This window comes from Xenopus laevis, chromosome 1L (genome assembly GCF_017654675.1).
Source record: "Xenopus laevis strain J_2021 chromosome 1L, Xenopus_laevis_v10.1, whole genome shotgun sequence".
In the NCBI taxonomy this organism is placed as follows: Eukaryota; Metazoa; Chordata; class Amphibia; order Anura; family Pipidae; genus Xenopus; species Xenopus laevis.
Window position 1 is genome coordinate 186,396,014 of NC_054371.1, and position 274,923 is coordinate 186,670,936.

At 37.9% G+C, this 274,923-nt stretch overlaps 3 protein-coding genes across 4 annotated transcripts; all 3 read right to left on the reverse strand.

Annotated features, from left to right (window-relative positions):
• Window positions 1-22,615: 22,615 nt before the first annotated feature.
• commd10.L (COMM domain containing 10 L homeolog) lies at window positions 22,616-192,866 on the reverse strand. Of its 2 annotated transcripts, XM_018251028.2 has the most exons (8): window positions 192,714-192,861; window positions 191,935-192,048; window positions 190,749-190,839; window positions 184,035-184,145; window positions 181,798-181,953; window positions 165,939-166,049; window positions 27,056-27,115; window positions 22,616-24,939 (listed from the first exon to the last, which is right to left on the reverse strand). In XM_018251028.2, exons 2-8 carry the CDS (start codon window positions 191,964-191,966, stop codon window positions 24,901-24,903), a joined length of 600 nt encoding a protein of 199 aa, XP_018106517.1. In that variant the 5' UTR covers window positions 191,967-192,048; window positions 192,714-192,861; the 3' UTR covers window positions 22,616-24,900. The 2 variants fall into 2 exon arrangements, with proteins under 2 accessions (XP_018106517.1, XP_018106522.1); XM_018251033.2 differs by lacking the exon at window positions 165,939-166,049 and having other exon boundaries at window positions 24,332-24,939; window positions 192,714-192,866.
• Window positions 192,867-198,233: 5,367 nt separating this feature from the next.
• On the reverse strand, window positions 198,234-205,214 carry arl14epl.L (ADP ribosylation factor like GTPase 14 effector protein like L homeolog). The gene is made up of 3 exons (XM_018226798.2): window positions 205,095-205,214; window positions 204,280-204,413; window positions 198,234-199,388 (listed from the first exon to the last, which is right to left on the reverse strand). Exons 1-3 carry the CDS (start codon window positions 205,197-205,199, stop codon window positions 199,163-199,165), a joined length of 465 nt encoding a protein of 154 aa, XP_018082287.1. The 5' UTR covers window positions 205,200-205,214; the 3' UTR covers window positions 198,234-199,162.
• A 10,050-nt stretch (window positions 205,215-215,264) lies between these two features.
• Window positions 215,265-255,586, reverse strand: lvrn.L (laeverin L homeolog). Its single transcript, XM_018264282.2, has 20 exons — window positions 254,226-255,586; window positions 247,477-247,619; window positions 246,046-246,185; window positions 244,465-244,591; window positions 242,769-242,923; window positions 240,619-240,732; window positions 239,432-239,572; window positions 238,039-238,104; window positions 237,816-237,881; window positions 236,228-236,397; window positions 235,624-235,700; window positions 234,974-235,107; window positions 233,595-233,650; window positions 230,661-230,808; window positions 228,008-228,102; window positions 226,758-226,868; window positions 222,973-223,137; window positions 221,154-221,285; window positions 220,831-220,918; window positions 215,265-215,580 (listed from the first exon to the last, which is right to left on the reverse strand). The coding sequence occupies exons 1-20, from the start codon at window positions 254,927-254,929 to the stop codon at window positions 215,422-215,424; spliced, it is 2,991 nt and encodes a 996-aa protein (XP_018119771.1). The 5' UTR covers window positions 254,930-255,586; the 3' UTR covers window positions 215,265-215,421.
• Between the last annotated feature and the right edge of the window lie 19,337 nt (window positions 255,587-274,923).

Below are 274,923 nucleotides of genomic sequence, written 5' to 3' on the forward strand. Positions count from 1 at the left end.
TAATACAATTTCACAATCATGACGTGTTTTCTGCAACAAAATATTTAACAATAATCCAGAGCACTAACCTTTGCTTAGAGATAAAGAGCGATGTAATATTCACCAGGAATGATTTTACATTGTGAGCAACACTAAACATTCTCAAAAACGCCATTTTAAACACCGCTTGTGATTTTAATTGCCTTCTTCCTCTAAAGTCTTAAAATAAAACAGGATGAAGATGGCAACAGCAAAAAAATAAAATAGAATATGGGCCACATTATCCTGCACATGTATGAGAGCTGCACAGGATTTTTATACTATACTGTATAGAAGACAGTGTATATGACACTGCATCCAATCAGCGATCAGTCTCTTGCATGTAAACCTTGATTGGTTCAGGAGCGGCACATAAGCAAAGAATTGATGGAATATGTTGTTGACCTGTTTATGGAAATGGAGAAAATAAAAAAACCTCTAGAATCATATCAGCTAGGATCGAGGTGCTATTAACACTATAAACCAGAGCTAAGATGGGACAGGCTGGAAACAAGCACAATCATGAAATAAACCACAGGTTCAGACTTGCAGTAATAATAATGCCAAAGGGGAATATCGAGATCAGGTTATTAAGCAGCATGAAGGCTGAAGCTGAGCCCATGCACCAGTTACTGTAAATAAGTCCAAGGGAAATCAAAATCACTAATACTTTATATCTATAACATTTTCCACTTCCCATCAAGGATAGAAAACAAGGGAGAGATGCAGCTTATATGTCATTTCAAATACCTGATTTAAAAACAAAAGGAACAGACTGGATATTGATGTAACATGGGGCAATTGTAGGTGGATAAATGATGGAAACAATGCGTTTTCTATAGGCATCTGACTTGTTTCATGTTCTAACTATAAGCCCAGTTTAAACTTCTGCAATTTCCCCCCCCACACACACACACAATTTAGTATTTTTCCCTGAATTCCATCTGCAAATTTGGTTACAAAACATGCAATAATAGCTATAATGACCTCTGTGTTCAGTCTTTGTTCTTGACCTATAGATTGCATGTACGGTACACGGCAAGAAACAGTGATCTCGAATTATATAAAGGGGTTGTTCACCTTTGAGCTAACTTTTAATAATGATTCTAATTGTTTTTTATTTTTTAGTATTTGTAGTTTTTGAGTTATTTATTTAGTTTTTAATTCAGCAGCTTTCCGGTTTGCAATGTCAGCAATCTGGTTGTTAAGGTCCAAATTACCCTAGCAACCATGCATTAATTTGAATAAGAAAAAGAAATATGAATAGGAAGCGGCCTGAATAGAAACAAAAAAGTAAAAAGCAACAACAATAAATTTGTAGCCATACAGAGCATTTGTTTTTTTGCTTGGGGTCAGTGACCCTTATCTGAAAGCTGGGATGAGTCAGAAGAAGGCAAATAATTAAAAAATTATAAAAAATAATGAAGACCAATTCAAAAGTTGCTAAAATTAGCCATTCTATAACATACTAAAAGTTAACCTAAAGGTTAAAAACCCCTTTAAGAGGAGAGACTGCTTTAAAAATATTGTTCTAATTTGAACATATTTGGTCTTTCCCAAAAGTTTGGTGCTCCAAAACACTGAGTTGGACAAGTCTGATTTTATATATATATATTTATATACACAGAGGAGGGAATTAATGGGAACAATGCTCTTTACTGTAATTTACCAGGAGATGATTCCCACACTGAACAAATAAGCATTAGAGCAGCATTACAATGTGCAATAGCCATTATGTGTTTTTACTATGAATAATCATGAGTGTTGTGTAGGTGATTGTGTGAACTCCCATGGAAAAAACTAATTTCCTGTTATGAAACAGAAATACCATTGACCTTCTTAGAACACTTTACTGAAAATAACAAGAGCCAGGGAACAGGGGGTCAGTAAAACCAGTGTTTCCTATGGGCATCCTTCCTTTTACTCTACTACTTCACAAGCGTTACCTGTCACATTTTTAAAAAACGTAGCTGTTGCCGAGGCACGAAACTTAAACATAAAGTCGAATAATCACAACAAGGAACAACTGTTGCACAACTAAAGCCTTTCTTTTCTTGAACGTAATTGCCAAGTAACCTAAAATAAACTTCAGCAAAGACAGAGGATATTTGTTTACTTACATTGGGTTTCTGTAAAATACTACTCTATGTCATAGATCATGCTGGTTAATCTGTTGGAGCACAGATATATACCCATGACAACTGTATTGTGATAACTAAAACCCCAAGGGGCAAATTCACTAAATTCGCCAGCGTTGGGCATTTTCGTTAATTCGCCGATTCACTAACGGACGCTGGTGTAAATATGCTAGTGTTACTTCGCACCCTTACGCCTGGCGAATCTGCGCAACGGACGTAACTACGCAAATTCACTAACGTGCGCATTGTTCTGAATGCTACCTTTTACGCCACCTCAGACCAGGCGAAGTGCAATAGAGTAGATAGGGATTACTTCAAAAAAAGTTAAAAAAATTTCTAAGTCCCAAAAAATGCTGGCGTTTTTTCATTTTTTATGGGTGATAGGCTGAAAAAGATCAACTTTTTTTGGGGCTCCCCTCCTTCCCCCTTACATTTCCTAACTCATGGCAACTTAACTATACAGTGGGCACATGTGTAGGGAAAAATAAAGATTTTATTTGCTGTTTTGAAGGTTTCCCAGGCTTGTGTAGTGCTGCTACATATACCTCCATTGTAACTTGAATTTGGCGCCGTATGCAAATTAACCATCGCTAGCGTAACTTTGCTTTGCTTGGCGAATTAATGCTAGCGCAACTTCGCAACCTTACGCTACCCCTGAGCGCAACTTCAGATTTTAGTGAATTTGCGCAGCGCTGGCGAAAATATGCCTGGCGAAGCGGACGCTGGCGCAATAACGAATCTTAGTGAATGTCCCACCAAGTTTCTGTGCTATGCATATACTCTACCTACCATAATAAGATAAGCATTACATTGTATGCTTATTATAATTATCATATATTTAGAAAGTGCCAAGATATTCCCCAGCACTGTACAATAAATACTATATACTGTACATTGAACATGCAGATTACATGCAAAAAATAACAAACAATACAAGAGGTAAGGACCCTTCTTTATGTAAGAGTCTTGACTAGAAAAACAGATGTAACCTGCAGTAGGAATGGCAGTGCTTAAAGGGGTTGTTCACCGGCCTATTTATCAAGCCTCAAACCTTTCTGGCGAGTTTTTAAGGGGAACAATCCAAATTAAAAATCTAAAAACAAATGCTCTGTAAGGCTACAAATTTTTATTGTTATTGCTACTTTTTATTACTCTGCTTTCTATTCAGGCCTCTCCTATTCATATTTCTGTCTCTTATTTAAAGCAATGCATGGTTGCTATGGTAATTAGGACCCTAGCAACTAGAGTGTCAAAATTGCAAACTGGAGAGCTGCTGAATAAAATGCTAAATAGCTCAAAAAAACACAAATACTAAAAAATTAAAACCAACTGCAAATTGTCTCAGAATATCACTTTATACATCATGCTTAGGGGGTTATTTACTAAACTCCGAATGCAAAAATCATGAAAAATTCATGATTTTTTTTTATAAAATCAGACGTTTAAAAAAATCCAAAATTTTTTGGAATTTATTAAACCCAGAGGATGGAAAAGTCTGAATCAGAAAATCCGGCATCTCAGACCTGTCGAGGTTGCATATAAGTCAATGGGAGAAGTCCCAATGATTTTTTGATGTGCGCTGGGTTTCATGCAATACCCCAAAGTTTTCGAGCAGAAATCAGAGTTTTCGATCGCGAAAATCAGAATTTTTTTTCCTGCAAAGCAAATTTTTGGGAAAATTTAAAAAATAAGCGTAAAAAAAATATTGAGATAAATTTGGACTTTGATAAATAACCCCCTAAAAGTTAACTCAAAGGTGAACAATCCCTTTAAACCTTGGCCAAAGAGGCATTACAGAGTAATTTTAATATTTCTGTCTATAGCTGTGGGTGAAAGCCTCTCATTTTTGGTTTTAAAGGAGAAGGAAAGGCTTTGTACACTTGGGGTCCCAAATGTTAGGCACCCCATGTGATTGTATTTACTTACCTGAAACCCTGGGCCAGTGCTCCTATCAGCAGAAAACTGCACCGGGGTTATACCAGCAAACACCAAGGATCTTTCCTTCGTGAGGCCGTGCATGCGCAGTAGAAAAAAAAGCTTACAGCGTAAGTAAACTGGAAGCTTTCTCACCAAAAATCAGGTACAAGTAAAACTGGCTAATCTAGACTTCTAGTTAGAAAAGAATGGCAGGTATTTTGTAATAACAGCAAAAAAACATATTTACTGACTTCACTGTATTCAATACTTTATTAAGGAAAAAACACAAATGAAAAAATTCAGCAGCTGGGAGTTACTAGATTTAAACACTTCATGGCCCAGGAATTCCATGGGATGTGGGGACTGTTGTGCTATGAGTATTCTGCCATACATTCTAATATATAGGGGAACAACCCTATTGTAATATTATATACTGGATATTTTAAAAGGGGCCTGTCTACACCATTTTAAGATTGGTGCTTTGCCTTAATAAAGTTTGAAAACAGTAAAATCAGTGCCACAAATCCATTCTTTAATTTATTGTATCTTGTCCTGACAGTCTGTCCCTGGAAAATCCATGGCAACAAATCTCGGACTACACCAAGCTAGAGCTGTCAATCAGCCATATCATTTAAGTTGGTAAGAAAATTGTACTTATAACATTAAATTACCATTTCATTTAATTCAGCTTATAAGGTCAAAGAAATCAAAAGTTCCAATGTTAGATCATTTTACAGGTTTGAGCTGATAAATCATATCAAATTTTCTACTGGCAAAAAGCTCATTCAATAAGTCCTAATTTATAGTTTCACTCCTCTTTCCACTTAATTCATTATTTGTGTTGGAATACCCTATTGCTGCTACTAGAAAATCAGACAAATCCTACTTTACAGCCAGGGCCTAAATGACTGTCTTTTGGTGAGAATATCCAAGGTGGCCTGGCTAGAAGCATAGGTAAGAATGCTTGTGAAGATTCTCATTCATTCAGGTCATGGTATATCTGTAGAAATAAGTCAAATCAACTGGACTTGCTGTGTTTTTTTTCCTTGAAGACGTTTCGCCAGTCGTCCAACTGGCTTTATGAATTGAGATGTTTCATCCTGCTAGGAACCAATGACTGCCAAGTTTCTATGTGGAACTAACATTATTTTTCTTATCTGTTATTTCAGTGATCTCAATTACAGGATTTCAGGGCCGTCCTTGAAACCCACCCACATACACAAATGCACCGTTGTGCCAGGACACCTCCACATTTCTTAATTTCCTGCTACTGAAACATTCACAATCCTCCAAGGTATTTTGAATTTTTTTTTGTTCCAACAGAAATGCAAGAAAGACATTAGATTTGTGATGCTGATGTTTTGATTACTGCCTCGAGAACAAAGACCGAGTTTATGATTACCGCTTATTTTGTACGTTTGTCATTGCTGGGAAATACATTTAGTCAGATGAGTGTTTAGGACTAGCATAATTTCCTATAATAACCTAGTAACAGTCATTTTCCAGGAACATTGCTAAATGCATCCTTTTATATACAGCGATGTTCAGAAGCTGTAGATTATTCATTATACAAAAAAAAAAGCCAGGAGTTGTATTAGATGGGCATGAAAAAAGGAATAGTACAACACACTACATGCATATCTGCTTCTCTTGCTTCCTTATATGTTATTGTAGTGTGCAATTGATCCCCTGGATTTGTTTTGCTTTTACACAAAAAGAAGCAATTATAATAGCATGACAATTTTAGACACGTGTATGTGACGCGGTTATAAATGATGAAAACAGAAAAAAGTACAAGTAAAAGCTGGAAGCTAAAGCAAAGTCAGTAATGTATACTTTACACAACAATATGCTCATAAGTACAGTATGTAACTAAATTGTAACCTGTATATAATGGCGTTACCTATAGAGGAAACACACAGTCACCTATAGGTTGCCTACCTTTCCTTGGGCAGGTGGAGAGTAAATCTTGGTGAAGTTGGCTGCATTTCTATTTTCAAGTCGGTAACTCAGGAGTATACTTCCTACAAATGAATTCTGGTTGCACACCTATCTAGTTTGATATTTGTACTGATACACCTAGCAAGAAGCAAGTTTTACTATCAACTTTACCTTGTAGAAATACCTTTGCCTCTTCTCAAGTTTCCTTCTATATGAGTAAGATTACTGTGCCTAGAACCAGAGAACTTTCACCTACTCCAGGAATGCAACCGATATGCATTAATATACCTAAAATACTATATATGGAATTCAAAAAATTGGGATGCTCAGGGCATATTTAAATTACAGGTCTTGAGGGGTCCAGAGCTTAAAGTGGACCTGTCACCCAGACACACTAATCTGTATAATAAAAGTCCTTTTCAAATTAAACATGAAATCCAATTTCTATTCATAGCTGTTGTAAGCTCATTTTAAAATCTCAGCTGTCAATCAAATATTGTCTGCCCCTCCTCTATGCCCTGGTTATAGAGGCGGGGCAGACAATTACTTTCACTTTCCATTCAGCACTTCCTAGATGTCACTGCTCTCCCCACATTCCCCCAGTTCTCTTTACCATTTAATTGTGTAACCAGGGCATGGGGATGGACATTAGGTCCCCCATTCTGGTGCACAAACAAGATTCTGAGATGATACAAGGCTTGTCTTAATAACAGTGTCCACAAAATGGCTGCTGCCTGCTTGCTATAATTTTGAAATCCCAGACTGAAGGAAGCAACATTCAAATATTTTATATTGTATAATTAAAGTTCATTTTGCTTGACTAATGTGATTTTGAATAATTTTTTTGGGTGATGGGTCCCCTTTAAGCAAAGAATGGATTATTAGAGCAGGTAGGTCTAGGCATGAACCAAGAACATGACTTCTTTACACACAACCTCTAGATTGAAGAATGAACTATAGTGCTAACCAGCTGCTAGAAACACCCAGGTGCCAACGCTCAGTATTACCTACACAATGAACAGTATTGGACTGGCCCACTGGGATACCCAGGTGTCAGTGGCCCTCAAAACATTTGGCATATTTCATGGCCATTACCTATTTCTATGAGAACAAAGAAACTAAATAGATTGAATAATAGTTTATAGTATGTAAAGAAAAGAGACTAGGAGAATAGAGGTTGTGTGAGGAGAAGAATTATAATAATACTGAGAGTGGCCCCTGGTCTAATGTTTTTGGGTGGGCCCCTGGTGTCCCAGTCCAACACTGACTCTGAAGTTGACTAGCTTATAGAAATGATAAAAAGCCATTATTCTACACAAAAAGAGGAGAATAAATGCCAGAGCATTGTTTGTGCCTGTAAAAATAATTGTTACATAAAATCAGGTGTACATAAAAACATGTATGCTCAAGTGCCACATCAAGGCCCCTCATTGTATAGGTTTTTTTGGGGGGGAATGTAATAAAAGTAGGAAAGAGCAAAACAATTTGCACAAATAAGAATAAAAATGTGCATTTTGCAATGTAATACTCTTCCTTAAACTGTTATTGCATTGCGAATTTTAATTGCGCATTGCCCACTTGAAGTGCTTGAAGGTGTCGTAAGCTTTTGGTGCAGACGTAACAACTTTTTTTTAGTAAGAAGTTTTATTACTTTCACTGCGCACTGTTGCAAACGATAAAATTAGCAAACCTTCTTCCACTGTTGGAAGTGGTCGCTAAACACTTTCCGGGTTCGCAGAAGTTATATTAAATTCGCACAAACAAAAAATTGTTCGCACAGAGGCATAACTTTTTGCATTGCGAATATTTTTTCCGTTTCTGACTTTTATTACATTCCCCCATTACACTATAAGCATTTTCCTATGTTATAGCCAGATATTCGTTCTAGCTGCTATTCAGCCTTTACAAGAAGGAACTACTTACACGGCTGGAGGACATGATGTTATATACTACATACTCAGAATACTAATAGGCTTTGTAGGACTTGCAGTGGCACATGAGCATACATATTTTGTTCAAAGTGTGGTACTAACAGTCCAATTTTGAAACAGTTCTTTTTAAAGGCAGAAACAGTGTACTGGCAATTATTCTCCTGCTTTTCTTTCCATATGATGTCCTTTATAGAACAATAATGGCTGGACCCAGTTATATGAATAATAGTTATCATATGCAAGATGATTTACGAAATAGTTTCAGTACAATTAGTGACAACTAAAACTTGCTTATATCGCAAATAATGGTTATTCGTCTATCTATGTCCATCTAGTGATTGTTATTCAGTAATAATCAGCGTAACAGTTTACATTTATAATTGTATAGAGTAACAACTATACACTAGACTGACTTTTGCCTCCTCAGGACATGCATGTGTAAGTATTTATATGACACTACTACAGGTGCAAAGATATTTACAGATCCCCAGTAGGAAATAGTCTACATATATACTGTACATTTATTTATAGAAAACATATTTCTCCATATCTCTATTACTGCATTAACCAACCCTACTTTATTTCTGAGCTGTTAAAGCTGGCTCCACTAAGCATATTGCTATCCTATAAGGTTTAGGGGCATAGAACTCACATGCCATACAAATGATAATTATCACCCAGTCTGCTTGAAGCAGTTCAGTCAGAGCCGTGTGAGCACATCTTCCAGGCTAGGAATTTGAAGGCTGCTGTGTTCATCTCATTTGGGAAGCTTCTTGGTATTTGATGTTCTAGTGAAAGAATCTGACATACACTTTACAAGCACAACCTGTTCATTCGGTACCTTATGTGTACGCACCATCAAGCACACTATGCTCTAATGGTACAACATTACAAACGTACACAAAAAACACACGTCGATATTATTCTATTAAATAAGTGGATGTAAACTTAGGGGGTTATATATCAAGGTCCGAATTTATCTCAATATTGGCTGCTACAAACTATAACCCACTCGGGTTTTTAACGCTTATTTACTATTACATTTTCCCGAAAATTTGCTTTGCAGGAAAAGCTCAGATTTTCACGATTTTATAGTGAATTTTCCTTGAAATCTCCAAATTTTTCGTAGTTTTCACCTGAAAGCTCCGAAAAAATCGTGAAATTGCCCGAAACCTCCGACACAACCAAAAATCAATGGGACTGTTCCCATTGACTTTTATGCAACCTCGACAGGTTTGAGAATTCGTGATTTTTTTAAAAATCCGATTTTATAAAAAAAATCACGGATTTTTCGGATTTCAGGGAATTTCGGGTATTCTGAGCTTCGTAAATTAACCTCCTATATGTATGCAGCTCATCACACACATTTCTTTTATTAAAGGGGGATATGTGATGGAATCAGAAGAATCTTTTTAATTTCCCACATTTTATCTAATATGACAAAAATCCAATGGCTGTGTTAAGTCCAAGTCTATTTACATTGTCAAAGCAATTTCAGCAAACATCTGTTTCCCTGTGAAATAAAACTAACCTGTCCCTCTCAAAATTACATAACCCCCATAGTAATGTATGACATTACTAGGGATAATGCAACAGGTGTGTGACCTTTCCTAACCATGATCTTATAGAAATGGTAGATTGAATCAGTTGGAAGAGCTCTACAATATACAGAACACTTTTGAATATACAATATATGTATTGGATTTGTTGGCTCGGAAACCCATTATCCAGAAAGCTCCAAATTATGGGAAAGCCATCTCCCATAGACTCCATTTTAATCATCTTATTAATGTACTTTTTCTCTGTAATAATAAAATAGTAGCTTGAATTTGATCCCAACTAAGATATTAATCCTTATTGGAGGCAAAATGATTTCTTAGAAGAATATGGGGATCCCTTATTCAGCAAGGACAGATTTAAAAACGGTGTAACCCTAGGACGCCGTCCTGCTTTCAAACCCTGACCCACTCGTACCCCCTCCCCATACATACAAATTCAGCAACTCCCAAGTTTGGAATTTTGCCAGTTATCTGGTTGCTAGGGTGTCATTTACCTAAGCAACCAGGCAGTGGTTTAAATGAGAGATTGGAATATAAATGGAAGAGGGACTGAAAAGAAAAATAAATAACAAAAACAATAATTATAAAAAGTATCAATAACAAAATTGTAAGCTCACAGAGCAATAGAGTTTGGCTGTCAGGGTCTGTGACCCCCATTTATAAGCCTGAAAGATGTAGAAGTGAAAGGCAAATAATTCATGAAAACCAAATGCAAAGTTGCTTGGAATAGGGCGTTCTATAATATACTAAAAGTTAAAGTAAAGGTGAACTACAATATTCTAGGAGGCCAGACTGACCAAATGAACTGTGATAGAGTCACCACTTCCATTGTATCAAGGCTTTTGCGTTGTGTGTAAATGTTCCATAAACCCCATTTCCTGCCCCGATTTTGCATTACACAAAATGCATCCGTACATTATTTAACAACATCCACAGAAACATAAAACATTTCTTACAGAGCAATACAGCGATGTTTTATGAGAGTAACGCTTTGCATAAAACTTCTCACTGACATCTCTAATTTGTTGAGCATACGTTTCATTAGTGGTGACATCCACATTTCAATATGGTTTATGTTTAGAAAGTTTCATGCTTCACATGATATTCATTAATATGCTAATATACTAACAGAGCCAAGGCTACACCTTTAAAGAGTCATTGACACCTTTGATCCCAACGGAATGTGTAATTCTGCGCGTCTGAAAACTTGGGCAGTTATTTTTATATATATTTTAAAGTGCACCTGCCCCCGCAGAGCCTAGCAAGGAAAGAGGCATGGGTGTGCGGGAGGGACATGGGAATGCACTTACAAGCTCTTCATTTGTGTGTAATTCAGTTGGCATATTGACCAACAACTATAGGTGTAATACACAATGGCAACCCTGTAGTAGTGTATTGAATGAACAAACTTTCTTGGAAAGATCTTTTCCAAGAAAGATCGTAATTGTTACGTGTATGGCCACATTTAGGTGTAGGGTTTTCCTGCACCAGATCAAACTGCATCTTACTTATAATGCACCACCATAGGAACAAGCAGCAAATTGGCACACAAAACTACCCAATGTAAGCACACACCCTTTGCACCTATGTCTAGCTCTGGGCCTAATCTATCTGATTCCTAATTCCAGGATTTCTAAATGCTTGGCCACACCCCTTAGGTCAGGGATCCCCAACCTTTGGAACCAGTGAGCAACATTCAGAAGTAAAAAGAGTTGGGGAGCAACACTAGCATGAAAAATGTTCTTGAGGTGCCAAATAAGTGTTGTGATTGGCCATTTAGTAGCCTCTATAAGGATTGTCAACCTACATTGAGACTCTGTTTGGTAGTGCACCTTGTTTTTATACAACTAAAACTTGTCTCCAAGCCTGGAATTCAAAAATAAGCACCTGCTTTGAGGCCACTGGGAGCAACATCCAAGGGGTTGGAGAGCAACATGTTGCTCACGAGCTACTGGTTGGGGATCACTGCCTTAGGTGATTCCACAACAGTTGGTGAGTTGTAAGCGGGTCAGGTGAAATCTGGGATGAATGCTCCTAGATACCCCTGGATGTTCCATGTAATAAGAGTAGTGGATGCTCAGATGAAACATTGCAGCACAAAGGGAGCTTGAACTCAAAAAGTCTGAAATTCTAACTGAATTCAAAGGGTTCAAACTAATAAATACTACCTGAGTTATGGAGATCATGGCAGTGTTACAGAAAGGCAAACAGTACGGTGTGTTGGCTAATGGATACCCATGACTACAGATCAATAGTATATTGATATAGAACTGTGTAAACTATTCTCATCAGTTTTGTCTTTGCTCTGATCAAAATGAAAAACATTGGGGATAGAAGTAGAAACTATTACTTGAACCAAGTTACAGCAATGTCTGCAAACTAATATTATTTACTATGTGTAAATATAATTTGTACTTGGCTTGTGTTTGTGTAGCTGTCTCATTTCATAGTTTCAATGTGGAAATTTTCTGCATGCAATGTTTTTGAGTCGTTACTCTGAATGTAATGTATTTACTGCTAAAGGGTTTCTGTCCTTGTATAATGACCCCCTTTGAAAGGCATCTCATGTGGTCTAGCTCTGGGCCTGATTTATATGAATCCTAATAGCAGGATTTCTGTCCAACAGAATAGCTTTGGTAAAACCAGAGCAGCTAGAGATTAATTCAATTTATAAACCCCACTTTCATATACAGAAGAGGAACCTATAATAATCAGGACAGAATATGGTCTCAAACTACAAGTACCTATATTTAAGAGGTATGAAACTCCAGTTTTACAGAATATTAAAACTACATAAGTGGCCTAAGCTAAAATGTAAGAAAGAGCATGAAACCAGAGACATTGATGGGAGACATACTTTTTGTCGACATACCTGCATATCCACTTATGCATTCTGAGTCACAATAAGTCAGGCTAAGAACTGAGAAAGAAAGGGGGATCATGGAGCACATTCGCTGCTTCATTTTCCATTTATTCACATACACAAATTTAAAATAGGCTACAGGGGACCTAAGGAACCAACTCTATGCACAATATTTTAAATGAAAATCATCATAAATAAGGGAACTAAACAGTTATTATACGAAGACTTTTGACACATATATACACATCCCATTAACAGGGTGAATTGTGGCACAAAAACCCTAAATTAATCATTTTCCTGTTGAAATCTGCCCCATGCTCCAGTGGAGAAAACAATGCGTGTGTGCCACTGGACTAAAGAAGGCACTTGTGAACATCTCTTAAGGAGAACTAAACCCTAAAAGTGAATATGGCTATAAATTCCACGTTTTACATTCTGATTTAAAAATACTTATTAAAGGGGACCTGTCACCCTAAGAAATAATTTCAAATTATTTTCTATCATGTTAGTTGAGCAAAATAAACTTTACTTACACTGTATTTATTATTTAAATTTTGTTTCCTTCTGTTTTGGAATTATACAATCCCAGTAAGCAGACAGCTGCCATTTTGTGGACACGGTTATTAAGGGAAATTGTGTATCACCCCAAAATCTTGTGTATGCACCAGAATGAGGGACCTAATGTCCATGTGCAGTGCCCTACACAATTATAGAGCCTGAGGAGGGAAGGGGAAATGTGAGGAGAGCTGTGACATCTTGGAAGTGCTGAATGGAAAGTGAAAGTAATTGACTGCCCCTCCTCTATGCCACGAGCATAAAGGTGGGGCAGGTAATATTTGATTGACTCACAAATCATCAAGCAGGAAATTAAGTTGGTCTGTAATATAAGCTGATGCTACAGGGCTGATTAATAAATTCTGATGCTAATTACACTGGTTTCTGTGCTGCCATGTAGTAATTATCTGTATTAATTACTAATCAGCCTTATATTGTGACATTTCTATTCTATGTGTACTGTATATTGTGAGTATAAGCTCAGTAAGTGACAGCAGCACAGAGCATGTGCAGTGAATCAGAAGAAAAGAAGATGGAGAGCTACTGGGGCATCTTTAGAGGTACAGATCTTCCCTATTAAACGGCTGTGGTTGCCTCAGGCTGGTACAGAAACCCAAAACATAATGTACAACATTTCTAGTTACTTCTTCAGTTAAGCTTTAGTTCTCCTTTAAAGGCCAGAGATAGAGGGTTACATGTGACAGAGGATGGGCAAAACAGGGGCAGTTGCAAAGGTATGTATTAGGGGATCCTGCAATATGAGAGTGATCCTTAAAAACTAGGGATGCACTGAATCCACTTTTTTGGATTCAGCCGAACCCCCGAACCCTTTATGAAAGATTCGGGCAAATACCGAACCGAATCCGAACCCTAATTTACATATGCAAATTAGGGGTGAGAAGGGGAAAAAATGTTACTTCCTTGTTTTGTGATAAAAAGTCACGTGATTTCCCTCCCCGTCCCTAATTTACATATGCAAATTAGGATTCGGAAGAAGGATTCGGCAGAATCTCAAACCAAATCCTGGACTCGGTGCATCCCTATTAAAAACTCAAAGTCCCATTTGAAAAAGTATAAAGTGCATGGGCTGTGAAGGCCCATTTATAAATGTGGGCTCACACTGCTCAGTTCATTTTTCTGGCATGACAAAAGTAAAGAAGCTGAGCTGTGTTTTATGTTCTAGAACAATATATCTTATCTACAAAGGTTTAAAAGGCATTGCCTAAGGGACAGTGATCAATTAGTCTTAATTAAAAGGGAACTTCCACTAAGTGCAGGATATGGACACAGTAATTTAAACTTGGATGAAAGCCAATCAAGGTAGTACAAAAAGAACATTACTTGTTGGAAATGCTTAGAACTACTGCTTGCATGAATTTTACCAAAGTAATTTAATCATTATAAAAATCATCTTGATTAAGCAAAAAAGTGTCCAGTGTATTTCAGTGCTACTAAAATGACAAGGAAATATGATTAGATGTGTGTGTATAGGTTTAGGTTTAGCAGGTAAATGTTCCAGGTGTTTATGGCAATTGTGAATAACAACAATTTATGGCAGGCAATTGTGAATAACAACAAAGTAGCACATTTGCTTATCTATTTGAGTTCAAGACGCCCTCTCTTATGGTCATTGGATGAATGAATTCATTGCTTTACAGCATTTTATTTATTCATGTTTAGTTCCTGCATATAACAAGATTTTACAATAAGCAGGAAGGAACTCCAGGGGAAATGTTGGTTGAATGTTCCTAGATACCCCTAGATGGTACATGTAACCTTGTAATAATGGTAGTGGGCACTGGGATGAAACAGTGGAACACAAATGGAACTTGAACTCATAGGGGTCTATTTGCTCATTTTTGAGGTCCAATAAAAAATAAGGAGAACTTTTTTTCTCAAACACTCGCTTACTTAAGAAAAGAAAACAGAATACAGAAAAACAGAATATTCCTGTGCAGGACTAAAAAGCCTCAGGCCAGCAAAAATCACATTTGAATGAGGCAAAAAAAAAAAACTCAAATGATTTAATGAACTGGGAAAATAAATAAATAAAGTTGTTAGAGACAATTAGTGGCAAATGCATCAAGGGTTGAATATTGAGGGTTAATTAACCCTCGATATTCGACTGGGAATTAAAATCCTTCGACTTCGAATATCGAAGTCGAAGGATTTTGTGCAAATAGTTCGATCGATCAATCGAAGGAATAATCGTTCGATCGAACGATTAAATCCTTCGAATCGAACGATTAAATCCTTCGAATCGATTCAAAGGATTTTAATCCAACGATCGAAGGATTATCCTTCGACCAAAAAAAGTTAGGACCTTCCCCATAGGCTAACATTGACTTCGGTAGCTTTTAGGTGGAAAACTAGGGGGTCGAAGTTTTTCTTAAAGAGACAGTACTTCGACTATCGAATGGTCGAATAGTCGAACGATTTTTAGTTCGAATCATTCGTTTCGAAGTCGTAGTTGAAGGTCGAAGTAGCCCATTCGATGGTCGAAGTAGCCAAAAAAACACTTTGAAATTCAAAGTTTTCGAAGTTTTTTTTCTTCTCTTTCTTCACTCGAATTTAATGAATGGGCCCCTTACTATTGACTTCTGTTGAACCTCGCCATCTTTTACTTGCTAAGTTTTTTTTCCTGGAGATTTTTGGTGGTTTTATTCTTAAATAAATCCCGACTACTCAAGGTTGCAAAGAATATTTTTGAACATATTCACGTTTTTCAACTTTTGATATATCTGTGTCAAGGCCAAATTTAAACACAAATACTACCTGACTTAAAGGGGAAGGAAACCTAGTCGGCGCAAACCCCCCACCCCCCTCCCGTTTGTTGCCCACTTTCCCTCCTCCCCCCTGGCCTACCCGTCCCGCTGGGCAAATGCCCCTAACTTGTTACTTACCCTTCTGTGCAGGTCCAGTCCAGGGAGTTCACAGACGACATCTTCTTACACGCGATCTTCTTCCTGCTTTGAACGGCGCATGCGCAGTAGGATCATTTCGCCGGTACGATCTACTGCGCATGCGAGTGACTTTTGGCGCATGCGCAGTAGATCCGTACTGGCGAAATGATCCTACTGCGCATGCGCCAAAACGCCGTTCACAGCAGGAAGAAGATCGAGTGGAAGAAGATGTCGTCGGTGAACTCCGTAGACTGGACCTGCGCAGAAGGGTAAGTAACAAGTTAGGGGCATTTGCCCAGCGGGACGGGTAGTCCAGGGGGGAGGAGGGGCAACACAGGGGAGGGGGGTGGGTGGTTTGCGCCGACTAGGTTTCCTTCCCATATAAGGCCCCCATACACGGGCCGATAAAAGCTGCTGACAGACCGAGTTGGCAGCTTATTGGCCTGTGTGTGGGGCCTTCCGATGGGTTTCCTTGATCGATATCTGGCCGATAGTCATCCAGATGTCGATCGGGCAGGGTAAAAAATCCCATTGAATTGTAGCTTCATCTGTTCGTTGATGCGGTCACGAGATCCGACCGCCCATATTACCTCCATTCTGATCTGATCATTGGGCCCCAGCTCGAGCGGATCTCCCTGTGTGTGGCCAGCTTTATGGAGTTCAAGGCAGTGATATGGACAGGCAAATAAGAGACATAGAAAACTCATGAATACAAATCAATAGTATATCAGAATAGAACTGTGTGAACTATTCGAATCAGTTTTATTATTGTTCTGATCACTATAACACACACTGGGGATAGATGGGAATGGGAAGTGGAGATTATTACTTGCACAACGTTACTCCAGTGTCTGCATATAAATACTGTTTACTATGTGTAAATATAATTTGTACTCGGCTTGTGCTTGTGTAGTGGTCTTGTCTCATTTCAGAGTTTCCATGTGGACATGTTCTGAGTGCAATGTGTTTGAGTCGTAACTCTTAAATGTAATGTTGAAGGGATACGGCCCTTGTATAATTATCCCCTTTGAAAGGCATTTCATTTGTTTACTGTTTTGATGGTGGCGTTTTCCTGTTATTTTTTTTTTTTACTATATTTATACATGTAATGGTTTTGTTTGTGAATAAATTCTTACCGACCCTTGAAATGAAAATGATCAAAGGCTTCTCTGGTCAGAAGTGCAGTTAATGAGCCTGTGCATTAAAAGATAATTGATCTTCCAATGAGCACTCCATTATGTAAATTATGAGCCTATACCTGGAATCCCCACTATAAAGCATCAGAATGATGCTTCATGTTTCCAAAAAGCATTGGCTAATCTGGGGAGATTATCCAAAATCCACCTAGAACTAACCACAGTTGCCTCTAAGATTCTTTTATGCCAAAAGTGTAGATCCTATGACTGGCAGCAGTAAAAGGGTTAAAATCACATTGTTTTCACGCACAAATGGATCCTTTTAAAAAAAAAAAATCATCCTTTCCAAGCCATTAACCCCAGGCCTAAGCGTATATATGCTTTTTTTTGCAATGGCTCAATCCCAGTTAGAGGAGATAATTTTTTAATGCTATTTTAATCCAAACATGCTAGAATTATATTTATGGGTTTAAGTCTATCTCTTTAGGCTAATACTTTGCGATGACAATTTTTGTAATAGCTGAAGCTGATATTTTCCATGCGCAGTTTAACAGTCTAAATATCCCTTTGTTTCTGGACATATAATTTAACTCACATTTACGGCACAATCTGTTAGGGAATAAAAAGCATGAGGTCGCAAAGTACACTAACTGCTAAAATGTAAATGTACATCAAATTATAGGTTTATATTAGACATATTTTCATACCATTCACAATGCCTCAATTAGATATTATATTTACCCACACTTTTTATGCTTGTATATATGATTATACATAATTATTATGTCAAAATACATCTCATTTCATCTCCTTCTGCTCCGCTGTGCACCTTGTCATCAATAGCCTGCATGCCATCTGTCACTACAAACCGCCTTTTTCCTTCATTAAAAAAAATGGGTCAGTTTTGCAAATACAGGTATGGGATCTGTTAAATAAAATCTTCCCAGCCTGGGGCTTCTGGATAAGGGGTTTCTCTGTGATTTGATGAACCATGTCTAAAATCAATATGGTCATTGAGAACCAGTAAAGCATGGAAGATTGAGCAATTATTTGTTGGGGTTGCTGAGAATTCTAGATAACGGGTTTCACGATATTACTAAAAAAACTGATGAGAAGGAATTAAGGAAAATCAATTTTAATACCAATGAATGGCTGCTCTTTATTTAGTCGAAACAGATGGACTATATAGTGCTGCATAAACATACTGCTGTTATATAAAAAAAGGATAATAGGAAAATACCAAACACTGACTAATGAGAAGGCGTTTAAGTGGAAATATAGTAGAGGATCACTTTGTTGGTTAGCACTGAGCTCCAGATATACTTGGCTGCCTGGTGGAACAGTTTTTTCTCTGAATCTCAGACAGGTTGATCGTTCGATGCCCTTGTGCTTCAATACTAACCGAAAGACTGAAGACCAGATTTGCTAGCATGAAACCATCAGTCACATACGTGATGTGGGAGAAAAAAAAAGAGGCTGAAAATAGACGGAAAAGGAAGAGTAAAAAAAAAAATTAAGAGAGTTTTATTGGCAGATAAAGGAAATGTTGATGAAAGCAGACACTGGTGTTATTTCATGCAAGTAGGAAATTCTAGCAGTTATAGAAAACTCATTAACAGTCAAAGTGAGCTCAACCCCTGGAGCTTGGGAACATAGTCGCTAATGATTAGGCCCTGCCACTCAATGCACAGTCAGGGTCATCCAGGGATATATAGGTTTCCTGTGAATATCAGCCAAAAATGTGAAGTGTCTCCTTTCGCCGACAATAAGGTAAATCCCCACCTTAAGATAGTTCTATAAATGTTTTAGCTACAGGCTGTATGTGCCCTGGAGTGATGGCATCGTTTCTGGCTGCATGATGAGAGTAGCATGTAACAGCTTCAAACACTGACAGTCTGTGACTAAGTCTCCTGCTGAAACAAGTCTGTAGCATTTGTTTTGGCCCAAAAGTATTGGCGGTGATTAGCGGTGATCTCTGGGTCTGAGGAAATATTATGTTCTTATCTAGTAATCATGACCTGCTGCATGAAATAATGTAAAAAGAAACATCTGTGTCCTCTTGATGAAGCCACACAATTTTCTATGATGAAAAGTCTTGTATTTAATAATGCTAACCTTCTAAAATGGATTGGGAAAGGAAAGTATTGAGAACAAATGACTATTCTCCTGACCAACATATACTTGAGTCGTCACAATAAAAACAAAGCAAGCCAATGGTTTCATTTCCCATTCTACTAGAGAATATCTGCTTATGTTTAAGCAGTGACAATAGTTATCTTAATAATTTTCATAAGGAAATATACAAAGGTAAACATTTAATTAAAGCTATTGCATCCATATATAGGGCAAGATGAGAAAGTAGTTCAAGATAAAGCAGGGCTGGACAACTTTAGGCTATGAAAATGTTGTTAACCTACTATGCCCACAGTGGGGGGAATTGGAAGTTGATGCTCCCCAAAATCTGTAAGGCATGCATTGCCAATAAGCGTTTTAAAGCTGATGAAATCTAAAGCAAATTAAAAATTCATCTGAATTGCAGAAGAGCAGAGACCAAATGTTGCATTAGTTGTTTGGGACTGTTTTGAGAGCACTCATTGTTTTTGATCAAGTACTAGGGGGCAGATTCACGAACGGACGAATTTTCGCCAGTGTCAGCTTCGCACCCCTCAGCACTTCATCAGGCGCTAATGCACTAGGAATACGCTAATTCACTAAAAGGCAATGTTTCGTCCCTGGCGTTGAACGCTGGCTACTTTTCACTAGCGTTACTTCGGCTGTGCGAGCATTTCATAGCGAAAATGTGCTAGTGTTCATTTGTGCCTAGTGAGAATTCGCTAGTAATCTTGCGATTTGGTCAATTTGCATACAGCGGGTAATTTAAAGTTGTATGGACGTCTTTATTATAAATGTTGGTGCAAATGTTTGAAGTTACCACTTTTTGAGAGTTAATATAATGCTCCATTCTATTTGTATACTTCTGCATTCAATATTTTGGAATTTTGTATATGTGCTGCTCCATTATTGACTTGTTTATGAAAAATAATAAACACATTGTTAGAATGAAAATGAAATTGATTCCCCTTTACTGCTATACTGTCTCTACAATCTCTACTGTCCTAGGAAGGCTTTTCAGTACATTTTGGAACATTGTTGGTGGAAACTTTTCTTTCAGCTGAGAGAGAATTAGCAATGTTGACACTGACATTAGGAAAGCAGGTTATTGCAACTGGGTTCTGATTTATACAATTCAGACCTTCTCCAAACTGTAGAAATCAGAGAATTGTCAAGAATGTCATTGAACACTGTTGCCTTAAGGTATACTGGCACTGGAACCAGAGGCCCTCGCTTACATAGTGCAGCTCCAGACCATTATTAGTCCTACTCCAAATAGTTGCCATTAAACATTAAGGAAGGTAGCATTTTCCTGAGATCTTCCAAACCCATACTGAAGATGACAAAGCATGTCTATTGGCAGCCACTCCAGCTGATATGTGCCGCTGCACATTGTGATGTTAGGCTTTCTGTGGCTACTATGCTTCTGGGGAATAGTAGTCCTGCCAAGGCCAATGGTACCATTTGCACTGTATTTTGGGGCTGTTTTTGGTAAAGTCAGCTGTCCAGTAATGTTAAAGGGTTTTGTGTAATATGGATAAAAGAAAATTAAGTGTTTAGAAAAATTTAAACCTGCAACACTTACATAAAGAATCTTTTTTATTTGTTCATGGTGTCACTTCACTGGACCCCGGCTATGTTAAACCTAGTCCCTGCTTTCTACCTTGAGGGGAAACTTACAAAAAAGATATCGCACTTATTCTTGAACTATGGAAATGCAGTCTTATCGTGTAGGACATACAGACCTAATAAAACCAGTGTCGGACTGGGACACCAGGGGCCCACCCAAAAACCTTTGACCAGGGGCCCACCAAGTAACCTTAGACCAGGGGCCACTCTCAAGACTATTATTCTTCCTCTCCTCACTCAGTCTCTATTCTCCTAGTCTCTTTTCTTTACATACTAAAATCTATTATTCCATCTATTAAGCCACTTATTTCTCATTGAAATAGGAAATGGCAATGAAATAGGACAAATGTCCAACAGCATGAGGGGCCACTGACACCTGGGCCCATCGAGACTTTTCCTGGTATCCCGGTGGGCCAGTCCGACGCTGAATAAAACTATACATCCAAAAACACACAGCAAAGTTACATGAAATGGTGTTTCCTTGTTAACTCAACTTGCATTGTGTGTAGTGAATGACAGGGGCAATTTAGTACCACTTGCACATAGGAATATGGCCTTTGGAACATAACATTTTTGATTGAAAGAAGTTGTAGCTTTCAATGTTTTGTACAATTTTTACGTTTTGTGCAATTAAGTTTGGTTTAGATAAAGGCAAATAACTTGTATGTGAATGTTTGTGGTTCTGGGTGGTTCTTGCTACATAAGCCAAAAATCATTGATATGATTTTTTTGATTTACATTGAGCAGCATGGTAACGAGCGCTCCTGATAAAGGTAGTGTCTAAATTGAGCAGTTTAGAAGGAAGGTCAATTCTCCTTTCACCATATTACAGAGATAGTACACGGCTCAACAGAATTCCTTTTATTATGCAAATTGCACAAGATACTTGTAGCTACTAAAATGAAGCTTATCACTACAATAGTTTTTCTTTGGGTGCTGGGTGGCAAAGTTAGAACTGCACCCACTATAACATGAATTTACACAAGTATAAGCAGGATTTCTTTTAAAGTGTCACTTACACATAAAATACTGTATAACAAAAGGCAATTGCAAATTAAACATGGAACCCATATTGTTTTTTTTCATTAAAGCATCCATATCTATTATAAAGGCATTTAAATATCAGAGCTGTCAATCAACTATTATTAGCCTGGCCTGTATGCCTGAGGCATAGAGGTGGGGAAGTCAATTACCTTCACTTTCCATTCAGCAATTGCTACATGTTTCTGCTCTCCCCGCATTCCCCCTCCCTCCTCACACTCTATAGTTGTATAAAGCAATGTGTATGGGCATTAGGTCCCCCAATCGGGTGCATACATAAGATTTTGGGGTGATTCACAACTTAATAACAGTGTCCACAAAATGGTTCCTGCCTGCGTGCTGGGATTGTGTAATTCCAAGACTAGAGATTGGATAAATTACTTTGATGAAGCCTGCTTTATTTACCCCCCTTTATATAATTTGAGGTACGTGAATATTTTTTTTTCACTCTTATTGGATAAGTTTGTAGAGAACGTAATTTTTGACAGTGCTCATGAAGCGACAGAGAAGGTCAGAGCTGAAGAAGTTGCCTGCACTGCATGGAGCACAACTACTGGACCTTTTTCCGAGTGCAGAGGCACTACCTACCTCATACCCAACCAGGTCCACCGTGGCTCAAATCTGCCCTTGGGAAACAAACAACAGTGAAGAACATCATCCTTGTTGGTCTATGAAAGCCACACAAACACTAACAAAGAAACAAAGTTTATATACACTGGAACGGTTTTTAAGAAGCCAACTACAAGTCTAAATCAAAGGAAAGGAGATTATACAAATAGAGACAGTTCTCCTTTACACTGCTAGGCTGATGTTTAGTCTCAGGCTGTTACTGACAGAAAGAAATACAACACAACAAACTACTCACAAGAAACTACTTTAAAAATGTCCTTTTATTTCACAACACTAGCCTTGAGGGAAGAGCATTGAAGATCTGAAGACAAGTGAGAGTAAACAACCCAGCCATATATCTGCACAACAGCAATTCAGTTCTGTGATAATAAAGATTCATTGGTATTTATAAATTATTGCAAAGGAAACACAGATATTAAAATGATTTTCCCAGCAACAGGCAATGCATTTAGAACAGTGGTAGCTTTTATTCTATGTAGGGTTTGGTTTGCTCCACAGCATTGAATACAGTTTTTAAACTACCCTATTTATAAAAAGAAATTATCTTCTACCTAGGGTATAGCTTATTGTCCGCACACTCATTTTCTGCATTAGATGTACATTAACCATAGAACAACATAAAATTGCACTGCATTATCTATTGGTATGGAGAATCAATTATATATAGATACAAAGCAGCGGAGAAAGAATCAATGGGAAAAATATCCAGCTGATCTCTGCCTCTGAAGATGTCTCTTTTCTACGGACTCACAGATGTCTTGGCCACGGTCACTTACATGAGCTTAGGGGCAAAGTATAGACAATATTAATAATAAACTGCAGTTTAGGGTCTGCAAGTAGAAATTGATAACTCACCATACAAAGGAAGAGGCCCAGGTGCACCACCCTGAGCCCTCCGCACAGGGAGCGGACAAACCAAAAAAACTTTTGGAGCAGGTACTCAATGAAGGCAATCTTCTACCAGGCAGATAAATTCAAAGTGAAGAGTTTATTGCGTCTACAGCCTTACGCGTTTCGTGATAAACAACCATAGGCTCGATTATGATTGTTTATCATGAAATGCATAAGGCTGTGGACACAATAAACTCTCCACTTTGAATTTATCTGCCTGCTGGAAGATTGCCTTCATTGAGTACCTGCTCCAAAAGTTTTTTTCAGAGTATAGACAATATTAAATTCAACAATGCAAGTCATTCATGCAGATTACTTTTCCTGGCAGCACAGAAACCAGTAGAGGTATGTGATCTGTTATCCAGAAAGCTCCAAATTACAGAAAGGCCATCTCACACAGACTCAATTTTAAGGAAATAATTAAAACATTTTAAAATTGTTTCCTTTTTCTTTGTAATAATAAAACAATACGGTGTACTTGATCTCAACTAAGATACATTTCATTCTTATTGGAGCCAAAACAATCCTGTTGGGTTTATTTAATGCTTATATTATTTTTTAGTAGACAATGCATCGAGATTCAAATTATGGAAATATCCAGAAAACCCCAGGTCCTGAGCATTCTGGATAACAGGTCCCATACCTGTACATTATATATCACAAATGTTTAATAATCAGCCTGTGATGTCAGCTTCTTGGGTAAATGGGACCATTCTTCTGCTAAGACATTGACATTGAAAAATATTTTCACTTTACTTGTCCCATCTGAAAAAAATGTGATCAAATCCATATTTTTTTTTATATACGTTCACTGCTGCCCTTTAAAGATGACTTCCTTTAGATGGTTCAATCATTTCCAGAGATGCAGGTGACAGAATATTATCTGTAAGGCATTCCTTGTATGTTTCCCTATCAGTTGCTCACAGCATAGAATGCTGGCCAGCTTGTTATTAAACTAAACATCGACAGTAACTATTTCTTCACAGCAGGGATCTTGAAAATGTGGTTCCAGCTGTTAATGAAGAACTCCCAGCATCCTGCAGCAGCTGCTGCTCCCCACCCCAAACAAACATACTGCAGATATCCATGCAAATACAAACCCTGACACTCCCAGCAATTACCAATAAACCAAAGCTTAATAAGTAGCTAGAATATAGGTCTTGGATATTCATAGGGGTAATGAAGATTCTGATGAAGATCGCATGCATGTTTGGACAAATATTGACTGTTCCTTTAATCTTTTTTTGAAAGGCCTGAGAGCACATCTGAATTTATAATTCGTATCTCATATGATCCCCCTGCTGGATGTTGTAATTGTGCAGATTGTGTGTGTGTGTATCTGTTCATTTTTACAGAACATCAGAAACCCTAATTACAGAATTGATAGATTAGGTCTTATTTTTTTGTTTATACAAGCACCTTGCATTGACAGAATTCAGCTGGAAACACAATTATACCCTTGGCATTCTTCAACTGATCTTCCCTGCCTAATGTTGCTAGTCTAAGAGGAGATAAGCCATATAATTTTAGAGGAAGCAGCCCATTGATTCCTTCAGCAAACAGAGCTTTGCAATCTATCTTCAATGCAAAATAATGAGGTGGCAGGAGTGCAGTGGAGGAACCCATCTTTAAGGCATCACGTAAGGGAATCCAGCTGTGCCTGGATAGTCTCAAGCTATTAAAAACAGAAGAAAAGATCTCATTTATAAAGATTATTTACACACACACACAAACAGAACAGTATTTGAAGCTTTGCATATTACATTTATTTGCATAGTGTTAGCGAAGAGTCTCAGAACATCTATTTCAGAGGCAGACATTTACATCTGAAGCTTAAATGAATATTCACAATATCAGAAAATTGAACACCTGTTTTCTTTTTTTTTTATGTTGCAAATTACAATTTCTCATTTGGCACTATAGAAAAAAAATCAGTCACGATGCAGAAAAAGATTTCCTAATTTCAGCTTTATCTGCTACATACAGCAAGGTAAATTGAATCTACTTTAAAAGAAGAAATAGACAGCACAAGCCCTAACTAGAAACACAGACACATCTACAGTATAACCATGTGTTGTTCTCTATAACACATCTACATAGTGTTATATAGTGTCATAGTTCCTTGTTTCCTCATTAAGGTTACAGAATTTAACACATCATTCCAGTTGTGACAAAAATAAAATGACAGTATTCAGTAGCAAAACTGAAAAAGCGTAGATGTGTCAATATTTGTGGCCACAACTATACATATTTATCCACCTTCATTTATAATGGCAAGATGTCGTCTATAATGTCTAAAACAATCTATAAATAGAATTACCATTTGCGGATAAGAGCCCTTTAGGTTTATTTTAGCTTGAAAAAAAATCTTTTAAAAAATATACAGTACAGAGAGGATTTCTGTAGTTCCATCATCTTGATCCTAGGGATGATTTTTTTTTTTTTTTTTAAAGATACAGCAGTCTGAAAATACAAACCCAACTGCCTATGGATGTATGGATTATTTCTAACAAGGCCAACAACAATACTTTCTTGCTGCACACCACTTACTTATTCATGCAGCGTGCATTCAATCCTAGACTGCTTCCAAGTCAAACATATCATCCAGGCTACGTATAGGGATGAAGCACACCAACTTTGTTCCGGCAATTCGCCTTAATCGCATTGTTATTTTTTAAATTTAAAGCACAAGCTTTCGGGGACCAACCTCTTCCTCAGGTGAAATTCTAATTTCTAACAAGGCCATATACTGGATCATTTGACTGATTCTCTGCGATTATTTAATTAGAACTTGCAGATTCAGTACAGGTATGGGACCTATTATCCAGAATGCTCAGGAGCTGGGGTTTTCCAGATAACAGATCTTTCCATAATTTGGATCTTCATTAAAGTCTACTAGAAAATCATGTAAACAATAAATAATCCCAAACACAAAACCCCCAGGTGCAAATTCTATGCAAATTTCCGCGTTTCACCACCGGCGAATAAATTCATGAATTTGCTGTTAAAATTAATGGACGCCCATTGACTTTAATGGCCGTCGGCATCAACTTAGATACTTGCACCCATTTTGACGCCGGCGAATTGTCGCTGGCGTCAAAATCCACCTTTCGCAAATTTTTCACCTGCAAATTGAAATTCATGGCAAAATTTGCCCATCACCTAAAACCTGTCTACTGACCATCTTAGCCTATTATTTAATATTGAAATAATTTCCTAGTAGAGTTAAGTTATGAAGATCTAAATTACAGAAATATTCGTTATCTGGAAAACCCAGATAACAGGTCCCATACCTATACTATGGAATCAATGCATTAACTCTGTGATTTAATTCGGCAAAGGTTGGCTGCGGTTTAGTAGCTAAATTAAATATAATACTGTAGAATAAGAGGTGGTACAAGGACAGACACAAGCATCCATTTGTGGCCTCACCTGTTCTCCTCTAGTAGCCAAATATTTTTAAAATTTTACTTAGGTTTTTAAGTGTTAATTTGTCATAGATGCATAACATGGTGGCTTTTCATTAAGGTCATGTAAAAATCCCATATCAAGAAGTGAGCAGACAAAAAAAAAAACCACTATTGTATATTCAGCATTAGTGGCGAGGACTGAAATGCCAAGGAATTTTCATTGCACCACAACACATGTTAATACTCGCCCTAAGAGTCCAGCTGATCAGAGGAACAGATGTGCTTTATACTTTACACTGCACAGCGGTGTAAGTGCACAGGGCGAGAGTTCACAAGGAACCGGCCTGAAAAAACAAAGGCACTTTTGTGAACAATACTCACCTTGTTATAGAACTCCAACAGCTCCTTGTGGTTAAACTCCACAAACACTTTCTCCAGATTCTAAAAGAATGAAAAGAAAAGAGGTTTAGCACAAACCCTATATGAGTGATGGGCATGCAGAGGCAGGAGTGTGATAAATTCTGTACACATATTAGCTTTAGGGTCAGTGCATAGCAGACAGGCGGGTATAGTGTTAATGTGCCGTATGTGGGCTGTAAAATCTCTTAAAAGAATGTCCAAAACCAGTAAATTCAATTTATCTTCATCCAAAGGAAAAAAGGAGGGGGTGGAGAACACCTGGGTCATGTTCGCCTTTACACTATAATACTCTGTATGTAGTGTAAAGCCCTCTGTTAGACACACCTGCCACTCAATGCACAATATGTGGGGGCCTAAGAGAGATATTCACTGAGACGTACAATGAAAGGGCAATATCTCCATCATGCAATGGAAAATCAAAGGGCCAATAGATATACAGCTATGGCATCTACAATGCTTGGGATTTTTGGAATGGGGTTTTTCTGCAATTTTGATCTCCTTATATTAAATCTACAAAAAAAAAACATTTCAACAGATTTTCATTTTAGTTCAACAGTGTCAGAATCTGTAAGGACTTGCTTAAAGCAACACTGCATTTTATACTCTATCTATTGCATTTATTTATAAGGAAGCAAACGTGTACACAGTGCTTTACAAGGCATAACACAACCCAAGTGGCACAGTTTATACAGATTAAACTATTTGAATAATTAAATATGCAAGTCCTAGGAACTGTGGTGGCATTTAAGTCTCTGCCCTTAAGAGCTGACACTCTTCACAGATAACACAGACTCCTAAGGGGTTGCTTGGAATGTCTAATTGTTTTGTGCGTCAGTAAATATCACATCATTAACACAATATTTCCAACAGAGACAGAACTTGGGATGCTTTAATATCAATCACAATTAATACAGGATGATAGATTTCAGGAAGCATCAGCATTATACGAAACTCTTTTGACTCTTCATCCCACATTCCATAACTATTTATGACATGAAACCTAATAAATGTATAATGTTCCACTGATTGGAAAATTAGATACAGGGGCAAATCTTTACGGTATCAAGCAGCCCCAGCATTACTGCACAACGCACTCAGGTATAAAAGAGGATTTATATCAAACTATTAATGCATTGCTTTAAACCACATGTGCGACCACTGCTGGCTTCTCCGGAATAATGTTTTTTTGTTTGTTTTATAATCCTATTTACTCCTTTAAAATAAAACATTTAGTAAGTGTAGTGGTATGCAGGTTTTATTTTCAATAATTGTATAATGAAAAATTGGTCATTTTACAAACCAGCCATAATGGAAAAAAAGCAAGCGCAGCAAAAGCGACTCAGGATATAATTACAGCCATTTGGTAACGTTTTCCCTTGCTTGCGTTTCATTTGCTTTACCCAATGTGTGATAAGTGGAAAGCGGGATACACACTACACAGTAGCTTTTCTGATGGGTTTCACTCAGATTTTGTCTTTGAGTGTCTGTATGTAACTATAGAAAACTAACCAGACAGGTTTTCAGACGATTGAGACCCTTTTTTAGTCACCCTACTATAGGTCCAACAGCAAATAAGTGTCCACCCCACTGTAATTGGCATTTAAGCTAGCTGCCAGGAATATCTAGGCATCAAACAAGCATTCATCATAAATGCCATCCCAGTTACCCTTCATGTGGAATCCCATCTCCATCAGTTTCTGCTTTGCAAGCCAATGATGCTATACTTAGTATGCCCTAAATTGGCTTGATTGGTCCAGTGGTTCACATTCGGTTCAGACAGGCACTCTGGATGTGGCTGAATCTGAATTCTATAAAAAGACTTAGGGGCAAATTTACTAAAGGGCAAAGTGACTAACTCTGGCGAAATTTCGGGACTTCGCTGATTTACTAACGGGTGCTGGCATAAATTCGCTACTTTGCACTCTAACGCATGGCGAATTTGCGCTCTGGCGAATGGACGTAACTACGCAAATTCACTAAGATGCGGATTTTACTGAAGGTTACCTTGCGCCAGACTTGCCTTCGCCACCTCAGACCAGGCAAAGTGCAATAGAGTAGAAAGGAGTTCCTAAAAAAATAGTTGAAAAAGTTATCACTAGCGCAATTCCACAAGCGTTTGCAACCCTGGAACTTCGGATTTCGTGAATTAGCGTTGTCCTGGACAATCTACGCCTGGCAAAGTGTTGCGATGTCAGCAAAGCCATCGCTGGCGCAATTTCAGAGGTGAGTAAATTTGCCCCTTAGGATTCAGCCAAATCCTGGAGTCAGTGCATCCCTACTGGAGGCGCCTTGCAATCTCTTTAAGAGCTTGTTTTATTTGCATCAGCACGCTCATACAGGTATGGGACCTATTATCCGGAAAACCCCAGGTCCCGAGCATTCTGGATAACTGATATCTCTGTAATTTGAATCTTCATACATTAAGTCTACTATAAAATCATGTAAACAATAAATAAACCCAACAGGCTGGTTTTGCTTCCAATAAGGATGAATTATATCTTAGTTTGGATCAAGTACAAGTACAACTGTTTTATTATTTTTATCATTTTTAAAGATTTGGACTATTTCGGTATAATGGAGTCTATGGGGATGGCCTTTCCATAATTCAGAGCTTTCTGGATAATGGGTTTCTGGATAACCAATCCCATACCTGTAATGTTCTTTTTTCCAGGCTATGAAAATAGAATGTTAGCATATAAGGAATGTTAAAACACAGGATATAATACAAATATAGACACATATAACATTTTTAATAGACCAAACTACTAGGAAGATTATAATTATCGCATCTACAACAAGTATGAATGTTTTCAGGATATTACATCGCAAGAGTCAGAAGTCGTTGGCTTTATCTAGTAATTGTTTTCAGTTAAGGCAGGCAGGTAGTGTTTGCATCAGTAGTTTTCAACTCCATTCTATAAATACAATTTGTAGAACAGGGTTTAAATAATCAGCCTGCGCTCTGTTGTAATTATACTCTGATTAGTGCTGCTAGCATATATCTGATTTGTGAAACACTCAAATAGCTTATAAATGAAAACTAGGATACATTTGAGGAGGATGTACGTATGCATATGGTTATTATATACAGTAGATGAAAAGTCCAAATATGTTTTAGAGAACAGGAAGAAGTTTACTGACATTACAGTCAAGCCTGACTCCCCTATGGCTCATAATAAGGTTATGAAAATGTCAAAAATTCTATTTAAGCGGTCTATCTACTACTGCTGTAAGGAGAACATTCACCATTCCTGGCCCCATATCCCACCAAATGTTTTTAGTTCTCCTAGAGGGGCAGCCCCACAGTTTGGATTCAATATGGATGACCAAATTGCTTTGTAATTTCTAGTGGGTTTCCCATGCTGTTAGGCAGCTTGAAGGGAAATGGGTATACAGTAGTTGTTCCCCATGGACCATTCATTCTGCATGGCGCAAGTCCCTTTAAATATTAGTTATTAGTTTAGTATTAGAATAAAAAAGGAGATGCTGAATAAACACATTTTTCACAAAACAGATATCCAGAATGCTTGGGACCTGGGGTTTTCCGGATAATGGATCTTTCTGTAATTTGGATCTTCATACCTTTAGTCTACTAGAAAATCAAGTAAACATTAAATAAACCCAATAGGCTGGTTTTGCTCCCAATAAGGATTAATTATATCTTAGTTTGGATCAAGTACAAGCTACTGTTTTATTATTACAGAGAAAAAGGAAATCATTTTTAAAGATTTGGATTATTTGATTATAATAGAGTCTATGGGAGACAGGCTTTCAGGTCCGGATTGAGAATTAAAATAGGCCCTGGCATTTCAGGCACACAGAGGCCCAAACAGCCCCCACCAGCCCACTAAACACTGACTTTCTATGGCACCTTATTGCAGCCCCTGTGACATTTTCCAGAACCCACAGATTGCCAGTCCTTTCCATTATTTGGAACATTCTGGATAACGGGTTTCCCGATAACGGATCCCATACCTGTACACTGAACGCTCTTTTATCTAATAAGAGCAATTAAAACACCCCCCCTTTAGGGAATGCTTTATTCAAAAGTTATTAAAAAATCAAGGTGATGAGTGACTTGCACGTTTCACATCTGCTGTTAGGGGCAGATTTCTTCCATTGGCTGCAATTGAATCTCTCTGTGCATTGTGATTGACATTTCAGACAAAACAATGGATGTTGGAACTGAAATCACTTTTATAAGAGCATCCCATAGGAATAGCAGAGGAACTTTACAGCATGCCTCACCCCTTACAGAACATACAACTACTCATTGAACACATCGATGAAAAACAAACAACAAAGTGTATTTCAGTCAGGGGATTTTCACCTTTGAGTTAACTTTTAGTATGATGTAGAGAGTGATATCCTGAGGCAATTTGCTATTGGTTTTTATTATTTATAATTTGTGGTCTTTGAGTTATGTTTATTCAGAAGCTCTAGAGTTTGCAATTTCAGCAATCTGGTTGCTATGGTCCAAATTAACCTAGCAACCATGCATTGATTTGAATAAGAGACTGGAATATGAATAGGAGAGGGCCTGACTAGAAAGATGGGTAATACAAAGTACCAAAAACAATACATTTGTAGCCTTACAGAGCATTTGTTTTAAATGGGGTCAGTGAAGCTGGAAAGAGTCCGAAGAAATAAATAATAATGAAAAAAAATGAAGGCCAATTGAAACGTTGCTTAGAATTAGTCATTTTATAACATATTAAGGGCAGAAACACGCGCTGCTATTTAGACAAAGCGACAATCGATTCTTCTTCGGTCGACTAATCTCCCTGAACTGGCAGGATGGCACTTGGCTCGCTTCGGCATTTCGAGGTAGCCCGAAGTTTCCTCGTGAGACAACTTCAGGCGACTTCGGAAAACAAAGTGTTCCGAGTGCCATCCCGCTGGCGATTTCTATTCTAGCCTGGTGGAAAGCCAGTTCAGGGAGATTATTTGCCCAAAGAAGTCGCTGGGTGACTAATCTCCAGAAATAGCAGCGTGTGTCTCTGCCCTAAGGCTACCAGAAAAGTGAACATTTTCAAAATGTCAAACAAGCCACTCTCCTTTTGCCATTTCAGCCCAGACAGACCAACAAACCCAGCACATAGTTCTTAAGAATCCGTAATTATTGACATAGTCAGCAGTAGGAAATATCTGCACATACTGCAGAGCTGTCAACTCCCCTGATTTTATCGGGAGTTACTCGATTTTCTGCTCAACAAGGGGAAATTGAACCAAAAAACTGTAGCGGAAACTTTTTCCCTAAAGAGAAAAGGGTCATCTACCCTCTGCATCATCTTGCATTTTATATGTACATTTTATGTGTTTGCTGCACCAATATCTGAATGACAAAAAACAGTAACTGGGAGTTTCCATAATGTATATCTAATTCTTAAAAAGATCATTATTGCCATTTGTATAATATGCACCAGTATCTGGATCCTTACAGACACAGTTGTGGGGGTTGTATATGTTGCATCAGTATCTTAATCCTGCAAAGGTAACGTACGGTTCGAGGATTTGTACAAGATAACAGAGTTGTATAAGTTACACCCAGAGAGCAATGGGGGATGCACGATGATCAGACAAGGAAACTTACTTTCTCTCTCTTACGTCATGCATTTTTAATTTCTTTTTTTTTTTTTTAAATTTATGTACTGTATTTATATATATATATATTTCATGATAAATGCGCTTTCATCACTGGATTGCTAGAAATCTCCAGACAGGTAGCTTCAGAATAAATTTGAACTATAGTTTAATGTAAAGATGCAGATTTAACATGTGCCCTGAATTAATAATTTAATCAACCTTCTACACTACTTGGGATTCCTCCAGAGCACCATAAAGCATTTATAAATATGTTAAATGCATCAAAATGAGGCACATTATACCTGTAATTTCCCCTATGCGGTGCTTAAAACGGTCCCTAGTATTGAATGTGAATTACATGCACGGTAGCATTTCTGCCATTACTGGAGCCCTTGTTAAGTAATTAGCAGATGGAAAACATAAAAACTCGAGCAATACACACACACACCATACCGGTGAATTCTGTATTCCACTTGCCCGTTGAGATAACCACCTAATCGTTTCATTTTTATCCCCCCCAGATATCTCCTCGCAGCTAACTACAGTATCTGAAATATGACTTCTTTTTTACTTGTAATTTTCATCACAACGTTGTTCTTATGGGGCAGACAAGTAGTAATTTAGGGACAATTTAAACTCTCTGCAGCTGTGAAAACATTCGGCTTGAAACCTTAAGTGCATGGATATTTGGTTTACAAATCTGCTACTTCAAAGTTTCCAGGATACAAAGCACAGCAACTTTGTATTTTCATTCCATTGGCAATGAAACCCCCCAATCTGAATAGCTCATTTTGGAGAGTTGTCTTTAAATTCAGTAAAACTGCTGCCCAATCTGGATTTAAATCAGTGTTATACATAACGTAATCATGTGCCTTTAAAGGCATTTGTCTAATAACAGAAAAGATCATTCTGAGCAAGTTTACACAAATTTTAATACGAATTTTCAGTGTTTTTTAATTTACTTGTATATGTATTACTATTGAAAGCAGTGTTTGTGCCTTTCTATTCTCTGCCCTGGTTGCTCAGACTATTGATCCAATGTAAGACAAGGCAGCTGATTGACATTGTTTAAAAAGTAACAATAGCAATTGTTTTTACAAATAACTTTAAATGCACCGGCATTTTTTAATAAATGTATATTGGAAATTTGCTTAGAATTTCTTTTATTAGGCAAATTTTTATTTTGGGGTTAATTTGCCCTTTAAGTAGTTCTAGCAATGAACTAGGGGCTCATTACCAGTAAACGGCGAAAACTTGCAAAACGCATGGAAGTCAATGGGCGTCAAAATTGTCAAACGCGACAATTTTTTACGCACGACTATTTTGTCCAAATGCATTAAAGTCAATGGGCATCAGAATAATTTGGACATGCAAAATTTTTACGGTTTTTATGGTAACAGGAAGCCAAGCAATTCTTTTCATCTTGCTTGGTTTAGGGTTTTTTCCTCTGAAGGTGTAACTGACAAAATGTTTAATGTTAGCTGTGGCGAAACAACTGTGAAGCAGGGGATACAACTGAACCTGGAGCCACCCCCATACAGGACTTGCTGGGGACACCATGGCACAAGAAAGGGACGTACTATTGGGTGCACATCCTATACTGTATATTGGGAGGCACACATCGTAGGTGGGGTGGGCAGCCTGTGAATTTACACTGCTAGAGTTATTATATTGGTTTTAGCCTTGTACAGTTGCAGCAGGAGCAAAAAGTTTGTAGGTTTATTCAGTGTCTGTGCAGATTGCTAATGGAAACTCCAAGCATATAATGGCCATTTGAATACACCATAAAAAAATAAAGATCATAACAAGCAGGGCCAGATTGGCTTGTCAGAGTATCAAAGGATCTCTCAGTGGGCCCCAGACCTTGTTTACCCCAGCCAAAGGCAACTTCAATCAACCTTTACTTATTTCCACCATAGGCCTATATGACATATATCACATTTAGCATTGTCAAAATGTAATTATTGTGAGATTGGGCCATATTTCATGTTCTCTGGAGTCTCAATTCAAAATTGATTGCAGTTAGAGGCACTAAATATGAACATTCTGTGGCCTAGCAATAGGAGGACACAAGAAATCAATGGAGAATGGGGACAAAATAGAGGAAAGGCAGGCCCACCTACAGTACACCCCTGGAGGGACTTCTCATTAATGCCCTTCTCATCTGCTAACCTAGTTTTAACAAGCAAACTGCTTTCTGTAGCTCAGAACAGTAACTTTCATCTAACTGGAGGCCTACTGAGTCAGTCTCACTGAGCTGGGGCTGAGCATTCAGCAGCAGGAGAACAAAACAAGAGTGAATCTCAGCACACAGCTCCAATTAACCATCTGCATTTTGATAAAATATGATGCGAGAAGATCAAACATTCTCAATATTGTGAAGATGCATCAAGCATCATATTTTTGATTACCTCCAGGTCTAATGCCTGTGAGGTAAGCAGATATGACAACAGGAAAATAAAATCCAGTTTTGTAAGTGTGCATATTTAATCTACAACATTTCTAAAAAAATGTATCAGTGCAATCCCCATGTATTTCTCTAAAAAGCATTAGCAAAACACCAGTAATAATACAAGTTTTTCCATCACAGATAACAGGAACTGTGGAGCTTATTAACAAAAAATGGAGAGAGTCAAGGATCCTTTAAAAACACAACTGCATTGCTCTAAAATGGATGCAAATTTGTGCTTACATTAATGTAGTGCATAAACGCATAACATACTTGCACCCATGCATGTTCTTTGCACTTACACATACTTGCGGGGAACAATACTGGGGAACCCAGGAATTACCCCAATCCTGGATGTGGTGATAGTTCCAGAGTTCGGCTAATGAGTTTGCAGAAATGCAAATCGTGTGCCTGAAGTGACACCATCTTCACTTTGCAAATGCTAGCTGCAACCTGCACCTAATTCACAAAAGCACAAAAGGGAATTATTGTTTGTTAACCATACTTGCGCAATTGCACCGGATGCAAATCATTGTGCAGCCGCAGTGGTGCTTGAATTCTGGATGCAAGAAATGCTGCAATGCAGAAAAACACATGGTGATTTGGATTCAAAAAGTACAATAAGCACCATGTACTGTGTTTGGAAATAAGCCTTCTAATACCTTGCCTCCAGTCACTGCTTGGTTTAGTATTCTGGTGTATTATACCCCTACTGGCCACAGTAGGCCTTGCAGCATTTTGAGGGCATTTCATCCTTTCCACTATCTGTTTCTGGAGGCTTTACACCCTTATTTGCACTTGTGGGCATTTGTACCTGGCGATAATGAACGTTGGCCTCAGAAATATATCTTGGGCCCTCCCTCTTGGATGAGGCCGGATGTATGCTTTGCCCAACAATCTGGGTGGAGTGCAAGCTGAAAGAGGGGCTCTGTAAGTGAGGTTAGACAAACTAGAATTGGATTAACAACTACAGAAAAATGGCCTTATCCAAGGAATGGCCTTATCCAAGGAATAGCAACTTCAACATGTGACCCACACAGATAAACAGTATTTGCCCTACTTGAGCTCTGACAATACACACAGCCAAAAAGCCTCCACTAAACTTAGGCTTCTCCAGCAAAATTTAAAGGAGTCATAACCAATAATAGTTATTCACCCCATAAAGGGTGGATTAAAGGGATTCTGTCATGATTTTTATGATGTAGTTTTTATTTCTAAATTACACTGTTTACACTGCAAATAATTCACTCTACAATATAAAATTTTATTCCTGATCCAGCAAGTGTTTTTTTTTGGTTGTAATATTGGTGTGTAGGCAGCCACCTCAGGTCATTTTGCCTGGTCATGTGCTTTCTGAAAGAGCCAGCACTTTAGGATGGAACTGCTTTCTGGCAGGCTGTGGTTTCTCCTACTCAATCTGTCAATGAGTCTACTGAATGTGTTGCAGTGGGACCTGATTTTATTATTGAGTGCTGTTCTTAGATCTACCAGGCAGCTGTTATCTGGTGTCAGGGAGCTGCTATCTGGTTACCTTCCCATTGTTCTGCTGATGGGCTGCTGAGGAGGGAAAGGGAGGGGGTGCAGCAGTAAAGAGTGACTGAAGTTTATCAGAGCACAAGTCGCATGACTGGGGGCAGCTGGAAAACTGACAATATGTCTAGTCCCATGTCAGATTTCAAAATTAAATATAAAAAAAAATCTGTTTGCTCTTTTGAGAAACAGATTTCAGTGCAGATTCTGCTGGAACAGCACTATTAAATGATGCATTTTGGAAAAAAAATTTTCCAATGACAGTATCCCTTTAAGGTAGTCATACACAGGTTGATAAAAGCAGCTGAAAGACCAAGCCGACGGCTTATTGGCATGTGTTTGGGACCCTCTGTTGTGCCTACCCTTATATATAGTCTCTATCATTCTCTTGGATTTGAATTCTGGACAAAGGAACATTAACTTATGACACTTCCTCATCAAGTGGAAGGGCTTTGGCCCTGAAGAATGCTCCTGGGAAGGACACTGATGTTCATGCTCCTCGTCTTGTGAGGGGATTTCCACTCCAAATTTCCCCAGAAGCCAAGTCCTGGTGGTCCAGAGGCCCCCCGTGAGGGGGTGGGGTTCTGTCACGATCGCCGCCCGGAGCAGTTCCGGCGATTTTTTTATATTTAATTTTAAAATTTGACATGAGGTTAGGCATATTGTCAGTTTCCCAGGTGCCACCAGTCTTTTGACTTGATATGACATGTGCTCAGCTTCAGTCACTGTTTGCTGCTGCAATGCAAGTTGGAGGGATATCACCCACCTCCCTTCCCTCCATCCCCCCCCCCCGCAGCCCATCAGCAGAACAATGGGAAGGTAACCAGGTAACTAGTATAAGTAATTCTAAAACAACTGGACTTGCTGAGTAATCATTGAAGACGTTTCACTACTCATCCGAGCAGCTTCTTCAGTTCAACTGGGAGCTGCAGTCGCCCCATCCTTTGCTAATATTTTTGTACATACCCTTGAAAAGAAATACTTCCTTAAACATCCCTACAGTGAACATATTAGGATGTATATTCGTTATGTGGATGACATCCTAGTCATCTGGGATGAGGGAGTTGAAAAATTGGTAATGGAGGCGAATCAACAGCACCAGACTATAAAATTCACATATGAAATCGGCCATAAGGAGATTAACATTTTGGATGTTGAATTTAAATATATGTTATGGGGCATTCATATTGCCAAGATTCAGTCTAGTTTCTTTAATGTAGTTTCGGTCGCAGACTATCCCAACAGCATACAGGTAATTAACCACAGAAATTAGTTGGATGAGGCTTGATCTTCTATTTCTGGGTGGATCAAAGGCAGCAAGATAAGCTGTACACAAGCCAATGGTAAGTAATGCTAATTTCTAGACTAATTACACCATACACTTTTCTGGTACAATGCTACTGTTCAACAGAAAAAAACTGCAGTTATTAAATGAGTTATTAAATTAATTCTAAACATGAATATATATGTGTTTCCTTTTCACAATTGCAGAGTATTGTAGATAGATTTTTATAAGCAACATTTCAATTCCTTGTAAGATTCTGAAACATGAACTTTTCTTGGCTGCAGAAGTGAACAAACATTTGAATTGACCTGAGTTGCATAAGCAATTTAGTTGAAAAATGCAGTAAAGGTATATGTTTATACAGCATAAAAACATATAAAATTCATACGCATAGTTTTTTAAAGGCACAGTTCAGTGTAACAATAAAAACTGGGTAAATAGATAGGCTGTGCAAGTATAAAAAATGTTTCTAATATAGTTAGTTAGCCAAAAATGTAATGTATAAAGACTGAATGTCTAGCCAAAACCCAACTTCCTGCTTTTCAGCTCTCTAACACAGAGTTAGTCAGCGACTTCAAGGGGGGCCACATGGGACATAACTGTCCAGAGAGTTTGCAATTGCTTCTTAGTATGCAGGTCAGATTCAAAAGAAAACTAGTTATGACCCATGTGCTCCACCCCCTCAAGTCACTGATTGGTTACTGCCTGGTAACCAATCAGTGGAAAGCAAGAGAGCTGAAAAGCAGGAAGTAGTGTTCTGGCTATTATGTTAGACATCCAGTCACTCGAGCCTTTATACATTACATTTTTGTAACTGTATTAGAAACATTTTTTATTTTGCACAGCCTCTCTATTTACCCAGTTTTTTATATATATAAATATAAATGGAGCATGCAGTCACAGTCTGGGGAGATGGAGGCCTACCAAAAACCCAAGTCCTTTTCATCATCGTCATCATCATGGATTGATAATTTATTTATATAGTGCCAGCAAGTTAGGCAGGACATTACAATAATTTTTATGTATTTATGCAAAATGAAACCTACTAGCCAAGTTAAAGTGGACATTACAGAGAGACTTTGTTGATGGCTTGGTAACGCAACTAGTAAGGGTAGTTTATAGTTAAAAAGAATCAGGACAGATCGCATGGATAGGCAAAAATGTCTTTACTTTTCAGATCAGTTATACTGGTTGAAATGTAAATGCTATTTGCAAAATGTATTGATGCATAATAAGGTTCTGTACAATATGAAAAATGCTGGCAGCTGTCAGGGACGATTTAAGGAAGAAAACGTAGAAAAAGTTTTAAGGAAATTGTATTTAATTCTTTTGATGTATATACACACATTTTAGTCAAGCCTCTTCAACTGAAATGGTTTGACACAAAATCTTGTTCAATACTGTTCTCCAACTCTCAGCGTTGCTCATAAATCTCTTATCTGGTATCTCACAGATTCCCACAAACCGTTGCATGCCATGTTCCTGTTGTGCTGTGATAACATTATTTATACAAATCCTTTTTTTTAAAATTTAGTTTCATTTCTAATATAAGAAAAGCTCTAGCATTAATTTCCTAAAAAGCTTCTCTACACTTATAGTAAATAGTATTACCTGTATTGTACCTGGCTATACTGCTCCATGAATGGAACATACTTTTCTACCTTGTTCTACAGTGTAGTCATAAGATATTGGCCTGTCAGGTGTCCCTGTAGGAGGTAGGGTTGCCTGCCAGAAAAGTACTAAGATTCATACAAATGCTTTCATTTTCAAATATATCCTTTATAATAGACAAGAGCCATGGATATCCTGAAAATTATATCCTTATAAAGTATATACTCGAGTATAAGCCGAGTTTTTCAGCCCCCAAAATATGCTGAAAAACTCAACCTCGGCTTATACTCGGGTCAAGCGCATCCAAGAATAGTCTCCGGCATCCAAGAATAGTCTCCAAGAATATTCGCCGGCATCCAAGAATGGTCGCCGGCATCCAAAAACGAGATGCCGGCAACTCCAATGGGAGCAGAAACCCTCAATTTTTTGATTGAAACTCACCAGAAGCTGCTGCATTTCTCACCCTAGGCTTATACTCGAGACAATAAGCTTTCCCAGTTTTTGGAGGTAAAATTAGGTACCTCGGTTATACTGTACTCTGGACGGCTTATACTCAAGTATATACGGTACACAATGCTTAGTGATGTCATTGGTTATAATCGCATGACTCACTGAAACTTGTATATAATAATAAAACAAGTGTTGTATAATATTAGGATCATGTTTTTAAGGATGCACCGAATCCAGGATTCGGTTCGGGATTCGGCCGAATCCTTCTGCCTGGCTGAACCAAATTCGAATTTGCATATGCAAATTAGGGTTGGGGAGGGTAATCATGTGACTTTTTGTCACAAAACAAAGAAGTAAAAAAAGTCCGGCATCCCACCCCTAATTTGCATATGCAAATTAGGATTTGGATTCGGTTCGGTATTCAGCCGAATCTTTTGCAAAGGATTCGCTGGTTCGGCCGAATCCAAAATAGTGGATTAGGTGCATCCCTACAAGTTTTATATGGTCATGGAACTCCTTGGTAACTTATAACAGCCTTATATTTTACGAGAGGGGGTACATTATTCACTATATATGATTTGGTGAAGGTTCAGCATATTGCAGAGTACCTAAGGTTGCTAATCCTACCCTATTCTATTCTACGCTATCAGTTCTATACATCTGAGGTATACAGGTATGGGACCTTTGATCCAGAATTCTTGGGACCTGGGGTTTTTCAGATAATAGATCGTTCTGTAATTTGGATCTTCATACCTTAAAACTACTAGAAAATCATACAAACATTAAATAACCCCAATTGGCTGGTTTTGCTTCCAATAAGGATTAGTTATATCTCAGTTTGGATCAAGTACAAGGTACGGTTTTATTACTACAGAGAAAAATGAAATCATTTTTTAAAATTTGGATGATTTGAATAAAATGGAGTCTATGGGAGACGGCGTTCCCGTAATTCAGAGCTTTCTGTATAACAGGCTTCCGAATAACAGATCCCATACCTGTATGGGATTGAGGGGATGCCCCCTGGAGTGTTGAGGGTCAATTTGTGAAATGATCATCTTCCTGATATTTTAAGAGGTCCTAAAACAATTTGTTAAGGGTCTAGACTCCTAACATTATCTAGTTATACCACTGTCAAAAACAATTTTCACCCTACAGCATTTCCCCATAGAGTATTATCCTTACTGTTCTATATTACCCCATAAGATGATTAATATTAACACATTTATAAAGCACCAACAGACTATGCTGTACAATAAATGGTTGCATATAATGAACATAAAAGATGACACACAACAACCAATATCAGATACGAGGTAAGAGGGCCCTGACTAAAAGAGCTTGCAATCATTTCGCATCTTTAAAAAGTTTCCCGACGATAAGATTCACAGAAGTAGTAAATAAACACGATTAACAGAAAGGGCAAAGATTTGTTTATTTTTATAGAATAATCTGCAACAAATATCCAAAGTTTTGTCTCTGCAATCATTCCAGAGAAAAGAGGCCAATCAATATGCGTCTTTTGAACAAAGTTGTAGTCTTGACCAGTTAGCATTTTAGAGCTATAGTATGCACCTTAATAATGTTCCTCTTTAGGATTGTTAAGTCTGTGAGCCATTGTTAGAATTTCTCCCATATGAATGCTTTGTGAAAATGGTGTAAGATTCAGAAAATGTGGAGAATACTTCTGCAAGTACGGAGCTATGCAAACTTCAAAGGAGAATGTGAATTTGCAGTTTAATCAGTACTAAAACACTCTAGGGGGGTTTTGCAGCAGAAGTGCTTACACAGTCAATACATAAATCTAGAACTACCTGAAAGGACATTTAGTCACTAATGCATTTACATGAAAACACAGACCCTGGAAACAGTGCAAGATATGCATCACATGAGACTATTAATTTTGTATTTACAACTTATGTAAACTTCTCAAAACTGCTGCTTATGTTATAAGCACAGACAGGAACTACTTTATGGTATGAAGAAAGTGCTTCTTTTCAGCCAGCCTGTTACAAACAAAGGAACAAAAAACAGATGGATCAAGGAATAATAGTTCCTTTGGGTGCATATGTAAAAATGGCGCTGCGTGTTGGAATTAGTGAGCAACTACAGTACAGTGCTTTCTCCAATGGCTTTATATTGTTTTAGAAATAATCTAACCTTATTAAAGGTTGGATTTAAGTGGTTTCAGAGGTTATTGAAACCACGACTAGATTCGAAAACTCCTCGAGTGAAGGATTAGAATGAAAAATACTTTGAATTTCGAAGTATTTTTTTGGCTACTTTGACCATCGACTACGACTTTGAATCAAACGATTCAAATTAAAAATCATTCGACTATTCGACCATTCGATAGTCGAAGTACTGTCTCTTCGACCACCTACTTCGCCACCTAAAACCTACCGAGCACCAATGTTAGCCTATGGGGAATGTCCCTATAGGCTTTCCTAGCAATTTCTGATCGAAGGAAAATCGTTCGATCGCTGGATTAAAATTTAATCGTTCGATTAATGGATTAAAATTTAATCATTCGATCGATGGATTAAAATTTAATCGTTCGATCGAGTGATTTTCACTTTGATCGTTCGATCGAACGAATTGCGTTAAATCCTTCGACTTCGATATTCGAAGTCGAAGGATTTAACTTCGATGGTCGAATATCGAGGGTTAATTAACCCTCGATATTCGACCCATACAAAATGTGCCCCCAAAACTACGAATGTCATGACATTTATTAAAAGATTCGGATAAAAAAAGTACAAACAGAAAATTATGCTGAATGAAGCGCTAAAAAATGCAAATACTTTAAAAACCTCTCAAAATTCCTAGAAAAAAATTACAGAAAGTGCTAAAAGTCCGAATTGATTTAAAACGGTCCAATAGGATAATTGCAACTCCCAGTGACTTCTAAAGGAACTCGACAACCTTTAACTAGCAATGTTTTGTATTAGCCATTTCCGTGGTTTCTACACTTGTAAGGGGGTTATTTATCAAAGGTTGAATTTCAATTTTATCCAAAAATGTTTTACTCTAATTCAAATGTACTCACAACTCGAACGGAAGGTTATTTATGAAAAAGCTCGAACATTTAATATTTGATCAAATAGTTCTGACCTAAAGATTTGAATCTAAAAAAAACTTGAATGCAAGGAAGGCTATTACCATTTTCCAATGAGTCAACGGACCTCTGCCATTGACTTGTGAATGAATTCGGCAGGGTGGCGAATATTGAAGTTAGAAACGTTTCAATGGTCGAGTGGTGATAAATCTTACAATCAAATTTACTTTCTAGTTGGTGCTTTTAAATTCAAATTTTTGAATTTTGACATTAAAATTTTTTTGAATTTACCATTAGAACCTTAATAAATCTGGCCCTAAATAAATCTAGAATTTCTAGAGCATTTTAAAAAAAAAATAGAAAAAGCAAGACTATGAGCCCATTAGCATTACTGCCCCTTGAAACTGGAGGTATCCGAGTAAAAGCCATAATAGTGGTACTGTAGTAGTAGTAGTAGTACAACCCTAACATTAACTTCCTTTAGAGTATAATAAAATGTGGTAATGTCAGCACGTAGACCCATAATCAGCCGATGAGTAAGTGCCCATAAGACACAAAACGCATTAGATTACACATGTAATAATTAATACTTTTAAAATTTTACTAAACTTTGCTACTGCATCTATCAATTGTGGATATTTTTCACTCACAAGCGTTTTTCCAATTTTTGGTTACCCTTGGACTGGGGGTTTTTGTGAGTAAGACCACTTGGAGACTTATCCTTGACAAACTATTTACATTTCTACTTTATCGAAGCTGAAGTGCATGCCATTTTTTTTGTTTTATTTAGCCTCATAATCATCTTCAAATATCTTCTATTACTATGGAGAAAACTTTATTGCAACAATTCTAAATCTGAACAGGTAAATTATTATTGCTGATCACAAATACCCTTTTTGTTATGCTCACTTGAAGACTTCTTAGCACAATGTACCTTGAAAAGCCATGTAAAAGCACATCTTGGACCTTTTGACACAACCACGCTTAGCGCCTAGGCTGAGAGGTGATAATTAAGTGGGCAGGAAGACATAACTACTTTCAAACTTCAAAGTGGGACTGAGTATTTATTGCAGAACTGTTTTGCCTCACTGATTCTACAAGATGTTTTCATGTAATGGAACCAAAGAAGACATTATATGTAGCATTGTTAGTTTGCTTGTTGCCATGAAATGTTTCTGGCTTCCTTCTTTTTTCATTTTTATAGTAATGCCTAGGAAATGATCACAGCAAGAGCGACAGAAACATAAAGGCATATCCAAGTCATTATAAAAATGCAGAAGGGATGAGCACAGTATCCGTAATTCTATCATTTAAATCTGTAGCAGAAGAGAGAAATCTTTTATTAAACCAACAGTGCATTTATTTGCCAGGCTCCCAAACACGCCAAGCTTTTCTTTAAACCTACTACAAAGGGCCGAATTGATTTCTTTAGGCCCGAAAGGTTAAATGCAACACCAGACCCTGCTGGGCCAATAACCTTAAATTTCATTCTTCACAGTAGAGAATTGCTGTAGTTTACAAACACATATCTGAAAGTGATTTCTGCACTTCATGTCGAGCTAAGGCCGCATCCTGGTAATCGGACTACGAGATCATTTCTGCAGTTCTTTAGCTCTAGGAATCGATTTTTATAGTTGTGTTAATGAATTGTAACGCTAAAAATATGTATTTAAAAAAAATGACAAATAAAAGCTGAAGTTGAGCACTGAGAGCTTAAACAAATGTTTCAAAAATGAATTAAAGAATCAAAATGTATCCAAATTCTGGTGCATTTCTCACGATACCGGAGACCTATCTAGGTGCTATCATCCAATTGCCTTCACTATCAAACAGGGCAACATGGGACATATTGGCATCCTTTGCTTACAAGGGCTTTCAGTCCTGCTTAGCAGAGATTGCAAAGTTTGGAGGACTGTCGGAGAGATAAGATTTCTGCCATTATAGGCTAAGAATTACAGGCTAATTTCAGCGAATATTGATATTTACCTCTTTGCATATTCCAGATCTCCGGATAGCCTAGTCTGAAGATCAATCAAAGACATTCTTCGGACATTAGAAAGATAACTGGTCAAATGCACTGCCACTTGCCTTCTTATTTCTATGTTTGTCCCTGTTTTGTTTTTGATTAAAGGAGACATAGGATAAATACAAAAACCCTCATTTTGTGGGCAATAATGTATACTATATGATGCTGGTTTTACCTTTGGCTGTAAATTAATATTGTCATTAAAATTAGCCACTTTATTTGAGGTCCCCATAGATGTTCTCATGTGCCTGATCTGGTTTCAAATGAAGGGTGGGTGTGTCCTAACGGTCCCGGCAAGAAGCTTAGTAGGAGGGGGATAGCCAATCACAGCCCTGCAGTCACAGGTGTCAGTCCCCTATCAGGTCAGCCTTGCTGCTGATTGGTTCCTATCCTACAGAGCAGTGTGCTGAGTGCCACTTGCTACCGTGTACAGCCTGGGAAAGGAGACAGCGGGAAGTGGAACAGATGAGTGAGACAAGAAGGGTTTTTTCAGAAATTTGCAGAAACATAACTTTTTAAAATACATTCCTTCTATATCTAAAAGAGTTTAATGCACTGGCACATTCTTGTATTTACATAATATGTAATATGTATGCCCAGCCCAATCTAATTTTCAACGCTACTCTGTTCTTCACAAAATATTAATAACAGATTTGAAAACTGTTAATATCTTCACCTATGCTAAAAAGTATTTTGATTTAAGGCTAAACTACAAGACCACCTTAATAAAACTGCTACTAGATGATGCACAAAATAAACTCTCCCATACAGATGGTGCAAAGTACACATAGGGATCGTGATACCAAAACATTTCATACATTTTAATGGAAAAGGTCCCCAACAAATTCTGTCTCAATTCCTACAAATGCAGTTAATTTAAGAAATGTACATTCACAAGCATGAACAATTTTCCACAAGAAAATGTTATTACTTTATGTTGTAAGAAATTTTATGTTTTTAGCTTCTTTTGTAGTTCAAGGCAATCACGGCACATACCCTGGACTACTGTCAGTTAATTAAGCTTAAGGTCCAACAACAAATATTTTTATTTACATTATATATCAGCTCATAAACCAGTGTATTCTTTAAGAGAATCTAATAATCAGCCCTACAGAATCAGCTAATATGACAAACCTTATTTTCTGCTTGGTATTTTCAGAGGACCCCTATGCTAAGCTTCTCCACTGCTTCGCATACTGAGCATGTGCGAGCATGTGTGACTGAGTCAAGGACACTCAAAAGATGGCCATCTAAGTTCCAAGATGGCGAGCTCCTGCGGAATAATTTGAAGGCAGGCCTGTATCATTACTGGTATTGAGCTGCTGAAATGCTCTGTTGGTAAAGCAAATCTAATATATAAAAGTTCTAGCCATATTTGTTTTTAGGCTTTAGTTACTCTTTAAATGCCAGTTTGGTTTTCAGTGGAATACTCACACATTCTGCTTATACAGTAGCTAAACTGGTAGGTGAGATAGGAAGGGGTTATCTGTAAGACACACAAACTGCATGCAAACTGATATATTATTTGCCTTATTTTTAATAACCCTAAGTGTAATTTATTTCTATGTGTACTTTATTTCTATGAGCAGCTTTTGAAAACTAATTATATATAAACTTCATAGCGATCTTGTAGCAGAAAATTAAATCTTTGCCACATCCTTACACATCAACATTCCACACCACTATGGTCTGGCAACAAGTCAGGATTTCTTGGAAAACAAGAAGATCCCAGAAAGAGCAATTATACAGCTTATGAAATTCATTATTACACACCATTACCTTACAATTTGGTGGATTTTTTGATACCACAATAGATTACTGTATATAGGTAAACAAAATTATCAGTCTCATTCTGGGACAACTCAAGAACATTAAAAAACAAAAATTACATTAATCATCAAATAAATCACAGGCTTAGCACTTTTATAGTGTTCACAATACTGAAAGGTGACTTCTAACCTCACACTGTTGTGAATATCATACCTTAAAATACAGTAGTGCAGCTGCCAGAGAAACAAAGAGGCATAATACCGAAAAGACCACCTAAGAAAATAAAGTATAGAAAACAGACACTGGAGGAGGTATATTATGTTAATACTGCTCAGGGACTGTAAGATAGCACAAAACATAACTCATACACAAAGGCAAGAATTAATCTCTATTAATTTAACTCATCATAATTTTTTAGTTGTGTTCTATAAAAAGATGATGATATCAGAAGTAACTTTCAGTTTGTGTGATGTATACTGTAAAAGCACTGCAGCTATGTTAAATACAGTATGGTGACAGAATTCCTTAGAAAAATAGAGTGTACTGTATGGCAAATATTTGTTACTCTTTGACACAAAAAGATCCATTTAAAAGGATTCGTTCATTCATTTTTTCAACCATTTGAAATGTTGTTCTTGAAATAATTTTTTTTTAAGCTGTAATATTGGTAATATATAGCGGGACTTGGATTTTTACTATTGAATGATGTTCTCATATCTGCCACTAGGTGGGAATTTTTTTTTTTTTTATCAATGTAGGTGTCAGGGAGCTGTTATCTTCACATTGTAATATCACTCCAACTTGAAGTGCAGCGGTAAAGAGTGACTGAAGTTTATCAGAGAGCAAGTCACATGACTGGGGGCGCCTGAGAAAAGAAATTTAAATATAAAAAAAATCTGTTTACTCAATGCATTTTGTAAAAAAAACAAGTTCTCCTGAAACAGAATCTCTTTAAATTGCTGCTGCCAGGGCCAGATTTGTGGAAAGGAAACTAAGGCCCAGGCCTGAGGCTGCACATTTATAGAGGTGGCATGCCACCCAGCCACATCTATAGTTCATAGCCAGACAGGGGAGCAGAGGAGCCAACCGGAGATGGTGTGTACGTGCATGTGTCTGGGGAAGGGGGGCGCAGGAGGCAGCCAGCCTAGGGGCGCATCAGTTGGAAATCTGAAACTGGCTACTGTGCTGATATTTGGAGCATTTGTGCAAATACAGTATAAGGGCCATTTACAAACCTTGGGGGCAGGATGAAAAAATAGGAGCAAAACGCTTTGTTATTTGTACTTTCCCAGTCTAAGTATATGGCTCTGCCTGTAGTTAGCAATGTTGTATTTATAGGGGTGGGTAGTGGATGGTAAATGAGTGTGTGAATAACCCGTAGAATAGACCCAAGACTGTGCCTCATTTAGACAAGAAGGTTAGGGAACTCCAGAGGCCACAAACAGCTGGAGAGCCCTATATTTGCCACACATCTAGGTGTTGAATACAGGGTACATTGTGGCAGGCAGCACTGCTCTGTACTATTTTATTTTTTTACTGTGCTCTGCACTATTTTTAAGGGGGAAAGACAACCGCACATGCAGTGCATTAAGACATTTTTGAATTCCATGTTTGTGCGACAAAAAGTCATGTGATTTTTTGGATTTGGAATCGGTTTGGCCAGGCGAGTTTCGCCCAAATCCGAATCCTGCTGACAAAAGGTAGAATCTTTGCCAAATCCTAAACCAAATCCTGTATTTGGTGCATCCCTTGTAAACGACCCCCCAGAGTGCTGCATTGCATTATGAATGAGCTGTTAAGAAGAACAATGGGTTAAAAATACCAGAAGGAAAAAAACTGATACTTTCAAAACACATTTGCTTTCATGGCAAATTATGTGTTTCTGAGCTCCACAGTCAAATTAACACAAACCAATTAGTTCTTGGGGCTAGATCCCTCAGGATGTCCTTTCCAACAGAGATAATATGCTCCTACCTTAAACCTAACAACAAGTCTGTAATATATGAAGCTGAACTAATTCCAATTCTTTCTGGGAGTTGGAGGTGGTTCCTCGTCTTTCAGAGACTTGCTCTCAAAGGATTTGTTTGCTTTCTCTCTAAACAGCACTGATGTGTCTAACAAAAATATAGAGGTTCTTGAGCAAAAAAAAAAAAATACTGACACCAGTCCTATATTTATTAGCCGGCACTTGTCAGAGACTGAAACAGATACTTTACTTAATCAATCTGTTTGCTCCTAAATCTGCCCTGAACTGTTATTTTCAGATAAAATTCTTCAACGACAGGAAACTATGAAGCAGCTTTCACTACATTTTCTTGTATCTTCTTACACATCTCTAGAGGCAGGAAAATGCTCATGACTAAGAGTGTTTCAGTGTATACAAGCATCCGCAACAACGAATATTAAAATGTGTTTTATAAACATTCCAAGATATAAGTGTATGGTTGAATCACAGATACGACAGTTGGTTAAATAAATGTTCCAGTATTTGTAACAAGCACATATCTGAGATGTAATTATGTATTATGTGTTCATAAAGCCTTTTCAATAGATATTTGTCAGCCAAAGAGAAACAGTGAAAGAGAAAAGGAAATCAATAAAGTATCTAATTGAGTGCAGAATGCATGAATATCTTATTGACAGTATCATGCTGTGTAACCTAAAACAAAGGTTAAAGCACAACTGTCTAACTAAAGTCCAACGGAATTAAAAGCCATGCTGTTTTTAGGGGGAAGCAAAGTAATTATTGAAGTACAGGACTTCATATGGAAAAGTAACCAACACTGGATGGGTTGGATGGATCATAAACAAGTCAATGTGACTTTAAGCCATCATATTTTGTTTTTATATTGATGATATAAAAATTAATTTATACATAGTTTGCAGCACTTTCAAGATTATACATGCTTCACATCCCTAAAGAGAGATTGTGCACTTCCCATATACAGGTATGGGGTCTGTTATCTGGAAACATGCTATCCAGAAATCTCTGAATTACAGAAAGGCCATCTCCCATATAATCTATTATAATTAAATAATTCACATTTTAAAAATGATTTCCTGTTTCTCTATAATAATAATAATAAAACAGTACTTTGTACTAGATTTTAACCAAAATAGAATTAATCCGTATTGGCGGCAGAACAATGCCATTGGGTTTATTTAGGGGGTTATTTATCAAAGGTTGAGTATGTTGCAGGTAGTTTCAGTGAAAACACTGGAAAAATTAAACATTTTCGAGATTTATTATGCCCCGAAGATGCAAATAGCTGTCGAGGTCATGTAGAAGTCAATGGCAGAGGTTCCTTGAACCATTTGAAGATGTTTTCAGCCTTCGTGATTTTTGGGTTTTTTTCGGTGGTAAAACACGATAAATTGGAGCTATTCAAAAAAAAATTAAAAAAAATTCACAGATAACTGGATAATTCAAGTTCCACACTTAATTGGCTTTTTTTACATTCAAGATTATTAATAAATAAGCAAACATTCAAGTTTATTTGAGGTAGAAATAACCTCACAAACTCAACCTCTGATAAATAACCCTCTTAACGTTTTTAGTAGACTAAGGGGCAGATTTATCAAGGTCGAATTTCGACCATCAAATAAAAATACTTCGACTTCGAAGTCAAAGGATTTTTCACCGAATTTGGCCATCGAACGATCGAAGTAAAATCGTTCGATCGAACGATTAAATCCTTCGAATCGACCGATTCGAACGATTTTACTGATGTGTTGAGACTTAGAAAAATGCATTAGAAGGTCCCCATAGGCTAACATAGCACTTCAGCAGGTTTAATTTGGCAAAGTTTTTTTAAAGGGACATTACTTCGATTATCGAATATTCAAACTATTTTACTTTGAATCGAATTTGAAGTAAATTTGAAGTCGTAGTATCCTATTCGATGGTCGAAGTATCCAAAAAATTACTTTGAATTTCAAATTTTTTACTTAGAAAATTCCCTCGAATTCACTTCGACCCTTGATAAATCTGCCCCTTAATGTATGGAGATCCAAATTACGGAAAGACCCCCTTATCCGGAAAACCCCAGGTCCTGAGCAACCTGGATAACAAGTCCCATACCTGCATTATCTTCAATTCCAAGAGCAACATTTTTTTATCTCTCTCATCAAAAATGATTATAACATAATCTAAAACATAAACAGATGCACAGTAAATTGTGCCTTTTCATAATCTTGCAATCCTTAGGGTCTTTAGTAGCTGAATGCATTTTTGCCAGTTAGATATTTCCAAAAATATCAGTGTAGCTGGACATAATTGCCTCTCATTTATGCTACCTCGTAAGACTGTCAGGTTGCCCTGCATTGTTTAGGCACATCCGACAAAGAATGCAAGGCTAAAATAAAATTAATGTAAGCTCTAAAGTGAACTTTATATAAAAGCAATGTGAATGTGGAAAAAGAATAAAAATAAATGAAATACAAAAAAATGCTGCCTATTTTTTATACTTTATCTTCATCTGACAGCTCTCCTGGGTAGGGCCAATTTATTTACTAGAGTCTCTAAAAGTTACATTATAGAAAATAACGTTGGATATGTGGAATAAAAATGATTCAGGGATAATGCTTTCAAATGCAAACTGATGGATCTCTGCTTCTGTTAATACAGAGAAGTTGTTTTGTCATATAAGGAGTGCTAATAAGGTGTCCCAAAAATACCTAGCAGTATGAGGTCAGAGCCTAGTAATTAAACTGTCACTTCTAGAGACATTGCACAGCTATCATTCAACAAGTATTTAAGTTAGTAGTATAGACAGTCCTTGCATATGCTATTCTGTGTTTAAAGGGACAGTATGCTCCTCCCATGCGGTGTTGGAGGAATTTCCTGCTCAGGACTGGCCTGCACCATGGAGAGCAGCCCCTTTTTGTTGCCAATCACAGCAAGGTGCTTTCCCCCAGGTCTGGACTGGGAGTCAAAATAGGCCCTGGCATTACAAGTACAGAGAGGCCCAATGAGCTCCCCACCAGCCCACTAAATAGTGACTTTCTATGGCATCTTATGGCAGCCCCTCTGGCATTTGCCAGAACCCACAAGATTGCCAGTCCAGGCCTGCTTTCCCCCAAATGTAATAAAAGGCTATACATTTGACAATGAGCAGTAACCCATAGCAACCAATAACATGTTTGCTTTTAAACAGGTGACCAGTAAATGATTGGCTGCTATGGTTTATTTCTCCTGGGCAAACATTGTGCCTTTGTGCCCTTTGGTGGTCAAAAATCTCCCATAATCCCTCTCTCTGCAACAGGAATTTGCACAGGATTACTGTAAGTGTACCCAAATTATGGCACTAGCAATATTTCGGTTATACTAAAGCACTGGCTGCTCAGCATGCATCATTCACTTGGGGAAAATATGACATTAAAATCAATAAGAGACTGTGGCAGTCAACTACAACTAAATTTTTTGTTGAGAGTCAATGGGCCATGTTAAAATGAAAGGACTTAACTGGGTATTTAGCAATTAGCAGCTAAATGATACAATATAATGGAAAATACAGTTGTGCTCATAACACCATAGTTAATTAATTACCCTGCAATTTTAAAGGATCCATCTGTCCCTAGGACTAGACGATTATTTTGTTACTTGGTCTTTCCCAAAAGTTATGGTCATTTCTGCTGCAGGAAATGTATATATAAACAACACAAATTAAAATCTGGCACAAGGTGCAGAGCACATCGGCAGTGGGGGCAAGGCAGTTGTATTTACAGGGTCGTTTTTGCCATGGGGGGCATTTACAGCAGTGCCACAGCACAGATATACCTTATTTTGTAACCAACCTAGAAATCTAAAAATATAACAATTTTTTTCACTTCAGTTTTATGTTGCAAGAGCCAATTCTATATAACTATGACACAAACGTCACGTTGTTTCAGCTGCATAAACATCAGACTGAATGATGATGTGATGATTCTGTATTTGGCAATATATATACAATTGTGGTACCTTTCTTGACATGTGTTGCCACCTTAATAAATGAATCATTTGGATTATGAGACACGGGATAGAGTCCTACAGTGGGTCGGGTACCTGCGGGTTACCCGCAAAAACCTGCGGGTTTGCTGGTAGAAGTTCCAGCTGGGGGTATTGACGCGGGTCGGCGGTTCTGTGGGTTTGCGGGTCGGGCCGCGGGTCTTCTCAATTGCGATTTTTACTCTTTTTTTTGATCACCGATGATGTCACTTCCGGTTTACGACAGCACTTCCTGTTTTACACCTTTTTTTCTGACCATGCCTACTTCCGATGATGTCACTTCTTGGATTTTCGTGGATAACAAGATAGCACAAGCTGCAGCCCTATGCAGTGCCATCAGTATATAGTCTAAGGTCATATGCCTCTATATGTAAACAGTTATGTTTCTTGAGTCACAATGAACAAAATGAATTCACTATGTACATATGAGATATTATTGCTTCTGACCAACCAATCAGGAAAGATTGCTGTATATAACTTGGGTATACGTGTACCCTGATCTGATTGGAAAAAAGTGTTTGGTAAGGCTGGATGCTCTAATCCGAGCACTTTATAAACACTGCAGTCACAGGCTTTATAAAAATGAGTCTAGTGTTTACTTGTGCAGCATTACTTGGCGACATTAGTAAAATACAAAAAGAAAAGCGTTAGAAGAGAATTTGCAGTATTTTCCATGCATATGTATAAAAGCAAGTGTAGGAAAGTAATTTCCAAAAATCTCCATCAGTTTTTAACCCCATTTCTAAATTGCCACTCAAGAGTTTTTCAGCAAAACAACTGTGCCATATGGAAATCAATTTATCTAGAAGCCATCTTTCATACAATTCTAAACTAAACATGTCCTATTTAGTAATTAGAGGACAAGCTTTCTTTAACAGGGAAGAATAACACCATGGGAAAGTTATTACAGCACTTTGCTCACCTATTATGTGTATTCTAACATGACCTAGAAAACTAGAACTTACTGTGACATGTCCTAAAAAGACACACAATATACACAATGTACAAGCAATGCACATCAGGGAGACTGCTGTATAAATGTAATAGTTACAGCCCCAACACAGTACATTGCCTTCCTGCACAATGACACTGATAGGGGCATTGCCAATTTTGTTGCGGACACTTCAGGGATGATGTATTTTAGCTGTCGAAACAACATCCCTTCCTTACACAGCTTATTTTACAGTATCTTCAGTAGACTGTATACACAATTGTTTCTCTTTTATAAACCAAAAGTGAGCTTACTGTACTAAAGCTTTTGCTTGTACGGAGTGATTTTAATTGCTATGCCATGAATAAAGAGAAATAAATAAAATGAATGAGACTGGGGATTTAATGTTGACAATTTTGACCAACACTTATTTGAGAAGATTAGACTGCAGGACAAATCCACAGCAGTAGTCTGAGACTGCAAATTCTTTTATTCGGGAAAGAATATCCAAAATCACACTACTTGTTTCAGGCAAGGCCCTTTATCAAGTGTTGATCACACTTGATAAAGGGCCTTGCCCGTAACATGTAGTGTGATTTTGGATATTCACTCCCTAATAAAAGAATTTGCAGTCTCAGACTACTGCTGTGGATTTGTCCTTCTAACATTCTATGAGCATTTCGATTAGGGTATCAACACAGAATACCTGGCAGGACTACCATTAAGCAATTTTGTTGGTGAGCTACAGTTCAACTTATATTTTTGGAACTAATTTGAGAAGAGCTCTGTCTAAAGGAGCTGTTATAATGCAGCATGGACACAGCAATTCGCTGCTCAAAATAAAAGGAAGGTGTATAAAATTGTATATTTAGGTCTTAGCCAAGGGAATTTCTAAAGCTAGTTAACTTTCCTTTAAGGAATAATGCCATGAATAATGCTGCTTATGGCATTGTGAAACTCCATATTAATATTTACATCAAAGCATTATTATAAATGCGTGCCAATGTATAAAATGTCCTTGATTTCCCAGCCTTTGCGGCCGCCATCTTTCCTTGCCCATTTTCATTCTTTTCTGTCTATGTAGCGTTGTCTCAAGACGTGGGAACAAGCCTTTGGATAGTGAAAATCTGCATACCCTTGGCCAGAACAGGCGGTGGAAATTAAAGTAGGCTGATGTCACCCAGCCCTCAAAGGGACAAGGAGCAAAGTAATAAATAACAAGAAAGACAGAATTAAGTGGAACAGTGATTGTTTCCTTTAAAAGCCTGTATGATGTTGTTCCTTAAAAAGTGCCTTTTCTATGATCATTTATTCTTATAGTGATGACATATCTTGCAGCCCTTTACAGTGACAATACACCTTTCACATCAGTCTTTGACACACACACACACACACACACTCTTAATTGGCAGCAAATTAACCATGCTGTATGTTTTTGGAGTGTCTGAAAATAGGAGTACCCAGAGGAAATACACACAGAGAACATACAAACCCTAGATAGGTCCCTGACTCCAATACAACTTGAGTTTCCTAGCAAGAAAAGTCAGCAACGCTAACTACTATATTATTCCAACGTGCTGCTATTAAATGTAACTATTTTCCATAGCAGGGCCTGATTTTAGAAACATGTATGGGAAGAACTGGCAGGTGAGTCATTGATATGCAGCAGATTACTGGGGAAAACCACTGGCACTTTAAGCAGTTAGTCATCACACTTGTAAGGATAATAAGGAGCCAGGAGATCATTACATCAAAGTAAGTGCAAGAATTCTGGGAGAGCTACTGGAGTGTTTAGAAGCCAGCAATAGAAAACGACAGGTAGTAGACCTCAATGTGAGGTGTTTATGATAGAAGAGTATATATTGCACATTTGTGGGTGATACTAGTGGTCAGGTGTACCAGAAGTTGTTTGGGACAACTACTGTTTTGTCCATATCTTCACTACAACTCCATACTGTATATGTCATTAAAAAGAAGTCATTAGTTATGATGGAAAGACTGGTTGGGCCACTACAGATAAAGTAAGAAAATGCTCGTTGTCACATGACAACTTTTTGGGGTAGTTAGCAATTAACTATTGATTTGTGTTAGTGGTGGCAGCTGTTTAAAGTGGGATGCCTTTGAGATACGAATGTACTGTAAGGGGGTTATTTATCAAAGGTCGAGTTGATTTTCAACAGAAAATTTTGAGTATTTGAGGGTATTTTTCAGTCAATACTTTTCGGGTAAAAAAAAAAAAACCTCACATTTTTTGCAATTTATTGTACCCCGAAACTTGAAATAGCTCAAATCTGAAAATACTCCAGCTAAATCCTGTCGAGGTCATGTAGAAGTCAATGGCAGAGGTCCCTTCAACCATTTGAAGATGTTTGTAGCCTTCATGATGTTAAGAGTTTCCTTTGGTGGGTTTCACTCGAAAACTTGATCAGTTCGAGCGATTCAATTTTCTTTCTGATGAAACCTTGATTTTCTTCGAGTATTCTAGTTTTTCACCCCTACTACGATGATTTGAGTTTTTTCATAAATTCCTCATTCGAGGAATAAAAAACCTCACCAACCTCTAAAACTTGACCTCTGATAAATAACCCCTAAGTATTGTGTTCTTGAGCCACTGATTCTGTAGAAGCACCACCATATGACAACCATAACATATATTTTGCCCTTCCACACTACTGAACACAAAGAGGCACATTTATCAAAGGTCGAATTTCGAATACATGTGAGTTTTTAAAAACGCCTCTAAACTCCCATAGATTCGAAATTCGACCACTGAAAATTTAATAGTAAAACCTAATTTTTTTAATTAAATGAATCGATTTGAGTTTTTCCTCTGAAAAAAACTCGAATGTCAGGAGGGCTGCAGACAACTCCAAATTGATCCCTGGACCTCTCCCATTGACTTAAAGGAGAAGGAAAGCTACGGAGGCATTTTATTGCGAATAGATTAGCTGCAATAGTGCAAGCTAGAATGCTATATTTATTCTGTAGAATGTTTTACCATACCTGAGTAAAAAGCTCTAGAAAGTCTCTGTTTGTTTAGGATAGGAGCTGCAGTATTAACATGGTGTGACATCACTTCCTGCCTGAGTCTCTCCCTGCTCTGGGCTCAGATTACAGCAGAGAAGGAAGGGGGAGGGGAAGAGGAGCAAACTGAGCATGCTCTTGCCCAGGGCAATGAGGTTTAAGCTGAAGGCAGGAAGTCTGATACAGAAGCCCATGAGTACACAATAGAAGGAAAGAAATGCAGTGTTTCTTTTGACAGGGGGCTCAGAGCAGCACTACTTTGGGGGTTTACTGGTATGTTTAGATGGACTTTTCTGATAAGGCTTACTTAGTTTTAACCTTTCCTTCTCCTTTAAACAGCAATTTGGCAGGTTTTAGGCGGCTAATAGTGAATTCGAGTTCATAAAGGGATAGAGTTTGATAAATCTCAAAAATCAAATTCGATCTTTTTTTTTTAAACTTGAATCCAATTGAAAATAACTCCCTAGTGAAATTGACAGTTTTGACCATAAAAAGATTAGAAAATTTGAATTTCAAACTTTCAATTTGACCCTTGATAAATCTGCCCCATAAAGTGAAATATCACAAAGTAAATAACAAAACCCAAACACCTATAGCAAAACATCATGACGCCCATAGACTTGTATGGTGTCGTGCGTCAAAAAAAAAAAAAGACGCGCGGCAAAAAATTTCACCGTACAACAACATTTTTTTGACGTCCATAGACTTTAATGGGCGTCTTCGACAATTTTTGGCGAAACTAAACGGGTCAAATTCGCCAATCCCTAATCGCAACCCAGAGATGTTTGCTATCATTGCCGGTCTTGTAATAGACCCACGCAAATTTCTGATGGGTCGGTAGCACCAACTAGTGCAATATTGGGGGCCTATAATTAAGTTATAGGTAAGCCTGAAACAAGTTAGGCTGATTTTAGGGGTCAGTCTAGCATGTCCATTATTATGCAATAAAGCAAGTATGCAAGGATAATATCGGGTATTTATCTACCCAATTTTTGACACTCTGAGATTTCTCTACACAAATATATACAGTATATGCAATTTTTACTTTCTCTGGTTGGCCTTTAAATGGAACAGAAGGATAAGGATAAACTGGAAGGATAAACTGCCCATAACATTCCTAGACATGTAGGTAGACACATAAGGACTGCAATGTTCTTCATGTTGCCTTATGATGATAATAAATAATAAAAGGGAGACAAAAAAAATGAAAAATGTGCAAAAACATTGTTGAACTGCGTTAAATGTAATAGGCCAATAAATACTGGAAAAAAATAAAATGTTTAACAAAGTAATAGAATACAAAAGGGAAAACAAGCAGCTACGTTTATGGACTATATTGTAGCTATGTTTTTGCATTCATGATTTTACTAACATATAATACGTTTAGATGTTTGAATGAATTGCTTTGTGCACTACTGAATTCAAACACATTTTCCTTAAGGGGCTACATCAAGACGAATACTTAATTAAATATTCCTGAACAGCCCATGCAAGACAATCCAAAGCACGCAATAACAATGACAATCATTTGCTTGGCTTTATGGATAGCAATGGTAAACTGGATTACAGTGAAATCTGATTTGGCCGCGAGCAAAAGGCGGGTGGCATGCTCCACTGTATAACATTCACACGGGGAGACGTTAAAAGCCAGAGTAAAGGAAGAAGCAAAAACCAACAGAACATTTCACTGAAAGTGGTAAATACGCAGCCCTATAATGTATAGGCCTGGCTGGAGTTAAGGTGGCAATAGATGCAAAGATCCACTCATTTGGCAACATCGCCATACGAGCAGATCTTTCCCTGATTTGCCATTAACGAGCATGGCTATATCGGGAGTAATCTGATTGTTCAGCCGTATGGCCGAACGATCCGATTACGACGCGCAATGGGCTCCAGCGGGATCGGTCGGGTCAAAATCAACCCTGACCGATCAACCAAACGACCGATCTCCGCCGGACGAAAGGTGTCGGCACACGCCACACACGATCCGAAAATCGTACGAATCCTCGATTCGTATGATAGGATCTGTGTGCCTATGGCCACCTTTACTGTAGCCATACTAATTGGGAACAATGCAGTCAAGCACCATGAAATATCATTTCAGAGGGGCCGCGGGTTAGAATTTGCCTTTGCGTCAAACTTTTCTTGCTTCCCCAGCTTCTACCCGCCTGCCCCCTTAACTTCCAGAACTGTAGTGGTTGCTGGAAGGGTTAAATGTTATATTAATTAAGACCGAATACCCATCTTATTAAATGTGATTTATATTTTAATGTCCCTACTTATTTTATATAAAATATGTAAGTGTTTTGTGCCATATGCCTTAATTGTGCAATATAACTATTTGTTTAACATGAGTTCAATGGAAAGAATTGTGCTGAAGAAACTTTTTGCCAGATTACTTGTTATTTTAGGGCAAAGCAAAAGCAAACAAGGACACCTTGGGGCAGATTCACTAAGCTCGAGTGAAGGATTCGAATGAAAAATACTTCGAATTTCGAAGTATTTTTTGGGTACTTCGACCATCGAATTGGTTAAATTCGTTCGAATTCGATCGAAATCGAACTAAATCGAACGATTCGAAGTAAAAATCGTTCGACTATTCGACCATTCGATAGTCGAAGTACTTGCCCTTTAAAAAAAACTTCGACCCCCTACTTCGGCAGCTAAAAGCTACCGAAGTCAATGGTAGCCTATGGGGAAGGTCCCCATAGGCTTGCTAACCTTTTTTTGATCGAAGGATTTTCGTTCGATCGTTGGATTAAAATCCTTCGAATCGTTCGATTCGAAGGATTTAATCGTTCGATCGCAGGATTAGCGCTAAATCCTTCGACTTCGATATTCGAAGTCGAAGGATTTCAATTCGAGGGTCGAATTTCGAAGTATTTTTTACTTCGAAATTCGACCCTTAGTGAATCTGCCCCTAGAGTACAGTGGTTTAAGTTTACAGCTTTTTGGTTCTTGAGAGCAATTTTTGGAGGAGGAATACCAACACACAAAAATACTGAACATAAATGAGCATAATAAACTCCTGCTTATTTGTAAACCAGAGAGACTCAACAAAGATGAGAGACACAGTCACAACAAAGATGAGAAGGAAGGGGAGTGTTTATAAAGACTTCATAACTCTAATTAAACAAATTCAGCATATTAGTGGGAGTGTAAGGGGAGTGAACATATCTCATTTGATCTTCACATATATTGTCCTCAAACCCACCATTTACCATTTTGGAGGTTCCCTATTTTGGGACTATTCTATATGGGGATGCAGTAAAGTAAACACAAAAGGCAGAGTACACTTTCAGCATAAGCTCTAATGATGTTGCTTATGTTACTCAAAGGATATTCTGTCTCTTTAAGGTAAACTTTGATTAATAAGAGGCTTCATCACACACATCAGGTAACATCCTGTATTAAAAAACAAAGAAAACATGAAGCTAGAATAGGAAAATATGAGGTAGGGACAGAGCAATGCCCAAGCCATTTTAGGATTAATAGGTGGTGTTAAGGGAAAACAAAACAGACTGATATACACAATTTGAAACAAGACCCGGGTTTTGATTATCTCTCCCTAGAAATGTGTGTTCATGGAAATGGCCTTGGTGTTGAATGCTTGGCACTGTAAATCTGTTTTAAACTGATCAGCTGCACTAAATCATTTCAATTACTTTATGAACAGAAATTAGTTTACACTGGAACATTTAAAATGCATTTGCATGCCCATTATATATGAGCTGAATAGTGGCATTATTTGCCCTTTGCTCATTTCTAGCATGGTGTAAAGGCACATACAAATATAGAAAAGAGATGATATGCTCAGTGTTATACAAGGCTACGGTTTAAAACAGTGATCCACAACCTGTGGCTCACAAGCAACATGTTGCTCCCCAAAGTGGCCTCAAAGCAAATGCTTAGTTTTGTATTCCAGGGTTGAAAGCAAGTTTTAATTGCATAAAAAACAGGTGTCCTGCCAAATAGAGTCCACATAGGGGCTACCAAATAGCCAACACAACCCTTATTTTGCACGTCGCAGGCACTTTTTTCATGTTTGTGTTACTCCCCAACCCTTTTTACAATGGAATGTGGCTCATGGTTAAAAAAGGTTGGGGACCCCTGGTTTCAAATATAATGTATGATTCACCAACCACAGGGTCTGGAACATGTACAGCCGCACAAAGGTTATAGAATTCTCTACTCTGTTCTACATATCTGTTGGCCATGATCAAGATCTTTTAAATATGGTTGTTAAACTTATTAGGGCTAATTTACAAGCCTTAGGGGCTCAAGAGCACACCCCTTAACGCTCATTTAACAGAACTTGCGTCTCTCAGGGTTGTCGATATCTCTGTGGAACCCCTGATTGAAAGTACAGGGACCAAATGTGGACTGCGCTTCCTTCTGCTCCCTAACTTGCGCGTGCAACATTTTGCATTGAAATGACCCCAATTGTCCTCTAGAAATAATCATATTGTCATCCTCAGTCAGCAAATAGATGGCTAAAGATGATAAGATTTATAGTTCAAGACAGCCTTAGGTTCATAAGTCTGGCATACCTGCTTTACTAGAAACCAGAAATTCATTTTCACAGAAACTAGAGTTTTCTGACCTTTTGTACTACTTTGCTTTGCATTTGTTTATTTATCCAAGGAGAAGACGATAGTACCTGTGCAGCATTATCAAATATACTGAAAACAGCAGCCATTAATAGAAGCCATAATGGTGGGGGTGAAATAAATGTCTGCCACTCTATATTTTGCTAACTGCACCAATGATCCCATTCATGGTATGTCCTAAACAAGCTGCATTGCTTAAGAGAGACAAGGCTGGCTAAATGAAGGCAGCATCTGTAAGCAATGATAATAAAGTGCTTACTATTTAAAGGCCTTGGAGTACAAAAACAGGTAAAACGAAGGCAGCTGTCAGATAATGCTAAAGCTACATGCCACTGACTGTATTATTAGCACGGAAATGACCAGTTGTGCGTCATTTACATAAGCGCCTTGGCTGGAATTGGCACTCTTCAGTAAATAATTCAGTAGTTTCACTGAAGCTGCAGCTGAGCTGTACGCCTGCTGAACACTAAGTTGGACATTTTTAAGCAGCAGCCTTATTTCAAGTGCGGTGTGGAACAGAATTTTCCCATTTAATTCAACTATGGTTATGATGATGTGTTTTCCCTTAATATGTCAAATCTATTTATTGAGCATACTAAAGCACAGCGAGCTGTAGCACAGCAATGCATTTTATTGGTTAAAAGACATACAAAGCTCCCGTGCCTTCATCTAGCCAAGAGCAAATCCTTTTTAGCTCTGAGGGCATAATCATTAATGAATAGGAAGAAGCCGATTGATTCTCCAAAGTTCAAATTCTGCACTGGTTTTCTAACTGAGAAAGTTGAAACGTGACTGTTTCAGAGTAAAAAGATATTGATTTGAGTTTGTTTGTTTTTAATATACTTCTTAAATTTCAACATACTGTTCATTATAGAAATGTTGTTATTTCATTTAATAAAGCTATACAATGGGGCAGAGACTGATATAAATTATGTTTAATTTCTGTAAAATGCTGTGGAATATGCTGGTGCCAAATAAATTAAGGATATTTATACTATAGGGCAGGTTTATCAACATTCAAATTTGAGATTTTACAGTCATTCAAGTTGTACTCACAATTTCAAATGAGAGTTTCTGAAACTTGAATGTTCAAGTGCAAAAAAAATTCAAATGTAAATATTCGGCATATAAAGGCTGGCAAGCTCACGTAGAAGAAAATGGGAGCAAAATTCAAGCCATTTTTTTGAAATACAGTTTTTTAAAAGTTGCTAGATTCATTGAAATAATAAGTATGATGCGACTGTGGTGCCTTCAAGTTTTTTTTTCATGTTTGTAAGGGTTTTTTTTAATAAATAGGCACATGTTCAAGTTTGGCAAGTTTTTGATTTTTGCAAAACAGTTCAGTAGTCTAACAAAGAGCCAAAAGCATCAACAAAAATCACTTTTTTACACCCATATACCTTAGAGACGGAAACCTCTGTGCATAGCTACATATACTGTACATAATTCATACCTGTTAAATTAAGCTTTGGCAAGTGAGATGGCCACAGCATAGAATCTGCAAGTTTCTAAACTCTTAACGTGTGCCCTAACGATAACCTCTGTATAGCACTGGTAGATAAAACATTGGAGTACTAGGCCATTGCACCACTATTATGATAGCATGAAATCTATTAATTGCTTAACTATTGTCATAGGTATATGTATCTCCTGATAATGGATCTACTACATTCAAAATCAAGACACAAGAGGACCATGAACTTCACCACTACCCTATATGACAGGGCAGCAAACTACTGCAGCCACATAAATGTGGCTCCCACTTTTGGAGGATCTGCATTTGTGTCAGTTCCGGTTGTGTCCAGTAGCAGTAGGGGCATAACTATAGAGGAAGCAGACCCAGCCGTCACAGGGGGGCCCAGGGGTCTGCTGCACACAAATCACTTTCAATATCAAAAGGTGTGTGTGTGCCACATCAGGCAGGTATGCATACAAATTGAGCAAGCAGATAGGGAGGGAGGATGGGGCCGAGTTGTTGTGTGTGCCAGGCCACTCAGAAGATGTTTTTGCAGGGGGGCTCAGTGACCACTAATTACGCCACTGAGCACCAGCTTCATCACTAAACACCAACAGCCTCGCACCTCTATCCTGGCGTTTAGTCAGATTCAGAAACAAGAGACTGCAGCTCAAAAACTTACATTAAAGGAGACATACTGAGGGTTATTTATTAAAGCTCGAGTTGTGTCTTCTAAAAAAAAAAAAAAAAAAAAAGGGTAGTTTCACAAAAAACAAATTTTTTTTCCAACCCTTTCAAGATTTATTGTACCCCCAAAATACTCTGAAAATACTCTAGCTAAAGGTCATGTAGAAGTCAATGGCAGAGGTCCCTTTAACAATCTGAAGATGTTTTTTTCCTTCATGATTTTTGGGTGTTTTACGCTGGTTTGCACTTGAAACTCAATAAATATGAGGTAGTCAAGCTTTTTTCCCTAATTGCATTCAATCAAGTTTTTTACATTCAGATTTTTTCATAAATAAGCAAACATTTGAGTTGTGAGTTTATTTGAGGCAGAAAAAAACCTCTCAAACTCGGCCTTTACTGAATAAACCCCATTATGTAAAAAAACAAGAATGCCAGTGCATTAAACTCTTCCCACCCTTCATTTAAAACAAAAACAGGAACCAGAGAACATCTATGGGGAGCTCCAATAAAGGGGCTAATTTTAACAATATTAATTTACAGCAAAAAAGAAAACCAGCACCATATAGTACATTATTGCCCACACTAATAGGGGGGTTTCATTTATCCTATATGTCTCCTCCATCTTGTTAATAAGTATCAAGGGTACAGCATTATTCAACACAATGTTCACAGCACCATATAGTATACATTATTGTATACAAAATTTGTTTTTTTTTTATTTATCCTATATGTCTCCTTAAAACAATACGTTTTTTAAAGGAGAAGGAATGTTAAAATAGCAGGGTATCAGGTAATAGCTTAGCAGCAAATGGCACCAGCCCAGGTAGAGTGGAAAAGGCCAGCTTTGCTTACAGTTTCAAGAAGAAGCAGAAGATCACACTCACACAGATGTACCCTGGGCTGGTACAGTTTTCTGTTAACAGGAGCACCAGCCCAGTATATCAGGTAAATGATTTAGAATCACTGATGGTGTGCCTAACATTTGGCACTCCCCAGTGATTATTACTTTCCTTCTCCTTTAAACTAAATTGTCAAGTAGTTTTTCTGGGCAAGTGATTTTCTTTTGTGTTCAACTCTACAAACCAGTTCATAGGAGTATGAGACTAAAACCACAAATATGTAGGTACAGCATAGAGAACCCTTGTGTGCCAGAAAGCTACTACATACATTCAAAAACACTGTGCAAAATAAAAGGAAAGTATGCATATTAGAGACTGTACTTTAAGCTACCATAGTAATTTCTAAAGTTAAAAAGGCCAATTTCAGATCTTGAATTTTTATCAGTACTTTCCTGTGTTCTTTCTGCAGAACACACTACTGCTGATCCTAACTGCTGTGCTTTTATTAAAGGAAGAACTTAATAGTCACAAAGATATAAAACAACTGAACTAATACTTATTTTCAAGCATGGGATAATGCTATTTAATCTTTCAGTTCTACAACCGCAGACTAAAACAGCTTTTATGTTCTGGGCTGGGTTCACTTTCTGATTATACATTTTCATCTTATAAAAGCTATTAACAGTGGTTTTCTACTGTGCCAGTATGAACCGTGTGAATATAAAAACTGTTGGGTATATACTGATCAAAAGGTTCCTTCACTATTTGTACTAGGAGCCATGCTCAGACTCAAGTCAGGATTTCTTTCTGAGTATTACACCTTTTAAAAGGAAATAAGGAGAGGAAGGAAAGAGGTTTTTATGGTTAGACTAAGCAAAAATCTGGGTTACGAAAACAGCAAAGTAAGTTAAGGCAAAGGCTGGTCAAAGAAAGACATATGTATGTCCGGTATCTCAGACCTATCGAGGTCTTAATATTTTTCTTGATGTGCGCTGGGTTTAATGCAATACCCTGAAGTTTTCAGTGTTTTCGGGCAAAAAGCATAAGGAATCTGAGTTTTCAGGTGAAAAATCTGAAAAAAATTCTGAAAATCGGGTGAAAATACCTGTGCGGAGGTGGTCTGTGTTTTTTTCCGAAAAAATTTCGATAAATTCAGATAAATAACCCCCTAGGAGCAAATCCAGGTAAAGAGCACCACAGCATCACTAGAGAATTTTTAGTACAGGTATGGGATCCGAGACACGATCGCCCAGGGGCCCCAAATGCAGTTTGCACGTGCCTGCTGCTGCTTTCACTTCCTGATCCAAAGCTCCGCCCCCTCACAAGGGATCTTCATGGGAGATGCAGCATTTTCTTCCTCCAGCCCTGCAGAATGATCTGGACCTGCTTCCCCCAGGTTAGTGCCCATCCACACACACACAAACACACACTTATTTTCCCATTAAACACTTACATTCACACTTACACACAATCGCATACATTTTTGGGGGATCAGGGGGGGTCACACACATTCACAGCACCCCCACACGCTTGCACACACACAACATGCAATTGGTCAGTTGTACACACACATACACACTTACACTATGTTGTGTCTTTTTTTTTTTTTCTTATCGCATCGTCTGTTTTTTTTGCCTGAAAAAATGGTTTTATTGCCATTGCGGATAGCGTATTCGCTAATTGTGCTGCGCAATACCTTTTGTATGTTATTTTGTTGATTATACTGCAATTTCGGTGATTTTGGTGTATTTTTAGTCATTTTATTGCATGTTTTACCATTTTATTACATTTTCAGCTTTGCAAAGGTGTTGTTCCCCTTTTTCTGTCTGTAAAACCTATTTGGCCATGCTAAAATGATCAAACATTGATTCTGACTGCTGATTACAGTAGGCAGAAAAAAAAAAGCATTGATTTTTGCGGTTTTGTTGGATTTTAGTGATTTTTGTTACTTCATTTTGACCTTGGAAATTTTGTCTGCTATATAACCATTTGGAGGTCTCTGTGTACAAAATAGTTTGGTAAATCTTTTCATATCAGGCATCAAACTGTTCAGTACACCCCTGGCGTTCATATTTAGGATGACTTTTGCTGGTACGTTTTGCTGGTACGATTTCCTAGGGTCTCCATACTGTTAGGGGGTCTTATGGTGCATAATGCACATACTAGGTGCTTGCATTTTAGCAGTCAGAGTGTCATATGTGAAAATTAATTTGTACTATTTTCATTTGGGTGTCTCTGTATGCCACCTAGTTTGGTAAATCTTTTCATATCAGGCATCAAACTGTTCAGTACACTCCTGTCTTTCATATTTAGGATTACTTTTGCTGGTACATTACAAAATGTGGGGTATATAATGGGGTAAAATGCAAGCTTTGTGACTATTTTCAGAAATTCCATTAAAAACGTTATGTTTAGCATAGCTTTGCGGTTTGGTAGTTTGCAGTATCTAATTATTGGGCTGGACGGGGGCAGTTTGGGCCTCTGTGTACTGTAAATGCCTTTAAATGTACTATTTTGAATCCCAGTTCGGACCTGTTAACACCTCTCTAGTACTATACACATTGTGAATACAACCCCATTTGTTTTTCTGAATTAATCATTTTTTTAGACGTATCTTCTGAGCAGCGAGACAGCCTTGTTGTTTGTATTCATTCTACACAATGTATTTTGCACCAGCTGAGATATACAAGCAAATATATACTTAATAAGTGGAGAAAGAAAATCCATTTTAACATTGCTTGATCTCCCCAAACACTCCGACTCCTTCCACTTTACTGCTTTCTTGCATCACTCTTATTGTGCACTTCTTCTCCTTTTATGATCATGATCTACACCAAGAGAACAAGCCAAAGCTGATTTTTATCCCACATCTTTCTCTCTCTCGTCCCCAATGTTTTCTTCCAGAAATGGAAAGTTAGCGATAATGAAGACAGAGGTTCAGAGGACTGCTGCTACCTCCAGCTTGGCAAATCCCTGCAGCCTAGTCTTCTCAGCATTTTACTTTCTGCCTGACATTTTGACAATAGCGCATAAGTGATTTGATAAAATTCAGGAATGCACTGCAGCGTAACAAACTGACAGAAATGGCTATAATGATATTAATAACATGCCCTGTGCATAATTTCTTTATGTGCTGAGTACACATTTATTTCCCAGAACTGGATCACATTAACTGTCAAGCTCAAGAAACACCAGGACAGCTTATACATAATTTAGGATTTCCAAATAAATCCTCTTCAAAAATAAATAGAAGTATAATATGTGTGCACTACATGTTACCATCCACTTGGCTTCCAATTAACAGAGCCGGACATACTGCTGTATGGCAATATGGGGAGGCCCATTTACTAAATGTTAAATGTTTGTGTTATTAGAGCTTTTTTTGAAAACACCATTAAACTCTACTTCTCTAAAATCAAGAATGCCATGAAAGTTATTAATAGATCCGAATAAAAAAAGAACAAACAGAAAAAGTATGAATATCTCAAATACTTCTAAATATTTGAGTTTTTCAGACAATTACTAGCAAAAAAAAACTCTAAGGGCAGAGACACACACTCAGATTCAGGGAGATCTCATCTTCTTCAGGGGCGACTAATCTCCCGAACTGCCTTCCCACTGGCTAGAACAGGGATCCCCAACCTTTTGAACCCGTGAGCAACATTCAAAATATAAAAGGAGTTGGGTAGCAACACAAGCATGAAAAATTTTCTTGGGGTGCCAAAAAAGTGCTGTGATTGGCCATTTGGTAGCCCCTTTGTGAACCGTCAACCTACATTGAGGCTCTGTTTGGCAGTACATCTGGTTTTTATACAACCAAAACTTGCCTCCAAGCCTGGAATTCAAAAATTATCACCTGCTTTGAGGCCACTGGGAGCAACATCCAAGGGGTTGGAGAGCAACATGTTGCTCACGAGCTACTGGTTGGGGATCACAGGGCTAGAATGTAAATAGCCGTCAGGATGGCACTCGGAGGGCTTCATTTTCTGAAGTTTCCTCGTGAGCCCTAAAAGTCTGAATGGTTAAAAAAAAAAAAAAAAAAAAAAAAGCGCAGCTATGGGAACTAGACTAATTTTTCTTGATGCAGTTTTGTATTAGTGTTTTTTGTTGTTTTATGTAAATAAATCAATTAGATAATCCATTAGTGCAAGGCCCTCCTTCTATTCTCTGGCTCTTGCGAACCACAGCTTTCGCCTCGGTCAACATTTTCTATACAGATCAAACCATAGAGGAACGGAGTATAAAAATGATTTTGGATGATATACATTTATCTTGTACAGTAGCTGATTAGTATGCATATGGGGCAGGTTTTTGGGACACCGAACTGCGTAAAATGAAGCAAATAATTTGACTGCTTCGTGGTTCTTCATTCTGTACATACAGGACCTTCCATTTCTCAGTGCCTTGCTACTATCATACTAAAGAGGTTATTTATCAAAGGTCGAATGCTATTTAGAGTTTTTATACCTTGAATGAACTTAAATGTACTCACAACTCGAATGGTATCTTATGTATGAAAAAACTTGAATGAAAAAAACTATCGAACCCCGAAAACTCAAGTTAATGAAGTTTTCCATGGGAAAAAAACTAGAATTGCTCGAATTATTAGAGTTTTCAGGCAAAATCCTCCGAAAAATACTTGAACATCATGAAGGCTATTAACATCTTCAAAGATTCAAGGGACCCGTGCCATTGACTCCTACATGACCTCGACAGGTTTTAGATGTATTTTCTGGTTCAAGCTATTTCCTGGTTGGGGTATAATAAAATATATAGTATAATATTTTTGGATATATTAGCCTAAATATATATTTTCTGTGTTTAATGCTTTATGTAGACATAGGTATGGGACCTCCTCATCAAAAAGAATACAAAAATAACAGCAAAAAATATCCACAAGCAATATAGGGTACAGCACCCTTGGGTAACGCGAGACTGCAATGCACCAATACGCAAATTAAAACACTGCATTTTATAGTACATCCAAAACCAGTCTGGTCAAATCTAGTTACATATGAAAAAAATGGAGTTCAAATTTACCACCCATCTTTATCTAACCATTTATCAAGCTTTGTACAGATTTTCAGCAACAGCATACCTCCACATACAAATCCGGCGTAACAGTAAGCAGCTGCTCCATGTGCTTTCGAACTGCGTGGTTGGGCCGCGGTCAGGCACTAGGACCACGTGGCCTAGGGGCACCAGCGCTCCAAATCTGGCCCTGATTTTACATAGCATAATAAATAGGCCCCTTAATATTGTGTGCAAGCAAACATCTATGCCACCAGATTCATTGTATTGTGATAATGTAGAAAAGTCATGAAACACATATGTGGAAAGTAAATGGTCTGCAATTCATAATGCACATGTTGAGCCTGTTTTACTAAGATAAAGCCTTTAAGCTTCAGCCCTTGGAGACGCTACACAAAGTTTAAGTAGGTCTGAACACAAAAGCTGAAATTACCATGAAAAAATATAATTAAAAGAAAACAACTGCAATAACAACAGCTGCAGCTTAATATTGCAATGGTGTTGTACAGATAAATTGCTGCCACTGATTTACGTTTATAAGAAATAGTCGCATATTCTCTGAAAACTATCCCAAAAAAAAAGGACTTTAATTTCCTTACACTGTTTGATCACTGGCTTAGGCAAGATGTGTGCTAAAAAGTGATAAGTGTCTACCTACATTAAAGAAAGCAACAAGGCTGTTAATCAATAGTCACTTTGCTCCTTTAGATCTTATCAGTAATGTGATTTTTATTAGAAGTGCGCCAGTTCCCTGTACCAGTTGTTCCCCAGGAATGTTTCTATAAAACCCATTGTATTGCTCTTAAATAGTGAAGGTGAGAAGACCAATAAATATTGTCTGTTTATTGTTGTAAGGGACACAATTCTCAACAAATAAAGTTTGTATTTGTGACTACAAAGTACAATATCTGATAAATAACAGTAGTTTGGCAAGAAATTATTTTCTTTGTTTGAAAAGTTATCGTCACATTTGTTTTTGCATAGTAAAGTGTATAATTTATAAAGTGTGCATTTATTAAAGGTGCTCCATAATCCAAGTATAACCAAAGGTCTTTGCATGACTCCCAACTGTCCCAAGCTTCCCTTTGATCTCATGCATTGACGCCAGAAAAAAATACAAAGTTTCTAAAACTTAATTAAATAAGATGCTTTTTGGCAGGGAGGCCAGAATACTCAGCGCTTGCACTTAAAATACATTTGTAACTATTTAAGATAAGCAGTGATATAATTAAAATTATTTAAGATGAGCAGGTCTTTTGGGAGAATTGAGACTTGCAGCTTAAATGGCAAACTTTTCATAACCTGCTAAATTTTGTAAAATGGACATGGTATTTAGGGGATGTGGCCAAAAAAATTAAAAAAAAAATAACTTTTTGCCCCTCTTTCTAATTTTCAAATGTTGGGAGGTATGGTCTTAGGACCTATTCAACCATTTTGCGGTGATGAAGAATTTGTAATTTTACGAAACCTTCATAATTAAAACTCTTTTAGTTAAGGTGGACCTATGAAGACAAATATTGACTTGTCAAGTGTATTGATTGGTCTGCTTGGGCTCCCCTTGGGGTGAGCAGTCAAAGCACCCCACAAAGAAAAATTTGAGATACAAGGGGATATTTGCCCAGGCTGGCCTACAGTCCCCCCACTCAGCTATGGTGCATACTGTACATGAAATTTTTGGGCAAAGCAAAGTTTGATAACAGTTTCCACAAAATGGTGCTGCTCATATGCTTTAATTATACATTCCAAAAAAGCATAGGAAACCTGACTTAAACAATAGTGTAAGTACAATTTATTTTGCTTAACTAACGTAATTGAATAGAATTTTAAATTATTTCTTAGGGTGACAGGTCCCCTTTAAGTCAGAACACATAAGCAGTTGCAGTAGTCACTGCACTTATATGCACTTATATACTTTAATGCATAGAAGCAGCTACAAGGAGGATAACTAGGTATTATAAACATCCTGATAAAATTCCCCATGCCAGTAGAGAGAACAGCTTATGACATTTTCATTTAAAAAGGCTGTTTTGTTTCCAAAAAAATAGCTGGCTTATGAGAAATTATATCAGAAAATAACCAGCCAGATGATGCAGAGAACATTTCTAAATAAATGGTCCAAAACTAAATGTTTTTGTTGTTCCATACCAGCTCAAGAAGCAGATGTGCCAGTATTTAGATAAGAATACCTTTGTAGTGCATGATTCACCTTGCTACATTTCTACTCCAATAATTTCCTTCCGTAATTTCCTTTGCTTTTTTTCTGTCATATTCCATTTTACAAATACCCTGTTATAGTTCTTTTAATTTCCCTGGTAAATGTGGCAATCAGTATGTTCCCAGATTGTTTACCGAGGAGGCAAAGCAATCTCTGATAATATTCTGATGCACGGTTTTCTGAAATGAAATGTTTCAAGTGAAAGTGGTGGGGGGAAAAAAAAAGCCTGTGAAAAAGTAACATGTTTTTTATATTTCAGATATCTCCAGCTCCTGTTTCGGAGGATGTTTACTTTATGAGTTTCTGGACCATCCTTGATAAAAATGAGAGTTAAATTTGATATCTCCTCGGAGAGAATGCTGCAGTCTTAAGTTATCTAAAACACTTAATGTGACAAAAGCAAAGCCTTTACAATATGTACATGCCAGAAAATGTGTTTTCCTTAAGCATTATACCAGATAAATTTTATCAATGGCTTCCCAGCTTAGCTTTATATCAGGAGCAAGTTTATGAATTTCTCCAGGGTACGTGCAGTAGTAACTGCATAAATATTCATAATGGTAAGAAGTATAATGAACTGCAAGGCACACCTTTATAACAAACAAACAAGAAGTGTAAACAGATTCAGTATGCAAACTAAGCAATTTGTAGGTAAAGCATTACTATCATGCCCCGAGGAACCAGGTAATTGCAAATGGATTTAGTTTTCATCTTGTACTAAGTAAATATCATTTTTTAGGAACAAAGCATATATATACTGTGTATATATATATATATATATATATATATACATACACAGACTGTTGGGTAAACTAACCCATGACTTAGGCGGTTATTTATCAAAAGTCAAATGTTAAGAGTTTTTTAAATCTCGAATGAAGTCGAATGAACTCATGAACAAGAAAAAACTTTAATGGAAAAAAACTTGATTCTGTGAGTTCGAGTTGCGAAAAACAAACTCTAATTGCTCGAATTATTCCAGTTATCGGTCAAAACCCTTTTGAAAAAAACTCTAAAATCATGCAGGCTATTAACATCTTCAAATGGTTCAAGGAACCTCTGCCATTGACTCCTACATGACCTCGACAGGTTGGAGATGGTGTCTTTTCAAATTCGAGCTATTTTCAGTGAATTTTCGTGGAAAACATAACGCGAACCTTAAAAAATAATCACCTTAATGTTAAGGTCTTGCTGTATAAATAATCCTAACAAATATAACTTAAGAGTCATGTTTTGTTTGACTCATATTTGGGTTATCTGGAAGGTACATTCTTTATGTTCTATAAATTTATACATGCAATGGCATAATTATTGTGAGCCAGGCCCCTCTGCCAAAAAAAAAAACACTTTGGGGGGGCTTGTCAGGGACTCCTACCCATTCCTAAACCTTGGTCGTTTAGCTCTTCAGTCTGGATTCCCAGCTACAATGGGACCAGCCCCACAGTTTGGGAACTGCTTCTCTATTTGTATTACAACCCAACAACCTTCAATACTTGCTAATTAAGGGCAAGATTGAGATTGTAGGGCTCCTTTACAATGTTTTTTCACTTTGCATGTTATCCTGAGGGTTCTGAGCTGTACTTTATTAAGAGAGGATTGGTGATCCACTGGAATGCTCCTCTCTTGCATGCCATTCAGATGCATAGGCTAGGGAGCACCAGGAGCCGCAAGTGCTGGAGAGTCTTGTACCTACATCATGCCTATGGCTGGTATCCGGTACAGGGCTTCCATGTGCATTTCTACTCTTGAACTTTTTCTCAGGCAAATATAAATGAGTTCTTATAACTAAGAATGAAAAAGGCCTGTGTGTGCAGACTAAAATAAAATTAAAACTAAATAAATCTGCAATTTAGGAAGGAAAACATACAATCCTTAGAAGAAATGTGGAGCCGTCTATTAAACTGTGTGTCCAAGAGCAACCAATAAGTCACTGTAATAAATTACCTGTATTGGCATTTTATTCTCCTTCAATAAGACTATAAAACAGATGCTAAATAAGCTCCAATAAGAAGGTAGGCGTTTAATTAAATACACCCTAATTGCCTCATACTTTGTGGAAATTGTAAACAAAAAACTGGACAAACCACTGCATACACTTATTTCTGAAAAACAATAATATATACAGTATTGAACTCTGCACATGCTACATATTTTAGCATATTTCTTGGTTTCAGATCACCTTCACAGTGCAATATATTATTTTTCAGTGTGGGATCACTTTCCATGTACTGCTAACTAAATGCAAGACAATAAAAATCAATAGCCATAGCAAGGATTTGTCCTCCTAATTTGATAGGAAAGTAAAATATTGAAGATGAGGTAATGCATTTTCAAGACCCTACTTTGTTAAAGATTTTTCCATCTCCAATGTGAATTGAGAATATTACCCAAACGAATTGAACTCCAGATTCCAATTACTTTATATTTTCCAGGTGTCGGAAAAAGAAAAAATAAAGCACATTTTATTCATAATACCTCAGCAAGATAACTTCCAGCTAACAGATGCAACATCATGTCCCTTTTCTGAAACAAACATTCACATTATACAAAGAGGGGCTGTCAATGTGCTTTATGCGTGCAATAAATACACAATGTCAAGGGTCATACTATTAAGAAACAGCAATGCCATTTCCACTGGTGATACAAAGACAGGTCTTTAAGTCCCCCCCGCATCCATAATGTAAAATATATACATAATTAAACAACTATAACTTCATTCATAGAACATTTTAGTTTCTATGCCTTGCAAAATAATCGCACATTCCAGACTTTCTAAACCAATTATCTTGAGTGAATAGAAAACATCACGTGACAATTTTTGACAAAGGTGATTTCTATAACAAAAGGCACTGGAATTTAGATTCTCGATATAAAAACCAAGAAACAGTGGTTCATGCAATATTTAGTTAAATCCCTTCCTTCTTGTCACCCACAAAAACCTAGTGATAACTAGTGATCAAGGCAAATTTTTCTTGTTCCAAATGCATTAAAGTCTTTGTGGCAACTTTTTTTCCCAAATACATTAAAGGAGAACTAAACCCTTTTTATTAAAACCCTCTACCCTACATAGACACCCTCCCTGCTTCCCCCAGCCTAGGTGTTACCCTGGGTAAATGCCCCTAACTCTTTACTTACCCCTTGTTGCAAATTCAAGGCATCGGAGTTCACGGGTGCCATTTTCTGGCAATTCGGTAATCTTCGGGAAGAGAGCGGCGTGTCAGTGCATGCATAGTTGGCTCAATCTGCCAGTCCTGAACAACTGTGAATGCGCAGAAAGCCATGGAAATTGCCGAAGCCCCGGAAAAAGACCCGAAGATTACCGAAGAGAAGAAGATGGCGCCCGTAAACTCCAATGCCCTGAATCTGCAACAAGGGCTAAGTAAAGAGTTAGGGGGCATTTACCCAAGGGAGGGGGGTCTACGTAGGGGATTTTAATAAAAAGTGTTTGGTTCTCTTTTAAAGTCAATGGGCTTTTTTTTTTCTTATGGTGATTTTTTTGTCCAAATGCATTAAAGTCAATGGGTGTTTTTTTTTATGGGGAGTTATTTGTCTCAGCAACTTTTTTGTTGTGGCAAATGATTCCGCTGCAAATTTTTGCCACATGGCTGCCAAAAAACAAAACAAAATTTGCTCATCACTAGTGATAAGCAAATTTTTTCACCAGGCATGGATTCGCCCATTGACTTTAAAGGACCAGTAACAAAAAAAATGTAAAAAAAAAATTTGTTTCTTTTTAACGAAAATAAAATGCCTAGACAGTTTTAACTTTTAAATCGCAAAGCTTTTATTAAGAAATTACTTACCGATTCTCTGCATGTGCTCCTCTTCAGAAACGGCGACAGGGCGACGATCCATTGTGCATCTCTCGATTTCTCCTACCTGCCTTCTATAGGAGATAGCCAGGGAGGAGAAATCGAGCGCTGCATGATGGATCGTCACCCTACGCTGTTTCTGAAGAGGAGCACATGCAGAGAATCGGTAAGTAATTTCTTAATAAAAGCCTTGCGATTTAAAAGTTAAAACTGTCTTTTCGTTAAAAATAAATATTTTTTTTAAAAAAATGTTTATGTTACTGGTCCTTTAATTCATTTGTAATGAGAAAATGCACATGCAAAAGATTGTCACATTTGTCAGCTGTTGACTTCAATTCGTTTCATGAATTTTTCACAGTTTCTCTTAATATTTCAGCAATTTCATGATTTTTTTTCTTGGGAAGCAAAACAAGACAAATTCCCTCATCAATAGTCACCAGTCAATGATCTCGCCCAACCAGTGAGGGATGTCATTGGTCACCTAAAAAACCAAATAGGATTTCATTCTTTGAATGGATTAATCAAGGCATTCCTGTAGTATACCAGTGAATGTTTCAGACAATTATCATACCCTACTGAGAAATACAAACGATCTAAGGCCTGTTTATCATACTGTAAAACATTATTATGCCTGAAAAACAGTGTAAAATAAATGGAGAATTTGCAGTTGTGTTATTGTCTTTTACCACACCCAATCTCCATATTAATGCCTTTATTTTTATGGTGTAGCCCATTCAAGGGAAAATTCAGGTGGTTAGTAAATTCCATATGATCTAAAACAGTGGGAATGGGGTATCATCCTTTTTATGCATTTTCAATCTGCTTTGGTTTTTTTATCAGGGAATTTTACAATAATACTGAAAATGAATGCACAGCTTGATAAATACATTGTTGTTTAAATAGTGTTATCTGTCAATCAGACAATAATATATGGTCTATTGATCCCTTTTTCCCCCTGTACACATGTGCAAAGAATGCAATAGAGCAAATCATAATTTGCTTATCTGTATTGCCAGTTACTCTGCTTATACTTAGGCTATTGTTTTCCAGTTCTTTTGAATTTTGGCATCTTAAGCAAGTTACAGAAAATTTATGAGTTCCAAAAGGACCTCACTAAAGTCATGGTGCAATTTTCCTACTCTCCTTTGGATCTCAGTAACCACCTCCCTCAAAAGGAATCAATTAACTGCTGCAGGACCACATTTCACTAAGGGAGGTGTACAGTCCTGGAGAAATGAATCACAATAAGACATACCTGGATGTGAATTCAGATTTAAATATATCAGCCATCAAACCATTCAACAATCGAAATATAAACCATTCCAACAAAGCTCTTGTTTAATTATTTTGTATTTTTCAGGAGATATCTGTTCTTTTAGAAACCAATGAGTTTGAAAGTTAAATCTTTCCCTAAACAATTCCTGGGCCAATAGAGGTGCTACAGTTGTTATTACTGAACGCACCATTCTTCCTCATCTACCTGTTTGATGAGGAAGAGCAATGTAAGGAGGTGGCCCATACACTATAAATAATCACAATTTGAGCAGCATTTCTACTTCCTTACTTTACTTTGTGCTTTAGAAACCAGTGTCACATGACAGTTTGAGTTCATCCTATGCAAAATACAAACTCCCAGGACATATTTCTCAAAAAACAGTTGCCTAAGGGTCTCCTCAACTGTCTTAAATATATGCTCTGGGTTTCATTTATTAATGCAGCTGCTATGTGAAAATAAGTGTGCAGATCTGCAGACATCAACATTGCATATACATATGGCTGTGCCCAACTTGCTTTTGCCAGTTCCACCTATTAATGGGAAGGCAAGTCACATTATGCAGAGACCCAAGAGTCTTGGATTATGCCACTGAACTTGGGTAGAGGTAAAGTACATGGGTCCAACTGTACCCACAAAATTGTGTGCAATTAAGGTGCATGAAAATATACACTCAAATTCTGCCAACAGCACACCTACCTATTTAGTAGTGGGTGTAATTGTAAACCATTTACTAACTTCATCTAAATTGTCTGGTGCAGTGTCACATTGTTCCACCAGGATACCAGGAAAACTCCAAATGGGAATAAAGCACACCAATTTTGTCCCGGCACTTTGCCTTATTCACATTTTATTGTAGAAATTCAAAGCACTAGCTTTCAGGGACTAACTGCTTCCTCAAAAGTTAGTGCTTTGAATTTCTGAAATAAAATGTGAATAAGGGAAATTGTTCACAAAGTTGGTGTGCCTCATCCCTATACACAGTCTGGATGATATGTTTGACTTGGAAGCTGTCTGAGATTTAAATGCACCCTACATGAATAAGAAAGTGGTACGCGGCAAGAAAATATTGTTGTTAAACTCCATATTTCTGCATGGGAACAATGAGATGGTAGGATAGATTATAGTATGTAAAGAATAAAGAAAGGATAACAAGGTTTAGTGAGGAAAGCAGTCAAAATAGTTTGGAGACTGGGTCTATGATCTAAGGTTATCTGGTGGACCCCTGGCAGCCCAGTCCAACACTGGTCTGTTGCAAAATTTTGCACAATGTTTTAGTTTCACTATAGGCCCAATAGAACAAAGAAACAGAATCTATACCTTGTGGCACTCAATGCAGCAAGTACGTTGTCAAAGAACTAGTTAAGTATAGATTTGTCCTCTCTCCCCCAAGCAAAACGACGTAATGTAGCCAAGCAGTGAGGTAATGCCTATAATAATATTTCAGTTTTCCTGTTTTGAAACGGATTACATTAATTTGGCAATAAAGAAGGCAAGGGTGCCACAAAATATGTACTTAAATCAGCAGAACACAGATGATCAGCAGGATGCAGATTCCTTCAGTTCTCCTTAGAAAATTAGAATGAGTATCCGTGGGATATCCGCAAGCAATAAATCTTTCCTGCTCCATGTGTTTTTTGGTGTGGCCCTCAGCTACATTTTTAAGTAAACAGAAAGTTGGCAGCTGTATCATATGTACTCAACTTTGTTCACCTTCAAGATCTTACATGAGTGCAGATTTGCAAAAGGTAAATTAAGGTTAAGGTAAATCTCAAAGAAAGCAATATATCTGTTTATTTCTTAAAACAGACAACATGGCACCTGGCACAAATAATTTACCATTTTAATAAATGTACCCTCTGTTTTTGGTCTCCATGACAAGTGCAGAGTGCATGTAGGTGTGAAATGCCAGAAATACTTGGGGCCATTTGGTGTCCCTATTTCCTTGCTGTTTTCGTCATTTCTTTAACCTTGACCACCCCTGCCCTCTATGGCTCTGTGGTTTGGTGGCATTAAGAATTTAGGGTACAAGGGTAATCATGATCCCTCTACAGTGGAGTAGGGATGATCAAACAAATCACAGGCCCTCCACAGCTAATCAACACAGCCGTCCATGCTCATATTTTGTTCATTGGCACAAGTTTTCAAGAGTTTCTTCCCTCAAACCCTTAGGAATTATTGCCTCTTCCATCTTGCTACCAACAATTCACCTAGCCCCATAAATTAGAGAATTAGCATAGCAAGTTTCCCCATCAGAAAAGGAGATATGGCTCCTCACACAGAAAACCATACAAAAGCAGTTGCTGAGGCATTAGGAATAACAACATAAAAATCTTTGTTTGTAGAAGTGCAGTTCTGTCTAAATAGCAGTTAAGGAGTAAATTAACACATTTTTAGACTTTTTCTTTGATTTAGTAATATACAAGTTTAGTTTAATGGATTAAGTCTTGTTGAAACATCAGTCTCTTGGATATGATTTCAATTGCCATGTCCTGTTTTGTTCTATGCCATTTAATCCCCACAAACTGCATTTCATGACTCTGTCCAAGAACAGAGACTCCTAGACTCCCATTGGGCTCCCAGCTCTAGTTATCTGATCTATCACCCAAGAGGTGAGGTGTGGGTTCAATTGTATTAACATTATCCATCATAACTATAGCACCTACATATTTCACAGGGCTTTATTTAATATTCACATCAGTTTGTGGCCCAGTGGAGCTCCTGAACTAAAGCCCCTAACAACACACTCACACTACGATCAATTCTATTAGGAATGTTGGAAGAAACTGGAGTACCCTGGGAAAATATACACACATTTTGTAGGTTAAGATAGTCTTAAATGTTAAACTCTTGGGAAGGGCACTAACTGGTCTGAAACATTAATTTATTTTAAACATATGGAGTGTTCATCTTTTTGTTTCAAACACACACACACATTTAAAGGTTTTCCAAGAAAATACACTCAAATATGTGTACAAACAAACACTAAACACATGAATACATATTTTTTTTTTATCACCGTGTATTCTGTCAAATCAATCCCCTGGAACCTGGCCCCCCATAGATACTCCAAATGAAGTATGAAGACTCTAGGCAACATCTCTTCAAGCATAACAGATTCGTCCAATTAATACAATGTTGTATAACCACCAGACAATGCAAAACAGGCTTCTCACCTAATCATAACATACTAAGTTTATTAACAGGAACAAGTCACAGTCCCACTTTTTTTATACCATTTCTCTAAAAATAAAATTCTATAAACAGGTGTGAGATATATTGGAACCTGATGTTTCTCAGATAAGAGATTTTTTTAAAACATACGGCACTATGGCTTAAAGTAGAACTAAACCCCCCCCCTAAAGAGCATCCTCATATACTAGTCCCCCTCGACCGCTTTCTGCCTGCATAGCCCACTACTTAAAAAAGTATTGCAGAAAGTCGCACAGACCTCTCCATGCAGAGTAGTGCAGCAGAACTCAAAGGCAACATCTTCGCTATCTTCAGATACGTTCACTAAAGGACCGCTGGCACTAAGCTTTTCTGCATGTGCAGCTGGAGTCAGTTTGGTGTTCACGTCTACTATGCATGTGCCAGAAAGCTCTGTAGATAGCTGAAGGGAAGAAGAAGATCCGTGCCCGTGAGGTCCGCTGTGCTACTCTGCATGAAGCTGTCTGTGTAACTTTCAAACAAGTTTTCAAATAGTGGGCTATGTGGGGAGGAAGCAGGGAGGGGGGCTCTCTCTTAGGGGGGTTAGTTCTCCTTTAAGACTATATAAATAAAATGCATCAATAAAACAAATAGAACTGTAGGATTGATTGATTTATGGTAGATTAGTTAACAGTACAAAATCAAGAGAAGAACATCAGTCAAAAATGAAGAATTATTTGTTTAAAAACAGCCCTGTCAGGAATTGCATTGCCATATTTCTGAGCTCCCTGTAAAATGAGTTTCTGGATAAAAGATCTCATACCTGGAATATTTTGTCAGGGATAAAAACAATCTAGTTGCACTGTGTTATTTCCATTTTCTTCTTCTAGCCTTGCTGAATAAAGAGAGACCTGCATAAATTAACAATGTAATACTAAAATTAGAGACCATAGTGTTTGCAGCCTTGTGAAGGAATGTGCTTATTAAATGCAAGCAAAGGTGTGAACTGCTAATGTAAGAGGCACAGAGAAATAGGCAAGCTTTTCTCTAACCGTACATAGAAAACTAAGAATTGGAGAACTAGGTGCATTATTTACTTCTGTGCGTTTCAATGAGTATTGTGTCATAGATTAAGCATGGCAATGTACAGTATGATTGCTCAACCATAAAGCATATATGGTCTATGTCACGGTGTACAGTTGTGACATACTGCCTGGGCTTAAACCAGTGACCTGATGTTCTTATGCTGTCTGCATTACATCTACTCTATATGAGCAGACAGCTAAGGGTCTGGTTCACTGCTAATGGTATCCCTGTTTTTGCAAGTAGGCATGGCTGAGCTGGACTCAGGTGATCAGTGTAAGCCATTAGTCTGGCTATATAACCCTCTGCTCTGCACTGACTATCCATTATAGGTCAAACGTGCTTGGTCCTTTGTTTCCTGTGATTGTTGTTTCTTTGGCTCCTGCTCCTGTCCTGTGCTTGACTACCTGGTCCTGACCCCGCTTGTTCCTGGTTTTGACCCAGACTACATCCAGCTTTTTCCTTATTGGATCCTTCCCAGAGTATATGTTAGGCACCCTTGCCTGCCCCTGTGTAAGTACAGGATTCTTGTGCGGCAAGTCCTGGCAGCACCGAAGTAGCTGAGGGCCAGGCCCAAATCCAATGGTGGCTGTTTTAGGCAGAAGAACATGCCTGGACAGGAATCCAGTCACTTCCCTGGGTTTTGGGTTTGCCATACATGACAACAGTAAAATAAATAATCTTTTTTGCTTCTTAAGCAAAAGTAATTAGTTATGATGCCTTGCATACGACTAAACAAATGTGCCAACATTTATTTTCCTGTTGTTATTGAGCACTGACCGATTACAATTGTAACTGCCCTTGTGAGGACAGAAGTAAGCTGTAATATCTAGGATATGCTATCAATTTGCCAGAGCAGCCACAGGGGGTGCACCAAAACCTGTAAACTGGATGAATAATAAATTGGTAAACTTTGTAGCACTATATGTGTTCATCTTATAGTTAAGCAATGGTTTTTGCATAGACAGGCATAAGATGAGCATAATGAATTATTTAGTAAAAAAAACTTTTACTAATTGTTAAGTTCTTCAGATGATATGCTGCTTCACATCAGTGGCTTTTGATAATATATTTAATAACGGTAGCTGAATTCATATGCATCAGCCAGGGGAATATTAATATACAGTGAAAGCTGGGCTATAATTTCACTAAAATCAATGTAAAGGTTAAAGTATGTGTGGTTTCTTAGCACATAATCACTATGTTAAGGATTTTTTTACACACACTAATGGAGCACTTTGTAAAGACTCTGCCTCGTTCAAAGATATACGATATTGATATAATGCATTATTTCTGTAAAATGAAATGGAAGAGCTTATCAATATTTACACCTGATAAGGTCCACAGAATAGAAGATATTGATGTTTTTTTCCTGCTGATATTTTCTTTTGCCAGAGACAGTGTGAACTTCTGTTTTGAGGCAAAAGGTTAGGATGTCTCAGGAAAAATACAGTATAAAGCAAAAATCTGAACCAAGTTTTTAGCCAAAATGATATCCAGCATGTAGTCACATGGATCTATAGTAGCTTGTGAAACGGGATGTCCTTTTCATTAATACTGTTGCCCTCTATTAGGAATTAGAAAAAGTGGCTCTTGTGCTGGTTCACTGTTCAACTCTTTTCAAGAGCCAGCCATCTGACCTTGCTTTCAAAGGCACAGCCTCTTCTTCCAAGAACCGGTCACCAGATAGTATAATTGGTTGTTAAAATGATCATAAAACAACCAATTATAACTGGATTACCAGCACAGCAAAATCACTGCTGAACAGTTGAATTGACCTATTTATAATAAGTGGTTTAGAGTTAAGCTTCTAGGAGCCAATACCTACTTTCGCACAATGACCATTGCCGTAGACAAAACTGCCAAGCTTTACCTAAAAAGTATTAAAGATGTCCTCCACCCAAAAGCTTTTCATATACAGTAATTTTAATTTTTTTTTTTAAATAGCTTTCTAATTTGTAAGGTAAGGTAGTTGCTGGTGAAAGTAGTGTTATTTATTCCTTTCTTTTCTCTGGGTCTGACTCTTGAAATAAGGTAAAAGGAGTCCGTTTTCCTCCAGGCCTGTTAATCAGCTGGCTTGCAACATAATTTTAGGAGTCAAAGCAAGGAGTGCAAAAAATGCAAACAAATCAGACAGATACTGAATTTAATAGCAATTATATTAACATTATTGACATATTTTACTGAAGTATATTGGAAAGTTGCGTAGAATTACAGTTTCCTTCACTGTGCAAAAACAAATGGGTGGAGGACCCATTTAATGAAAATTAAAATTTCAAGGCAAGCTTAATTCTGAGTGACTAATATTAACTACATCCTGTTAATAGTCTAGGGTCACATTCTAGTGACACGCTCTAAATCGAGAAGCAAAAATCAGAATAGATGTGACAATTAAAACTGCAGTTTCCTAAACAGCATATTGTATAAATTTAGATTTTCTTCCAGACAAAAAGATATAAAGTCTTGCTATGCATTTTGCTTTAAAAATGGACCTTAATCGGAGTTCGGAAGACCTATGCACCGAGACTTTTGAATATTACTAAATGCCAGATTATTATTAGTATTTTTTGGTTCTTCCGATACTACATTAAAATGTAATTCTAAATGGCACATTAGGAGTTAGGTTTGGTGAGCTATTTTCTATCTAAACTACAATCATACTCTTGTCTGTGCCTGCAATGTGTTTTTGGTTGTGTTGACACTCCATAAACTTTTACTATACATGTAATATAGGCAGTTCAGGTATCCTTATCCAAATAAACCAATCAAGTTAGTCACTTTAACATTAATGTGTCTATGGAGACTGCATCCCTGTGGTTTTATATTTATTCAATCGGGTCACTTTCTTTCCAAACAAACAGCTTCTGATTCTTCAGTAAATATCCCAAACTGAAAGCTGTATAGCAGTCTGCTCATTTTACACTTAGACCTTGGTGCATATTTGCATTTTATGTTGTATAGAGAGGTCTGTTAGATAAATAACTGTTGTTCATTTGATTAATTTTTTAATTGTAACATATCTCATCTTCTTTATGAGAATATTGACAAAATTTCCATATTTCTCCTACTAGGCTGTAGGCTACATGATCTGAGGAGTATTTATGTAATCTTTCCACCATCACACTGCTTTTCATTAATATGAAATCCCCATGCAATTGCTTTATAGCTGCCCATAAACTAGTTGTCACCTAGGATCAAGTTTCCGTGGCTTTTACACAGCTTAATGAGGATAGGGTAATAACGCAATGACAAAAAGAGACTCATAAATGTGAAAACCAACATAAGAAAAAAGCAATTCATGAAACCTAATATCCAGGTTTGCGCATAATATGCAACAAGCATAATCTGCCAATGCCGCCATAACAACTAATATATAACTACATGGCATATATGACATTTATGACCTTAATAAAGCCCCCATAGTAAAACAGTTTGGAATATATAAAAGACATATTCAAAAGACATTTTTCTAAAATAGTAGCACATGCCAACAAAGGCTGAAAGGCAGATTATGTGCGCATGGCGTAACAGTGCTAAGTAAATGTGCCCTTTAGCTATATACAGCAAGCCCCAAGAGAAGTAAATATAATCTGACAGCCATACACAAACATTACAGACCATTAATTAAGACTGCCCCATAATAGCTTTATTTTTTTTACTCCTCTGGGTTAGATGCATTTAAGCCAATGTCAGAATTTTTCAGTCATGGCTATAGTACTCCTGAAGGGGCCGGCTGTAAGGGCAACATCACATATAACTGAACTAAGAAATACAGCGTATTAGTCCACATGGGCATGATGGAGAAAAACAACAAGAAGGATAAAGGCTGGACATCAATAGTCCATACAAAACAATGACTATACAACATAAATACTTATGAACAAGAAAATGTTGTACATACTGTGGCACTGTGTCTGGGAAAACACTAGAGAGAAGGTACATATCTCCCAGAAGATATGAGACCCAAAATATGAGCACAAAGATACTGTGAACACTGGTGCTGTGATTAATGAGGGAAGGCTTACTGGTAAACTGCTGTATTATTCAATCATCAAATAATCGTTGCACATTGGGATTTGTTACAAAAAGTCCATCATTTTATTTATCACATTAAAAACAGGCCAAAGCTTTGTTCTCCTTCTAAGACCTTTATCAAGTGTTAGTTAGTCCTTTAGTCACAGCGTGCACCGATTATTTGATGATAGATAGATAGATAGATATCTATCTATCTATCTATCTATATCTATATATCTCTATCTCCATATATACACCTACATACACACACAGGAATCCGTTTTCCAGAGGCGCATTATTCCGAAAAGCTACAAATTACGTAAAGGCGTAACGTAAAGTCACCCACAGACTCCATTTAAAGGGGAACTCTGACTTCCAAACCAAAATTTGATAAAGAGGTCCACATAACACAGAAACCCCTAATATACCCATCGCAGTTACCAGTTTCTTCAAAAAGTATGAATAAATGCCATTGTCTCTGCCGAAATCCAGCTGTTAAAGAGTTCATTGTGCATTATTGAAATCCTGGCAGGGACTAAAAACTGATGTTACAAATTGTAACAACTTGTCCACAGATTACAGACAGCATGCACGAACTACATTACCCACAATGCACGGTGATGTTCTATTACTTATTGAAATCACGTGTACAGGGAATAGTGGGGTTTGGAGGATGCAGGCTAAGGACAGATGGTTGCTGATACAAATTAACAGTAGTAAGCCAGCTCAGCAAAGTAGTCCGACAGATCAGCAGGCGCTAGGTATATATATATATATATATATATATATATTCTCAAGGATATATATATATATTACAGTCCACGAAAGCACTCACAGCAGACGCCATCCAGCAAGTATCAAAAGGTTATTTATTGGTGCATGGTGTATCGACGCCATTGAGCATAGGACTGGCCAGATATGGGATGACTTTGATGTAGTTGGCCAGCTTAAATATATTGCAATATATGGACAAACAATCCCTGTTTTGTTTAAAGGGTAAGGCATTTTTCAGTAGCAGTATGCACAAAATGTCTCTGTCTTAAATATATTGATAATGGGTTAAGTACAGAGGACTCTTGTATTTTACTATAAGTATTTTGTGGTCACAGCCTCATTGCACCCTAATGTTTTTAAGAATTAGTGGTGAGCACAACTTTCCCTTGTTTTATATATATATATATATATATATATATATATATATATATATATATATATATATATATATATATATATATATATATATATATATATATATATATATATATATACACACACATATATATATACACACATATATATATATACACACATATATATATATACACACATATATATATACACACACATACACCAACCCATATCCCATTAGGGCAGTAGATAAACCTGTAATCACAGCAAACTTCAATAATAACAGCAACAGCATGTTCAATGTTCACACATCCAACCTTACCAAAGAAAAGAAAGTTCTGATATTGAAAAGAAATCATAGAAACCAGTTGGTTACATTTTTTTTTACATATGAAAGTTACAGTGTATTTATAAACAGCTTCTCAGCAGTAGAAGCACAGCCCACATGCAAGGGGGAAACACAATCAGCCATGTTTTTACTAAAGGGGATCCTTTCTGATGCACAATGCTCATAAAAACAACCAGAAATTTTCAGAACTGTGCTATTCAATCCTGATTTCCCTTCCAGATGAACGCCTGACTAATTGGACCCAATCATTTGCTAATGTGCAGTATTGACATTATGTGGCCATAACAGTAAAGTGCTAAAGAAAATGTTTTGAAAGGTTAATGCAGAAAAATTCTTCCACTGATTGAATGAAAATAAAATCACATCCATGTATTAATGAAATGTGACAAATCTAGTAATTAATTGTCCAGCAGAAACAAAAAAATTAGAAATTGCATTGCTATTTGCGAGAGTGTCAAGGTGACAGACAATCCTAAACTTCATTCTGCATTGTTTTGCGAGTTCACTTAACTAGATTAATTTGAATAATTTATTAGTGTACTTGGAAGCATGTCAGTTTGCCCTACATTAATGGCTGCTCTTGCTTGTGAAGAAAAAGCAACTTACTATGAACAAAATCACTTAAAATCCCCTAGTTATAATATTATCTGCTGCATTAGTAGCTTCATATAAATATATTGGATGCTTATGGCAGAAATTGCTCATTATAAAGATAATAATCTGACCGTGTAACAGTTAATTAGAAATTAGTCTTTTTTTTTTTTAAATCCATTTCCAGATAAGCTTTCCATAATTTGGATCTTCATACCATAAAAAAAATGAAATAAACTCAATAGGCTGGTTTTGTGTCCAATAATGATTGATTCATTATATCTTAGTTGGGATCAAGTACAAGGTACTGTTTTATTATTACAGAGAAAAAGGAAATCATTTAAAAAACTTATTTTATTTGAATGAAAAGGAGTCTATGGGAGATGGCCTTTCTGTAATTTTGGAACTTTATGGATAACAGGTTTTGGTATAACGGATCTTATACCTGTACCTATGGAACGAATAGTGGCATGGTATTCCAAAAAGTTTGAATGCTGCCAGGCTGCCTGCAGCAGGTCGGGTACCTGCGGGTTACCCGCAAAAACCTGCGGTACCATGCGGGTTGCAGGTAGAAGTTTCGGGAGTGGGTATAGACGCGGGACGGCGGTTCTCCGGGTTTGTGGGTCACGGGTCTTCTCAATAGCGAGTTTTACTCCTTTTTTTCTGATCACGCCTACTTCTAATGATGTCACTTCCAGGTTTACAATTGCAGCACTTCCTGTTTATTGATGGTCAGCGGATCGAGTTGCCAATAAGGTACTTGCGGGTTGGGTAGCGGATCCAATCGGGTAAGTATGCGGGTTGTGGGTTCAGGTTTAACAAATTTGTTCCGGACATGGAAGGAAACGCCAAGTGTAAAGGTTTGGCTGTGTATGGGCAAATAATTGTCTATAAATTCAGTTTCAGTTGGTTAATGAGACATGAGAATATGTGTATAAGATACAAGGTAAGTGCCCTGGGTTTCAAGCTAGGCAATATCCCTGTGACAGTACAGGCATGGGACCGATTATCCAGAATGCTTGGGCACCGGGGTTTTTGTGCATAAGGGATCTTTCTGTATAAGTCTACTAAAATAAAATTTAAACATGAATTAAACCTAGTAAGATTGTGTTTCCTCCAATAAGGAATAATTTGTTTGGATCAAGTACAAGATACTGTTTTATTATTACAGAGAAAAGGGAAACAATTTTTAAAAATATGGTTTGGTTAAAATGGAGTCTATTGGAGACGGCCTTTTGAAATTTGGTGCTTTCTGGATAACAGGTTTCCAGTAAAACAAATACCTGTACTGTTAATAGCCCATATAATCATGCAAGCAGCTAAACAATTGCTAAGCACAGAGAGGTAGTGACTATATTAATATTATGATTATAATGTATTATTATTACTACTCTTAATAAAAATTTATTAATCCGTCAGCTGAGCACAAATGATTAACCCAAATCTTAAAAACTAAAGTCCCGGGTCGAACATACATAAAATATTAAAACTATATTCTTACACTTAGGCTTTACTATAACTGTCTGATTTACAACAAAACACATCCTTTTGTGCTATGTTGTCAGTTTGTCAATCCTCTTTCATTTAGTTTGCATTGTTGAACACAGAGAAGGATATCCATGTGATGATAGTTATGACCCTCTCCATCCAAAAGTGAAAAAATCACTGCTTCGGAGAATTTTGGAAATGAGCATGGCATCTGCTTTTTTCTTTGTTCATTTTCTGACTTACATGAAATCACCAGTTCTACAAGACACAGTTAAGGCAACATCCTTTCCACTCCCTCCTAACAATCAGCACAGTTATCATGCATAATTCTGTGGTTGGCATGGGAACTGGGATTCCAGCTCTATTCAGTACCTTCTCTGTGCACCACCTCAACATTGAACCCAATTATGGGGCAGCATAATAAATTGAGCATGCATCTTCCTTCTTCATAGCCCTATTAGAGACAGGCCCCATAAACATTTATCACAATAAATCTACCTAATGCCGGTCGTATTAGAATTCTGCATGTTTCTTGTAGAATGAAATTTCAGCTTGAGTACATTTTGAAATTAACCTATTAAAATTCAATTCAGCTGCCTATTTTCTAACTTGTTAAAGATCTGCTCTGTTTGCCTCCAGGTCTATGCTTTCCAATGCATTCTCACAATGAGAGATAACACTGGATGTTTTACATGGCCAGCACAGTGATCCCGAGCAAAAACGATCCAAAACTGAAGTGCAGATCAGTTTCCTAGAAGTGTGGCAAAAAGCATCATTTATCTCTAGTCGTTACCACTTTACTCTGCCTCGCATTACTTGTTATTCTAGTTAATTTGCGCTGGTGTTATTTAAATTAACCCCTTTACTGATGCATTAAAGAAGTAAATTACAAAAAGATTTGTGTTATGATGAGGCCATAATGCACATTTATCTAGTCATTTACTTGTACCAAAGGCAATTAAGGAAACCGGCTGAAAACAATCTTGGGAGCCCATTTTAAGGTGCAAACCCATGGGTTATTGATCTCTGTTCCAGGGCAAAGCTACTGATAATGGATTTTGAGCCTGGTCTGAATTCCAGTGCCAACTCCTTCTGATCGCGTGCAATTCACATATCTGCCAGTGTTTCTCCAAATTACTGACATATGTATACAAAGCCGAGACCAGTGCAGCCAACAGTGTTTATTTCTGCTGGTTTAGGGTAAGCTAATTATACTAAAATGAAATGTCATGCAGACTAAATATTTTAATTGTCCTTTGAAATATATTGGAATGGGTTTTAAACAATATAAAGCAAAATGATTTAGCCCCCTGGATGGCAAGCAACATGCAGATTTTCAAAGTTCACTGCGTGGCTCTTTTAATCCAAACAAAGTAACAACAGCATAGAATAGAACAGAAAGGTTAAGCTCACTGCAGCTGAATGTGGTTCTCTGAACATTTTGAAAGAACTAAAGTGGTTTGCTGTACACTGTGGTTACACTAGGTGGGCGACTGTAGTACTAAAGGCAATGATTAGAAACCAAAATTTGAATTCTGCAGTAAAGCGGCAAATCACAATGCCTGAAACCCCCCAAATTAATAAAAAACAAACATGGTTACCATACGACCATATGACGTTTCAAACGGTGAATGTGAAATGTGTTAGTTTGTCAGAGATGTTTGCCAGGTGAAAAAACCTAGGATAGATCGAGAACAATCTGGGAGAAGTGAGCCCATGTACTGACTACTCTTCAATGACACTACTGTGTTTAATTTGCATTATTCAGTATATTTTTTACTTGTAGAATGCCAAGCCAACCCCATTTCAGGGCATCATAGACATCTTATCCCCCCACCCCATCCCATTTCAGAGCATTGTTTTGATAACTCTCCGTGTTGTCCTACAAGCTTGGTAATCTGAAGCTTTTCTTTTTCATGCTGAAGGTGGCTTCATCATAGCATTTACAGATTTTAGGACTTTGTTTGGTACCAGGACACATAGAGCTGTAGAGCAAGAGATCACATACGTGAAGGCAAATTCTCCTAAAGCAAATAATATGAAACGCTGGTGCTTGTGCTGTTACCTGGAATTCTCTCAATAGAAACATTTATTCAGAATATAGGGAAAAGTAAAAAATAGAATTAGAGTGAATTTGAATAAGGATGTGCTTCCTTGTTTGTAGCTATCGCTGCTTAATTGCTTAATTGACCTGTTTTGTGTATTTGACATGAAGTAATATCGCATAATTATTATAAAATAGAGAAATATTGGAAACAGAAAAACAAGGGCTCATTATGAAGATTAGGGCCAGTGGTGCAAAAAGACCCTAACATTTCCTTGTTCCTTGCATAATAATGCCTTTACAGCATTTTCTGTAAGGGGGGGTATTTACTAAAATTCAAATGTATCTCATTTTTTTTTTTATTAAAACAAAGTTGACCTAACTCCCATCCATGAATTTAACTCATTTATCTAGAAATTAGCTCAAAAATGTTGGTGTGGGAAAAGTCTTGACAAAATCATGCGACATGTACAAATTTTTAACGGTATTAAAAAAACTGATTGATTTTTAGCAGCTTTGGGGTATAATAAATCTCGGAAGAAAAAAAACTTCCCCTCTAAAAATTTGGGTCTGTCCCTTTAAAAACTCGTCCAAAAACAAATCAAGTTTCAATAAATAGGTCCCTAAATGTTAATATTCAAGTTTTGTGTGTCTTGTTTTAATACTTTATTTTTATTTTCAAGTTTGTCCTAGGGAAAACACCTCTACAAATATAGACGCAGAGATTTACTTTTAAATTAAATTAGCCGTGCTATAATACTGCATATTTGCCAAAACAGTTCACTTTTTATTCAACTTTATAATACATTTGGGTTCACTGGAATTCAAGCAAAAACATTCCCCATTCACCTCAGCAAGTTCAGATAACGTTTTCTTTGTTGGAATATACCTGCCTTATTTTTTATTTTGCGGTTTTGTGTGTCGGTATCATTAAAATAACGACAGAGGATTGTCTGCAACCTGCTGCTACACTACATTATTATTCCTTTGTTGTGTCAGATGGATCTGAAATGTCTTTTTTGTGTAGATAAAGAGATATATAGACACTTTTTCTCTAGCAGTTTAAAGCTAGAAAGTATTGATGAAGTGCAAATTTTTCATCCTCGCCAATTCTAATGTGTTGTACCCAAAACACTCTCTTCAGTGTGAGCCGACAGGTTGATCCCAGGTAGCAGAAGGCAGTGGATTGGCTTTCCTCTACTTCTGCATAAACGTCAGAGAAAGAACTAACCCGTTTGCCTTCTTATTTTCAATTAGTGAAAATATGGATTAGCATTTCTATAACATACTAAAAGTTACCCTAAAGGTGCCTTTAAGTTTGCTACGTATCTAGTAGACATCAAATTAATTTCAATGGGATACTAGATGGGTGCATTTATGACTTTTTTTTTTATATTAACCCATATCCACACCTCAATGATGTCTTTCACAGTTTTCAAGCTTCACATAACCAGGCCATATTAAGAAGGGGAAAAAACTGTGTAATATCATACCGCCCAACATTTTGGAAATAGAAAGAGGGACAAAAAGATTTGGCACGCGGAGCGATGGGACATTTTTTTGACCACGCCCATTTTGGTGGCCACTAATTACCATGTCCGTTTTACAAAATTTGGCAGTTTATGAAACTTTGAACACAATTCTGTGTTTTTATCGTTTTTATAATAAAGGTGAATTGCCCTTTAAGCTGCAAGTCACAGTTTCCCCAAGAGAGCTGCTTATCTTAAATTGTTTCTTTCCTTATCCTAAATACAAAAGTATTTAAGTGCACCTGCCATGTATTCTGGGCTCACTGCCAAAAGCCAATTAAGTTAGAAACTTTGATCTCCTGCACTGAACAGCAAGAAAAAGATACAAAGAGAAGGTCGGAGAATTTCAGTAACAGACACAAGACTGTCAAAATCAGGACTGTCCCAAAAAAAACAGGACAGTTGGGAGGTCTGTAATATGACATTTGTATTACTGAAAGCTTTTAATCGATTTTATAAATGCCTTTAGGGCCATGCTGTCACATGTATAGGCAGAAAAGCAACCCTTCGAGAAAAAAAATGCCATAATATAGTTTGAACAAAAAATGGCCTGATGGGGAACAGGATTAATTTCATTTTATGTAAGAAGTGGCTGGCAGCTCAAGAGGGCTGCTGACAAGCATGCCAGCTCTGTGGAGAGAAAAGACAGAGGAGCGGGACAAATAAACTTAGCATTTTTCCTTGAAAATGAATTGTTTACAGTAAATCACATCATAGGTTTGAAGTGTGCCGAGCATATATTCTCAAAGGAATCTGTGATTATTTCCCTTCAGTGAAAACAGTAACCACTTAATTATGCAGTCATTTTTCTCAGTCAGGCATGTTAAAATGTTTGCAAGCACAGCTTGGTCTAAAAGGGACCGGTATTACACAGTAATGGATAGGAAACAGAACCATAATATTGATTTAATCATCTCATGTATGTATCTGCTCATGGACCCTCCATGCTCTCAGGAGGGGCATCAATCAGCATATGACGTTTTCAGTTTGGACAGACAAACTACAATCAGATAGGAATGAATTATAGTCTTTGCTATTCAGGTTCACACTGTCAGACTAACAAACCTGACTAAATGTTGACATTTCTGCCCATGCCGTAGATGGAGAAGATTGTTTAAAGACAAAAAACAATATTAGCTATAACTATACTAATTAAAACAATTATAAACAAGTCAATATACTATGCTATACTGCACGGATATCTCAGCTACATCCATTTAAACGTATTTTTGCTAAGTTAGCAAGCAGTTTCTTCCTTGGGCATGCAGTACAGAATGTTGAACAAATCTTACATTTTGTTTACTGTGATTTCTATTAAATGGCACTGAAACGCAAAGGTGCATGTATTTTAAATGTAAAGCTGTATTATGTAAAATTAAAATCTTAAGGCAAAATCTTAATATCTGCATAAATAAATACATTATGGGGCAAATTTATTAATAGTGGAATTGAAAATTTATTTGAATTTTCGATTTTTTTTTACGGTCAAAACTTTCAAATTCAAATTGTGAATTATTCAAACTCAATACGAGTTTTAACTCAAATTTGAATTTTGAGATTTATCATACTCTGGCCCTTTAAGAACTCAAATTCAACTATTTGCCATGTAAATGCTGCCAATTTCATGTATAAGTCAATAGGAGAGGTCCAGGGACCAATATGGACGTTAGCAGCCTTCCTGTCATTTGATTTTTTTTTTACGAGAAAAAACTCGAATCGAGTTTAGTCGAATATGATTCGAGTTTTTGAGTCAGTAAAATTCACCCAAGATTTCTTTTTTTTTTATATATATAAATAACTTCCCCGGTTGAATTTCAAGAAAATTCGAATTTAATAGAGTTTAAAAAAAAGTCACATAAACTCAAAATTCGACCTTTAATAAATGTTCCTCCCAATATATATATAAGTGATTTTGGTGTATGTAATTCCAGCATTGTATACTGTTCAGGAGTGATTTCACCCATACTTCAGGGCACATTTGCTCCAGGTTATTCTGATTACGGCAATTTTCAAATGTCAGATTCATACAGATAAGTTTTTTGTCTGGCAAGTTATGAAAGTATATACATATTTCTTTGTTTTTTTTTCAGTTATTACTGAAATTAATTTTGCTAACAAAGGTGAATTGCCCTTTAAGCTGTAACTTTTCCCAAGGGACCTGTTATCTTATATTGTTACAATTACTTATTTGCGTATCTAGAAATTGTTACAAACGTATCTTATCTTCTGCTGTGGATGTTCTGCGCTCTCTGCCAAAAGCCAGTGCAGAGAAAATGGGACTTTCCAGTACAAATGAGGGACTGTGGTTGAGCTGTCAAAAGAGGGACTGTCCCTCTAAAAACAGGAAAGTTGGGAGGTATGCTTGATTCAAACAAAGATATTATGAATTCTTACTGGAAGCAAAACAAGCCTTTTGGGTTTATTCAATGTTTACATGATTTTCTAGTACACATAGGGGCAAATTCACTAAGCGTTGAAAATGCAATAGCGTCGCCTTCGCCACGCTTTGCCAGGGCACCACTAATTCACATAAATCCAAAGTTGCACTCAGGGAGGTGAAAGGTAGCGAAGTTGCGCTAGTGTTAATTCGTCAAGCAAAGCGAAGTTATGCTAGCGAGGCCTAATTTCTATACAGCGCCAAGTTAAAGTACAATACAAATATATTACACTACACAAGCCTGCGAATTAGCGTAGTTATGTCCCTTCGCCATAGTGCAACTTCGTCTGGTTTACGGGTGTGACGTAGCGCTAGAGTACATCCACTTCGCTAACGAATTTATGCTAGCGGCCCATAGTAAATCGGCGAAGTAACAAAATGACGTCATGCTGGCGAATTTTCGCTAGCGTTACCCACATTGCCCTTTAGTAAATTTGCCCCCTATGGTATGAAGATCCAAATTGCAGAAAGATCCATTTTCAGGAAAACCACAGGTCCCAAGCATTCTGGCTAACAGGTCCCATGTCTGTACTATAAGAGAATGGCGTAACTAGATATTACTGGGCCCCACATCAAATTATTTTTCAGATCCCCAAAATGTTTAGCGGATGACTTGTTTTACCAATATTTATTGAAACTGTGCATGAATTAGGGCCTTATGGGGCCCCTATACCTCCTGGGCCCCCCTGCAGCCACAGGGTCTGCTTCCTCTATAGTTACACTCCTGCTAAAAGATCTATGTTCAATATCACATCCGATTCAAATAAACTCTCTATTTGCTTAGCCATTGTCATGCTGGTTTAAAGGAAAAGAAAAGGCTTCAATTAAGTAAGCTTTATCAGAAAGGTCTATATAAATACACCAGTAAACCCTCAGAGTAATGTTGCTCCGAGTCCTCTGTCAAAAGAAACACCACATTTCTTTCCTCTATTGTGTACACATGGGCTTCTGTATCAGACGTCCTGTTTTCAGCTGAAACCTCCAGGGCAGGGCTTGAGCATGCTCAGTTTGCTCCTCTACCCCTCCCTCCTCCCATCCCTGATGTAATCTGAGCTCAGAGCTGTAAGTGAGCAGGGAGAGACTCAGGCAGGAAGTGATGTCACACCAAGATTATATGGCAGCTTCTATCCTAAACAAACAGAGAAAGTGTCTAGAGCTGTTTACTCAGGTATGGAAAAGCATTCTGCAGAATAAATATAGCATTCTAGCTTGCACTATTGTGGCTAATATGTTGGCAATAAACTGTGTTGGAGCTTTCCTTCTCCTTTAACTATGTCCACCGCTAATTAACTGCTGTATGCTCATCAGTGCAAAATACCTCTACTACCACTTTCTTTTAACATTTCAATCTTGCATAGAAATTTGATTTGTAATCTGAAATTGATGTTTTATAACAAATTAAATGCCTCTTCTTTAAAATATATTAGTTTTAGATACCACCTATCCATGATGTGTATGACACTCAGCTTGTGTGCCTTTATATGACTACATGCCTCATCTTAAATGGGTACTCCCCACAAACATAACTTAAGCTTTTTGAAAAGTAAACATAATTTCAAGCAACTTTGCAATATACATCATTTAAAAAATATGCAAGACTTTTCATGATTTTTAATGGTTCCGTAAGCCTAACCCCTGCTCTCCAGCTGATCTGTCTGACTACTTTACTGAGCTGGCTGACTACTGCTACTTTGTATCAACAGCCATCTGTCCTCAGCCTGCATCCTCCAAACCCCATAATTCCCTGCACACGTGATTTCAATAAGGTAAGGAACATCACAGTGCAATGCATTGTGGGTTATGTAGTTCCTGCATGCTGTCTGTAAGCTGTGGAGAAGTTGTTACAATTTGTAACATCAGTGTTTAGTCCCTCCTTCCCTGCCAGGATTTCAAATGATGCAGAAAGAGAAGAACTGTTAAACAGCTGGATTTCAGCATAGAAAATGGCATGTATTCCTATTTTTTGAAGAAACCGGTAACTGTGATGGGTATATTTAGGGTTTCTGTGTTACGTGGACCTCTTTAATTTATCAACTTTTGCTTTGGAAGGCGGAGTTCCCCTTCTTTATAATTTACAGCTTACATTATTATACATATATCTCTGAATAAGAGTTTCCATTTCAGAACTAACAAACTGAGCCTTTATCAGAACAGTAGCAATAAAAGGTATAAATGGAGTGTCCTATCTCATTATCAGCTGTCTAGCTTTAAGCATTAAAAGTCCATCAGGACTTTGCAAACTTGACATAAAGCAGGTGCTTGCAGTAATTTGGCACTCTTCAAACCATTGCCAATGAACAGTAAAGCCAGGAGTCACAATGTCAGTCGATGGCAGGGCTAAATTCTGTCACCGAGCACCATCTGGATAAACAACGCCACGTCCATAGGGTCTGGAGCTGTAAACGCTGAAGGAATATATATTTTCTTAAGTTTGTATTTAGTGTTGAATGAACTAATTAGTCTGTGGCTGCAAAAGGAAAATTCAAATTATAAATTACCAATATAAACAAAGCAATTAGCAGTGTAAAAATATAAAAATAATAACATTGCTGTCGCAGATTTGAAAGGTCCATGTGGAACACTAAAAATGCATTTCCCCACTGACATTAATTAGCAGCTAATGCTCTGTTCTTCTGTTATAATTAAATAAATATAATTAGAAAATGACCTAGATCACAAAGGTAACATTAAACTACTCTAGGAACTTCAAACTATGAGTTTATGATGTTAATGCATTTTTGAAAAACAAAATGTTTCCAAGTAATACAGACACAAAGTTTACGACAATAGAAAAAGAGTCCAGAGAGTGATCAAAATGTAAAAATGGCATCTGCATATGTGTTCAGTGCATATATTTGAAGTTGTACGCTCTTTTTACAGTATCTTTTAGTTTTAATTCTGAGCGAACCAATATTATAACAAAGCTATGCTGTAAGTAACAGCTCACTGAGCACTTTTTACACAGGTACAACCTCCAAACTATAAGTTTACATACTATTAGTTTGCTAAGATTAAATATATATAGATTAATGTATATTTTTTATAGTAAAAAAAAGCTAATAACCGGCCATGTGTGCTTCGTCTGTGAGTATAGAAGGAGACAGGACTGGGTTGCACCCCCTGATGCTGTTCTCTGCACTGTGCATTGGAGTTTTGATCCGGGTGTCAGTGCTCTGTTAGTAAACACTAAGGGGAAGATTTATCAAGGGTCAAATTGAAAATTCAAATTCAAAATGGTCAAAACGGTCATATTCGACTAGGGAGTTATTCAAATTCGATTCAAGTTTTTTACAAAATGATCATACTCTGGCCTTTAAGAACTCGAATTTGACTATTCGCCACCTAAAACCTGCCGAATTGCTGTTTAAGGGAGAGTTCCCGGGAATAAATCTTGAGTTGTTTGCAGCCTTCCTGACATTCAAGTTTTTTTTCAGAGAAAAAAACCTCAAAATAAATATTTTTCAATTCAAATCACATTCAATTAGAGTTTTCAGGTCGTTTCTATTCATCCGAGTTTTAAAAAAATTAGATTTTATTAAACCCATTGGTCGAATTTCAAATTCACATGAATTCGAAATTCAACCCTTGATAAATGTGCCTCTAATAGTTATATTCTTACGCCCCTGGGGTTCCCCTAGGAAAAAGATGTGACAAAATGAACGCAACTTTTTCCACAAAGGAAAAGGAGACAGAATATTTCCAATTTCCCAGAAGAAGAGTTTCATTGAATTTGTATAAGGCTGAAAATCACAGATATTTTAATAAACTGAGAAATAAATAAATAAACTTGAGACAATTCCGACTGACTTCTGTAGAAACTCTGCGGGTTTTTCTTGGCAAGCTTTTTCTTGGGACTTTTTGCTTTTTATTTTTCTGTTATAGTCTTTCTTACAACTAGTCAAACAAATGCATTTTTTCGTGTTTTAATGAAGAAACTAAAATTTTGACAAATCAGGCTATGGACACATGTGCGGATGTTCACTGTGGTTCGCCGCACAGTTTTTAAAAAGCCGACGGCTGCGTAAATACGCTAGCATAATGTGCCATTGCCTAAACTTGAAACCGCTAGCATATTTACACAGCGGCTTTTTTAAAAAAACTACGCTGAAACTCCGCACTTGTGTCCATAGGACAATGTCAGTTCAAAGACCAAAAATGTGGTGCTCAAATGGCTCAGTACAACTCCCTATAGACTAAAACCTTGCTGTCTAACCCAGATCTCGTCAGTTTTTGATAAAGTTCATTGAAAAGAGCTCTGTACAAATCACTGCCAATCACTTTAAGCCCCCAAACAGTCCCCTGAGATATATATTGCTGCACAGGATCAGGAGCCTTCCTTAACTGCATATTTGTATTCAGGGGAATGGAAACTGCAATATTTTATATTTGCTATTCAGCAGAGTATGTGACAACCCTTTTAAACAATAATCCCTAACCCTCCAGAAGGCCAATGTCACAAAAAAGGAAGACTGTTGACTTGGCTGCGCCTAAAACATAATTTAGAATAAAGTACAGTATTTCTGTTATCCTTTGCAAACAAATAAAAGTTATGGTTTTTTTTTGGATGCACCAAATCTATAAAATATATTTGGCAAATACCTAATCCTCACAGTAAAATATTTCAATTGGAGAAAAGTCTAAGAAAAAATAAAGTAAAAACAAATTGCCATTTTCAGCTGTTCAGAGCTTGAAAGACACATGGCTTTAATGGTTAGCAATTGGTTTGATGGTTTAACTAGGATGAGTCCCAATATAACAAAGTGCTAGGGTAAGTGCAAATCACAAACCATGTCCTGAATTACATGTATCCTTAGTAGTTTTCCATCACAAGCTCCAAGAACCACCAAACCAATAATACTTTCCTCACCCCACCACTTCCCATTGCTTATTTCATCTATGTTGTCAGAAAGAGAAGTCAACTGCCTGATCTCAATACTCCTATCCCTAAATGTCATGACCATGAATAATAAATCTCCCTCTAAGTGGCAGAGAGTTGCTGAATGCGATTTATTCTGCTGCTAAATGACATACAGAGCAGCATGCATTCTTCAATGGTCAGTGAATTAAGTATTTTTTTAATGGATAATTGAATCACAATGGCAAGAAAGTACTTGGTGCTATACCACAATAAACAGTAGAAAAAATGTATATAAATTGGCAACATAAAGTAGTAGGGCTCATTTATCAACACTGGCCAAGTTTGCCTCTGGGCAGTAACGCATAGCAACTAGTCAGTGAGTGGCTTTTTTCAGCCAGCTGCAGGTAAACCCACGAATGCGACAACTTGATTGGATGCCATGGTTTACTGCACATGGGCAAATTGATAAATGACCCCCAGTGTGTTCAAACACCTTGACAAGCAGTCTGAGTGTGGGATCATTTAAGATTTACAGATGAAGCCAGCACACCAAGACTCTTACTAGATACTAGTTACTAGATACTATATAAACTTTAAAGGCCATCTTATAATTTTAGACGCGAGGCCCGTTATCTAATATGGTGACAAACTGACAAGTGCAATAGCCAGTAGCAGCCAATCAGGTCTTTGCTTTTATTGCAGTAGACGTAGAGTGTTCTAAGCCAACTGGTGCAATTTAGCACCTAATTTAGTAAATCAAAACATTTTTTAGGTCACTTAAACCAAGTCGCACTATTTGGATCCCAGGATTAGGAAGAAGACTTAAGAAATAAATATTTTAACAGACATTGGTACTGAATGAGTTATAGCTGGACGCAACGGAGATGTAATACATAACCATCAAAAAAAAAGTTGCATCCATGTCATCAGCACTGTGCTAAAAGCATCCTACTGCTTAAAATGCATCAGCCTTTCAAGCTTTCTGTGACTTGTGCAACCTTCACTTTGTGTAATTTGTGCAGGCGCAACATGCAGGTCATCAGAAAACACTCAATCACTATCTCATTCCTCCACGCTCTTGTGGCAGCCTATATTCTTGTGATAGCTGAGACAAATAAACAGACTCCACTTTGCTCTGCCTGACTGAGCTACACAGACCTGTCCTTTAAACTGATGCGCCCATAATTTACATCAGTTTTACTTCGTCACGGACGGCAAGACCGATCTCTATAGTGTGAAGTCAGAATTACTCTCAGTCTATCAAAGCTGAAAACCATCTCGGGCTCCGAGTAACCACAGCTATGAAATCTGCAGCCGCAGTGCCAGAAAGCGTGTCATTTTTATTTTGCAGAGGCGCCTAGCAATATGATAAAAGACAACAGCCTGCTAAAGGCCTCAAAAGGTTATTCATTACTATTGCAATAACTTTCAGCATTTCATGTGAAAGTAATTTTATGTTTGTATAATATATGGCATGAAACTGCAGCACTAACCACTGCTCTAACAAATTGCTAAGAAATCATACTACTGCAGAACTCGGGTTTAAAAATACTTTTTTCTTTACTCAAGTGCCTAAAGACACCTACCGTATATATACTCGAGTATAAGCCGAGTTTTTCAGCCCCCAAAATATGCTGAAAAACTCTACCTCGGCTTATACTCGGTCCAAGAATAGTCTCCAAGAATATTCGCCGGCGTCCAAGAATGGTTGCCGGCATCCAAAAACGAGACGCCGGCACCTCTAATGGGAGCAGAAACCCTCAATTTTTTGATTGAAACTTACCAGAAGCTGCTGCATTTCTCACCCTCGGCTTATACTCAAGTCAATAAGCTTTCCCAGTTTTTGGAGGTAAAATTAGGTACCTCGGCTTATATTCGGGACGGCTTATACTCGAGTATATACGGTATATAAAATTTAACCTCAGCTGAATACATGGTGATTCTTTGTTATCCTGTTACATGGTCTCATGCACATACCCAACAAGGAAAGTAACTGCAGCAGTCAAAAAAAGTTGCGAAAAAATCAGTTATGGCACCTTTCCTTGCCTTAAAGGGATTCTGCCATGATTTTTACAGTGTAGTTTTTATTTCTGAATTACATTGCAAATATTTCACTCTACCACAAAATATTTTATTCCTGTATTTCTCCTTTAATTGTAATATTGGCCATCTCCTGTAGTTTTGCCTGGGCATGTGCTTTCAGAAAGAGTCAGCACTTCATGATGGAACTGCTTTCAGACAAGATATTGTTTCTTCTATTCAATGTAACTGAAGGCGTCACAGTGGGACTTGGATTTTTACTATTGAGTGCTATTCTTAGATCTACCAGGGAGCTGTTATCTGGTTACCTTCCCATTGTTCTGCTGATGGGCTGCTTGAGGAGAAAGGAAGGGGGAATGATATATCCAACTTGCAGTGCAGCAGTAAAGAGTGACTGACGTTTATCAGAGCACAAGTCACATGACTGGGGGCACCTGGACAACTGTCATGTCTAGCCCCATGTCAGATTTCAAAATTAAATATAAAAAATATCTGCATGCTCTTTTGAAAAATGTATTTTAGTGCAGAAGTCTGCTGGAGCATCACTATTAACGGATGTGTTTTTGAAAAACTGTTTTACCAAGACAGAATTGCTTTAAATGCAGTCAGTGCAGCAGTCATTAAAATGAAAGGCGAGCTATCACCTTATAACAGGAGCCCAAGGAAGGTCTTCTGTGCTACTTCATCAGTGGGCGCTTTATAAGAAGTATGCTTTATGTAACATGAGTATTTACAGCTCTCTCAGGTAATTAAGTTTCAACAATATTTTGTATATACCTGTGAGCTTATGTTATAGCAAGCACGTATAACATTTGTATGCATTGCTTTTATGGTGCTCACAAAGGCTTAACCAAATCTGTTGTAACTATTAAGCCTGTAACTGAATAACAGTTAAGCTAGTTATTAATTAGCTTTTGCCTCTGAGTGTACATTATTCTGTCAAAGGCACTATATGGGGCATATTTAGTGGAATAATAAATCAGACTTCGCCGTATAAAAAACAACTTTTTTTTTTTTTTTTACATGTTTTTTCTTAGAATGACTTCAGCCAGAAGCAATGTAAAATAAAGGCGGCAAATCTGTCGTTCGCAAACCATAAAATTACACACACCTTGATAAATTCGCCATTTATTTTACACAGCTTTTTACACATTTTTTTCTGGTAATTTCCTTTTACACCACATAATAAATAAGCCCCTATGTGTTTCCGAAAAATACTGCAGCATCCCACCCCGAGAACAGGAATAAGGATATAAACAACCCATGCTCCCCAAAGAAAAAAATCTGGCCACAATGGTGGATCAAGGAATCTAAAATAGGTTTTATTAATAGAGAGAAAGGCAGAATGTAAGGCTAAATTAGTACAATCCCTCAGCTAATATTACAGGCAGCCATGCCTGAAGTCAGCTGTGTTACAAAACTCATTTGCAATTTCCATCTGTAAAATCTGAAAACACATGCTAGCAACAAGCAAAAGGTTTCATCTGCGGGCTGAAGACGGGTAGATGGTTATTTGTAGCGCAACAATAAAAGGCTACATTTCTAGACAGAAGTTTTTTTAGCAACCTGTCTTAAAGGACCAAAAAAATAGAAAAACAAAAAATTCATAACTTCAGACTGACATACCACTTATGTTACGTATAGCCAATGTGAAATTCAGAAAAACATGAAAAGCATTGAGAAGATCCGATAAAATGTCAGCAGACACAGGGAGAACATGTGTCCTGTACGAGCCTTTGGCATCCAATAATGATTTAAAGAAGTAAACACAAAATTAATATGGCTAAAAAGGCCCCATTTTACATACTGAATTTATTGCACCAGCTTTCAGCTTGTCAATAGCAGCAATGATCCAGGACTTCAAACTTGTCACAGGGGGTCACCAACTTGGAAAGTGTCTGTGACACTCACATGCTCAGTGGGCTCTGAGCAGCTGTTGAGAAGCTAAGCTTAGGGGTCGTCACAAATTATCAAGCAGAAAAGTTTGGTCTGTAATATAAGATGATGCTACAAGGCTGATTATTAAATTCTGATGCTAATTGCACTGGTTTCTGCCATGTAGTAATTGTCTGTATTAATTATTAATCAGCTTTCTATTGTGACATTTATATTCTATGTGTACTGTATATTTTGAGTTGGTCCCTAAACTCTGTAAGTGACAGCACCACAGAGCATGTGCAGTGAATCAGCATAAACGAAGATGGGGAGCTACTGGGGCATCTTTGGAGACACAGATCTTTACTGCTTAAGGGCTGTGGTTGCCTTGGGCTGGTGCAGAAGGCCAGAACATAATGTACAACATTTCTAGCCCACTTCTTTAGTTAAGCTTTACTTCTTTTTTTAATGAACAACCTTATCCTCATTCAGCAAAGAATTCTAGCCATTACAGAAAGTTTGGTGGAAAGAAGAAACTATGCGTATAATAAAGGCAGCCTTTCTACTATGGATATTGCACACAAATAAGAATTAGATGAAGCCATAGCTGTCTGGGAGGGCCGCAGGCACTATTAGTTATTGTGTTACAGCAGGGAGCTCTGAGCAGTGCGCAAGACGAGCATAACAATGATAAGTAATTATCGAACTACATGGGAGTAAGAAAGGGGAAAAACATAAAAGATTGCTCATGTTTTACATAAATAATGGACCAGAGCTTTCCCCAGTGCTATTTGTAAATGAAACTGTACAGAACTGGCTACCTGATTAGGAATACTAATAATAAAGCTCTCCAGAAATAACTCGGTTATAATTTAGAGCTGAACTGCACATCAGGGTACTACTATTTGTACCAAACGTTGTATTTTCAGCCACTTCAAAAACCAGATCAATCATGGTCTGTCAGTAGTATAATAAGAAAGCCGATAACCAGGGCAGAGGCAACCACATGGCATGATTTAAAACTATGTTTTCTTTTTTTTATTGTGGAATCAATTAGCGGTTAGACAGGTTCTACTGAGGCAGGGATCCCCAACCTTTTTTAACCGTGAGCCAGATTCAAATGTAAAAAGAGTTGGGGAGCAACACAAGCCTGAAAAAGTCCCTTGGGTGCCAAATAAGGCATGTGATTGGCTATTTTGGTAGCCCATATGTGGACTGGCAGCCTACAGGAGGCTCTACTTGGCACTATACTTAGTTTTTATGCAATTAAAACTTTCTTCCAAGCCTGGAATTCAAAAATAAGCACCTGCTTTGAGGACACTGAGAGCAACATCCAAGGGGATGGAGAGCAACATGTTGCTCACGAGCTACTGGTTGGGGATCACTGTACTAAGGCATATATGTATTTTTCCCGCCGCATTAACTACTTTTGCTTACTTTTACTTACTTTTAAAGTGACACTCAGCTTTATTGCAACATATATCAGTTTTTCCAAATCACTGTCGGACCCTGGTTCTGTAAATCCATTGGTGATTAATGCTTTAGCAACCCTGCTTTATCTGTTCATGCCGACACAATACACTTGATCGCCTAGCGATTTTTACATGAAAAAAAATTACAAGGTAAATTGTATTTTTTATATGCACATGCCATTTCATGTCGGAGGCCTGCTTCTCGCTTTAAAGGAGAAGCAAACCTTAAAGTTAAAAAACCCTACCCTACATAGGGCATGGGCACCATCTTCTTCTCTTTGGTAGTCTTTGGGAAGTAAGTGCCGTATCGGTGCATTAGCATGCCGTGAACTCCGCTGGACAGAATCTGCATGGAGGTAAAGAGTTAGGGGCATTTGCCTTGGGTAGCAGCTAGGCTGGGGGGAGGAGGGGTCTAATGTAGGGTAGGGGGGTAGGGTTTTTTACACTTCAGGGTTTGCTTCTCCATTAAAGGGAACTTGTCACCCAGACATAAATAGATGTATAATAAAATTCGTTTTTAAATTAAATATGAAACTCTAAATATTTTCTTAATAAAAAACCCATACCTACTATAAAGCTGTCAATAATATATTACCGATTTCAGCAGGATTCGGATTTGGCCGAATCCTTAAAATCACATGCCTTCTCTTCACAAAACAAGGAAGTAAGAAAATTCTCTTTTTCCCTTACCGTCCCTGATTTGCATATGCAAAACATGGGTAGGATTGGGTTCGGTCTGTCAGATTTTTCAGTAAGGATTCAATGGTTCAGCCGAATCCAAAATAGTGGATTTGACGCATCCCTAATTTTCATTAGCCCCTTTAGGAACAATGGGTAAGGGAATTCAAACTGTTATGTAGTACATCATATTAATGAGCTGTGGTTTCCCATGATTGGGCAGCAAAGCAGAACGTGGATATAACTGCTGATGAGGAAAATCAGTTGGATGAAGATAAAGCCTCCAGAGATGAAAGTAGAGTGAAAAACTCCAACCCAGTTTCTCACTGGAATCAAAGTCTCACATCTGAAAATCTAACAGAAAAGAGCCCAGGCTCAGGCTGTGCAGAGAATCAAAGTTCTGCATCTAGGAAAGCATGGGGGGAAATCTATTCACTTAAATCTTAATGGGCCTAGTGCAAATTATCCCATGCTTTATCCCAAGTGCACTTGTTTATTAGTACAATGCAACATGGTTAAAATACTTACATTACTGTTGAGAATAGCAATAACATCATATTTGTAATTTACAACCGAGTTTTTCTGCCAAAGGTGCAAACATATAATTGTCAAATAATACAGTGGTGCTTTAATTGAATGTTAACAATTGCAGTTCATACCCTAAAGTCATCGCTTGCCAGGCTTTGTAAATAATGAATTTGCAGTCAGTATGTGCTGAATGCATAAGTTACAGCGCACACATGACAACTTCTTAAGTATCAGGCCAATTGTTAAATTACAACAGCAATGTCTGTCATCTGGGCTTATCCCACTTCCCCGGGGACGTGCATACGCTCACTTCAAACATATTAGGCGTATAGTTTGTTAATCAGCTGTGCTTCAGCATGTGCATAATAATTCCAGTGCATCCTTTTTAAGATGCTCAGAACTTCATTAACCCCACGGTTTCCCTCTGATCTCAATTTCAGTTCTTGTGTCTTTGCCTCATTCCATATGTTATCAGAGGCACAACAAACCAAATTGAGGTCTTCTAAGAAACTGGAAGTAGAAAGTACAAGTTCAACCCTAAAGGCTATGGAATTTGGGATGTTTGGTTTGCCAAATCACCATACAGCACAGGAGTAAAAACAGTATAGAGAGGTCTAGGTGTTCAAGCCCCAGACCTTCAGCAAGGGGAGATTCAAATATGAAACGCAGGAGTAAGCATTCAGATCTATAAAAATTTAAAATATTTATTCAACAAAAGTCTAAACTAAGATGCAAAGCGTCAGTGTATTCCATGGGTTCCTACCCCTGACTGTTGCCTGCTGACACCATCTAGCAGAAATCAGTAGCAGTCAAAACACGCCAGTCGCTGCTTCTAATATTTGTGAATGAAAATCACCCTATTGGAGCACACGGCAGGAACAGGTGGACCTTGGTGCCAATACATTCAAGCGAGCATTTTGCCACCAAGTTCTGTCTTTTGTTGTTGTTCCAAGTGTACAAAATATTGCACTTAAAAATCACTAGTACTAGCAGCGATGCCAGACAGAGAGGCATGATTTGTGTGCCTCAGTTTCAGCTCCAAAATGACCCAAGTCATTTTATCATGCAAAACGTCAGAGCAGGATTTCTCAATCTTTTTCATAAAGGCCTTGTATACTTATCAATTTCAGCACCCATGACTTACCCATGTTTGCAAAGACTACTGTTATACAGAAAATTGAAAACATGTCTTCAAAGGGGGAACAAAGAAATATTAAAGCAAAGGATAGAATGAGAAAAATGCCGAATTTATCAATATACAGAGCTTTGTGCAACTTGAAAATTTAATTATTCCGGTAACAAACTGAAGTAAAAACGTGTAAAACTGCAAATGACAAGAAATAAAAAGCAAAACAGGCAACATAGAGAAGTGATTAACAAACGGAGACACTGGTGCCCCTCCCCGGCGGAACTTAAAATAGAGGCAGGGCATTTGGTAATAATGCTGTGTAATCAGCAACTGTGAGATGAGGGGTGAAAACTAGCGATGAGCAAATCTGTCCCATTTCGCCGAAAATTTCCGAAACTCCAAAAAAATTTACGAACACTGAAAATTTTGCAAAACGCGTTGAAGTCAATGGGTGTTTTTACACACACCATTTTTTCTCACTCCAAATGCATTAAATTTTCTTATGGCAGACTTTTGTCATAATGAATTAAAGTCTTTCAGCATTTTTTCTTATGGTGATTTTTTTTGTCCAAATGCATTAAAATAAATGGGCGTTTTTTCCGCTGCAAATTTTCACGAAAAATTTTCACATGGGGAAATTCGCAATTTCGCAATAAATCCATGGCTGGCAATAAATTCACTCATCACTAGTGAAAACTTATTTGCTATCTTGGTTACTGTGGTGTTCATACAAATGGCCTGTAGATGTCACTGTGCCCAGACTTATACTGTGCATGCTTCCTGACAGCTTAAAAGTGAAAGTTACTGTTGTGTAATGGCTGCATGAGCCTGCTAATAAAGCACTGTTATACTCTCCTCATCCTCGGCTACCCAAAACATAACAATTGGCGACAGGATGTCTCCTCTACCTCTGTAGCAGCCTGAGCTTTTCTTCCAAACCCTGGTGAGCCTACTATACCTTTTACTGCTTGGATCCGTATGTTTGAAAATTACATTATTGCTGCTGACCAAGGGGAGATTTCTGCTGCTAGAAGGCGTGTTTTACTTATTCACTGCCTGGGAGCAGAGGGACAGCGTATATTCTATACATTACCATTACCTGATGAGACTTATGAAACTGCACTTACTGCAATAAAGAACTTTTTCATGCCAAGAGTAAATGTGGTTGTTCAAAGATATAAATTCCACCAACGTGGACAGCGTAATGGTGAATCCACAGAACAATTTGTAGCAGCTGTGAGAGAGCTGGTTGTTACCTGTGACTTTGGGAATCTAACAGATGAAATGCAAAGAGACCAAATAGTGGAAAAAACAAACTCACCTCGCATTAGAGAGAGATTGCTCTTAGAACAGAATTTAACCCTTACAAAGGCTATTACAGTTGCTAGCCAAATTGAAACAGCAGTGGCAGAGGCTTAAACTCTCAGTCAGGGAACTGCTGGGAATGTACAGATTGTGAATTCAACACTGTGGCCTAATAATGCACAGTCACAGGCAAAATACAGTACTAAGGAAAGGGATTCACTGCAAAACCGCGCAGCAAATACAAATAAAAAATACTGCTTTCACTGTGGTTCAACACAACACACTGCAAATCATGTTACATGTCCTGCAAAAGCTAAATGGTGCAGCAAATGCACAAAAGTAGGACATTTTGCTAAGATCTGCCGTAGTTCTGCTAAAGATGTTCATGAAGTTCCTACTACAAATATTACAGTATTAAGTGTGGATAAAGCTGGTACATTTATTCCAGACAAGTTTATATGCACTGTCAGTGTCAATACTGCGTCTTCTGACAAGAGACACCCCATTAACCTGATGCTTGATACAGGTTCAGCTGTTTCTATACTACCAAAGGATATTTTCTTGAATTACTTTGCAAAAGATCCGCTTGTTGCACCTGCTCTGAAACTGGTCAGTTACTGAAAGGATCCAATCCCTGTGCTTGGTTGCTTGCCAGTGACTGTACAATTCAGGGTCGGACTGGCCCACTGGGACACCGGGAAAAATCCTGGTGGGCCCCTGCAGCCACTAGACCGTTCATTAACTTACATCTTGTTGCACTTGTAACCCGCAGCTTTGTGCAGACTTGTTGTGCGCCTGTTTTCCACTGTGCGCCCTAATGATGTCACTCACTTGCGCTCAGGGAGGGAGTACTGCTGGGGTGGTTCCTGTTTGCTGATCGATCCGCAGCCTGCGCTCTGCTGGCACCGATCCCTCTTAGCTGCAGGCCGGCAGCCTATTGCTACCTTCTTCGCTTCTCCTCTAGCCAGAGTGGATACAATACTTTGCTGGTGAGCAAACGATATTGGGGGGTGTGAATGTCGGGCTTAATTACCCCTATGATCCACACAGAATGTATGACCCTGTGTGGCCACCACCAACTTCTTTAATTTAATTCTACATTTAACCATTTGTTTGCCCCTTTAACTTTCCTGGCCCACTTTTTTATGTTATTATCCATTTCCATGCTCCTTTCCAGTTTCTATATCTCTCCATCTCTCTACCCCTGGTTCAGCTATAAATTCTTTTACTGGGACTGGGGTGGGACTCAAGTGCTTACAATTAAATAAAAATTGATTTTAAAAATGAAATGCACAGTGAATTTTTAATTTTTTTGATTGATTAATTAAGTGTATCATGAATTTTTAGTTTCATGAATTAAAAGTTTATTAAATGAAATGCAATTCATAAAGCTGATGGAGTACTGATGTGAATAAACTGTGTGATCTCTATAATATTCACTTCAATTCCTGCCTCAGTGATATTACAATGTTAGGTCCCCATCCGTCTTTGCCCAGTGAGCTTACAATCTAAGCTCCCCATCACATTCCCATCAGTTCCTGCCCTAGTGATCTTACAATCTAAGGTCACAATCACATTTTTAGCAGTCCTTGCCCAGTGAGCTTACAATCTAAGTCCTGTAAAAAAGTGTTCTCTAAGATGAAAATACTTAATTACACTTTGGTATGCATTTCCTTTATTTTCCCTTGTCGGCTTTCGTGAGTAAATTGGGGGGCCCTTCAGATCATGTTCTCTGGTGGGCCCCGGGTGCCCCAGTCCGACACTGGTACAATTTGAATCAAATACTGCAAAATGTGACTTTTACATTGTGAATAAGGGTACTGCTATACTTGGAAGGGATCTCTTTGCTGCATTAAATTTACAATTAGTTGATGGTCTCATTACTACAGCACCAGTGCCTGCCACAAAGCCAGTGGATGGTGGAGCAGCAGACCTGCAACTGATCTGTTGATTTTTTTGCTGGTTTGAGTCTAAAATTTCACCACAAAGCAACACTTCACTGGGTTGTGAAAAGAACTTTGTACACAAAGTTAAGGTGAGACCAGATGTAAAACCAGTACCATTTCCTGATTCAGCATGGGAAAAACTTGCTATTGATATTGTCAGTCCTTTTACAGATGCTCCTATAGACTGCAGATTTGCTATAACCTTGATGGACTATTACAGTAAATGGACAGAAATTGCATTTGTTTCTCATATAATATCAGCTACAGTGACAACATTTCTGTCTATAGTCTTCAGCAGAGAAGGTAATCCAAAGGAGTTAATATCAGACAACAGACCACAGTTTGTCTCATCTGAGTTTGAATCTTTTCTGAGAGAGAGGAATATTGTGCATAGGAAATCTTCAGTGTATTACCCACAAGCAAATGGAGAAATTGAGCGTTTCAACAGAAGTCTGAAAGAAGCACTACAGACCGCAAATCTTACTGGGAAATCTTGGAAAGTATTTACAACAGAGTTCCTACATAACTACAGAGCAACGTGCCATGCAACAACCAAATCAACTCCAGCTGAATTATTACATGGCAGACAAAGGCGCACTAAGTTACATTTTGCACACATCAAACTTTCACAAAATACTGTGCCTCATCTAATGCTGACATTGTGAAACGTCAACAAGCCAAATGCAATGCTTATACTGACAGAAGTACACTTTCAGCCTGGATCTTTAGTCAGATTTAAGAAACCAGGAATACTGAAACAAGGAGAACCTAAATGTACTACACCACTTGAAGTGAGACGCCAGCGAGGACCATACACATATGAACTGTCTGATGGACACATATGGAATGCACGTTGTCTTGCTCCTGTTAAATATGACTTTGGAGAAGCTTCATTTGATGAAGGACATTTTCCTACACCTGATGTCAACTGCAATAGTACTGAAGAAAGTGAACCTATAAGGCATACTGAGAGATTCAGAAAACTACCTGCATGAACCCAGGACTATGTGATGTGAATTTGATCTATGCTTGTTTTTACGATACACTAATGCTTTCCAATATCTGTAAAATGGTTATAAGCGATGGGTCCCTGACCAAAGGCTGTGTCTGGCCACACAAGCAGATTCAGGGAGATTAGTCGCCCCAGTGACAAATCTCCTCTTCTTCGGGGCAACAATCAATTTTCCGAAGTCGCCCGAAGTTTCCTCGTTGGGCAACTTCAGTAAACGAAGCGCCGCGTGTGCCTTCCCCCAGGCAATTTTAATTTTAGCCGGCAGAGGGAAGGGGGAAGGCAGTTCGGGGAGATTGTTGCCCCGAAGAAGAGGAGATTTATCGCTGGGGTGACTAATCTCTTCGAATCTGCTCATGTGGCCTGACCCTTAAAGTGAAAAAGTATTTTATTTACCGACAGACAGTGAAGAAAGGACTAAGGAAAAATGCACTTAAAGGAGTTGTTCACCTTTTTTGTTAACTTAAGTTAGTATGAAATAGAGTTATATTCTGAAACAATATGCAATTTGGATTCAAGTTTTATTATTTGTGGTTTTTCAGTAATTAAGATTTTTTTAGTCAGTAGTTCTCCAATTTAAGCAATTTCAGCAATCTGGTTGCTAGGATCTAAATTACACTAACAACCGTGCATTCATTTCAGTAAGAGACTGGGCTTGAATAGAAAGATAAGCAATAAAAAGTAGGGATAACAATACATAGTAGCATGTACAGAGCATGTATTTTTTTATGGGCTCAGAGACCCTTTGAAAGCTGGAAGGAGTCTGAAGAAGAAGACAAATGATTCAAAAACTATAAAGAAGAAAAAAATGAAGGTTGATTAAAAAGTTGGTTAGAATTAATGATTAACTCGTAAACATTGAATAAACCCAATAGGTTGGTTTTGCTTCCAATAAGGACTAATTATATCTTAGTTTGGATCAAGTACTGCTTCATTTTTATTATTGAATAAAATGGAGTCTATGGGAGACCGCCTTTCCATAATTCTGAGCTTTCTGGATAACAGGTTTTCGGATAATGGATCCTATACTTGTCTTCCACAGATACTGCTTAGAAATGCACAAACTAATGTAGCAAACAATAAAAGTTCAGAATCTGCACCTGGATTACGGATTACTGAAGCACCAAAGACAGGAACATTCAAGTTTTAAATTTCAATTTTGGAAAAACGGTCAAAAATAAAAACCATGGCTACCAATTGAAAAAAGCCTTTACTTGTACTGAACAATGTCAAAACAACTGGAGTGAAAAAAGTGTTTGGAAGGTGAACAACCCCTCTGGGACCCCTTTTCCAGACTTCTCTTCTCTGATGCCTATCTAAACCAGATTATAAACCGCTCCCCTGTCAGTGGAAGTTTCAAGGTTCCTTCCATTCAAGTCTTGTATATCACTACGGATAAACAATTAGAGACATGATTAGTTAGGCTACCTTAAGATCACCCATTAGCCCTGCCTTCTCCTGGAAATATGACCCACATCCCTACATTAATTAACATTATATAATTCTGTTTAGGACAGCAATTGACATTTTTCGGTTTTGTCCCTCATTACCAGGAAGCCATCCTATTTGTGCTAAGATTATAATTTTTTCAAAAGGTGATATTTATTTTCCGGTTTTGAGTCACACAAAAAGCTCTTCTAATTCTTTTTCAATTAACTGGTTATACAAGATTGTGAACACCAAACTGCAGTGACCTTCCACAATCTCTTCTCCGAGGAGAAAACAAAGCTATCTGCACCATTCTTGTTTTCACAGTGAGTAATCTGCATAGAAGAGATGAAAGGCCGCTTGGCGCCTGGGCTCGGATACTACACTGACCTTCTTTCTGATAGATTATGCTAAGCATGGGCGCTGCCCCAGTTTGGCAGGATGCTGCATGACACAAGTTGCTTATACAAAGCAATCACCTAGAACTGGAATAAGACTTCTGAACATGAGCTGAATGCATTAGGGAAGACTTTGATTTTTTCTGTATTTAAACAGCTACTTCTTAGACATAACGCGGTTCGCATTTTAAAAATACCAATTTCACCGCCTCAAATCAGCCTTTCAAAAGCCAGCGTGCTTGATTTGTTTCTTCTTGATTTTTAATCGTTTTTCGCAATGGCACCTCTGCGGTTGCTTCGCTTGTGATCATCCAGAATAATCAGAGTTTGGCACCAAGCCCCACAAAGCCAATAAAACATGAACAGTGCTCTAACAAAGCTTCATATTACCTGGATTATTGAGGAGCAGAGGTTATTAATGCTACACTCACTAGATATCACTCAGATGAGAATAAATTTACAGCGTGAAAGGGGAAACAATGTCAGGGCCAGTACTACATAAACGCATTAAACTTACATTTAATAAAAGCACAGACTTTACTGTAACACAACTTGGTTATTCTAAATTGTTTGTACACCCATGCCTGTACAGTCCTCTGTATGCAATCCAGGGCAAGACAAAAAGCACTGTCAAGTAAAAGACAATGCAGAATTCTTAGGCTACATGTAAAGGAAAAAACAAAACAGTCAAAATGCATTTTTGTACAAAAACTATTACCTGTAAAGCTTACATAGTGTTGAACTCAGGAGTGCGGGGCCCACCAGGGCTGCCATTTCAAGTGCCCATTCCCCTTGTTAGCTCCCTCTCACTGCACCACCTCTTGAACTACCTTGTATCTCAGGGTCCCAAAGGTCTCGGGCAGGCAGCATTTCTGGATCACTTGGTTTTCTCCTGGTGTCTGCTGGCCCAGTTCAACCCTGAACTTTGCCCTGTCCAAGTCATATCACAGTTGCTGCAGCAATGGGAAAGGGAACATCAGAGTCTGACGCAAGGAAGGTTACAGTGGCTAAAGGGGGTTTAAAGGTTTTTCCCTATTAATAACATTGGGATCAACCATCATTTTTACCGGCCAGGTGGCAACTAAGGTTGCCACCTTTTCTGGAAAAAAAGAACAAGAGAAACACCACACTTTTTCTCATTTCCCATGAGAAAGGGCAGAGTGACTGAAAATGTGGGCTCTAAACAAAAGTTTTTCCCTTTTGAAGAGCTGTTAAGTGCTACACACTGACAATCTTAGTGCTGTAACTTGAGTGAGTGCAAGATATATTTTAGAAAGCACATGTCTAATTATGAAAGCATTATTGCTAGGGAACTGAAGTGGATAATCAAAAGCTATGTAGAAATTTGCAGACCACTTTGCCCTTGTGAGAATGGTGCCTGGGATTTTAACATTCCTCTAATTTTCTATTACCAAATTATTTCCTTAATGACTTCCAAATACAATGATCATTATTTAAAAATGATTTTGCACCTATAAGGTTTCTCATTGAAGCCTTGTTTAGGATCCCCAAGATAACCCAAATGTTCTAATAAGCCTACAATTGCTAAATACTCACAGCAATGGACATTCCCCACTGACACACAAAGGACCCAGAATGTAAATCACCACCAGGATGGCTCTCGGATCGCTTTGTTTTCGAAGTCGCCCGGATTTTCCTCTGCAACTTTGGGCTACTTCAGAAAATGAAGCGCTCCGAGTGCCATCCCGTCGGCGATTTACATTCTAGCTGGAGGGAAGGCAGGGGGGCGTTCGGAGAGATTAGTCGCCGGGCAACTAATCTCCCCGAATATGAGCGTGTGTCTCTGCCCTTAAATCTTAGATCTCGGTTTCAATATTGTGCCGCTTGTCTATAGTCAGGGTCAATTCCACAAGAATCCATGTGTTTGCACTTGCACTGTAATTAACCAATGCAGGTTAACTTCAACTTTAAGAAAGAGCATTTTGGGTTATTTAACAATCATTAGCTTCTCCTTTGAACCCGTAATGATTAAATAACTAAATTGCTGTTTATAACTTGTTGAGATAAGGAATTGAAAAGTTTTTGTCTCAGATCATCACAATGGTTCATGCAGGGGACACGGATACAGAATTATACAAACTTGATATGTGGTACATTATAGAAAAAAACTAAAAATAATTTTATTTGGAAATCCTCTAAATCCAGAGTTTGTGAAGTATTAATTATAATTACACCTTAAACTAATTACACCTTAAACTGATTAGCACAGTGTTTTTTAACCATTTCCGTGCTTTATCTGATATTATATGAGCTGCTGGTATTCTTATTGTGATTAAATGACAAGTGCTTTTTCCTTATAATAAATACAGCTGTACATACACTGTGATATGGATAAGCAGTTAAGCATGAGTCAGTATTGTCCATCTTAAAATGATCCCTGTGTTAAAGGGGTGTTTCACCTTTAAGTTAACTTTTAGCATGTTATAGCCAATTCTAAGAAACTTTTCAATTGGGCATAATTTTTATATAGTTTTTTTTTTTAAATTATTTGCCTTCATCTTCTGACTCTTTCCAGCTATCAACTGGGGTCACTGACCCCATCTAAAAAACAAATGCTCTGTAAAGCTACAAATGTAATCTTATTGCTATTTTTTATTACTCATCTTTCTATTCATTTCCTCTCCATTTCATATTCCAGTCCCTTATGCAAATCAATGCATGGTTGTTAGAGTAATTTAGACCCTAGCAATCAGATTGCAGAACTGCTGAATAAAAAGCTAAATAACTCAAAAACTGCAAATAATAAAAAATGAAAACAAGCAATGGGCGAATCTGTGCCGTTTTGCTTCAACGAAAAATTTGCGAAACACAATGAATTTAATGGGCGTCAAAATTATTTTGACACGGGACAATTTTGACGCGTGCGACTTCTGACACGTAACAATTATTTTTTTCTAATTTTTTTTTGCGGCGGATTTTGCCTGTAATATAAAATGATACTTCAGGGCAGATTATTAAATTCTGATGCTAATTGCACTGGTTTCTGTGCTGCCATGTAGTAATTAGCTGTATTAATTATTAATCAGCCTTTTATTGTGACATTATGTGTACTGTACACTATTGTGAGTGGGTCCCTAAGCTCAGTAAGTGACAGCAGCACAGAGCACGTGCAGTGAATCAGCAGAAAAGAAGATGGGGAGCTACTGGGGCATCTTTGGAGACACTGATTTTTACTGCTAGAGGGCTGTGGTTTGCCATGGGCTGGTACAGAAGCACAAAACATAATGTACAACATTGTTAGCTACTTCTTTAGTTAAGCTTTAGTTCTCCTTTAAATGTATGGCTGCTTTCTAATTATTATAGGCTATTCGCCCACAATAACAAGTAAATAGATATACCCATAAATATAGTGAGGACAAGTCTATGACCATACCCACTGTGACACATTCGTTGTTCTGCTTATCACATTCCTAGTGAATACTGATGTGCCAAAAAAGATATAACCAGCGGCAGTGATTATACAGGACACCTGCAGCTCTGAATAATTAAAAGGGGAAAAATAGCTAAACTAGCATATACTGATAGTGAACTCCAATAAGCTATAGAAGGTTAGGAGACCTCACAAATGAATATGTCTACGAAGATTTTCATGTATCCAGGTCATGATATATTAAGTCAAAGGCAACTGGACATTTAGAGGTTTTTTCCCCTCCCGCTGTATGTAGAGAATGTTATTAAAAAATGGCAAAACCTAGCATTTTAACACATAAGCCATAGGATGTTGTGTATCGGGCAGAGTGACAAAGAACAAAGCACCCACAGATTTAAGCAGAATAGAGGCACCATAACAATTTAATTTGGTTTCTGATACAGAAGAAATTCAGTAAGGGCGCCTGACTGTATGGAACATTGCACACAGCAATTATAGTCTCCTGCTAAAGAAAGCTCTTACTTAGCCGTGATTATGACTTCCCTTTTATCCAGCTTTAAAACAAATGGCTTTTTTGGTAACTGTTTTTCCAACATGAAACCACCTGTCATTTTTATTTTAATGTAAATGAGTAAATTTGGACAGGTTCTTCTATCCACAGCTATACCAAAGCCAGTGTACCTTAAAGGAGAACTAAACTATAAAAATGAATATGGCTAAAAATGCCATATTTTATATACAGAACGTGTTGCACCAGTCTAATTTTTCCGTTTCTCAATAGCAGAAATGATCCAGGACTTCAAACTTGTCACAGGGGGTCACCATCTTGGAAAGTGTCTGTTGAGAAGCTAAGCTTAGGGAACGTCTTAAATTATCAAGCAGAAAATGAGGTTTGCTTGAAATATAAACTGATAATACAGGGCAGATTATTACATTCTGATGCTAGTTGCACTGGTTTCTGTACTGCCATGTAGTAATTATCTGTATTAAGTAATAATAAGCCTTATATTGTGACATTTCTATTCTATGTATACTGTATATTGTGAGTGGGTCTCTAAGCTCAGTAAGTGACAGTAGCACAGAGCATGTTCAGTGAATCAGCAGAAGATAATACAGGGAGCTACTGGGGCATCTTTGGCGGCACAGATCTTTACTGCTAATGGGCTATGGCTGCCTTGGACTGGTACAGAAGGCCAAAACATAATGCACAACATTACTAGCTACTTCTTTAGTTAGGCTTTAGTTCTCCTTTAATGAGTTATAGTGCTGTAGCGCCAGGATGGCAATTACTACAAAACAAACCCTTTGAGTTATGTTACATACTTTTAGCAATGAAAACCCTGTAAGCTATGGGACCAGTTATCCAGAATGATCGGGACCTTGGGTTTTCTGGATTAGGGGTATTTCTGTAATTTGGATCTTCATACCTTATGTCTACTAGAAAATCATTTAAACATTAAATAAATCCAACAGACTGGTTTTGCTTCCAATAATGATTCATTATATCTTTGGATCAAGTACAAGGTACTGTTTTATTATTACAGAGAAAAAAGGAAGCTTTCTGGATAATGAGTTTCCAGATAATGGATCCCATACCTGTATAAATACAAATCTGTTATAATGAACAATATAGAATAAGCTTTGCTGGCTAATGGCGAGACTATTTTAAGAGACGGCAGATGAATAAAATATATCATTTTTTTTTCTTATAAAAGCTTACCTCGGTGAAGATGTGGAATGGATATTTTCAAGGCCTATGACATGTGGGGTGTTTTGACACATGTTTGGTCAGAAAGCCCCACTCTGCCAGCAGTTTCCTTGAAACACTTTGGCTATGGCAGCAGACCTGGTATTGACAGGTGGACCACCACTCAAAAATCATTTACATATATATATATATAAATAATAGAAAATGCAGCACTCCTTCTCTTTTTGTCGGTGCAAGTGTCAAATACAGCCACTCCTGCTAGTGGTATAATAAATAGAATCATATGCAATATCACAGTATTATCTTAAGTCCATGAACAGTTACATTACCCCATCTGCAACGTTTCTGTATTTTTGTCTGTGTATATATGTATATGTGTATATATATATATATCTCCAGAGAAAGATCCACACTCACAGGACTTAAAAAAACTTGACTTTATTGTAGAGCAAAAGGACTTAAGTTTCGACCCTCACTGGGCCTTTCTGAAAGAGAAAAGGGCCAGTGAGGGTCCAAACGTCAGTCCTTTTGCTCTACAATAAAGAGAAGTTTTTTCTGTGGAAGTCCTGTGAGTGCAGCTCTTTCACTGGAGGTATGGATAAGTCTTGAACATTTTGCACCTAGGCATACTAATGGACTTTATCGAGAGTGACAGTAATATATGTGTGTGTGTGTGTATATATATATATATATATATATATATATATATATAAATGTTCAAAGTACCTGCACTCGGTCCCTTGTGATACGTGGTGGGTGCTCGGTCAAATTATAAGATACAATCTTCAGAATGGACCCGCACTCCAAGTAGTACAATCAAAGTGAATTTCACATTGGGGCCTTTATCAAGGATAATATATATAATATATTTAAGCTGGCCAACTACGTCAAAGTCATCTCTGGTATGTCAAGTCCTACCCTTAACTTGCATCTGATTCATTACGAATTCTTTTGCTTCATTATACATTTTACACAGGGACTTAAGTTTTACCTGCAACTTACTTACTGCTTTCAAGGTTAAAACTCCCAAACATGGTTGGCCACCACTGGGATCACCTAGCTATAGCTGGGAAGGATGGGAGCTACAACATGGAGCTGCTCATGTATAAACTATAACAAACAAGGGAAAGTTGTGCTCACCACTAACTTTTAAAACAATTAGGCATTAGCGGTGAGCACAATTTTCCATTGTTTGTTACAGTTTATACAGAAGCAGTGGCCAGTTGAGTGTTGCAATGTTTGTAGTAGAAATATCTTGCACACTCACTAACTACAGTACTACATGTGGTGGATACTATTTAGAAAGTACATTTTTGCAGTTCTATGATTATTAAAATAGATTTTTTCTAGAAAATATGCTGTTTTTTTTTAGCTCAGCAGATGTCCGTGTCAGAAAGTGAGCTATTGCCTATTTTTTTTTATCTGATCGTGGAGAAAAATATCCCATAGAAGGAAAAAAGAGAAGCAACAAACACCAAAAAATTCGGGTGAGCTAAAGAACTCATGTTTTCTGATATTTTATTTCCCGGACCCAACCCTCAATTAACACCCACTGGTCACCATTACAGAATATAAAATTAAATTATCAGATAATTCCCAAATGCAAATATAAAAATGATTAAATTAATAGCTACTTTGATAGGTACTTTAATCCTTTGCATAGATCAATGATAAACCTTCAACTGTACAGTCTACAGCACTGGCACATTGATATTTTTGTGTCAGCTTCATAGCTTCTAAATTCAAGATTTTAAAAGGCTTAAAACCTTTGGGAAAAGCCACATAACTTAAATGTTGATATTTTCTCTATAAAAATGGGTTTAAAAGCGTGCTGGAAAAGATAATGTCATGGGTAGGGAATGTGTTACCAATCCAAAACACCCTCTAAATTAAATAAGGCAGTATATGTGCAAGGAGGAATCTGCAACAAAGGCTACAATTAGGTTATGTCCATCAAAGGTAGCGTTTAATAAATCAAATTACCATCAGGATATATGAAGAAGTTTAAACTGTGAAGGCATAGCAAAATGCCCTTAGCTATGGCAAGAAACAAATGATTGGATGACTAGGTAACATCAATCTACTTCTGAAAGAATGAATTATGCTATTTATCAACTGCAGGATCAAAACTGGAGGCAAAAAAAAAGCTTTTCATGAGAAGCTTCAAGAAGCAGCACACTGCAGAATTCTTCATACAGATAGGAGGGACGGCACATCCGCTAAGAGTAAACTTTCAAACAGTTGATAAATTAAGGGGTTAGTGTAGGAACTGAGGCTGATGATGTTCCTACACTAACCCCTTAATTTATCAACTGTTTGAAAGTTTACTCTTAGCGGATGTGCCGTCCCTCCTATCTGTATGAAGAATTCTGCAGTGTGCTGCTTCTTGAAGCTTCTCATGAAAAGCTTTTTTTTTGCCTCCAGTTTTGATCCTGCAGTTGATAAATAGCATAATTCATTCTACACTAACCCTAACTCAAAAAAACTAATTTAGGGAATTAGAATCAATGTAAAATTTTCTATTTGTAAGCATTTTGGTAGATATGTTGTTTTCAGTAAATTACCAGTTCCTTTTCTAATGAATTGTTCTTATAAGACATGTCTGTGCTTCTAAGGCCCAGCTTTGTTAGAATGTTATTACTTTAATATAGGTTTGGCATCAGTTATCTGGAAACCCATTATCCAGAAAGCTCTGAAATACAGGAAGGCTATCTTCCACAGACTCCATTTTAATCCAAAACTTAAAATTTTTAAAAATTATTTCCTTTTTTTCTCTGTATCAAGTACAAGCTACTGTTTTATTATTACAAACTAAAACATAAGTGATCTTTATAGGAGGCAAAACAAATCTATTGGGTTTATTTAGGGCAAGAGTGCCCATACTTTACTAATGCGGGGTCTACTTTTAGTGATGTTGTCCCATTATCATCAACAGCCATAAAAGCATTGTTAGAATTCTGCTCCGTGGAAAATATAACGAATATTGATTTATGAAAAAATGTACATTGTTATATTTAATAAACAAATCTATTTCTTATGTAATAAATATCTGAATGAAAAGCCTGAAACAGGAGGCTGATGATGAAAAGCTGTCTGTTAACAGTGCCTTGAGATCTACTGCCTACCAGCTAAAGGTCTAATGGTAGCTCCCGATCTACCTTTTGTAGACCCCTGATTTATTTATTAAGGTTTTCCACGAAATTTTAAGTTTTCGAGTTGATTTTTTGGTCAAAACTCACATTTTCAAGTTAAAAATAACTAAAGTTTTTCGAGTTATTTAAAGGTCATGTTGTAGTCATTGGCAGAGGTCCCTTGAACCATTTGAAGATATTAATAGCCTGCATGATGTTTGAGATTTTTTTTGGAGGGCTTTGTCCAAAAACTCGAATAATTCTAGCAAGTATTAATCTGAGTTTTAAGGTTTCGCAACTCAGACTCGCAAAATCAAGTTTTTTCTTAAATATGATACCATTTGGGTTGTGAGTTCATTCAAATTCATTTGAGGTATAAAAATTTCTTACATTTGACCTTTGATAAATAACTGCCTTAATGTTTAAAATATTTTTCAGAAAGATCCTTTAACGGAAAACACCGGGTCCTGTGGTTTTCTGGATAACGGATCTTTCCATAATTTGGATCTTCATACCTTAAGTCTGCTAAAATATAATTTAAAAATTGAATAGACCCAATAGGCTGGTTTTGCTTCCAATAAGGATACATGATATCATATATCTCAGTAAGGATTCATTATATCTCAGTTTGGATCAAGTACAATGTACTGTTTTATTATTACAGTGAAAGAGGAAATCATTTTTTTAAATTTTGATTTGGCTAAAATGTAGTTTATGGGAGATGGCTTTCCTGATATTCAGAGCTTTCTTTAAAATGGATCCCATACCTGTATTTATCCTACTGTGCTCATCTATATACATACTTATCTATCATACTTGTGGTTATTCAATGGCAAAAAAATAATTTATATGTATTTATCTAGCCATAGTTTCTCACTCTTCTATGTCTCTCATATAAATGAAAAGAGATTATTGTCCAATAAATCCTTCTGACTTTGATCAAATGAATTCTGTCTGGATTCTCCACACTTGTCCTCTTTTCCTGTACATATTATGTTCCTGTTTATCCATGTTGTTTCTTTATCGTGCTAGCAGGCTGGCTTCCAATCAATCTAATATGCTAACAGTTTCTTATACTTATATAGGTATGGGATCCGATATGTGAAAACCCATTATCCAGAAAGCTCTGAATCCATAGAATCCATTTTACCCAAATAATCAATTTTTTCTCTGTAATAATAAAACAGCTTATACATGATCCAAACTAAGATATAATTAATCCTTATTGGAAGCACAACCATCCTAGTGAGTTTATTTAATGTTTGGATGATTTTCTAGTAGACAAACTATTAAGGTCCAAATTAAGGAAAGATCTATTATCTGGAAGACCCTAGGTCCCGAGCATTCTGGATACTAGGTCCCATACTTGTATAACAGAACTGTAACCTGAAACCTTCCTGTTACTGTTTGAGTGTCTGCCCATGAGGACAGCTATTGTTTATCCTGAACAGATAAGAGTGCTTCAAACCGCATCCCCTTGATCTAGAACCTGAATCTTCACGCAGAATAATCTGAGCTGGCATGTGTAAAAGCTGACCTACTTCTGAAGCCGCTTGAGAACTGCAGTTGCATCGGATATGCTGTTTAACCACTCCAAAGGCTGCATGTAAAATGTACAGCGCAATGCAGCTCAACTAAACTGATTAAAACCAAATACTGTTTTTAATTAAAAGGAAAGTATCTGGTTCATTTTATAATTATGGGAACATGTGAAGGTTGGAGAGTTGTGGTTGAAAATGAAGGGCCTTAGGGACTGGCAAACCTAATTAAACATGGTAAAGGTAGAAGGCAGATTGAAGCCTCATTAATAACTTATGAAGTTATCTGATAAGAACATGCCTTTGGGAGACCTAGATGCAGACTTGTGCTAATTTATAGGCTTCTTATGATTACCATGATGCAAGCCTCAGACAGGAAAGACTTGACTAATTTTCCATACCACAAGTAAATAGAAAACAAACATTGATTTATTAAAATATACAGTATACTGTATTGCATATTAAAATCTCCTTTTGTAAACAAACATAATAGGCATGTGAGGCTACGTGTTTCTAGCTCTTATTTCTTCTGGGCTACAGACATCAAATACATTGCTCCATTGATCTTAGAGGTTTTTAGAGTGAGTGGTGCACAGTGTTAGCCACTGATCAAAACAGGGAAATGTAGCATAAATTGCCTTTTATTGGCTGACTTAGAAGATTACAAAGCACAACCTTTTGGGAGCGATTAGTTCTCTTCTTCGGTCATGGTATATTTTCACGTGAATCTTGGGCTGCATCTAATTTTTGCCTCTGGTCAGGCAATGTGTCTTTGACAGCACTTTTCAAAAAATGTACTTGTGCTCTACTTTTTCTGGTAAAAAAAAAAAAATGAAACAAACTAAGATGCTTAGAGCTGATAATAAATGCAAAGTCTATCCAATTCCCCAGAGCGGCCTTCTATTTTCAAATCCTCTTTTTGAGTACAAACTTTTCATAACCCCTTGGTTTTTTACAGATTTGTTTTTCTCTTTCTCTCTTTAATACAATGGTTATGCACGTCCATAGTTCACTGCAAAGAGAAGGCATGCCAGTGACCCATGTTGTTGAACTGTTCCATGTGTTGACTTTCCATTTTCATGTTTGCCAGTGACCCATGTTGCTGAACTGTTCCATGTGTTGACTTTCCATTTTCATGTTTTTGTAGCTGTACATTGTGTGTAGAAGTCCTTGAAGGGACAATCTCTCTGGAGACTAAATTGTAGTACCAGCAGGGGCATGTTTAATTAATTACACCAAAACGTATCTGTCATAAATGCGTAAAATGATTTTACTTTTCAAATTACTTTGCAACTAGTGGAAGACTCTTGGGATTCAGGTTGTTCTTGCGTATTGAGAAATCTCACATATTTAGGTCAAAAGCTCACTCTGACAGAAATGTTGTTGATGTATAACACAAGTTTAGATCTAAATGAAGAATCTATATTCTTCAACGTGTGTCTGGAAAAGGTTGTTGTTTAAAATTCTGGCATGCAACCTACCAATGTCCCTGTTATGGCTTCTGGTAGGCTGAAGTCATGACTAAAGGCACAGAAGATCTTGGCTTGTGACTCAAAGAAATATGGTTGATGGTTGGTAACAAAAGGGTTCCTGTCAATTGGATGGGCCAAGACAGACCAAGATCCAGAGGACTACTCTGTATATTACAACAGTTAATGAGGCTAGTTTACAGACTTCCAATTTAGCTTTGAAATGATATTGAGGAAGGCAAGTAAACCTGTTTGCAAGTAATCTACTAGGAATGAAGTACCTGCATGAAGTAAACAGCCCAATGAAACTAAATTCTGTCAAGACCTTTAATTGTCCTTTAACTATGTATCTACAAAATGAGAAAGCAAGTAGAATGGAGCTCTAACAGAATAAGAAAAACAAAGACATTGTTGAAAGGGGTACCAGAGACAGACAAATGTGTCTTGACACAAGTATCCATTTAACAAAAATAAGACAGAGCAGATAATAATCTCATGGGCAAATCAAGGAACAAAAATGTTTAACAAGACATCACATAACAGAGATGTTGCTCAGAATAAATCATTTTATATTTGTTTTAATGATAAATGAATAAGAAGCAGTTTATACTGTCTACAAGGCACAGGCCATCACTTAACAAAGTCAGACTGTGCAAACAGCTATAGAAAATGGATGCATCGGCCTCCTGCTCCACAGGTACAACAGGCTAAAAAGACAAAGCAATTGCTTGATTGCACTTCTAGTCTTAGAAATGAAAGCTGCTTCCTTGGAAAATGTTTTATGACACTGTTTTTGACTTTGATAAGAGAGACATGCCCTTTGGAAACAAAATCGAATTACTTTAATGCGTGTTGCTGATTATTTATTACTTAATTGTGTATGCTGTTAAAAAGAGTCAGTAGCAAAATAATATATTTCAAAAGGAGTTTTGTATACATTTCCGATATTTGAATTAATATTCAAATACTCTAAAGTTGTCCAAGACAAGCCAGGAAAAATTGTACGACAAAGGGGCAGATTTACTAAAGGGCGAAGTGAATAACGCTGGCAACGATTCGCCAACATTACCGCTTTCGGGCACTTCGACGATTTACTAATGTGCACAGGCGTAACTTCACTAACATTCGCACTCTATCGCCAGGCGAATTTTTGCTCTAGCAATGGATGTTACTCCTCAAATTCACTAAGATGCGGATTTTACTGAATGTTACCTCTCGCCAGACTTGCCTTCGACAGCTCAGACCAGGCAAAGTGCATTGGAGTACATAGATCTTCCTCAATCACATCATATTTTTAGCCTACAAAAGTCCTTAGAAAATATATGGGCGAACCCGGTAACCCAAAAAGATTTTAACATATGGCACGTGTGTAGGGCATTATAACAACTCGATTTTCTTTTTAAGGTCCCCTGAACTTGTGTAGTGTAATGTATTTGCTGCAACATATACGCCCCTTCAACTTTATAATTTCCCGCTGTATGCAAATTAGCCTGAGTGAAGACCTCTAACGAAGTTGCGCTAGGCATAATTGAATGCTAGCACATCTTCGCTTTGATTGCCGAAGTAACGCTAGCAAAAATTTGCCACCCTGGATGCAACTTGGCCTTTTAGTAAGTTAACGTTGTCTGAGTGAATTTTTGCCTGGTGAAGTGTTGCGATGGCGGCGAAGCCATCGATGGCTAATTTTTCACCGCTTAGTAAATTTACCACTAAGACTTGGATAGGAGTGGTTACTAAGATTTAGAATGCAATAGCATGGTAGTTAACAGGAGCTCTTTTTAACTAATACAAAATCAATTTATTGGCAAAAGCATAAAGCAGACAATCATAGAAAGATTAGTGCAAAAATGTTAGCATTTTATACTGTCGAGATTGGTTAATCCAGCGGATCATTTTCTGGAAGCATACCTTTTCTTTTCATTAGCATTTGTGAAGCTCAACCTGAATCTCTGTTTGTGCACCTGGTGCAGTGCCTGCTCCCCCTTTAAATTAATATACTGTAGAGGTCAAAAGCTCGGGAAAATTAGAAATGTAGCAGAGGAAAAACTTAAAGTGTAGTCAATTTTTTGAGAGAGTTGTAGATCAACACCTTCACCCACTTGTACAATGCACAGAGCCGTGTTTCTAAATTATAATCATACACCTCGTGCTGATAATAGGTGGGTACTCACAAACGTTTCATATGGTAATCAGCATGTAAAAATAACATAAAGATCCAAACTAACTTCCCAACAGGGATCCTTCCTTCCAGAACTGGGGGTTCTTAGAAGTGGTGATGCAAGGATTTTCTAGGAAAGCCCTACCAGCTATCGAACAGGGATTTGGATTGTGAACTAAAATTTCAGCAAGGATCCCGTTTGGGAAAAAATTTACTACACTATAAGTTTTTCCTCTGCTACATTTCTAATTTTCCCTAGCTTTTAGCGCTGACATCTACAGTATATTGACTTTTGGTGGACTTTACACTAGAAGAGAACGAGTATTCGGGTCGGATTAAAGGGAAAACTCCAGAGACTTTTTGGACATTGCTGCTATTTAGCATTTTTTGGCCCCCTTTAAATAAGCATCACTCAAGAAAGGGCTGTAAAGTTACTCTGGATTCACACCTATTCCAAAGATCCTCTAGATCTAAGCAGTGTACATAATTTAAAGGGATACTGGCATGGGGAATTTTTTTTTTTTTTTTTAAACACATCAGTTAAAGGAAAACTATACCCCCCAAACAATGTAGGTCTCTATTAAAAGATACTGAGTAAAACAGCTCATGTGTAAAACCCTGCTTCATGTAAATGAACCATTATCATAATAATATACTTTTTTAGTAGTATGTGCCATTGGGTAATCATAAATAGAAAATTGCCATTTTAAAAAATAAGGGCCGCCCCCTGGGATCGTACGATTCCCTGTGCACACATATAAACCACATGTTAGGTCACATGAGCCAATTAACAGACAGAGTTCTGCCTTTTGCTTCCTCACTTCTTCCTGTTACAGTTACAGTTGTAGTATTTCTGGTCAGGTGATCTCTGAGGCAGCACAGATAGAGTCACGAAATGGAGGTTCAAGGCAAGAGATGTAAAAGGGCAATATTTATGTAAATATATATTCCAGTTTGGTAAGATTCTTTAATATGTCATTCAATTTGATATAAACTATCTGTTGCTTAAGTATTCATTTTGAGGGTATAGTTTTCCTTTAATAGCGCTGCTCCATCCGTTTCTCAAAAGAGCAAACAGATTTTTTTTTTCAATTTTGAAATCTGACATGGGGTTAGAAAAGTTGCTTTTTTAGACAATACTCATTTAATTACACTTAGTGGCAGAGATTTGCAACACTACAAAATTGGAAAGTGTGGCATGAGACCATAGCTTAGGTCACACAATAAGGACTATATTGGAGCAAATACAACTAGTGGTCTTATCAGGATATACCCAGCAATATCAGAGTGGAAGGTAAATTTTACATAAAAAGTATTCAGCTTGGAAAGGATGTAGAAGGTCAACATAGAGGAGAAATGTCACATTGTTGTACTTCTAGTGAAAACAGTTTCTATAAACAGGGCTGCCATACCTGAATGCTCTTTGCATTGCACCTCACCTGGTGCTAGAATATATAGGAGTCAACGCTGTGTGTGCCTCTGACCCCAACAAATTAACTTCTGCTCCTATTTTGGCACCTAACAATATATAACTGTGCTCTAGTTTCTTGCAATATCAAAATTGCAGTAAGAGTGTAAGGGAGTGAAGGGACTTCCAAAAAGAGAAGACTCCTTATGAGTTCATTTTGATCGACATGAAGAGAGGCCCTCAAACATTTAGGAAGAATGGGCAGAAATATTTTATAGATACCAGCAGGCATATTACATTTTTATAAGCTTCTGAAAGTCTTGCTTCAAATTGACTAAGAAAGTAAGGAGTTGCAAGCAAATGTGCCTTTTACTTTATAAATGTAATTATAAGACATACTGTACATGCACTTCTCTCTTAAAACCACTAATATATGCATACTTTATAATATATTCTCTAATTGTATATGGTAAACATAAGGGCAATTTGTCTCTTTACTTACATATCCTTGCTCTCAACCCCATCTGTACCTTAAAGTTTAAACTTACAGGTGGAAACTATGCACATTTAAAAAGAGGTTCAGGTTAACTTTTAGTTATGGTTAACTTTTAGGATGTTATAGAATGTCCCATTCTTAGCAAATTTGCCATTGGTCTTCTACAATTTCATTATTATTCCCATTTTTTATACTTATCTTTATATTCAGGTCCCCTCTTTTTGAATCAATCCAGAGCCTGGTTGCCAGGTTAAATTGATCCCTAACAACGAGAAAGTTGCTGAAATTCCAGACTAGAAAGCAGCTGAATAATTTAAAAAAAAAAATGGAGCCCAACATTTGCATTATGCCAATAGTTCTATAATTACTATAGATCACGGGTTGGTTGCTCTAGGTAACAACAACGGGGCAGATTTGAACTATAATACTACATAAAGTTAAGGAAAAAATGCCTTTGTCATGGGATATTAGTAGTTCAACAAGACTGGAAGTGTAACCGGTTGGATAGAAGGTAAAAAACACACACACCAGATCATATTGGGGTAATAGTTTTAAAGAAGAACCAACCCCTTTATACTAAAATCCTCTACCCTACATAGACACCCTCCCTGCTCCCCCCCAGCATAGATGGTACCCTCAGTAAATACTCCTAACTCTTTACTTACCCCTTGTTGCAGAATCAGAGTTTATGGGCGTCATCTTCTTCTATTCGGTAATCTTCGTGAAGTTAGCACTGTATCAGCGCATGTGCAGTTGGAGCAGTCTGACGGGTTATTTTTTTTTTTTTTTTTTAACAACTACGCATGCACCAAAAGTCACGAAAATTTCTGAAGTGCCGGAAGAAGACCCAAAGATTACAGAAGAAAAGAAGATGGCGCCCGTGAACTCTGATGCACTGAATCGGCAACAAGGGGTAAATAAAGAGTTAGGGGCATTTACAGAGGGTAACACCTAGGCTGGGGAAGGAGCAGGAAGCTGGTCTATGTAGGGTAGGGGATTTTAATATAAAGGGTTTGGTTCTCCTTTAAAGGAGAAGGAAAGCTACGGAGGCATTTTATTGCCAATAGATTAGCTGCAATAGTGCAAGCTAGAATGCTATATTTATTCTGTAGAATGTTTTACCATACCTGAGTAAAAAGCTCTAGAATCTCTCTGTTTGTTTAGGATAGCAGCTGCAGTATTAGCTTGGTGTGACATCCCTTCCTGCCCTAGTCTCTCCCTGCTCACTTATAGCTCTGGGCTCAGATTACAGCAGAGAAGGGAGGGGGAGGGAAAGAGGAGCAAACTGAGCATGCTCACGCCTGGGGCAAGGAGGTTTAAGCTGAAGGCAGGAAGTCTGATACAGAAGCCCATTTGTACACGATAGAAGGAAAGAAATGCAGTGTTTCTTTTGAAAGAGGACTCAGAGCAGCATTACTTTGAGGGTTTACTGGTATATTTCGGTGGACCTTTCTGATAAGGCTACTTAGTTTTAACCTTTCCTTCTCCTTTAAGAGATGCACTACTACAAAGTAAAACAATGCATGAAGACTGGGGGTAGAAATGCAGGTGTACCTTTTTCTCAAAATATACACTGAACCCCATTATACCAAACAGATGTATTAAAATGAAAAAAAAAAAAAACCATAACAACATAAAGTATTTATTTTCTAAGCAATGTAAGAATATGAGCAGCCAAAGCCAAAAAACATAAAAATGTGCAGCTAATGTTCTTGCAGTAAAAGCTATGAGTTTATCATTTCACAGATAATAAAATTTTGAGCAATCAAATAAAAGATTGCATTAAAAATATACCCTGTTTTTCTGGCAGAAAAATAAGAAATGAAATTGCCTGTAATGCACATAATTTATTAAAATGGGGCTCCTAATTAGGCCTGGTTGAATTGCAGAATCCCAAAGGTCCTAGTTATGATCTGTGTGCTTAAGTTTTGTAGCTTCATGGTGCCATATTTATGCTCTTGTATTTTTCCTTCAAGATGGCTTGCAGGCTATCAATCTGTCTGGCAGCACAGCAAAGTCTAGATTGAAGCCTCCAGGTGCAGCAGTTCTCCGACCTGGAACCTCTATATTACACTCAACCAACATTACCCCTAAATTTAGTTCTGCACAATATTAGAAAAGCTTCCATGTGTCAGTGATCATCTGGGGATATGCCTTGTGCATTTTATGAAATCACACTGGTCCAGCCACAATGAACATGAACATTAAAGTCTGTTAACTGAATCCATAGGTATGGGGAAAAAAACAGTCTCAGAAATAATATAACTTAAAGCAAATATATTTAATATAGCATGCTCCAATCTCAAGACTTAAGGGCCCCATTGTAATATAAAAGAAAGCTGCTGGAAACTATAAAAAACTAGTATTTATCGGAAGACTACATTCCATGTTTACAGTGCTAATAGAATAGGGTTAAACCACGTTGGAGCAATATAGGAAAATTAATTTACAGCATTCAAGAGGTATCTTGATATGCCTCATGGAGGGATGCTAAAATAATAACCTTGAAAGCTTGCATTTATCTCTATAAGTCAGTCAGATAATATACAGTATCCTTTAATAACAGGAAAATTGCTTTCCTAGAGTGGAAAAATAAACGAATTTGAAAAAGTAACTAAGCTACTTAGGAGCTTAAGATATTTGAATTATAACCTTATTTTTTACAGTAGAAAAAAAACGGAAGGTAATTCAGAATGCACATGTAGATACAACAGCACAAAGCAGTGCAATATTGCTCCATATTAATGCGGTTTTGAAATAAAAGGTGCAAAAAGTCTCCTATAGCAACAAATCAGCAGTTTAGCAAGCATGTTATTAGTTGCTATGGGTTACTGTAACTGGGCAAACTTTGTGCTGCTTATTACACACAAGAGTAAGGTTTTTACGTTCAACTACTATGTAATTCTACTGGCTATGGTCATTCAGAATATAATAATACCACTGTATCATTTATGAATTGCTGTAAAGGACTTGATATAAGGTAACCATAAAAAGGAGTGCTTATGATTTGTTCAGCAATTGGTGGTTTGGAGATGGAGTACCTTACAATACAATTGAAACCGTGTGTAAGTAGCAAGAGACTTTTCTAAAATATTTACTCATTATAAATTAAGCATAGGCCTTAACAGCCAGCGTTAAAAATAAATATACCAGCGAAACTTACAATTTGAAGATTTGATAGCTTTTAAGGGTCAGTATACACTTGTGTTCAAGACGCTTTCAATAAGTGAACGTGTATTGGATGTACCTTATGCCTATTGCATAACAGTGAAACTGAAAGTATTTTCATTCTACACTTAGGGGCAGATTTATCAAAGGTCAAGGTGAATTTTCAAATGAAAAAAAATTTGAATTTCAAGCTATTTTTTGTGTACTTCGACTAGGGAATAGTCCAAATTCGATTCAAATTTTAAAAAAAATAGAATATCGAAATTTATCATGTACCGTCTTTAAAAATTCGACTTCGATCAATCAACTTACAAAACCTGCCGAATTGCCGTTTTAACCTATGGGGGAACTACTATGACATATTTGGAGTCAATTGGTGGACTCTAAATAATCAAAGTTTTTTTGTTGGGAAAAACTTTGAATCGAATTTGATCGAATGAACTAATCCTTCGATTCGTACAATTCGAGCGAATACGGACCTACTCGATCAAAAAGGGACCTATTTGACCAAAAAAAAAACAACTTAATTTCGGTTGGTCTTTTTTAATTAAATTTTTGAGGTTCTTTCAATTTTAAATTCAGCCCTTGATAAATATGACCCTTGATCTCACTTCTTTGGTTCATTAGACCAATGACAGGAGGAATTTAAGCTGGTTTATCAAGCTGTCAAAATATCATGGGTACCTACCTACCCAGTTGATGGGTCAGATGGTGCCTTCCTGACACATTTTCATCTGTGGGATTCACTGCACAGATGCATTATGCTGTAGTGCAATCCATATAGGGCCAACTGCTAAGGTAACGCAGTGAAATTTCAAATGAAACTTGTTCACTGTTGAGATCCATTCTAATCACTCAAATTGTTGAAAGTATTTGCAACATAATGAATGGAGGCTATTTAAGTGGACTTGTATCCGGAAGAGGGGTATTGTAGTGATCGATTGCCACTTACGGTATTGAATTGCCTAGGTCTGCTGTTGGCGAAATATGGGTAAGCAGCCCTATACACCAATAATGAATGTTGCTGTGGGCTTTTGCTATGCAAATATTCCAGACCATGTAAAAGTATACAATACCGTTAAATGGATACCTAGCATTTGCTGCGGTTACTGTTGTAATGTGCTATGAATGTTAATATGCATTATACACTTTTTGGTGTGTGGATAGACACTTCAAAGAACATTGCTCACTTATTCAGAGGGATTTGTACATTGAAGCCTTTAGCACACACAATCGTAGCAGAGATAAACCTGTATAAACATACCATAGAGGGCATGGGATAGAGATAATTGTCTCAATTAAGTGTTGGAATTAAGACATAAACAAAGATAAAACCAATAATCCCCTCACCTCTGTGGTATATTGAGTGTTAATGGCTGTGCATTCCTTATACTTCTTTTTTTAGTATGTAACTGTACAGGGAACAGACCAAGAAGGTTTATTATAATACAGGCTATTTGGCAATGTCAGAAGGAAAATCAATCTGATAAAATTATTTTGCTGGAGGTTTTAGGACTTCAGTTTATGCCCCTCTCTTTGTTTCAGATATTAGAACACTTTTACAAATATTCTGTACTGATAATTCTACATCCCTTACAAAATATTTCCATACAAATTTCTAAAATGACATGTTTATGGCTGATGCAATGACTATATACCTACAGTAAGTACTCCCAATGCACAGCTTGTGGACAGAAGTGAGATTAAAGGGGAACTCCGGCTTCCAAACCAAAATTTGATAAAGTGGCCCACATAACAAAGAAACCCCTAATATATCCAACACAGTTACTCATTTCTTCAAAAAGTATGAATAAATGCCATTTTCTATGCTGAGATCCAGCTGTTTAACAGTTCTTCCCTTTCTGCATCATTTGAATTTCTGACAGGGAAGCAGGGACTAAACACGTATGTTACAAATTGTAACAACTTCTCCACAGCTTACAGACAGCATGCAGGAACTACATAACCCACAATGCATTGCACTAGGATGGTCCATTTCTTATCAAAATCACGTGTGCAGGGAATTGTGGGGTTTGGAGGATGCAGTTTAAGGACAGCTGGCTGTTGATACAAAGTAACAGTAGTCAGCCAGCTCAGCAAAGTAGTCAGACAGATCAGCAGGAGATCAGGGGGCTAGGCTTAGGGAACTGTTCCAAACCATTAAAAATCATAAATATTTTTTAATTGATGTATATTGCAAAGTTGCTTGAAATTATGTTTACTTTTCAAAAAGTTATGTTTGACCTATATACACATAATAACACTCTATAACACTATAATATAAGTGCATATCCTTTAAATACTTTAAAATACAATTGCTGAATTAAATGGCTGCAAAGATCCACAAAAATTGCATTTGCATTTTTACAACATGATTAGAATATATTTAGCTTTCTATGCAATCAAGGTAAATTTATCTTTTTATTCCAAACCACTTGGTACAGGTCTTGAGGAGTAATGCATCCCCTGCTTATGTCTGTAAGCTGAAATGAGACTTACTGTGTAAATTAGTGGCAGCTCAAATATCCAAAATGTAATAACCAAACATGACTGGAGAGCTAAAACCACAGAAATGATTAGTTGGCTTTCCAAACACACATTCCAATAAGTAACCAACACACCCAAGTAAACTGGCATTCACATTTAATTATTTATTTGAAATGCTGCCAATTTTGACCTAACTTATACAAACTATAATTCAGTATGCAGACAGAAGCAGGGAGTTGCATAATTGCATGCAATATATAGCAAGTGGTTACAGATTACCATATGGTTTACTTTTAAGTATAGAATAAAGATCTCACATTTATAAATTTATTGCAGCCATTTTTTTCAGCAAAAGCAATGTATGCAACTTCTGTAGGCACCCTCTCCAAACGCTTAGGGGCAGATTTATCAAGGGTCGAATTTCGAAGTCAAAAATACTTCGAAATTCAACCATCAAACTCAAATACTTCGACTTTGAATATCGAAGTCAAAGTCTTTTTCAGCGAATTTGGGTATCCTGCGGTCGAATTAAAATCGTTCGATTCGAAGGATTTCAGCGATCGATCGAACGATTTTACTTCGACTTCCAAAAACGTAGCAAAATGCTCTAGAAGGTCCCCATAGGCTAACATAGCACTTTGGCAGGTTTAATTTGGCGAAGTATTGAAGTCAAATTTTTTTTAAAGAGACAGTACTTCGATTATCGAATGGTCGAATATTCAAAGCATTTTACTTTGAATCGAATTCGAAGTCGAATGCGTAGTAACCTATTCAAATGTCGAAATATCCAAAAAATTACTTCGAATTTTTTTACTTCGAAAATTCCCTCTAATTCACTTTGAACTTGATAAATCTGCCCCTTAGTGTCGGTACCTGGTTGCCTGCACATCCACACACAGCACAATGCTGGGGCATGTCTGAGTCCGAGTAATGTCTCAGTACCCAGTGCTCCTTGGTGCTCTTTTCTCTTTAAAGAGGAACTATTGCGAAAATGAACATTGAATATAAGGTCATCAAGTTTATCTTCAATATTCCTCTCTCAGCATCTGTTTCTCTTCATTCTGTCTTCATGCAGGAGTTGGGTGCCAGATATTCATTGGCAGTTAGATCCACTATATCTTATAGGGGGCTCCTTTTGCCTAGAAGATGTATTAGAGCTCACTCTATTAAAATCCCCAGACATCATGTCTCTCTACATGCAGAATTTGTGCAAAAGGCAGTTATTTTGTTAGACTTTGTTTGTACTGGAATCAAGTTATTTGAGTGAGCCCTAATACATTGGATAGGGAAGGAAACTGCTGCAAGAAGACAGAATGAAGAGAAATAGACGAGAGAGAGGGATAGTGAAGATAAACTTGATAATTTCAGAAACAATGCCGAATATTTAATTGATTGTATTTAGAAAGTTTCTTATTTCAGTATGATGAAGCTTATATTAAATTGTATATTGAATTTTCATTTTTCCGATAGTTCCCCTTTAAAAGCTTATTCTTTGCAGGGTTTACTTGCCCAGGATGGCTCTGATTACCTTGGTTCTGGCTTAGTTTGTTAATCAGATGAGTTTGACCTTGGCCTATATTCTGACTCTGATTTTTTGCTTTCTGGCCTGACCGTTGCCAGTTCTTCACTTTGTGTTTGTCTCTCCCTAATCTGTACCACACAATTACTGGTTCTACAGCAGAAAAAAGAGTGATACAACTCCAGCTGTCACCCAGGGTTTCCAGCCATTACATATGCTTTGTATTTGCTCACATTTTTGCAATAATGCTTTAAAACTATTTAAAGGACTTTAAGAGGATCTTAAGCCAAAATGAATAATTGCTACATGCATTCCTTATGCCATGTGGAACAATTTTGGAATTAATAGAAATTGATAATGCTCTACGGTTTGCCAGACTAATGTGCTTGAATTTTCATTTTTGGGAATATCCTTCAGCTTGCCACTTGCCACTAAACATAAACAGCTGCCGGCTGTTACCAGCCACCAATAAGAATAGTGCAGGCGTATCTCATTAGCATGTCAATCTGTATAGAGAGCTTGTCTAAAATGCATGTAAGACCCGTGCCTGCACTTTTCTTATTGGTTTAAGAAAAGAACATGGTGGACTGCTTGCTGATTAAGATTAGCGAAAGTCAAAATGGGTCATAGGCAACAGCCACCTCGGAGAAGGAAAACAAGGAGGATGCACGCACAAAAAAAAAACAAACAAACAATGGTGCCCACCGAACAAACGCAGACCCAAACGGTGGTAAATATTTTATTAGTGACTTTTACTCCACCACAATTACAAGTTGTACAGAAGGGACTTTCGACTAACTGCATGCCCTGATTTTTTTTTAACTTGACCTTGATCTATACAGGTTTTTCAGGACAACAGGAAGTCTGAACACTTTTATGGGGAGTACATTAAATCTTAAGAAACCTAGTCAGTATTCTCCCAAGGTTTACAATATGTTTATTGAAACATTTATCACTAATGTCACAAGAGCATTGTCTGAATTGGAGACTAAGGTCAGAAAGGGGTATCGTCATTTTATGCCCTATAACCTAACTAGAGACCAAAATACTGTTCTGAAAGAGTTAATGTCCAATGAATTGTTGGTTATAAAATATGCAGACAAGACGCGTCACTTTTTAAATATAAGTCACCTCATCCATTAGTATTAGTACCCCATGGACGAGGTCTTAAATAAAAAAAGTGATGCATCAGTCGTCTGATGACGAGACATATAAATATGTTGCGACTAGTCCTCTCCCCTAACTACCCAACCAGGTGAAGGATAGAATACGGGAGCATAAGTCGGCTATAAAAACAAAAAACATAGAGCAGGCAGTAGCAGGGCATTCTGTGAAGTTGGGTCATGGTGTACAACAATTGAGATTCCAGGTAGTGTATACTGTTCCCCACTCCTGAGTTTTATTCGTTTTATTATTTATTCTTTTACAGATATGAATTTGACATTGTGAATAATATGGATGATGGACAGAGAAGTCAGAGAGTCTAAGCCATGAAATAATAAAGGCTTTTTAACCTATGATAATGTGCTGTTCCTTGCTGAATTGAATAAGTTTATTGAGGCTGCACACAGACTTCCTGAAAAACTAAATTTGAGTATATATATATATCTATATATATATATATATATATATATATATATATATATATATATATATACATATATATATACATATATATATATATTTTGCAGAAATGTTCCACATGACAGAGAATGCATTCAGCAATTATTAGATTCCTTTTAAGATGTAAAAGCAAACTGAGCTATTTACTTGAAATCAAGTATCATATGCATAGCAATGCACCATGCTGGAATTTGCAGGCACACGTTTACTTGCAATTCCCTATTAAAATGTGCATACTTTAATTAAACTCCTTAGGTGGCTTAGCTTGGGGAAATGACAGTGTTTACACTGCAGCAGTGATAAACGAGTGCTGTAAAATCTTGCAGTCGTTGTGGCACTGTAGCAGTAGGCGATGATCCTGGTAGCACAGTGCACATTTTCCAAAAGCATAAAGATATAGGAAAGGATAACATCTGAGGGGGTTGTTAAATTATTATGTTACTGTTGTTTCTAATTAAAACCTAATAATAATAATAAATAAATAATATTTTATGCAAATGGAGAACTTTTCCATATTAAAAATTCAGACACTCCAGGGCATTCAAGACTTTAAAACTAAATTCACCAGCAACTTTTCAAAACAAGCTCCCTTCTTCCAATCATACTTGGATGGTGACATTCTCTAGTTAGTTTAATAAATCATCTGAGAGTTTATTAAATAGTCCCCTTGTATATTTATACAAAGTCATTATACCCCACCAACCACCTCTGCTGCAGAATAAACAACCCCAATGTATCATACCTTTACTCCATTCCCTTTATCAACTTCGTAGCCCTTCTTTGGACTTATCTTTTCTTATTATTTTATCATTTTCATTAATATTCTTTTAAAGGATTGCAGACCAAAACTGCACAGCATATTATAGATTGGGCCTTACTAGATGTACAGAGGGATTCTCTTATGAATCTGTGACCCTTCAAATAGAAGACATTGACCTCGATGGCCCTTCCTGTTGCTAACTGGCATTGCTTGCTACAGCTATGGGTATTATCCATATATAAAGTATATATATTATATATATATATATATATATTATGTGTATATATATATATGTGTATATATATATATATGTGTGTATATATATATGTGTATATATGTGTATATATGTGTATATATATATATATATATATATATATATATATATATATATATATATACACACACACACACACACACACACACACACACACACACACACACACACACACACACACACACACACACACTTACATGTTTTAAATTCTGTGCACCAGGGCAATATGATGGAGATTGGGTGCTGTCTACAAATATAAATATATACACATACGTCCTTTCAAACACTCACCCTGGGATCCAAGACTCTTAAGCAAAAAACCTAGTTATTTAGAGTGTAACATTGATACCCTTGCCATCTGTGTCCAATTTCAAGTTTCATCAGTAAGAATGTGAGGCAGAAAATGGTCTATTTGTTTCTCTATGTTAGTGCAGTTTTTATCATTGTTAATGTCTTCCCTGATGTGCAGCAATCTAACATTCTAAGCAGTGTCAAGCTGATGACTAACCCTATGTAGCTCATTGCGGTAATTATCTATTATTATTGCCTTGGTTAGTCATACTTTCTAATTCTGCATTGAAACCGTTTCAGTGCAAAGCACTACATTTAGAACGTTCATTGCACTTCACATTAGTAAGAAGGTTGTTTAGATATCCAAGTGTAAATACTTGATTAAATGGGTGACTGTGCAGCAGAGACATAACCTCTACTATAAATATTCTGCAAATGAGATCTTGCTTTCAAATTTACAAACTTCACTCAACTATTGTACCGTATATACTCGAGTATAAGCCGTCCCGAGTATAAGCCGAGGTACCTAATTTTACCTCCAAAAACTGGGAAAGCTTATTGACTCGAGTATAAGCCGAGGGTGAGAAATGCAGCAGCTTCTGGTAAGTTTCAATCAAAAAAATGAGGGTTTGTGCTCCCATTGGAGGTGCCGGCGTCTCGTTTTTGGACACCAGTGAATATTCTTGGAGACTATTCTTGGACGCTGGCGACTATTCCTGGACGCCAGCGACTATTCTTAGGCACCGGCGACTTTTCTTAGGCGCCGGCGACTATTCTTAGGCGCGGTGACTATTCTTAGACGCCGGCGACTATTCTTAGACGCCGGCAACCGTTTTTGCGCTTGACCCGAGTATAAGCCGAGGTAGAGTTTATCAGCATATTTTGGGGGCTGAAAAACTCGGCTTATACTCGAGTATATACGGTACCTTAAGAATGAAGATATATATTAGATCTACTTATTCCAATGAGCATCACAAAATAATAATAACTATGTTTTTTTTCTCCAAAAGAACCTATTAACTCATTGGTTGTTTTCAAATTAAGATGCTATCATTCAGACGTATCTGTTTAACTTGCATTTAAAGACATGTAAAACATAATTAATAGGGACCATATTTGTATTTCTTTTCCCTTGAGCCTTTCAGAAATAAGTAATTCAATATCACTCAGCTATGACGAGTAACTGTTCCAATGCAACTGGCTGGCTGTGGTTAGATTTGGGTATATAGAGTAGATCAACAATATATCTCGTTGGCTGTCATTATCTAACAGCACTGGACTCCACTCACAACATTATCATTTTATGTAAATATGTGCAAATTAGCACAATAAACTCCATGCAATAAGAAACATAAGCTGAACAAAGCCTTGGCCTGGAGTCAGTCTAGGCTGCTAGCTAGAACTCTATCACAGATTGCATTTATCACTCATTAGCAATAGTATCACTCTGGAGAACCATATTCATTATCCAGTAATCTTTTTATTAGAAAATGCACAAATGCATTTATCACTCCCCTGTTCTATACAGCAGCAGGCAAATGTTAAACTTCCATTCAGTAAATGCATACAGGTAACCAATCCAATAGTTACTACTAATGTTTGCTCAAACATTTAACAAGAACATTTCACTGAACTACTGGTACTTCTTAAATGTGGCTTCATTTTACCTACTACCAAGAAAAGGCCTTGCAGAAACTGATCACAAATGTACTGAAAGAAGAAAAAAAGCCATTCAGCTGTCTGACAGTTTCCCAAAGGCACATTAAACAATAGTGTATATCAGTGCATCTGTTTGGATGAATATCTTAATTAGAACACAAGGCAATTCTTCTACATCATTTGCAAGAACACAGTATATTTTTGTTAGAGGCTGCAGAATATCCATTAACCATTTTTAGTATGCTAGGCATATAAATAAATGTGATACTTGCCAGTTTGCTTTTACTAATTAATTGCTGTGCATTTTGCTAGAAACAGGTCTTACTGCGGCACAACAAAAAGACCTGCTGTCTGGTTACTAATTTGCCTAACCAAAAGCTGGTCAAGCAACTATAAAATAGTTGCCCAGATAAGACATTAGACCCAAATTTAAGGAGTAGGAACCAGGAAGAACATGATGGAAACAACGCTCCTACAGAAGTACCCCCAGCAAGAGCAGTCTTTAACTAACAGTTTCACTGACCCAGGGTTTCAAGCAAGTGATTAAAGGAGAAGGAAAGCTACGGAGGCATTTTATTGCCAATAGATTAGCTGCAATAGTGCAAGCTAGAATTCTATATTTATTCTGTAGAATGTTTTACCATATCTGAGTAAAAAGCTCTAGAAACTTACTGTTTGTTTAGGATAGGAGCTGCAGTATTAACATGGTCTGACATCACTTCCTGCCTGAGTCTCTCCCTGCTCTGGGCTCAGATTACAGTGGAGAAGGGAGGGGGGAGGAAGAGGATCAAACTGAGCATGCTCTTGCCCAGGGCAATGAGGTTTAAGCTGAAGGCAGGAAGTCTGATACAGAAGTCCATGTGTACACAATAGAAGGAAAGAAATGCAGTGTTTCTTTTGACAGGGGACTCAGAGCAGCACTACTTTGGGGGTTTACTGGTATATTTAGATGGACCTTTCTGATAAGGCTTACTTAGTTTTAACCTTTCCTTCTCCTTTAAAATCACTGTGGGGGGACCAAACATTTCACACCCACCTTTGATTTTGCCATTCCTACTTATTTACAGTTCCAAATTTCTGCTAAACTAAGAGCAAAAAAGCTGAGCGACTTTATTAGAGAACTGTGCTTTCTAAACAAAAACTAAAAGGGACACAAGCATATTTCTCTAAAAGTCCAGAGGAAGGCATCCTTATTATTAAAGAGTATTATTATTAGTTGTAACACTACACATGAAGGTTTTTTTTCTAGTGAAAGGTCGAGTTTTAGAGGTCTGTGAGGTTTTTTTTGTACCTCGAATGATCTCACAATGTTTTTGGATTTAAGAAAAAACTTGAATGGAAAATACTTAAATCAGTGAATTTGGGGTGAACAACCACAAAACTTGAATTAATAGAGTTTTTGCTGAAAAAAAAAAGAATTTGACTCGCTTGAATTAAGTTCTTGAGCGAAACCCACCAAAAAACCCAAACATCTTCAAATGGTTGAAAGGACCTCTACCATTGGCTTCTACATGACCTCAACATGTTTTAGCTGGAGTATCTTCGTACTCACGTTATTTCCAGCTTCGGGGTATAATAAATCCTTAAAATTTGAGTTTTTATTTTTTTTTTAAATCCAAAAATTCGTTTTTATTGAGTTTATTTGGGTTAATTAGAACTCGACCTTTAATAAATGTGATATATTTTTAGAGAGACCCGTCATGTTCACATATGTACACATTTACCTACAAACTGGGAAAGCCTTGACACACATGGCTGACTTTTAACGCTAATCCATTCATCAGACAATATAACCTGACAAAGATACTTATACTTCTGTACCCAACAGAAGTTTAAATGTAGTATTTGTAACAATTTTTGTACATAACGCAAAATGTTATAGTTATCAAATGAAGAATATGCTGTTTGCAGAGGGATTATATCTGAATTACTTTGATATATCACCAAATATATGTAATTTCAAAGCAGGAAAATAATAAAGAATGCATCAAACAAAATAGCAGTTTCGGTTGGCTCCTCATTGTTCTTAAAATAGACAAGTAAAAATAATTAATCATTGGGAGTGGGGTTATTAGGCCAAAATAGATTATAATCTATAACTTCTTTACACTGTAAAAACTGATTGTACAATTTCTGTTTCTACTCTGTTTGGGGCATCTGCAAGGGTGAAACAGTATCACAAGTTTTACTGTCAGCACCCTCACCTCCGAATTGCTTTAATCCGATGCACGTCCAACGGTTTCCACCTTCAATCCGTTCAATCAGACCACATATAGTAATTGACGGCACCAGTCAGCGATTTATTATCTTAAAATGCCTTTATTGGGACATAGGCTCTGACCCCAAACACCCAGCAACGTTTCAGACCACTCTCTGTCTTTTCTCAAGCCACTCGGTCTTTTATCAAGTGGCTTGAGAAAAGACAGAGAGTGGTCTGAAACGTTGCCAGGTGTTTGGGGTCAGAGCCTATGTCCCAATAAAGGCATTTTAAGATAATAAATCGCTGACTGGTGCCGTCAATTACTATATGAGGGTGAAACAGTAACCAAGGCAGGTCATTTCTCTAGTTAACAGAAGCGTTGGCCTGGGGTCTAATTAGAGGTGTGGGATCTTTTATATGGAAACCCGTTATCCAGAAAAGCTCCTTATTATGGAACGGTTGTCTCCCGTCGACTCCAAATTTTTAAAAATGATTTCATTTTCTCTAAAACAGTACCTCATACTTGATCCTAACTAAGATATAATGAATCTTATTTGAAGCAAAACCAGCCTATTGTTTAATAGGTTTATTTAATGTTTTAAAGGAGAAGGAAAGGTTAAAACTAAGTAAGCCTTTTCAGAAAGGTCCATCTAAATATACCAGTAAACCCCAAAAGTAGTGCTGCTCTGAGTCCCCTGTCAAAAGAAACACTGCATTTCTTTCCTTCTATTGTGTACTCATGGGCTTCTGTATCATACTTCCTGCCTTGAGCTTAAACCTCATTGCCCTGGGCAAGAGCATGCTCAGTTTGCTCCTTTTCCCCGCCCCCCCCCCTTCTCTACTGTAATCAGCCCAGAGCAGGGAGAGACTCAGGCAGGAAGTGATGTCACACCACGTTAATACTGCAGCTCCCATCCTAAACAAACAGAGAGTTTCTAGAGCTATTTACTCAGGTATGGTAAAACATTCTACAGAATAAATATAGCATTCTAGCTTGCACTATTGCAGCTAATCTATTGGCAATAAAATGCCTCTGTAGCTTTCCTTCTCCTTTAATGATTTTCTAGTACTACTTATGGAAAGATCCATTATCCGGAAAACCCCAGGTCCTGAGCATTATGGATAACAGGTCCCATACCTGTTTTAAGATGTGCCTAACAAATTCATTCATCTGTGGCATGGCTGAATCCTTTCTTATTTAAAGGGATCCTGTCATCGGAAAACATGTTTTTTTCAAAACGCATCAGTTAATAGTGCTACTCCAGCGGAATTCTGCACTGAAACACATTTCTCAAAAGAGCAAACAGATTTTTTTATATTCAATTTTAAAATCTGACATGGGGCTAGACATTTTGTCAATTTCCCAGTTGCCCCTGGTCATGTGACTTGTGCCTGCACTTTAGGAGAGAGATGCTTTCTGGCAGGCTGCTGTTTTTCCTTCTCAATGTAACTGAATGTGTCTCAGTGGGACATGGGATTTTACTATTGAGTGTTCTTCTTAGATCTACCAGGCAGCTGTTATCTTGTGTTAGGGAGCTGTTATCTGGTTACCTTCCCATTGTTCTTTTGTTTGGCTGCTGGGGGGGGGGAAGGGAGGGGGGTGATATCACTCCAACTTGCAGTACAGCAGTAAAGAGTGATTGAAGTTTATCAGAGCACAAGTCACATGACTTGGGGCTGCTGGGAAATTGACAATATGTCTAGCCCCATGTCAGATTTCAAAACTGAATATAAAAAAATCGGTTTGCTCTTTTGAGAAATGGATTTCAGTGCAGAAATCTGCTGGAGCAGCACTATTAACTGATTCATTTTGAAAAAAAAAAATTTTTCCCATGACAGTATCCCTACACTGCAATTTATAACACTTGTGCAAATGCCAGTCTATTTTTGCAATTTAATCTAGCGTTACCTGAACCTTTGGTCTCGCATGCTGACCATAAATAGTGAAAATTAATTTCATGAATGCATTTCCATCCATAGTTAACACTGCCATATGGTAGATTTCCCGCAGGCTTCCTTGAGATAAATAAGCATGCTGCATTGCCTTCATCCTCAAATTTGCAATTATTGTCCTCTAGCTATGGCAGCCATAAAACGGCACAGTTATGTGCAGATACCATTTTTATTCAAAACGCTAAAGGAGTTATATATAATGATGAAAGGCACTAAGTTTGCCCAGGAGCAGTAACCCATAGCAACCAGTCAGCAGGCAGAATTTATGGGTCACCCGTTTAAAAGCAAACATCTTATTGGTTGCTACTGGGCAAAATCAGTGCTTTTTATTGCATATGGGGGTAAGTCGCATAGTGTGTTTTTTTCTGCTACTATAGAACTACACCTATAGCATGTAAATTGGGACCTTTTGGAAATTATAAAAAAAAAAAACAACCCAGAACTGTACTCTTTACATCCCTCACAATATGCCAGGGTGCTCTCTCTGTCACTATACACACAAAAGCTCATACAACATTCCTTTAGCTACTAGTTCTATAACCATTATGTCTTCTTTGCTCTTAAAATATATAGATCCATTTCGTCATTAAGCTTCAATGGAGTGAATATTTTTTCTCTAGGAAATATTTACAGTGGTCATCACAAGGTCAGCATGGTTTTATTAATCCTTCAGCTGCTCAAATGAGTTTCTTATGAGTTCCCTAAAGAGTAATTGGGCTGCATAAAAAAAGATTTGTTGGAAATTCTGTCCATTGTGGCATTTACTTGCCTCAATACATTGTTACTATGTAAATACGATTTTACCTTCCCTGCAAGCAAAATGTCATGTTTTATGCCTAAAAAATATTTCTATAAATCAGACGACATCTTATGAAAGTATTATAAACACACATTTATACAGATATGTATCTTTAAAACATGGAGAAAAAAACAATAGGAAGGTTTTAACATAAATGTCTATTTAAGCCATCAGCTACACTGTGGAAGGCACTTATAATTTCAGAGGAAAAAAAGAGTCAAAAATGAATGATGTGTTTAAACAGGACACTATGGGAAATAGCAATGACTTCTTGGAGCTTCTGGATAATGTGCTTCTAGATAACAGATCCCATAGCTATAAATATATTTATACAGTTCACAGACTTGAAAGAGAAAGGGAAATGTATTCATTTTTAGGGTGGGGCAGCGCACTTTAACTGCTGATAATAATAATAAAAAATAACAAACTGGGATGAAACCATTCTCCCTCACGAGCAAAGAGGAATAAATCTCAGGAATATTAGTGTTATAACTCAGCAATCCTGCATTCACATATGTCAAGAAAATCAATTTATAACTTGTCTTGAGGTAATACACTCCTGTTAAGGTAATATTTCAAGTCTTGTTTTATTATATTTCAAAGCAAAGTACTTTCATTTTACAATAGAGGGAAAAAAACTTTCTGCTTTAGGTTCCCCTTCTTCTGTGGGTTATATTCTTTAATCGCCTGTCTTGCTTGTCACACGCTCTCATGGAGTTACATAGCGGAGACATACAGTACACTTTTATGGTCCTTGAGAGAAGCTAATTGAATTTCCCTGAACCGCTCATACAGGTACTGACTGGCTATCTTTCTCAATCCACATGGGAGGCTTTTTTGGGCGCCAGACATAGAGATTGTCTGCAGGTCCTCCAATATTAATAAAGGAAGGTTGTCAGGTGGTTACAAAAGTGAAATTCCTTCACTGGTGAAATTCTTCAGAGATTAAAACATTTTCCAGGTAATTCCAGGCAAGTTCCAGCTGAATAACAGTGGTAGAGATGCAGCATTGGCTTCCCTGCCCTGTCCTCGGATATGCTGTATTTGTCAAATGTTTGTCACTATATATATATATATATATATATATATATATATATATATATATATATATATATATATATATATATATAGTATCAGAGGTGCACGACCAAGTTTGTAGTAATATTGAAAGGAGAGTCAGCACACTCTGTATAATTTAGGTGAAAACAAGTGTTGGTTTATTCACACATCTCATCCGATGTTCCGGTCCCACATGGGGACCTTTCTCAAGGATACAGTGCAGTAACAAAGATCACAATTAAATACCCACCCCCATCAGTGTATTTTGGGCGCCAAAAATGATGTCACCAGTCCATATAAGGAATGCAAGTCCATCCTTGTATCACTTTGCCTTTTTTCAAATAGCAAGTGCAATATTTCTTTTCACCACCGGGTGTCAGCTTCTTGGATGTCCAAATCTATAAGTGTAATGGGGCTCTACAGACACGCATTTACCCTAAAGATACTGACAGGAATACGCTATTGCATTACACTAGTCACCACCCCAGGCACCTCCTTGACTCACTCCCCAAGTCTCAGATGATGAGAGTGGCCCGCATAGACAGTGATCCTGAACAGATCCTATTTACTCCAGTTGGATATATGCAAAGATTGCCCATTCCCAGCACAATATAGGTAATAACTGGGTGTAGCAAGAAAAAATGTCTACATTATTTAAAAAAAGAAAGGAAACTAAATATCAGCTATATATGAAAAGAACTGCACAAAGGATAGTATTATTGCGATTAACCAACTAATTCCGCCTCAGAGAATAAGTCATTACTGATGAAAAACTTTTAAAAAGTGTTTTAAGATGTGGTATGGCAGTACTATGGCAACTGGCATCTTTGCTCTCATTAAAAACTGTCACCCATGTGTTGTGCTTTTATGAGGATGCCTTCTCTACTAATTGCTAGTTACAGCCATATCTAGTGTGCCTAAATCCCATGAATAATGATAAGTACCCAGACATATATCTTGTGCATTCAGTTACTAAAAATGCCCTCCCCTTTAAAGAAAACAAGGGGGCTTATTTATAAACCCTGGGCAAATTTGCACATGGCCAGGATCCCATAGCAACCAATCAGTGATTAGCTTTTCTCAGCCACCAGCAGGGTGAACAATTAAAGCACACCTCTGATTGGTTGCTATGAGTTACTGCCAAGGTGCAAATTTGCCCAGGGTTTATAAATGAGCCCCAAGGATTTTTGTCCATATATTGCAATATATTCAAGCTGGCCAACTACATCAAATACAAGTCATCCCTGGTCTGGCCAATCCTACACTCACTTTCATCTGAGTGTATATTGCTTTATTATACATTTTACTCAGGGACTAAATGTTACCTGCAACTTACTTGCTTTCAATGTTAAAACACCCAATTACTTGCTTTCAATGTTAAAACACCCAATTATTGGCCATCACTGGGATCACCTGATTATAGCTGGAAAGGGTGGGAGCTACAACATGGAGCTGGCAACTGTTCCTGTATAAACTATAGCAAAAAGGTAAAGTTGGGCTTAGCACTAAATATTAAACTATTAGGCAAGGATACAACAAGGCTGTCATCTCAGGTATGCAATTTTTATAGCAAGAGCTACTAGTTGATTCCAAACATAAAAACAGAGTATATGTCTGTGTATTAAAAAAAAACTCTGTTGAAACATTCCAGTTGCTAACAAATATAATTATCAAAGCAATATAATTGAAATAATCTTGATTTCTGCTTTCTAATTTTAAATATAGCTTCAAGCTATTTCAAAGTAAATAAAGCTTATTTATAAAGGCGCAGGGAAACACTAAACATTTGCTATATTTCATTTTTAAAAAGTAAATTAAAAAAGTGAAGAGAGATAAATGGTTATGGCTCAAGTTTAGAAGCAATCAGAATGATATTTAAGACAATGTATATTTGCGTATATACTCGAGTATAAGCCGACCCGAGTATAAGCCGAGGTACCTAATTTGACCTACGAAAACTGGGAAAACTTATTGACTCTAGTATAAGCCTAGACACAACTACAGCCCTGTCTCCCAGCAGCGCACATTCTGCCAAAGCGACCCCCCCAGTGATCAACCGGACTTCTTTGCAAAGTTGATGGTGACAGAGAATTGCCAAACGGATTACTGTCCCACTACCATGTGCAGAGGGTACTGTGTGATATTGCCATCACTGTTAATCCTTCATATAACCAACAGAGGGCGCTGTGTGATATTGCAGTCACTGTTATTCTTTCATATAACCAACAGATGGCGCTGTGTGATATTGCAGTCACTGTTATTCTTTCATATAACCAACAGAGGGCGCACTGTTATTCTTTCATATAACCAACAGAGGGTGCTGTGTGATATTGCAGTCACTGTTATTCTTTAATATAACCAACAGAGGACGCTGTGTGATATTGCAGTCTGTTATTCTTTCATATAACCAACAGAGGGCGCACTGTTATTCTTTCATATAACCAACAGATGGCACTGTGTGATTTTGCAGTCACTGTTATTCTTTCATATAACCAACAGAGGGTGCTGTGTGATAATGCAGTCACTGTTATTCTTTCATATAACCAACAGATGGAGCTGTGTGATATTGCAGTCACTGTTATTCTTTCATATAACCAACAGAGGGCATTGTGGGATATTGCAGTCTCTCCCAAAGTGAACTGTTGGTATAGGAATGATTAAAAGTGACTGCAATCTCAGCTCCTGCCCGCTGACCCGAGTATAAGCCGAGGTAGACTTTTTCAGCACATTTTGGATGCTAAAAAACTCGGCTTATACTCGAGTATACAGTGTGTGTGTGTGTGTGTGTGTGTGTGTGTGTGTGTGTGTGTGTGTGTGTGTGTGTGTGTGTGTGTGTGTGTGTGTGTGTGTGTGTGTGTGTGTGTGTGTGTGTGTGTGTGTGTGTGTGTGTGTGTGTGTGTGTGTGTGTGTGTGTGTGTGTGTGTGTGTGTGTGTATAAAATACACAAAAGCCATGAATATCCTGTAAATTATATCCTTATAAACGGTGAGTTCTGATGTCATCAGTTATAAACGGTGAGTTCTGATGTCATTTCTGTCACATGACTCACTGAAACTTGTGTATTATAATAAATAAAGTACCCCCAGTTGTAAAATATGAGGATATTATAAGTTACCTCGGAGTTTCCTGACCTGTATAAAAACACTCGGCCTTTGGCCTCGTGTTTTTATATGGTCATGAAACTCCTCGGTAACTTATAATATCCTTATATTTTACAAAAGGGGGTACTTTATTCACTATATATATATATATATATATATTTTTTTTTTTTTTTTTTTTTTGGGTACTTCGACCATCAAATGTGTCAAATTCGATCGAATCGAATGATTAGAAGTAAAAATCGTTCGACTATTCGATAGTCAAAGTACTGTCTCTTTAAAAAATACTTTGACTTCATACTTCGCCACTTCAAACCTACCGAGCTGCAATGTTAGCCTATGGGAACCTTCCCCATCACTTTTCTAAGTTTTTTTTTTGACCCGAATAAAAATCGGTCGATCAATCAATTAAAATCGTTATATTCAAACGATTTCTTCATTCGATCGAACGATTTTTATTCGATCGTTCGATCGACGCTTTTGCGCAAAATCCTTCGAAATCGATTTCGAAGGATTTTTACTTTGGTGGGTCGAATTCGAGGGTTTATTAACCCTCGAAATTCGACCCTTGGCAAATCTGCCCCTAAATATTGAATATACCAAACAGTAACAGAAATGCAATCCAGATGAAAGCACAGTGGATGAAAAGATGGTGAAGGATAATTAGTGATTTCCAGCAGTTGTACACAGTAACATCGTGCTTCAAAGTCCACAAAAGCACTCCTGTACCTTGCTTTTTTAACAAAGCCTGGCATACCAGCAGACTAGGCTGTATTTGCATCTGTTACCATACATTTTAAATCTGTACCCCAAGTACATTCTAAGGCAGTGATCCCCAACCAGTGGCTTGTGAGCAACATGTTGCTCTCCAACCTCTTGGATGTTGCTCCCAGTAGCCTCAAAGCAGGAGCTTATTTTTGAATTCCAGGCTTGGAGGCAAGTTTTAGTGGCACAAAACCCAAATATACTGCGAAACAGAGCCTCATGTAGGCTGCAAGTCCACATATGGGCTACCAAATGCCAATAATATTTCATATTTTGCACCTGTAGGAACATCTTGCATGATTATGTTGCTCTCCAACTTATTTTACATTTAAAAGTGGCTCACGGGTAGAAAAGGTTGGGGACCCCTGTTCTAAGGATTCCTTTTTTTAACACAGGCGAAAACAAAAACAACTGACTAGATAAAAAAAAAAGTGCTGGACCTCATTGAAAGAAACTTCAAATGGTTGGTGATAAATCACTAGACAAATCACTACTTAAATCCTTTCTATTGGGGTCAATGGCAAAAGACAGATGTAAAGCTGATTTTAAAAAGATAAGGCTTACATTGCCCCGGAGAATGACATTTTTAAAGGGATCTCAAAGTAACACGGCTACATTACTTGTAACCTTATAGGAATTGTGTCAGTATGCATTAATACAGAGCACAGTGATGCTATTTTATTTTATTTTTCAACTGCAGATGTCAGGTTTTGACACTCTTTTGATTCTCTTGGCTGAGCTACGCATTCTTCTTTCAGCTTTGATCAGCTTTCATGAAGAAGAATGTAGTTAACTACATCAGGATAAGACTTCTATTTTTCTGAAGTTTTGGAAACTGTGCCACATTCATTAACATGTTACTTCACAAAATACTGCATTGAGATTTGGGAGAAATAGTCATTACTTGGGAGGTGATGAAAGCGATTATTAAGCGATTATTAAGTGAATATATTCTAAGGCTTATTTTGAAATTTTTACTTTAAGGGCTGAACTTCACAGAATGATTTGGTACAAAAGCACCGTGCAGTGTCAAAAAGCAGGCGACCAGTTGAAGGCGCCGAATATAATGTGATAGAAACATCGCAGGTACAAACTACACACAACATGACTGTTTGATGAAGACGCAGCATGCGGCATTCACATCTGACAGTTGTGTTGTATACATGTAGTTTGTACCTGAGATGTTTCTATCACATTATATTCAGAGCCTCCGACTGGTCACCTGCGATGCATCGTACCAAATTGTTCAGTGGAGTTCAGCCCTAAGAGTCTGGCAAAAAATAGCCCTATAATGATGTTTTTAATTGTATGGGGGGCAAACACGAAAAAATCAAGAGAAAATTCGAATTGTATGGGTTTTTTTGGACATTAACCCAATCACTCGATTTTTTCTGGATTTTTCCCAAAAAGCCCCAAATAGTCAGATTTTCTGGCTAATTCCAGCATAGGGACCTCGCCCATTGATTTATATGCAACCTTGGCAGGCTTTTCAGATTGTGATTTTTTGCAGCCTCTGGGTTTAATAAATCCCAAAAAATTACAAATATATTTTTTTTCTACTAAAAATTCATATTTTATCGTTAAAAAATCTCAAAATGATTATGGCATTTGGACTTTAATAAATAACCCCCCTAAATGTCACAAGGGGTTCTCATTTTGCCTTTAAGCAGGATGGCCGTGCAGCCCAAATATTACACATCTGAATGCTGCCATGATCGATAATAATAAAATGAAAGTTTAATAAACATTCATTACTATTATTATAACGCTAATAAGAAAAGAGATGCCTTTGCATAGTCTTTTACAAAGGGACTAGTTGGTGATGCCAGAAGGTGGAGCTGTAGCAATGGAAGCGGACCCAGTGACATTAGGGGCAGGCTATGACATTACAAATCGCACAACCAGCTATAATTTGCAATATAATATAATATAATTTTTTAAAAATTTTACAGGACAACCCCCTAAAAAAAACAGCCTGTCCAGTTCAAACCAGACAGATGGCAACTGTATTTGCAAAATAATTTAAAAAGGATTTAATCATCATTAAACTGAAGTGGATGCTTAACCATTCTTTCTCAAAATAGTTTATGAGATATAAATGGTTTTAGTACTGTGCTTTTTCAAAATAACATTTTTACTGGAAAAAACTCAATAATGCTGTTTGTCAGCGGTGCATTGGGAACTGCTGAATCAAGGTGGAATCAGCCAGTTACAGCATAAGAAATCTGACATTGACTCAGTATGAGTATGATGGTTGTAACTGCAAAAAAAAAACAGATTGAGAAACTCCCAAATAAATCAGTAAATATATACCGGTAAACTGTAAGACAAAAAAATAATAAACACACTTTATTCGAGATTTAGAATACTGACAGCTCCCATTTCATGTCACCTACGGTCATAAATGTTTTACCCTTTTGAACACCTGATCTCATTTGAATTCAGTTTCAGCTTAAACAAATCGTACAGATTATAACAGCACTGTTATTTCAATCTGGATATTATGTGCATGACAAAATATCACATTGCAGGAAGTCTAGGCAGGGGAGAGATTGTTTCTGAAAATATTCATGAATGTCACTAAATCTGTGCTTATTGTAATGTTATCCTGTGGTTCTCCAGCAAATTCCTGTAGACTTATAGTCAATATGTAACAAAATACATTGTTTAAACACAAAATGCTTTGTCGTCAAGAATATTTGAAAACCAGGTTTTTAAAAGAGATATCAATATAGGAATGTGTGAAAAGTTTTGAGCTTCACTAAATTAGAATTAAAGTACAAAAAACAAAGAGGCTGCCCTACACCCACTTTAACCACAAAGTTATCTTCCCAGAAAGGTCTATAGGTCCCATAGAAGCTAGGTATGGTGGCATCTTCATCTGCATCTGCATCATATCTGCTTTCTAGCTCCTGGATGGCGATGGCGTTATTAGTCAGGAACATGTGCAGTGGAAGCATATCTGGTCCTTGTTTCCACTGTGCAAGCTTTGGGTTGACAATCTCAGTTCAGTATCTAGAAATCGAACCCAACTATGTCACAGATCCCCGCAATTGCCAACCCCACACTGCAACTCTACAGATTCAGTGATGTACATGTAGCCAATGGACCTTTTAAGGAAATCAACTACGGGGTTTGGGTAATCAATTTAAAGGGGTTGTTCACCTTTGAGTTATGCGGCCTGCGACCCCCCCCCCTTGTGTGCCCCCCCCCCAACAAAAGTCAGCCTGCTGTGTCTGCTTACCATGTGTAAGATTTAAAAAGTATCACTACAGAGATTTACTGGCTCCTGCATTGTGGCATGTCACACACAGGGAGCATAGGGCAGGCAGAGTATGGCACACAGGGAGCATAGGGCAGGCAGAGTATGGCACACATCGGGAGCAAAGGATAGGCAGAATATGGCACGCATAGGGCAGGCAGAATATGGCACACACAGGAAAGGCAGAGTATGGCACACACAGGGAGCATAGGGCAGGCAGAGTATGGCGCACACACAAGGAGCATAGGGCAGGCAGAGTATGGCACACAGGGAGCATAGGACAGGCAGAGTATGGCACACACAAGGAGCATAGGGCAGGCAGAGTATAGTACACACAGGGAGCATAGGGTAGGGAGAGTATGACACACACAGGGAGTATAGGGCAGGCAGAGTATGGAACACAGGGAGCATGTGGAAGGCAAAATACAGCAGGATACATGGAAACACAAAGTATAGTGAGTGGAAAGGGCAACAACTGCTCCATATTATAATTTTATTTTTGAGTAGAGGTATGGTGCCTATTATCCAGAATGCTCAGAAAATGTAGTTCTCCAGATAACGGATCTTTCCGTAATTTGGATTTCCATACCTCAAGTCTACAAAAAAAAAACCCATATAAACCCAGTAGAATTGATTTGCCTCCAATAATGTTAATTATTTCTTACTTGGAATAACATACATAAAGGTACTGTTTGATTATTAGAGAGAAAAACCAAATCATTTTTAAAAATTTTAATTATTTGGATAGAATGAAGTCTATGGGAGTCGGCTTTTGCTTAATTCTGAGCTTTCTGAATAATGGGTTTTCTGGATAATGGATCCTATACCAGTACCTATCACATACATTTTTAATGAATGGTTAGTGACTGTAGGGTTTTATATACAATCTTATATAAACAATCTATTCGGCACACCACCAAATCAATATGACCCAGGTGCTATCCGCTACTGCTTTAAACAAAGTTCCAAAAATGCAGATGCACACTTGGAACGTTTAAAAATAAGTTAAAATTTCATAACTTTTATTGTTTTACATATTAAAACATAGGTCGACATTTCGGTCTGTTCCTAAGACCTTTCTCAGAGAATGTGTATATATATATATATATATATATATATATATATATATATATATATATATATATATATATTTTATATATATTTATACAATCGAGTATTAAAGAGAAAGTAATGCAGCAATGGTTGGAATCACAAGCACATGCATTCAGGTATTTAAGTCTTTTAGTGAGAAAAAAGGATCTAAATATTTTCTTAAAAATGTGCTTTTCTGAGCATTTTTAAGATCTAAAGGGGATGTTCAGAAAGGTGTGATAAGTGTGCTTCATCCTGAACACAGCAATTTTCTGAATAGATTTGCATTTCAATATATTCAGAAAGCTCTTCTAGCATAACAAAATGGACACTTTAGATTTTGTTCCAGCAGTTTCCTTGTAAGTGTCTTGCCCTTTTGAAATGCAATATTTCTAAAAATCTAAAGATGCTCACTATTTTCTTTAAAAAACAGATATGCTTATGGAGTCTTTGAAGCACTATTGTCTATTTTTTGTATGACGTGGCCCTTGTAAGGAAACTATTTATACAAATAAAATATGATAATGAAATCTCTGCCAAATAGGGTAACTTAAGTTTCTTGCAAAAAAAGTTATTTTCAAGTGGGATCCGAAGGTATCTGTTAAATGCTGTGGGGGCACAGGTTGGAATGTATTGGCGAACGGTCGTTTAGTCGATCAGACAGGTTAGAAGATTTCTGTCGGCTAATGATATCTCTGCATGTATTGCCTATCTGATAATATCAATGGGTGACTGTCACTACTATTTGTCAGACATAACTTTTGTATGATTGCTGTCTTTGAATTAAGGTCCAGAACATTTTCTGATTTGTTCTTTGTATTTTATTTAATATGAATGGTTAGTGGTAGGTCAGGAGATATGTACGTCTATGGCCAGCTTTAGGTCCAACCTTTACATGGAGGAAGGAGGGAAAAAAAGCCTTGGATACATTCATGGGAATGGCCCCAATTGTTTCAGCTATGTAGTCGATACCCCGATCAAAGTCAAAATGAGATTTTAAATAGCACTTGAACTTAGGTGTTATCTATCCCTCTCCAAGATTCAGAGCCATATTTCAAGTTTTGCAGCCACGGTATCTCATCCTGGATTCATAAAATCTAAATCTGGCACTACTCTGAATTTTGCTACTACAGCTGACAGTATAATTTAGGCCCCTAGTTGCATCAACACCACTATCGAATCTTATAACTTCTTCAAAAAACTTGTTGCTCTGCAGTTATAAAGGGCAACATCCTACACAAGGCATTTCAGTAAAATAAAAACTCTGTGCTACCTGTGACACCAATACTGTGATACACCTTAAGCAATGAAGTAGAAAGGAGCACTCCAAACGCAGGCTCTGCTGCAACAAACTTTTATTCTCACGACACGTTTTGGATCACATGGATCCTTTTTCATTTGAAAAATGCGCTTTAAAAATACATGTTAATAATAATATTGGTAAGAATATTGGACATTTTTTCCTTTTTCCTTCCTGCATTCCAGATTGTTTTTTTTTTTAATCCTTGGTTGGCCTCTAGGTGGCAGAACGTTATGTTCAAAAAATGTTTTGCATGTGTCATTGATATTTGTAATGAACTTTTAAAAATGGCATTAGCATGGGCTTACCTAAACCATTTAGACATATGCATGAACTCACTGACATCATGTACAAAATTACTCAACACGTGCCTTTCATGGTGATTGATCATATACCTTTATATGTCTCTGCTAAACCAGGGGTCCCCAACCGCCAGGCCGCGGACACTCCCGCACTGGGCCGCGGACACTCCCGCACTGAAAACGAGATGCACCGAATTGGATGCCGGTGCGTCCAAATTTGCTGCCGACCCCGCTGACCCTCACTCCGCCCCAAACCCTCCCCCGACCCCAACCACGGCCCCGCCGACCCCATTAACGACCACATTCCCGACCCCACCCCCGGTCCAAAAAAGGTTGGGGACACCTGTGCTAAACTGTACAGCCATTCTAGGGGCAGATTTGAGTAGATTTAGTTGCCTGTCTCTTCTGCGGGGCGACAATCTCCTCGAACTGCCTTCCCCCTGCAATAATGAGAAAACGTCAGCGCCAATGCACTTGCATCGCTTCGATTTCCAAAGTCACCCAAAGTTTCCTTGCTGGCATTTTCTTATTATAGCAGGCAGAAAGCAGTTCGGCGAGATTGTCGCCCCGCAGAAGAGGCGGGTGACTAAACCTCCCAGAATGTGCCCCTGCCCTAAGGGAGTACTGGCTCCTATACCATTTAAATCTTTTATCATGCTATGGGAGTCTCTGAAGAATTTGACTCACTGGGACTGTACATAAGTAAATCCAAAGGAGAAATCATTTACAGTACCCAAGATGATTATCTTGCAACAAGTCATTTATTACTCTAAAGTGATATTGCAAAGCACCTACACAGAGGAAACATAACACCTACCTATTCTTTTAAAACCTTTTGTAACTTATCAAAATTGGTTCTAGTGTCAATAGTTTTTTTTTTCAGTTGCAAAAGGAAGAGAGAAACAAAACTGCTATCATGCAGATGAAAATGCCATCTACAATATCTAGCCTAATGCACAGACCACCGTGTTTCAAATGCAATTACTTTAATACTTCCTTATTACTGTGCCCCATGTGTAATAGAAAAACTGTAAACTCTGCTTAAACTAAAACTGGTGTGCGCAATTATGGTTAACTCTGTGTGCAATTATTGTCCATGGAGCAAAGAGCCATCGTTTTCCCTTTGCAATATAGATTTTATGCTTCAGAATTCCTTAAACTCACTTATTTCTACAAATGGGGATTTTAATAATAAGTAACCACAGCTAATCTGCAGCAGCAGTTCTATTATACACGCTTCTTATAGAGAGAGTATTCACTAGAGAGCAAATCATAAAAATATGCTAACTAACTTGGTATTGGATTTCGGTGCACAGGAAGAATTGGTGTATTTAAGTAACTGTATAGGGAGAATTTCAGACTTACACAGAGCTGCATTGTTGGGAAAATCCAGTCTAGATATATGCCCTCCACAATGACAATGTTGTATTAGAATTATAAATGTTATTCTGATTGCTAAGAGATAGAATAAAATAATGAACTGAAAACACTCATTGTACCCCCTTTTGATCTGGGGAGTGTATCAGGCCTGTCTAGCGCCAAAGCAGTGTTAAAGGAGAAGGAAAGGTTAAAACTAAGTAAGCCTTATCAGAAAGGTCCATCTAAATATACCAGTAAACCCCCAAAGTAATGCTGCTCTGAGTCCCCTGTCAAAAGAAACACTGCATTTCTTTCCTTCTATTGTGTACTCATGGGCTTCTGTATCAGACTTCCTGTTTTCATCTTAAACCTCCTTGCCCTGGGCATGAGCATGCTCAGTTTGCTCCTCTTCCCCACCCCCCTCCCTTCTCTACTGTAATCTGAGCCCAGAGCAGGGAGAGACTCAGGCAGGAAGTGATGTCACAACATGTTAATACTGTAGCTCCTATTCTAAACAAACAGAGAGTTTCTAGAGCTTTTTACTCAGGTATGGTAAAACATTCTACAGAATAAATATAGCATTCTAGCTTGCGCTATTGCAGCTAATCTATTGGCAATAAAATGCATCTGTAGCTTTCCTTCTCCTTTAAAACATGTATGAAAGCAATATGCCCAGCAAAACTGGAATTAAATTCTCTAGATATACAAACAGAGCCGCATCAACATTCCATAAATAAAACATTGAAAATTGTCTGAAAACTAAAAACATAAATATTGCAAAAATTACAGAGGGCGGAAAAGATTTCTTTCACAGACAGATGGCAAGAAATTTGGCAACAGGTTTCGCCTTAAAAATGCTCCTTGCCTCTGCGATTAGAGCGATGCTTCTTTCCAAATGTCATTTATAGCTCCGGGCCTCGCCAGCATCTAATTGGTTAATCAGTGTCCCCTGGAATGGGCATCTCTGATTTAACTTAGTGGACACAAATTGCTTTCCATAAAACCAAATACCATCTGTAATGTGAGCCAGGCCAAATTCGTAGAACATAAATGAGAGATTTATTTCTGTTGCCAAGGTGATTTTATCTCACGGAATGGGAACAGCTCAGAATCCGGGAGCAGGCAATTGGAAAGAAGCAACCATATACATCCGACACTGCTGCCCATCAGGAAAGTAGAGAGTGGAACTCATGCAAGATCAGCAACGGGGGTTTGTCCAGGCTTTCCCGGAGTACACAGGAAAAACCACGTCAATCCTGCACCTGCTCCCTGCTTCCTTCAGCCCAGCCAAGAGCAACATTTACTACTTCATGTCTTTATCCGCCCCTGTTTATACAGATGGTATGCATGACAGAATTGCTTCTTAAGTACAATTTGGATTCTCCTGTGGCATACAGTCCATTTAAAGCACGGTTTAGTACAAAATATAACCATCATTGGTCTGTAAATCGGAACTAGAGCCTGCTATGAGAGATGTGCTTTGTATTAGATACAGTGATACAATGCAAAAACCAAGGGCCTTTATAACTATCATAGTTTTTTCATATAGCTAGAGGATTGCATGAGCTGCCTGGAACGTAACAACACAACCCAAGTTCGTACAGCTGCAGGGATCACTTTCAGACTCCACATTAGCATTTGATTTTGAACCACTGAACCTAAGGGGCTGCTGCCACTGGCCAATCAAAATTTGATATTCTGAATTATTAATATGGCTGCCCTTTGGGCTACTATTACATTTTTTCTCTGTGCTATTGCTCAAACCTATATTTTCACTATATTTGCATTAAGATGGTTGTTTACTAAAACTCCGTTTTTTCTGGTTGGGCTTTTTGGGGCAAAAACTAATTAATAAATAACACACATTTTTAAAGATTTATTATACCCAGATGCTGCAAAAGGCTAGAATCTGAAAATCCGCCATCTCATGCCTGCTCTCATGCCCAATTCGAAGCTATACGGGGGAATGTAATAAAAGTCGGTAACGGGAAAACTATTCGCAATGCGAAAAGTTATGCTTTTGCACAAACAAATTATGCTTTGCGCGAATTTGATATATTGTATATACTCGAGTATAAGCCGAGTTTTTCAGCCCCCAAAATATGCTGAAAAACTCTACCTCGGCTTATACTTGGGTCAAGCGCTAAAACGTTCGCCGGCGTCTAAGAATAGTCGCGTGCACCTAAGAATAGTTGCCGGCATCCAAGAATAGTCTCCAAGAATATTCGCCAGCGTCCAAGAATGGTCGCCGGCATCCAAAAACGAGTTGTTTTGCACTTTGCGACTATTATTACATTCCCTCGATAGTGGTTTGCGCTGGGTTTAGCCTGGTAATCAGAAAATTTTGGGGTTTTCGGGCAAAAAACAAGTAGTAATTATTTGTATTAATTATTATTATTATTAGCCTTATATTGTGACATTTCTATTCTATGTGTAAGGTATATTGTGAGTGGGTCCCTAAGCTCAGTAAGGGACAGCAGCACAGAGCATGTGCAGTGAATCAACAGAAAAGAAGATGGGGCATCTTTGAAAACACAGATCTTTACTTCTAAAGGGATGTGGCTGCCTTGGGCTGGTACAGAAGCCCAAAACATAGTGTACCCTATTTCATTAGTTAAGCTTAAAGGAGTTGTCCACCTTCCAAACACTTTTTTTCAGTTCAGTTGTTTTAAATTTTTTGTTCCCCAGAAATATAGATTTTTTTTCAATTAATTTCCATTTTTTTATTTTTTTTTACCATTTTTCCAAAATCTAAGATTAAAGTTTAATGTTCCTGTATCTGGTGTTCAAATCTGGCAGCTCAGTAATTCAGGTGCATGATCTAGACTGTTACAAATTTGCAACATTTAGTTGATACATTTTTCAGCAGTATCTCTAGAGTATTAACAATGATATTAATTATAACAGCTGCCTTTAATGAAATCTGGAATTCTGCCCCCCCCCCCCGAGAACTGCTTTAGAAGGTGAAAAATGACACTTTACACTTCAATATTAGAAAAACTGTCACACATAGAAAATAATTGGAAAAAGTCTTTATTTCTGGTGAACTATCTGAAACCAAACTGGATTGAAAAAAAAGTGTTGGAAGGTGAACAACCTCTTTAAGGCTCCTTCAAAAGAAAATACAGAGAAGTGTTACTGCAGCATAATTCCATTACTCTGCTTGCAGAGCCACTGCTTCATGGATATAGATTATGACACAGCAGGTGGGTTATGGGAATGATAAGGAATGTGTGGAATGAAAATAGCAAACAATGGAGACGTACACAAGACTGAAACAGTAAACTTGTCCAACAAACCCACAGAAGCTAATGAAAACAGAACAAAGGGGAGAATAATGATATTTATACAGGGAATAATGTACACCCTATTGTAAGATAAGGATATTTGAAGTCAACAAGAAGTCCCATGACCATATTAAGGCACAAAAAGCCAGGAGTTTTTATACATGTCATGTAACTCAGGGGGTAGATTATTGTAATACGCAAGTGTAAATGAGTCATGAGAAATGACAGCACTAGGCACCGATTCTATCCAATGACATCACTAAGCACGGATTATAAGGCTACAATTTACAGAATATTCATGGTTTGTGCATTATAGTTTAAAACATGATGAATAGTGAATTGAAAGTGCAGCAGTCCCTTTAAAGCTTTACTAGTGGTTTCATTTGTACTTTGAAACCTAAGCTGTGCTTGACAGACAATATTGTTTTAGAGCTATGTCAATAAACAGAGGATTTGGAAAAGAAAATGTAAACTGCTCTGCTAAAAGAAACTGTTTTCTCTTTAGTGAGATGTATGCAGAAGTGTTTATCCAAGACTGGTAATCTGCCAGAACAGCATACATGTGAATCATCTGATAAACGGCACTTTAGCTATGCCACTCTTTGTCTGAGGGTGCAGTACCCTAGCTCTATGTTTAAGAGGTTTAAGATAAGGGATGCCATACTAAGGACAGACACACACTGCAATTCAGGGAGATTAGTCCCCTGGTGACAAGTATCTTCTTCTTTGGGGAGACTAATCTCCCCGAACTGCCTCCTTGCCGGCGGTATGGCACTCGGAGTGCTTCATTTTCCGAAGTTGCCTCACATTCTAGCTGGCGGGATGGCAGTTCGGGGAGATCAGTCACCCTAAAGAAGAGGAGATTTGTCACCAGGCGACTAATCTCCCCAAATTGCAGTGTGTCTCTGCCCTAAAGGTACCTGTGGTCTAGAGGGGCAGTGGGGATGCCCACAATGACTTCCCTAGGATTTGGCAAGCGTCCATATGGGTACGTCATCTTGTTTGCCGCCTGCTTCTGGCAGCATTGTGCTTGGTGCAAAATTCAAAGATTAAAAGACGCCTTGTTCATTTGTTCACTACCCAATATAGTACTATTGTAGATAGGTACTGGGTGCGTTTGTTGTCTGTGTTCTGTCTCTTGACCATCTCTGTATCGCTGCCTGAACCAACCTTTGGTTGTTACGGATTATTCTTCCAGATCCCGACACTGCACTGCTCTGACTGATTGGATTTGACCCTGGCCTATTTCCTTGACTACACTTAGCTCTAACCCCGTTACTCCAGTCACACGTTCTGGTTCCCTTGCCTGCCCAGAACCCTCGCCTTGGTTCTCCCACTTTAAGACCTGGCAGAGTGAAGAGCTCCTCCCGACGTGAAAGGCGGCTGTTATAGGCAGAAGTGAGAGCCATGACTGGAACCATGGCGTCTGTTTGGCTGGGTTTTTGGGATACTGAATGCGACACATACCTCCTGCTATTGTTAAAAAGGTACAACTTCCAGTATCCCCTAACACATAATATCTACAGAGGAGTTGAACAGCAGTTTGTAGGCCATTCAAGTTACAGACCACAAAATACATAAAAAACCCAATAGAGAAGCACACAGTGACGAAGATCTGGTGCTGTAGTGCTGCACCAGTCAAACTGCTTCACTTGCTGCTGTGCTCTGCCATCGTTTGATGAATAGCAATTCATTTGCTAGAAGTGCAACAGAAGACCATTGTTAGGTACAGATTAGAAATGTAAACACTCTGCATTTCCCACAGCTACCAGCTTCACAATTGATTCTGAATGCTTCTTTCAAGACAATGTATTTTGGGTGCCGGTACAACAGCATTGCAGCAAAGAGCACTACTGCCCTCTAGTGCACAATCAAATAACAACTGCTAACAACTGAAAACATATACAGTTTAATGCACATAATATGTAACAGGGTTTTGGAACCTTGTGAAATATTAAGGTGATTTTTAAAAATAGAATCACTATCACATTTCCCTTGTCAATCTAAATAACATGCGCAGTAGGAGCATTTCGCCGGTACGATTGACTGCGCATGACTTTTGGCGCATGCGCAGTAGATCCGTACCAGCGAAATGATCCTGCTGCGCATGAGCCAAAACGCCGTTCACAGCAGGAAGAAGATCGGGTGGAAGAAGATGTCGTCTGTGAACTCCCTGGACTGGACCTGTGCAGAAGGGTAAGTAACAAGTTAGGGGCATTTGCCCAGCGGGACAGGTAGGCCAGGGGGGAGGAGGGCGGGTGGGCAACAAATGGGTGGGGGGGTGGGGGGTTTGTGCCGACTAGGTTTCCTTCCCCTTTAAAGGCTAACTACAGACCGGGTATGTAGAGCAATGCCCTGTACCTACTGTAGGTTATAAAAGTGGTGCTCTCTGACTAACCTCAGCACCCCATTTGTAGCACCACCACCATTAAGGGAGTTATGTTGCTGTAACAGGCACCCTGAGCACCTAGACTGGCCTGTTCCTCTGCCCCGTTTTATTAGCTGCCAGAACCCTGTGGGGATAAAGTCAACAAATTGTTTTATGATTCTGTAAGCTGCAGAGAACAGGCGTACGATTACAGGCTAACACCATATGACTGCACGAGGTTCATTCAAATGCATTATCTCTTACAGGTGGCAGGAAATTCTGGTTTAGAGCAGAAACGGGGAAAAAAAAATGAGGCCCCGGTAACAAAACGGAGAAACAGCATTTAATCACAATGTTTGATATGGCCTCACTTGGGGAACTGATAATGATTTTACCATAAGATTCATAGCTCTGATTTCTGTGTCACCTTGCAGGGCTTGCAGAGGTGAGAAAAGTAATTTAAAAACAGACTCCTATTATGCAGTATCTTGTAATAAACATTTCATTGCTACATGGGCTTGTATCAGGATTTAAATATCTATGTGAAGTTCTATGCCCACACGAACCTTATTCATGAAATAATGTGCGAAGTGTTTGCAACAGCTGAACCTGCATTAAATAACCTTTAATAACAAAACAAAGGTAACACAAGGGGTGATAAAAAGGTTGGCTCTCTGCACAATTAATTATCAGGTTGTGCAATAGCTTGAATATTCTCCAAAATGTTAAACACTCCCTGTTACGTAATGACAGATTTAAAGATAAACTGCCCTCCATAAAACACATCTGTTTTTGTATATATAAACCCAAAGTGCCTTAAAGGAACAGTTCAGTTTAAAAATAAAAACAGGGTAATAGGCTGTGCAAAATAAAAAATGTTTCTAATATAGTTAGTTAGACTAAAATGCAATCTATAAAGGTTGGAGTGAGCAGATGCCTAATTTAATAGCCAGCACCATACTTCCTGTTTTTCATCTCTCTAACTCTCAGTTAGTCAGCGACTTTAAGGGGGTCCCACATGGGACATAACTGTTCAATGAGTTTGCAATTGATCTGTAGCATGCAGGTCAGATTCAAAAGCAACAGTTATAACACATGTGGCCCCCCCTCAAGTCACTGATTGGTTACTGGCAGGTAGAAGGGAGGGGTAATGTGAAGAGGGCGGTGACATATAGGAAGTGCTAAATGGAAAGTAAAAGGAATTGACTGCCCCACCTCTATGCCTCAGGCATAGAGTCAGGGCAGGTTATATTTGATTGACACCTTAGATATTGAAACACCTTTATAGCAGGCAAAGATAAAAAAAAACTGACCCATACGTTTGCACCATCCCATCAATACGTGTCCAAAAGCTCATGTATATATACACAATTAAAACATAACTTTTAATAACCAAAATATATTTAAATAGTCCAGTGTATCATAATTAAAACCGAGTTAGGACCAAGGAGACGGATTGACAAGAGGCAGTGGGCTGGTGGTACATATACTGTGATTAGCAATATATTGTCTGGGAAATTAACACATAAACCTGATGTGTCGTATTTTGACGACAGGTGTGGTTAAGAAGCAGGAGCGATCAATTCACCCACTAGACCTACTAAATTAGCCACCCCATTCACCAGTATAGAATCAAGATTATAAGTACACGCCACTAGACTGGCATCAAAAATATACATCAGGGATTCCCAACCTTTTGAACCCGTGAGCAACATTCAGAAGTAAAAAGGAGTTGGGGAGCAAATCAAGCATGAAAAATGTTCCTGGGGTGCCAAATATGGGCTGTGATTGGCCATTTAGTAGCTCCTATTTGGATTGTCAACATACATTGAGGCTCTGTTTGGCAGTACATCTGGTTGTTATACAACCAAAACTTGCTTCCAAGCCTGGAACTCAAAAATAAGCCCCTGCTTTGAGGCCACTGAGAGCAACATGTTGCTCATGAGCTACTGGTTGGGGATCACTATGCATATGCGTATTATGACGAGAGTACTGCAAATCTGTCGAGGAGCAGTTGGATAGCTCTGCCCAAAGGCAACATTGAACAATTCTCACTTGACCAATTCCAAGTAGATGCCAGCAGGGCAATCTAGCAATGTATTTGTTTTGGCCACACAACAAGCATGGCAAAAAGAGATTAAAATCAATTAAAGTATTAGTTTGGTACTCAAATAGCAGCCAAAATGATGCAGGGCTAGTTTGGGAAACAAAAGTACACTTGAGTGAGTAACCAGTAGACACACCTGTTTTCCTTTGGAGATGCCTCCAAAGCGTCATGAGATAAGGGCAGGCACATGCACAGAACAAGTAAGTAGGGTCAATTCCAATTCATGGTGATATGCCCTTCTAGTCAGTTCCTGTCAGGCCTGCAAGCTCAAGGGGCATCATGATACGTTTCCCATAAATATTTCTATATACCTAGTTGATTATATGCATAGCTGTATGTTATACTATTATTATATGTATACTATTAAGCAGAAAGCATGTCAGTGATATCACTCTATTAATATGATCCTTTTTTAAATAAATCTCGCATGAATAAAAGCAGTAGGCCCACCTACTTAACAACAATATTTTAGAAAAACAAGTGAAAAAGCTTTCCATTATATTTCAAATTCTCTTACACCATAGGCTGGGTCTCCTGCAATTTGTTGCAAGAATCAAATGATTCTTGCACTGCACTACTCTTCAGTGTTTGAGGAGTTAAACACAGCAAATAAAATCCTGAATACAAGGTCCAATCTCATTGCTTACTCGCGGCTTGCTCTATGGAGAGAGACGACAGGGCTCAGCAACAGATGTGGCTTCCTACCTTTGTGTCTTCACTGCTAACTCCAAGTTCTATCACAGCCTGGGGAGATTTCATTTTTGCTTGGGTGGATTGAGCCATCTGGAGGTTGAGCTGCCAGGCAGTTGTCTCCAGCTAAAGAACAAAACAGAAGAAAAACAACAATATTTCCTTTAACAATGTTATGTGCTTCTGAGCTTAGATAGACAAAAATTTTGGCAAAGCGAGTGCATAATTATAATGCATTTCCTTCTTTGCTGTCGATATTCGTGCCATCTGTGTCAGATTTCTTGGCATGGAATTCTGTCGTTTGACCGAAAAAATTCATTAGATGGGAATAGTTATAAGGGCATTAAGAATGGAAAAGGAAAAAAAAAATCTTCCAATGTAACATGACTTTGGATAAGTGACACACAGTTTATATTTTTAAGTGCAAGGTGTTATTTCCAGCTGGTAAATATAGAATACCACTTGTGTTATCTCAGATTGAATTTTTTCCAGGGTGCAGATTTCAGAAAAGAATTAACCTTCTATGGCATCTAAAATGCATTTGAGACCTGGGGGCAATAGATAAGCAGCTATACCATCAACCTTTATAATGGATTATCCATTGGACACAGGTGCTATCTTTTACTTTCAAGATATGTGTCATTTTTTTTTAATCTTATCCACAAATTGTTCAATGAACTGAAAGCAAACAGACAACACCAGTGTTTCTCACTGCAGATGGCTGTACCTAATGGGCTCACATGTTAAACTAGTAAACAAATGATAGAACATTTCCCTGCGGTTTAAATAGCACATTTCATTAAGTGCCTGCATAGTTTAGAAAACTAAATAAAGGTCCACACAGTTAGAGATATATATTTTGGTTACAAACATTTATTTGAAAGTTTTATTTCCCCCAAGACTTGATTCTTATCATTTGTTTTCAACACAGTGTAAGGCAGGAGAAACATATATTGGAATGAAAAACAAACAAGTTGGGAAAACCGAAGAGTTAAAGGAGACCTAAGGGCTAGTCCATAAGAGGAGATTCGGGGAGATTTTGTGGCCTGGCGACAAAATCTCCCCTAATCTCCTCGTGTGGCCTTACCCTAAAGGTTTAAAGAGAAACTAAATGTACCCATACATAGTCCAGATTTGGCCACCAACATGTTGAACTAAAAAGGGCTTATCCATTCCAAGCATCGGATCATCCACTGGAGCCTACACAGATGGAGATTGCATTAACAAGTCAATGTGCTTCTCAACCAACAGGATTTTTCAGCACCACCCAATAGATATTTGACATTTTTTTAGTAAACCAAACATCCTTTAAACACTGAAGTCTCTAGTCAATTGCTACAGAGGCAGGAAAAGTATGTTGCTATTTGTAGTCCTTGTCTTTTGCTGCCAAAGGAAACACTTAAACCTTAGAAAGTCATCTGTTTTCTTTCCATTTGCTGCACCAATAACTAGCCCATATTTTCTAACAATCCTTGCTTAAGATATATATCCCCTGCCACTGTGTTTGTTCAGTATATTATTACAGGTTTTATTTATAGGTGTGTGAAAACACCAGTGCCCTGACAAGACACATAAATATCTTTAAAGTGAAGTGATAACGGGTTTCTATACTCAACAATTCATAACATTTGTGGAAAACTAAGAACTTCCTCTGGAAAAGCATATTATTTCATTATATTTCAAAAGTAAGGTTTTTTTAATATCTGAATGTGACAGAGGCTAAATAGCAAATAAATACAGAGCCAAGCAAGTCTGCTGCTTTTGCCCAATATTGAAAAGCCTACCCATAATGATCCCTAATGAATCATCACTTCAGTCCCCAGAATCATCCCTATTCCGTCTCATAGCAACAAATTCCAGTACACTGGCATGCAATCTGCCCATTATATATGGATTCCACTGTTAAAGGGGTGATTGGTGGTCCAAGTTACCCTAGCAACTAGGTAGTGGTATGAATTAAAGAAGTATGAATAGTAGAGCATCTGAATAAGCAGGTACATAGTGAAGTAGTAGCCTCACAGGGCAATGCATTTTTTAGCTGCTGGTGACAGCGCCCCCATTTGCAAGCTGAAAAGAGCCTGCAGAAGATGGCAAATAATTTTAAAATGATAAAAATAAATAACGAAGATCTATTTAAAGGCTCTACCCCATTATTATATAGAAGAGTTTGCCACATCTAGATTTAGTACTGTATTCTTACTTTGCCAGAGTCTGTATTACCACAGCACTCCAAAAATGGATCTTGTCTGTAATACTTTCAATTTATTTTAAGCACCATTTTGTGAAGCAGCCTGCATGTATTCCCAGTGTGATACATGAAGAAAGAAACACATGATATGCAGGGTTGCATCAGGGGGTACAGGGAGTAATTCAGTCAGGGGCCCCACAACAGAGAGGGGAGTCGAAAAGCCCAAATTTGTAGGTTTTGTAAAGGGCAGGGCTTGCCCAGGAGAGGAAATGCATTGCTGGATCATGGGCTGAGTTTTGGCATATTTTGGGAGTGGCCAGTGTAGACCAGGGGTGTGGTTGTGCAGGGTGCTGTTAACTTAAAAGTGTGAGACCCCCATGATAACTGACAAAAGACTCTGTGTGTGCCCTGTATGTAAGAACACATTTTATGCCAGAAACCCAAGGTGTAAAGCTTTATATTTGTTGGGCTGATTTATAGTATTTAATTACAGCAATTGAGTTAAGCCGATATAGACAAGATATAGCCTGGTTGTCTGACCGAATAAATTAAGATTTCCCCTTTTTGCAATAGAGGTGCAGCAGCAGTATTTTTCTTGTATGTCTATGTAACCCCTGTCAAGGGTTCCTGAACGGCTTTGCACCCAACTCACAATGTTACACAGGTGGTTGAAGCACACACAATTTTGACTAAGCGGATATAGACAGACTGCTGTTTCGCTGAGCTCGCTTATACGCTAAAGAGTTGAGGAAAAGGTGCCTTATGATCCTCAGTGCTGCCCCATAGTTTTCCTTTTGTTTTTTACTTCCTATTTTAACAAACTTCTGTTAAGCCAAGAAAAACTGTTTATTTTGCTTTCTGTGTGTATAATATATTTTTGTATAGCAAACATGTTCCTACCCGCGCTATAAACTATAACCGCCCCCATAACAACACTGGGGATTGGTAAGTATCCAAGTGGGATGTCACAGTGCAACATTAAGCCCCAACATACTAACTTTGTCATTATGGAATAAAAATCCATTTTGCTGAACTGAAGAAAACAAAAATGATAATTTAGCTGCATTTAAATACAATTTTAACATATAAATAAGTTAACCTCTTCCCCCTTGGAGAATGTAAAAATGTAACTCTAATTCGGATCTTCATACCTTAGGTTTGCTTAAAATCTTGAATTATTAAATAAACATAGGATTATTTTGGCTCCAATAACGATTAATTAATTATATTGTAGCTGGAATTAAGTACAAGGTACTGTTTATTATTATTACAGATAAAAAGGAAATCACTTTTTAAAATGAGAATTATTTGCTTATAATGGACTGTATGAGAGATCATACACCTGTACATACTTTAAAAAAATTTTGCTCTTAGCCAAATGGGTATTTTTTGCTCAAGGCATTTTGTTTGCACATTTATTATGAGACTGACCTGCAGGTTACAGCTAAAGCCAGAAAGTTTAGATGACATATCATTGTCTCTTGGGGCAAATGCATTATTATGCTGATAGATGGAAAAGCCTTCTAAATAAGAATGAAATTTAATGTCAACATTTGACCTCTTTCATGGCCAAGCAGCCAATGCTTTTTATTTTTTACTGTGGGTAACATAGTTTACAATGATTTTCTAATCACTAAATCATAACCAATATCAACATGAGGTTCTGTTAACAATCTATTCTGACATAATGAGAGAATAAAAAACATTCTATGCATGTGAAGAAAAATATTTTGCTAGGCCTAAAGCATCTGGTAAGCATTAAAGAGGGTCAGATTTAGCTTCTGAATTATTGTCAGCCTGAAACCTCTGCACAGTTTCCATTAAAAAACTAGCAGCATCTTTGAAAGATTTGCCAAGTTTCAAAACTGTAATTGAAACAATCACAAAAATGGTTACACAAGACTTCTTGGCTGCAGTCGGAAAACTAATGGTAATGATAACCTCTTCCTCTGTCTTCATCACCAAGCCAATTTTTCACTCTTCCTCCTAGTGCAGAAGCAACAATTAAGTTCTTTGATCTATACAATGCTGGCTAAATCCACTGAACTGGTTAATATTCCTTCCATTTCCACGGGAGACAGGTAATAAGTAGATATCCCTTACAGGTATACGACACCACTTTAACTAATAGTTGCAAAAGCTCATTGACTCTCTCTTCAGTTCCTTTGATATATAACTATTCCACTAATTGCTGAGGAGTTTTTAATTGGAGATCTTGTGCATGCAATGACAAACAGCTTGGAGTAATGGCATGAGTTCAATAACTGATTGCCAATGGTCTGGAAGTCATCTTTGTTGTACATCAGGCTTCTTTAATTACATCTTCAACATAGAACAATTTAATCATTCCTATGTAATGGAACAGGGTTTTTCAATGGCATCCTCTCAACAATAAATCTATTGTTAAACGGTTCATTATGAGAAATATGGATCATGCTTTCAACAGGTTTAGCTCCATTAATCAGAATCTTTCGAGGATATTAAAAAAAAAAAAAAACTGTGGTTGCCTTTAAATATATTTATATATATTTATTTATATATATATAATGCAAAATGCAATTTGTTTTGGTTGTGTGTGATAAACAAATAAAAGGTATATTTTCGTTTGCCACCCTGCATATCATTGGGGGTTGGTGTCTTTGCAAGAGTCTAGCTATGCTATTGTTCCATTGGTTTGTGTAAAGAGCACAAACAATTGATACAACAGGAAATAACGAGTAGTAGTTGTAATACTAGTTCCTCTTCAATTCATGGATTGATGGACCACCATACACGTAAAAAATAATCAAACAAAAAAAAAAAGTTTATTTTATATTCTTGGCACGTATATGGCCAGCAATCAAAAATAGGTGGTACCTAACCTTCACTTGTATATGGTTTTAAAGAGAAAAGTTTAAAAGTGTAAGATTTACAAACCATTTAAATGGGATACTATTAAAAACAATAGTTAGATGTGCTATTAGCCTTTTAAAACCAGACTTAGAAAATCCATCTACTAAATGGTTAATTAATAATTAGCAATTAACTACTGATGACTGCTGAGTACTCATTAGTAAACCCCTTTGGTCTTATCCATGGCAGCTTGGAACCCAATGCAGTTCGCAACACACGTACAGTATACACTAATTAACAATTGGTTATGAAGCCTATGGAATCTACGGTAATCTAAGATTATGAAGCTAAAAATGTAAGTAAAAATGTATATAAGAGTGTCCAAGACATAATTTGCACTGCATATTACATTCCATGTACTTAGCAAACAACAAGACATCTGCACATGAATACATAAAAGTAGGTTTGCAAGCATTTAACAAGATACCATTCTTCCCATGACTCAATTTAAATGTGCAGGTCATTTAGATAAATGAAATACAAGGTTGTATGCAGCATGCATTTAATAAACTACTGATCAAACATGCACTATGAGGATTTCATCTGTGACAAAATTAATCACATGGATGTTGTTTTCTAATGGTTCACACAGCTCTGCATTATGGGGCAGCCAAGTGGAAATGATCCTTGGGGTTTGTCAGTGACATTTCCCTTTAGAAAAATAGTACAGCGCTAAAAAAAACTAAAAACAAACTAAATTTGAAATATCTTTGTTTTCATTTTACCTCCTCATTGTTAAAGGTCAACTCAACGACTTAAAGGGGATGTAAAGGCAAAAAAATAAAAATCCCATTTTTACTTTCGTTAAGGAAAAAGAAACCGATCTCCAATATCATTTAATTAAAAAACGTGTACCGTTTTTATAAGAAACCTGACTGTATGCAGTGAAACTCCCCCTTCGTTTTACTTGCTCTGACAGCTGCAGCTAGGAAACTTCAGACAGTCCCTAACTGCTGTGCAGGGAAACGTTCATACTCTTAAACGACAGGGGGAGCCCCCCCACCTTACGCCCCCCCACCTTACGCCCCCCCCACCTTACTTCCCAGAATTAGAGCAGCTTTGTTTACCGGTAACAACGGTGTAGATTTGTATCCACAGACCCAGTGCAGCCTCTATATTCTGATTATTAATCAGTCTTCCTGTTTTCGGCATCTGGCAGATATTATTTGACTTGTGCTGTTTTGATCATTTATGACAACCCCTAAGCGTAACCTCCAAACTGAAGCCTAGACCACACTGAGTATGTGCCTAATATTGGTATTGCAAAGATGATTAACAAAGTTACAATATGACAGTTTATATAATAATATGTTTAATTCGGCTTCTGGTGCACTAAGTTCATGTTTATATTTAGTACACAAAATACAGCATTTCTAACATTATTCTTTTTTAGACTTTAGTTGCCCTTTAACTATCGTGCCTCAACAGTGGCCAAGGCCCAAGGCCTATTTCTTTTTTGCAGGAAGCCTCAATCCTAAGCATTTCTAGCCTTCAGACTCAGGGACCCATATATTAAACCTCAATTTTTTCTGAACAAGGTTTTTAGGGAGAAAATTAGAATTTTTAGAGATATATCATACCCAAAAGCTGCTAAAAATCTGAATCCGAAAATACACCACCTCAAACCTGTCAAGGTCATGTAGAAGTAAATGGCAGATGTCCCTGAAGTTGTTTCTTGACATTGTGATCTGCGCTGGATTATCCGATAAAGTCGGCGTTTTGGGTGCAACTTGGAAACATTGTTTAATTTGGGCAACAATTCGTACGAATGGACGCTTGATTTTTTAGTTCAAATCATGGAAGGGAATTTGGTCGGATTTGTTTTCATAAAAAAACTAGATTTATTCGAGTTTTAGTAAATGTGCCCCATAATGTATCTTTAGCTTAAACACATTTCATATTTATACTTTTTGGACCAACGGTAGATCACTGCTTCAGCTTTCCACTTGGACTGACCAAAGTAGACCTAAAGAGAATAGTGTACAGGTATGGGATACTGTAGGTTATCCAGAATAAGACCTGAGGTTTTCCTTACAAGGGATCTTTCCCAAATTTTGAGCACCATACCGGTCTGCTACTAATCCTTTAAACATTAAATTAACCCAAAGGTATTACTTTTCCACCAATATGGATTCATGAAGTGTAGTTACCATCAAGTACAAGATACTGTTTTATTATTACAGAGGAAAAGGGAAATCCATTTTTATCAATTAGAATTATTTTCTTAAAATCAACTCTATGGGAAATGGCCTTCCTATAATTTAGAGCTTTCTGGATCACAAAGTTAAGGATAAGGGATCCCATACCCCATAACTGCATAAGCAGTTTATATTAACAAAAACTACCACAAAGCACAATAAGGGGGTCTAATCATCAATTTGATAACAAATGAAAATTGAAATGCCAAAAAAATTTAATTTAAGTGGCCCCTTTATTTTTTTCCTGTAGTTAGTTACACTATGCCTGATACTATTTTATCCAGTACACAGGCACATAGTCGAATATAAGTAATAGAGTTTGTAAAGATATTTTTAGAGTCTAATAAGCGGTAAAAGCATTTGACGTAAGCAGTAAATGCATTTTCTGCATAAGCAAGTCTTCCTATCTCTCTTTCCAAGATATAATCTCTGGTATCTTTTCAGGGATTATGTTAAATATGATAAAAGGAGATTGTTCTGGGCATTACAGTTAAAATAAATAGTAAAAACAAATCAAATCATGTTTGCACTAGATTTACCACCACCAAATGTGACTTAAAATAACATTTTAAAAATAATCTGTTTTTTTTTGTTTAAACTGTAGTACATGTTAAATATGTAAAATCTATATGCTGTAGAATTTTTTTTAATGAAAATATACTAGTAAAATATATAATGACTATTTACTAAAGACAGAACTGAGAAAAACCAGGATTGCCCTGCACATCAATCTCTTAGGGTTTGTCAATTCTTTTATGATCAAGAAATTTACATGTTATCAAAGATGGTTTGTGTGTCAATTTTACAGAATGTGTTCCACTGTTTTAAGCAGTAAAATGCCATTCTGCCACTACGAAGTGGTAGTGTTCAGTGCTACTGAGTTGCATGCAGTGCTTCTGAGTTGCACTGTCACTTGGCATCTTAATGTGAACTGCATGTGTAAAAGTTTGGACTATTCTATTCTCTGCACTAGAAGGAATCGATCCGACATGAACAAGAAACTGCTATATCATAACTGCCCAATATATATTTTTATAATTAGTAATGCTCTGTGAAATGCATCAGGCACCGATAAACCAGCCACAATGGTAAACCCATTATTGTGGATGATTTTATACTTATACAAGAACTGGGTTTTATGTTATATAGACCAGTAGTACTCAAGGGCAAAAAAAGTACTTTGAAAGTTTTATAACAGGATTTAGTTTGTATTTGGCTGAAACCACACCCTGGTATCCGAGTCTGTTCATGTAAATCATCAGTAGACAATTCATTAAAAATAGGTGTTCTACAAAAGTCATGGAGACAATGTTTTCCAGATGCAATTTTCTAAACATGCAAATTATGGTTTGTATTTGGCCACATTTTTTTGGAAGATGTGCAAGCTTCAAACAGGCTGCATTTGTAAGGCTGCACCACGATTGCCAAAGCCTAGTTACATTTTGTTTGTCATCTCACTATGCGGACACCAGCTATAAATTTAAAATAAAAAGCTGCTCTAGACTCTGGTTGAATGCCCTACAAAAGCATTGTAGGTCTTCCTAAGTATGCGATTTTGCTTCATAATTACAGATTATCTGGATTCCTACCGGCCTGTTTTTTTTTTTTTTTTTTTTGCCTGTTCCCCAAAAACGTCTTCTTCTACTCTGTACTAAGTGCCCTACGGAGCTGGCAGTTGCATCTAGAGTTACTACTAATGGGGCACTTGATATAGTTCCCCCCACTACCAGCATATACTTTCACATACTCCCATGATTTCTCGAATAATGTGTCTGCTATTTAAACTGCACACTCTGGAAAGCACGTAAAGCACATTGATTTTTGATGAGACTAAAATTTACATTTCTGTGAGACTAAAAAAAAAATGTTATACATATTATTACAAAACATCAAGTTTTAGATTTTTTTTTTTACTGTTCCACATTGTGACAATTTCGAACATCATTTTGTCATGTTATTTTTCTTTTTTTGTGCAAGTGTTAGAAATGCCTTTGTTGCTGTGGTGAGTCCTACAAAAGCTAATTAGCACTTTAATAAATGTTCACAAGCCTTTGTTTTAACAATCTTGTATTGCATGCATGCCAGTTTGGATGTCATACGCTCATTCCAACTTCCCCCCACCCCACCAATTCTACTTTTGTAAACAAATTGTTTGGGGTGTAATGTTTCTCATTATCGCCGATCTTGCATTTTGCTACTAATTTGTAAGCATTCTCACCAGTCTCGCCAGACTGAAGTCTCTTCAGATTGTTTGGTGAATATTAAATGCAACAAATAAAACTAGCTCTTAAACTTTGTGCTTTTTCTCAATTTACAAATGACTTTACCAAAATATTGATTCCAACATAGACCCATAACCCAATTCTATGGTATATTATTCATAACGATATTTCAATCCGAGTATTAACAACATTTGAAACCCTCTGTGAAAAACCGATAAGCCCATTTCTTCAGCACTGTATTAAATATGTAATTCCTTCATTCAATTACATATATAAACACTATGACCAAGAGTTATCCATTTCTATAAAAAAAAAAAAATCATTTCAAAAGGGAAAATCTAACTTGACATAAATTTAAGCATCAAAATGTGTATCTACACTGTACACCTACCAGTTCATTTCATAATATAAAAAAACAAAGCCTACATCGTTTAATAGATCTGCTGCTAACAAAAGCATGCCGATTACTACTTAGAATATTATTTTTCAAAATGCAATCTTTAATGTGATTTTTGTATTCTGTATATTCTGTTGCTTTAGTATTAATTTTGGGGGTATAGGTTTCCTTTAAAGCAGAGGGAAAGATTTAATCATGGGGGGAAGTGCCAAAGTCATAGGCATCTGCCCAGCGATTAAACACGTAACTTGAGCCTGACACGGTGCTCCTGTTTACTAAAAACTACACTGGCCCAGGGTACTTCACTAGAAAAAGATTGTGAGGAGGTGCATTTACAGAAGAAATATAAATTTAATAAAAATCTCTCAATGCTTTTGGCCATGTCCACATTTGGAACTAACCACAATGTTTTTATGCCTTTTGTACTACTACAGCCTAGGTGCAGTGTAGCTCTTTTCAGTGAATACATTTGGTTAGTTTTAAATCTATTTAAGCCCTTATGAAAATAATATGGGATATTTTTGCATAATGAAAGAAAATTTGTTTCCAAGTCTGTTAGATGAGTTGTGCTACAGGGATTGGTAGTGTGGAGAATAAAAACATATGCAATTACATTAACAAGTATCTTTGCAACCTGTGCAATATTGTTTAAATTAATTCATGCAGGAAAGTTGCGAAGAATTACATATTCTTTCAATATTTAATCGACCCATATTTTAAATCACAGTGGTATCATTGTTGGAAATGTTACATGAGAAGACACATTGGAGTAAGAAGCTAGGTTACAAAGGATTAAAATAAAATGCAACTACAAATAATGTGTGCTATGCTATTGTGAGCTTTTTGGGGAAATTCAAAGCTGCATAATGAAAATCTTTACCAAGCTGGTAAGCATGGCATAACTGCAAGGCATCGTCTTTTATAATCATGAATGCATTCAAAGATGATGGATGTGAAAGTATTCAGAACATACACACAAGTTGCAACATAAATACTTGTACATTTGTGCTTCGTTTAAAGCAATGCATTTCCCACAGGCTACAGATATTTAATAGAGACAGGTAGTTTATGATCGGCGTTTCCTTGTTTTTACTACAGAGTACACAAAGTAATTTCTCGAGATGTCAAAACTCAAATGAAACCGTTGGTTTCCCAGATACGCTTCATGACAGTTAATGATTTTGATACAGGAGGTTTATAGCTAAACAAAAGTGCCCTTATACACAATTGCTGATGCAAATGGATATTGGCTTTGCCCGTTTTATGTGGCAATTACAATGACACTTTCAATCCACTGCTAATTTTAAAAAATGAGTCAGAGGGATAATAGGAGCTCAATCCTTGTCAGTTCAGATAATGGAGATTACATTTTTAAATGTTAGGGAGGAAGCAGTCTTTATTAGAGGATTTCTGGAAATGAATGTACACAAATAGTCATGGTCAGTAAATCTGTTGCCTTCAGACAAAAATAATAAATAACCCTTCCTGTTTTCTTAGATAAAACATTAAACAGTTTATTAAGTGCCTTGGAATAAAAACATCAACATTATCAGGGCTAGTTATTTTACATAAAATTATAACAAATTGTACTTGTTGGTAAAATATTTTATTTAATTATAGTATGAGATTTGTTAAGACAATAGTAAGAAGTAGGTCAGCTACTACAAATACATTTCAGTATGTTTGGGCAGATATAAAAAATGAAGGAATTAGACAACTGGGCAAGTCCAACATTTGGACAAACTACAGAACAGATATCATCACATACTGTATTGGTAGAATATATGATTTAAGCCAAAATGAAAGTTAAATGGGGTGATTCTAGTAAACTGGACCCTATCCTGAATAGAAAGACGAGTGTGGAGTCATTGACCCCCAACTGACAGCTAGAAAAAGGTAGAAGACGACCAATATCTGAAAAACTATGAATAAATAAAGACCAATTGAATAGTTGCTAAAAATTTTTTATAAACTAGCTATTTATTTATGTCCTGTACAAGTTGTTTTTTTTTGCAGAAAAAGTATGCCATTGTCCTTAAATATTTATCTAACCCAGTCTATTATGATCAGTGGAACCTTAGATAATACATATTCCTAAATTGCCATAAAGCTATACTGTTCTTAAAGTGGACCTGTCACCCAGACACAAAAAGCTGTATAATAAAAGTCCTTTTCAAATTAAACATGCAATCCAGTTTTTATTGTTTATTTAAACATTCATAGCTGTTGTAAACTCATTTAAAAATCTCAGCTGTCAATCGAGTATTGTCTTTATCTCTAGCAATCTCAATACATCTGTATAATGTGATTCAGGCTCTGTTCTAGCTCTGGTAAAGTTCCTCTGTTTTCAATATCATTAACATGGTGCTGAATATCTTCTAGTATTGCTTTTATCATTGTATTTTAATGTGCAGAATCTGTTTCTTGTTAATCAGCTTATTTTTATAATTTTTAGGCATTAGTGTTCTGTTTGCCAATGTCTTTTTTTATGCCTTGCAGCTTGTATAACCTTTGCATTAGCGGTCAGGTTTGTTGCTATAAAACAAAAAGTGATTTTACTGTATGTCAATATGCTCAAATGGCGTTCTCTATTCTGGGTAAGGAAACTTTCAGCTCCAATTTTTGTGTACATTACCCAGGTTTTTGGTAGTTGGCTCAAGAAAACATTTGATCAAGCAGCGATCACCCACAGACACCTCCCAGAGGGCTTCCATGTAATTTTACCCACTGTTTCAAGAGTAATGCCATTTCCATGACTGATACAGACTAATAGCAGACACATTTGTGTGCTCCAAGCTCACGTTTTCATTGTGCCTAACTATTTTGAGCATATTATCCACTTTAACCAAGATTTGCTATCATTATCAAGGTTAGTTGAGTAGTTTTAAAACTATTAATAAATGCTAGTAGAAAATAAATATGTCTGTTTGTTTATTTATATAGCACGGCCTATTCTACAATTACAATTTATACTTAGTTTAAAAAAGGTTTAGAAACAGAAACTTTTCAGCCATGACAAATAGCAAATAATAGAACAGCAGAAAACGTGGTTGATATCAGGCTGTGGTCCACATTCTGCCCCAGTATCCTTTTATATTTTGTTTATGTTGAAAAATTCAAGGTTTCATTTAAACTATTATTTTATGCCAGCTCCGAGCAGAGGCACCTCAAGAAGTCAATTGAACAAATTCAGAAATAAAAAATTCTGGTGTGAAAAGTTGTGTGAAAGTATTGACATGGCATCATTGTTATTTTTATTTTTAAAGCGACACCTCTTTAACCCTAAAAAGGACTATTCTGTACTTTAACACTCCAATCACTCTTTGGATTAGTTTTAAGCAAATACAAGATACTATGTTTAATAAGAGGCACAAAGTTTGCCACGGTGCAGTAATCCATAGCAACCAATTAGATGTTACTGCCTAGAGATAGGCAGAAGAGACATGTCTAGGGTGCAATGACGGGGGCGGGGTTCAAGGCACATACCTCTTCTGCTTGCCCTTCCCTATTTTCAGCCCATCTGGTGTTGGCCTGCAACTGGTTACTAGTTCGGGGTTCACGCTGAATTCCACATGATGCCCTCTGGTGGGTTCTATTTTTATGCCCTAAACCTTTAATGTAACTACATTTTTGCATGCTGGTGAGTTTATACTTTCCCTTCTGTATGCAGAACCATAGCTATAAATACAGATGCACTCGGATTTGTTTTTGGAGCTCCCTTAATTTATATCTCATCAGACCCTGCTTACTGTCCTATGATAGTATGAACAGCAAATCAGCATAGTATTAAAGGACTGAAAAGTAAAATGAAACGGACCATTAATCTCAATGACAGTCTGCCCTTGCATTTATAATTCTGAAATTCAAACCCACAGCGGCTGTACTTTTCCTAGGATCTAAAGGTGAACTGCCACAATCTGAGTCAAACTCAGTTCATATTTACTGTAGATACTTATGGTTTAATGTTGATTACTAAATTACACTGTGTACACTGTACATAATTCATTCTACCATTTAAAATTTTATTTTGTAACCAATAAATGTTTTTTTATTTGTAATAGTGTGTAAGCAGCCATCTCAGGTCATTTTGCCTAATCCTGTGCTTTCAGAAAGAGTCAGCACTTCCCAATGGAATTAGTTTCAGACAAGCTATTGATTCTACTGCTCATGTAACCAAAAGAGTTGTGACTTGGGTTAGGTGGACATGTAATTTTACTATTGAGTGCCACTCTCATATCTACCACTATGTGGGGCATGGAAGTATTTTTAACAACGCAGGTATGAGGGAGTTGTTATCTGGTTACCTTCCCATTGTTCTGCTGATGGGCTGCAGTAAAGAGTGACTGAAGTTTATCAGTCACATCACTGAGGGCACCTGGGAAACTGACATGTCTATCCCCATGTTGCATTCTGCTGGAGCAGCACTATTAACTGATGCTTTTTGTACAAAAAACATGTTTTCCCATAAAATAATCCCTTTGAAGACTCATTTACATAACAAACTGCAGTGTGCAAAGCACAATATTGCTCACTATTTACAGAATTTTTAACCCAAAATGCAGCGCTTTCTCTTATAAATTTCAGTGTCACTGAATCCATCAGGGGAAGTTGTGCTTGGGGCAACTGTGTTCCATGTGTTAAAATAAGATTCATTGCACTTGTGTTTTGACATGAATTGGACACAGCTGCAAAAAAAAAAAAATGGTGTCATTTCCAGCATCTGCATCATTTCTAGCACTGGCATAAAAATATATCTGTGCCAGAGTCTTTAGGCGCATTTTTATTGCATGTTTTAAAACAGCACAGTGGGAACCCTAATGCCACCTCTATGTCTTTTTAGTGGGGAAGTTTAATTAGCAGCAACACTGGGAAAATTAGGGCAAAGAGAACAGAAGATAATTAAAATCCACTCATGCATTCCTCAAGCCAGTAGATGAATACTTACCAGCCACTGCTACAAAAGGCAACAGGTATTACTTTTATACTCCATACAAGGAACTAATAAAAGTTCCTGTCGGCTTCCAAAGCCTGTTGTTACTAGATTACCCATTACATAAATGGTGTACATAATTACACTTATGTTTTGATAAAGAATTTGTCAGAAGGAATTTCTTACTTTCATGAACTCCACTGGTGCAGTGTGAAGTTTAGGACATTAAATTTTAAAGTGTGCTTACTATATAGGAACTTATTGTTGCCCTAAACAAAAGCGAATAATTGTATTTATCAACAGCACTAGATCTAGCTGCCAATATTGGCGATTTCTCTGGAATATCACCATCCAGCATGGAAACAATGTGTTCAAATGCTGAATAGTGTGAGACTGCTTGCCTGCAAGTATGCACACTTGAAAAAGGGCCCTTGCTGCCCGAAACATGTCGTGTGTAATGCACAATAAAGACTGAATAGCAGGTCTCTGCTCCTTGCGGTTTCTTGATTTACCAATTTAATGCATTGAAGTTAATCCTGTGGTTGCCGGTGATGGAGCACCAGTGTGAATCAAGAATATCCAAACTAATGCTGGGTGAATGTGTGTTATCTCTAAAGGCGGTACCTGCAAGTATATATATGATTTGCACTTCTAAGACAGAAAAAGATTATAGTGACATGTGCAGGAGCACCGTTATTTGTAACTGAGCACTACAGAAGAGGTGCATGCTGTGCCAGAATAGTCTTGTATACATTATGATTACACATTTAGGTTTCTGTAATACAACTAAGAGTTTTGACAAGGTGGAATCTTTTACCAAGATGTCAGTACATGTTTGAGCGTTGTGTTGACCTCATTTGTACCTGCTTGGAAACATCTATACAGATGACAAACAAAAACAGTGCTTGATGTCTAAAAGACAGAAAAAAGCAGAGATCCTGCAGAAAAATAGAGAGCAATAGAGAGTAGTATAGAGGATTAGGAAATGTATTCCCCTATAATTTTAGCATAAATAATTAGAGTTCTGAATATGCCATGTGTGTTTACCTTTTTGGGAGCCAAGATTCTTTGTCTGAACTTTTCTACAGTGTCCTGGCCTGAAACCTCCCAGGCATTAACAAAAGCTTCAACTTTACTCTGCTCAAGATGGATGTTCTCCAACTGCTGGCGTAACACTGTTGTTTTCATATTATGATATACAGCCTAAAACAAAAAGACCACAAAACAAGTTCATGCTTTATTCTGATCATCTCTGAAATGTGTCTTCTTCTGTACTTGTGTAATCTCCTAAATTTTTTTTTTTACAGGGGTTATCTACCCAAATAGTTTTTGCATAGTGAAAGAAAACTTTCCAACATACATGAATTAAACATTTGCAATGGTTTTAAAGTTATTTGTAAATGGAACTGCAATTTAATTTAACAGAAGCTATTCTGTTTTCTGCATTCATTGCTGGTTCTGATTCTAGAAACAATGTAGCAGAAGTCAGTTCTCTTTCATGTATTTTAATCAGTTGGCTCCTTATTTCAAGAACCAGCACTGCAGACAAAAGAAACAGACTACTTTCAAAAGCGATTTTTTTTATAAATAGGTTTAAAACTTATTAAGTGGCATTCCAGAGTTATTCATTAATGACTTAGGGGAGGGTATTATAAGTAATGTATCAGTGTTTGTAGATGACACAAAACTATCCAGCCCAATTAATTCCATCCAGTATGTGGCATCCTTGCAACAGGATCTTGACAAACGATCAATCTGGGCAGCTAAGTGGCAAATGAGATTCAATATTGATAAATGTAAAGTCCTGCACCTGGGATCTAAAACGATCCAAGCCACTTATACCCTTAATGAGACTGCACTAGGCAAATCCATTATGGAAAAGGACCTTGGAGTCCTTGTAGATGATAAACTTGGCTGTAGCAAGCAATGCCAGTCAGCAGCTTCAAGGGCAAATAAGGTCTTGAGCTGTATTAAAAGGGGCATAGAGTCACGGGAGGAGGGGGTCATTCTTCCACTGTATAGAGCACTTGTAAGGCCCCATCTAGAATATGCCGTACAGTTTTGGTCTCCATCACTCAAACAGGACATTATTGTATTAGAGAGGGTACAGAGAAGGGCAACTAAGCTGGTAAAAGGAATGGAAAATCTTAGCTATGAGGAAAGACTGGCCAAATTGGGGATGTTCACGCTGGAGAAGAGGCGCTTAAGGGGTGATATGATAACGATGTATAAATATAGAAGAGCATCATATAACAATCTCTCTAATGCTTTATTTACCAGTAGGTCTTTCCAGCTGACACAAGGTCAGCCATTCCCATTAGAAAAGAGGTTCCGCCTAAATATTCAGAAGGGGGTTTTTTACAGTGAGGGCTGTGAAGATGTGGAATTCTCTCCCTGAATCAGTTGTACTGGCTGATACATTAGATAGCTTTCAGAAGAGGTTGGATGGCTTTTTAGCAAGTGAGGGAGTACAGGGTTATGGAAGATAGCTCATAGTACAAGTTGATCCAGGGACTAGTCCGATTGCCATTTTGGAGTCAGGAAGGAATTTTTTACCCCTCTGAAGCAAATTGGAGAGGCTTCCGGTGGGTTTTTTTGCCTTCCTCTGGATCAACTGGCAGTTAGGCACATTAAAAAAAAAACTAAAAAGGTTGAACTTAATGGACGTGTGTCTTTTTTCAACCTTACTTAATATGTTACTATGTATCTCTGCACCCACCACCCATCTACTGTAAAAACAGCTCTGACATATTTCGTCAATACTGCATTCCGAAAAGGAGCGCAACTTTTTGTGATTCATTTTAAGAGAAATGTGCCTATTATTTCCTAATTTCCTGTTGCATAATAAATGGGCCCTAAAGACTCTAAATTGAGGGGAAAAAAGAAATAAAATACTTTCTATGTGAATATACTGTATTATTCAAGCCATCTCTTCTAACATTTCCTACCATTCTAGGCCATCAGAAAAGTTCTGAAACTCAAAAAAGGTTGTCAGAAAAATGAAGTGGGCATAAGCACCCAACAAAACATGCAAAATAACAGAGAAAATATGTTTTGTGATACAGATAATGCAATCAGGAACAGCAGACAATCATTTATTAATAAGCATAAATAATGCATGAAGCAGTTTTTAGATTACAGCTAGCAATTAATATTTGATGGCATTTGAAATATTTACAAAACAGAAAGTAACTGCCAGGTTGAAATCTCTGGGAAGCGCATTTTAAACATAATTTTTTTTTTTAAACATACGTATTCCACTTCCCCCCAGGAGCTTTAAATACCTGTTCCAAAATAAAGGCGATAGTCTCTAAGACTAAGTTGAGATCCTGTTTATCCAATGCAAATGCTGCCTGAAGCTTTTCTTCTTCCTCGTCACTAAAACTGCGTTCAGCCTGTAAACAAATAAAAGTAGGTACCAGTGATTATTAGCTACCACTTCTATTTATATGCACACTATTGAAAAACAATATATATTAAAGGACAATTATAGGCCAAAAAGAATTAGGCTAGAAAATAATGCAACTTGTGCAAAGAGATTTATTGTACTGCAGCCTTTGTTGTCCCCGTGATCTCAATATCTAAAACTGGTTGCCCTACTTCCTGGCATTGGCTGCAGTGAATGTATTAAAAGTTTTCTGGGTAATAATTAAAACAGACACGCTGGAGTCTTTTAAAGGACAATTTGTCCATACTTAGTGAAGTCTCCAGCACGGAAGAGGATGGAGGCCTGAGTTGGTACAGAAGTCGCCTGCCTAGGGTATAGCATATATAGTCTCATTTTTGGGGGGTTATAGTTCTGATAGGTGTAAAAAAAAAAAAACCTCATCATGACAGAAACACTCAGCAACATACTACAATATGAAAAGATTCCCTTCTATCAAGATTATTCATCTTGGCAATTGGGACACCTGACACCTATCTGTAAGGGGAGACAAAGTTTAGGTAAAGTAATGATAATGGGGGATTTTAATTACTGTATATACTCGAGTATAAGCCGATCTGAGTATAAGCTGAGGTACCTAATTTTACCTATGAAAACTGGGAAAACTTATTGACTCTAGTATAAGCCTAGACACAACTACAACCCTGTCTCCCAGCAGCGCACATTACGCCAAAGAGACGGACTTCTTTGCAAAGCTGATGGTGACAGAGAATTGCCAAACGGATTACTGTGTGCATTGTCCCTCTACCATGTGCAGAGGGTGCTGTGTGATATTGCCATCACTGTTAATCTTTCGTATAACCAACAGAGGGTGCTGTGTGATATTGCAGTCACTGTTATTCTTTCATATAACCAACAGATGGCGCACTGTTATTCTTTCATATAACCAACAGATGGCGCTGTGTGATATTGCAGTCACTGTTATTCTTTCATATAACCAACAGATGGCGGACTGTTATTCTTTCATATAACCAACAGATGGCGCTGTGTGATATTTCAGTTACTGTTATTCTTTCATATAACCAACAGAGGGCACACTGTTATTCTTTGCTTTAACCAACAGAGGGCGCTGTGTGATATTGCAGTCACTGTTATTCTTTCATATAACCAACAGAGGGCGCACTGTTATTCTGTCATATAACCAACAGAGGGCGCTGTGTGACATTGCAGTCTCTCCCCAAGTGAACTGTTGGTATAGGAATGATTAAAAGTGACTGCAATCTCAGCTACTGCTCGCTGACCCAAGTATAAGCCAAGGTAGACTTTTTCAGGACATTTTAGATGCTGAAAAACTCGACTTATACTCGAGTATATACGGTACCCAGATATTGACTGGAGCAACGGTACTGCTAGATCAGTTAATGGGAACACGTTTCAAACTTATTGCACGACAATGTTAGCACAGGTTGTTGAGGAGCCTATCAGAAAAAATGCTATTCTTGATTTAGTGATCTCAAATGACCCAGAACTTATAGCAAATGTGCAAGTCATTGAACCCCTGGGTAATAGTGACCATAATGTTATATTATTTAATGTCTGGTGCAAAAAACAAATATACACTGGGGCAACAAAAAACATAAATTTTCACATTCAAAATTTTGTCCTAATGAATGGCATTATGAGCAACAATCAGCATGGCTTTATGAAGGATAGGTCATGTCAGACGAATTTGATTGCATTTTATGATGTGGTAAGTAAGATTCTGGACAGTGGGGGGGCAGTAGATGTGATCTATTTGGATTTTGCCAAAGCGTTTGATACTGTGCCCCACAAACGACTGCTTTCTAAACTAAGGTCTGTTGGGCTTAATGAAGTCGTTTGCACATGGATAGGAAACTGGCTACAGGATCAGGTACAGAGGGTGGTTGTTAATGGGACATTCTCTACTTGGAGTAAGGTTCTTAGTGGGGTCCCCCAGGGCTCAGTATTGGGTCCACTTTTATTTAACTTGTTCATTAATGACTCAGGGGATGGTGTTGTAAGTAATGTATCAGTGTTTGCAGATGACACAAAATTATCCAGCCCAATTAATTCCATCCAGGATGTGGCATCCTTGTAACATGATCTTGACAAACTGACAATCTGGGCAGCTAAGTGGCAAATGAGATTCAATGTTGATAAATGTAAAGTCATGCACCTGGGATGTAAAAATATACAAGCCACTTATACCCTTAATGGGACTGCACTAGGCAAATCCATTATGGAAAAGGACCTTGGAGTCCTTGTAGATGATAAACTTGGCTGTAGCAAGCAATGCCAGTCAGGGGCATCAAGGGCAAATAAGGTCTTGAGCTGTATTAAAAGGGGCATAGAGTCACGGGAGGAGGGGGTCATTCTTCCACTGTATAGAGCACTTGTAAGGCCCCATCTAGAATATGCTGTACAGTTTTGGTCTCCATCACTCAAACAGGACATTATTGTATTAGAGAGGGTACAGAGAAGGGCAACTAAGATGGTAAAAGGTATTGAAAATCTTAGCTATAAAGGAAAGACTGGCCAAATTGGGGATGTTCACGCTGGAGAAGAGGCGCTTAAGGGGTGATATGATGACTATGTATAAATATATAAGGGGATCATATAGTAATCTCTCTAATGCTTTATTTACCAGTAGGTCTTTCCAGCTGACACAAGGTCACCCATTCCGATTAGAAGAAAAGAGGTTCCGCCTAAATATTCAGAAGGGTTTTTTTTACAGTGAGGGCTGTGGAGATGTGGAATTCTCTCCCTGAATCAGTTGTACAGGCTGATACATTAGATAGTTTTAAGAAGGGGTTGGATAGCTTTTTAGCAAGTGAGGGAATACAGGGTTATGAGAAATAGCTCATAGTCCAAGTTTATCCATGGACTAGTCCGATTGCCATTTTGGAGACAGGAAGTAATTTTTCCCCCTCTAAGGCAAATTGGAGAGGCTTCAGATGGGTTATTTGCCTTCCTCTGGATCAACTGGCAGATAGGTAGTTAATAAAATAAATTAAAAAAGGTTGAACTCGATGGACATGTGTCTTTTTTCAACCTTACTTACTATGTTACTATGATGTTTAGTTTTGAATGACAGAGGGCAGTCACCTATAGTTGGGCAGCTTTGCTGTATGTGAAACCGCCTTTGTAAAACACAAGGATAACAGATGTCATAAGAAATTCCATGATCACATAAAGGCTACAGATTACAGTAAATTCTAATATTTGCACACTATGTTTTATTATATAGAAGTGTTAATGCCTCATGAAATAGAAGTGATAAGATATAAGAGACACTAAGCACCATTTATACAATATATAGTTCACAGAATATTCATATTCTGTGTATTATACATGTTTGCACTCAACCCATCTCTGTCCAATGAACACCCCTTGCAGTGGACTGGGTCTATGTGGATCCAGTGAAGTCATAAGAGTGAAATCCAAGTCTCTACATATTATACGATTGAGAGAGACTACCCTGTGTTGAGTGATATTTAATGGTATTAGTAAGAAAAAGGTTCAATGCAAACAAAGGTCGATTAAACTCCCAAATCTAAATGAGAAGACAGACTGGATATTTGTTAATGAAAAACTGACCAATATCACATTCGATGAACATCCCCAATTAAAACCATGGGTAAATTACAGGCTGGGCGGCCATCAGGGGGGCCCGTGCCTGAAGGGGGGGGCCTAGCTGTGCTGCACTTTTCGAAATAGCCAGGCCCCCTTGACAGCGCTGAAGCCGTGCCGTCCCACAGCGCCTCGCCTCTCCTGAAGTCCCGAACAGCCGAAGTCCCGAAGTGGTGAAAAGACCCAAAATCACGAAAACAACCGAAATTTAAGTCCTGAAGCGGCGGAAAGACCCGAAGTCACGAAAACAACCGAAATTAAAGTCCTGGAGTGGCGGAAAGACCCGAAGTCACGAAAACAACCAAAATTAAAGTCCTGAAGTGGCGGAAAGACCCGAAGTCACGAAAACAACTGAAATTAAAGTCCTGAAGTGGCGGAAAGACCCGAAATTGCGAAAACAACCAAAATTAAAGTCCTGAAGCGGCGGAAAGACCCGAAATTGCGAAAACAACTAAAATTAAAGTCCTGAAGCTGTGAAAAGACCCGAAGTCACGAAACACCAGTGTGTGGTTTTTTTTTGTATCCTCTGGCCACAATGTTTTTTTAAATATATATTCTCTGGGCCGAAATTTTTTTTTTAACTTGTAAGGGGGGCTTCTGGCACCAAAGTTTTTTAGAAAATTTTTTATGGGGGGCCCTGGCGCCACAGTTTTTTCTAAACTTATAGTGGGCCCTGACCATCAACAGCTTTTTATAACTTGTGTGTTTGAAGGGGGTTTACTTTTTTAGAGCGGATGTCTGTGTGGTCTTTTAACTGTGGTGTGGAGTTGGCGGGATCTGGGATGGGCTCCCTAAAATTTTGTTGTACAGGGCCCTGTGATTTCTAATGGCGGCCCTGATTACAGGTGTAAAGGTATGCCTCCATAAATTATAGCTATAGTCTATAAGCAGAGAAACACCACCTTTTTATTACCTATTATTGCATTTTTCTTCTTTACCTTGTTTTTTACTTCTAACTGCTAACCTTGATCTTGTATTCTAAAAATTCACATACTTTAGTATTATGTAGTGTGATGCAATAAAGGAACTTCAAGTGTATCCGTAGCATGGGAATTGAGGAAACAAATGAAACTCCTGTATGGAAATTTACAATACAATCAGAATGTAGCTGTCATTAGTCACTGGTGCTTGCTGTGGTTGACTGACCAGAGGTAACTGCTGATCAACTGCTATAGGTTACAGCACTTTGGGCCATATTTATCATGCTGTGTAAAAAGTGGAGTGAAGCATTACTGAACATGTTGCCCAGAGCAACCAATCAGCCATAAGAGCATGGACACACATGTGGATTTTCAAAGCGGTCCGTGCTGCAGCTTTTAAAAAAGCGGACCATCAAGTAAATACGCTAACATCATGTGCCATTGGCTAAGCTTGAAAGCGCTAAGCGTATTTCCACGGCGGTCGGCTAAATTAAAAATCGTGGTGTGGAGCGCGCCGGAATCGTGCAAAAAATCCGCATGTGTGTCCATGACCTTAGATTTCAGCAGTTGTTAAACAAAAGCAAAGATCTGATTGGTTGCTATGAGCAACATCACCAGTAAAGTTTTACTCCACTTTTTACACAGCATGATAAACAAACCCAATAGTCTTAAGAACCAACATTGAGGGACAGTATGCAGCAGTCAACATCTGCATCAGGTACCAGAAAAAATATTCACCCTGGGGATATGAGCATATTTTGGGAGTTGTTTTGACCACAGATATGTTTTGGTATAACCATTACTGCCCAATTCTGGTCCCATTCAAACCAGACAGCATCAACTTAAATGGAAACTAAAACCCAAAATGAATACTTAAAGGGATACTGTCATTGGAAAATTATTTTTTCAAAACGCATCAGTTAATAGTGCTGCTCCATCAGAATTCTGCACTGAAATCCATTTCTCAAAATAGGAAACAGATTTTTTTATATTCAATTTTAAAATCGGACATGGGGCTAGACATTTTGTCAATTTCCCAGCTGCCCCGGTCATGTGACTTGTGCCTGCACTTTAGGAGAGAAATGCTTTCTGACAGGCTGCTGTTTTTCATTCTCAATGTAACTGAATGTGTCTCTGTGTCTCAGTGAGACATGGGTTTTTACTACTGAGTGCTTTTCTTAGATCTACCAGGCAGCTGTTATCTTGTGTTAGGGAGCTTCTATCTGGTTACCTTCCCATTGTTCTTTTGTTTGGCTGCTGGGGGGGGCAAAAGGGAGGGGGTGATATCACTTTAACTTGCAGTACAGCAGTAAAGAGTGATTGAAGTTTATCAGAGCACAAGTCACATCTTGGGGCAGCTGGGAAATTGACAAAATGTCTAGCCCCATGTCAGATTTCAAAATTGAATATAAAAAAATCTGTTTGCTCTTTTGAGAAATGGATTTCAGTGCAGAATTCTACTGGAGCAGCACTATTAACTGATTCATTTTGAAAAACATTTTTTTTCCCATGACAGTATTCCTTTAAGCAACTCTTCCCTTGAACCTCCATTTTGTGATGGTCTGTGTGCTACCTCAGGTGATCAGGTGATAGGAAATCCTAAAGCTCTATCTGTAACAGGAAGAAGCTTAAGACAGAATTCTGACTGTGAATTGGTTCATGTGACCTAACATGTATGGTTTATTTGGTTTGTTTTTGTGCACTGTGAATTGTAGGATCCCAGGGGACGGCCTTATTTTTTAAAATGGCAATTTTCTATTTAGGATCACCCAATAGTGCATACTACTAAAAAAGTATATTATTATGAAAATGGTTTATTTACATGAAGCAGGGTTTTACATATGAGCTGTTTTATGCAATATATTTTTATAGAAACCTACATTGTTCGGGGGTATAGTTTTCCTTTAATACTTTTCCTGCAACATTTTTATTCCATGTTGGAACCCAAAACGAGCCACCCTGCTAATGCTTTGTGAGCAATGTTATAGCTCCATATGGAAATGGCAAATCAGAAAAACACATGCACAAAAATTCAAACTTACCTTCAGATGAAGTTTTTGGACGATACGAGAAAGCAGTCTGGGAAATTTCCCCACATCCATGGAATTGATTATCGACACAGCATGTTTAATGCTAAGAAGAAAATATGAATGGTTAAGCAAGCAAACTCAGTATACTACAGACCACACAACCATTCCACTTTCTAAGAAAAATTAAACAGTAGCCTGTGCTATTTTAGTAAATTATATTAAATGCCCTTACCACAAAAACACTACCAACTTTTGTACAGCTGCAGTAAAAACCCTTTTGATTAATACTAACTCCACTAACTCATATATGGAGTCTTTCATGCTATGCCGTCGTGTTAATCGATGATGTAAGGAAAAGATAGATACACAATAAGAATATTCTTAGATACTTTCATAGTAAAGCTGGATTGTATAAGAGGTAGTGATGCACGAATCCACTATTTGGGATTCGGCGAAATCCCGAATCCTTCATGAAAGATTCGGCCAAATACCGAACCCAATCTGAATCCCAATTTGCATATGCAAATTTGTGACAGAAAAGTAAAAAATGGAAAAAACATTTTTTACTTCCTTGTTTTGTGAGAAAAAGTTACGCGATTTCCCTTCTCACCCCTAATTTGCACATGCAGATTAGGATTCAGTTCGGCCCGGCACAAAGATTCAGCCGAATCCTGCTATAAAAAGGTTGAATCTCGAACCCGAATCTTGGATTCCGTGCATCCCTAATAAGTGGTCCCTATAATATATGTCTAAATTCTTGCTGTGTGTATGGTGAACTATTCACAACCCTATTCAAGCATACATAAACCCGGAATTTCAGGATTATAGTAGGAAGCCTGTATGAACTAGCAGTTAGGCAGGTTATAGATGTACAGTAGACTTAAAAGGTTGAACTTGATGGACGTGTGTCTTTTTTCAACCTAACTTACTATGCATGTTCCTCTGTATTCTAAATGCAGGTATTAAACAAAAATAGCAGAGTACAGTGTGTCCAGTGTGATTAGCACTTACATGTATCACAGTAAGTTGTATTAAACATAATACTCTATAAATACATAATACAGTCACATATAACAAAAAACAACTATATATTCAGAAAACGACAAACAATTAGTCTTAAGAGTGGTTATTCACTTTCTAGTCTATGTATTTGCATTGCAAACATTTTACAAAACGCATGTGCTTTGTGGCTTCTTACCTGGCCGTCTCCTTCACGATTGCAGTCGCCATAGCTGCCAACCTACTGCCAAATCAGATAACGCAACCACAAAGTGCTCTCCGGCTGCGGAAATATCTAGAGGGTAGTGGTTACCTGTATAGTATATAAAGCACATTGATTAATACAGAACAATCCGTAATGCAAACTGTTTCATATGGACACATTTTCAAAACTAGACCACTAGAATGGAGTGATAAACACAATGGCATCCCACCGCCTCTCCCCAGCAGTGCTGTGCATATCCCACTGCGTCCCTCCAGCAGCCCTGTGCATCTTACTGAATTCAACCAGTAGCCCTACACATATACCACTGTGTTCCTCCAGCAGCCCTGCAATTAACCCACTGTGTTCTCCAAGCAGCCCTGCACTTAATCCCTCCAGCATCCTTGCACTTATCCTATAGTGTTCCTCCAGTATCCCTGCACATATCCCACCATAAACCCAAGCAGCCCTACACATCTCCCACTTGTTCCTTCTGCATCCCTGTAAATATCCCACCATAATCCCCAAGTATTCCTGCACATCTCCCACTGCGTTCCTCCTGCATCCCTGTAAATATCCCACCATAATCCCCAAGTATTCCTGCACATATGCCACTGTGTTCCTCCAGCAGTCCTGCACACTTTGTTCCTCCACCATGAAACTGCTGTAACTACTCTGTACTTTGCACAACAGCAGCACTGCCCAAAGGGAATACATCAGATTACTCATACAGTCCCCTGCAAACACCACATCCATAATTCCTCATTACATATTACCTGGAATCCTTGCTGGTGCGGTGCTGTACCTCTCAGGTATTTAAACCGGTACACTTCTACATTGGCATTGAGGAAGTCGTGATGTCACGGCCATGTGATCAAGACGGGGGCGGGAGAACCTGACGTAGAAGTAGCTAGATCCTATCCCAGCTAAGGCTCCGCCCATCTGATAGCTGCACGTGACAGTACAGGAAGAGATGCTGCTGATGCCTGTACAGGGTCCTGTGTAGTAGTGCTGTGTATAGTGCAGCCGAGTGTAGTGGGATATTTATATGGTTTACCCATAAGTCTGTGTAAAAATGTCACGCGGAATGCTGCTGCTGAAAATAAAGCAGACTGAATGACAAACCAACGTTAGAACTGTCAGATCATGTGATCATAGTGATGGTACATCTCTGCTTTCTGTGCAGTTTCTCTGCCTTAATTGACCCGCTGTCTGAGTTTCCCCCTTTGAAATGATTGTAAAATACTGCTATTGGGAGGTGTAAAATAAAATACCTTTTGTAAATATGCCTCCATTTATTTTACAACACTTTTTGCCTTTTTTTTTGCCAAAAACATTTCAGAATTGGGAGGGCTCTGCTAACTTTGTAGTGTGGGGTCCCTCCCAGTTACTGATGCAGCCCCTGAGCCTGTAGCAAATACATAGACTCTACACTCTATGGGGCAAATTCACTAAAGGACGAAGCGCTTAATTCGCTAGCGTAGTGCATTTTCGGACACTGGCGTAAATTCACTAGTGTTACTTCGCACTCTTACGCCTGGTGAATTTCCGCAACGGACGTAACTACGCAAATTCACTGACGCGCGCATTTTTCTGAAAGCTACCTTTTACGCCAGACTTCCTTCGCCACCTCAGACCAGGCGAAGTGCAATAGAGTAGATAGGGATTGTTCCAAAAAAAGTCCCAAAAAACGCTGGCGTTTTTTCTTTTTTTATGGGTGATAGGCTGAAAGAGATCGAAAAAATTTTTGGGGCTACCCTCCTTCCCCCCAACATTTCCTAACTCATGGCAACTTAACTATACAGTGGGCACATGTGTAGGGCAAAATAAAAATTTTATTTGCTGTTTTGAAGGTTTCCCAGGCTTGTGTAGTGCTGCTTCATATACCTCCATTGTAACTTCAATTTGGCGCTGTATGCAAATTAAGCATCACTAGCGTAACTTCGCTTTGCTTGGCGAATTAACGCTAGTGCAACTTCGCAACCTTACGCTTCCCCTGAGTGCAACTTCGGATTTTAGTGAATTTGCGTAGCGCTGGCGAAAATACGCCTGGCGAAGTGCCCCTATATGTTTTATTATGTACACATCATAAATAGGGTTATGTAATAGTAAGCACATTATAGGTCTTGTCACTTGTCTAAAAGGAAACTTCTTATTTGCTTCTATAGGTTACTGCACATGGGCAAACGTTGTGCCTTTAATTATAATGTATGAGTTAAAAGGGTGGTTCACCTTTCAGTTAACTTTTAGTATGTTATAGAATGGCTAATTCTAAGCAACTTTTCAACTAACTGGTCTTTTTTTTATATAGTTTTTTAATTATTTGCCTTTTTCTTCTGACTCTTTCCAGCTTTCAAATGGGGGTCACTGACCCCATCTAAATATACAAATACTCTGTAAGGCTACACATTTATTGTCATTGCTATATCTTATTGCTCATCTTTCTTTTAAGGCCCACTCCTATTAACCAATTCCAAATTATCTCAGCATATCACTCTCTACGGCAGTGCCGGTTTTAGGCCGATTGGACCAATTGGGCCCAATCGGGCCCCGCGCCTGTGGGGGCCCCGCAGTTCCGCACCATGGCAACTAGGCAAGAGGAACTAGGAAATGCTTTTACTTCCAATGTGCGCTTGACAGATCAGCTGTACAGATGTCCTAAAATGCTTTCCGTACAGCTGGCTCCGTTCTGGTTACTTCACATGCTGTGTGAAGCCCCCTCCTACCTGTGAATGTGATCTTCCTGTCTCCAGACTTGGCTGCGTCAGGCAAGAGTGAGTGATAAAGAATATCAGAGGAACGGAAGAGCTGCAGCGATCGAATTACTAACTCGCTGACAGTGATTTAAACTTCCCGCCCACACATTGAGTCCTTCTCTGAAGGGACTGGGAAAGAATTTTCATCACTCTACGCTCTGGAAAAACTTGTTGGCTAGTTACTTTCCTAAAATCCCTCTTCCCCAACCCAAACTGTCAGTGCAGGAAGAACTGATGCTGGTAAGAAATTCAGCTTAGATATGTGATATTTATTTATTTTAATACACATTCTGAGGTAATTGTACAAAAAATAACTGTGTTCAGGGGGTACTATCTATGAAGTTGTCACTGTTCAACATTGCTATGAGTTTTGGGGTATTTGTCCATGAAATTGCCACTTTACCACCTTGCTCTCCGTTTTGGGGGTATTTGGACATGTATTGGCTCTGTACCACCCTGCTTTTAGTTCTGGGGGCATTTGTCCATGAAAGTGCTGCTTTGCCCCCTTGCTATGAATTCCGGGGGTATTTGTACATGAAATTGCCTCTGTGCCACTTGATACATGTCACTGTGTTCATCCTGCTTTTAGTTCTGGGGTATTATACATGGAATTGCAACTAGGTTCTTTCTGCTAAATGTTTTTGGGAGTTATAAATAAAAATTGCATCAGTGGCTTTTTTCTCAGAATGATTTTTCTAAGATTAGATTTGTGCTATGAAAGACTTAAAATAGTTGCTTAGATATCTATATATTCAATGTTTCTCAAGTGGGCATGGTCTAAATTCTACAGGAACAGTCCCCTAAGTTTGCTCATAGCCTGTACAAAAAGATCCTATAAAACTATGGCAGCATAGGTATTCCCTGTACTAAGCACAATTCAGCAGGAACAGTCCCCTAAGTTTGCTCATAGTCTGTACAGAGAGATCCCATAAAACGATGGCAGCATATGTATTCCCCTGTACTAAGCACAATTCAGCAGGAACAGTCCCCTAAGTTTGCTCATAGTCTGTACCGAGAGATCCCATAAATCTATGGCAGCATAGGTATTCCCTGTACTAAGCACAATTCAGCAGGAACAGTCCCTAAATTTGCTCATAGTCTGTACAGAGAGATACCATAAAACTATGGCAGCATAGGTATTCCCCTGTACTATTCTTCCTACAACAGGAAGGTTTGAGGGTAGTTCTTTAAATAATGCACTCAATGGTTACATACACAGTGAAAATCAATATCTGTGCTGTTTTTTTTTTTAACTCCATAAAAATGAGTAATTTTTTTTAGAATCCATGGTTCTGCACAGATGCTAAAAGATGTACAAAATATTTTTTTGTGCACATAACCTAAAACAATTAGAAGGAACACAGTCCCCAACTGGCAGCACTTATGGGATAGAGGGAAAGGCAGTGACTATTTGCCACCCACCCTGGAACCCTTTGCCATACAACAAAACTCTGTCTAGGGGGCCCCGCCAAAATAATTTAATTGGGACCCGCAGTTGGTAAGACCGGCCCTGCTCTACGGCATACTAAAAGTTAACTCAAAGGTGTACAACCCTTTTAACCTTCTTACTGATTACAATAGTGTGCCTCTGAGCATTTACCCATAACTCTTTTATATATGATCTTCGCTTCGCTTTTCCTCTCATCTACAAGACTTCTCTCGGGCTTCTGCTTTTCTCTGGAACTCTCTGCCTCGAGCTGTCAGACTTTCTCCTTCTTTACAAACTTTCAAATGCTCCTTAAAGGGATCCTGTCATCGGAAAACATGTTTTTTTCAAAACGCATCAGTTAATAGTGCTACTCCAGCAGAATTCTGCACTGAAATCCATTTCTCAAAAGAGCAAACAGATTTTTTTATATTCAATTTTGAAATCTGACAAGGGGCTAGACATTTTGTCAATTTCCCAGCTGCCCCATGTCATGTGACTTGTGCCTGCACTTTAGGAGAGAAATGCTTTCTGGCAGGCTGCTGTTTTTCCTTCTCAATGTAACTGAATGTGTCTCAGTGGGACATGGGTTTTTACTATTGAGTGTTGTTCTTAGATCTACCAGGCAGCTGTTATCTTTTGTTAGGGAGCTGCTATCTGGTTACCTTCCCATTGTTCTTTTGTTTGGCTGCTGGGGGGTAAAAGGGAGGGGGGTGATATCACTCCAACTTGCAGTACAGCAGTAAAGAGTGATTGAAGTTTATCAGAGCACAAGTCACATGACTTGGGGCAGCTTGGAAATTGACAAAATGTCTAGCCCCATGTCAGATTGAATATAAAAAATCTGTTTGCTCTTTTGATAAATGGATTTCAGTACAGAATTCTGCTGGAGCAGCACTATTAACTGATTCATTTTGAAAAAATTTTTTTTTCCCATGACAGAATCCCTATAAAGACTAGGGTTGCCATCCGGCCGGTATTTTACCGGCCTAGCCGGTAAAACACCTGCCAGGGCCGGGGACGGTATTACAAATTTACTGGCAATGTAGCTGCCGGTAATTTATAATACCATTTACAAAATCCCTGGCCCGCTGATGAAAACTTACATTTTCGTTGGCTTCGGGTGATGGCCCGCCCCTTTTGTGACTCTACCACCCCTTTTTTGAGGCACCTCATTGGCTCCGCCCCTTTTTGTGTCACGCCCCTTTATTTTCTGCCCCAACCACTGGCCGGTAATTTTTTTTTTTAAAAGATGGCACCCTATTAAAGACCCATCTATTTACAAAAGCTTATTCAATGTACCTTAATTAATCAATCATTGCTGTATCAAAAATCACAAATTTGGCTCAATTGTACCCTAACCTTTAGTTTGTAAACTCTAATTTATAGGGCCCTCTAATCCTTTTGTACTCTGTAACCCTTGTTTGTTATCCACCATTTATTCTGTTTGTTATAACTAAGGTAAAAGCACTGCATATCTTGTCGGTGCTAAATAAATAAATTATGATGATGATCTCCTTAGGAACCCACTATACAGTATATCCCTCTTACAATATTACTTTTTTGCATGCTGGTCCCTGGTGTATCTGTAATATGCAGAGGACACACTCTGACAACACACATTCAGGCCACTCTGCACTGATTTAGATAACTGGCCTGCAAACCAAATGCTCAGATGTCTGTATTAAGGTGTGGGCAGTGGTGTAACAAGAAGTTACTGGGCCCCACAGCAAATTCATTTTTATTTGGTCCCCTGGGGCCCCCTACAGCTGCAGGGTCTGCTTCCTCTGTAATTACACCGCTAGGTATGGGCCATAGAAACTCCCAGCTAGCTGATAAAAGCATACACATACCTATGGGCAGGGTTTAAATAACCTCTGTGTAATGCCTAATAAACTCAAATGCAGACTGCTACAGCCTTTATAGACCTCAACACCAGGAGAGCCTTAAAACAGTTTTGACACAAGTATTTTTATTGCTGTAAGAAAGCAGCAAAATATATTTAACTGTCACAGGCCATCATCAAATCCTCACATACATTAACTACATTCATGTATATATGTATATATATATATATATATATATATATATATATATATGTGTGTGTGTGCTAACATGAATTCCTACAACACATATTCATATTCATTAAACAACAATTGCAGCATAGAAATGCAATACATATGTGCAAAATATGTAAACATCCTCAAAAATTGTCATTGATGCACATGAATGTATGCTTTTACTTGGCACAACAATTGGCCAAAGGGTTTTTGCTTTAGTCCATCTTCCAAGCAAATTTACAAGTGTCAAACGCCTCATTAGATCAGTTAGAACAAAGGGTGCACTTGGTGCTTCATTCCTAAAGGAAATGTTTTTAAACTGTATTACCAAAAGTGTCCAGACACAAGCATGACCAGCATAATATTACATATCTAAGGCTGTTCATATGAAGTTGGTGCTTGCCTTTGCTACTATAACAACCTCTACTCTTCTCAGAAGGCTTTCCAGTTGATGTGGAACATTACTGCTGGGATTTGCTTCCATTCAGCTACAAGAGCATTAGTAAGGATGGACATTGATGTTGGGCAGTCAGAAGTGTTCCAGTTCATTCCACAGGGGTTTAGTAGGGTGTGGACCACTACACAGATCGGATATATTTTTCCATATTGGCATTATCATGCCAGGTTAAGAAATAAAATGTTGTCATCCCCTTTTTTTAAATTTGTGAACGGTTACAAGCAGATGGTGCAGGACATACTTTACTATAGTAATTTTGACTTGGTTAAGTACTGGGTATGTGGAATCCTGCACCATATGGAACAGGGGACAGCTGCCACTAGTGTCTTGCCCAGCACAGAACAGAGTTTAGCTGCCCCGGATCTCTACTAAGCCAATATTGCTAATGAAAAGTATATTCCTTGTACTTTTTACATGATAAAAAAGCTAATTTCAGCTAATGTTTTAGGCGTTTGGCGCAATGCAGCTCCTCATAAAGCCAATCTGAATGAGGATGTTCCAGTACACATTATACAGAACACTTCTATTAGTTGGGAATAGAAAAGGGCAATTTGCTTATCACAATACCACCCTCTGCCTGTATTCTGTCATACACCCACTTTCGGTTGCATCGGCACTCAGGTCCACATTTGGTGGAGCTACATTTGGGGCATGGATAGAAGCATCCTTGGCAACTCTCTTCCAAGCAGTCACACAGATCCCAGTTATTGCAGAGCAATTTGCCTTGCTTGTCATACTTCTTTATAGATACCCTGAAAAACAAACACAAGAAGACTTGATACTCTAACAGAAATGATTGGGGAAATCATCTAATTTTTTTGATCTCATTGGTTTCTCATTGGTTAGATCTTCATCCTTTAGCTGGAGGTGCAGTTCAGCCAAAGCTGGGCAGTAGCAAATTCAAAATATATGATCTTAGTGGGAAGAAATAAAAGCCTGATTTCATTATGAATTCTATCCACTTCATCAGAGAACCCCATCCATTTATGGTTGATACCTAATGTGAGACAGGGACATCAAGACTCAGGAGTGGTTGTTTAAAGGATCAGTTACCAGAAATTAAAGTTGTGTTTTAAAGGAATGGAAATATAATGTAGTGATGCTCTGCACTGGTACATCTGGTATGTTCACATCAGAAACTCTACTATAGTTCATATAAACGAGCTGCTGTGTAGCCATTCAAAGCTGAAAAAACAGAAAAAGCACAGGATGTACATCAGATAATAGATATGCTCTGTAGTATACAATGGGATTCTTCAAAATGTATCTGCTGTGTATCCTGTGCTTGAATGGCTGCCCCATGGCTACACAGAAGCTTGCTTATATCAACTATAGTAGAGTTTCTATAGCAAACACACTAGTTTTACCATTGCAGGGCAACATTACATTATATTGTCATTCCTTTAAAACACTTTCATTTCTTTTGTGTTACTTTTCCTTTAAGCATAAGCTACTGCCAATTATATAGTGCTTAATAATACTAATAGAAAATCATATATGTTCTGAAGGTGCAGGGCAGATTTCTTTGAGAAATGCAAAATGTTGCTATGTTTTGGTAGCTGAGGATGAGTAGAGTATAACAGTGCTTTATTAGCAGGTTCATGCAGCCATTACACTTTAACTGTAACTTCAACTCTATCACTTTAAGCAGTATAGAAAGTACTATGTATACACAGTATAACTCATGTGCATAGTGACACCTACAGGCCATTTATATAAACACCACATATCCCCCTATAGTAGGAAAGCATTTAGGCAAATGTAATAAATAGCAACAATTAAACAGTATGCATCTTAAAGCAATATTATGCATTCTTCACATCACATAGTCCTTGGCCCATGCAGGTAGTTTTCTGATTCTCTCAGTACGCCTAATAGGTTCACTTTCTTCAGGTCTATTGCAGTTGGCATCAGGAGTAGGAAAATGTCCTTCATCAAATGAAGCTTCTCCAAAGTAATGTCTAACAGGAGCAAGACAACTTGCATTCCATATGCGTTCATCAGATAGTTCAAATGGGTATGATCCTCGCTCGTGTTTCACTTCAAGTGGTGTAGTGAATTTAGATAGTCCTTGTTTCAGTAGTCCTGATTTCTTAATTCTGACTAAATATCCAGGCTGAAAGTGCACTTCTCTTGCACCACGTTTTCTGCATTTGGCTTGTTGACGTTTGACAATGTCAGCAGTAGACGATTTTTGTAGGCACAGTATTTTGAGAAAATTTGATGTATGCAACATGTAACTTAGTGCACATCTGTCTGCCATGTAATAATTCAGCTGGAGATGATTGCGTTGTTGCATGGCACATTACTCTGTAGTTATGTAGGAACTCTGTTGTAAATACTTTCCCAAGATTTCCCAGTAAGATTTGCTGTATGTAGTGCTTCTTTCAGACTTCTGTTGAATCGCTCGATTTCTCCATTTGCTTGTGGGTAATACACTGAAGTTTTCCTAAGCACAATATTCCTCTCTCTCAGAAAAAATTCAAACTCAGATGAGACAAACTGTGGTCCGTTGTCTGATATTAACTCCTTTTGATTACCTTCTCTACTGAAGACTGTAAATAGAAATGTTATTACTGTAGCTGATGTTATATGAAATGCAATTTCAGGCAATTTACTGTAATAGTCTAACGAGGTTATAGCAAATCTACAGTCTATAGGAGCATCTGTAGAAGGACCCATATCAATAGCAAGTTTTTCCCATGCTGAATCAGGAAATGGTACATATGAGGCAAACTTGCTTAAAATCAGCAGCTGTAACTGTAGATGATAGTAAATCAGTCAGTGCTACAACTTATATGTCCTCATCCAGTGTATCAGAAGCTGCAGGTAAAGGTAACAAACAATCCGCAGTAACATTTTTCAAACCTGGTTTGTATTGCATTTTGTAGTTGAAATTCAGTAGCCTTGCTGACCATCTAGCTATATGCATTCCAGCTCTTCCTAGTCCCTTTGTTGTAAGCAGTAGTAGTTAAAAGGCTTTGATCAGTGCATAAGGTATTCTCTATCCCATAGGTAGGTTCTCCATTTTTCTGTTGCCCGAACACATGCTAGAGCTTCTTTTTCAACAGTTGAATACTTATGCTCTGTCTCTGTAAGTGTTCTGGATGCAAATGCAACAGTTTTCTCTTCACGATCAGCATGGATCTGTGTGAGAACTGTACCAACCCCATAGTCTGAAGCATCTGTATTAACCATAGTGGGTACTGCAGGATCAAATAAAGCTAGCGCTACACTGTTCACAATTAAATGTTTCACTATTTAAAAGCTATGTTGAGCAGTCTCTGACCAAACCAGTCTTGATGTTCCACGTAGTAGTGCTCTAAGTGGCTCCACAACTGAAGTACAGTTGGGAATAAACTTAGAATACCATGAAGTAAGACCTAAGAAAGCTCGTAAGGTCTGGAAATCAGATGGAGTAGGTGCTTGTGTAACAGTATTGACAGGGTCAGGGTCAGGCATTAATCCCTCTTGTGAAATTATATGACCCAGAAATGACAGCTGAGTTTGTCTAAAGTGGCATTTGTAAAGTTTCAGTTTCAGTCCTGCAGAATCAATGCATATCAGGACATTTTTTAGGTACTTGTCATGAAGATCCATAGTTGGAGCATAAACAATTATATCACCTAAGTAACATTGTACAACAGGTATGTCATGGAGTATAAAATATCTTTGAAAACAACTTGGTGCTGAAGCCAGTCCATAAGGTACACGCTTGAACTGAAACAAATCAACATGAGTGATAAATGCAGTGAGGTCTCTGCTTTCCTCACTCTGAAGATCCAGGGTAGAAAATAATTTTGCTCCTCGGAGTTCTGAAAATATTTCCTCATGTGTGGCAAGGGATGATTATCCATAACAACTGCTTTATTAGGTTCACAGAGATCAACACATAATCGAATACCTCCAGTTTTCTTCATTGTTACAACAATTGGGGAAACCCATTCAGAGGATTCAGATTTTACATCTTGCTCTGCCAGTTTCTTTATTTCCTGTGAGACAGACTCTCTTATAGAGTGGCTCAATCACCTCAATTTCTGGCGTACTGGTTTTATATCTGGTCTCAACTTAACTTTGTGTACAAAGTTCTTTGCACAACCCAGTGAAGTGTTGCTTTGTGGTGAGATTTTAGACACAGGCTGTGTGGCAGGCACTGGTGCTGTAGTAATGAGACCATCAACTAATTGTAAGTTTAATGCAGCAAAGAGATCCTTTCCAAGTATAGCAGTACCCTTATTTACAATGTTAAAGTATTTGATTCAAATTGTACAGTCACTGGCAAGCAACCAAGCACAGGGATTGGATCCTTTAAATAAGTGACCAGTCTCAAAGCAGGTGCAACAAGGGATCTTTTGCAAAGCATTTAAAAAAAATATCATTTGGTAGTATAGAAACAGCTGAACCTGTATCAAGCATCAGGTTAATGGAATGTCCCTTGTCAGCAGAAGCAGTACTGACACAGTGCATATAAACTTGTCTGGAATAAATGTACCAGCTTTCTCCACACTTAATATTTGTAGTAGTGACTCCATGAACATCTTTCGCAGAACTACTGGAGATCTTAGCAAAATGTCCTACTTTTTTGCATTTGCGGCACTGTACAGCTTTTGTAGGACATGTAACATAATTTGCAATGTGTTGTGTTGAACCACAGCGAAAGCAGTATTTTTTATTTGTATTTGCTGCACGGTTTTGCAGTGAATCCCTTTCCTTAGCACTGTATTTTTGCCTGTGACTGTGCAATTTGGCTAGCAACTGTAATAGCCTTTGCAAGGGTTAAATCTTGCTCTAGGAGCAGTCTCTCTCTAATGTGTGGTGAATTCGTTTTTCCCACTTTTTGGTCTCTTAGCATTTCATCTGTTAGCAGCAGAAATCTCCTCTTCGTCAGCAGCAATAAAGTAATTTTCAAACATACGGATCCAAGCAGTAAAAGGTATGGTAGGCTCACCAGGGTTTGGGAGAAAAGGTGCCGGCTGCTTCAGAGGTAGAAGAGACATCTTGTCATGAATTTGTTATGTTTTGGTAGCCGAGGACGAGTAGAGTATAACCGTGGTTCATGCAGCCATTACACTTCAACTCTATCACTTTAAGCAGTATAGAAAGTACTATGTATACACAGTACAACTCATGTGCACAGTGACACCTACAGGCCATTTGTATAAACACCACAGTTGCATTTCGTTGATGAAATCTACCTGCCTGCACCTGCGTGAAAACAATGCTTCCGGGTACAGGCAGAGCAAGAGCGGGGTAGCAGATTCACCGCTGGCCAAGATCCTTAGTCGTCGAAATGCTTGGTACCTGGGATTTTCCAATTAAGCGATCTGTCTTTTGGATAATAATACTTTGTCTGATAAACAATCATTTAAACATTAAATAAAGCCAGTAGGGTTGGTTTGTCACTAATATGGATTCATACAGCTTAGCTAGGGTACAAGGTACTGTTTTATTATTATTACAGTAAATGGTTTATAAAAATGTTAATTATTTGCTTAAAATTGAGATGGCCTTCCTTTAATTATGAGCTTTCTGGCTAAGTAAGCCCATACCTGTACCCAATAATTATAATTCTGCCTATAATAAAACTGGCAAAAGACTCAGCTGCTTTGGCTGGCTGACAAGCATTTTACAATCATATCTTACTTGTTTGTGGAGTAGTATCCATTTAGCTGAGACATGCACGCTTTCTTCTTCCGCATTCGATTCTCTGGATTGAAATCTGCCACCTGGGGCCCGGGGTTTTGAAAGGCTAAACTTTTCAGCTGCCGCTCCACTTGCTGCTTAAGCAATGTCAACAATTAGAAGGTACATTATGTCCAGGAAAGGAAAAAGGAATGGTTTATCTACAGTGCCAATAGGGTTGACTGCTTTAGACAATTCTTATCCTCTTTTCTGAAAAATCAGTTGATATACAGAAAGCTGAATTTATGAGAATATCATGTGCATCTTCATTCCCATGTAACACACACAGACACTGTAATGGGCATTTATCTACCAGTGTCTGTACTGATCATGCCAAGCTGCCAAAGTAATTAAGGCTCAGTGCATATTGTGCCAACAGAGACAATTAGGGAAATGGTACACACAACATTATGGCATTTCTATCTGGATCTCACAGGTTATTATCCTTGTCTGTATATCTGGTTGCATCCCATACTATATTACAAGGATGCATTATTATACATCCTCCCTGAGCATTTTTACAGTAAAGGAAGATTACAAAAGCAAGGTGGCCTTTTTGTCTCAGACATTTTGACATACAATACATGTGGGCAAAAAGTGGCAGCAAGTATAACCTGAAAGAATAAATCTTTTACCCATTATACATCTCCTTTTGTATATTCAATGAAGTAGCCATATTGTTGTACTATGTCTGGAAACTAAAACAGCAAATACGGGAGCTTAAATGTTGAGATATTTGCCTTGAGAGGAAAGAACTGTAAGTGCAGGTTGCGTACCAGCTGTTTCTGTGCTTTGGGACTCTCCTCTTTGGTTTTCCATTTGATTCCATCTTGTGTATCACTTTGTTTCACTGCCATTGATTTTGCAGATTTCTCACTCATTACTAGAGAACTATATAACCTGAAAAATACAAAATGTACATTCGACTTATTTTTATGTTAAGCCTCTGGTAGACTTTGTGCTCACTTTGTTCTGATGCCTTTCAGGTCATATTCTTATTATATACTGTGACCCAGACAGCAGGCAGGATATTGATGTTGCACTGCATGACTTCCTGCTGACACCTCTGGCTATAGTGTTGCAGTTTAGTACAATACATACCAAAACGTTAATATTTCTGAATAAAAATTGTGTTCTCAGTGTTGACCTGTATGTTACATAGTTACATAGTTAAGTTGGGATGAAAAAAAAACCCAAAATCCATCCCCTCGAAATTAGATCCTAGTGCACATACACCAACCCATCCATAAATAAACTATATATAAAAATAGCTATATTAATTGTAGATTTTAGTATCACTATAGCCTCAGGCCCGGATTTGTGGCTAGGCCACATAGGTCCGGGCCCAGGCCGGCGAAATTTTTGGGGCGGCACGCCGCCCAGCCGCATCTTTGAGGCACTGGGGACTTAACGCTTCCCAGCGATGCTGCCTCAGCGAGTGTCACAGCCGGCGCTAGTACCCTGCGGACACAGGGCGGCGCGTCCAGAATCAGCAAGGGTATGGATCGTGCGGCCTTGGGGTGCCGCTTCAATAAATCCGGCCCTGTATAGCCTTGGATATTATGCTTGTGCAAGAAATCATCCAAGCCATTCTTAAAGGCATTAACTGAATCAGCCATCACATCATCACCCGGCAGTGCATTCCACAACCTCACTGTCCTGACTGTGAAGAACCCCCTACATTGCTCCAAATTAAATTTATTTTTTTCTAGTCTGAAGGGGTGGCCTCTGGTACGCTGATCCTCTTTATGGGTAAAAAGGTCCCCTGCTATTTGTCTATAATGTCCTCTAATGTACTTGTCCCCTCGCAAGTGTCGTTTTTCCAAAGAAAAGCCTTTTACGGTAGGACTCTTGTTATTTACATCATTTTCTCTGCATTCCACGCTAAGGGAAACCCGATTAACCTTTTTCAGCTAAACTTACTGAACATATAACAGGTCTCGCTATCACATGAACAGGTCAGCATCAACATTCCTAGCGTTATTCTTACTTTTTGAAATTACACCTATCTTCCATCCAGTGTTCCATCCAACATCAGGCTTGGGTAAAGGCCCAAACTGAGCAATGTTGTGCGCTTTGGCATGCCAGCATTTATCACTATTGTAACTGAGCCATAAAGACACTTAGGAGATGCAGTTGCTGTTTGAGTTGAATTATGTACCCCTTCTTTTTTACTTTCATAAGTTGTTTGGCATGGAAATAGATTGCAGGGGTGATTTTATATGCAGGGATGAACCAAACCCAACTCTTTTGGGTTTAGCCAAATTCTTAAGTTCAGATTTGGGCAATTATTAAACCCTGAAAAAAAAAAAAGCTGACGCATGCGCTCGGAATTTTTTCCCATTATTTAGCGTTTGGTTCAGCCAGGTTCTTGGATTTGCCTGAACCTTTTAACAATGGCTAGGATTCTGAAGAATCCCAAACAAAATCCTAGATTTGTTGCATCCCTACTTTGCACACTGCATTTTCTGTATTGTTACAAGTCTCCCCTTGGTAGTGCAGAGACCTGTGGTTTCCCCTACAAATATAGTGATGTCTGCTTTAGTCTTGCTGAGTTGCTGGCCCATACCCCAGGGTGTAAGTGAGTAAGGTAAAGGACCCCTTGTGTCTACTCCTGGTTAAATTGCATTCCTCAAAAGAGAAGCAGTAATACGCCCCAGTTTTATAGTCTGGTTCTTTAAGAGCAGATTAGAAGCAATTTCCCCCTGCTACTATAACAATATATTATGATATTGGTCTGTAGCAACAGGTAATTTTCTAGTTTCTTAGGGCACTGTCACACAGGAGAGTTTTGTGACCTGCATGAAATTGCCGCCCCCATGGGCTACAAAAAGTTTGTAATGTAGGTGTAGAACCTATTATCCAGAATGCTGGTGACCTGGGGAATTCCAGATAAGGGATCTTTCCTTAATTTGAATCTCCATGCCTAAGTCTACTAAAAAGTCATTTAAACATTAATTAAACTCAACAGGAATGTTTGCCACCAGTAAGGATTAATTATATCTTAGTTGGGATCAAGTACAAAGTACTGTTTTATTATTACAGAGAAAAAGGAAATGGTTTTTAAAAATTTGAAATAGTTGATTAAAATGGAGTCTATGGGAGTCTTTCCCATAATTATGAATTTTGTGTATCCCATACTGTTAAATTGTAGATGAAACCAGTGCAGGCACACTATAGTGCAGTGATCCCCAACCAGTAGCTCGTGAGCAACATTTTGCTCTCCAACCCCTTGGATGTTGCTCCCAGTGGCCTCAAAGCAGGTGCTCATTTTTGAATTCTAGGTTTGGAGGCAAGTTTTGGTTGCTTAAAAACAAGGTGCACTGCCAAACAGAGCCTTAATGTAGGTTGACAATCCACGTAGGGGCTAATAAATGGCCAATCACAGCCCTTATTTGGCACCCAAGAACATTTTTCATGTTGGTGTTGCTCCCCAACTCCTTTTACTTATGAATGTTGCTCACAGGTTCAAAAGGTTGGGGATACCTGCTATAGTGCAAATATATTTTCATGCAGTTACAGGATGGAAAGATTTGCAGTTCCCCGTGATTCTCAGGTCTCAGGTATGAGTGTTTTGTCACTAGTGGGGGAGCACAACTTCCCACATGCAACAAAACGTCCTGTGTGACATTGGGGCTCATTCAACAACACTGGGCAAATTTGCCCATGGGCAGTTACCCATGGCAACCAATCAGATTGCTGCATTCATTGTTCTACTTGCAGCTGGTTTCAAAAAGCTAATCACTGATTGGTTGTTATAGGTAACTGCCCATGGGCAAATATGCCCAGTGTTGATAAATGAGCACCATTGTCTTTAAACAAGACAAAGTCAATGTTATAATTAGTCTTAGACAACACAGAACCCTTCAGTCATAGGGGAACTTCTGCATACCTCCCAACATTTTGGAAATAAAAAGAGGGACAAAAAAGTTTTGACCACGCCTGTTTTTGGCCACACCCCCTAATTACCATGTTCATTTTACAAAATTTGGCAGGGTTATGAAAGTTTGAACATATTTTCAGTAATCACAGTTTAGCTAATGAAGATAAATTGGCCTTTAAGCTTTTCCCAATGGACCTGTTATCTTATATTGTTACAAATACTTATTTGCTTATCTAGAAATTGTTACAAAAGTATCTTATCTTCTGCTGTGGCTGTTCTGGGATCTCTGCCAAAAGCCAATTAAGTTAGAAACATTGTTTCATTTTCTGGCTGTTCAGTGCAGAGAAAAATGGGACTTTCCAGTACAAATGAGGGACTGTAGGTTGAGCTGTCAAAAGAGGGACTGTCCCTCTAAAAATGTGACAGTTGGGAGGTATGCTTCTGTACTTTCATAGTTGTTCATCCAGCTCACATTTTAGTAAATGTCATTGTGAAGGTTTGCAGGTGCAAATCTGCTGTTGTTAGGGGAGCCTGTGTGTGGTGTTTAACCCCAACCAAATATACTAAGGTTTGACACAAATTGCATATTTAAACAAAATATTTAATAATAAAAACTGAAAAAACAAGGAACCTAGTGTATAATAAGCAGAACAGAAATGAAGGCTGAATACAGGCAATTGAGCCAACAGCACACAAAACTGGTCCAAGTTTGGGCACAAGGTCAGGGCCGATGGCAGACAAGCAGAAATCCAGATAACAGGCCAAGGGTCAAAACCAGGGAATTAGAAAATGGGGGTACAAAGACAGGGCAGGAACACACTCACAGGATTCCAAGAGATAACGATTTCAGGACTCAGGAATCCAGGAAACTAGGATTTCAGGAACAGGCGCTTGATCAAAGCAAAAGGGCTTAATGATCCAGCCAAGGTTATAGGAGGAGGCAGGTTTAAATACTCACTTAATTAACCACTTAATTGGGCTTTTTACCTGCAGCTGGATCACAAGGTCAGCCAAATGGAAATGTTATTAATATTAACCCCTTAGTCAAAACTAAAGTGACTCCTTTGGCTCAGCCTGGAGGAGCAGGAGACAGAATACACAGGGCCCCTGGTTCTAGACCAGATAGTTGCTTTTAATATATGTTTTCCCAAGAGTTATGATATCTTGGCTTTCTTGTCTAATGAACAGCTGATTTTCTACTTAGTTTTTTATCTTTTGTTTCTAAATTCCACTCCTTTCTCCCACCTTCTATACTGTACTACCACTTATAGTAAAAAAAAAAGCAATAAGTATCACTAGAAATCAAAAAGCAAAAGTCAACCTAATAAATACAAAACAATAAAAAAAAAATTTCTCTGAGCAAACGTGCAGTAAAACAAGCACATTCTAGTGTCAGTGCTGTGGATGCTCTTAACGCCAGGAAAGTGATACGCACTTGATTAGCACTGTTGGAATTCTAGTGCATTTAGATTAATTTACTAAGCAAGTGCCAAATTCACATGCAGTCCTCCATGCTTTTGACCCACAATGCAACATTATGCCCCAGAATTTCAGCATAATTGCAGGCACCTATAATTTAGTTTGTTCTACAACTTGTGCACAGTTTATCAATGCAAATGCCATTTTGTGTCCGCATCAGTAAATCACTTGCAAGTTGCAGCTACATGTTGATGCACACAGCGCCTTGCTTTTACCTGCAGTTCATTAGGCACAAGGCAGTCGCTTGTGTAGGTTTAAAACACACACATACACACAGCATTTGAATTGATGCCAGTTGGCAAATTAGTTCTTATAAATATTCTCGGGCACTAGTATCAGGTAAGCCTAGGTTTTAGATGTTTGCAGTGTTAGTGTCTGTGTAGGAATGGGCTGCTAAACCTTCTGTACAAATTAGGTTATTTTGTCACTTTGTGCCTATTTGAATCAATCTGCTTTTATCACTGCCAGCAGTTGGCTGAAAAAAGGCAATCACTGATCGGTTGTTATGGGTTACTGCCCACTGGCAAATTTCCCCTGTGTTGATAAATGAGCCCCATGTGTACCCATGGCTATTTACAAAGTAAACTGGGTACTATTTGGAATTATTGCACATGCAGATCTACACCTACAGGGTTGGAGAATATTTAGATTAGATGCCTTGAATATAGAAAAACAGAGGTTCAGATAATGAATGTGTAGTTATCTGTTGTTTCCAGCAGGTGTCCCCGTTGTTCTACGCCTTCCGTCTTTTGTAGAAAATACAGAAAAACTTCCACCCTTTGTGTTTATTTTTGGTTGCATTACTTTCTAAATATAAGGGCTTGTTTATGATCGCAGTGATGAAATTACACACTCTTTGCACAATGTCCATCCACTGAGCTCTAAACAATCACACTCAGTTGTGCCTATTAACAATGCAGCTACAGCCAACCTGATTGTGGCACTAATCCCAGGCTTCCCACTGCGGCCTGTGTAAATTGGACCAGCAGAATCACATTTAATTGTCACATAAATGATGAGTGCTGTTAATGACTCAATCCTGACTGACAGCTTTGCAACTTGCGTCCGATTCATCAAAATGCACATGTGCTCAAATCTGCTCATGTCTGCAATCACGCTAGAACGATGCATTCCAGTGTGATTGCAGATTTGAGCACGTGTGCATTTTGATGAATCGGACGCAAGTTGCAAAGCTGTCACAGGGCATTGTGCAACTATACAGAAGTGCAAAGAGAGTGTAATCTCATCACTGTGATCATAATATAACCTTATATTTAGAAAGTAATGCATTCCTATGGGATTTACAGTAGCATCACTACTGCTTGGGGCAGAGAGCAGTGGCATCTTATAACAGACAAAACAGCGAAGATATTTAAGTTCCTGCATGTTCGGAGGAGATTCCAGAGAGGAGGGGGCCAAGGTGAACATTTTGCACCCAGGCCCAGTCAACAGTAGTTACTCTACAGGATTTTTAGAAGCATATTTATCAGTGGGTAAAGGTCAGAGTTCACCATTTGCTAAAAACGCTTCTAAAAATCCCATAGGGATGAATACAAAGTGGGCGAGTTTACTTTATCTGGAAACCCTTTATCCAAAAAGCTCCGAAGTACAGGAAGGCCATCTCCCTTAGACCCTATTTTAATCAAATAATTAAATTTTTAAAAATGATTTCCTTTTTCTCTGTGCCAATAAAACAATACCTTGTATTTGATCCAAACTAAGATATAATTAATCCTTATTGGAGACAAAACAAGCCTTTTGGGTTTATTTAATGTTTCAAATATTTTTTAGAAGACCTACGGGATAGAGATTCAAATTATGGAAAGATCCAACATCCAGAAACCCCCAGGTCCCAAGCATTCTGAATAACAGATCTGATCAGACCTGTAGTAGTATTTTTATCCCTTTCCCTTACAGCTTTGCCTCTTCCTTGTAATTGCAGCGTACAGGTCTTGCCATAAGGCACATTTTCTGCAGTTATTCGTATGCCAAAAAATATTAAAATAGCCTATGTGCCTTTGTCCTATGACAGACAAGAGACCCTTTTGTGGTCATACTGTGGTCTCAGGTGATGTCTGGTAACAAATAAATAGCACACACTGCAATCCCTATATTTATACTTACATCTTTGTATCTATAAAATGTTATGTAAAAAATAACCAACTATTTAGAAACTAGAAGGTAACTCTAGGATGCTAAATATATAAATATTAATTACAGTCCATTCTGCTGGCTTCTATGTAATAAAACAGAACCATTCATTATAAACCACTTAAGTATAAAAGAACACTGATTTCTTTAATACTGTGAAGCCTGCTTTTAACATGTGAACAACCTAATGATATAAATTGTGTTTAACAGCTATATCAAAAGTACCAAAAAAATATCTAAATACTGGTTTATATTAGCCAGACCATTCCACTCCAAGAACAGAAGAAAATTATTTAGGAAGAATTATTGTCATTTGAAATTTCTATATCTATAGTTCTATAAATAATGGAACAGGTTAAAGTAACTACAGATTCATTTTTGACTTCTTTTTTTTCCGTCTTCCAGACATCTGCTCCTTTTGTTATTCTCTGTCTAAACGTTTTTCTCCCATGAGACTACCTCTTAGAGAATACCTTCAAACTGACCCTGGAGAATAATGCCCAGTGGGTAACCCTTTCTTATCCAGAGAATTATGATTGGTATAAATCATGTTTAGAGTCATTCTAATGCAAAGTAATTGCTCCTTATAAAAGGAAAAACGTTATACTGTTGCTATGAAAGTTGTAATCGTGTGTGTGTGTGTGTGTGTATACATACTATCCTAACCCTGAATATTTGATCAGTACTGTGCAATTATAACAAGAACATTAAAGCATGTCTGTATTACACATTATTGTGCATATTGATTAAATACAACATACAGCATAGCATATACTTTTAATCTATTGAGATTTTTCACATTTTTAAATGTGTGTGTGTATATATGTGTATATATATATATATATATATATATATATATATATATATATATATATATATATATATATATATCCAGTCAATAAAAACTTTTATTCATTTTTAAGACCTGTGAGTGCGGATCTTGCTTGTATGTTATATATATATAAAATTGCTATAAAAGATAATGAACAGACAGTAAATGTAATAATGTAAGCAATCAATGGCATATAATGCATAACCAGCTCTTTGTATTTAGCACACATTTCTATGTCATATATTTGCCCCTTAAATAAATAAATAAATAATTGGGATAAAATGCTGAAATGAATAGCTAAATGCTACAGTATATAAATCTCAGCAACATGCTTACCATGAATTGGACCACCACATACCTGTAAATTCCAACCCTCTTCACCTGCTGAAACACCTGCTTAGAAAACATAGTGAGGACTGGCCTTACCTAGCGCTCCAGATCCTTCCCCTGCACTCTGCAGCCTACACATTGGGTGGAGCAGAAGTGTTTTGTTTTCATTCTAAGGTATTCCTTTATTAGTACATCTAGGATCATGAGAGCCACTGTCTCTGGAGGAAACTTATATTTGCCTGTTATAAGTGCCAGGTAGCCTTATTTATGCATCACAGCCACTCCCTGGTACCTCCTGGGCACCATAGCAACAGGGTATTAATTGACAAACGTATGGTTGAGTCTTGCATTTAACGTAATATATTATAAATTAATATTCTTGTACAGGTATGTTATCCAGAATGCTGGGGACCTGGGGTTTTCCGGATTACGGATATTTCTGTAATTTGGATCTTCATACCTTAATTCTACTAGAAAATCATGTAAACATTAAATAAACCCAATAGGCTTTGCCTCCAATAAGAATTAATTATATCTTAGTTTGGATCAAGTAGAAGGTACTGTTTAATTATTACAGAGAAAAATTTAATAATTTTTAACATTTTGGATCATTTGGATAAAATGGAGTCAGCCTTTCCGTAATTCAGAGTTTTCTGGATAACAGGCTGGATAACAGATCCCATACCTGTATATGATATTACATGAACTCTGATCATGTCACCATCCTCCACCCCTAATTGTTTAAGGTTAAATATATGCTATATACAGTATATACTATAGCCACAGTTTTATTTTAGTTTTTTTATGAACATTCAGTAAAGCATTATCACAGTTTATATCATTATATGTATATATACCTGTTGTTTGCATGTATTTTTCAAAACTTGGGTGTAGCAATATGAGCCTATGACGTGCTGGCTCCTGCAGTTCATTTCTATCGTTCACTGCCAGTACAGTATGTTACATTCCTTTCCAATGTAGCAAAGAACTGCAGTGGGCCAAGTCCAGTGCAAAAACAAGTCATATGTGTTTATTGGCTCATAAGCACACACAAATGGTAGTGTTGTGGGCCAGCTTAGAAAATCTATCACTCCCAGGCTGTCTTGAAACTGAGGCTGCCAGATTTATATTCTTATTAACCAATAATAAACACCTCGGCTGCATGTTTCTCTGAGTGCTGCATAACTCTACTTCTAATTACTCCCTACGGGAGTAGGGGACTGTACCTGCTAGCACCATAGCACCATAGCACCACACCTACACACCAGCTGAGCACTTCATTCCTTTCCAATATCTGGCTTTAAGGCCACAGATACCTTTTCTGTTGTCTCATAGCTTTTAGATTTTATTTTAATTTGCACAGGTTCATGTATAGCTGACCCCACGGCTCATGATAACACAAAAGGGCATAATATACCTCTAGGGTTTCGGCTAATCTGTGAATCACATTGATGACATCTTTGCCATTTTTTTCATGGTTTGGGCCCTCCCTATGGTTCTTTTAAGTTTTACCCATTGTCTATAAAGGTTTTCATTCGTCCAGTTCATGACATACGATATCTAGTAATGATACAGTAACTTTTTGGGGGTTATTTACTAAAATCTGAATTTATCAAATTTATTTATTAAAGAAAGCTCAACCAAACTCCCATCCATGATTTTGCCTTATTTATCATTAAAATAACTTGAATATATCAGATTGGGGAAAATCTCAAATATATTGAGTGAAAACCCAAGTCGTGCTATTTTTTTCTGACTTTTCTCTCGAATCGTTCGTTATTGTCCAAAATCCCCAAATTGTTCAGGTTATCGGGCTAAACCCAGCAAACCACAATATCTTCAAATTGGGATAGGGACATCTGCCATTGACTTATACATGACCTCGACAGGTTTGAGAGGACGGATTTTTGGATTTGGGCTTTTTGCAGCATCAGGGTATAATAAATCTTGAAAAGTTTTTTTTTCCACAAAAAATTCAAGTTTTTGCCCCAAAAAACCCTGACCAGAAAAATTCAAGTTTTAGTAAATAACCAACTTTGAGTATTTGAAGATGTTTCACCACCGGTGCAAACTGTATCTTCAGTTCAACTGTATGGTAGAGAATTTCATTGTAAATGCTTTCCAATTCTGAATACGACCTTTATAAGTGAGAGCAAGAATAAGAAAGAGAGGCTGTATTTATCCTACAGCTTTAGAGGACCATTGCATGTCTGTTCATGCTGTATTTAAGTTGAGTAAGACGTTTTCTGTAAGACGAATAGATCAAAAGTATAAATCAGGATGAATTTATTCAATTTAATTACTTTCGCACAAGCTGGAAAAATATATTTATACACTAAATACTCTGCTGTTGAATTGAAAAATATTTATATACAGGTGGTTTTTTGAAAGCTATTAACAGTTGCAGGTGGTTCAAAATGGGACGCACTCAGATCTTGGCTTCATCTGTATTACTCTGTAGCCAAGTGAGTATTTCATTGTTTATTTTACTCGCCCAGCCCAGGCTCTTTGTCCTTTTGTTCTCGACCTGCTCCAGTATTCTTTCCCTTTGATTTTCATTGATTGTAGTATTGATGAACAGCTGTATCTAAAATTGATAAATAAATAATTCACATTGTGCATTCATTTGTTATTAAAAAATGCGATAGTGAGATGTACAGAAAAATATTTAACCACCTCGTAAAGTGTAGATGTAATTTAATAAGTGTATTTTATTGTTTGATTACTTGTTATAGGTTTAAATCACTAGATGGTGCTGTTAGTGCAGATTAAGGGGAGACCTGATGATGCCAAGTGTCTAAACACCAACACTTCAGGTGAGAGCTCAGATATACAACATGTTGAAAGGGATTCTGTCATGATTTTTATGATGTAGTTTTTATTTAAAATGCAAATAATTGACTCTACGATATACAATTTAATTCCTGAACCAGCAAGTGTATTTTTTAGTTGTAATATTGGTGTGTAGGCAGCCAATATAATGTAGGTAATTTTGCCTGGTCATGTGCTTTCAGATAGAGCCAATGCTGCACTATGGAACTGCTTTCTGGCAGGCTGGTGTTTCTCCTACTCAATATAACTGAATGTGTCACAGTGGGACCTTTTACTATTGAGTGCAGTTCTTATATCTACCAAGCAGCTGTTATCTTGTGTTAAGGTGACCATATACGGGCCGATAAAAATTGCTGACAGACCGCGTCGACAGCTTATTGACCTGTGTATGGGGCCCTCCGACGGGCTTCCCCAGTCGATATCAGGCCGACTAAAAATCTGACTAAAAATCCCGTTGGATCGCGGACTGCATCTGTTCATTGATGCAGTCCCGCGATCCGACCGCCTGTTTACCCATCGTTATGATCCGATCTTGGGCCCTAGGATCTACGATCGGATCAGCCGATATTACCCACCTCAATGTGGGCATATCGGGCGAGATTCGCTCGTTTGGTGACATCTCTCAGTGTATGGCCACCTTTAGGGAGCTGCTATCTGGTTACCTTCCCATTGTTCTGTTGTTAGGTGCTGGTGGGAAAAAGGGAGTTGGGTGATATCACACCAACTTGCAGTACAGCAGTAAAGAGTGACTGAAGTTTATCAGAGCTCAAGTCACATTACTGGGGGTAGCTGGGAAACTGACAATATGTCTAGCCCAGGGGTGCCCAAAGGGTAGATCAGGAGATCAGTAGATCTCAAGACACTGGCAACAAACAGCATGTCTATATCATCCTCCTATTTTATGCTTTTCATTGTGATATTAATTCTGTTATGGTTACATTAGAAATATTTATTTGCTAAATATAGTTATATACGTTTTCTCAGAAATCAATGTTTAAGTAATATTTTCCATGGAACAGATTGCTAATAGTGATATTATGGATGTAGACTATAATGGGATAACATCACTACAAGTAGACCCTGCATCAGTAAAGTATGGCCACTCCTGGTCTAGCCCCAGGTCAGATTTCAAAATTAAATATAGAAAATTCTGTTTGCTCTTTTGAGAAATGGATTTCAGTGCAGAATTTCAGTGCCCGATTAAAGGTTCTACCTTGTTCCTGGGTGCACTATATACTACTGATTATTGATTCCAGATCCTGACCTCGGCCTGTTTCACTGACTATTGAATCTTTGCTGCCTGAACTGACCCTCCCTGTGGCATCGGCGTGTATTACAAAGGTTTAATTCAGCCAGAGCACAATAAAATGTGTTATTTTCCAGAGTATACCATGTTACCACCGTTTGCACTTTTTTTAATCACATGTAAAGCTGGGATTTGCGGCTGGTGTTTATCTTACAATCTGGATTTTATTTACTGTATTACCTTATTCATAGCACTGAAATATGTCCAATGTATGGAATGTGCACTTGGCATTTAAAGTGTGCAGCTTTAATACAGGCATTAATACTATTAATAATATTGAGCAAAGAGAGGTGAGAAGGGAATGATATGAAATCAGCTAGTTTTGTAGGAGAAGCACAAAGGCACACATTTCTATGGCTAGACACTGACATAAGTTTGTGTGCAAAATTTTCCTATACATAAAATATGCACAGATCCCCTATTAAATCTCCTCTTCCCCCCCCTTTATTTAGTTTTCATCAACTGTAGGAATGAAGATTTACAATACTGGTTGCCAACATATCTTTAATCATGAACATTGCTCTCTGTGGTGCAAAAGTGGAAACTCTTTGGACATTGGAGGCTTTATAGAAATATGCCCAATATTTATGGTGGAACTGCTGCTAGATATACAGCCACGCACAGCCAGTAGTCTCAGGAGAATTAAGCTTAAGCATCTACCTGATGCTGCACGAAAAAATTTTAAGACAATGAGCAAAACAACATTTCAAGGGGCGTCTACATCTCCGTCAGGTCCCTGTTGTGCTAAAGCTTTATTCTCCAAGGACAACTATTCATCACATCTAGATTGCTAGAAACCACTAGCCTGAATGAGAATTCTTCATCCTCCTGCTTCAAATGTGCTAACACTATGTACCAGAGCATGGCACACAAAAATAATGCAAAGCGCAGAAAAATATGTATTAAAAAAAACATCGCAAATCGCAGCAGTGGTATAAAAACTGCACGCATGACCTCAGTGAATATAGAAAACTAGGGCTCATTTAGATCCCCAAAAGCAACGAGGAAGTGCAATTTTGAGCACCATTGGCAGGTACAATGCAGCTTTTTCCCCCCAGAAATTCAGCATTTCCGTTGTTTGGCATGTGATTGACACTCACTATTCTTTAGACAGAAATGCGCTCTGCCCATAGACATAGTGCACAGAGGGAACTATGGAGCTACTGCCTGGTCTGGGGTGGAGGTAGCACCAGTGTTCATATTCATGAATACAGTAGGTGCAGAAGTGCTTGATTTGGAACAGGAAGGCAGTGCCCGCAAGCATAACTGTAAGGAAGCACAAGGACCATTAATAAATAGGGTTTAGCACGCAACTGGCTGCAGGGAAATTTCCATGTTGTGGTTGAAAATGAGCCCCACTCGCTATTAACCTCAAGAACCCTGCACAGTAATAGGGATGTAGCGAACGGCGGAAAAAATGTTCGCGAACATATTCGCGAACTTGCGTCCAAAAAATGCGAACGGTTCGCGAACGTCTCGAACCCCATAGACTTCAATGGGAAGGCGAATTTTAAAAGCTAGAAAAGACATTTCTGGCCAGAAAAATGATTTTAAAGTTGTTTAAAGGGTGCAACGACCTGGACAGTGGCATGCCAGAGGGGGATCAAGGGCAAAAATGTATCTGAAAAATAAATTGTTGACACAGCGCTGCGTTTTGTGCTGTAAAGGGCAGAAATCACACTACGTCACTCAGGTGATGTTTCTGGACACGGAATGTGAAAAAGCTCACACAGCTAGGTGGCACATGGTTAAAGACTGGGCAAACAATGCCTGCAAGGGCAACGTATACAGTAGTGGATACGGAATATATTATTGCTGCTGTAAAAACATCACTCAGGTGATGTTTACGGACACGGAATTATTATTGTTATTTAGACAGAATGTGAAAAAGCTCACACAGCTAGGTGGCACTTGCATACCTCCCAACTGTCCCTCTTTTGACCACTCAACCCCCTGTCCCTCTTTTGTACTGGAAAGTCCCTCTTTTCTCTGCACTGAACAGCCAGAAAAAAAACTGTTTCTAACTTAATTGGCTTTTGGCAGAGAGCTCAGAACAGCTAACAGGTGCAAATAAGATACTTTGTAACAATTTTGACTCTGGTTGGTGCTGGTGGTGGTGAACTACTAGGAGGAGCAGCACACCAGTCCCTATTTTCTCTGCACTGAACAGCCAGAAAAAAAACAGTTTCTAACTTAATTAGCTTTTGGCAGAGAGCTCAGAACAGCTAACAGGTGCAAATAAGATACTTTGTAACAATTTTGACTCTGGTTGGTGCTGGTAGTGGTGAACTACTAGGAGGAGCAGCACACCAGTCCCATTTCCCAACACAGCTAGACTAATAGCACTGGGCTCTTATAGTAGCAAAGTAAAAAAACAAAAAATAAAATAAAAGCAGTCCTTACAAGGACTATTGGGTTATTACAGCAGTCAGCAGATGAGATCAGAAGCAGTGCCCACAGCAGCTACATACAGAGCACTGCAGTAGAAGGTAGATTACTAGTCAGCAAAGCTAACTAACCTAAACTCACTGTCCCTCAAATCCCTGCAGAGTTCTGTCCCTACAATACAGAGCAGTATCAAGTAGATTACTAGCCAGCAAAGTTACTATCAACTGTCCCTCAAATCACTAAACAGCTCTCTCCCTACACTAGCTCTTCCAAGCACACACAGGCAGAATGAAAAAACGCTGCAGGGCTTCAGTTTATATATGGAAGGGGAGTGGTCCAGGGGGTGTGGGGGTGGTCCAGGAGGGAGAGCTTCCTGATTGGCTGCCATGTATCTGCTGGTCTGGGATGAGAGGGCAAAAATAAGCGCCAGCTAAGGCGAACCCAAATTGGCGAACGTCGCGCGACGTTCGCGAACATTCGGCGGACGCGAACGGCCGATGTTCGCGCGAATTAGTTCGCGGGCGAACAGTCGGCGACATCCCTACACAGTAAATCCCTGTGGTGTGCTTGTAGAGAGACCATAACCAAAACCAAAAAGTATTCATGTGGGGAGTTTGACACATTCCTATTGAAGGAACCAGAACACCAAAAAATGAAAGTGTTTTAAAGTAATGAAAATATTGTGAACTATTGCCCTGCACTGGTAAGACTGATCTGTTTGCTTCAGAAACGCTACTACTGTAGTTCATATAAACAAGCTGCTGTGTAGCAATGGTGGAAATTGAAAAAAGGCTGTATGGCACAGGATAAATAATGGATAACAGATAACATTATGTTCTACAGAGCTTACACAGTAGCAAACACAGTAGTCTTACCAGTGCAGGGCAACACTGCATTATATTTGTATTACTTTAAAACAATTTAATTTTTTGATGTTACTGGTCCTATAAATAAATATATAGTGAATAAAGTACCCCCTTTTGTAAAATATAAGGATATTATAAGTTACCGAGGAGTGTTTTTATACAGGTCATGGAACTCCAAGGTAACTTCTAATATCCTCATATTTTGCAACTGGGGGTACTTTATTTATTATAATACACAAATTTCGGTGAGTCGTGTGACAGAAATGACATCAGAACTCACCGTTTATAACTGATGACATCAGAACTCACCGTTTATAAGGATATAATTTACAAGATATTCATGGCTTTTGTGTATTATATATATATATACACTGCATATATTCTGTATATATTCATAGATGTGTGTGTTTTATAAGGTACAACTTTGCCAGAGCCAGATACCTACCTCCTGGAATTGTAAATCTGAAGTCGCTTTTGATGCAAAAGTCGGTAATAACACATTGTAAAAGTCGACAGCATCTCTTGGCCCAAAACTAAAAGAAAAAAAATATATGACTACAAATTTATATTCTATTGAGGGGCAGCCCACACAACACTGGGGTGAGAGAGGAAAAGCCCAGTGCAAGAATCTCCCACTCAGATCAGGAATTCCCTGCTGCACATCTATCAGTAAACATGAATCTAGTACTTTTACAACACAGAGATACAGGCTACAAAACAGCAATATATAAATTTTTTGCTTTTACCTAATACTTAAATAACACTTACATATCTTTTATGCGCTGCCAGTTTTCTTTCAAAAACTCCCATGCTATGTGTCTTCCTATTTCAGTTTTGATGACATCGAGAAAGATTGTGAAAGTTGAGGATTTATACATATCCAAAGAATATTGTAAGTACCTGAAAGAGACAGAACTTCAATATTATGCTGTATATCTGCATATCAAGAAACTGCGCCGGCCAGGGGTTACTTCTGAGCGAGCATCACGGAGCAATCTTCTTCCCGCTTCTTCTTTCTTTGTGTTGGTGCGCATGTGCAGTAGAGTGAAAAGCTTACTATTGGTTTGGGTCATTGACAAAAAGATGAAGTGGAAGTTGAGGATTGCTCTATGGTGTCAAGGAGAAGAACCTCCATGGGGTTCCCAAACCTTTGGCATCCCCCAGTTATTTCACCTTTTCCTTTAAGAGAGTCTTGAAAAACAGTAGGGCTCATTTATTAACTTCGCTCAGGGCAGATTGGTTTGCACAGTGAATATATTTGCCCTGCACATGGTTATATTTATAAAGCTGAATAAGAGTGTGCAAACAGAATTGCTATAAGAGCTTTTTAAATATGGCAAAAATCGCAAATTGCGAATAATATTATGTGTACACCCTGCGCTTGAATAACGCCACAACTTTGGTGGCAGAGAAAATATTCGCAAAACTGTCAACGCTATTTTCACGCACAACAACCTCGCCCAGTGGGCGCCCTCACGCAAACACCAGTCTCATTTGCGAACCATTTGCGAAAATTTATTCTCAATGTAAATTCGCAAAAACCGAAAAGACGGGCACAGCAGTGCAATATTTTAGCGTTCAGGAAAAAACATGGGCAATACATCCATTTGCGAATAAATACGCGAAGCGCAAACTTTATAAATGACCCCCAGTGACTCTTGTTTCCAGCGACTCCCACTATTACAGAGGTGCTAACAGGGGCATTACAATATACAGTGCCTGGGTCTAATGGCCTTTCGCCCACAATAAATCAAAGCCAGAATGATATAGATATTAGGGATGCACCGAATCCACTATTTTGGATTCAGCCGAACCCCCGAATCCTACACGCAAAATTTGACCGAATATCGAACCAAATCGTAATTTGCATAGGCAAATTAGGGGTGGGAAGGGGAAAACATTTTTTACTTCCTTGTTTTGTGACTAAAAGTCAAGCGATTTTCCAAATATGCAAATTAGGATTCGGTTTGGCCGGGCAGAAGGATTCAGCTGAATCCTGCTGAATCCTGCTGAAAAAGGCCGAATCCTAGCCTAATCCCGAACCAAATCCTGGATTCAGTGCATCCCTAATAGATATGTATATATATTATATATGTATGTGTTCTCTACTTGACAATTGGTCTAATTCTGTTTATTACATGTATGTATTGTGTGTCTATCTATCTTTACACACACAATTACAGAATGTCATTTTTGAACGTGTGTGTTGTTGAATGGAGCCAATGAAACAGAGCCATGCCAAGCAATGAATGGCTTAAATTGAATGGGATGAAGTCTGCCCTCCAAGCAAGTTCAAATGCAGTGGATCCTAGTGTATATTCTGGGACTCACCATTCTATACCCACAGAGTTACCCCCAGAATACTATAGCCATATGTATATTTGCTCATTCATTTCAGCTTGAGAAGTGGCAGCAGAAACTATTGGTACTGCTACAACTGTCATACACTCAATTTTCTTCATGCTTTTAAATACGTATTGCTATATGGATTAAAAGACAAAAAACTGAATACATTTTAAAAAAGCAGCTTGCTACAGCTTCTTAGATATGTCTAAAACTATTTCATTCTCTAATGTTTCCTTCTTACCGGTGAAGGAGCCAAGGCTCCTTGGTGCAGCTCAAGGCATGAAACAAGAAGTCTCTCTCAATTTCTTCTGATTTATTAACCATTTCCCATGCAAAGTCCCATTCTTTTTCACCACCATTGGCAATGGCATAGCAGCAGATGGGGTTTCTGATGGACTCTGGTATGCTGAAGGGTATGACACAATGAATTCATTACTTGCGTATTTCCTTACATTTCTATAGCATTATACTTGCTAGTTCTGCCAGTTAGGAAATTATTAATACACACGGAATTTCCCAGCATTGTTTGCACAGTGCAGCCTGAAGTCACTAGATGGCACACGTAGCATTTAAAAAATACAGAGCAGGATATCTCTGCAGAGCCAAATGATCATTAAGACTTTGCAGAACTAACACTTTATGGTCTCTACTAACACATGAACAGTGTAGCCTCCCTTTTCCTGGACTAGGACTTTGATGTATTGTACAAACATATGCAGGTATGGGGTTTATTATCCAGAATGCTTGGGACCTGGAGTTTTCTGGATAAGGGATATATTTCTTAATTTGGACCACCATACCTCACAGCTGCTAAAAATATTTTAAACATTAAATACATTTTATAGGGTTGTTTTGCTAGCATTACAGTTTCATGCAACTTAGTGACCATCAAGTACAAGGTACTGTTTTACTACTACCGATAAAAAGGAAATCCTGCTTAAAAATTAGAATTATTTGCTTAAAATTGAGTCTATGGGAGATGGCCTTCCTGTAACTTGAAGCTTTCTGGATAAAGGATCCTATACAGTTACATAAATAAATTGGGATGAAAAAAGACCAAAATCCATCAAGTTCTGCCCCTCCAAATGATATCCAGCATCCATAAATACCCCACAATCACACTGACCCCTCCATACACTCACATAAACACTGTATACCAATATCTATACTCAATGGCGTAACTATAGAGGAAGCAGACCCCACAGTCGCAGGGGGGCCTGGGGAAAAGGGTGGCTTCCTCTATAGCTAACAAGAACGGTGAAGCAGAGTGCAAGTCAGGACAGAAGTTTGTGGGGAGTGGACAGGGTCAGGACAAATAGTGGGCAGAGTCAGGGCAGGAAGTGGGCAGGAGTATGGGGATCAGAGCTGGGCCCCTTCAAAGATTTTTTGCAAGGGGGCCCGGCGCACTCTAATTACGGAACTGTCTATACTAATGGTAGATTTTAGTATCACAATAGTCTTGGACATTGTGTTTCTCCAGGAAATCAGCCAAGCCACTCTTAAAAGCATTAACAGAATCAGCCATCACAACATCACCCTGCAGTGCATTCTACAACCTCACTGTCCTGACTGTGCAGAACCCCCTACGTTGCTTCAAATGAAAGTTATTTTCCTCATATTTAAAGAGGTTGGAAAAAGGTCCCCTACTATTTTTCTATAATGTCCTCTAATGTACATGAAAAGTAGAATCATGTGCGCTTTCAAGTGTCTTTTCGCCAGAGAATACAACCCCAACCTTGACAGTCTCCCTTCATTAGGGCCGGCCTTAGGCCTATTGGACCAATTGGGCCCAATAGGGCCCCGCACCTCTGGGGGCCCCGCACCACAGGGCAGCTCAGATAATATTTCCCTCAGCACATGATGCTGCCTGGCCTGCCCCCAACTTTGAGAGTCCAGCCCATCCCCAAATCCATAGGTCCAGCCAACCCTCAACTCTGATAAGACAGCCTATCCCCCAACTCCATAGGTCTAGCCTGCCCCCAACTCTCATAGGCCCAGCTTTCCTCCAACCTTGATAGGCCCTGCCTGCCCCCAATCCAACCAAGCCTGCTCCCAACCTGAATCAGCCCAGCCTGCCCCAAACTAACTGGCCCAGTCCACTCTCCTATTTCCTCCCTCTCTCTCTTACCCTGTGTGCCCCTATTTCATCCCTCTCAGTCTCTTACCTTGTCTGCCCCATTCCTTTCTATTTTCCTAAATACTTGGTGTGTCAGTAGCCAGCAACACTTTGTCTAGGGGCACCGCCAACATGGTCCCAATTGGGCACCACATTTGATAGGATCAGCCCTGCCCTTCATAATTTAAGTCTTCCATCCCTGTAACTAGTTTAGTTGCACGTCTCTGCACTCTCTCCAGTTCATTTTAATCCTCTAAAGGACTGGAGTCCAAAACTGCACTGCATACTCCAGATGAGGCCTCACCAGGGACCTATAAAGAGGCATAATTATGTTTTCATCCCTTGAGTTAATGCCCTTTTTTATGCAAGACAGAACTTTATTTGCTTTAGTAGTCACAGAATGACACTGCCCAGAATTAGACAACGTGTTATCTACAAAGACCCCAAGATCCTTCTCATTTAAGGAAACCCCCAAAACACTGCCAATTAGTGAATAACTTGCATTTATATTATTTTTGCCAAAGTGCATAACCTTGCATTTATCAACATTGAACCTCATTTTCCAGTTTGCTGCCCAGTTTTCCAATTTAGAAAATCACTCTGCAAAGTGGCAGCATCCTGCATGGAACCTATAGTTCTGCACAATTAAGTATCATCAGCAAAAATAGAAACAGTACTTTCAATGCCCACCTCCAGGTCATTAATAAACAAGTTGAAAAGCAAGGGACCTAGTACAGAGCCCTGTGGTACTCCACTAACAACACTGGTCCAATTAGAAAATGTTCCATTTACCACCACTCTTTGTAGTCTATCTTTTAGCCAGTTCTCTATCCAGGTACAAATACTATGTTCCAGGCCAACATTCCTTAATTTAACCAGTAACCTTTTGTGTGGCACTGTATCAAATGCTTTAGCAAAGTCTAAGTACATCATTCACATCCACTGCCATCCCAAAGTCGAGGTCCCTGCTCACCTTCTCATAAAAAGAAATTAAATTAGTGTGGCAAGGTGTATTATGTATAAAACCATGCTGGCACAAACTCATAGTATTATGATTTGCAATGAAGTCTTATTCCTTAATACACCTTCAAAAAGCTTTCCTACCGCTGACGTCAGACTAACGGCATATAGTTTGAGGTTGAGAATGGGATTCCATGCACTATGCTTTATTTATATATTTGTTTTATTACATGTTCCTGTACGTTAGAGCTTTCTGTATATGGGATGTGATACATGCACTTTATTTATATATTTGTTTCATTACATGTTATTTGTAAGGAAGAAGGCCTTCTGTAGGATCTATTGTTCATTACCTCAACAGTGCTTTTTTGTTTTTTTCAAAAAGCTTACCCATAACACTATTTAAGTCTCATTGACAATCAAATCACTCTGTGAAGTGGTAGCATCCTGCATGGAACTTATAGTTTATTTTAAATGGGCACTTTAAAAAAACGATAAACCATGGTGCTTGAGCCTATAAACACCTTAAATGGATTCTGTCAAGATTTTTAGCTGTAACATTGGTGTGTAGACAGCCATCTCAGGTCATTTTGCCTGGTCATGTGCTTTCAGAGTCAGCACTTCATGATGGAACTGCTTTCAGACAGGCTATTGTTATCAAAATTGCACTGATCCGACAGAGCAGTATGTAATACTACAAAGTACTGACCCATGGGCTGTTTCATGCACACAGTAAGTGTATGGAAACAATACATCACTCAACCAGCATAAAAGAACTGGCAACTTGAAATATTGGTGGTATAATGTGTAAGTGAGCTTTTCTGTCACAGGTCTTTACAGTATGGCAAGGATTATACTTCATAGCCCTGCTCAAGATTACAGATACACATATACACAAGAGAATTGTGTTTAATACAAGTGCATGCTTACTAACATATCAATGCTCTTACACATCACAGGAACAGTTTTTCATCCATGTGGCATACAGCTCATGTGCCAGCTGCAGGCAGTCTTGCAGTCCAAACGAGCATGCTGTTTCAAGAATGAGCTCAATGTGCACTCTAAAAAGGAGAATCAGAAAGATACAAATTATTGATGCACAGTACCTTAGCCTCTGTTATGTAGTATGAAACCCCTGAATTACTAACTTTTTGCATTAGTAGCCTGATAATACTTTAAAGGAGATATATAACTTAACTAAAAGAATCCCCAGTCTTGTAGGCAATAATGAATAAAATATGGTGCTGGTTTACTTTTTTAAATTACCCCTTTATTGGAGCTCCCTATAGCTCTGCTATGGCCCCTGTTCGTGTTTCAAATAAGAGGTGGGCGTGTATAATGGTCTCTGCCAGAAGCACAGTAGGTGGGGAATAACCAATCACAGCCCTGCAGTTACAAAAGCAAAGACATGCTTCAGTTCCCTAGCAGGTCAGTCTAGCTACTTCCTATCCAACAGTGCAGTGTGCTAAGTGCTGCAGACTCCCCTGCACAACCTGGGAAAGGAGGCAGCAGGAAGTTGAACCGATGGGCGGGACTAGTAAGGGTTTTGCAGTTATTTTCAGTAAATCAGCCTGAAACACCACTTTTTTTTTAACCCATTCCTTCTGTATTTACAGGAGTATAATACACTAGCACATTCTTGTTTTTCATACAATATGTCTCCTTTAAATCCCTACTTCATCCAGTTCAGCCTGATACACGTATATCTCCCACTGCCTTTTGTAAGTTTGTAATGATAAGATCAAGTGGCAACACTGCTTAGGCACTCGCATCGTTGAAATATGGATGTAAATGATTGAAATACTTATGTTCATTGGTTAAAGCTTACAGTATAGAGCTTACAGGTCTCAAAGATGCAGGTGCTCAGAGTTTATGATGAAGAGGGAGGGACAGTTTGTGGGATTGATAGTGATAGTGTCCCTTTATGTCACAAGATTCTCACAGAACGAGGACTGGCTCAATTATTGTGTCAAATACTTGTCTTCTTGGACAAGTCATCTGCCCCTTCAGAGAAATAATGAAATAATGAGCTACATGTCTAGAATGCAAATTGCAATGAGAGGACAATTGGGGCTCATTTAAACAGACTCAGGACACAACTGCAAGAGCACTAAGCAAACAAAATATCGAATGAATTCAGAACTCATATCTATAGATATATTATATATCTACAGTATATGGAATAGACTTCAGCACTTACTGTATAAAATAATCATCTGCTGCTTCATTGAAATCCGTCCGAATTAAACTTGCATATCGCTGGTATATTGGATTTATTCTTTTCAATATGTATTTCTTTTTAAAGGGAGAAAGAAAGATCATTAAGAGTTTCTCAAAGTTGAAGATAATGACACATTCTGTAGTTGGACAGGCAAAGTATGGGGTCTATTCACAGTAACACAGTAGGGGTCATTTAATGTGCAGAACACATTGTGAAATATAAATAAAAGACCATAATGCTCCATTCTTTTTGCACATTGCGTTCTGCTTGTGCAGAGTTGCCATGGGCATCTGAGGCCAGCCCCTTAAGTGCTACCTGCGTTAGGATGGACGTGTCCCTTTACAATTTTTATAGCTGCCCCACCTACTTTATTTTTATAGACCTTTTAATATATCATCATTAGCACTCAGTTAGATTAAATATCACCCAGTAGGCTGATAACACTGCAGGCAATTGTATTTGGCAAAAGTAAACCTTTGAATCCAGTTGACCACAATGCAAAATAAATGAAATTCAAGTGAAAGTCACCACCCAACTGAAATCAGTAGGGCAGTGATCCCCAACCCGTAGCTCATGAGCAACATGTTGCTCGCAGCTCCTCTTGGTGTTCCTCGCGTAAGCTTTTCCAGCCCCATACCAGTACTGTTTTACCCAGTAGATCCGACTCACTAGCCCTGTGTAATAGGAAGCATTTTAATAGATTGTGTGCCAGAGAGATCCCTTCTCCTGACTCACCATAAGAAACTTATATCACAGTTTCAGTTCAAGCACGATCCTTTCTATATAGCCAACCTTCTGAAGTACGTGTCCCGATCAGTTCTGTGAGCCTCCTGTCAAATTGATCAGTGAGTTATAACAGCGTGTTCGCAATTAGTCCTGTGAGAGAGCAGTGAGTAGGAAGCGCAGGAAGAAAATGGAGAGAAAAGATAACGCTGTTATAACTCACTGATCGATTTGACAGGAGGCTCACAGAATTGATTGGAGGAAGACGCTGGCAATTTAGAGACTATGAGGGCTAGTTGGAAAGTATCGCACTGAAACTTTTACACGTACTTCAGAAGGTTGGCTATATATAAAGGAACGTGCTTGAACTGAAACTGATATAAGCTTCTTATGGTGAGTCAGGAGAAGGGATCTCGCTGGCACACAATCTATTAAAATGCCTCCTATTACACAGGGCTAGTGAGTCGGATCTACTGGGTAAAACAGTACTGGTATGGGGCTGGAAAGAAGGGAGCGTTCTGTAGCCTAGCAATAATCTTATTGTTGGTAGAAATTATATGCTTGCATATCCAGCATTGAGCACTAATAACAGCGCAATAGTTTCTGTCCCTCCCTTCCCAGCCTCAGCACAATATTTTTCTGCCGTGCCTTGATGTTATTTGCCAGCCCACAGTGAGCCCTTCTCCCTAGTTCCTGCCATTACTGTGCCAATTCTGATAATTCCACATTCTCTGTAACTCCTGCTCCCTCACCTATTTTCTTGTTGTACAATTATTATTCCCAACTCCACATGATTACTTTGCACTAGAGTTTCAGTGCTGCCCAGTCTCCTTTGTGCCACCTGCTCATCCATCCACTTGTATCACTTCCAGGGTTGGGCCAAGGTATTTTGGCAAGGGTTTCAATCAGTGCCCCCACCTGGTCCTCCATTACCATTGCCAGAACCATCATATGCCCCCATTTGTACCTGTCCCAATGGCAGTCAATTCCTCAGATTGCCCCCAATCTGTACCTGTGCCAGCATAAGCCAAAACATCAATCATATTGTCACCCCCAAGCTGTACCTATGCCAGCCCCGTATTTGTACCTGTGCCAGCAGAAGCCAAAAATCCATCATATTGCTCTAAACATCTGTGTACCTGTGCCAGCAGCCACTATATTGACCCATATACCTGAGCCAGCAGCAGCCAATCCCACATATTGCCCCCGATCTGTACCTGTGCCAGCAGCAGCCAAAAATCCATCGTATTGCTTCTAAATATGTACCTGTGCCAGGTACATATTTAGAAGCAATACGATGGCAGGAGCCAAAAATCCATCATATTGACCCAAACATCTGTGTACCTGTGCCGGCAGACACCAAATAGCCCCATGTACCTGAGCCAGCAGCAGCCAATCCCTCATATTGCCCATCCAGATCACATTTTGAGATCCAGATCACTGCAAAATGACTTCTGGACTTTAATAGAAATCTTCAAGTTTCCCATCCTAAAAGGAACCTCACAAAGACTGAATTCCTGTTTTGGGTCAACCTACCTTTGTAAATCTGGATTTTCAGCTATAAAAATTTTAAAATCTAAATATAGAACACATTTAAATGATGATCATCTGGGAGAATGCATGAGGCTGGCTGTCACAAACTACACCCCAGATATTCAAAAACTGGCAGAAAACATACAGTGCCAGATTTCACATTGATTAATATTATATATCATTTTAATTTAGAGTATATGTTTAATATTAATAAAAATTATGTTTGCCGTACTCTTCACTTATTGTGTTGCTCACGGACAAGTTTTTCATCTGAGTTTGGCTCACAGGGTGAAAAAGGTTGGGGACCCCTGCAGTAGGGTAACCTCAGATGTGTGAGGGTTTTTTAAGTTTCATGCATACAACATTAAAACAGTACCTTAAATAGGGGGAAGTTGGTATAAGTGATTAGCGGATAATATGAAGACATCACATGTTTCAATGCCGTGTACCACACAGTGATTTCCTCTTCTTTCTCAAGGTACTTGGTTAAACTAAGTGCTGTCCCAAATTCAGTATAACCATACCTAGTCAAATGAGAACATTCATATTTATAGGGGAACTAAGAAGAAATTGTGAAATAAAAATCAATAGAACTTTTCAGTGGTTAAAGTGTTCTTTCATTCTTCCATTGTTTCAATGCAGTTTAGTTGCCAACCCAACATGTCCTCATTGCTAATGTTAAGTAAATATGGTCAGTGGAAGCCAAAAGTGCCCACTAGTAGGATAATAGTTACTACCATGATTGATGGTGGAATTTGAGAGAATACAGTAGGATTCACATGTTCGATATTAAGATATTGTGGCCCAAAGCCCTTATGCAATCTCTTCTTTCTCCAGTACTTTCCTTTCCTCTGTTAGTAGAGTAACATGGCACTAGAAAGAGTTTTTCTCCTAGGCATAACATGTGTGGCTTAACATTAATGATTATTGTCAGCATTAAAAGCCCTTAAAGCTGGGGAATGCAATGATTATTAGTCTATAAGAAGTCATTGTGAATGCATTGCTCCCAGTGTGTGGATGTGTTTATTGACCTGAGGCAATAAGTGTGAAATACTGTACTCAATGAGTTATGTATGGTCTCAAAGAACTGGAAGCCTGCATATATAATAATAATGCATTTAAAGGACAAAAATTCCTTTAAAAATAATGCACTCTAAACCTCCACTGGTAAAAAAAAATGTGTATTTGTTTCCCAAGCTATGCTATAGTTTATATATATAAGGTGCTGTGCAGCAAAAGTCACAAATGGGCAAAAAGGCACATGTTTATATAACAGATTTTAGTTCTATGAACTTTCTCTGCTGGTGGAAAAACACCAATGGAGAAAAGGTAGATAGGCATAATATCTCTCCGGTATGTGTGGACATTAGGGATGCACCAAAAACACTATTTTGGGATTCGGTCAAACCCCCAAATCCTTTTGAAAAGAATCTGCCAAATACTGAACTGAATCCTAATTTGCATATAAAAACCACGGTCGGAAATGGAAAAAGAGAACCTGAGAAAAGAGAAGTGGAATCTGCACGTCACTGCATATACAAACATTTTCTGCCCAAAATCCACCCCATGTGAGCAGTGATAGGCAGATTCAATTTCTGTAAAGTGCACACATACAGGGTGTTTAGGCATAGTGTGCCATAGGCTTTACACGGGGACAAAAAGGGGTCTTTGGTATATGTTTAAAACACTGTCGAATGAAACCCTATAATGTAAATTGCATGTTAGTTGTTTCATTTTAGGTGATTTAAAGGTAAAAATATTTTCACTTTGTAGCATTAATATTGGTAAAAAATTGATTTACCTGTGAATTTCACATATCATCATCGTCATCCTCATATACATTATTTTATAAATAACAAGGATCTTCCAAAAATGTAAAAACAAGGATTTACAGAGTAATAATAGGAGTCGAGGGTCCTACTTGCAAGAGCTTAGAATTGAAAGGGTTAGGGTACAATTGAAACAAGGATTATATAAACAAATTGGTGATTTATGATACATTAATTTCTGACTAATCAAGATACATTAATAGGATTCCCTAAACAGGTGGGTCTTTAAGGAGCATTTGAAATTTTGGAAGGAAGGGGAAGAGTTCAGGCAGGGAGTTCTAAAGACAGGCAAAAGCTTGAGAGAATTCTTGCATTCAGGAATTTGTTGAATTGATGAGAGTGAGGCGAAAGTCAGAAGTAGAGCATTAGTTACTGTATGTGAAGGAGTGTATTTGAGATCAGAGCTGAGATATAGGAAGGAGATTCATTATTTAGCGCCTTAAATATGAGTGCTAGTAATTGGAATTTTATTCTAAAGTATATTGGCAGCCGGTGATGGAATATGCATAGAGGAGCAGCTGATGTGGAGCAATGAGACAGAGTCTAGCGGCAGAGTGTAGAACAGATTGGAATAGTGAAATGCAATATACTGGAACGCTTGAAATTAGTAAGTTTCAGTAGTCAAGGCAGAAAATAATAGGAGACTGAATAAGTGTTTTAGTTGTATCGAAGAAGAGGTAAAGGTGGCCATACACACACACATATTGGTGTAAAAAACAAAGAAGAGGCAACTGATATCAGCAAAATATTTGGATACTGGTCATCTCGTCATTTGGCCAAGACGGAAAATTTTGATTTTCTGCCAAGGGGATACTGCTGAATTGTCAGATAATAGTAGAATTTTATCTGTATATCTGACGATTTAGCCTTTAATCAATGGTCACAGGAAAGATCATAACCATGTATGGCTGCCTTCAGATTGTATTTGGGCAATGTTGCAAAGATGAATTTGACAAGATTTGGCAAGTTTTTGAATGTGCGGTGTCAAAACAGATGGAAGTCTAAGATGATTTCTATGCAGCCTGCCTGTGTGGTCGATTGAAAGATGATGTTATTAACTGTGAGTGAAACCTGAGGGACAGGGGAAGATGTTGGAGGAAAGATAAAAATTAAGTTTCAGGTGGCACAGTGACATCCAGGAGGAGGGTCAGGACTAGACAGGTAGAGTTTGGTGTAAATAGCAAATACTGTAGGTGCCACTAATGCCCAATAACTGAATAATTATTCTTAGAGAAAAAGTATAAAGTGAGGACAGCAGAGGGTCCAAGACAGAGCCTTGAGAAACTCAACAGAGAGAGGGAATTTATTTATCGCCCAAACAGGTCCACAAAAACAAAATATTCTGTACTAGAAATGGAGGGCCCTACTGATAGAATGATGAAGCATTCATTTTACTAATGAAGTACTAAAGACAAAATGTATGTTATGGTTTGGTTACAGTGTTTAATTATATATTCACAGGAGATCCATTGTCCACTCACCTAGCCAAAGTAAATGCGTCTTCAATCAGCTGTATTCTATTGACTGTGGGTACAACCTTTACAATGAGCAGACAGCATGTTAGAGCAATTAAAGATATAGAATATAGAACACAAAATAAGATTAATATGTATAATATATTAAACAGGAGAGAAATGCCTTTGTGTGGGATGGATACAAGTCATATTGGGCTTTATGAAGGATTGGAATTGCCTTGGGTTTGCTGGTTACTGTCGGGTAAAACAATAACAATCCTATCAGATTTAACAACCAACAAAGTGTAAGAAAGCAGCAAAACACAATATAATCTATTAAATAAACACAATGGGGGTCATTTATAAACTTCGCGCAGGGCAGATTGGTTCGCAAAGTTAAAATATTTGCCCTGCGCATGGTTATATTTATAAAGCTGAATGAGAGGGTGCATACAGAATTGCGAATTTTTTATTCACAATGCGAATGTCTAAAGGGGCTTTATAAATATGTCACAATTCGCAAATTGCGAATCTTTATGCGCACACTCTGCGACTCAATTACGCCACAACTTTGGTGGCGGACAAAATATTCGCAAAACAGTTTTGCAAACTGCGAATTTAAAGCTATTTTCGCGCACAACAACCTCGCACATTGGGTGCGCTTGCGCAAACTCCTGTCTCATTTGCGCGCCATTTGCGAAAATTTATTCACACTGCGAATTCGCAAAAACCGGAAAGATGGGCAGAGCAGTGCAATATATTAGCGCTCAGCAAAAAACATGCGCAATACAACCATTTGCGAAAAATATGCGCTGCGCGAACTTTATAAATGACCCCCAATGATCTGAAGTTTAAACAACTGTGAAAAAATGGAACCGCTGGGAATCATTCAGGCTTGTTCAACGGTTCCAGTGCAGAAAATTTCAATCTGATCCATTTAATCAGGAATTGATATATAGAATTTATATAACAATTACTTTAAAGCCCTAACTCAAAATGTTCATTGTGATTCTGGAGCTCATGAACAGTCCAAAGATCAGTCTGTGTTAATGCAGTGAAAGAAAACATTGTATAAAGGAATATTATAATATAAGATATATATATATATATATATATATATATATATATATATATATACCACACATAAAAGTGTTGAAGAAAGGATTAATAATAAAATAGTAGTTAAGTTCCTCCATCAATGAAATGTAAGTTATCAGTTCACAAATGACAGGATAGAGTAGGGATTTTATTGCATTAAAATGAGGTCATGATGGTTGATTTTGTACATGATGTATTTAAAGATCCAAAGAAAAGTCTATTCTATGCCATACAGATGGTACTTGGAAGCTAAAACCTAATTAACTAGTGGCTCGTTTAAACCTCCACTACTATTTTATCATGTTTACCTTTGGGTTGGTTTCAAGTTGTTTTGCCAGGCGGTTCCAGTTTTCTTTATTATAATTTGTTCTGTAATATGCCGTTACGTTGATGTTTAAAACAATCCACTCATCTGCTGCAGTTGTCATTACTGGAAACACTTCTGCATTCACAAAATGAAAAGAGGTCTAAATAAATATTTCATATGGTTGTACATGTTTCAGACTGAAGTTCTAACACTGCCCAACCATTGTCACAAACCTGGTAAAGAAAATATGATTTCACATTTTATAAAGGAGTGAAAATGAACTGTGGGGAAAATAATGAAAATAAACTTCCTAATCAAGAGATTGCATTAATATTTTAGATTAAATGCAATTTTTTTGTATTAGTGTAACAGAGGTGCTATAATTCCCAGTTTTTTCAGAACAGAATAAGAATTCTTTGTTTACCAAAATAAGTGGTTTCTTTGTCCTCCGGATTGGAGGACTCACCCAAAGCCATTTTTATGGTAGGGCAGAAAGAACATTTGCTGGGGCTGCTGGCAGAGTACAGGTGGTATGATAACAATTCAATTATTATTTTGTACAATAGAGCTGGACAATCATACACCATGCCACAATTGTATCGGCCATATTTCTGGTTATATTTTACTGTTGTAAAGAGTAACTCTACTTACTGGATTTTTTGTCTAGCCAGAGTGATGTTTGCTCAATTCCATTTTTCATCCAAGTTATAGGGACAATCCATGTGTGACTTAAATAGAAATAATGCATAGGATTACAATAATACAATTTTAAAATGTAATTTAACAATACAACTATTAAAAGTATTCATGGCAGTAACATAGAATCAACTACAATCCAAAATACATAGAACAGCTGCAGTATATTGTGCAGAAATACACAACACAAAGAAAGATTCAAACTGGTATATCCATTTGATCAATCCCATAGGCCAATTAAAATGAACTGGATCAATATTTTTATAATCAAAAGTTCATTAATGAGTCACCTTCCTGTATTACATATTTTCCATCTGTCTCTTCACCACCTTTTACTTTTTGTGCACTTTTTTGAGAAATTTGGCAGACCAGACAACAGTGGGGGACTAAGAGTCATTCACAGAATATAGGAGGGTATTAAACACCCTAGAAGTGGTAAATCCAAAATCATCTGCAAGAAGTCTGTCTCTGTCCATATAAATGTATGTTTTGCTAACTAGCCTGATCATGGGAGGGAGTTTGGATGGTTACAAGTGAATAGTTAATAGTGAATAAGTACTTGCTGTCACTTGTGATGTTTTCTGTGTTGTCAGTCTTGAACAGCTCTTCAGCCAGTTCCCCAGTAGTTGTTTTTAAAGTGATAAGAGGAACGCCTCTTTGCCATGTCCAGGACTGCATAATATGTCTTAATGTTGTTGGAAGTCGAACTTCATCTTGATGATCTACAAACTTAGAAAAATAAATTTGTGTAAAAAAAAAGGGATATTTTGCACTATAAATAATAAAATACCATATTTACAAACAAGCATGATTTATCATAATTTATATATTTAACAACAGCCATCAACATTTTCACTTCCATAGTTTCCTTCCATAATGGTCTTCAGATTCTTTACACTTACAAAAATGAATGCTCAAATATAATTAAGATGTAAACATGAATTAACCATGTCTACTTTTGTCACACTTCCCAGGTGGGGGAGAAGAAGAACAGTTCAGGAAGATGAACTGTGCAGTGAACTAAAGCTCATTAAAACATTTCAAACTTTCAAATGGCTGAGATTTCCTCGTAAATAAAAAGCTTGGTAATATATTTCAAGTTTTTTCCACTAACGCTATTCTCTGGAGGTTCACTGGATATCCACATATAAAGAAAATTTTAATATGGTCTACAGGCACGCAGAACAAAAAGTGGGTATCTTCAAATAAACCTGTCTATTTTTCAAAATATGTGTCTTTACTAAACAATATTAAAAGATGTGGGATTTTGTCCCTATATTTTCATCCCTGACACTTTCATTGCATAACAACCAATTTAGTGGGCAGAAAGACTAACAAGCTGTATGTGTGAACTATGTATGAATGTTTGTATGTATGTATGTATGATTGAGAGTCTCTGTTACTGTTATAGTACAGGTGTCTATTTTAACTTATGGCTAAAAGTTGGACTGGACCTGTGGACATTTATTTTATGAGGCTTACTACAGTACAGCATATTTTATAGTTGCTTTTACAGGGTTCTGGAAAATAAAAAACTATTAGAGGTACTCATACACCAAATAAAATATCTGTTCTGCATCTGTGTGCCCTGGAGAGAATATATATATATATATATAAATATATATATAAATATATACCCCACGGCACAATCACAACTCATAAGAGGGTAATCTCTTTCCAGCAGTTTATTTTCACTTGCAGCAAAACAACAAAAAACAGTTCTAAATAAGCTCCTTGCCACTGAATGGGCTTCTAACTAAGACAGGTCAGTTGTCCTAACTAACTAGGAGTAGACCTACCGCCTATCTCCCCAAAACAAATGAAAAGGAAATGTTCCAACCTTGTAGTGTTTCAAAATCTCTCTGTGCTCACACAGGCAGCTTCCCTGTGTCTTTTCCCAGACTAGAGCTCAACACTCTGGCTTGAGCTGCCTTGAGCTGAGATACCTCAGGTAGACCCAAAACACCCGGGCTGGACTACCGGGTACCTGGGACATAAATAAGCTCTGTCCTGGGCTTTCCCAGGTATCCTAGTGGTGACCTCACCACAATATATAAATATATATCTGGAAATACATATCACATAAAATATGTATATTATAAAATCATATGAACATTGTATGGAAGCTAGGAGGATTTAAATAGTACCATTTGCAAATGATTCCACAGATCATCCTGGTCAACGTTTGAGAACGAAAAGGTCTTCAGATATGACTGTGATGAAACAAATTAAATGTTAATGACTATTTTATGACATAAGGAAACACATACCATTCACACTGGTGATTCAAGTATGCAAGAAGGAATCTTCCCAATGCTAAACTGCCAAATATAATTTATGAATCCAAGAAAGTTTTTTTTCTGAACTCACGCTGATTCCCTTGATGAAGAGTTTCTCTGTCAGGAAACTTGACAGCATTCGTACAAGGGCAGATCCCTGAAAACAAGAAACAGAAGATAATGTTTTAAGATGAGCACTCTACGGGCCCTCAACAAATATCAACAAATATGAACACAACAACAATGGAAAGGATACGAAAGTAGTAAGATGTGAAATTGCATATTGGCAGTAAGAATATAAAGTAGGACTTTAGAGAGAAGATGCTAATAGTGTAAATTAGTAAATATATAGACTTGAAGTATATTTTCACCAAAATTCCAATGACCATTGTACACCTTATTTATGATGATTTAAATAAATAAAGTTAAGACTTTTCAAAACCTAAATCAGTGGTAATGCAGAGGAATGGACATACCAGCAGACTCGCTCTAACCAAGTGGTCAATATAAATACTTTTCTGAAAGGAATGCACTGGTGTTTTATACTATTTATTTCAAGTAGTCAATTAAGTAGAAACATGCAGACCCATTTTTGTTTAAATTCACCTATAAACTATCCCTGCCTGATGCAAGAACTGGTGACAGAGGAACAGGAGTTTGCATTCTCTCACATTCTCATGATTTTAAAAATATCAAAAAAACAATTGCTCTGTAAGTCTACAAATGTATTGCTACTTTTTATTACTCATCTTTCTATTCAGGCCTCTCCTATTCATATTCCAATCTCTTATTCAAATCAATACATGGTTGCTAGGGTAATTTGGACCGAAACTGGAGAGCTGCTGCATAAGACGCTAAATAACTCAAAAAACACAAATAATAAAAAATTAAAATCAACTGCAAATTGTCTCAGAATATCGCTCTCAGCATCATACTAAAAGTTAAAGGAACAGTAACATAAAAAAAGAATGTGTGTTAAAGTAATACAAATATAATGCAGTGTTGCCCTGCACTGGTAAAACCGCTGTGTTTGCTTCAGAAACACTACTATTGTTTATATATAGAAGCTGCTGTGTAGCAATGGGGGCAGCCATTCAAAGGAGAAAAAGGAGATAGCAGATAAGCTCTGTAGAACATAATGGTGTTATCAGTTATCCATTATTTAACCTGTGCCATATAGCCTTTTTTCAATTCCCACCATTGCTACACAGCAGCTTGTTTATATGAACTATAGTAATGTTTGTGATGCAACACGTTATATTTTTATATGCAGTACATTATATTTGCAGGGCAACAGTACATTATGTTTTCGTTTTAATTTAAAACACTTTAATTTTTTGGTGTTACTGTTCCTTTAACTTAAAAATGAACAACCTCCTTTGTGGAGTGCTTGCCAGTGACAATTGAAATATAATCTTTTAGAGCATTGGTTTCAGTTCAGCTTATTGTGTTTTTTTAGTCTGCATGGCACTGATCATTTTTACCTTGTCGTATGTGAATTCATTAAACATAATAGAGGAATCGGCTTCATAGAGCTCCTCTTCTTTCAGTGACACAGTCTTAGCGTGAGCTCCTACGTCTCTTTCAAAGATGGGCTGCAAGTTGTGCATGGTGAACAATTCATCCTGCAACACACAAAACAGAACACCTTATGTTTCCTATTTTTTAGTTAAAATTTTCAGCAAAAAAAAAAAAAAACACACACACCCTAAGGGTTTTAATCAAGTGTCTAATATTTTCTTGTCTCTAGTTATTTAGTCCAGTTCATCACAAAAATATATGGAGACACCACATCATACCTAAGAATGCAAGTAAGTAGAGAGGGTACATTGTGTGCACACAATAAGGTTTACCCTTACGTTTCATTGTCTATTCATGCAATACTAGTTCATACCTCCCAACATTTTGGAAATAGAAAGAGGGACAAAAAGATTTGGCATGTGAAGCTCAGCAAAAGATTATTTGACCACACCCATTTTTGTGGTCACACCCCCTAATTACCATGTTCATTTTACAGATTTTGGCAGGTTATGAAAGTTTGAGCACATTTCTGTGGTTTTTATGTGTTATTACAGTTTGCTAATGAAATTGAAATTGTTTCAATTGTTTCTTTGCTTATCTTAAATTTTTACAAATGTATCTATGTGCACCTGCCACTTATTCTGGGCTTTTTGCCAAAAGCCAATTACGTTTTTGAAGCTTTGTATCTTTTTCTGGCTGTTTAGTGCAGGAGATCATAGAGAAAGTCGAGACATTTCAGTAACAATCTCCGGGACTGCGAGTTCAGCTGTCAAAATCAGGACTGTCCCGCATAAAACAGGACAGTTGGAAGGTATGCTAATTTGAAATAGATCTTAAATGTTTTCTTAAACAGTGTTAAATCAATGGCATAATAGCAATTAAAATAAAATCATGATCTCTACTTCTATTGCCAAAGCAATATCTAGTACAGAGGGGTTTTTTTTACTTTCTGCAAGGGACACAGATAAAATGCTGGAGTTAGCTTTGCAATCCTAAATTTTACTTTAGAATTATGCATTATTAATTGATCACTTGTTTGTATTGTAGCAAATAATCTCACAACATTAAAATCATAGAGATCTATACTATACATACAGCAGGCAACCCAATTTAAGGTTGTGAGCCATGGGATATAAATCATGTTACTTACCAGTTTTAATTTGGAGTCAAGAAACGTAACACCAAAATACTCCACATAAGATGCAAATCCTTCGTTCAGCCATAGATCAGTCCACCATTTCATGGTAACAAGGTTTCCAAACCACTTCAATAAAAAGACATAAACAGTATTTTCTTACAGCAAACTGCATAGCCTTCATACACTAGTTCATTTAATTCCATATAGACGTACAATATCATTATAAATATAGTATTGATTTATTACAAGCCTGCATTCTGTAAGTAGTAATTTTACACTATAATGCAGTTTACCTCTGAGTTTAATTTTTTGCATGTGGGAAATTCACTGGAAATAGCATATACAAAATCAATATCAAATTCCTATTCCCATTCCTATTGACTTGCGTTGACTTTTTATTCCCAAGCAATCTGTATCTTGTAGAATGATTTACAGCCCAAACAGAAGTAACAATAAGGAACAAAAATTGTTATAAGCTTATAGCTACCATGTTTTGTTCTAGTAATTGCTTTAATCAAAGAGAAGCAACTTTAATGTGAATGTGAAGTGTAGAAAATGAAAGCAGTGGAAATATTAGGGGGGAAGGATATTTACTTCAAACAGATAGATCAGGGTTTATTTCTATTCAGTATGTCCATCATGGTAGCTCATACCATTTACTTACAGGGTCTTCATTTAAATTAAATTTTAAGATGGCCATAGCCGCAAAGATCCGATCGTTCGAATCCTCGAACGATCGGACTTCCCCATCTCCCGACCTGCCACTAACCATTCAGATCAAATAAAGTAGTAAAAGAACAGATCAGCCGATGTTCTGTCCCTGGCAGCAATCGTACAAAAGTTTATGTCCGACAAAAACTGGTGGCAGTCTCCCACTGAAAACCGTCCAATCGGCAATACATGCGGAGATATTATCGGCAGCCGACAGAAATCTTTTAAACTGTCCAATCGACTGAACGACCAATCTCTGTGGGACGAAAAATGTTGGGACGGTCCGAAAAACGTACGAATTTGAGGATTCCTATGATCGGATCTTTGCATCTATGGCCAGCTTTAGTATGATGTATAGAGTGTTCTATAACATACTCAAAGTTAACGTAAAGGTGAACCACCCCTTTAACAGTAGATATAATATTATATGCATGAAAACATATGATACTGTTCCAGGCTGTGACTTAGCTAATTTAAGGGAAAAATTTGACGAAATATTCCCGAGCGCAGTTTTTAATGGAAAAGCAGTCAAACGCCAGCAGGAAATTTAAATATTTCAATGAGGCTGAAAATCTCAAATGTTTTAATATCTAAATACATAAAGACTTCTATAACGTCTACATAGAGACTTCTAAATAATGTCGCTAGCTTTTTCTGGCAACATTTTGCATTTTTTTAATAAATTCCAACTATTCAAGGTTCTAAAAATATATTTGCACTTTTTTTGTGCCCTGATTTTTTCACAGCCCCTAAAGGTGGCCATAGACGTTACAATTACGATCTTTCTAGGAAAGATCATTCGTTTCAAGCTGAATCTTCAGATATACAGATAGAAACAATAAAATTCTACCTGTATCTGACAATTCAGCACTAACAATGGGCAATGATCAGGTGCCTTCAAAATCGCCCAATCAGAATTTTCCGGCCAGGCCGATAGCTGGCCAACTGATATCCAAGTCTTCTGCCGACATCGGTCGGCTCATCTCCCACAATACACACACCAAATATCATAAGAAAATTATTTTCCTATGATATTATTTGTGAGTTTATGGCCACCTTAAGATTCTAGACATATTTTCACCACAGTTGTTTTAATACAACTCCCTGGTAGATCTAAGAACAACACTCAATAGTAAAATCCAGGTCCCACTGTGACACATTCAGTTACATTGAGTAGGAGAAACAACAGCCTGCCAGAAAGCAGTTCCATCCTAAAGCGCTGGCTCTTTCTGAAAACACATGACCAGGCAAAATGACCTGAGATGCACCTACACACCAATATTACAACTAAAAAAATACACTTGCTGGTTCAGGAATGAAACTTTATATGGTAGAGTGAATTATTTGCAGTGTAAACAGTGTAATTTAGAAATAAAAACTACATCATAAAAATCATGACAGAATCCCTTTAATGAATAAGGGTAAAAGCAAAAGACATTTTTACCACATGCCTGGTGCGCTATCTCATGGGAAACAATCAGAGACGTCCTAAATTTGGAATAACTACATTTCTGCTTGGGGTCATAAATCAGTGCTCCCTCAATAAAAGTAATCAATCCCCAATTTTCCATCGCTTCAACGTCAAGGTCAGGCAGGGCCACAAAATCTAGAGTAAAAAAAAATAAGAGAAAAGAAAAAAAATCTGCAGTCATAATAATGTTTTAAAATGTCACTCAGTTTAATAGTAATGTGTTGTAGTTATACCTATTAACCATTGTGTTCATTAATATTTTTAATGGAATGGTTTCCTTTCCTTATAAAGAGCAAGTGCACATTAGTGAGGAATGGACCCAACAGATGAGAGGAAATATTTGTTTGTTTCAACAGTACTGCGGCCACCCTAGTCTTTAATTATTTTTCTTGTTTACTTCAGCAAAATTGTTAAAGAAAAATTAGAAAGTCAAGAAAAGTTCTTTCTGTAAAATATTCCCTATTGGTGTGTGGTATAAATGACACCAGGAAGCTATGGTATGAATCAGATCAGGGTCAGTTCTTAGCACAGCTGCCTTACACATTGGGGTTTAGATCAAATAAAATCACTATCTACATGAGGTTTGTATGATATTACTGTGTCTGCATGGTATTCCTCCTGTTTCCTCCAACAACATATACAATAGGCTCCTGACTACGGTTGAGTTTAGGATTGGGACTTTAGATTATAATCACCACTTTGTGTGTGGAATAAATCGTGAACAATCTCTCTAAGGGATGCTAATCAGTGGCATAACTAGTGGGTGAGCATGGACCTCACCGTTTGTGACCTACAATCATCATCGGGCCCATCTGCTATGGGATCTATTATCTAATGTGTTTGGGAAATGGGGTTTAAGGGATAAGGGGAATTTCCATAATTCAAAGCCTCAAAGTAACTAAAAAAATGTAAATATTACATAAGCTCAATAGGATTGTTTTGACACCAATATTGATGCATGGTGCTTATGGTGGCCATAAACGCACCGATCAACAGGGCTGGATTTTGGGAGGTGGTGCCCCAAGGCCGCTTCTTGTGCACCCGCCTGTCGCTGCATGGTCCTAGCACCACTGCCCGGACCCTCCTCGCACAAGCGAGCGGGCTCTCAAGCATCCACGCACTGGGAAGCTTTGAGTCCCCAGTGCTCCATAGGGAAGCAGCCCCTAAAGTTTTGCTGCCATAGGCCCGGGCTTTTGTGGCCTCATCACAAATCCGGGCCTGTCGATAAAATCTGCAACCCTCTGACCGGGGCCGTATATGCGGTCCCGCGATACGACCACCCGTATTGGCAGTATTATGATCCGATCGGTTCAGCCTATTGCCCACCGGGGAGAGAGATCCGCTTGTTTGGCAGCATAGCCAAACGAGCGTATCTCTCCGTGTATGGCCAGCTTTAGCTAGGATCAAGTGTAAGGTACTGTTTTATTATTACAAAGAAAAGGGAAATCAGTAAAAAAATAAAAAACTGCTTAATAGGATTTGCTAATAGCATTCCCATTTTATTCAGCGTTCTGGATAATGGGTTTCTGGATAATAGACCTCATACCTGTGTATCCTAAAATAACTATAATGCAATCATTGTATATGAAATTGAATATAAAGCTTATGCATTTTAAAGAGATGCCCTTTTTTTCAACACAAGTGGCAAAACATTTCAAAATATTGACCAAACATACCTGTTTTTTGCAAAGGATATGAGACATTGAATAAATCTTCCATGTATGAAAGGAGTGGGCCTGCAATACTCAGAGCAAGGCTTGCAAACCCCTTCTGCACTAGTTCCTTACGTGCCCAAATTCGGATCTGTAGAACAAAATTGTCTTTAGAGCAAAACATCACAGGCTTTTAATTTTGTTCATGGTTTGTATTCAGGGTGTCAGAATGAATCACATTGCAGACTATATATGAAATCATAAAATCATCATCAACGGGTGCAGGTGGGTACTGCTTGAAAGCAAGATTGGTTGCTAAATGCTGGAGTTTTTGACAAGTGAAGTGAAATGCGTGTCCGGCACTTTTCTGCTCAGTTTCAATTTTTCCAGAGTTTACTGGCATTTAGAAAATTTCTACACATTAGCTTAGAAACATTTATTTTTCTGTAAATTATTTTAGGACCTCTGCTGGGTTTGACTCACAAGGCTGAAGCTAACCAGAGAGTGGGTGGGATGTAAGCACACTGGGGTGCAAGCTCAAGCTAGCTAAGACTCCCTTAGCCATGACATTTGCATATGTAGTCTATAGTTTTTGATACCGTTTTTCACAATACTAACTAATTTATATGCTGGATTGGTGGCTGCAGCTGTGACCTACATATTTTCTAGTACTGTCACTTGTGGACATGCAGTACACAGAGTCTTTTGCCCAGTATTTCTCAACCTATATAAAGCAAACAGGCTTCTGCCAGCTAGAAAGTGGGTGGTGCAACAAACTGAATTCTTTCAAGGGCTCCTTTTTTCTCATAAAATATTAATATGGTATAAAACTATTTTAGAAGAGGTATTAAAATTCTTTCACCTGAATAAATTATTAATGCATTTAAGTATGTAGGGGTCTTGTAAATTAGCCACCCCTAATAATATTGGCAGGCAAATCCCCAGTGGTATATGGGTCCAAATGTGCTCAGGGTCCATCTTGTGCTGGCTCTAGCCTGAGCAGGCAGGCAGAGCTGGAGTGGAACCTAGACAGGTCAGGTCTAGTAAGGATAGGCTATTCACCATAAGAGGTCACTCTAGGAGTGATAGACAGGCTATTTAGCTGAGCATCTTAAGGCTCCGGCAAGGAGAGTCAGAGGGATTAAGATCCTGGGTACTAATTGCCCAGAAGTAGGGACTAAGTGTACAGACTTAGGGATGTAGTGATTCCCCTGGGTTCCACTTAGGGAAAAGGCTGAAAGCTGGGTGTACCTTCATTTCTGCTGTGTATGTTCTCTTCCCTGAGGGGACTAATACTGACCACTTTTCTGTATGATGATGTTTTGCTCTTATGAACACTCCATTGAGCATTTTTATTGTTCAATAAATATGTTCATTGGTTGTAAGAACCTCTTGCACCCTGCATCAAGTTACAGTTACACTACACCCTGCCTCCACACCGTTTGCGAGGGCTTACTCCCTTAGAAGTAAGGTCTCATCCAGAGCACAGTATTGGGAGTGGAGCTCATAGATAGAGAACGGTGCACTCAATTTACTATAGCGCTACAAGTATATCAGAGTAAATAACTTGTGCTTGATAATCTGTTCATTTTGAATTTCAGTTACCTCATTGCCTCTTTCAGTGATGTTGACGTAATCAAAGTCACAAACAACAAAAGCAGTTATATATGTTGACATTTTTGGTGTAGTGTTAAAGGTGGTAACAGTCCACACAGTTCCATCTTCATCTTCCCTTTCGGAAACAGCTGAAAAATATTCATTAATTTTAGAACAGAAGTGTACCAGTTAGAAAGGCTTTTACATCATATGCACTTTCATGCTCAGCAGGCTTTGTTCATATCAACAGATCTGCTGATCGCACAAATAAAGGCTCTGCATTTTAAATAATAAATACATCATTTTAATTGGACACCTTTTATAATAAGGTTACAGACACATAAGGGGCCCATTCATTAAGTTCGAGTGAAGGAATAGAAGAAAAAAAACTTCGAATTTCAAATTTTTTTTGGCTACTTCGACCATCGAATGGGCTACTTCGACCTTCGACTACGACTTTGAATCAAATGATTGGAACTACAAATCGTTCAACTATTCGACCATTTGATAGTCGAAGTACTGTCTTTTTAAGAAAAAACTTCGACCCCCCTAGTTCGCCACCTAAAAGCTACCGAGCTCAATGTTAGCCTATGGGGAAGGTCCCCATAGGCTTGCCTAACTTTTTTTGGTCGAAGGATAATCCTTCGATCGTTGGATTAAAATCCTTCGAATCGTTCAATTCGAACGATTATTCCTTCGATCAAAGTATTTGCGCAAAATCCTTCGACTTCGATATTCGAAGTCGAAGGATTTTCATTCCCCAGTCGAATATCGAGGGTTAATTATCCCTCGTTATTTGACCCTTGATGAATTTGCCCCTAAGGGTTACTAAACCTCTATTTTATCTGGTTAGCTTTTTTGGGGCAAAAACTAGATTTTTTTTGAGACTTCTTAATTGAGAGATTTAGGAAAAAAGCCTGAGCGACTGTATCGAGTTTTTCCAGAATCCAGTTAATTTGGTTTATTTTATTAATAAATAAGGTCAAATCGAGCATGGGAGTTTGGTAGTGTTTTTTTTTTAAATATAATATAAGATAAATACGGATTTTAGTAAATAACCCACTAAGTCACTAGGAATCACCCATTTCCAGTACAGGCTGGACTCTTGTCTGCTACTTCATGGTCTCCTAGACAGGACATCCACAAAGTTTGGCAACCTCCTCTCTTAAGTAAAGCAAGTGTGTTTTTGTACTTGTTCCAAACTAATTTATTATTAATCCTTATTGGAGGCAAAACTATTTGATTGGGTTAATTTGGTGTCTACATTATCCAAATTATGGAAAGATCCCTTATCCAGAAAACCCCAGGTCCTGAGCATTGTGGATAACAGGTCCCATACCCATACAAGATTTCAGCAACAGCATCCATTTAAAGGTGGATTTCTTTAAACGTTACAGAAATAAAAACTATGCATAAGAACTTGCATGCATTTGAACTTACCCACTGCAGGCATGTTGGAAAGCGCCACGTAACTTGAATTATGCACAAGTCTAATATTAAATGTTGCTTTTAACGCAGGCTCATCAAAACATGGGTACACAGCCCGTGCATACTCTGGTTCCAACAATGAAGCAACCACGGCTCTATGGTAGAAAAAAATGTGTGCACAAAAAAGTAATTCAGCTTGTAGGGCATAACCAGAAGGTGCTAAGTACACTATGTAACAAATTAATAAGTATCACAACGAGATGGTTACATTTTCAATTTCCCAACAAATCCTTCTCTGGTCAATAAAGAAACCAGTAGGCAACTGAGGCTAAAAAGAGAATATACCTTTGTATTGGGCTTTGTAACAAACTAGACAAATACCATGTACATTGTACAAAGGTGTATAAAAGAACAACTACAGAATAAGGAAATCTACAATTGGAAAATTATGTTGGGAGTGTGCAAATGTGGAATTATAAGAAGACAAGCCATGTCTAATTGGTGCAAACCTTAATTAATGTTTGGTATTTATGAGTGCTGCCATATTATACTGTACTCTTGGATCCGTATCTAAAAGCTTACCATGCTGTGTTCTGTAATATCTTACACAGTGTCGGACTGGGACACCAGCGGCCCACCCAAAAAAATTAGACCAGGGGACCACTCTCCGTCCTATTATACTTCCTCTCCTCACTCAACCTCTATTCTCCTCTTTTCTTTACATACTATAATCAATTACTCCATGCTTTTAGTCTTTTTTTCTCATAGAAATAGGGAATGACCATGAAATATGCCAAATTATTTGAAGCAAGTGGGCCACGGACACCTGGGCCCACCGGGAGTTTTCCTGGTATCCTGGTGTGCCAGTCTGACAATGATCTTACATGTCTCAGAAATGCAGTCAAACCCCAATTCTAAGTGTTCCAGGGAGGGGACCAAGAAAAAATAGAAGTAAAATCCTGGAAAACATAAAATGGGGGTATGACAAATTGGTTTTTTCTGTAAAAACTTTGTAAACTACAAAAAAGTGTACAAAATGATGATGTAAATTGTGGGAAAACAAAAAATCTGGGAAATGCTTCCACTAAAACTCATTAGAACATGAAGGGACCCTAAAATAGATGTAAACTTTGGGAAAAGGTAAAACAGGGGCATGTAAAATTGGGGTAAAATAGTAAAATATGGTAAGAATAAAAATGTCAAAATGAGGTTACATATGTCCTAAAGCTACAGGGCCTTTTATTTATGAGTTAACTTTTGATTTGCCACACACCTCTTACTTTGTGTTACCGGGTGCATCCATATCCCAGGCCTCTTCCAAGCCCAACAGATTCCAATTAGGGAAGAAGCACACCAGTTCAGCTAGGCAATGCCTTTAGCACATTTATTTGCAGATGTATTAAATGCACAAGCTTTCGGGGTTCGGGGTTGGACCCCGAAAGCTTGTGCGTTTAATACTTCTGCAAATAAATGTGTTAAAGGCATTGAGAAGATTTTCTTGTAATCACTAAACCTGAGTCCTTGCAACAGCAAGAGTAATAATACAGGAATGCAACCCTGGAGAAAGACAGATAAGAATGTTTTGGGAGTGCATGAAGGAGCCCGGCATAGTTGTTATAAACAGGTTCAGAGCAATTATGTCAGTATGTGAATACAGTATGTGTAATAAAGGTTTTATAAAGGCTTAGAATCAGACCTATTTTCTTGCAAGGGCAGAGCTTTCCTCAACATATAGGGGCCTAGTTATCAAGGGTTGAATTTGGAATTTGAAAAACTTCCAAATTCGAATTCAAAAAGACCAACAGAAATTAAGTTGAAGTTTTTTTTGGCCGAATAGGTCCGTTTCAATCAAATAAGTCAGTTTTCGACGGAATTCGAAACGTACGAATCGAAGTAATAGCACATTCGATCGAATTCGAATGGAAAACGTACCCAAAAAAAACCTTGATTTTTCAAAGTGCGCCAATTGACTCCAAATAGGTTCTAGGAGGTCCCCCATAGGCTAAAACAGTAATTTGGCAGGTTATAGGTGGCGAATGGTCAAAGTCGAATTTTTAAAGAAAAATAAAAAGATAAATTTCGATATTCAAATTTTCTAAATTTTCTCAAATTCGAATTAAATTTGGACTATTTCCTAGTCGAGGTACACAAAAATAGCTAATTTTTTTCAAGAATTCAAATTGCTGCATTTTAAGCCCGCTTTTCTGCCTGTAGCAGCAGCCTTTGGCTTCGGGTGGAGCCCTCTGCTACTCAGATGCCGCAAGGTTTTAATACGGGAGAACAGGGGAGAAAGTTCTGGGCGAGCAAGGGAACCGTACATGCAAACAGGAAGGGAGAGTAGGAGCGTGGTCAGGGACAGGCCGGGTCGTTACCAAACGGGAAGTGCAGTACCAAATTGGAAGGTAGGAGCGTAGTCAAGGTCACAGGCTGGGTCGGTACACAGTAAAACAGCAGCAGACAGAATCTGAAAGAATGGTCAAGATACAGACAAAAGTCAGGACGGGCAGCAGGCAAGGCTTGGTCAGGGTCAGGCAGGGTCAAAAACTGGACAGAAATACTTGGAAAATGCACCCAGGAACTATATCAATATGCCTACGTTGGGCAATGAGTTTCAGTAAAAGGCCTCTTTAAATATTTTGAATTTCGCACCATGTGTGATGACGTCAGACACACGCCGCGTCAAAAAACCGGAAGCGGCATGCAGGAAAATGCACATCGGTGCAGGAAGAGAGAGGTGTCCCAGACGGCCCCTACTAGACCACCAGGGGTGAGTTTACTTACACATTCATTGTTCTTCTTACAGTTGGCTTTAAAAAGCTAATCACTGATTGGTTACTATAGGTAACTGCCCGGGGCAAATTTGCCCAGTGTTGATAAATGAGCCCCACTTAGTTTTCCCAGGTGCAGTAATTAATTACTTGCCACTTGGAATGGAATACATTTTCCTAATGCTTATAGACAGTGTATGGTGCATAGGCATTAATTCCATAGCTGCCATCCAGAAGTGGAATTTAGCTTATAATTACTGGATGATTGCAGAAGACAGTAGACCTTCAAGTTATATCTAAATTTAATGAATTTAAATACATGACATTTAAGGAATCTAGTTTTATGAGAGAAATGAAAGGAACTCGCATGGTGTGAAGAAGGAATTGAAAGCCATAAATTGCAAAGTACACAGATTTTCATATCTGCCTTTTTTCTGAATATATTCAGCATTATTTTTGTGGCTTATGCAGTACAGTTCTAAATATCAAAGTAGCCAAAATAGTTTGAGTGCAGCCTTAAACCCCCATCTAACATCACTTAGAAGTCCTGAGAAAATGAAACTGGACCGGGTTCAAACTGCATGCATAGTAATGCCTTCATATAAACTAATAATAAAATAGAGGAATAATGTGGTCCTAATATAGACAGTAAAATACCGTCAGAGGTAGTGTGCATATGATGGTCCCTCTGAGCATGTTTGTTCCTTTGGAAGATAGAGTGATGGACAGGCACTGTAACCAATAGGAGAAGGGGTCATAAAGTCATCTGGCAGGATAGGAAGGGTTAGCACTTGCACAATTTGAAGATCAGCCCCAGTAAACAAAACAGATGCTCACCAGAAAGGAAAGTTAGAGAAAAGACTTGGGGAAATGCCAGGCTACAGGAAAATATGGATATAGGTACTACATGATACAAACATGTCACCACACAGGCTTTGCTTCAGGGTTACAGTGTAAGCTCTTCCAAAGAGTCATAAAGGAGAAGCTAAACAACACTACAGACCAAGCTCAGCAGGCTATTATCTAATTTTCCTAAGGGCAATGCCAGTGCTGTTCTGGCACTTCATAAATAAATGGTCTTAAATGTGCTGCTTGTCTAATTACCCCAAATCAGCTGATGGCAAAACAAACATCTGATTGGTTGCTATGAGTTACTAGATTTGACCATTTATTACATTGCCCCAGTGTTTTTAAGTAGCCCAAAATGGAGCATTAAAGCATCTAAAATATCCCCATTGGCTTGCACTGAACCTTCCTGACCAGGCCCGGATTTGTGGAAAAGCCACCTAGGCCCAGGCCTAGGGCAGCAGGATTTTAGGGGGACGGCATGCTACCCAACCACACTCAAATTGATTCAAAAACACTGGGGATGCGCTGGAGGTACAATCATTTTTTTACATTTCCATGTGCTCCAATCCCCATTACTCCGGTCCAGATAATGAAAATTTGCACGAATAAAGGGGAGGGGACAGGGGCGATGAACGGCAGTGGGCCTAGGGGCGCCGACTATGTAAATCCGGCCCTGTTCCTGACAAGTGCTTGTACCAGCATACACATGCTTTTTCAGATAACTGAATAATAGCAGGCCAAAAAGACACTTAAGGTATAGTCACCGCTTGAAAACTCAGAGAAAATTCTAAAAAAATACATGTTGCAGGGCCAAAGGCAGTTCCATGAAATTCAATCAGTGTAAGATAAATTTTCTAGAAAAGGCCCCCGATTTTCCACATCATCTGTTAATACAGGTATGGGATCCGTTATCCGGGAAAGTGTTATCTGGAAAGCTCCAAATTATAGAAAGACCATCTCCCATAGATTCCGTTTTATCCAAATAATCAAATGATTTCCTAAACAAAACAGTACCTGTACCTTGTACTTGGTCCCAACTAAGATATAATTAATTATTATCTGAAACAAAATCAGACCATTGAGTTTATTTCATGTTTAAATTAATTTTTAGTAGTTTTAAGGTTTGAAGATCCAAATTACAGAAAGATCCATTATCTGGAACCCCCCCCCCGGTCCCGAGCATTTTGGATTACAGGTCTCATACCTGCATTATCAAAAATCAGAAAATTAGAACAGGCTTCATTGCAAAGACCTCACTAAACTGTGCTGTGTCATATCAAGCAACTGATTAAAATGCCAAATGATTTAGTGTTACTTTCAGCATTGTGTTCACTGGTGGCCTGTAGCTGTGTGCCTATGGCCATATTGATAGTCAGTAGTGATCCAGCCATAGTTTAGATAATACCAACTGCCTGGGAGAGGTCATATGGTGCTTAGCTTAACCGCTCTAACTACGAGACCACACATTTACTGCTTGGAGCAACTATTGAATTCATTAAAATTATTTCTATTTATGATCTTTGTTTATAAACAAAGCTGGAGGTTGTGGCTTGTGTATACAATGGTAGGAGCAATCATAATGCTTTGTTTTGGCATCTGTCATAAAGTAAAATAACAATAAAATGGAGATCTCACAGCCATGATGAATGCTATTTTTCCACAATAAAACAGTGACAGTAAAGAAATGTAGAGAGAGAGTAATATTTAAATATATTCCTTATTTGCCTAAGGCTGAGACCATTTGTTGTTGGTTAGTGTAACATTCTGTTTGTGTTTCAAACCATGTTTTTTGGAGGGGGGGAGGATTGTGCTTTCCTTAGCTCCATACACATACACATACATATTTGCATACACTACTTCTCTCTCTTTGCAGCTATGCATTCCCCAAGAACCCGGAGTACTGATTTCTTTTCAGCCTATTCAGAGTTTCTAGCTAAATATCAGTATTTAGAAACAGTTCAGCTGTGATGATTTCTTGCCTGGCTTGTCTTTCTCAATATGTATTGGCCACACAGTCTTCTCTTGCAATCATCTCTGTCTCACTGCTTGTTTCCTATGCACCATACACACTAACCACTCTCTCAACCTTTTCAGGTTTTCTCCTTCTGTGTCTTCCTTAAAAGGGTAGTTCACTTTAAATCAACTTTTAGTATGTTATACAATGGCTAATTCAAAGCAACTTTTCAATTGGCCTTAATTTCTTTCTTTTTTATTTGCCCTCACTTTCCAGCTTTGAAATGATTACTACATTTTCATGCTCTTCTTTCTATTCAGGGCAGCTGAAATTGCTGAAAGCTACTGAATAAAAAGTTAAAAAAAACCTCAAAAACCACAAATAATAAAAAATGACAACCATTTGTAGTGTGTCTCAAAATATCTCTCTCTATGTCATACTAAAAGTTTATATAAAGCTGAACAACCCATTTAAAGCTGTCTTTGGGGGATAGGGGGTTCAAGCAGAGATTGGCTTGATCTTTATGGGGCCCCAGAGATCAAAGACTATCCAATATTCCCCAATTTAATAAGTCAGTAACTAATACATGGGCTGGCCCTCCTACAGAGTCCAGCTGTTGTTAAACTACAACTTCCAGTACCCCTGTTACAAGATCATATAATACACCATGGGGGTTCACACAGAACAGTAACGACTTCCTGAAACTCACACAATGTTTTACTTTACTTACTTACCTCTTTTTATTCTATTACAATTTTAGATTTTAATTCATTCCTTTTCTTTTGCAAAATTAGTTTATCCAGTATCCTCAAAATTTCTACTGACAAAACACAGGCAAAAGTTATTTTAGTTAATAGAGGAGTTTGTTATTGCCTTATTACCCATAGAGCTGCATGCAATACTGCAAGTGAAAAGTTAGTTTTTGCTTTGATTTGTGCAGCTGGTAAGTAAAGAAACAAGCAAATAACTAGGAGGCAACTTTCTTCCATGTGCTGTTAATTTAGAATGACTGTGAGACATAGCTTAAATTCCCTTGAAATTAGTTAGCGGTCGGAAATTATGTCAGCAAGGGGTTCTGAAAACAAACGCTGCCCAAATAGTGACTAAATATCAACACTTATACAAGTGTCTTTACTTTAGCATTTGTAGCATTGCACAAAACCAGTGCCTCTATTTTACTTGCTACTTACTTGTCTATGTTAAAATCTTTGTAATGTGTAATATAGAGAGCAGAATTTTGCCTTATAAATCCAGTGTAATTAAGCTCCAGAAAGTAAAGATTCCCAGCAGCAAGTTCTTCACTCAGCTCCAGTACCATATAACTGTTATCCTCAAAGGTCCATACACTGTTTATGCTGATATTGCCTCCATGAATATTATAGGCAGGATCTTGCAGGTGTTTGTATGCTTTGCCTCCCTGCAGTGTAGATGTGTCAATTGCTTCTAGTTTAGAATGTTCCATGTTCTGATCCAATATAGATTTGTTTCCCAGAAGTCTGAGACCAACATAGGAGAAGTTCAGCTGAACACTGTGCAACAGAAGAACATCTGTGTCCTCTACACAGCTTATGGTGATGTTTACTTGTCCTGAAAAGGGATAGTTACCCTCATCGTCTGCTTGCATTCTTGGCCACAACTCCAAGTCATAGTGCAAAGGCACTAAATTATGAGGCAGACGTGGATTATTCCAGACACCTGGTCTGCCTGTAGGATCTGTAATGTTCTCCAGTGAAGTAGAAGTGTTACAGATGTGGTGAGACCATTGAGGTGTTCTTGTTCGTGCATATAGAGCTCCAAGTATAATGACTATTAAAATCAAGGCAGCCAATAGTAGTGTCAAAAAAGCAGCTGATGTCCTGCTCAAGTAGAATCCAGAAGATGACTTTGGTCCCATAGCTCAAAACCAATGTTACACTTTCTTTTTGCTGTTTGTGTATCCTAGGATCCCATTTAAGAGTAAGATTTGGGTGTGTCAAAGGATGCCAGAGGAGGCAGAAGGGTTGCAGGGGAATGTTGAAATTTTATTTTAAGTAGAAACAGGAGGAGGAAAGATAAAAGGCAGACGAAAAGCAGTGAAGGAAAAGCATGAAGCGAGACAAAAGGCAAATATATAAAGGATACGGAACAGAAGAAAAAAGAATGTTATATGTTTTTAAGAAATGATAAGGAGGAAATAACCAGCCAGAGAATGTGGAGGTGTGGTGCAGAAATAAATGAAGCAACAAAGAAGGTAGTAGAAAAAGTAGCGCATAAGAAAAGAGAGCTGGAAACTAAAGAGAAAGAAAGCAGATTTATTGCACTAAAGGAACAGGGAACAGATGACTGAAAAGGGGAGGGGGGTACTGAGATGCTATGCAAGAGGCAGAGAACACCAAGAAAGAAAATAAATCACAACAGTTTAGCAAAAAAAGTGAAAGATATGCTGGAAAAAAGAAACAGCAGGAATATGTTGCAAATAATAAAGAGTGGAAAGAAAGGGACAGAGTACAAGTGCTTATGAAAGAGAGAAAGAATTAATAAGGAATAGAATGAGAGGCAGAAAACAAGACAAGAATAAAAAAAGAGAATCACGTAGAAATGAAATAAAAGGATCACATTAAAAGAAAATATTTAACTAAAGTCAAAATATTGTGACTTTAGGGCAAAGGAACAGGAAATGAGAACAAAGAAGAGGAAAGTTCAGAAACAATTCACATACATCAAAGACTATTACAATGAGTAATAACAGCAGAGTATGCAGGCAGGAAAAAGCTGGGTGACATCAGGAGTCTGTTAATATAGGATCCTACCAGATAGTTTTAAGTTTTGTAAAAACAACCTACAAAAGTATTAAGCAAGTCATCCACCTATGGGAAATGACTGTGAATAGTTTGCACTAGTGTCCTGTGTTTGTAGTAAATGTCAAGGCAAAAGTCATTAAATTGGCATTAAAAAATGTCACTTTTATGGTCTTAAAGGAGAACAAAACATGCAGAAAGTATTATTGGCGGATACCATGTTTGTATAGTTTATGTTAGGCCAAATGAACTGCAAAATGTACAGTCACCAATACTTACGTCTGAAAATCTGTGTTCTAAATCAGTGCTGTCCAACTTCTATGGTACCGAGGGCCGGAATTTTTGTAATCTACATGGTGGAGGGCTGATAACGGAAGCCAGTGTTAGCCACTCACTGTTTTTAGACCACACCCACTTTAAACCACACCCATGTTACCGCAAGACCATGTCCACATTAATAGCACACCAAAAAACCACATGGTTGGTGCTCACTGCAGGGATCAGGGCTGGAACTAGGGGTAGGGCAGAGTAGGCGGCTGTCTAGGGCGCCATCATTGAGGGGCGCACTTTAAGGGGATTTTTTTTCGTTTTTTCATTCTTCCGTTTTTTTCAAGCGTTTATTTAATAATTTGTTTCAATAATCATGGTCACCCAGTTGGATGGAATCCATCTCCTTCCCCTTCTCCCTCTTGCCGGCAAGTAATAGCTCCTTCTGTGCAGTGTAGGGCTACTTGCGTACAAGCATCAATAACGTCACTGATGTGTTGGATGACAGAGAGAGGCAGAGAGCTGGGGGGCTGCTTGGTGTGGCTCTCACTGCTCTCAGCCTTGTACAGTTGCACTGAACTGAAGACATTCTTTCTATTACTGTAAAGCGTGAAGCTTCCTGCTGGCACAGCCAGGTACAGATTTGGGGCCCATATATTTGCTGTTGCTGCTGGGCTGGGCTGGGTGCTGGCACAGGTACATTAATACTTGGGGGCAATATGATGTGATCAGATTTATTTTTGGCTGCTGCTGGCACAGGTAAAGATTGGGACAATATGATGGCTGCAGGAGGGCTGTATGATGGACCAGTCTAATATATACTACATACAGTGACACAGTGCTGGTGCCCCATTAGCATTTTGAATAAAGTGTGATCAAGTGAACAATGTGGGCAGTTTCAGTCTGGGTCTCAGGTGTGAACAGTACAGGGCTTTAGGGGAGTGAACAATAGAGGTGTCACAAGTGTGAACAATACAGGGGATTACAGTGTAAATTTGAGGTTTAAACAATGCAGAGGCCAGTCAATCTCTCTAGTGATACCTTTTAAATTTTACATATGGTAAACAGACACAGCAGGCAGACTTTGATGTGGAGGGCCATATAAAGGGGGGTCGCGGGCCACCAGTTGGACAGCCCTGTTCTAAAGTAATGCAACACACTATTCTCCATGGGCCATTTTGATTATCATGACTTTCTGTTCTGCATCACTCCAGTAGTTGTTTCCCTGACATTAACTTAGTGAACATGTGGAAGGCTTATGAAAGTGAGACCTAGAAATTAGAAATCTCCTTCCACTTATCCTAAAAGTAAGGCCAGAATAATGAGCAGGGTCTAAACTGCGGTGAGAGAAAAAGTAGCCCTATGAGATTGCACCATCCCAGTCAACCGGCAAAAATCAAGGTTCACATCTAAAACTGAATTTTTATTACAAAAATTAAAACTTCAAAACATATGTCCATATAGACAGGAGTTCCCTCTCATTGTCTGGGAGAGAAAGAGGCAGAGAAAATCCCAACAATCACATCAACAGACACAAAAAGAACCTTAAAGTATCAGTAGCCTCTAAACTATGTAGCCATTCTGTAAATATTGGTGCCAAAACAATCCATTTAGAATTTGCTTTCAAACTAAAAACAATTTATTTACCAGTATAATAAACTAATGCTTACATTTTTACAGAGGATTCAGAAAAACATAGTATCGCAGCTTGACTTTGTAGATAAATACTTTTCTGGGAGCCAAAAACAGGAAACCTATAGCAAATATTAAGGGAAAACTTTCCAGATCCTAATGGACAATACACTGCTTTCCTGTTTGCGCTTTATTACAATCCGGAGGATATTGCTGTGAAATAGTACTAGAATTAAGTTTGCCACTGTACCTGAACAATGAGCTATTTTGTTGTACTACATTTACTTTTAAATACATTTGTGTAATATTTACATCATTTATTGTAACAAAAAATAAGCATAATCTTTAAAAAAAAATGCGAAATTGCTCAAATTGTTTTCTACACACTTCCTCCTAGATTTTGTCTTTTTGGATACATCCAGTTAATTGTAATAACTGTACAGTTAATTCACATATAGATGATAGATAGGTATGCACTGATATGAAATTATATCATTTATCACTGTACAATTGTATACATTTTTAAAGGATAAGTAAACCTTAAAAATTAATATAAATTAGGGATGCACTGAATCCAGGATTCGGTTCGGGATTCGGCCAGGATTCGGCCTTTTTATAGCAGGTTTCGGCCGAATCCTTCTGCCTGGCCGAACCGAATTTACATATGCAAATTAGGGGCAGGGAGGGAAATCGCGTGACTTTTTGTCACAAAACAAGGAAATTAATAATGTTTTCCCCTTCCCACAGCTAATTTGCATATGCAAATTAAGTTCGGATTCGGTTCGGTATTCGGCCAAATCTCTCACTAAGGCCGGGTCCCCAATCTTTTTACTGGTGAGCCACATTTAAATGTAAAAAGAATTCGAGAGCAACACAAGCATGTAAAAGTCCATGGGGATGTCAAATAAGGGATGTGATTGGCTGTTTGGTAGCCTCTATGTGGACTGGCAGCCTACAGGAGGCTCTGTTCGGCAATACACCTGGTTTTTATGCAATTAAAACTTACCTCCAAACCAGGAATTCGAAAATAAGCCCCTGCTTTGAGGCCACTGAGAGCAACATCCAAGGGGCTGGAGAGCAACATGTTGCTCACGAGCTACTGGTTGGGGATCACTGCGCTAAGGATTCGGGGGTTCGGCCGAATCCAAAATAGTGAATTCAGTGCATCCCTAATATAATTGCTCAAGTTGCCTTTTTAAGCACTTTTGCTATATGCATTATTTATTTATTTTTTCAGAGCTATTTAAGTTTTTATTAACTGCCGATATAAATATTTTGTAACAACATCGCCACTGGCTGGTCAGTCAAGGATAGTCAAAGAGATACACCTTCAGAAGGAAAATAGAAAAATGTTCTGATGTTGCTCTGCTCAGAAAGGAGATGGGAAATTACATCTAAGGGTTCTGCCCTCTTCTGTGAGCAGAGCAACATCAGAACACTTCTGTTTTCTCTTTGACTATACTTGACTGACCAGAAGGTGGCAATATTGTTACAAAATGTACAGTAAAGGTCCTTCCTCGGGTGCATGTAACATGCACCCGAGGAAGGACCTTTGCTGTCCGAAACATGTAGTGCTTTAATAAAGAAAATCAACTGCATTGAAAGGCTCTCCAGTCCCTATTTTTCTTCTATGTTACTGAATGGAGGTGGTTTCTCCAACAGCTGTTGATGAGCCGAAAACACTGGAACCCTTAAAAGAGTGGATGAATAAGAAGTTTAACTTTCATTTTAAAATATGCAGTATTATATTGGCAGCTAATAAAAACTAAAATAGTTCTGAAAATAAATAAATAATGCATATAGAAAAGCAATTTCAGCAATTTATATGAATTTTTAAGGTTTACTTGTATTTTAAAAACGTATACAATTGTACAGTGATAAATTATATAATTGCATATCAGTGCATACCTATCTATCATCTATATGTGAATTAACTGCAAGTACAGATATAGATATAGATATAGATCACAAAGTAGTGTGTTGATATTAGGGATGCACTCAATCCACTATTTTGGATTCAGCCGCATCCCTGAATCCTTCGTGAAAGATTCAGCTGAATACCGAACGGAATCCGAATCCTAATTTGCATATGCAAATAAGTGGTGGAAAGTGGAAAACATTTTTACTTCCTTGTTTTATAAAAAAAAGTCTCACAATTTCCCTCCCACCCCTAATTTGCATATGCAAATTACGATTCAGATTTGGTTCGGCCAGGCAGATGGAATCGGTGCATGCCTAGCTAAAATTTATAACTTTTAACTGGTCATAAGGGGATATGTCACAGTTGTATGGTGAGATAAAATTACTCAAATAGCCCAGTGGTTGTTGGAGAGTTCTAGTTCAGCACCAGCAGTGTATAACTTTCACCTCCCCCATTGGTTGGGTGCTTACACCAAAAGCAGCACAGAGATCACTTCAATAATCAACACCAGGTAATCTTGTTAGATCAGTATCCTTCTCATACAGCAGTATAGCTCCATGTGGCGATATGAGGAAATAGAAATTCCGAAATATAGTGCAACACTGTTTTATTTAAATTATAGCAATTATTAGTAAAAAAAAAAAAAAACTACTCACAAAAGGTCCTGCATTTCAGAGCATGTAACAATGAGAGTAGAAGGAAGTCTCACAGAACCCAAATGTTTAAGTCTACTTTGAAAATCAAAAACTCCTGCTGGTTCTAAACTATAACTCTCCAATCACCACTGGTTTACTTGAGTCATTTTATTTCACCACAGACCTGGGACATATCCCTAAATATTATCACAGTATTTAGTGATATATGTGCTTCTTCCAGGATTTTATCTTTTTGGATACAACTGTTTCAGGTTCTGGTGAAGACCTGACTTTTCCTTTTCTTTGTACTTTCCTGTGCCAATGAAAAAATAACTAGTTTCATTTTCTAACATAGTGGTATGGGATTTTTTTGTTCTTGACTATTAACTATTGGTGATCAAGCTGTGGATTTCCTAAAATTTCCTAAAATTCGCCATTTCCAAACAGTGAAAGATTCTTCAGCTGCAGGAAATCCCTGCTCTAATTTTTCATTGGTTACTTAAAGGGGTTGTTCATCTTTAAATTAACTATTAGTATGATGTACTGAGTGATATTCTGAGACAATTTGTATTTGGTTTTTATGTTTAATTATTTGTGGTTCTCGGGTTATTTAGGTTTATATTTAGCAGCTCTCCGATGTGCAATTTCGGCAATCCAGTTGCTGGGGTCCAAATTACCCTATCAACCATGCATAGATTTGAATAAGAGACGGGAATATGAATAGAAGAGGGCCGGAATAGAAAGATGAGCAATTTTCGCTCTCCCCATTTTAGCATCTCGCTCTTTATTCTCTCTTCATACAGGATTTGGGAGTCTGATGTTCTGATATCATTGAGGGGTGGCTTCTTTTGCCTAGAATATTTATTAGAGCTCACTCTTTCAAAATCCCCAGAAATCCTGTTTTTTTACATGCAGGATTTGTGCCAGTTAGTTATTTTGTTAAGTGTCAGACTGGGGCCTGGGACCAGAGCCACTATTTCAGGGGCCCCCAGCCACAAACCAATCGGGCGCCAGCCCCAACCACCCCCTGCCACATACCTTATTAATCTTGCAGAAGCGAATGGGCCGGCGCAGCTCAGATCTTGAGAGAGGGAGCAGAGCCCAGTCCGACTTTGATTTTGTTTTCGTTTTTGTTTGTGCTGGAATCAGTTATCTGAGTGAGCTCTAACACAATCTACTAGGAAAGAGAGTCCTCCATAAAATATATATTGGATCTAACTTTCAATCAATATCTGACATCCAACTCCTGCATGAAGACAGAATGAAATAAGAAACAGATGCTTAGAATAAGGATGTGACGATAAAATTCATTATTTCAGAAACAGTACAGAATTTTAGTTGATTGTATTTAGAAAGTTTCTTATTCCAATATGATGAAACTTATATTACATTTTCATTTTTGTGATAGTTCCCCTTTAATTCCTGTTACTGACCTTTGTCTGTCTGACCTTACTCTTTTCTGCTTAATAATTTTTTGGCCCATGTTTGACTTGTGAAGGTCTCCTACTTGGCTCCACCACAGCCTGACTCTTGCATCTGCTACTAATTCCTTTATCCTGATTTATGTTGATTACACCTCTGCCTTTTCTTCTGCTATACCCAATGTTCATCCCCAGGGGTTCATAGGGGAAGGGGGGGAGCTAAGCTCCACTTCACTTCTGTGATAGCCAGAGTTCTAGGGAATACTGTAAGCGCATATGATGAATATGGACAGGAAATCTCAACTGAATTCGACTTTGTGTTATGCAACTGTGAGGCCAGCGAGTGCCAGAAACGCATCTCTGAACATCAAAGTGAATATGCAATATCATTTCAGGATTTTTCTTTTCATGGTCTTGGTATTTTAACTTAAAACAGATTTTGTAACAATTGCCATTGTGACCATCCCTGCCTGAACACATTTCCACACCAATGGGCAGAACATACAACTATGTGATTAAACCAGTTTGTTAATATGGAGCTCATCTCATAATTTTCTTTACTATGTAGCCTTGATATTCACTCTCTATATATTGTACTCCTTATATGTAGAGTAACTTTGTATTGGTCGGTATTCTATGTATTATGCAGACTTATGTTATCCCTAATAGCAAGTATTTTTCCCCCTCACATTTTACCTCTTATGACTACTTTACATGTTTATTGTACAATGTTACTTAAATAAATAAAAACTCAATTAAAGAAAAAAAAATATGGAGATCACATATTTATGAGAAAGTCCACCAACTGTACACAATTTTTTCAGCAAGAGGCATCGTGCCCAGTACAAGTTACGAAGTATCGCTCTTATATTTCATCTTCAAAATGGTTTTTTCAGTGCACTTCACTGTTAAGCCTTTAAAGATTATTGTTCATTCTTAAAGCAGAAGCTATCCTGTTGTTCTGTGTATTTATTTGGATTTCTGGCGGTGTCTGCTCTCTTTTTTTTCATTTGCTGCATTTTTGCTCACTTATATAATACAGAAGGAGTAGGGTTTTTCCCTCGATAGTTGAAATCTTGTTTTCCTTGATGGGCCCCTTTAAATGGATGCTCGATAAACAGCTACACTTTTTTAACTTTATACTTTGATTTTGGCATCTGTGTAAAAAAGCCAACATCTGGTGGTTTGGACACCCCTGTACTGAATAGTGCTAAAGACCCAGCTGGGTATTTACAATTCTGCGTTTCCCAGCAACCCCTTACAGGCTTGCCTTTGTTTGCCTAGATCCAAATCAGGAAGGTGACCAACTGATTCACAATGCAGGATGGACTTTTTTTTAATACTGCTGCTGGTAGCAAAAATTAAAAAAAAAAAAAAAATTAAAAAATAGAGAATTAATGGATATCTGTAGAAAAAAGGAGCTGCATGCCAAGCAGCTTGGGATGTCAGTAAAGGACTAATAACATCAAAACATGTTTTCAATTGCAAATTAGCTGTGGCAATTGATGCAGGGTGCTCAGGAAACCCTGGAGCGGACACCTGGTCTGGAGGTTGGGGTAGCTCCAGGATACCCCAGTGCTAATAGGCCTAACAGTACTCAATTCAGAACAGAAGGTGGGATGGACTAATTACCTGTAATAAAAGTGGTTTAATACGCCAGTTGCAGGACCCGCAACTGCACTTGCGGATGTACGTGTGCCCTATTGTGCCACTCTTTTGGATTCGGCCGAACCCCCAAATCATCCAAAGAAGATTTGGCAGAACTGAATCCGAATTTGCATATGCAAATTAGGGATGGGAATGAGAAAACATTTTTTACTTCCTTGTTTTGTGACAAAAAGTCACAAGATCTACCTCCTAATGTGCAAATTAGGATTTGGATTCGGTTCGGCCGGGCAGAAGGATTCGTCCAAATCCTGCTAAAAAAGTCGGAATCCTAGCCAAATCCCAAATTCAGTGCATTCCTAGTTAGGTCACATCCAATAACCCTTACCAGGTATATCAACTAGAGAGAACCACTTTCTAAAGTGTCCTTAAAGGCAACTGATCAAATAATGCAGAGCATCAAGGGTTTTGGTAGACATTTACAATTGAAAACACATGTTCTAAGCCCAGGTTAAGCAATTATAATGCGTATCTAGATCTCATAACAAAAAGCATCCATTTTTATTATATTTAGTTTGAATATCAAAACAGTTGTCATTTTTTTAAACTCTGGCTCATCTTGTTGATGGGAAGGGTACTATGGACCTAGTTGGGATGGATACTATGGATGTGGAATTTAATATACTAAAGCATATTAAAGTGGACCCAGACACATAAATCTGTATAATAAAAGTCCTTTTCAAATTAAACATGAAATCCAATTTCTATTTTTTATTAAATAATTCATAGCTGTTGTAAGCTCATTTAAAAATCTCACCTGTCAATCAAATATTGTTTGCCCCTCCTCTATACCTTAGGCATAGAGGCGGAGTAAATAATTACTTTCACTTTCCATTCAACACTTCCTAGATGTCACTGCTTTCCACACATTCCCCCTTTCTTTTCACCGTTTAATTGTGTAGCCAGGGCATGGGGATGGACATCAGGTCCCCCATTCTGGTTAACAAACAAGATTTTGAGCTGATTTGCCTTAATAACAGTGTCCACAAAATGGCTCCTGCCTGCTTGCTATAATTATGAATTCTCAGACTAAAGGAAACAAGATTTAAATAATTTATATTGTGTAATTAAAGTTAATTTTGCTTGAATCATTTTTTTGGTTGACGGGTCCCCTTTAAAGGAACAGTAACACCAAAAAAAACCCAAACGGTTTATAAGTAATTAAAATATCATGTACTGTTGCTCTGCACTGATAAAAGTTATGTGTTTGCTTTGAAAACACTACTGTAGTGTACATAAACAAGCTGCTGTGTAGCCATGGGGGCAGCCACTCAAGCTGAAAAGGGAGAAAGGGCACAGGTTACTCAGTAGATACCAGATAAACTCTGTAATAGAATACAATGGCATTGTACAGAAAGCATCTATTATCTGCTAAGTTACCTGTGCCTTGAATGGCTACCCTCATGGCAACATAGCAGCTTGAATATATAAAGTATAGTTATATGCAGGGAAACAGTACATTATAATTTAATAACTTTAAAACAATTTTATTTTTTAGTGTTACTGTTCCTTTAATGAGAACAATCAAAGTTTGCAACAGCAATTTTACTAAGGTGGACGCAAATGAGAATCTGTATTGGCAAATCCTGATGAAATTACAATAAACATCTTTCTTAGTCAAATTGTGTGCAAACGGCATTACATAATGGTTTTAGCCTATAACTCACCAACTGCATGTAAAGGTGCAACAAACGTGGTGCCTCCACTTGGGGTTTAAACCCCTTATTGGGGGGCGACCAGGGGCAGAGGTTGTCTGGCAAACCCCAGTAGAGGAGTTGAATGCGGAGTCATGAGTTCGTTACAAAGGGGTTGTCGACTACTATGAGTCATGTCTCCAAGTGCATGCAAGGGGTGAAGGGAGATAAAAATGTTTATTTTTCTGTGGGGCCTGAGGCCAAGAAGTTATGTGCAATGTACAATGATTACTGTGAAAGTATCACCTCTTCAAGTTATTTTTAAGACTCCATTGCATTCACAAGCCCTCTGCTTTACAATATGATTCCTCAAAGCAGGCTGGACAGTGGTGTTGTTCAGTGTAGTGTTCAGTGTAGTGTTCAGTGTAGTGCAAGGTGTAAAGGACATGTACTGTGTGTGTGTGTCTTTGTGTATTACTCTGCCCTTGTTCTAGTAAATGGGACTTTACCAAGTACTGCTGAAAAAGGGGCATCCACCTGATCACAAATCTATTAAAGGAAAACTATACCCCCAAAATGAACACTTAAGCAACAGATAGTTTATATCAAATTGAATGACATATTAAAGAATCTTACCAAACTGGAATATATATTTACATAAATATTGCCCTTTTACATCTCTTGCCTTGAACCACCATTTCGTGACTCTATTTGTGCTGCCTCAGAGATCACCTGACCAGAAATACTACAACACTAAGGGGCTGATTCACTAAGCTCGAGTGAAGGATTCGAATGAAAAATACTTCGAATTTCGAAGTATTTTTTGGGTACTTCGACCATCGAATTGGTTAAATTCGTTCGAATTCGAACGAAATCGAACGAATCGAACGAAAAATCGTTCGACTATTCGACCATTCGATAGTCGAAGTACTTCCCCTTTAAAAAAAACTTCGACCCCCTACTTCGGCAGCTAAAAGCTACCGAAGTCAATGTTAGCCTATGGGGAAGGTCCCCATAGGCTTGCCTGTGATTTTTTGATCGAAGGATTTTCCTTCGATCGTTGGATTAAAATCCTTCGAATCGTTCGATTCGAAGGATTTAATCGTTCGATCGATCGATCGCAGGATTAGCGCTAAATCCTTCGACTTCGATATTCGAAGTCGAAGGATTTCAATCCGAGGGTCGAATTTCGAAGTATTTTTAACTTCGAAATTCGACCCTTAGTGAATCGGCCCCATACTGTAACAGGAAGAAGTGTGGAAGCAAAAGGCAGAACTCTGTCTGTTAATTGGCTCATGTGACCTTACACGTGGTTTGTATGTGTGCACAGTGAATCTTACGATCTCTGGGGGCGGCCCTTATTTTTTAAAATGGCAATTTTCTATTTATGATTACCCAATGGCACATACTACTAGAAAAGTATATCATTATGATAATGGTTCGTTTACATGAAGCAGGGTTTTACACATGAGCTGTTTTACTCAGTATCTTTTAATAGAGACCTACATTGTTTGGGGGGTATAGTTTTCCTTTAATTGCATTTAACCACAAGTTATCACAAACCTGTTGGCCTGCTTCTGAGGTACCACTGAGCTCTATGTATTAAACAAACATGAATTCCAAGCAAGCACAATGTTCTATGGATCGGTGCATTCCTAGTGATTCTGTTTTGCATGTGGCAAGGTGTGCTGCTCCACTGAGAAATGATGGCTTTCCAGCTTATAGCCTTTAAATGAGCAGCTTTATATTCTTTTTTTATGTTATTCTTATTCAAGTGAAAGGTTACTGCTTCTGGAGATTGATTTCTTGATACTTATCCTTATAATGAAAGATTTACAGCTCGTAAACCGCCAGTTTGACATGGAACATATTCACAACCAACTTAGGTATGCTTTTTATCTCCAAGATTTACAGCTCATAAAAGTGGCTTTTTCAATGCTTTATAGCCTAATGATAAAATATTTGAGAGGTCCTGATTCTCGTTCCCTTGGTGGCTACTACTATACAGTATATTGCTTGCATATAACCCTTTGCTCTTGGGGTTTCGGCTCCTTTTCTATTACACATTAAGGTGCTAAATACAAATAAGGTGTAAGATACCTTTTACTGTAGTTCACTACCAACCAACCCTAAATGTAAGGAAGACCACACTGTTTTCTGCTAAACACTAAAGGCTCTAGAAATAAAATATATATTTTTTCATTGGACTGATATATAGCAGAAATATTTCACAGTTCACATGGGTCCTACAATATGCAATGAGACTTTTTCCAATTACTTTCTATTTGTGGTTGTTTTTCTAATATTGAAGTGTAAAGTTGAATTTTTCACCTTCTAACACAGCTCTAGGAGGGGGGGTCGCTGACCCTTTAACTGTTTCATTTAAGGCAGCTGTTAGAATTGATACAAGAGTTGCTAATATTCCAGAGATGCTGCTGAGAAATGTATCAACTAATGTTTCAATTCAATGTAGCAAATTGTAACAGTTTAGAATCTGCTCCTGGATCACTGAGCTGCATGACTTAACACCAAAGACAGGAACATTAAACTTTAAAGTTCAATTTTGGAGAAGCAATAACAAATAAAAAATGGAAAGCAATTGAAAAAAGTCTATTTCTGGTGACCAATCTGAAAACAGTTTAACTGAAAAAAGTGTTTGGAAGGTGAACCACCCTACGACCTACATCCAACAACCAATCACATTCTTCTCTTTCAGCATTTCAGAAAAATATTGTTTGCAACCGGTGTTTTCTGAAGTGCAATGAAGGGCATGGGGTCACTGTTAATTTAAAGAAGGACTGTTATGTGCCAGGAATATGTTGTAGGTTTGTGGGGGAAAAAAGCCAACAAAACAAATGTGATTTTTTTTCCCCTCGATCGCTACCTCATTTATGAAAATAACACAAAAAAAGTAGACTGTGTTGCTAATTAAATTTTTTCCATCATTTACGCAATTGGTGCACTGTTTAGTTCCATATTATTCTGATATTCCAGTTATTGACTCCTGGCCTGCCCCCTGACTAACCTGATTTCTCCATGGTGCTTGCTGGAAGAACCCTGGAAGAACCCTGGGCTGGTGCAGTTTTCTTCTGATACAGTAGGAGAACTAGCCTGGGGTATCAGGTAAGTGATTGCAATCAATTAGGCCTAACTTTTGGCACACCCCAATGCCTTTTCTTCTCCTTTAATCGTATATTAAAGTTTGATGCTGTGCCCCTTACATTATGACCCTAAGGCGATATTCCAGCTTTAGAGTGATAATATTAACTATTTTACTGTTGAACAAGCAAGTAATGCACAATATGTCAGTTTTCTATAAAGAAAAATAATCATGGCACTAGTCATTTTCCCAGTGGAACTTACAATCTAATGACCCCATGTTTCATGTTTAAACACACTGTCAGAAAGAATTTATTTAGAAAGATCATCGGTGATCTGTGTCTGCAGTTAGGGGGAAAATCCCTGCAAAAAAAGTGTACTTTAAACAAAGTATGGTAAACACAGCTAAAAAAAGGTTCGGGAATTTCCAAAATACAGCTACCGACAAAGGCAACGTCATGCAATTCCTGCTCCACAGAGAGCCTTATTTGGCAAGAAAGTACAGTGAAATGATTCACAGATTTCCCCTATTTCTATATACAGTGTACTTTGGGGGCTCATATATGATGCTACTTTTTCTCATGTTGCACCATTGAAAAGTAATTGTTTAGTCTATCATGTTGACGGAGGATTATAATGTATAATGCATGGTAGTAGAGGTGTTTAATGGTAATATGTGAAGAATTTCAAGGGAAACAGCCTTGCCTTATATACTAATTGGCATATGTAAATGGATGATATTCTGAAACAGATAAAATGTGTCAAGCTGCAATTGGTATATAGGAAAATCTAGCACGACACTAAAATTAAATTCAAAGGGGAGGGATGCACAGAACAACTATCACATGGATATAGCATACAGTATAACAGCTTAGTATAGCACCTTTGTCAAACAGACAAGCAACACATCATACATAAAGTGTCCTCTAATTAATAATCCCAAAGTCTAACAAATATACAAAAAAATCTACCAAAATTATTAAATTGGGCCATTGCAGCAAGGCATTCTGTGGGAAAAAGGCTTGTAAGCAGGTATGGAACCTGTTATCCAGAATGCTCGGGACCTAGGATTTTCTGGATAACATATCTTCCCTAAATTTGGATCTTCATACCTTGAGTCTACTAGAAAATTATGTAAAAATTAAATAAACCCATTAGGCTGGTTTTGGTTCTAATGAGAATTCATTATATCATAGTTTGGATCAAGTATAAGGTACTGTTTTTTATTACTGAGAAAAAGAAAATCATTTTTTAAAAATTGGATTATTTAGATAAAATGGAGTCCATAATTTGGAGCTTTCTGGATAAAAGGCTTCTGGATAACAGTATGTAGACGATGTATCCCATACCTGTACATCTTTTTTGAATAAAGGGGCACACATTCAGTGGCGTAACTACCAGGGATGCAGCAGGTGCAACTGCACCAGGGCCCATGGGGCCCACCGCCCGTGTCCTTATCCAAGGGTACAGCTGTACTAGTTACCGCACCGGCATTACATAAATGAGTGTATTTATTTATACATATCCCTTTCGCAAATATTACGTTTTTTTCACAACAAATTTAAAAGAGTTCAGAGCCCTGCCGTCTGTAGGACAGTGTCAGCCTCCCTCTCTCATCACCTGCTGCGATCTCCGCCCACTCGTAGGTGGAAGTGGAAGAGTTGCTGTGTCAGCGTGAGGCATGGGGAATAGTTGTCATCTGAGTCATACAAATGTGCTCAGGTGTCTAATCAATACCTGTGGAACTATATCCCTGTCCCTGCAGCATGGCCGATCCTTTGCCCCCGCTACTGCAGCAGTTCAGATTTCTGCAGTATCACTTGAGGACTGCCCAGGAACATGAGAATAGGGACCCAGTGGTGACATACAGTATTTCTGTGAGTGCTCCTTATCTACTGTGACGCCTAGGTTACACAAAACACTCTTACTCTTAAACCTCCTGTACCTCTCATTTGCCTTCTGTACCCCTCTCTCACCTCCTGTACCTGTCACTATCCTCCTGTCCATCCCCTCTCACTCACCTCCATCCCCTCTCATTTGCCTTCTGTACCCCTCTCTCACCTCCTGTACCTGTCACTATCCTCCTGTCCATCCCCTCTCACTCACCTCCATCCCCTCTCATTTGCCTTCTGTACCCCTCTCTCACCTCCTGTACCTGTCACTATCCTCCACTCCATCCCCTCTCACTCACCTCCATCCCCTCTCACTCACCTCCTGTCCCTCTCACTCACCTCCTGTCCCTCTCACTCACCTCCATCCCCTCTCACTCACCTCCTGTCCCTCTCACTCACCCACTGCCCCCTCAATCACCTCCTGTCCCTCTCACTCACCTCCAGCCCATCTCACATGGAATTGTGACTGCCATCCATCTATGAGTTTTGGGGTATTTATACATGGAATTGCCACTGTGCCATCCTTCTATTTGTTTTGTGGTATTTATACATGGAAATGCCACCGCACCATCCTTCTATGAGTTTTGGGGTATTTATACATGGAATTGCCACTGTTCCATCCATAGTTTTTGGGGCAGATTTATTAAGGGGCAGCCATCAACATTCTCTCTGCTGACTATACCAATGAGAGAGATTTATGCAGCTGTAGTTAGTCAAGTACACCCTGTCAGAACATGCATTCTCCAAGTAATGTCAGTGGAATTGTATTGAATCACCATTTTATTAAATGTTTTCTTAATTATGTGCATTTTGTGTAGGCCGTGCACACCAGCAGCTGCTTGGCTTTGCTACAACAATTTGGAAGGTGAAGCTTTTTAATAAACGTCTTTTGTCTTCGGTGCTCCGGTACAAATTCAGGCTTGTGTTTCTGCAACATCTGCTAACAATTCCAAGAACGGAAATGTTATATGTGTGTTCTCTGCGTATCTTGGATTATTTTCATGCCTAAATGCTCTAAACGAGTCTCTGTACTTCTAAGTAGTTTGCTTGTCTTTATAATAACTTTCGACCACATTGTTTTTAACAAATGGCAGCACCATTGTGTATTAGCCATGCGGGTAGTATTTTTTTGAGATTTATTATACCCCGATGCTGCACAATCCAAAAGACCTGTTGAGGTCCTGTACAAGTCAATGAGAGAGGCACCTATCCCAATTTGAAGATATTGTGATTTGTGCTGGGTTTAGCCCAATAATGCAAAAGATTTTGGGTTTTAGGGCAAGAACCCGAAAAAATCAAGCAATTTGGGGGGAAAAGTTAGAAAAATCGCATGATTCTGAATTTCGCTCAATTTTATCAGGTTTTTGCCCGATCCGATTAATTAGAATTTTTGAATTAATAAATAAGTTAAAATCGGGCATGGGAGTGTGGTCGTCGTTTTTTTTAATGAATGAATGAGATCAATTTGGCGTAAATAACCCCCAACGAGTATATTTGGAAGCCAATCAAATTATTCAGGACAACTAAAATGTTATAACACTATAACGGTATTTTACAACTCGCCTATTACTCACAATGTGAAATAAGCCTGGTAATAAGGGTATATAAAACTGAGGTTTTACTCTATATGGTATTCTTGTATACAGTGCAAATATTATTACACATTAATTTCATGTATAATACCAGAAACAATAGGCAAAAAGCAGACCAGGGCCACAACCATGTAAACAGACATGAAGGGAGTTATTTATTAAAGGTCGAATTTTGTGAATTTTTTTACTTTAATAAATATCAATGTATTCACAACTTGAATGGGAGGTTATTTATAAAAAAAACTCAAACGTCTACCATTCGATCGAATAGGAACGACCCAAGAATCCGGATCGAATTAAAATCGAGTTTTCCTTGAAAACTTGAATGTAATAAAGATATTCAAATGTTTCAAAGGACCTCGCCATTAACGTGTAGCTGATCAAGTTTTAGGTGGTGACTATTCGAATTAGAACAGTTTCCATGGTAAAGGTGTGATAAATCTCACATTCAAATTTACATTTGAGTTGGTGCTTTTAAATTCGTGAGTTTTGACAAAAAAAAATTCAAAATTTGGAATTTACCATTCGAACCTTAATAAATCTGCCCCTACAGGCTCCCAAACTTGGGAGCATTTACTAATGTTTGTATGTATTGAGGTTTGCTGAATATATTTAAGGACTTGAATGAATGTATATACAATCTGAGAACCTGCTAAAAGCAAAGCAGCCCAAGCGTAAACCAAATAACCCAAACTAATCACTCACAAATACTGGCGAAAGCTGTAGAAGACTGTAGCTGCAAGAGATGGCTGCTGCTGATTGCAAACAGCATATTTCAGGCCATATATATTTAATTGCAGTAAAATAAATATATCAGAGAGTACAAGTTTTTAGGGTTAGATCTGTAATATTTTAATAATAATTTTTATTTACTATATAATTTTGTAATATTTCTGTCAAGGGAAGCCTTTTCCAGAAGTGGAATACAGCTACACATTGTGAAGTTAAAGGAAGGAAAAGAAAACTGTAACATAAGGAAATCCCAAGAATGGGATATAAATACAGGTATTACTATTATCCAGAGTGCATGGGACCTGGGGTTTCTGAATAAGGGATATTTTCTTAATTTGGATAACCATATCTTATCTATTCAGAAAACATTTAACATTAAATAAACCCAAAAGGGTTTTGCCACCAATATGAATTGATGCAGCTTAGTTACCATCATGTACAAGGTAGTTTATTATAAAAGGAAATCATTTTTAAAAATGAATTATTTTCTCAAATGTCTTTTAGAGATGGCCTTCCCATAATTTAGAGCTTTCTGGATAAGGGATCCCATATGTACTTTGCTTTATTTATACATTTGCTTTATTCCCTTTTATTTGTAAGGAAATCTCAACGGGCCTTCTGTACCCTGTATTGTTCATGAACTCTGTGTTTTTTTAATAAAAAGTACACATGACACGGTCTCATTTACAATCATAAGTGCAAATACATAAAACAGATTTTAAAATGGGCACCTTTAATTAACTGAGGTGCTTAAATCTATACACATCTTTGCTACTAATTTGTATTCAATTACCAATAATGCTGGCGTTCTGGGAAATATTGCTGCATTGTGGGTACAAAAAACAAACAAAACAAAAATGGAAATTTGTGCCCGAATCTCTGCCCACAGACCTAATGGGGCCACTCACATATTCTATAAGCAAATATACAATACAATTAGAATGGCAGTTGATGAGACTCTTTGCCATTGGTATCCAGGGCTGCCATCAGGGGGGGACTGGGGGGACAGTTGCTTTTTGGGTATTAATGGGGCCAGGCCACTGTACTCACTCAGTAGCCGGGCCCTCACTGCTGTCAGGGAGCTGCAGAATCAGATGGGGAGGGTGGAACTTCTTCTGTACAATTCTATTGGGAGTTTCATGAAGTCCCGGTAGAACCGCATGTTGATTGGATAAACTGGGAGGAAAGGTCAAATTTCACCCTCCAGCCTATCTAATCCCAGTGTAGCTCTACCGGGATTTAAAGGAATTGTTCAGTGTAAAAATAAAAACTGGGTAAATAAATAGGCTGTGCCAAATAAAAAATGTTTCTAATATAGTTAGTTAGCCAAAAATGTAATGTATAAAGGCTGGAGTGATTTGATGTATAACATGTCAGTCAGAACTCTACTTCCTGCTTTTCAGCTCTCTTGGTTTACACTGACTGGTTACCCTGGCTACTAGGCAGTAACCAATCAGAGACCTGAGGGGGGCCACATGGGTCATATCTGTTGCTTAAGAATCTGAGCTGAATGCTGAGGGTCAATTACAAACTCACTGAACAGAAATGTACCATGTGGCCCCCCTTCAAGTCGCTGACTAACTCAGAGTTAGAGAGCTGAAAAGCAGGAAGTTGGATTCTGGCTGTTTTATTAGACATCTGTTCACTCCAGCCTTTATACATTACTATATTAGAAACATTTTTTATTTTGCACAGCCTATTTACACAGTTTTTATTTTCACACTGAACTGTTCCTTTAAGAGAAAACCAATAGTATAGAAGCTGAGGAACATGCAGGAACTACAGCTGCGCCCACCCTACCCGATTCTGCAGCTCCCTGAGAGCAGTGGGGACGCGGTTATTTTTAATGGTACTGAGCAACTAAACCAGGCAAGGCAATACATTTTTTCTATTATGTCCTTTAAAATTGATTGTTAGTGAAGCTAATCCCCACATTGTATTTTAGTAGAAATGATTCTTTAAAAAAAGTTTGTGTTTAACATAGATAAAATTGGGCTACTTAGCACTGTATAAATATTTCTGAATCTTACTATCTGTGCTTTTTTTTTTTTTTAACCCTGGCCAATTATGTGTGGTTTGTTCAATAACTTTTAGGATGGGGGGGCAGATGATTATGTTGTATGAGGCCCCCTGATTTGTGATGCCGACCCTGTTGGTAACCTCTATTTTGTGTAGACGGGCAAAACACATGGGTAAGTGGAGGTTATTTTTGGCACATTTATGTGTCCTTAAATCAAATATAGCGGTGATTTTGCTTTTCCTACATCAAAATGTTGACGGTACCAGTATATTTTTGGTTGTCCTGTCCAGTTGAAACAAACCCGTGGTCTCTTTTCCATCACAATATTCAGTACAGGGTCAGTCAGAATCATATCCCAGTGTTTGTAAATAATATCTTTGACACAATAGGATGCTTCATTATATTTGGTAAAAAAAAAAAAGTATTTAAAAGAGTATTTTAATTAGAGTTGGTTTCTTTATCAAAAAAATCACTTTTATCCCAACTAATAGGCTGCCCTTTGGCAGTACTTACCCACATATAACACCAGTAGGACCAGAGAAGTGGAGAAACATCTGCACTGAAAATACAATATTGGTCATTTTCCTTTTTCTAATGTTAC

Coding starts and splice junctions, on each gene's coding strand:
- commd10.L (XM_018251028.2), bottom strand. CDS start 191,966: ATGGCGACTGCAATCGTGAAGGAGACGGCCAG. Junction 190,840..191,934: donor ATCGTGAAGGAGACGGCCAG/GTAAGAAGCCAC, acceptor TTTTCTTCTTAG/CATTAAACATGCTGTGTCGA. Junction 24,940..27,055: donor TGTTGGAGTTCTATAACAAG/GTGAGTATTGTT, acceptor TGTTTTTAATAG/CTTGAGACTATCCAGGCACA.
- lvrn.L (XM_018264282.2), bottom strand. CDS start 254,929: ATGGGACCAAAGTCATCTTCTGGATTCTACTTGAGCAGGACATCAGCT. Junction 237,882..238,038: donor TCTTCATCAAGGGAATCAGC/GTGAGTTCAGAA, acceptor GTTTCATCACAG/TCATATCTGAAGACCTTTTC. Junction 226,869..228,007: donor GCAGATGATTATTTTATACA/GTAAGTGCTGAA, acceptor TCTCCTTTTTAG/AGTGCACATTGAGCTCATTC.
- arl14epl.L (XM_018226798.2), bottom strand. CDS start 205,199: ATGAGTGAGAAATCTGCAAAATCAATGGCAGTGAAACAAAGTGATACA. Junction 204,414..205,094: donor CCAAAGCACAGAAACAGCTG/GTACGCAACCTG, acceptor TTGCTTAAGCAG/CAAGTGGAGCGGCAGCTGAA. Junction 199,389..204,279: donor GGATACTACTCCACAAACAA/GTAAGATATGAT, acceptor TTTGTTTTTCAG/GGTATCTATAAAGAAGTATG.